The sequence below is a fragment of the Salmo salar genome, chromosome ssa22, assembly GCF_905237065.1.
Source record: "Salmo salar chromosome ssa22, Ssal_v3.1, whole genome shotgun sequence".
Classification (NCBI taxonomy): Eukaryota; Metazoa; Chordata; class Actinopteri; order Salmoniformes; family Salmonidae; genus Salmo; species Salmo salar.
The window spans coordinates 5,313,868-5,602,225 of record NC_059463.1 but is presented as its reverse complement, the minus strand read 5'-3'; the positions used below and the strand labels follow the sequence as shown (position 1 = coordinate 5,602,225).

Below are 288,358 nucleotides of genomic sequence, written 5' to 3'. Positions count from 1 at the left end.
AATTACCGGCTGACAAAATAGACCGCCGTTGCCCTCTGTTCTATTGGCAAGCATGTAGTCACTGGAGAAAAAACGGGATGAGCTCCATTCAAGACTATCCTATTAACGGGACAAGAAAAACAAATATTCTATGTTTTTCAGGGTCGTGGCTGAACGAGGACATGGATAATTTACATTGAGAAAAAATATAAACGCAACATGTAAAGTGTTGGTCCCATGTTTCATGAGCTGAAATAAAAAAGATCCCAGAAATGATCCATATGCACAAAAAGCATATCGCTCAAATTTTGTGCACACATTTGTTAACATCCCTGTTTCTCCTTTGCCAAGATAATCCATCCACCTGACAGATGTGGCATATCAAGAAGCCGATTAAACAGTGGGATCATTACACAGGTGCACCTTGTGCTGGGGACAATAAAAGGCCATTAAAACGTGCAGTTGTGTCACAACACAATGCCACAGGAGCGTGCAATTGGCATGCTGACTGCAGGAATGTCCACCAGAGCTGTTGCCAGATATGTTAATTTATCAATTTGGCTGTACGTCCAACCAGTATCTATATCTGTGACCAACAGATGCATACCTGTATTCCAAGTAATGTGAAATGCATAGATTAGGGCATAATTCATTTATTTCAAATGACTGATTCCCTCATATGAACTGTACCTCAGTAAAATCAATGAATGTTTCGTTTATATTTTTGTTCAGTATACATCTCGCAGGTTTTTCTATGCATCAAGACCAGATGGCAGACTCGGGTAAGACGAAGGGAGGGGTGTGTCCCTTTGTTAACAACAGCTAGTGCACAATCTCTAATGTTAAGGAAGACTGAAGTTATTTTTTTTATAGAATATAAGCTGCAGACCATACTATTTACCTGCAGACCATACTATTTTCCAAGAGAGTTAATATATATTTTTATACTGTAGCTGTCGAGTTACCACCACAAATCAATGCTGGCACCAAGACCGCACTCAACGAGCTGTATAGGGCCATCGCAAACAAGAAAATGCACATCCAGAGTCGGCGTTTCATAGCCGGTGATTTGAATACAGGGAAACAGAAATTTGATCAGCATGTCACCTGTGCAACTAGAGGCGACAAAACTGTACATCACCCTAACTCCACACACAGAAACGCATACAAGGCCCTCCCTCGCCCTCCCTTTGGGAAATCAGATCATAACTACACTGAGAATACCAAACATTAGGAACACCTGCTGTTCGCGGCAGTCAAGTCATTCCGCCAAAAAGTTGTTTACAATCTAGCCGGTTGTGGCCACAACTAGACCTCGTTTCAAGAAATAATCGTATTTGTACACAATGACAAATGTGCATTGTTTAAAGTACACTTTTGTGTCTGTCACATACGACAGCTCCAATAAGCCCGCTATGGTGAACGAGAGGCTTGTAGAATCATGAGTATTTCAGAGTTTTTAGTTCGTCTTTTGCCGGTAGGGGTCCTGCGAGCTCTGGGCATTACTGAATCAAATTAACAAAGAGTCTTTTTTTTTTGACTGAAAGACATGAAAAGATCAGAGTCAGTAAAAAGAGTCAAACATCCTTTCACTAATGTCTATGGAACTAATTACAACCTACTCAAATCCCCTTTTCAACATCACTGAGCTAAGTCGGCTAAAGACGTTTCAGTATGATTGTTTCACTGCTGCAGATCACAACCAACACAGAGAGATCTCTCCTTAGGACACCGCAGACAGTAGTAGTAGAGACAACTGCTGTACAAGTAGTAGAGCAAAGATGAAGGGGTTACAAAACCAAACCAGATTAACAACCACCAAATCAACAAAAAAAATAGGGGGATGCAATGCAGTAGTACAGTACTATAAAAGATGTAGCAGTGATGATGACGGGTAGATAATAAGTAGTACCCACTCCCAGAAAAAACAACCACAAAGCAGCCATGCAATGGACCTCACAGTGCCAACCCCACGCCAAGCAAGAACACCCGGTGGCTGCGTCCGAAATGGCACCTTATGCCCTTTATTGTCCACTACTTTTGACCAGAGCCCATAGGTCTCCGGTCAAAAAGTAGCGCACTAAATAGGCAATAAGGTGCCATTCCGGACGCACCCAGTCAGTCATAAAATCACCACTAGATAGAGGGTAGATGGGCATGGCAACACAATCACAGACTACTAGAGTCACACATCACCCGGTTGTGTCAGTACCTAAAGATCTGTCTCCTCTTTTGAGAGCTAGAGGAGTAGCCTTCAGTGGAAAGTCTGCTGGGTGATAGTGGAAGGAGAGAAAGGCAAGGCCGGGGGTTAGTGGGTGGGTATAGGAGAGGGGGCCAGGTAGGTAGGTAGGTAACAGCGCTGCACTGTATCTAACCCCCAGAACAGAGAAATAATGCACACAGAGCAAAAATGTTGACAGCTCAAAACAAGGAACAAAGTTATCCTACTTCTTTCCTTCTCTCAGTACATCTGTTGAATAATCGTTCATCTCTATCAGAAAGGGCGAGGGTTTGAAAGCTATACTTATTTGTTTGGAATATATTTGGAAAACTATTCTCAGCTGCACATGAATATCAATTCACCCCACATTCCAACCAATGATTTATATACTGCTCCAAAAAAAAGAGAACACTTAAACAACACATCCTAGATCTGAATGAAAGAAATAATCTTATTAAATACTTTTTTCTTTGCATAGTTGAATGTGCTGACAACAAAATCACACAAAAATAATCAATGGAAATCCAATTTATCAACCCATGGAGGTCTGGATTTGGAGTCACACTCAAAATTAAAGTGGAAAACCACACTACAGGCTGATCCAACTTTGATGTAATGTCCTTAAAACAAGTCAAAATGAGGCTCAGTAGTGTGTGTGGCCTCCACGTGCTTGTATGACCTCCCTACAACGCCTGGGCATGCTCCTGATGAGGTGGCGGATGGTCTCCTGAGGGATCTCCTCCCAGACCTGGACTAAAGCATCCGCCAACTCCTGGACAGTCTGTGGTGCAACGTGGCGTTGGTGGATGGAGCGAGACATGATGTCCCAGATGTGCTCAATTGGATTCAGGTCTGGGGAACGGGCGGGCCAGTCCATAGCATCAATGCCTTCCTCTTGCAGGAACTGCTGACACACTCCAGCCACATGAGGTCTAGCATTGTCTTGCATTAGGAGGAACCCAGGGCCAACCGCACCAGCATATGGTCTCACAAGGGGTCTGAGGATCTCATCTCGGTACCTAATGGCAGTCAGGCTACCTCTGGCGAGCACATGGAGGGCTGTGCGGCCCCCCAAAGAAATGCCACCCCACATCATGACTGACCCACCGCCAAACCGGTCATGCTGGTGGATGTTGCAGGCAGCAGAACGTTCTCCACGGCATTTCCAGACTCTGTCACGTCTGTCACGTGCTCAGTGTGAACCTGCTTTCATCTGTGAAGAGCACAGGGCGCCAGTGGCGAATTTGCCAATCTTGGTGTTCTCTGGCAAATGCCAAACGTCCTGCACGGTGTTGGGCTGTAAGCACAACCCCCACCTGTGGACGTCGGGCCCTCATACCACCCTCATGGAGTCTGTTTCTGACCGTTTGAGCAGACACATGCACATTTGTGGCCTGCTGGAGGTCATTTTGCAGGGCTCTGGCAGTGCTCCTCCTTGCACAAAGGCGGAGGTAGCGGTCCTGCTGCTGGATTGTTGCCCTCCTACGGCCTCCTCCACTTCTCCTGATGTACTGGCCTGTCTCCTGGTAGCGCCTCCATGCTCTGGACACTACGCTGACAGACACAGCAAACCGTCTTGCCACAGCTCGCATTGATGTGCCATCCTGGATGAGCTGCACTACCTGAGCCACTTGTGTGGGTTGTAGACTCCGTCTCATGCTACCACTAGAGTGAAAGCACTGTCAGCATTCAAAAGTGACCAAAACATCAGCCAGGAAGCATAGGAACTGAGAAGTGGTCTGTGGTCCCCACCTGCAGAACCACTCCTTTATTGGGGGTGTCTTGCTAATTGCCTATAATTTCCACCTGTTGTCTATTCCATTTGCACAACAGCATGTGAAATTTATTGTCAATCAGTGTTGCTTCCTAAGTGGACAGTTTGATTTCACAGAAGTGTGATTGACTTGGAGTTACATTGTGTTGTTTAAGTGTTCCCTTTATTTTTTTGAGCAGTGTATATACACTAGATGACTGATAGTTAGCTTCAACACAGCCCTCCCTAAGGCTCCCATCTTGGAACTCCCCCACCGTTGTAAAAAATATTTAGGAAGTTATAGAAATGCATTTATTAATGTCTAAATTCGTTTTTGCCACATTTATTCTATTACAGACACCTTAATGCAGACTATTCAATTATATTATGTGAGCTAAAAATAACACTTTTTTTTTCATTATATAATTTTTAGAGATGACTAATGTTACTGTCCCCACTACAACAAAATATTGAAATACATTTAATTTTGTCTTGTAACATTTAATTGAAATACTATGAAATTCCTTTCGTTCCTGTGGAGGACGGCTCCTACTAGGGAGTGCCAATATGGCCGACTGGTTGCTTCAAAGCGTCTCAATGGCCAATACATAGCATCAGCAATCCAGGGTTTATACACATTAATTCCAACTCAGCAAAACCTAACCCTGGTTCGTGAAACTTCAACGTATATACTGCCAGAAGGATTATATTGCATGTGAACTTTTCGATGTCTTGAAATACACCTAAATGTAAGTTGGTGGCCTAGTTTGATGGTGCCAGGGGGTTTGGAACAGGGTTAGAGAGCCCTGATGTGACCAGACCACCCACTGACTGTTTCTCCTACACACCTAGGGGAGTAAACTGACTGGGGACTAACTCCATACTCTAGGGTCCCTTTACAAGTGCACACACGAAGCTGTCCATTGTGATGCATACTGTACTGTTACTGTGAGCTTACCTGTTGTCGTTGATGTATCCATTTTGAGAGGACTGAAAAGGAAGAGACACCTGTACATTACGAATAGCTACAGCTAGTCGATCCCAAAACTATATTTATTTATTAGCTATAATTGGACTGGGTAGTTTATTGAGAACATATTCTCATTTGCAATAACTGCCTGGACAATGAAAACTGACTCATGTCAATTTTGTCAAGTACTGTATAAGCTAAGGTTACCTAAGGTTCACTCCTGATCTCCAAGAATATTAACTTCACTTATTACTCTGCCTTCTAATTCTATTCCACCTGAATAGACTCTATTGTATGAAGTAAGCCATTCTCTCTCCACCCATAAGTTAATACAATTAGCTGTTAGTTTATACAGTGAGAGGAATGGTTAGTGGAACAGACAGTGGGGGACAAGTTAACAAGTTAGTCCAACTGTCCATCTCCACTGTTGAGTGTGCCCCACCACTTACTTCTCGGGCAAAGATCCGGTCTCGTACCCTCTGATACTCCTCCTCCCTCTCCTCTATTGATTTGCTGCGCCGCCCGTCCTGCAGCGGCACACGGATCTGCGATTGGACAAGAGGAAAGAGGGGCGGGATCAGCAACCTCATTGGACAGAAGTGGTATTCACTGAATACTCTTCAGAGCATCTTCTCAAAAATACAGTAAATGTAAGGTAAAACATGCGATTTCTTATTCAACGATTTGTTATCAATACTAAAGCCAATGGGATATGATATTCAGCCTTCTCATATCTCGTGTTGTATAAAGATCAACAAAGCTAAAGAGAGCAAGAAATACTTTTTAAAATCACTACATTATAAAAAGCTACACTTGAAGTGTCTATCATCACCTGATTATCATCCTTGTCCATACTAACATCGTCTCTCTTGAGGATAAACTTCTTCTGGAAGTCCAAATTCCTTTCATCCTTGATGTGCTCGGAGAACCTTTGATCTGGGCTGAAGAAGAAATCATATTCAGCAACTCTTGGTAGGACAATGGAAGATATGCATGTATGTGTTTCTTTGTCTTAAAAAGTTATACTAATTGCCCTCTAAGTTCTATTCATTTCCTTCTATGTTCTACTAATTGTCCTCTAACTTCTATTCATTGCCATTTAAGTTCCAGTCATGGTCTTCTAACTTCTACCATTCTCACACTTACATGCGTGTGTTGCCAGTCTTGTTGATGATGACAGCCTTGCCAGTCTGGTCTACGTTGTGGTCCATGCCAAAGTAGGCAGCTACACGGTGCAGCAGCATGCGGTGGTACGATGTCATCTGGGGGAACTTCTTGTACTGGTTACTGGATGGGAAAGGAGAAGATGACACCATATAACTACATACTTTAACTCATTTAATAGGATATCTGTGATGGACACCAACCTATCAGTCTAGTAATGATACCCTTGCGGAAGTACAGTGTCTCTGCACATCTTTCTTAGATGTCTTAAAACCTGTTGGGGATAGGGGGCAGTATTTGCACGGCCGGATAAAAAACGTACCCGATTTAATCTGGTTACTACTCCTGCCCAGTAACTAGAATATGCATATAATTGTTTGATTTGGATAGAAAACACCCTAAAGTTCCTGAAACCGTTTGAATGGTGTCTGTGAGTATAACAGAACTCATTTGGCAGGCCAAAACCTGAGAAGATTCCAAACAGGAAGCACTCTCTCTGACCATTTCATGGCCTTATTGATCATCTCTAACAAAAACAGGGGATCTCTGGCATGATGTGACATTTTCTAACGCTCCCAAAGGCTCTCAGAAGGCGCCAGAAAGCTGAATCGTGGCTTTGCAGCCCATGGCTGAAAAACAGTAGCGCATTTTGTAAGTGGCCGATCTGAGGACAATGGGACGGGGCGCGCGTGCCCGAGTCGACTCGGGACTCGCGTGCCCGAGTCGACATGTTTACTTTCTCTCTCTTTGAACGAAAACCACCACCCCCGGTCGGAATATTATCGCTTTTTTACGAGAAAAATGGCATAAAAATTTATTTTAAACAGCGGTTGACATGCTTCGAAGTACGGTAATGGAATATTTAGAAATTTTTTGTCACGAAATGAGTCGTGCGCATGACCCTTATTTACACTTCGGATAGTGTCTTGAACGCATGAACAAAACGCCGCTATTTGGATATAACTATGGATTATTTTGAACCGAACCAACATTTGTTATTGAAGTAGAAGTCCTGGGAGTGCATTCTGACGAAGAACAGCAAAGGTAATAACATTTTTCTTATAGTAAATCTGACTTTGGTGAGTGCTAAACTTGCTGGGTGTCTAAATAGCTAGCCCTGTGATGCCGGGCTATCTACTCAGAATATTGCAAAATGTGCTTTCACCGAAAAGCTATTTTAAAATCGGACATAGCGAGTGCATATAGGAGTTCTGTATCTATAATTCTTAAAATAATTGTTATGTTTTTTGTGAACGTTTATCGTGAGTAATTTAGTAAATTCACCGGAAGTGTTCGGTGGGAATGCTAGTCACATGCTAGTCACATGCTAATGTAAAAAGCTGGTTTTTGATATAAATATGAACTTGATTGAACAAAACATGCATGTATTGTATAACATAATGTCCTAGGTGTGTCATCTGATGAAGATCAAAGGTTAGTGCTGCATTCAGCTGTGGTTTGGGTTTATGTGACATTATATGCTAGCTTGAAAAATGGGTGTGATTATTTCTGGCTGGGTACTCTGCTGACATAATCTAATGTTTTGCTTTCGTTGTAAAGCCTTTTTGAAATCGGACAGTGTGGTTAGATTAACGAGAGTCTTGTCTTTAAATAGCTGTAAAATAGTCATATGTTTGAGAAATTGAAGTAATAGCATTTCTAAGGTATTTTAATATCGCGCCACAGGATTACACTGGCTGTTGAGTAGGGGGGACGCAAGCGTCCCACCTAGCCCATAGAGGTTAAAGGGTAATTGTCCACAAAATAAAATGGTCAAAACAACAAAATAAACTCGAGATGAGAGTAAAGACACCATTTCCTCACTTCCGGTTTGGAGCGAGCAGTCGCACCACGCTTCGCTCCACAGGTAATATTCCACTTCGCTACATTACAACGGCTTGATTTGTTTGATCTGAGCAATTCTTCTTAGCTAGCTACATAGCCGTCTTTGTATCAAAGATAATTGTGTAGTTTAGCGTAACTGAGTAATTATCGAGGCTAGCTATCTTCGTCCTCCTAACGTAGTCAACACTGCTAGCTGCTAGCTACCTAGTCATCACCGTTAGCTAGCCAACTTCTACCGACTAGCAGCACCGCAGAAACTATTACATTACAACGCAACGACTTGATTAGTGTGGTGTTAGTGTTAGTTAGCCAGCTACATAGTTGTCTGTGCTGTCTCTGTATCTAAGATAATTGTGTAGTTTGAGTTTGAGTATTATCGAGGTGTGCTAGCCAGCCGCGACGCGGCGCCAGACTTACTCAACACACCTAGTCATCATTAACCCACTGCCAGCTAGCCATCCGTTACCGACTAGCAGCGCTGTAGTTACTAATACTAAACAACGGAACGATTTGACTAGTGCAGTGTTACCTAGCTAGCTACCTAGTTGTCTTTGTCATAACTTGATAATTGTTAATTGATAATTGTTAGCTAGCCAGCCATCGAGGTTAGCTAGCCAGCTATTTCCGTCCCCCGCGACGCCATTTTTCCTAACCTAGCCAACTATTACCGACAAGCAGCATTGTTGAAACTAAATACACTACAAGGAACGTCTTGATTAGTGTTATGTTAGCTAGCTAGCTACAAAGTTGCTTTGTATCATGACAAGGTGTAGTACTGAAACTACCGAGGTTACCTAGCCAGCTACACGTTCAAAGTCAACAACGCAGCCACTGCTAGCTAGCCTACTCCACCAGCCAGCAGTACTGTATCATTTTAGTCAATAACATTTTTGCAACGTAAGCTTAACTTCCTGAACATTCGAGACGTGTAGTCCACTTGTCACTCCAATCTCATTTGCATTAGCGTAGCCTCTTCTGTAGCTTGTCTACTATGTGTCTGCCTATCCCTGTTCTCTCTCCTCTGCACAGGCCATACAAACGCTCCACACCGCGTGGCCGCTGCCACTCTAACCTGGTGGTCCCAGCACGCACGACCCACGTGGAGTTCCAGGTCTCCGGCAGCCTCTGGAACTGCCGGTCTGCGGCCAACAAGGCTGAGTTCATCTCAGCCTATGCTACCCTCCAGTCCCTAGACTTCCTGGCGCTGACGGAAACATGGATTACCACAGATAACACTGCTACTCCTACTGCTCTCTCCTCGTCTGACTACGTGTTCTCGCATACCCCTAGAGCATCGAGCCAGCGGGGTGGTGGCACTGGAATCCTCATCTCTCCCAAGTGGACATTCTCTCTTTCTCCCCTGACCCATCTGTCTATCTCCTCATTTGAATTCCATGCTGTCACAGTTACCAGCCCATTCAAGCTTAACATCCTTATCATTTATCGCCCTCCAGGTTCCCTTGGAGAGTTCATCAATGAGCTTGACGCCTTGATAAGTTCCTTTCCTGAGGATGGCTCACCTCTCACAGTTCTGGGTGACTTTAACCTCCCCACGTCTACCTTCGACTCATTCCTCTCTGCCTCCTTCTTTCCACTCCTCTCCTCTTTCGACCTCACCCTCTCACCTTCCCCCCCCTACTCACAAGGCAGGCAATACGCTTGACCTCATCTTTACTAGATGCTGTTCTTCCACTAATCTCATTGCAACTCCCCTCCAAGTCTCCGACCACTACCTTGTATCCTTTTCCCTCTCGCTCTCATCCAACACTTCTCACTCTCCCCCTACTCGGATGGTATTGCGCCGTCCCAACCTTCGCTCTCTCTCTCCCGCTACTCTCTCCTCTTCCATCCTATCATCTCTTCCCTCTGCTCGAACCTTCTCCAACCTATCTCCTGATTCTGCCTCCTCAACCCTCCTCTCCTCCCTCTCTGCATCCTTTGATCTCCTCTGTCCCCTATCCTCCAGGCCGGCTCGGTCCTCCTCTCTCCTGCTCCGTGGCTCGACGACTCACTGCGAGCTCACAGAACAGGGCTCCGGGCAGCCGAGCGGAAATGGAGGAAAACTTCGCCTCCCCTGCGGACCTGGCATCCTTTCACTCCCTCCTCTCTACATTTTCCTCTTCTGTCTCTGCTGCTAAAGCCACTTTCTACCACTCTAAACTCCAAGCATCTGCCTCTAACCCTAGGGAAGCTCTTTGCTACCTTCTCCTCCCTCCTGAATCCTCCTCCCCCTCCCCCCCCTCCTCCCTCTCTGCGGATGACTTCGTCAACCATTTTGAAAAGAAGGTTGACGACATCCGATCCTCGTTTGCTAAGTCAAACGACACTGCTGGTCCTGCTCACACTGCCCTACCCTGTGCTTTGACCTCTTTCTCCCCTCTCTCTCCAGATGAAATCTTGCGTCTTGTGACGGCCGGCCGCCCAACAACCTGCCCGCTTGACCCTATCCCCTCCTCTCTTCTCCAGACCATTTCCGGAGACCTTCTCCCCTACCTCACCTCGCTCATCAACGCATCCTTGACCGCTGGCTACGTCCCTTCCGTCTTCAAGAGAGCGAGAGTTGCACCCCTTCTGAAAAAACCTACACTCGATCCCTCCGATGTCAACAACTACAGGCCAGTATCCCTTCTTTCCTTTCTCTCCAAAACTCTTGAACGCGCCGTGCTTGGCCAGCTCTCTTGCTATCTCTCTCAGAATGACCTTCTTGATCCTAATCAGTCAGGTTTCAAGACTGGGCATTCAACTGAGACTGCTCTTCTCTGTGTCACGGAGGCTCTCCGCACTGCTAAAGCTAACTCTCTCTCCTCTGCTCTCATCCTTCTAGACCTATCTGCTGCCTTTGATACCGTGAACCATCAGATCCTCCTCTCCACCCTCTCCGAGCTGGGCATCTCTGGCACCGCGCACGCTTGGATTGCGTCCTACCTGACAGGTCGCTCCTACCAGGTGGCGTGGCGAGAATCTGTCTCCGCACCACGTGCTCTCACCACTGGTGTCCCCCAGGGCTCTGTTCTTGGCCCACTCCTATTCTCGCTATACACCAAGTCACTTGGCTCTGTCATATCCTCACATGGTCTCTCATATCATTGCTATGCAGATGACACACAATTAATCTTCTCCTTTCCCCCTTCTGACAACCAGGTGGCGAATCGCATCTCTGCATGTCTGGCAGACATATCAGTGTGGATGACGGATCACCACCTCAAGCTGAACCTCGGCAAGACGGAGCTGCTCTTCCTCCCGGGGAAGGACTGCCCGTTCCATGATCTCGCCATCACGGTTGACAACTCCCTTGTGTCCTCCTCCCAGAGTGCTAAGAGCCTTGGCGTGACCCTGGACAACACCCTGTCGTTCTCCACCAACATCAAGGCGGTGACCCGATCCTGTAGGTTCATGCTCTACAACATTCGCAGAGTACGACCCTGCCTCACACAGGAAGCGGCGCAGGTCCTAATCCAGGCACTTGTCATCTCCCGTCTGGATTACTGCAACTCGCTGTTGGCTGGGCTCCCTGCCTGTGCCATTAAACCCCTACAACTCATCCAGAACGCCGCAGCCCGTCTGGTGTTCAACCTTCCCAAGTTCTCTCACGTCACCCCGCTCCTCCGCTCTCTCCACTGGCTTCCAGTCGAAGCTCGCATCCGCTACAAGACCATGGTGCTTGCCTACGGAGCTGTGAGGGGAACGGCACCTCCGTACCTTCAGGCTCTGATCAGGCCCTACACCCAAACAAGGGCACTCCGTTCATCCACCTCTGGCCTGCTCGCCTCCCTACCTCTGAGGAAGCACAGTTCCCGCTCAGCCCAGTCAAAACTGTTCGCTGCTCTGGCACCCCAATGGTGGAACAAGCTCCCTCACGACGCCAGGACAGCGGAGTCAATCACCACCTTCCGGAGACACCTGAAACCCCACCTCTTCAAGGAATACCTGGGATAGGATAAGGTAATCCTTCTAACCCCCCCCTTAAAAGATTTAGATGCACTATTGTAAAGTGGTTGTTCCACTGGATATTATAGGTGAATGCACCAATTTGTAAGTCGCTCTGGATAAGAGCGTCTGCTAAATGACTAAAATGTAAATGTAAATCTGTGTTGTAAAATAAACTTTTTGGTCCACCAGCCACTCACGATTCTTTACCTGCCAAAATATGTTTTCCACAATACAGGTCATATATATATATAAAAAATCCAGATGACCGTGCTTTTTGTTTCTCTAAAACAATAAATGTATTACTAGTAAGAAGTAAATGGGGTACAAATAAATCATTTAGATACAATAGTAAAAACAGAAACAGTTCTACAACTGAATATCAAGAATCAACAAAGTGCCTACCCTGACACAAAAGGCAGGGTCCGGATTGACAAAAAATGTATTCAGAAAAAAAACGTATGAAGTTTCTTAAAGAAAAAAATAAGTTCATAAGATAGGAATTGCGTTTACGAACTCAATTTTCTTACATGCTGACCAGACCAGACACGTTGCGTGCGCGAGCGTCGCAAAATAAATTTAGAATGTTATTCAATTATTGCACCCACTCTGCTTGCGTGCGCCAACAAGCGTCTGCGATGCCAAGGGCTAAAATAGAACTCCTTTCTATTTCTGATGCAGATCGCGCTGCAAGTCCTGCCTCTCCCATCTCCTCATTGGTTTATAGTAGCAGGTACCCACGTGCCATCTCACTGATTATACCCACGTGGGGGATTGAAAGACGAAATGTTTTGTCGGTTGTTGTGGTAAAAGTGTAGATGCCAATCACCATATAAGTTCAAAGATGAAAAAGCCTGGAAGGAGGAGAGATGACTAGAAATGATTCGATTGGCCGTTTTATGTGTGGATTAATTGTCGGAGTAGAGGACCTTGTGCATTTCAGGTAAAATAACAACTCAATGTTTATATCCCTGGACAAATTAGCTAGCAACAGCAAGCTAGCTAATTAGGACAAATTAGCTAGCAAGTGCAAGCTAACTAGCTAAATTTCCATACACGTTTAATGCTTTTCGACCTGTCCACAATTTAATGTCATTGGTTCAGAGTTTGTTTTGATATTTTAACCTGCGTGTCGTGGTCGTGTTTGGTGTTGAGGGACAAAATAAATTTGCGCACGATGGCGCACACGCGTTGCGCACCGGTTTGGGTTCCGTGTTAGGAACTTCGTAAATATCTTATGTGCCATTGACATTAGTGACGTGCTTGAAACCAATAAATAAGCCTATGCGACAGGGATGATAGGATTGTTATTTTTCACACATCATAGGCATCAGACTAGCTATATCAAAATCAAAAATGGATAACCAAGGAAAGCGCAATAAAACTTCCCTGAACAAGAGCTTGAAGTGACAGTGGAGGAAATAGCAGCCAGGACAAGGTTGCTGTTGCAGACACCAAAAAGAGAGGATGGGCGAGAGTGGCCGAGTCGGTCTCTGCTGTCGGGGGTATGGCAAAGGACAGTGACGCCGTAAAAAAGAAGTGGTCCGACATCAAGTCGACTGCTAAGAAGAAGGGAGCTGAGAGACCATTCATGTGGACCAGCTGGAGGAGAAGGTGATTTCCATGATAGGCGAGACGGTGGTAGAGGGACTGCGCAACCGGTAAGTTAGGTAGATAACGCGTAACGACTTTATAGCCAACATATCTAACGTTAACATCGTAAGCTAAGTTAGCCAAGTGCTTCTTTGCAAATTGACGAGATAGCGCTAGCTATTAAACACGTCTAGAATATTGTAACATATTGTTAATTACTAGCTAGGTAGATAATGTGTGTAATTTGTTTTCTTGCTGTATTTAAATATCCGGTAGCCAACTGTCTGTGGCGCAAGAAAACGTTCAAGGTTACAAAAGTATCCATTCGTCTCAAGACAAGGGTTTAGCTGCCCTAAAGTTAAGAACATTTCCAAGAAGAAATCCTAAAACATTATTTTCAAGAATCCAATTTCTTCTTACATATTCTCTAAGGAAGAAATAAAGGGAAAAAAAGAAGATTTCCAATAACTTTATTGAGAAATAGCAACTTTGCTTAACTTTCTTCATAAGTCTATAGTTAAGGGAAAAAATGGACGTTAAGAAACTTCTTCAAAAGAAGGTTGTGTGAATCCAGCCCCAGGGCACCACGCTGGAGTTCACGATGTGCTCCTGAATAGAAGTGTAGCAGCACACAAATACATCTAGGAGAACGAAAGTATTTGAGTGTTTTAATGATAGGAAATTACTCAAAGTTTATGAATAAAAGTTTTTAGGAGTGATCCATGCTCAATCAAGCACAATCCTTAGGTGAGACCAAAAATGTAAAGCTGCCCGCTTAAGGGACGAGCAGTTACCATGGTAACTTGGGTACTCGCTTGTCTCTGATGAAAGAAATCTGTCTTCCTAGCGGCATTGAACAACCACCTAGCGTGTGAACAAAACAATATAACTGGCCATGAAACACGAGGTCATAGTCACATTTCAGTAGCCTATCTTGTCAATTTGACCAACTTCTTCTATATGCGGCATTTAGATAAAAATAAACAATGTTCCCAAATGGTCTGTGTGACCAGCTGCCAACGTGGCTGGTAAAATATACATTCTTACCCTCCAATGACCAAATCTCCCAGCATTTGGCGGGTGTAAATTTCCAACCCTGGATACCATCCAATCGACAGGAGGACACAGAGTTCCAGGCTGATATACCAACTACAGTACAATATACCATCTAAAAATACTGTGACGGACAAACATAGAAAGCTAAAATGTAAGTAGAGTGAGTTGAGTTGTAGTAGAGAATGTGAATGCATCCCAAATGGCATCCTGTTCCCTATCTAGAGCGCTACTTTAGTGTACTATATATAGGGAATGTGTCTCACTCATCGTCATTAATGAACTCCAGGATATCTTGTTCTAGTTTCAGCAGCATCATTCGATCCCTGTTGGAGAGAAAGAGAGGGAGAGTGAGTGAGACGGAGAGAGTGGCAACTACTCATACAAAGATCAAAGGCTCCATTCACCGCAGTGAATACTCCAGCAAGCCGTCCTGACTGAGGCGGGGCAGCTACTGTAGCGTCCAGTCCACCACAGGATTACTACAGCTGCAGAATTAACTTACAGCCGGAACCCAACTTAAGATCTATGCACGTAACTTGGATTTTCACTTAAGTCATGCATTGATAGATTTGTGAAAAAACTTGAGTTGCGATTCGGGCCCTTAGAGCAGAGTTTCTCAATCCATTTCCATTACTAGGGGGACCTGCGGGCTCATATGGCAACAGACTACATCTACATGCCATTGAGTGATGTGGCTGTGATAGATCAATAAGGTTCCTATGCCTCAGGTTGTTTTTAAGTGTTTGTGTGTGTGTGTGTGTGTGTGTGTGTGTGTGTGTGTGTGTGTTACCTGGGGTTGTTTTTCAGTGTGTTGACCAGGAACTCGTGCACGTCGATGCCGGTGGAGTCTGTGTACTCTTGGCTGGAGTCTGGAGGGGAAAGAGAAAGAAAAAAATTGCACCACACACACACACCATCTACAAATCGCACGCATGCAATCAGGAGCATCTACACACACACACACACAAAGCGTCAGAGGGGTCAGAGAGGGTGTGTGTTTCAAAACGCACTTAGAGGATTGTTTCCACGTCAACTATTTTCTGCTACGCACATATACACACACCACGCAAGCGTATACATCACGCTCGTGTGCACGCACACACGGTCAGAGTTGCTTGGCTCACAGTGTGTCGTTTCTGAACACACGAATGGCAGATCTTTTTTTACACACACTCTCCCTAATAATAATAATAAAAACACTCCCTGCATATCCCTCTTCAGCTCTACATGTAAAAAACCTTAAGTCCTGAACTGATATTCATTGTAAGGACAACCATTTTTCCCCCCCAGGAAGGCAGGCTTACCTCGTGAAAGCATCTTGCGTGGAGTCTTGTCCTTGTTCTTCTCCTCGTTTTCGTACTCATCCTTAGAGGACTTCTCCTCTTCCTTGTCTGATGGGCAGCTGATGTGCAGCTGGATGATGTCCTGGTCTGGAGGTCCGTCAGTACAGAACGGACCTGATGACTCCTCACACACCGCCAGGCTCCTCACCAGCTTCAGCTTGGCATTGGACTATCACACACACACAACCAGAATTGAGAAACTTATAGCACTTTGGTCTTTAGATACAAATAGACCAAACACATTGCACACTGTAAATCTTTTTAAAACATATGTTAAATGTTGTAGTGTAAAGAAGGTCAAAGTTAACTGATGTGAGAAAAAAAAGCTGCATGCCGGCAGTGCTGAGCGATTAGCTGAAATATCAGTTTATTTACGTCAGCTCAATTATATGAAAACCATTTCCTTTTTTTGTGAGCTCAATGCGCCGTTTCTGTGGAGAGAAATCATATCAAGCATAAACTGTGATGTTGCAGGAAGGTGTAGTCTTCAACAGGCCAATAATCATAGTTAATCACCACGTTTTCTGCACTTAACTACAATGACTGGAATCCATTGCACCAAGCTACCTGTTCTCATTGGATCTTGCCCGGGCAAGCTTGTGGGGCCGGGAGACAGACAGACGAGAAAAGGAGTGACAGAATGCTTCAAGAACGAGAGGGATATAGACAGTTGCTTAGGTACAGCGCATTTGGAAAGTATTCAGACCGCTTAACTTTTTTCCACTTCGTTACGTTACAGCCTTATTCTAAAACGTATTAAATAGATTTTTTCCCTCTCATCAATCCACACACAATAGCCCACATAAAAAAAAATTAATATCACATTTATATAAATATTCAGACCCTTTACTCAGTACTTTGTTGAAGCACCTTTGGCAGCGATTATAGCCGAGTCTTCTTGGGTATAACGCTACAAGATTTGGCACACCTGTATTTGGGGAGTATCTCCCATTCTTCTCTGCAGACCCTCTCAAGCTTTGTTGGAATTGTGAACCTTCTCCCCAGTCTGAGGTCCTGAGCGCTCTGGAGCAGGTTTTCATCAAGGATCTTTCTGTAGTTTGCTCCGTTCATCCACCCCCCCGTAGAGAATCTTGTTTCTCATGGTCAGAGTCCTTCAGGTGCCTTTTGGCAAACTCAAACGGGCTGTCATGTGCCTTTTACTGAGGAGTGGCTTCCCTCTGGCCACTCTACCATAAAGGCCTGATTGGTGGAGTGCTGCAGAGATCGTTGTCCTTCTAGAAGGTTCTCCCATCTCCACAGAGGAACTCTAGAGCCATTGGGTTCTTAGTCACCTCCCTGACCAAAGCACTACTCCCCCGATTGCTTTCTAAAAACCTGTTTTTGCTTTGTCATTATGGGGTTGTGTGGATTGATGAGGGGGGAAAAATGATTTAATCCATTTAATAAAAATAAGTCTAACGTAACAAAATGTGGAAAAAGTGATGGGGTCTGAATTAGAGGTCGACCGATTAATCGGAATGGCCGATTAATTAGGGCCGATTTCAAGTTTTCATAATCGGAAATCGGTATTTTTGGACGCCGATTTTTTTTTAACCTTTATTTAACTAGGCAAGTCAGTTAAGAACACATTCTTATTTTCAATGACGGCCTAGGAACGGTGGATTAACTGCCTTGTTCAGGGGCAGAACGACAGATTTTTACCGTCAGCTCAGGGATTCAATCTTGCAACCTTACGGTTAACTAGTCCAATGCTCTAACCACCTGCTTTACATTGCACTCCACGAGGAGCCTGCCTGTTACACAAATGCAGTAAGAAGCCAAGGTAAGTTGCTAGCTAGCATTAAACTTATCATATAAAAAACAATCAATCATAATCACTAGTTAACTACACATGGTTGATGATATTACTAGTTTATCTAGCCTGTCCTGCGTTGCATATAATCGCTTAGGTACACGTTGCTCCAACCATAAACATCAATGCCTTTCTTAAAATCAATACACAAGTATATATTTTTAAACCTGCATATTTAGTTAATATTGCCTGCTAACATTAATTTATTTTAACTTGGGAAAATGTGTCACTTCTCTTGCAAACAGAGTCATGGTATATGCAGCAGTTTTGTCCTCCTGGCTCGTTGCGAACTGTGAAGACTATTTCTTCCTAACAAAGACAGCCGACTTCGCCAAACGGGGGATGATTAAACAAAAGCGCATTTGCGGAAAAAAGCACAATCGTTGCACGACTGTACCTAACCATAAACATCAATGCCTTTCTTAAAATCAATACACAGAAGTATATATTTTTAAACCTGCATATTTAGCTAAAAGAAATCCAGGTTAGCAGGCAATATTAACCAGGTGAAATTGTGTCATTTTGCGTTCATTGCACGCAGTCAGGGGAAATGCAACAGTTTGGGCCGCCTGGCTCGTTGCGAACTAATTTGCCAGAATTTTACATAATTATGACATAACATTGAAGGTTGTGCAATGTAACAGGAAATAACGTTTTGTTTGAGATGATAGTTTCCGGATTTGACCATATTAATGACCTAAGGCTCGTATTTCTGTGTGTTATGTTATAATTAAGTCTATGAATTGATAGAACAGTCTGACTGAGCGATGGTAGGCAGCAGCAGGCTCGTAAGCATTCATTCAAACAGCCCTTCGCAATGCATTGCGCTGTTTATGACTTCAAGCCTGTCAACTCCCAAGATGAGGCTGGTGTAACTGATGTGAAATGGCTAGCTAGTTAGCGAGTGCGCGCTAATAGCGTTTCAAACATCACTCGTTCTGAGACTCGGAGTAGTTGTTTCCCTTGCTCTGCATGGGTAACGCTGCTTCGAGGGTGGCTGTTGTCGATGTGTTCCTGGTTCGAGCCCAGGTAGGAGCGAGGAGAGGGACGGAAGCTATACTGTTACACTGGCAATACAAAGTGCCTATAAGAACATCCAATAGTCAAAGGTATATGAAATACAAATCGTATAGAGAGAAATAGTCCTATAATTCCTATAATAACTACAACCTAAAACATCTTACCTGGGAATATTGAAGACTCATGTTAAAAGGAACCACCAGCTTTCATATGTTCTCATGTTCTGAGCAAGGAACTTAAACCTTAGCTTTTTTACATGGCACATATTGCACTTTTACTTTCTTCTCCAACACTTTGTTTTTGCATTATTTAAACCAAATTGAACATGTTTCATTATTTATTTGAGGCTAAATTGATTTTATTGATGTATTATATTAAGTTAAAATAAGTGTTCATTCAGTATTGTTGTAATTGTCATTATTACAAATAAATAAAAAATAAAAAATCAGCCGATTAATCGGTCCTCCAATAATCGGCACCGGCGTTGAAAAATCATAATCGGTCGACCTCTAGTCTGAATACTTCACGAATGCACTGTCTACCCGACAATACATCGAATTGATAGATCGCTTGTATTGAGCAGTATGCCTTATCTACTTTGAAGAACTACCCACTAATCGCTCAGCACTAGCATACATGCATATGATCCTTTTGAGATGTATAGCCTTCATAATCCAAATGTTGGGAAGGATTTCATTTGGTGGAAGGGCTAACCAACTTCCCATCGTCCCTATCTAGCGAGAGAGCAGATGATGTCATGATGAAGCCTCCACTAGAAATGAGGTCGGGACAGAGAGGGCGAGCGGTTTGATGCAAAGACCTAACCCAGCTGCAAGGAGGGCGTGTGTGTGTGTGTGGGGTGTGCGCAGACAGAAATGAGATCTAAGGGAAGAGAACATGTATTATCATGGAAATTGTAAGTATACACACAAAAGCGGACTTCCATAAATACACTAGGTAACCTGAGCTAATGGCTTGGGAGGCCTCACCTCTGCGACTTCTCCTGGTCTATCTAACCTTCTAACTAGCATGAGCGAACTTTGTGGATGATAGAAAGGGTCCTACTAGCCCTAACAGGTGGACTTAAATTCCTGGATTAGGATCATGATATGCAAACTTAAACCAACAACAATGCAACAGACAGAATAATCCAGTCCTTACCCTGGCCTTTTTCCTCCCATGGCCGTGGTTCTGAGCCCTTCTCTGCAAGGGGAGAAAATGTGGTAACACTAAGAATACTAGCTACACTCAAAATGACAATTTCTTATGATTTACAACAATTAAATAACGTTTGTGAAAACCGTATTTTAGTGAGAAAAAAGTTAAAAGGATTGGTTCACTATTTTAGAACCAAATCTCTATTAATGTAAATGGCATGTTATGGAAGGGCCCAAACACCTTTTTTTGCAATTTCACTTACCGCACCCGCAATATACTTCCCCATTGCTCATTCTGCAGTATGGGGGCTCCGGAAAAACATGAACAAAGGCTCCAAAAACACCCAAATACATCCTTTTAGAAATGGCAAAGTTCTCAGTATAGTGATGCGGGTCTTTAGATGTTGTAAACATGAAATTGTGTAATTACAAACTTTAAATCGGCAAGCTTCTATTCCATTTTGTGCAAATCAAGTGGTTTCTGCCTACCAATTGTTCTGCTTCTCCGTGTAGCCCGCGCTGCACAGCTGGTAGGCGAAACCACTAGATTGGCACAAAATGGAATATAACGTTGCTGATAAAGTACTGTACACCTGACATTTCTACACCATTAAAATGTAGATAGTGTTTGAAGCTAGAAGCACAGTGAGCAAAATATTTTACTGTTTCAACAAACTAGCTAGCTACCTTTGACTGGACCAAGTGGTAAGCTAACAAATGGCTAGCTATGTTGCTAGCTAGCATAAGCAGGCAGTACTAGTCTGCTGCATGCATCAAGCAAGCAGAAACACAACTAGCTAGATACTCTTGCAAACTGACATGATGACATGCCATGTAATATGTAGTTATACAGTCTAACCTGTTATTTAACTAGTTTGGAGTGCTTGTCTGGTAACAGCATAGTCACTAGCTAGTTAGTCAGCAAGCCAGACAAAGCAGGTAGCAGCTAACTACCGTAATTTCCGGACTATTAAGCGCACCTGAATATAAGCCGCAACCACTGAATTTAAAAAATATAGATTATTTTGAACATAAATAAGCCGCACATGTCTATAAGCCGCAGGTGCCTACCGGTACATTGAAACAAATTAACTTTACACAGGCTTTAACGAAACACTGCTTGTAACAAAAAATAAAAAATTAGCAGTAAGCTTTAGTTGTCTTTATGCACTGAGTCAATTCCTCATGCTGCTGTTTCCAACGTCTTATCATCGACTCATTAAGACCAAGCTCCCGTGCAGCAGCTCTATTTCCTTTTCCAACAACCAGATCAATCGCCTTCAACTTGAAAGCTGCATCATATGCATTTCTCCGTGTCTTTGCCATGATGAGGGTGACAAAATGACTACCATAATCAGAATGATGGGAAGTTTGAGAGCGCTCGATTTAATCTAAACAGTAAACTAAAAAAGTTGTTTGACCTTAACCCGTTCGGCAATTTCATTGGTCTAATGAAAGCTTCACGCTGCCAAAAAACTGAGCACGTCACAGAATGTGTTTTTTTGGAGAAAAAAAAATTGAAAGCGGGAAAAATCCATATATTAGCCGCGTCATTGTTTAAGCAGCGAGGTTCAAAGCGTGGGAAAAAAGTTGCTGCTTATAGTCCGGAATTTACGGTACAGTGAATCGACCTAGCTAGATAGACACCTATGCTTCAAATTCAATATTCAAACAAGGCATGAAGATAACATGCTATTTGATTCAATGACAGGCATTCCAAAGGGGCAATTTGTCTCAACTGTAACCACATCCATCCCTGCCAACCCACCCCCACTACACTCCTTTCGCAAGCTTGCAGCAACATACGCATCATCGCCATAAGCAACTACGCAATGCATGATCGGAGATTAAGTTCAAACAGAGCAGGGAAAAAAAAACATGTCAGCGAAAATATACTTTGTCATCACAATATAAATGGCTAAATATGTTCTAATCTAAATAGCCACAAAATTCACAGACATTCAATTCTGGACTGTAGTAGTCCTTAAAAACCTTTCCAGAAATTGGAACTCTAGTGCAGTGCCAAGGAGGCAAAGGGTGCTTCTCAATAATCTCCCCTTCCTCCAGAAGTGTGCACTCGTTCACGACAGCCCACACATTTAAAAGCATTGGATTAATGTTAACATGGACTAGAGTTTCCATATACCAGTCATTTCCTTTTCAAACCTATGAAGAAAAGTGAACAACTTCACACTTCGGGAGAAAGGAGAGATTATTGGGACACATCCAAAGTCGCCTGGAGGTCAGTTACCTGTGAGTCCTGTGAGGCACTCTCCTCTGCCTCTATGCCCTCCCCAGTGCCTCCAGTCCCAGTGCCCTCTTTCGTCTGGCAGGGCTCAGGGGATGGGGAGAGCTTCCCTCTGTTGCTGGAGTCATCATGGAGCACTCCACTACTTTCACTCTCACCCTCCGTCTGGATATCCTGCCCAGCCAGGCTCACAGACATCTTCTCAGGGGAGGGTGGAGGGTAAGAGGATCCAGAGACTACTTCAAGATGAGGAGGGAGAGAGGATAGATCCATTAAAATGGTCCTGAGTTTCAATGCAGTACAGGGCCAAGGAAAACCCTAAACATGGTAAGAATCAGGAGACACGGACAATGTAGTTAATGTATACAGTGAACAGTACCTGAGACAGATCAGCTATGCTGATTCCTTATGGAGTGGGTTCCCAGGAAAGGGTCCTAAAGAGGACTGTGCTGGTCTGCTAGGTGAGGGCATTCCATAGCAAGTTCTGTAGAGGGGGAGGTAGCCGGTGGGAGAAACAGCTGACACGGGGAAGAAGGGGGGGGGGGGAACCCGCTGACTGGGTCTGTCCGTCTATCCTTCCGTCTAGCTATCCTTCCGTCTGTGCGTCTCAGTGAAGCAGCATGTTGATGATAGTTCCACCAGCCACGACCCCTGGGGATAACAGGAAGACAGAATGATGTCACTAACAGTTACAACACACCGGCTCTCTGACTGGGTCCAGTCTGACTCGCTGCTCAAAGCGTGGGATAAGTAAACTATAGGGCTAGCTGTGGAAGTAGGAATTCAGCCAATGCATGAATGACCACTTGCAGACCAGGGCTGAAAAAAGTATGGTTTTCGCTCAGAAACTTTTGGTTTTTGAACCAATTTACACAAACTGACACAGGTGAGACGGCATGTTTCTCTCTCCCACTCGTAAACAGCACTCCACTAAACATTACCATGACGTCATACTGCTAACACCTTCAGGACAGGCAGCGCTCTCACTACTCAACAACAAAACACATATAGGAAGACTAACACCAGAAGCTTTGAGAAACGCGCCATCTGTCCCACCAAACACACACTTCAGCTTTAACACAGTTTCCTATGACATCATCAGGAGGCTGTGTTTGAGTGTGTGTGTGTGTGTGTGTGTGTGTGGTGCTGCAGCAGATAGGAGTGGAGGCAGTATGGCATGCAGGGATTCCCACAGCAGGGGAAGACCCAGACACAGCAACAGCGTCATCACTGAGGCAGCAGCAGCACTGCATCAATGACCAGGGCACGCACACGGATGAACGCCAACCAACTTCACTCGGCACTGAGGAGTCCCGGCTTATGCAACTCTGCACCACAGAACAGCCTTATATCTACGCAGATAGAGACAGGGAGACACGGACACGTTGCAAAACTCTCACACAGTCAAACACACACGTCAACATTATCGAATGACTAGATAAAGGTCTGAGCAGAACAAATGTGTATTTTTTAGTGAGGAGAATAACATGGCTGAAAGACTGTGGCTCCAAGGGGCAGAAGCGAGGGACATTCTGTGCTAAAACAAACACTTATTTCTCTCTCTCTGCCAGAAAAACTGAATGAGTGTGAAATTGAGGCGCTTATGAATGAACCGGGCTACGCCAGCCAGCCTATTCTCAGCTACCATTTCCTCTCTCTCCCTCTGCTTTTTCCTCCCTTTTTCACAGGCAGAGTTTGCCAGGGAGACGGTGACGTAATTCTCAGCTGCTGCCATTGGTGTGGAGGGGGGAGAGAGAGAAAGAGCGAGATGGAGAGAACGAAAGGAAGATTGTTTTTAGAAATAAATATGTAGATTACAGAAAACGCAGCAGAGAGCAGGAAGAGACCCGAATCATCCACGTCACATAACAGCTTCCTAAAAACGAATGAAAGACACATAAAATGGTCTCAATGGTCAACACTAGACATTCGCAATAGTTAAAAGCCTACACAGCATCCTTTAAAGGGATAGTTCACACAAATTTCTAAACTATATTATTTTCCTTACCCTGCAAGCAGTCTATGGACAAGGTATGACAGCAATCCTTTCTATGGTTTAGTTTCCCTGGCACTATTCCCACATGCTAACGATTTTTTCATTTGTCGCACAAATCCCATTAAATTCACTGGACCAATATTAGCATTTTGTGGCGCATGTCCAAATCAACCGTAAGTATGTAAAATTGATTGTGAAGCTCAAAGTCCCTCATAGATGATTTGAACATGTGTGAAAAATGCTAATATCTGACTTTGTGAGTCATCTTTAGTCTCAATAGTTTTGTAGGCCAAACCGTTACGATGTCTAAAGCGTCCTAAGAAGACAGATTTTCGGGATGTCTTATGGTCTAACACTGCTCTAGCTCTGTCACCTTTCACCACAGATGCGCAACCCACGCAAAAAAAAAAAAAAAATCTCTTGCTTAGATAGATTTTGATGAAGATTTTGATGAGGATTTTAATTCGATTTACGAAAGCCTGGGAAGTCGTAGGAGAAGGTTAACAAGGAACATGTCCTGTCATACCCCTGCTCTGTACAACCCTGTGTGGATGAACCGGTGAGAGCTGGTCATTAGGGATGCACGATATAGCGGTGAACATATCGGAATAGGACGATATTGGCTAAAAATGCCAACATTCATATCGGCCTATGTCAAGCTTAACTACGACGTTAAAAACCAATGGCAAAGCTAACGTGCATAACTATATAACGTAAGTACATGACATAACGCAGCGTAAAATGTTGCGCTACACATGCAACACAGCATTCCTAACCTAGCCCACAATGTCTTCTGTGTGGATCGAGCAGTCATTTTAAAGAGTAAGAACATTTCAGTGAGACAACTCAGGCAAAATCCATTAAAGCCAAGATAATGGAATTCATTGCCCTTGACAATCAACCTTTCTCTCGTGGGCGATGTTGGCTTTTGCCGACTGGTCGAGCACCGGTACACACTACCAAGTGCGCTATTTTTCAGATGTTGCCCTACCGGAGTTACACAGTAATAGCGTCACTGCTATTAGCTTCACAACATGCATACTATGGAATGCCGTTTGGGTCTTCGCGTGTCCAAAAAGATACAGTAGCACTGTCAAAGCTGTACAAAAAAGTCTGCAAACAAGCAAACACCGGCCACGAACAATGTGTTTACAATATTGCGTTGGTAATAAAGCATCACTTGTTCGACCGCAACTTCTGGGGTAGCTAGCTTTAGCTTGGTACCTAGCTAGCACCAATACATTACCCGATGTCACAGGAAGGCCAAAAAGACCATCAAGGACAACAACCACCCGAGCCACTGCCTGTTCACCCCGTTATCATCCAGAAGGCGAGGTCAGTACAGGTGCATCAAAGCTGGGACCGAGAGACTCATCCATATATTTTTTATGTACATATTCATCCCTTTACATTTGTGTGTATAAGGTAGTTGTTGTGAATTTGTTAGATTACGTGTTAGATATTAGTGCATAGTCAGAACAAGAAGCACAAGCATTTCGCTACACTCGCATTAACATCTGCTAACCATGTGTATGTGACCAATAAAATTTGATTTGACAACCAGCCTGAAAACAATGACCAGTAGAAACTGCAGTCATTTTCATTATTCTTAGCAATGATTTAGGAATCATTGTAAGAATTAGCTAGGTTGCCACTTGTTCGCCTATTGAAATTGAACTTCAGTTAATGAAAATAAATAGCTAGCCAGCTACTTAACCCTGTTACCCAAAGCTAATGTTATAAGCAGCCAGCTAGCATAATCTGGCAAGTGAGGTTCGACCAGACCAGGTTGTGTTGTGAAGCTAGCCACAATAAGCATTAGGCACAATAGTGGAATTTGCGGTTTGCCTTCAAAATAAAAGTATGTCATTGACAGTGATGCAAATGAATACAAATAGTAGAACTATGCCAAACTTTTATTTTGAAGGCTAACCGCAAAGTCCACTATTGTGGCTAGCTTCACATAGATAGTTCTTATTTGATTAATGGTGGTCGGACCTGTCTTATAAATTAGGGTTATTTTAGATGACATTTAGCTATATACTTAGCTAGCCAACTACAGCTATTGAAACAGATTGTTATTTGACACATCAAAGTGTTAGTTGACGTGTATCTCTTTTGACACGTAAAAACCCAAAACGGCGTTCCATAGAAGTCCTGGTTGAGAATGAAACAAATGAACAACGAAACAGCACAGTAAGAAAGTGAAATAAATAGGGTTTGACTATGTTTTACTGGAAATGGGGACATACGTAAATGCCAACAAAATTACTTTTTGGTCAGTGTGTGTAACTTTTAACTAGGCAAGTCAGTTAAGAACAAATTCTTATTTACAATAACGGCCCGGACGACGCTGGGCCAATTGTGCGCCGCCCTATGGGACTCCCAATCACAGCCGGATGTGATACAGCCTGGATTCGAACCAGATGAGATGCAGTGCCTTAACACACACATGGACGCAGCTGTCTAACTATTTAACTGTACTAGAATGCTTAAAAGGCCAGATTTTTTAATATCAGTTATCGGGTTTCTTTTGGCAAGAAAAATATTGGATATCGGTATCGGCCAAAAATGTCATATCGGTGCGTCACTACTGGTCATACTTTTAGCTTTTTTACCATTTTCAGTGCAGGAGGTACAGAAAGCCCTGAAATCCTTAGATCAGAGATATCCTGATCCCTGCTTTCTAAAACTGGCAGCTGATGTCATAGCTGAAACACTTACATATCTGTTCAATCTAACCCTGGAATGTAATGAAATTCTAAGGATCTGGAAATTAGCAATTGTCCAACCACTTTTAAAAGGGGGAGATCCAACTCTTAAATAATTATAGTCCAATCTCAAAGCTGTCACCCCTGGTGAAAACCCTTGTTAGTGAACAGCTAAAATATTTTTATATACTATTTTATCAATGTACCAAATCAGGCTTCAGGAAGAAGCATAGCACAATTACAGCAGCCATGAAGGTTTTGACAATGAAGCCCTTGACAAAAAACAGCACTGTGCCTCACTTTGTATTGATCTCTAAGGCTTTTGATTCAGTTGATCACGCTATACTGAGGCAGAGATTGTCGAGCGTAGGTCTTTCGGAGCATGCAGTTGCATGGTTTGCTAACTATCTGTCTGATAGAACTCAGTGCACTCAATTATGGGCTGTTAAATTGTCTGTCTGATGGTGTGCCCCAGGGCTCTGTACTTGGTCCCATCTTATTCACTATTTATATAAATAATTGACCAAAATGTGCAAAATACACAACTTCACTGTTATGCTGATGATACTGTTATTTATTGTTGTGCCTTGTTTTTAATTTGCCGTTTTATTTCGTTATACTCCTGTGATTTCTTTGGTTTTTACTAGATTAATCTAGTGAAAAACCACAAGTAATCTAGTAAAAAACTACAGGTACTTGTAGTTTTTCATGTCTGTCTAATTGTGTAATGACTTGGTGCGACAAAATAGAAGAGAAAGAGTAATAGAAAAAAGTGTGTGTGTGTGTGTGTCTCAGAGAGTGATGGAGCGAAGGGAGAGAGCGAAGGGATGGAGCGGAGTGATGAGCGAAGGGAGAGAGGGATGGAGCGGAGGGATGGAGCGAAGGGAGAGGGATGGAGCGGAGGGATGGAGCGAAGGGAGAGAGGGATGGAGCGAAGGGAGAGAGGGATGGAGCGGAGGGAGAGAGAAAGTGAGGGAGAGAGAAAGTGAGAGAGAGAGAAAGTGAGAAAGGGAGAGAGAGAAAGGGAGAGAGAGAGAGGGAGAGAGAGAAAGGGGGAGAGAGAAAGGGGAGAGAGAAAGGAGAGAGAAAGGAGAGAGAAAGGAGAGAGAAAGGGAGAGAGAAAGAGAGAGAGAAAGAGAGAGAGAAAGGGAGAGAGAGAGAAAGGGAGAGAGAGAGAAAGGGAGAGAGAGAGAAAGGGAGAGAGAGAGAGAGAGAGAGAAAGGAGAGAGAGAGAGAAAGGGAGAGAGAGAGAAAGGGGAGAGAGAGAGAGAAAGGGAGAGAGAGAGAAAGGGAGAGAGAGAAAGGGAGAGAGAGAGAGAAAGGGAGAGAGAGAGAGCGAAAGAGGGAGAGAGAGAGAGAGAAAGGGAGAGAGAGTGAATGAGTCAGAGCTGAGCGTGTCCCACAGGAGTGAGTGGGCTGAGCAGAGGAGGAGGATGGCGTCAGCAGGCTGACAATTTAAGAGAAGACATTAAGAGAGGGAAAAAAGAACACTGCAGAGAAAAGAGAGGGGGAGGGAGAGAGGAGGGACAGAGCAGGGGTATCCTCTATGACAGAAGAGGAAAGAGTGTGTGGCAGGTCAGGATTGAGAGAGAGAGAGAGAGGGAGGGGGAGAGAGGGACAGAGTTGCATGAAGAGATGGCGTGTGAGAGCAAAAGGTGTTGGCCAGGATGTCACACCTCCCTCATTCATTATGAATGACAGAGAGGAGAGAAAGAAAGGAAGAGGGGATACTGATCTTTCTATGCATTATTGACGAGGGAAGGAGTGCTGGAATGTGTGCGGGGGAGCAATAGATAGAGGGCGGTAGAGCGAGAGAAAGACAGGGGTAATTTAGGCCAAGACAGCTTGGCCTAAATAATCCTTCCTATCATACAGCAGTAAAACAAGTCATGAGACAACAGAAGACCACAGACACTACCATGAGAGCACTTCCTTATGAACTACTAACAATCGACTAGCCTATTGCCTGCCTCAACTATTTTCAGCCACACTTCACAATATCATTCGTCATACCATTAGAATATAAGGAGAAAGGGCAAGTCACAAGTACACATAAGAGTGTGTTAACACTAGTGCAGATGAGTGAGTCACCAGGGACTCCACCACGCAGCATCCTTTCATGTCCACAAGCCTTTACATTCACATTTCCTAACAAACGGGCAGATGATTCAAGACACTAAAATACCACTGGAGTTGCACGCACTGGGGTTAGGCACTGCATGAGGTTAGGGCTAGGCTACATGTGTTGAAATCTAGGATAAATCTGTGCCAATGAGCGTGTAGCTTGATTATCCTCATTCAAAAAGATGCTGCCTGCAACAGATCGGTTGCTACATTTTCATTCACTCACAAAATGTGTGTCAACACAAACATCAGAAGCTAGTCCCGCTCCCATTACAAACCTTATGTAATTTCTGCACTTTTTCTAGTATAGGAAGGAGGAGCAGTCAGTGATGAGAGAGAGAGAGAGAGAGAGAGAGAGAGAGAGAGAAATGGCAGAGAGCAGAAAAAAAGAAAATCTCAATGATGAAACAGACTGTGCTGCTGTGTGATTGGCCCATGCCTCCACCAATGGGAGGCCCAGCTCCATGGCAACAGGCTCTGTCACCAAGACTACTTTCTGTAGTACCCCCCCCCCTTCCTGCCTGCCAAACACACATACACCTCTTTTTTTAGGCTACATCACCCTGCTTCCTTCCCCTTTGCCAATTACCTGGCTCTGTGCATTTACACACACAGAGAGAGATAAAGACATCAGGGTTTCGCACACTGGTTTATGTACAGATCAGGGTTTCACCGGACATTTATATGCATTGGGTGCGTAACCTGATTAGGGTGTCCACCCACTGTGCTCAGAATGACATAAATCCCCTTTAGATTACGGTAATTCATATTAACAGAGCATAAAAGTTGATGCAACGATGTGCGTCCCTTTGTAGCGAATTCTCATACGCACTTTGAAGATCGTTATTCTATCCACATTTACAGTTGTGGGATGATAGATCCCAAATGCAAAACAACCAGTAGAACTAGGCTACACCCCAAAACCAGTAAAAAGCAAGTCTGATGTAACAGATCAGAACCTTTAGCTTCAAAATGTTGCTAAACTTCTTTATTCACATTATAAAATGCAGCAATGCGCACAAAGCAGTAGGCTAAGCGCAAATGTTTGTTCCATAATGCAATTAGAGGGAAAACACTTGTCAAAAGCCCAAAGCACGGTTTCATGTGACACATATATCGTTTAGACATTGTGATAGAAGAGGGGGATCTAATATGAAACAACTAGCATGGGTTGCTGATATGACTAGGATTGTGCGTTTGGCTACTGGACAATGAAAGAAAGTTTATATCAAATAATTGCCTCCGCGGATACGGTCTGATTTGGGCTGCAATTGACATGCAATTGAGTATATGTTTTTAAAACGCATACTGCCTCCAGCTCATAGCAAAGTGGTGTGACGTGCTGATGAAGCCTACCTTCCATTGCCTATGCATTTAGTGTTTGAGATGCTGTAGCAGCAGCTCTCGTGCTGTCTGACAGATTTTCCACTCAAAGGCCCCATCTGTACTCGTGTGATAAATAAGATACATAACAAATATACTGAACACACGGTCCAATTTAATAACTAAATTATGCAAATTAACCTACAGACTGATAAGCATGACCAGTCAAATGTATTTACATAGACTGGTATTTCCATCATTTAATAGGCTAAAAAGCCTATTCTTTTTTCTCCCAGACAATTGGCTGGCACCAATTTCATTTATCGGCTTTTCTATTTAAATAAATTATTTATTTTGGGCCAAAAGCCAACTATTACCGGCTAACGTAAATCCTGGTGCAGATGGTTGACTCCCTCACACACTCTGCTCTGCTATGTTCTGTGTTATGTTGGTGAATAAGCGAACTGGTGCAGGCTGCAGCAGATCTGTTCCAAGTGAGCCCTGAACTAAGCAGATTGAGGAGCAGACAAACACAGAGAGGGGGAGAAGGAGTGAGGTCTGAAGAGCTAACTAGTAAACCTCGACAGATAGGGAGGTGAACTTCCTTTTCTGGGGTCCTGCACTCGCATATGGACCAGCTAGTAGCATACTCAGCCCAGCCTGAGCCCCACACATCATTAGGCTGATTCCCTACTTTCCACATATTGTGCCAACGTAGCCAAAAGCATTCACCAAATGTTTCAGAAATACCTTAAAATAGTTCTCCAAACATTGCCAGTTAAATTTTAAGGGCCATGTGTTTTATCTCAAAGTTAGTTAATACAGTAAGCTTCAGTGCATGGGGTCAGTGTGGAATTCTTTCCCTCCCTTTACACATCCTTCCATTCAGAGGTTTTCCAGGAATGCCTGAGCCAGACTGCAGCCCCCAGGGAAAGAGGGGATGATTAGAATGGAGAGGACACCATCCATCCAGCCAGCCAGGCACCATGCCACGTCCTTCCCTTCCTCCCTCACTTTCTCAATCCATCCAGCCAGGCCCCCCTGCTACCTCCCTCTCAACCCCAGACATCCAACAATAGATAGGGCTACAGACTTGGGCAGCACTCCTGTCCAGTAGGGCTTGGAATTGCCAGGGACCTCACAATATGATATCACGATAGGTGGCGATACGAGATGTACTGCAATACTAACAATTCTATATGTATTGTAATTCCATTGTCAAAAGCATACCGCTCACCATATGTCTGCTGCAGAGGGACAAAAGAAAGCTTGGAGAAAATGAGTTGGTCAGCCACAGAAACAAAAGTGCTGAAAACAAAATTGGCATCCTGATTTAAAAGATGGGGAACAAGCTATGAAGGAAAAATACTGGAGTTTTGATGAAGGTAAAGAGAACTAGCGCAAAAAGAATATTGCGCTATTGTCAAAAAGGCACGATAAAATCGTCAAAAATAATATCCCGATTGGTAACCATCAATCCCCCCCCATCACTACTGTCCAGTGGCTTCCATCCAGGGCTTGGCTGAAAGTAACCACAACCCATCAATGAAAATACTCCAAATAAAGATGCATTAAAACCTGTTTACAGACAAAATGGGCTACATCTCCCTGTGCTGTTCCAAGTTACTGAAATGCAATAGCTACTGTATGGTGTGCTGTATTAGGATGAATACTCCTGCCCTGAAGCCTACAATAGATCAATATCAGTCAAACGGACATGAGGCCAGGGCCCGCGCCGGAACGGATCAGTTGGATGGGCATTTGGGGGGGGTTCACGGGACCTGTGCACATATGTTTTAAAAATGGGTGTTATAGTAAAGACCGTACACAGCGCACGAGTTTCACGTTTGCGGAAGCTTACAATTTAATCCTAGCATTTTTCCCCGATCTGCGTCCAGCCTGCTAGAGAACTTGCAGCATTGAGTAGGTTTACATGCACACTAACAACTCGATATTAAACTGATTATGCAGTAGGCATATTACGCAAGAGTCACATAAACACCTTACTCTGCTTATCTTAAATCGGCGTAAGACCAAAATCAAAGCAAGCATAAACCGATTAAAACCTGGTTTTATTGGCAAACTTTCAAATTATTAGGACACGTAAACAGTTTAAATCATTGTACCAGCGGTGTATTTGATCTGTGCATGTGCTAGGACCAGCTGAGCGAGCCGCCCTCTTCAGCCCAAGTAAAGGGAATTTGGAACAACAATGTATGCGTCTTAGAAGTAGTCTACACATACAAACTTTATACGTCCAAACTCAGAATGCAGTAGCATGTAAACATTTTATTCCAAGTATTATATTAATCTGATTATCCACAACAATCACATTAATTGTGTTCATGTAGCCGTACTCACTGTTTCAACTAGCCCATTCCGGCCTCCATTTCCCCGGACCAGTGAGCTCGGGAGAGACGTTTTTCAGCAGGCATGTTCAGGTATTTTATGACGTTTTAAGAGCATTCTGGAGAGCGGAGTGCATGCATTCTGGAGAGGAACACGCCATATCGGCGGCAAACACCCCTCCCTTTATACTCAAGACATCTTCACACATATTTCCCATGCTTTTCACTGGCCTATTGCCACATGCACCGCACATATTGTGGGCTTCCCAAATAGGCAGAGGCCAACGCGCATCTGATTTGAAACAAATTCACAGCAATTTTTATTTATTTAGCGAAGCTAAATGATCCTCTGTGGCTAAGTCAATTTTGTGCACAAATTTGTTTACATCCCTGTTAGTGAGCATTTCCCCTTTGCCAAGATAATCCATCAACCTGACAGGTGTGGCATATCAAGAAGCTGATTCAACAGCATGATCGTTACACAAGTGCAGCTATTGCTATGGACAATAAAAAGCCACTAAAAAGTGCAGTTGTGTCACAACAGGAATGTCCACCAGAGCTGGTACCAGAGAATTGAATGTTAATTTCTCTTCCATAACCCGCCTCTCCAAAGTCATTAGAGAATTTGGCAGTATGTCTAACCAGTCTCAAAACCGCTTCAGAGGGAGATGGACACCTAGGCATTGGCGGCTCATAATCAGAATCACTGCCACTGTGAAAGATAAAAAAAATCTCACGGGCGCTTCACATCAGTGACCCAGAAGTTGATGGGGAGAATGACAAGAAGAGAGGCACAGCAAGGTTTGATAGGCTCTGCAAAATCAAACCTCTCTGCCCCAACATCGTTGAGGCCTGCAAGACCTATTTTCAGCCCGCCCAGAACCTGTCCATAGATGAGAGGATGGTAGCCTCAAACAATACACGCGGAACAAACCAACAAAATGGGGTTACAAACTGTTTGTTTTGGCTGATTCTGTGTGTGCCGACACTTGCAATTTTTTGTTTATGAGAGGGGGGAAAAAACAGTTTTGCTACTGGTAATGGACTTAGTTATGATTCCGTTATGGAGCTATTAGATTTTCAACTGCTGGGGAAGGGCTACAAACTGTTTGTGGACAACTTCTACACAAGCCCTACCCTGTTTACAGACCTGAGGAAGCGGGATGTGCGGGCTTGTGGCACCATTCGGACCAACAGAGTGGGCTTTCTAAAAACAAAGTTGATCGGGCTGAGCGGGGCATCATGCGATGAATTCGTGAAGATGACCTGCTCTTTGTAAAGTGGATGGATACCAGAGAGGTGGTCATGTGCACAACTATCCACAAGTCCTTCAGTGGCGATCACGTCGTCAGGCGTGTGAAGGACGGTACCGGGTCATGTACCACAAAAAAATACTATAATGTTCTCCACAAGACCATGAAATGGTACAAGACATTTTTCTATCATTTCATCGACATTGCTGTGGTGAAGGCCTTCATCCTCCAGAAGGAAATGGCTAAGAGCTGTGGACAGACCCCCATCTCACAGCTAGCCTTCAGAGAGCTGCTCATCCAGGAGCTTGCTAGCTACAGCAAGTCCACTGCATCACCTTCTGTCCCCTCTACCTCTGTCCCTTCTGCTCCTTCAACCAGTGGTGTTCACCTGCCCAAATGTATCTCTGCAGGCATGAATGTGGGTGTGTTAGAATAGAATTTATGTATTTTGTATATAGTTATTTGCTTCAAAATGTATCACTGTACCAATTCAGCCACTTGGGTACATTTGTGTGGGACACCTGGGTGACTTCATGCTCAATATCATGTAGCTCACTCATTCTTGAAGTTATCCGTCTGAAACTTTGCTAAACTATTGTTGCCCTCTTATGTTCTTCATTCAAATTATCCCCAGCATCCTATCTGAATGTTTGGCTGTTCTTGGTCATTTGAAAGATGCAACAACAATAAAAACAGAAAACATATGTTTTTTCCTTGTATTATCTTCTACCAGATCTAAATGTGTTATATTCTCCTACATTCAATTCACATTTCCACAAAATTCAGAGTGTTTCCTTTCAAATGATACCAAGAATATGCATATCCTTGCTTCTGGGCCTGCTACAGGCAGTTAGATTAGGATATGTCTTCAGGTGGAAATTGAGAAGAAGGGGGGATACCCCGAAGAAGTTAAGCACATTGCTCATCATTACAACAGGAGTATAGCCTACCTGGCTGACATGAAAATGAACCACGGGAAAAGCGTCCTCCATTCGCTATTTAAGTGCATAGATGACATCTCTTTTTATTTTTTTCACCTCCCACTATTTCGAGACAGGTGCATGATAATGGTCCATTTACAATCAAAACAAATTTCACACGTCATTTAGTATATGTAAAGACAAAATTAAATCAATAGTCTGATGGGTGACAATATTAGCCTCTCTCATGAATAATATATTATCAATTGTGAATGATGCCCAGTGTAAGGCAAGAAACAATGTAATTTTTTGGGGACTTTTTGGAATCATAGTCCAACAACTCATATAGCCTAGCCCATAGGCCTATATGTTTTGATAAGGTTTGTATCACAACTAAAGTGGCCAAATAACTGCTTAAAATTAAGCACATTAATCTGCTTTACATGGGGCGTAGAGCCTAACTTCCCCTACATAAGCAGCACATGAGATTCAAGTTTGTGGAAGATAATCTTCTCCATAAAAATGCACCTTTATAATAAAAGCATTACATGCATAATCACATTTGTAGTCACTTTTTATAATGGTGTTTTCCCGCTAATGGAACATTCACGCTTATAGGCCTATATGTTTGTGTGTCGGGGGGCTAGGGTCAGTCTGGCATATCTGGAGTATTTCTCCAGTGTTCTGTGTAAATTTAAGTATGCTCTCTCTAATTCTCTCTCTCGGGGGACCTGAGCCATAGGACCATGCCTCAGGACTACCTGGCATGATGACTCCTTGCTGTCCCCAGACCACATGGCCGTGCTGCTGCTCCAGTTTCAACTGTTCTGCCTGCGGCTATGGAACACTGACCTGTTCACCGGACGTGCTACCTGTCCCAGACCTGCTGTTTTCAACTCTCTAGAGACAGCAGGAGCGGTGGAGATACTCTTAATGATCGGCTATGAAAAGCCAACTGACATTTACTCCTGAGGTGCTGACCTGTTGCACCCTCGGCAACTACTGTGATTATTTGACCATGCTGGTCATTTATGAACATTTGAACATCTTGGCCATGTTCTGTTATAATCTCCACCCGGCACAGCCAGAAGAGGACTGGCCACCCCTCATAGCCTGGTTCCTCTCTAGGATTCTTCCTAGGTTTTGGCCTTTCTAGGGAGTTTTTCCTAGCCACTGTGCTTCTACACCTGCATTGCTTGCTGTTTGGGGTTTTAGGCTGGGTTTCTGTACAGCAATTTGAGATATCAGCTGAGGTAAGAAGGGCTATATAAATACATTTGATATAGCCAACTACCGTGTGCGCATTGCTGCGCTTATAATGTGAATAAATAAACTATTAGGCTATCAACATTAAGCTAATCTGTTGCGTCAGCTTCATTGTGGATTTTTTTTTTATGCAAGTGGTTGTATTAATTTGGGATCTATCGGATCCCACAACTGTCCCAGACTATGTTTGGAATATTTACTTCTCGCACAGAATGTCAACTTTTGTACGATTGGGGATAGTAGATTGACATAGCAGCAAAAGCACTAGCCTACTCATCTTGTTGGCTGATGATATCTTCTATATGCACCTCGGAATTGGATAAGGACACGTGCAGTTGCGTCCCCGAAGTGTCTGTCTTCACTTGTAGCCTGTGAGAAAGGCCTGATCACGTGATGGAGAGCCATGTGAATGAGAGGTGCTTCGGGAAACACACAGCACTCAGGGAGAAGGGAACAACAGCCACTGGCCGCAAAAGGCATGGATTTTCTTAGGGTGCATTACGGTCACACAAAGGGGATGCCACCGGGAAATTGTAGGTATTATCAAGTGCTTGTCAAATTGTGAATGAGAGACTGATGAAGTGTGTACAGCCTGCGCTAAAAACAAAGCAGAGCTCATGCCTTTCATGTGACTTTTTTCAAATCATCATTAGTCACATCACGCAGCCTTAGCATGCATAAAAAATCTAAACTTTAGAACTAAACTCAGCAAAAATAGAAACGTCCCTTTTTCAGGACCGTCTTTGAAAGATAATTTGTCAAAATCCAAATAACTTCACAGACCTTCATTGTAAAGGGTTTAAACACTATTCCCATTCTTGTTCAACGAACCATAACAAATTAATGAACATGGACCTGTGGAATGGTCGTTAAGACACTAACAGCTTACAGACGGTAGGCAATTAAGGTCACAGTTATGAAAACGTAGGACACCAAAGAGGCCTTTCTACGGACTCTGAAAAACATCAAAAGAAAGATGCCCAGGGTCCCTGCTCATCTGCATGAACGTGCCTTAGGCATGCTGCAAGGAGGTATGAGGACTGCAGATGTGGCCAGGGAAATAAATTGCAATCTCTGTACTGTGAGACGCCTAAGACAGCGCTACAGGGAGACAGCTGATCGTCCTCGCAGTGGCAGACCACGTGTAACAACACCTGCACAGGATCGGTACACCCGAACATCACACCTGCGGGACAGGTACAAGATGGCAACAACTGCCCGAGTTACACCAGGAACGCACAATCCCTCCATCAGTGCGCAGACTGTCCGCAATAGGCTGAGAGAGGCTGGACTGAGGGCTTGTAGGCCTGTTGTAAGGCAGGTTCTCACCAGACATCACCGGCAACAACGTCGCCTATGGGCACAAACACACCATCGCTGGAGAAGACAGGACTGGCAAAATGTGCTCTTCACTGAAAAGTCGCAGTTTTGTCTCACCAGGGGTGATGGTCGGATTCGTGTTCATCGTCGAAGGAATGAGCGTTACACCGAGGCCTGTACTCTGGAGCGGGACCGATTTGGAGGTGGAGGGTCCGTCATGGTCTGGAGCGGTGTGACACAGCATCATCGGACTGAGCTTGTCATTACAGGCAATCACATCATTGTGATTTACAGAGAAGACATCCTCCTCCCTCATGTAGGACCCTTCCTGCAGGCTCATCCTGACATGACCCTCCAGCATGACAATGCCACCAGCCATACTGCTTGTTCTGTGTTATTTCTTGCAAGACAGGAATGTCAGTGTTCTGCCATGGCCAGCGAAGAGCCCGGATCTCAATCCCATTGAGTACGTCTGGGACCTGTTGGATCGGAGGGTGAGGGCCATTCCACCCAGAAATGTCTGCGAACTTGCAGGGGCCTTGGTGGAAAAGTGGGGTAACATCTCACAGCAAGAACTGGCCAATCTAGTGCAGTCCATGAGGAGGAGATGCACTGCAGTACTTAATGCAGCTGGTGGCCACACCAGATACTGACTGTTATTTTTGATTCCCCCTTTGTTCAGGGACACATTATTACATTTGTTAGTCACGTCTGTGGAACTTGTTCAGTTTATGTATCAGTTGTTGAATCTCATGTTCATACAAATATTTACACACGTTAAGTTTGCTGAAAATAAAATGCAGTTGACAGTGAGAGAACATTTCTTTTGCCGAGTTTACTGAAGTTACATTAATAACTCTAAGGCATACAGAAGTACCCATTTCTTTTTAACCCCTCAACACAGAATAGCTGCATGTGCGCACTCCCTCAAATCGTTTGGAGAAAATATCCTCTCTTTTATTCAATTGTATTCTTCATACTATAACATAATATACAATAATGCCACGGAATTCTAACCAAATCTTGTCTGCTAAATGAACTAGTATAGCTCACAGCCATATAGTATAGCCAGATCAGGACCAAACATAAGGCAATGCAGAGCATGCTATTCTATTCTTCTGAAATAGACTACATTTTCTTATGTATCTTTAGACCTGTCTAAAATAAAGAATGGATTTCTTGTGAAGGTGTAGGCTATATTATTTATTAGACCTTTTAAAATGTAGATGTTCTAAAAAGGTCTACATCAGTGGCTTGTAGGCTATGCGTGGAAGACAGGAGATGCTAAATGTGTTTGTTAATTAACGGTCAATTACCGTGAGACCGACAGTTATTTGCTTGACAATCACCGGCTGATTACATTTTGTGACCGCCACAGCTCTACTACCGAGTTCCAAATTGCCTCTGGAAGAAGTAACGTCAGCACAATAACTGTTTGACAGCAGCTTCATGAAATGGGTTTCCATGGTCTAGCAGCCGCACACGAGCCTAAAATCACCATGCGCAATGCCAAGCGTCAGCTGGAGTAGTATAAATCTCACAGTCATTGGAGCAGTGGAAACGTGTTCTCTGGAGTGATGAATCACCCTTCACCATCTGGCAGTCCAACGAACTAATCTGGGTTTGGCGGATGCCAGGAGAATGCTACCAGCCACGATGCATACTGCCAACTGTAAAGTTTTATGGAGTAGGAATAATGGTTTGGACTAGGCCCCTTAGTTCCAGTAATGGGAAATCTTAACGCTACACCATACAAAGGACATTCTAGACGATTCTGTGCTTTTAACTTTGTGGAAGACCCTTTCCTGTTTCAGCATGACAATGCCCTGAGCACCAGGCGAGGTCCATACAGAAATAGTTTGTCGAGATCGGTGCGGAAGAACTTGACTGTGCACAGAGCCCTGAACTCAACCCCATCGAACACCTTTCGGATGAACTTCTCTCTTAACATATTTGCCTGACCTCACTAATGCTTGTGGCTGAATGGCAGCAAGTCCCCGCAGCAATCCACCAACATCTAGTGGAAAGCATTCCCAGAATAGTGAAGGCTGTTACAGGAGCAAATGGGGGACCAACTCCATATTAATGCCCATGATTTTGGAATGAGATGTTCGTTGACTTTTGGTCATGTAGTGTATTTTTGTTCAGTGTACTTTAAAGAACTAGTAAAATGATTGTCAGACAGCTCTGCTGCATACGTAGGCAGGCTAGCCTAGCTAAATAGGATAACTAAAGACAGTACAGTATGTTGAGCAGAGATAACATTGTCTGGCCGGCTGCCACTCCCTAAGCAGAGATGACGTTAAAAATAATAATGCCATAAAATTAAAAACTAAGTAATATACACAACTGAAGTATTTTATTATTTCATAGTATTTTTCTTTTGATGTCTACACAATGTGGACCTGACAGAGTCAATGGAATATTTTTGCAAATTAATGAATGTACACTATTTCGGGGTTTTGAATTAAAAAGCTGTAAAATCATTTCAATGTACATTTTTCATAATGCACGTTTAAAATGTTATCAAAACCAAAATGGAAAACAATGATTATTTTTTACAAATCTAACAGGAACAACCTCAAAAAACACTAAATCGCTCAGCACTAGCCCATAGATAAACCTGTAGGTTCTTCAGCCACTCCTTTTGTTCCCTTCCCACCAGCCAAGCCCTCTGCCCCCTGGAGAATCAATCCAAATCAAATTTTACTGGTTGTGCACACAGATTTGCAGATGTTATCGCAGGTGTTTCTAGCTTCAACAGTGCAGTAATACCTATAAAAGAATGTTTCATACAATACAGAAAAGGTATCGTAATATCAGAACACACAATGTAAGAGACCGGAATATATACACTGAACAAAAATATAAACACAACATGCAATACTTAAAGATTTTATTGAGTTTATAGTAGAAAATCTCCATTTAAATAAAACAATTAGGCCCTAATCTATGGATTTCACATGACTGGGCAGGGGCGCAGCCAAGGGTGGGCGCCCACATGGGAGCCAGGCCCACCCACTGGGGAGCTAGGCCCAACCAATCAGAATACGTTTTTCACCATAAAAATGGCTTTATTACAGACAGAAACCATCCTAAATTTCAGCAGCCGTCAGAGAGGCTGGTCTCACTGCAGGTGAAGAAGCCGGATGTGTAGGTCCTGGGATAGCGGGGTTACACGTGAGCGGTGGTTGAGGCCGGTTGGACGTACTGCCAAATTCCATAAAATTAGGTTGTAGGCAGCTTATGGTACAGAAATGAACAATCAATTCTCTGGCAAAAGCTCTGGTGAACATTCCTGCAGTCAGCATGCAAATTGCATGCTCCCTCAAAACTTGAGACATGTGTGGCATTGTGTAGTGTGACAAAACTGCACATTATAGAGTGTCCTTTTGTCCCCAGCACAAGGTGCACCTGTGTAATGATAATGCTGTTTAATCAGCTTCTGGATATGCCACACACATTTGTTCACATCAATGTTAAACAAGCTTTTTGTGTATATGTAAAATGTATGGGATCTTTTATTTCAGCTCATGAGACATGGGACCAACCCTTTACATGTTGCGTTTATATTTTTGTTCGATATAAATATACAGTGCATTCGGAAAGTATTTAGAATTTAGAACTTTTTCCTAGAAGACCAGCGTCCCAGAGTTGCCTCTTTACTGCTGACGTTGAGACTGGTGTTTTGCGGGTACTATTTAATGAAGCTGCCAGTTGAGAACTTGTGAGGTGTCTGTTTCTCAAACTAGACACTAATGTATTTGTCCTCTTGCTCAGTTGTGCACCAGGGCCTCCCACTCTTTCTATTCTGGTTAGAGCCAGTTTGCGCTGTTCTGTGAAGGGAGTAGTACACAGCGTTGTACGAGATCTTCAGTTTCTTGGCATTTTCTAGCATGGAATAGCCTTCATTTCTCAGAACAATAATAGACTGATGAGTTTCAGAAGAAAGGTCTTTGTTTCTGGCCATTTTGAGCCTGTAATCGAATCCAAAAATGTTGATGCTCCAGATACTCAAGTAGTCTAAAGAAGGCCAGTTTTATTGCTTCTTTAATCCGCACAACAGTTTTCAGCTGTGCTAACATAATTGCAAAAGGGTTTTCTAATGATCAATTAGCCTTTTGAAATCATAAACTTGGATTAGCTAACACAACGTGCCATTGGAACACAGGAGTGATGGTTGCTGATAATGGGCCTCTGTACGCCTACGTAGATATTCCATTTAAAAATATACAAAAATCTTCCGTTTCCAGCTACAATAGTCATTTACAACATTAACCTGTTAGGGCTAGGGGGCAGTATTTGCACGGCTGGATAAAAAAATGTACCCGATTTAATCTGGTTACTAATCCTACCCAGTAACTAGAATATGCATATACTTATTATATATGGATAGAAAACACCCTAAAGTTTCTAAAACTGTTTGAATGGTGTCTGTGAGTATAACAGAACTCATTTGGCAGGCAAAACCCTGAGATAGATTCTGACAGGAAGTGGATATCTGATGTGTTGTATTACCTTTAAACCTATGCCATTGAAAAACACAGGGGCTGAGGAATATTTTGGCACTTCCTATTGCTTCCACTAGATGTCACCAGCCTTTACAAAGTGTTTTGAGTCTTCTGGAGGGAGATCTGACCGAACAAGAGCCATGGAACGATGATGGCCCATTAGACACCTGGCGCGCGAGTTCATGTTGGGTACCCTCGTTCCAATACGTTATAAAAGAGAATGCATTCGTCCACCTTGAATATTATTCATGTTCTGGTTAAAAAAGGCCCTAATGATTTATGCTATACAACGTTTGACATGTTTGAACGAACGTAAATATATTTTTTCCCCTCGTTCATGAAGTGAAGTCCGGTGGGCTTAGATCATGTGCTAACAAGACGGAGATTTTTGGACATAAATGATGAGCTTTTTTGAACAAAACTACATTCGTTATGGACCTGTGATACCTGGAAGTGACATCTGATGAAGAGAATCAAAGGTAATGGATTATTTACATAGTATTTTCGATTTTAGATCTCCCCAACATGGCGGCTAGTCTGTATCGCAACGCGTATTTTTCTGGGCGCAGTGCTCAGATTATTGCAAAGTGTGATTTCCCAGTAAGGTTATTTTTAAATCTGGCAAGTTGATTGCGTTCAAGAGATGTAAATCTATAATTCTTTAAATGACAATATAATATTTTACCAATGTTTTCTAATTTTAATTATTTAATTTGTGGTGCTGACTTGAATGCCGGTTATTGGAGGGAAACGATTTCCTGAACATCAACGCCACAGTAAAATGCTGTTTTTGGATATAAATATGAACTTGATAGAACTAAAAATGCATGCATTGTCTAACACAATGTCCTAGGAGTGTCATCTGTTGGAGATTGTAAAAGGTTAGTGCATAATTTTAGCTGATTTTATGGTTTTGGTGACGCCTGTCTTTGAATTGGCACAACATTACACACAACTCTTGTAAATGTACTGTCCTAACATACTCTAAATTTATGCTTTCGCCGTAAAACCTTTTTGAAATCGTAAAACGTGGTTAGATTAAGGAGATGTTTATCTTTCAAAGGGTGTAAAATAGTTGTATGTTTGAAAAATTTGAATTTTGACATTTATTTGGATTCAAATTTGCCGCTCTTGAAATGCACCTGCTGATGGAGTGCACCACCTAGCCCATAGAGGTTAACAATGTCTACACTGTATTTCTGATCAATTTTTTGTTATTTTGCTGGACAAAAAGTGATTTTCTTTCAAAAACAAGGACATTCCCAAACTTTTGAACGGTAGTTCAAAACGCTGTTGGTTGATTTGATTGCGCAGGGCTGCTTACAGTTAGCCTACAATTATAGTGAATTTGTATTTGATTTTGAATAGCCTAGTAATAGGGCATTGTTTATATTTATTTGAGTGACACATTACCTTCAGCTATACAGAATCTCACCACCATGCATTTCCATCTCCTCTTCTCTCTCCTTGTTTTCCTTTCTTGAGCACGCAGACAAAAACATGTCACAATTGATGTTCCCGAACAGATTTCACTTCGTTTCCCAAATTAAGCACTGGGTGAGTTATTCTGAAATGGATTTCTCAGGTGCGAAAAATCGGAGTGGCGGGAAAGCATGCAGCCTCCATTCACTAGGCTGCAGATGACATGTATTTTTTCCCCCTGACCCTGTTGCTGTCCATTTGAAAAATGGGCCATTCTAAATCAAGACAAATTTCATATATTAGTAAAGACAAGATTACATTGAGAATAGTCTGATGGGTGAAAATAAGAACACTTGATGAAAGAACAGCTGTGCAGCCTGAGGCAAGCAACAGAGCTGAGGGAGGGCAGCCTTAGGCAAGCTTTTTTTTGTGCTACTTTTTCAAAATCATCAAATGGTCTATAGTCACACCATGCAACCCATATATATTTTTATTTCTAAGACATTCTAAGGTTTGTATCATTCACAACTAAATTTGCCAAATAACTCAAAATCTAGCATATAGGACCGGTTTCAAATTATCACTTGTACGCTCAACATAGCCACTTCACATGCACACTTGCTTTGTAATGGGAAAACATCCTTTCAATTTAATTCAGCGAAGTTCAATTATATTCTTCTTACTATAAAATCAGATAAAATAATGGCAAGTCATATCCTGTTCTTCTGAAATACATTTTCTTCATAGCATGTTTCTTTAGAACTGACTAAAATAAAGAATGGATTTAATGTGACGTGTATACCAAACTGATTTATCAGACTTGTTAAAATGTAGATGTTCCAAAAGGCACTAAGTGGCTTGCATGCGTGGAGGCCTGGAGATGCAAAACCAATTTATGTTAATTAACGGTCAATTACCATAGGACCGGCAGACTTTTGCATGACAATAACCGGCTGTCAACATTTCTTTACCGCCACAGCCCTAGCCAGGCACACCCGTTTGGGTCAAGAACTGCAACGCTGCTGGGTTTTTCACACTCAACAGTTTCCTGTGTGTATCAAGAAGGGTCCACCAGCCGAAGGACATCCAGCCAACTTGAAGCATTGGAGTCAACATGGGCCAGTATCCCTGTGGAACACTTGACACCTTGTAAATTCCATTCCCAGAGAAATTGAGGCTTTGCCTTCCGAACAGCCTGAATTCTTCTGGGCATGGAAATGTTGCTCAATTGTTATCAAGGGACCAAACATGTGACATCCCCACACCATTACACCACCAGCCTGTACCGTTGACACCAAGCAGGATGGGACCATGGACTTACGCTGCTTACGCCAAATCCTGACGGCCATCTGCAATGATGCAAAAGGAACCGGGATTCGCCGATTTTTGCGCTCCTCAATTGTCCATTGTTGGTGACCGCATGCCCACTGGAGCCACCTTTCTTGTTTTTATCTGATAGGAGTGGAACCCGATGTGGTCGTCGGCTGCAATAGCCCATCCGTGACAACAAAAAAAACGACGTGTTGTGCCTTCTCAAGATCATTTTTGGTAGGCAAACAGGGTTCGATCGGTCATTAAAATCCTGGAAATGTCATGGTGAGTGCTTTACCGGCATGTGTGCCAGTGGGCTTGAGGAGAGACAGGCATTGCAGCAGGTAGCTTATAAATGAAAGGATAGTCTAATACATAACCTATTTAAAACATTGTGTGGCTGGGCTGGTCATGTTGGTACTTAACTATTTAGCTAATAGCATGTATTAATGTCATTGTTATGTCTGATAAAACTTTCCATCGGCACTCGTGAATAACCGCAAATGGCTAACACGCAGTTGATGAACAGATGCGCGTTAATAATATAATCCTATATATTTTGGTTGTAAAACTCTTAATATGGGAAAAATTGACACCGTTGGAAAACTGGGATTCCCCTCTATTCAACATTGTCCATGTCTTGATAACAACCATACAGTCACTCTTTTGGCCCATGGTGTTACAGACAATTATTTAAGTGACTTGAGCTTTCGGAGAAGTAAGAATAAAAATCTGGCATACTCAGGGCTCTACAGTGCGACCATTTTACTCGCATATGCGAGTAAATTTTTGTGTGAGAGACCTGGAATGTTTAATTAGGAGCACCAGTGCGCCTAGAAAAATGAAGGATTCTAGCTTTATTACCGCAAATGTTTTTCATTGTGCTACTAAATGTCTGTGTGTGCCTACATTTTTCAACTTTGGTGCACATGTGCTCCTTGTAAAAAAAAAAAATTAAAAGTCAGCGTAGTGCCCTGCTACTTGTCCAAAGGACAAGTGGCTAAAAATGTTAATGTCAAGCTCTCGGGTGCATATTGCGAATCAATAGCAGCTTAAAAGCCCCTGATATTGACAACTAAAACCTAGGCAACACCTTATTTAACCTGTTAGGGCTATTGACACGGCCGGATAAAAAAAACGTACCCGATTTAATCTGGTTACTACTCCTGCCCAGTAACTAGAATATGCATATAATTATTGGCTTTGGATAGAAGACACCCTAAAGTTTCTAAAACTGTTTGAATGGTGTCTGTGAGTATAACAGAACTCAAATTGCAGGCCAAAACCTGAGAAGATTCCATGCAGGAAGTGGCCTGTCTGACAAGTTGTGTTTCATCTTGGCTCTTTTTATTGAAGACTGAGGATCTTTGCTCTAACGTGACACTTCCTACGGCTCCCATAGGCTCTCAGAGCCCGGGAAAAAGCTGAACGATATCGAGGCAGCCTCTGGCTGTAACACATTATCGCTTTTGGCAAGTGGCCGATCAGAGTACTATGGGCTTAGGCGCGTGCCCGAGTCGACCCGATGCTTTATTTTCTTTCGTCTGTTTACCTAAACGCAGATTCCCGGTCGGAATATTATCGCTTTATGAGAAAAATGGCATAAAAATTGATTTTAAACAGCGGTTGACATGCTTCGAAGTACGGTAATGGAATATTTAGAAATTTTTTGTCACGAATTGCGCCATGCTCGTCACCCTTATTTACCCTTTCGGATAGTGTCTTGAACGCACGAACAAAACGCCGCTGTTTGGATATAACTATGGATTATTTTGAACCAAACCAACATTTGTTATTGAAGTAGAAGTCCTGGGAGCGCATTCTGACGAAGACAGCAAAGGTAATAACATTTTTCTTACAGTAAATCTGACTTTGGTGAGTGCTAAACTTGCTGGGTGTCTAAATAGCTAGCCCTGTGATGCCGGGCTATCTACTGAGAATATTGCAAAATGTGCTTTCACCGAAAAGCTATTTTAAAATCGGACATCGAGTGCATAGAGGAGTTCTGTATCTATAATTCTTAAAATAATTGTTATGCTTTTTGTGAACGTTTATCGTGAGTAATTTAGTAAATTCACCGGCAGTGTTCGGTGGGAATGCTAGTCACATGCTAGTCACATGCTAATGTAAAAAGCTGGTTTTTGATATAAATATGAACTTGATTGAACAAAACATGCATGTATTGTATAACATAATGTCCTAGGGTTGTCATCTGATGAAGATCATCAAAGGTTAGTGCTGCATTTAGCTGTGGTTTGGGTTTATGTGACATTATATGCTAGCTTGAAAAATGGGTGTGATTATTTCTGGCTGGGTACTCTGCTGACATAATCTAATGTTTTGCTTTCGTTGTAAAGCCTTCTTGAAATCGGACAGTGTGGTTAGATTAACGAGAGTCTTGTCTTTAAAATGGTGTAAAATAGTCATATGTTTGAAAAATTGAAGTTTTTGCATTTTTGAGGTTTTTGAATAACGCGCCACGGGATTACACTGGCTGTTGAGTAGGTGGGACGCAAGCGTCCCACCTAGCCCATAGACGTTAATCCATACTATCTGATACACACCCATCAAAATATCTCCCAAGTCTCACAAGAGATAGATTTGCTAAACACTCCCCACATTAGATAGAAACAGGCCGTAACAAAGTGACAGTCAAACACCATCTGCTGACAAAGAAGCCTCAGAAAAAAGGCTACATAGTATAAAGAGGCGAGACCAAGCATTATGGGGTAAAGGCGGCAGGTTTTCATCCACCTGAAAGAGCAAATGAGACAAAGAAACGAGAGAGACAGAGCGATTGGTGTGAGGGAGGAGAGAAGAAGACAATGCTATAAATAGCAGCAGATTTTTTTATTCAAGAGGGCTTTGCTGCTGCGCTCTCTCTCTTTCTCAGTCTCTGGGAGAATCTCAATTGCATACTCTCCCCTCGCCTCCTCCAAACCCATTGTAGGAGAAGGTCAGAGGGGAGGGACCTCTGGCTTTCTCATCCAATGGGTTTTGAGAAGGAGGCGAGGAGAAAGGATGCGGGGAGTACGCAATTGAGATTCTCCCCCCTCTCTCGCAAGCGCTCCACTTCTTTCTCGCCGTCTCCCTCCATCTCCAACCCACCCTACCCTCTCTTTTTCTGTCACCTGCACCCTCTTTCTCCCCATCTCTCCACCCCCCTCTCTGTTCCTAGCACATTATGTTCTGTGTTAGTCTTAATGGTTAGCCAGATGTTCCCACCCAATGTTTTGTAAGAATCATCTATTTGCTGTCACATATAGCTACAGTACAGTACACATCTCCATGGATAGCAGGCTCCTTATGACGAATTCTGTCTGTGTCCCCCCCCTCAACTTTCCTCTCCTCTGCATAGACAGACCAACTAAGCCACCAACGGGGTGACCTCGCTCCCACTCCCTTCCTCCCCCCTTCTTTCACTCCCTGTCTCCATCTCTCCTGGCTCAGTCTCGGTTATCCCTCCCTTCCATCCGCTCTGCTCTATGACAGGTTCCAAAGTGACAGACCCTTCCTGTCAACTCTCCACCCCTGCCCCCCCTCCCTCCCTCCCGCCTACAGGATGACACAGTAGCAGGGAATTCCTCATTACCTCAGCACTGTCTTCACCAAAGTGTTCTCACACTAGCCAACCCACCCACTAGCACAATATATATGTAAGCCATAATTATGCAGCATAGCTTACATGCACCAGTAATAAAATGCACCACTAATAAAATGGAACAGTCCATAGACATAGTTAGATAGTCGGTGACATCATTAACATCACAATTAAAACCAGTACATCCAAACCATCTAAAAACCAATGCAGGTGAACAGATTACAGAAGGTTAAATAGATTGATTATAAAACCGTAGTTATGGGGACAAATCCAAAGTTACATACCGGGATATTATTTTAGATTATAGAATCGTATCGTTTTGACAATATCGCAATAATATTTTTGCGCTAGTTGGCTGTATCTGCACCAACATTTTCCAAAATAGCTTTTTAAAATTGGGAGCCAATTTGTTTTTAGCACTTTGATTTCCTTGACTGATCAAAAAAAACTTGTTTTCTAATGTTCTCATCTCCCTGCAGCAGACACATGGTGAGCAATATGTTTGGAACATTACATCACGTTGAAGTCACAGAATCAAAAATACATATCGGTACCTAAGTATCGTGATAATATCGTATTGTGAGGTGCCTGGCAATTCCCAGCCCTATAAAACTGTACTTTATAGAAGCTATTCTAAGCTCCAGATAGATGTAAGCTAAATCATACTTTAGCAACGTTACAAAAGACAGGACACAGAGACAGATAAGAGGCGATAAGCTAAGGCAATCCACCGAATAAGAGTTTGAAGTTTAACTTTGACACATCCCGCGTAACTGGTAAATGTATAAATGTGAATAATACAAAACACAAGTGGCGCACACGCAAACACACATCGCTTGCTTACTGTGTTTAGAGATTTGCAGCTCCCATGCAGAGGTTTTGCAGGATGAATGATCGGGTGGAACGACAGGCTACAACATATCGCTACGCTGGCAGATCGCTGACATCACTTCAGTCTCAATAAAACACTGACTGTATCCGAGGAGAATCCATCCGTCCCCCACGGTCATCTAGCTACCGCTAGCCTAAAGCTTATTTTATGGTCTGTCTGTCCTCTCCGTCTGTTCTAGCTAGCTGTACATGTCGGAGCTATTCTATGTCGAGGGTTTTGCAAACGAGGAAGGAAGGACCCCTCTTTTGACTGCCCCTTTTTCTGAATGAAGTGTACAAGCACAGAGACGGTGAGCGAGAGAGCGAGCGAGCACTCTCCTCTCACTATATCATGTGCACACTGCTCTGCCTCACTCTACTCCTTCACCAACGCTCCCTTCCTCGCACTCCCTCTCACAGTAACAATATAATTGTGCTGACAGGCAGCCCAGGGCTAGTGAGAAAACCCAGCTGTTTGAAGGACTGTCACTGGCAGCACGATGGCAAGACACACTTCAATGACGAAAAACGGACAATGAAAAGTTCATTCCTCCATTCACCCACTCAAGGTTTGCATTGCATCCCTCCTTGCTGTATAGGAAGCCACATATAACCTAGATCCACAAGAGCAAGCCATGTGACCATCACTAACCGTCAAGTCCTCAATTACAACCAACTACGCTAGATTCTCTGTTACACTAGTCTCATTCAGTGCCCTTGGGTTTGGATGAAAAACAAACTGGTGGTGGTGGTGGTGGTGGTGGTGAAGAAAGAAAGAAAAAAATATCAATTGCAAATTGCTGTCTGGACATGGACTTGCCAACGTAGTCAATAAGCAAGATTCAATTCACCGGGCTATTGATAAGACCTATAAAGAGATTATAATTCGAATAAAAACAAAACTTGCTTTAAATAGGCTGTCTAAATACAGTTATAAGCAACATATTTGCTCCCCGTGGGCGCATAATAATACAGACAAGGCAACAAACCGGAGGGTTTTACGCACATCCAAACTGTTCATAGGAGCTGGATAAAGATCCAATATGAAGAGAAAGTGAAGGAATGTCCACTTAACATTATACTGATTGCAGGAACCATCTTACAGATGAAATTTGCACTTCTCCAGAAATAGCTGACGAAATTGCACTGCATTTTAACCATATAACCTACCGTTCAAAAGTTTGGGGTCACTTAGAAATGTCCTTGTATTTTTTTTGTCCATTAACATCAAATTGATCAGAAATACAGTGTAGACATTGTTAATGTTGTAAATGACTATTGTAGCTGGAAACGGCAGATTATTTTATGGAAAATACTACATAGTAGGCGTACAGAGGCCCATTATCAGTAACTATCACTCCTGTGTTCCAATGGCACGTTGTGTTAGCGAATCGAAGTTTATCATTTTAAAAGGCTAATTGATCATTTGAAAAACCCTTCTGCAGTTAGCACAGCTGAAAACAGTTGTTCTGATTAAAGAAGCAATAAATCTGGCCTTCTTCAGACTACTTGAGCATCAGCATTTGTGGGTTCGATTACAGGCTCAAAATGGCCAGAAACAAAGACCTTTCTTCTGAAACTCGTCGGTCTATTCTTGTTCTGAGAAATGAAGGCTATTCCATGCGAGAAAGTGCCAAGAAACTGAAGATCTCGCACAATGCTGTGTACTACTCCCTTCACAGAACAGCACAAACTGGCTCGAACCAGAATAGAAAGAGCGGGAGGCCCTGATGCACAACTGAGCAAGAGGACAAGTACATTAGTGTCTAGTTTGAGAAACAGACACCTCACAAGTCCTCAACTGGCAGCTTCATTAAATAGTCCCCGCAAAACACCAGTCTCAACGTCAACAGTGAAGAGGCGACTCCGTGATGCTGGCCTTCTAGGCAAAGTTCCTCTGTCCAGTGTCTGTTCTTTTGCCCATCTTAGTCTTTTATATTTATTGGCCAGTCTGAGATACGGCTTTTTCTTTGCAACTCCGCCTATATGGCTAGCCGTCACACAAGTAAACTAGCTAACGAAAAAGCAAGGTCATTTTTTGCAAAAACATATTTCTAATGTTTGTATCAATGAAAGAATGTAGCCAGCTACATTAACCGTTTTCCAATTTAACTTGCTACCGGAGAAAAACTACAATGGAGGAAAGTACCAGAGAAAAGTAGCCCACACATCATTCAGAGCGCAGTCTGGTGATCCAATGATGTGAGCAAAGATAGTGCAACTGACGCATGAAATTAGGCCTTTTACATACATGATCTGGAGCAAAACCCTTACTGAACCCGAGCAGAGTTTACAAATAAGAAGCATTTTAGATCTGCATTTACAAAAAGAAGCAAGATATTTTCTCTTTCCTTTTCTGCGTGAAAAATGCTGAATCCTGCATTAACGCGACCCCTGACATCAAGCGTGTGACTTTACACATTTTTGGGATGCATTTACAGTTTGTTTTGGTTGTGATTCGGTGAGAAAGTTAGAGGAACAAAGATCATACCCCTGGTTATTGGCAAAGGTGAGAGGTTAGGTTTTTTGGGGGGGGGCATTTGTTCCATGACACTCCATAATCATGGTAGCATCCACATGGATGTAGAAGTGTTGAAAAACATCCTATTCTTATTTACAATAAAAAAGTGACTCCAAAATGACAACACATTCATTATTCTGTTCCTATTGGGCAAAACAATCTGAAACAACCAAAGGTAACTACAAAGGCATCCAACAAGTTTGTAGAGTCACAAGCTTGATGTAGTCATTGCGTGCTAGGAATATGCGACCAAATACTAAACTCTTGACTACTTTGACACAGTAAGTGGATTTGTCCAAAAAATATATACATACAAAAGTGCTTCCATTTCTAAACGGTAAAACCGATATGAAAATAATGCGATGGAAAATGTTGTGTTTGTGCTTTTCTAATAACCAATTTCTGTGTACATGCAAGTGACTGACTGAACGTGCCTGGGAGGAATCCTCACTATCAGTATGTGCAATTTGGTAATAAGCCCAGAACTTTGTTTTGAGAACGGAAAGGGATATCTCAGTTTCAAGGTCTCAGCTTGGAGAGGAGAAGCCTCGTGAGGTATTGCTCTGTCACATGCATGAACCAAACGTTAATGATGAATTAAGAATGATGAATAAGATAAATAATGCAAATATAACTTGTATGTGTAAGCACTATTTAAGAGAACAGGACTGCCCCGGGGGAGCACACTAAAGACCGGTACTTTATGCATTTAAGTTTAACTGTGACCTTTCCGGCTTGCTGTTAATAAACAATGATTCATTTAAGATTGACTTTGAGTGTCCCTGTGCAGAATTTCCACGACAATACACTCTAATAAAAGCCTTCCACATGCCTCCCACAATAAGTTGGGTGAATTTTGGCACATTCCTCCTGACAGAGCTGGTGTAACTGAGTCAGGTTTGTAGGCCTCCTTGCTTGCACACACTTTTTCAGGTCAAATTTCTATAGGATTGAGGTCCGGGCTTTGTCATGGCCTCTCCAATACCTTGACTTTGTTGTCCTTAACCTCTCTAGGGTAGGGGGCAGTATTTTCACTGCCGAATAAAAAACGTACCCGATTTAAACTGGTTACTACTCTTTTCCAGAAACGAGAATATGCATATAATTGGTAGATTTGGATAGAAAACACCCTAAAGTTTCTAAAACTGTTTGAATGGTGTCTGAGTATAACAGAACTCATATGGCAGGCCAAAACCTGAGAAGATTCCATACAGGAAGTGCCCTATCTGACCATTTCTTGTGCTTCTGTGGCATCTGTCGAAAATACAGGATCTCTGCTGTAACGTGACAATTTGTAAGGCTCCCATAGGCTCTCTGAAGGCGCCAGAAAGTGGAATGAGATCTCTGCTGTCTCTGGGCAAGGTACAGGAGCGCTGTTTGTGAGTGGTCAGGCTGGTGGCTCAGAGACAAGAGATGTGCGGACCCGAGAAGTGGCCATGTTTTTCTTTCAGCCTTTGAACGAAAACAACGTCGCCCAGTTAGAATATTAACGCTATTTTATGAGAAAAATTGCATAAAAATTGATTTTAAACAGTGTTTGACATGCTTCTAAGTACGGTAATGGAATATTTTGTCACGACATGCGTCCGCGCGTCACCCTTCGGATAGGGACCTGAACGCAGGAACAAAACGGAGGATATTTGAACATAACAATGAATTATTTTGAACCAAAACAACATTTGTGATTGAAGTAGAAGTCCTGGGAGTGCATTCTGATGAAGAACAGCAAAGGTAATCCAATTTTTCTACTAGTAATTCTGAGTTTACTGAGCCTCGATGTTGGCGAGTGTCTGTTTAGCTAGCCTTGATGGCCGAGCAATCTCTCAGAATATTGCATAAAGAAGTTCTGTACCTATAATTCTTAAAATAATTGTTATGTATTTTGTAAACGTTTATCAAGAGTAATTTAGTAAATTCACCGGAAGTTTTCGGTGTGTATGCTAGTTCTGAACGTCACATGCTAATGTAAAAAGCTGTTTTTTGATATAAATATTTACAAAACATGCATGCATTGTATAACATAATGTCCTAGGAGTGTCATCTGATAAAGATCAAAGGTTAGTGCTGCATTTAGCTGTGGTTTTGGTTTTTGTGACATATATGCTAGCTTGAAAAATGGCTGTGTGATTATTTCTGGCTGGGTACTCTCCTAACATAATCTAATGTTTTGCTTTCCCTGTAAAGCCTTTTTGAAATCGGACAATGTGGTTAGATTAACGAGAGTCTTGTCTTTAAATGGGTGTAAAATAGTCATATGTTTGAGAAATTGAAGTTATAGCATTTAAGGTTTTTGTATTTCGCGCCACTCGATTCCACTGGCTGTTGACTAGGTGGGACGATTTCGTCCCACATACCCGAGAGAGGTTAAGCCATTTTGCCACAACTTTGGAAGTATGTTTGGGGTCATTGTCCATTTGGAAGACCCATTTGCGACCAAGCATAAACTTCCTGAATGATGTCTTGGGATGTTGCTTCAATAAATCCACATAATTCTCCTTCATGATGCCATCTATTTTGTGAAGTGCACCAATCCATCCTGCAGCAAAGCACCCCCACAACATGATGCTGCCACCCCCGTGCTTCACAGTTGGGATGGTGTTCTTCAGCTTGCAAGCCTCCCCCTTTATCCTCCAAACATAATGATGGTCATTATGTCCAAACAGTTCTATTTTTGTTTCATCAAACCAGGGGACAGTTCTCCAAAAAGTACAATCTTTGTCCCCATGTGCAGTTGCAAACTGTAGTCTGGCTTCTTTATGGCAGTTTTGGAGCAGTGGCTTCTTCCTTGCTGAGTGGCCTTTCAGGTTATGTCAATATAGGACTCGTTTTACTGTGGATATAGATCTTTTTGTGCCCGTTTAATCCAGCATCTTCACAAGGTCCTTTGCTGTCCTGAGCGGTATGACGGCTGCGTAGTCCCATGGTGTTTATACTTGCGTACTATTGTTTGTACAGATGAACGTGGTACCTTCAGGCATTTGGAAATTGCTCCCAAGGATGAACCAGACTTTTAGAGGTCGACAATTTTTTTTCTGCGGTCTTGGCTGATTTTTTGATTTTCCCATGATGTCAAGCAGAGGCACTGAGTTTGAAGGTAGGCCTTGAAATACATCCACAGGTACACCTCCAATTGACTCAAATGATGTCAATTAGCCTATCAGAAGTTTCTAAAGCCATGACAACATTTTCTGGAATTTTCCAAGCTGTTTCAAGGCACAGTCAACTTAGTGTATGTAAACTTCTGACCCACTGCAATTGTGATACAGTGAATAAGTGAAATTATCTGTAAACAATTGTTGTAGATGTCCTAACCGACTTGCCAAAACTATAGTTTGTTAACTTCTCTAGGGCCAGTGGGACGATTTCGTCCCACCTACGTAACAGCCAGTGGAATCCCGTGGCGCGTTATTCAAATACCTTAGAAATGCTATTACTTCAATTTCTCAAACATATGACTATTTTACACCATTTTAAAGACAAGACTCTCGTTAATCTAACCACACTGTCCGATTTCAAAAAGGCTTTACAACGAAAGCAAAACATTAGATTATGTCAGCAGAGTACCCAGCCAGAAATAATCACACACCCATTTTTCAAGCTAGCATATAATGTCACATGAACCCAAACCACAGCTAAATGCAGCACTAACCTTTGATGATCTTCATCAGATGACAATCGTAGGACATTATGTTATACAATACATGCATGTTTTGTTCAATCAAGTTCATATTTATATCAAAAAACAGCTTTTTACATTAGCATGTGACGTTCAGAACTAGCATACCGTTGAATTTACTAAATTACTCACGATAAACGTTTACAAAAAACAAATTATTTTAAGAATTATAGATACAGAACTCCTCTATGCACTCGATATGTCCGATTTTAAAATAGCTTTTCGGTGAAAGCACATTTTGCAATATTCTCAGTAGATAGCCCGGCATCACAGGGCTAGCTATTTAGACACCCAGCAAGTTTAGCCCTGACCAAAGTCAGATTTACGATTACAAAAGTTTGATTACCTTTGTTGTCTTCGTCAGAATGCACTCCCAGGACTGCTACTTCAATAACAAATGTTGGTTTGGTCCAAAATAATCCATCGTTATATCCAAATAGCGGCGTTTTGTTCGTGCGTTCCAGACACTATCCGAAATGGTAAATCAGGGTTACGAGCATGGCGCAATTCGTGACAAAAAAATTCTAAATATTCCATTACCGTACTTCGAAGCATGTCAACCGCTGTTTAAAATCAATTTTTATGCCATTTTTCTCGTAAAAAAGCGATAATATTCCGACCGGGAATCTCCGTTTAGGTAAAGAGAGAAAAGAAAACAAAGCATTCGGTCGACGCGGGCACGTGCCTGAGTCTCACAGTACTGTAACCAGCCACTACCCAAACGCGCTACTTTGTTTCAACCAGAGCCTGCAAAGCCACGATTCAGCTTTTTGCCGCCTTCTGAGAGCCCATGTGAGCCGTAGGAAGTGTCACGTAACAGCAGAGATCCTTTGTAATGGATAGAGATGGCAAAGGAGGCCAAGAAATGGTCAGACAGGGTACTTCCTGTACAGAATCTTCTCAGGTTTTGACCTGCCATTTGAGTTTTGTTATACTCACAGACACCATTCAAACAGTTTTAGAAACTTTAGGGTGTTTTCTATCCAAAGCCAATAATTATATGCATATTCTAGTTACTGGGTAGGAGTGGTAACCAGATTAAATCGGGTACGTTTTTTTATCCGGCTGTGTCAATACTGCCCCCTAGCCCTAACAGGTTAACACTTTTTTTTGTTTGTTTACTACATGATTCCATATGTGTTACTTCATAGTTTTGATGTCTTCACTATTATTCTACAATGTATAAATAAAGAAAACCCCCGGAATTAGTAGGTGTCCAAACTTTTGACTGGTACTGTATGTGTGAAATTTGTGTTGATTTTAGAATGGACCATTATCATGCACCTGTCTCGAAACAGGGGCCGCGGGGAAAATGCACTTAAATAGCGAATGAATGACGCTTATCCTGTGTTTCATTTCCATTCTAGCCAGGTAGGCTATACTCCTGTTGTAAAGATAAGCGATGTGCTTAATACTAGGAAAGGTGAGATATATTTTTAAATGTAATACTTTTTTTTTGTCATTTAGCAGACGCTCTTATCCAGAGCGACTTACAGTAGTGATTGCATACATTTCATTTCATTCATTTTGTACTGGCCCCCCGTGGGAATCGAACCCACAACCCTGGCGTTGCACACACCATGCTCTACCAACTGAGCCACAGCAAAGCCTAATAAAATAAATAAATATAGTATGCCTAGTCTATCGAAAGCTGATGGGATCCTCCTGTTTTATAATAGAGGCCATAACTCTGTTTTCTCACGTATTTGCATAGCCTATAGAAATGTTCGCGCAACATGAGCTCTCTTGAAGTGTTTGATTAGATTTTCGATAACATTTGCAATGATGTCAGAGTTATTTAGAGGATCAATCGAGTGCTGAGTACGAGGCAGTTAGCAAGTTTGGTAGGCTACTAATGATCATCAGCAGCATCAGAGCTTGGAGAAGCCTAATTACCGTGACTAAACCATCACATGGAATTTGACTGCCTTCATGACTCTCAACCGCCGGTCTGGAGCTAATACGGTCACCCCAAACTTCTTCCATTTAAGAATGATGGCCACCATGTACTTGGACCTTCAATGCTGGTGAAATGTTTTGGTAACCTTCCCCAAATCTGTGCCTCTACACAATCCTGTCTCGAAGCTCTATGGACAATTCCTACAACCATGGCTTGATTTTTTTCCCTGACATGCACTATCAACTGTGGGACCTTATATAGACAGGTGTGTGCCTTTCCAAATCATGTCCAATCAATTGAATTTACCACAGCTGGACTCCAATCAAGTTGTAGAAACAGCTCAAGAATGATCAATGGAATCATGATGCAGCTGAGCTCAATTTCAAGTCTCATAGCAAAGGGTCTGAATACTTATATATAAATAAGGTATTTATGTTTTTATTTAATACATTTGCAAACATTTCTATGACATAAGTATTTGATACATCAGAAAAGCAGAACTTAATATTTGGTACAGAAACCTTTGTTTGCAATTACAGAGATCATACGTTTCCTGTAGTTCTTGACCAGGTTTGCACACACTGCAGCAGGGATTTTGGCCCACTCCTCCATACAGACCTTCTCCAGATCCTTCAGGTTTCGGGGCTGTCGCTGGGCAATACGGACTTTCAGCTCCCTCCAAAGATTTTCTATTGGGTTCAGGTCTGGAGACTGGCTAGGCCACTCCAGGACCTTGAGATGCTTCTTACGGAGCCACTCAGTTGCCCTGGCTGTGTGTTTTGGGTCGTTATCATGCTGGAAGACCCAGCCATTACCCATCTTCAATGCTCTTACTGAGGGAAGGAGGTTGTTGGCCAAGATCTCGCGATACATGGCCCCATCCATCCTCCCCTCAATACAGTGCAGTCGTCCTGGCCCCTTTGCAGAAAAGCATCCCCAAAGAATGATGTTTCCACCTCCATGCTACACGGTTGGGATGGTGTTCTTGGGGTTGTACCCATCCTTCTTCTTCCTCCAAACACGGCGAGTGGTGTTTAGACCAAAAAGCTCTATTTTTGTCTCATCAGACCACATGACCTTCTCCCATTCCTCCTCTGGATCATCCAGATGGTCATTGGCAAACTTCAGACGGGCCTGGACATGCGCTGGCTTGAGCAGGGGGACATTGCGTGCGCTGCAGGATTTTAATCCATGACGGCTAAGTGTGTTACTAATGGTTTTCTTTGAGACTGTGGTCCCAGCTTTCTTCAGGTCATTGACCAGGTCCTGCCGTGTAGTTCTGGGCTGATCACTCACCTTCCTCATGATCATTGATGCCCCACGAGGTGAGATCTTGCATGGAGCTCCAGACCGAGGGTGATTGACCGTCATCTTGAACTTCTTCGATTTTCTAATAATTGTGCCAACAGTTGTTGCCTTCTCACCAAGCTGCTTCAATATTCCCAGATAAGATGTTTTAGGTTGTAGTTATTATAGGACTATTTCTCTCTATACGATTTGTATTTCATATACCTTTGACTATTGGATGTTCTTATAGGCACTTTAGTATTGCCAGTGTAACAGTATAGCTTCCGTCCCTCTCCTCGCTCCTACCTGGGCTCGAACCAGGAACACATTGACAACAGCCACCCTCGAAGCAGCGTTACCCATGCAGAGCAAGGGAAACAACTACTCCAAGTCTCAGAGCGAGTGACGTTTGAAACGCTATTAGCGCGCACCCGGCCAACTAGCTAGCCATTTCATATCGGTTACACCAGCCTAATCTTGGAAGTTGACAGGCTTGAAGTCATAAACAGCGCAATGCATTGCGAAGGGCTGCTGGCAAAACGCACGAAAGTGCTGTTTGAATGAATGCTTACGAGCCTGCTGCTGCCTACCACCGCTCAGTCAGACTGCTCTATCAAATCATAGACTTAATTATAACATAATAACACACAGAAATACGAGCCTTAGGTCATTAATATGGTCGAATCCGGAAACTATCATCTCGAAAACAAAACGTTATTCCTGTTACATTGCACAACCTTTAATGTTATGTCATAATTACGTAAAAATTCTGGCAAATTAGTTCGCAACGAGCCAGGCGGCCCAAACTGTTGCATATACCCTGACTGCGTGCAATGAACACAAAATGACAATTTCACCTGGTTAATATTGCCTGGTAACATGGATTTATTTTAGCTAAATATGCAGGTTTAAAAATATACTGCTCAAAGAAATAAAGGGAACACTTAAACAAGACAATGTAACTCCAAGTCAATCACACTTCTGTGAAATCAAACTGTCCACTTAGGAAGCAACACTGATTGACAATAAATTTCACATGCTGTTGTGCAAATGGAATAGACAACAGGTGGAAATTATAGGCAATTAGCAAGACACCCCCAATAAAGGAGTGGTTCTGCAGGTGGTAACCACAGACCACTTCTCAGTTCCTATGCTTCCTGACTGATGTTTTGGTCACTTTTGAATGCTGGCGGTGCTTTCAATCTAGTGGTAGCATGAGATGGAGACTACATCCCACACAAGTGGCTCAGGTAGTGCAGCTCATCCAGGATGGCACATCAATGCGAGCTGTGGCATGAAGGTTTGCTGTGTCTGTCAGCATAGTGTCCAGAGCATGGAGGTGCTACCAGGAGACAGGCCAGTACATCAGGAGACGTGGAGGAGGCCGTAGGAGGGCAACAACCCAGCAGCAGGACCGCTACCTCCGCCTTTGTGCAAGGAGGAGCGGAGGAGCACTGCCAGAGCCCTGCAAAATGACCTCCAGCAGGCCACAAATGTGCATGTGTCTGCTCAAACGGTCAGAAACAGACTCTATGAGGGTGGTATGAGGGCCCGACGTCCACAGGTGGGGGTTGTGCTTACAGCCCAACACCGTGCAGGACGTTTGGCATTTGCCAGAGAACACCAAGATTGGCAAATTCGCCACTGGCACCCTGTGCTCTTCACAGATGAAAGCAGGTTCACACTGAGCACATGTGACAGACGTGACAGTCTGGAGAAGCCGTGGAGAACGTTCTGCTGCCTGCAACATCCTCCAGCATGACCGGTTTGGCGGTGGCTGAGTCATGGTGTGGGGTGGCATTTCTTTGGGGGGCCGCACAGCCCTCCATGTGCTCGCCAGAGGTAGCCTGACTGCCATTAGGTACCGAGATGAGATCCTCAGACCCCTTGTGAGACCATATGCTGGTGCGGTTGGCCCTGGGTTCCTCCTAATGCAAGACAATGCTAGACCTCATGTGGCTGGAGTGTGTCAGCAGTTCCTGCAAGAGGAAGGCATTGATGCTATGGACTGGCCCGCCCGTTCCCCAGACCTGAATCCAATTGAGCACATCTGGGACATCATGTCTCGCTCCATCCACCAACGCCACGTTGCACCACAGACTGTCCAGGAGTTGACGGATGCTTTAGTCCAGGTCTGGCAGGAGATCCCTCAGGAGACCATCCGCCACCTCATCAGGAGCATGCCCAGGCGTTGTAGGGAGGTCATACAGGCACATGGAGGCCACACACACACACTACTGAGCCTAATTTTGACTTTTTTTAAGGACATTACATTAAAGTTGGATCAGCCTGTAGTGTGGTATTCCACATATTTTGATTGTGATTCCAAATCCAGACCTCCATGGGTTGATAAATTGGAATTCCATTGATTATTTTTGTGTGATTTTGTTGTCAGTACATTCAACTATGTAAAGAAAAAAGTATTTAATAAGATTATTTCATTCATTCAGATCTAGGATGTATTATTTTAGTGTTCCCTTTATTTTTTGAGCAGTGTATATACTTCTGTGTATTGATTTGAAGAAAGGCATTGATGTTTATGGTTAGGTACAGTCGTGCAACGATTGTGCTTTTTTCGCATATGCGCTTTTGTTAACCTGTTAGGGCTAGGGGGCAGCATTTGCACGTCTGGATAAAAAAAATGTACCCGATTTAATCTGGTTACTAATCCTACCCAGTAACTAGAATATGCATATACTTATTATATATGGATAGAAAACACCCTAAAGTTTCTAAAACTGTTTGAATGGTGTCTGTGAGTATAACAGAACTCATTTGGCAGGCAAAACCCTGAGACATTTTCTGACAGGAAGTGGATACCTGATGTGTTGTATTGACTTTAAACCTATCCCATTGAAAAACACAGGGGCTTAGGAATATTTTGGCACTTCCTATTGCTTCCACTAGATGTCACCAGCCTTTACAAAGTGTTTTGAGTCTTCTGGAGGGAGATCTGACCGAACAAGAGCCATGGAACGATGATGTCCCATTAGACACCTGGCGCGCGAGTTCATGTTGGGTACCCTCGTTCCAATACGTTATAAAAGAGTATGCATTCGTCCACCTTGAATATTATTCATGTTCTGGTTAAAAAAGGCCCTAATGATTTATGCTATACAACGTTTGACATGTTTGAACGAACGGAAATATATTTTTTCCCCTCGTTCATGACGAGAAGTCTGGCTGGCTTAGATCATGTGCTAACAAGACGGAGATTTTTGGACATAAATGATGAGCTTTTTTGAACAAAACTACATTCGTTATGGACCTGTGATACCTGGAAGTGACATCTGATGAAGAGAATCAAAGGTAATGGATTATTTACATAGTATTTTCGATTTTAGATCTCCCCAACATGACGTCTAGTCTGTATCGCAACGCGTATTTTTCTGGGCGCAGTGCTCAGATTATTGCAAAGTGTGATTTCCCAGTAAGGTTATTTTTAAATCTGGCAAGTTGATTGCGTTCAAGAGATGTAAATCTATAATTCTTTAAATGACAATATAATATTTTACCAATGTTTTCTAATTTTAATTATTTAATTTGTGACGCTGACTTGACTGCCGGTTATTGGAGGGAAACGATTTCCTCAACATCAATGCCATAGTAAAACGCTGTTTTTGGATATAAATATGAACTTGATAGAACTAAAAATGCATGCATTGTCTAACATAATGTCCTAGGAGTGTCATCTGATGTAGATTGTAAAAGGTTAGTGCATCATTTTAGCTGGTTTTATGGTTTTGGTGACCCTGTCTTTGACTTGACAAAACATTACACACAACTCTTGTAAATGTACTGTCCTAACATACTCTAAATTTATGCTTTCGCCGTAAAACCTTTTTGAAATCGTAAAACGTGGTTAGATTAAGGAGATGTTTATCTTTCAAATGGTGTAAAATAGTTGCATTTTTGAAAAATTTGAATTTTGACATTTATTTGGATTCAAATTTGCCGCTCTTGAAATGCACCTGCTGTTGATGGAGTGCACCACGGGTGGCACGCTAGCGTCCCACCTAGCCCATAGAGGTTAAATCATCCCCGTTTGGCGAAGTCGGTTGTCTTTGTTAGGAAGAAAGTGTCTTCACAGTTCGCAACGAGCCAGGCGGTCCAAACTGCTGCATATAGCCTGACTGTTTGCAAGAGAAGTGACACATTTTCCTTAGTTAAAAGAAATTCATGTTAGCAGGCAATATTAACCAAATATGCAGGTTTAAAAATATATACTTGTGGGATTGATTTTAAGAAAGGCATTGATGTTTATGGTTGGAGCAACGTGTACCTAAGCGATTATATGCAACGCAGGACAGGCTAGATAAACTAGTAATTCATCAACCATGTTTAGTTAACTAGTGATTATGATTGATTGATTGTTTTTTATAAAGATAATTTTATGCTAGCTAGCAACTTAGCTTCTTACTGCATTCGCGTAACCTCGTGGAGTGCAATGTAAAGCAGGTGGTTAGAGCGTTGGACTAGATAACCGTAAGGTTGCAAGATTGAATCCCTGAGCTGACAAGGTAAAAATCTGTCATTCTGCCCCTGAACAAGGCAGTTAACCCACCGTTCCTAGGCCGTCATTGAAAATAAGAATGACTTGCCTAGTTAAATAAAGGTTACATTTTTTTATTATGTGAGCTACACAAAAGTATACTTTAAGGGAAATTGTTCCATGTTTGCGGCCAGGGAGCACGGATCTGGGGTCAATTAAATTGATAAGTCTCTTGAAACCTTCCTTTTCGACTGTGCTAATTGGTAGCATGTCCTTAGCAATGCAATGCATAATAGCATTTGTGACGTCTTGGTCTTTTCGATGTTTGCTTGTAGGGCATAAACGCTGTCAGTGTTGACAGCTTCGGGCAAACATCCCTAGATTGGCTGGTGCTTGAGGGGCGTTCATCAATACCGTGGAGCAAACTCAAACTTCCTGCATGTTCCAAAGAGTGATTTTGCTTCAGATGTTGAAAAAAGGTTTGTCGTATTACCAGACTTCGTAACCACCTGTCTAGGGCACAATTTGCACCGAACATCGCTCTGCTCTTTGTCGGGACTTCAAAAAGCCAAACCACTTCCAAAATACTGAAACAGTTGAACCCTTATCAATCATTTCTTTGTTGGAAGCTGTTCCATCTCCATGGCTATCACTGCCCCTGTTTTCGCCTACATCACTCATTTCTCATGGTTAATAGTGGCTACTCCATCACTCGAGGTGCTGAGTGGTTTTTAGTGGGCGTATACCTCTCCACGTGCATATTGTCACTTCTCCGCACGTTCCTGCTGCGTCAGAGGTGAAATGGACTGCTGTACCTAATTATTCTATCGACATTATTGAAAATGAATCTAAACGTTTTTATATCGTTATTGAGGAGAAGTAATTACCTCGATAATTATTGATATTGATTTAATCGCCCAGCCCTAATTGATAGACAGCTTAAACTTCTTGAATTCAACCATTAATGGGTTCAAATACACATTTAGATTTGTGAACAGCCATCCACAACAACCAAAATCTGTAAGGCGCAAATAGTTAAATGAGACTCAAGCAGTGTGAGTCACATCATTGCACTATGTAGATATCAATAAGTGATATCCATATCGCCGTAGACTACACCCCTGCTGTCATCCTTACCTCCAAGAGTTTATTCAAGTTGGATAATCTTTGGATGCCGACAGCAGTCGCACCATTGGAAGACAAAGCTTGGACTGTAGCCTACAAAAGCCTATTCCTGCTCTTTTCCACGATCTATCAAACACATTTGGTGTGTCATCATAGTGGTCTCTGACTTTTGGTCAGACCTGCACACGTTGAACAAATTTTAAAAACATGCGCCTTTTTTCAATGCCGATTTGAATGTCATTGAGAAAACAGAGAAGTGTCAGATTCTCCCAAACTTCCTTTCTGAATTTAAAAAGTAATCATCTAGTTCTTCAAAAGTATCTGTATTTTTGCTGGTAGCGTAACGAATTAGTTACGTTTTTTTGTAATCCCTTACATGTAATCCGTTACTCCCCAACCCTGCTGGCATACATAAACAGCGCGTGAGTTTCATGTTTGGGGAAGATAATTGTGACCATAAGAATGCAACTTTATAATAAAAGCATTACATACATAAATCGCATTTGCGGTCACTTTTGATAATGGTGTTTTCCTGCTAATGGAACATTCACGCTTATAGCCTACTCCCATTGGTGCATTGCTGCATTTATGTTAAGAAATAGCCTAATAGTTGATCAACATTTTAAGCTAAACGTTTTGATCTGTTGCATCAGCCACATTGCAAAAAAAAATATTATGCTTGTGGTTGTATTAACTTGGGATCTATTTCATACCACAACAGTCCCAGATTGTTCGGTATATTTATTTCTCGCACAGAATAGGTTGACTTTTGTATTATGGAATTGGATAAGGACGTGCGCAGTTGCATCCCCGATGTGTCTGTCTTTACTTGTAGCCTGTGAGAAAGACCGGATCACATGATTTAGAGCAATGTGAGTAAGAGGCACTTCGGAGCGCAGAGCACTCAGGGAGAAAGGGACAGCACAGCACTCCAGGCCAAGGGCACAACGCTCACTGGCCGCAAAAGTCATACATTTATTTAGTGTGCATTACAGCGAAAGGGGACGCCGCCATGAAATTCAAGGCATTATCAAGTGTTTGTCAAATTGTGAATGAGACCATTGGAGTGTGTACAGCCTGCGCAAAATAAAACAATGCAGAGCTCATGCCTTTCAAGCTACTTTTTTCAAATCATGATTAGAGTCGCATCATGCAGCCTTACAAAATATTTAAAATCTAAACATGTAGCCCAACGATTGTAGAACAAGTAGTTACATTAATAACAAAATTAAGGGAAAGGGGGATACCTAGTCAGTTGTACAACTGAATGTCTTCAACTAAAATGTCTTCCGCATTTAACACTCTGAATCAGAGAGGTGCGGGGGCTGCCTTAATCGACATCCACATCGTCGGCGCCCGGGGAACAGTGGGTTAATGGCCTTGCTCAGAGGCAGAACTGCAGATCTTTATCTTGTCAGGTGTGGGTTTCGATCCAGCAGCCTTTCGCTTACTGGCCCAGCTCTCTAACCTGCCGCCCCCTAAGCATATAGGAGTACCTATTTGTTTGTTAGCCGCTTATTTGCTAACTTTGCCATAAAATTAGCAGCAGCAGTACAGAACATTCGCTAGACACATACGTCACCTCGCTAGATGCGCAATTAAAAGGGCCAGATGCACAATTAAAAAGGAATTACAGTAAAAAAATAAAAATAAAAAAATCTACATACAGTTGAAGTCGGAAGTTTACATACACTTAGGTTGTAGTCATCTCGTTTTTCAGCCTCTCCACAAATTTGTCGTTAACAAACTATAGTTTTGGCAAGTCGGCTAGGACATCTACTTTGTGCATGACAAGTAATTTTTCCAACAACTGTTTACAGACGGATTATTTCACTGTATCAGAATTCCAGTGGGTCAGAAGTTTACATACACCAAGTTGACTGTGCCTTTAAACAGCTTGGAAAATTCCAGAAAATGATCTCATGGCTTTAGAAGCTTCTGATAAGCTAATTGACATAATTTGAGTCAATTGGAGGTGTACCTGTGGATGTATTTCAAGGACTTCCTTCAAACTCAGTGCATCTTTGCTTGACATCAAGAGAAAATCAAAAGAAATCAGCCAAGACCTCAGAAAATAAATTGTAGACCTCCACGTCTGGTTCATCCTTGGGAGCATTTCCAAACGCCTGAAGGTACCACGTTCATCTGTACAAACAATAGTAAGCAAGTATAAACACCATGGGACCACGCAGCCATCATACCGCTCAGGAAGGAGATGCCTTCTGTCTCAGAGATGAACGTACTTGGGTGCGAAATGTGCAAATCAATCCCAGAACAACAGCAAAGGACCTTGTGAAGATGCTGGTAGAAACAGGTACCCACGGTAAAACGAGTCCTATATCGACACAAACTGATTGGCCGCTCAGCAAGGAAAAAGCCACTGCTCCAAAACCACCATAAAAAAACCAGACTACGGTTTGCAACTTCCAATGGGGACAAAGATCATACTTTTTGGAGAAATGTCCTCTGGTCTAATGAAACAAAAATAGAACTGTTTGGCCATAATGACCATTGTTATGTTTGGAGGAAAAAGGGGGAGGCTTGCAAGCCGAAGAACACCATCCCAACCGTGAAGCACGCGTGTGGCAGCATCATGTTGTGGGGGTGCTTTGCTGCAGGAGGGACTGGTGCACTTCACAAAATAGATGGATGGCATCATGAGGTAGGAAAATGATGTGGATATATTGAAGCAACATCTCAAGACATCAGTCAGGAAGTTAAAGCTTGGTCGCAAATGGGTCTTCCAAATGGACAATGACCCCAAGCATACTTTCAAAGTTGTGACAAAATGGCTTAAGGACAACAAAGTCAAGGTATTGGAGAGGCCATCACAAAGCCCTGACCTCAATCCTATAGACATTGTGGGCAGAACTGAAAAAGCGTGTGCGAGCAAGGAGGCCTACAAACCTGACTCAGTTACACCAGCTCTGTCAGGAGGAATGGGCCAAAATTCACCCAACTTATTGTGAGAAGCTAGTGACAGGCTACTCGAAACGTTTGACCCATGTTAAACAATTTAAGGGAAACGCTACCAAATACTAATTGAGTGTAAACTTCTGACCCACTGGGAATGTGATGAAAGAAATAAAAGCTGAAATAAATCACTCTCTCTGCTGTTATTCTGTCATTTCACATTCTTAAAATGAAGTGTTGATCCTAACTGACCTAAGACAGGGCATTTTTACTAGGATTAAATGTCAGGAATTGTGAAAAACTGAGTTTAAATGTATTTGGCTAGGGTGTATGTAAACTTTCGACGTCAACTTTGTTAGTTTTCTTCCAGACCTAACAAAAAAAATTGGTAGTCTGATGTGAGTTGGCATTGACATGGAATCAGAACATCCCCCCCAAAAAAATATTTATGAACAATTGTAATAAAAAAAAAATCTAAAACCAGGGAAAATAAAACCATTTTGGGGGTGTGAATTCAATTGTACAACCCCCCTCCAGAGTTGTTTATTGATCTTTATTTTACCCAGGTATATAGGTAGAAAACAGTGTACAAGAGAAAGTAGTGCACTAAGGACCTGGAGTAGAGCTAGAGAAGGTTGGAGACCTCTGCATTAAATAGCAGGAAGGGACTTCATCACCCACTGGAGTCTTGAAGACAGAACCTCACCCAGACAGCTGCGTATGTCAGTGTGGTTAGACAGCCAAATCCTAATAGACCATAAAAATAGAATGCCATACTAGTTCTGGGACAGCTGAAGTTCTATCAAAGATATTTATTCTCCTTGTTCTGTGGTTGTACTCCACACACAACTTATTTAGATTTTCTAGGTAAGTGTAGACATACTGTAAATCAATATGATAGCCAATTTACAGCATCATTTTTTGTCTTTGGACCACAAAACGCCCAACAATCTTGTGTTGATAAATGTATCGACACTCAAGCTGTCCATGTTTGTGCAATGTTCCACATGCAGCATAACATTGGGCTGGGCAATATACCGTATTTTACTATATACCGGTATTGATACATGGAACAGTTTGGATTTTTTATTTACCTTCTATAACAGTAATTGAATGTCTGGTTTGTTAAATGTGATATTTTTTTTATTTGACCTTTTATTTAACTGGGCTTGTCAGTTAAGAACAAATTCTTATTTACAATGACGGCAGAGTTTAACATCCATTTTTATTGTTTACTTGCTACTGAAGTAATTTCTCTCCGCTCTCACTCGCTCTCCATGCCGATTTCCACACAGAGATAGCCCCGCCCCTTCACTCAAGGAGCGCATTTGTTGTTGCTCAACCATGAGACACTTGCGTTCAATCTGCATGGTCAATGCAGCACATGGAACAATGTTGACTACAATGCTGTCTCCACTTTGTTCCTTAGTATAAATCCACAAGCTATCTATAATTACACAATTATACTGAACAAAAAGAAAGACAACATGTAAAGTGTTAGTCCCATGTTTCATGAGCTGAAATAAATAAAAAGAATACCAGAAATATTCCATATGCCCAAAAAGCTTATTTCCCTCAAATTGTGTGCACAAATTTGTTTACATCCCTGTTAGTGAGCATTTTCCTTTGCAAAGATAATCCATCCACCTGACAACTGTGGCATATCAAGGAGCTGATTAAACAGCCTGGCCACTACATAGGTGCACCTTGTGCTGGGAACAATAAAAGGCCACTTTAAAAATGTGCAGTTATCACACAACAATGCCACAGATGTCTCAAGTTTTGAGGGAGCTTGCAATTGGCATGAATAAATGTCCTCCAGAGCTGTTGCATGTTCATTTCTCTACCATAAGCTGCATTCAACATTGTTTTAGAGAATCTGGCAGTACATCCAACCGGCATCACAAACACAGACCACGTGTAACCACGCCAGCCCCGGACCTCCACATCCGGCTTCTTCACCTGTCTGAAAACTGAAACTAAAACAGTGCATCCCGAATGGGTGGAGGAAGCAAACAATACACCAGGCCAGCTGCGATTTACACCTTGATAGCATTATTTTTTGGACTACCAAGAAATTTATTGGTGAACTATATTACTCATGCATTGATCTGCATCTACCCATTCTGCCAACAATGTCTTACTGTACGTCATGGAATTGAGTCAATTAGAACCTATTTTTAAAACCACTTATAAAATGTTGGTTTCGTAGCATAAACTGGGAATATGATGTGTTTTACTTACATGATTGTTAAATATCTGTATAGTTAAAACGCTGTCAGATCCACTTTAACTGTCTAAAATGTGCTAAATTCATTGCAGTTGTGCATTAGTTTCTTCTCATTTAAATCAAATTGCATTTGTCACATGCGCCGAATACAACAGGTACAACCTTAGTGAAATGCTTACTGACAAGCCCTTAACCAACAATGCAGTTAAGAAAATAATAAAAGTAAGGTAAGAATAACAAATGATTAAAGAGCAGCATTTAATAACAATAGCGGGGCTATATACAGGGGGTACCAGAGTCAATGTGCAGGGGCACCGGTGTCGAGGTAATATGTACATGTAGGTAGAGTTATTAAAGCGACTATGCATAGATAATAGAGTAGCAGCAGTGTTCCAGAGGGGAGGGTCAATTAAAATATTGTCTGGGTAGACATTTGATTAGATGTTCAGTAGTCTTATGGCTTGGGGGTAGAAGCTATTTTGATGCCTTTTGGACCAAGACTTGGCACTCCGGTACCTATTGCTGTGCAGTAGCAGAGAGAATAGTCTATGACTAGGGTGGCTGGGGTGTGACCATTTTTAGGGCCTTCCTCTGACACCGCCTGGTATAGAGGTTCGGGATGGCAGGAAGCTTGGCCCCAGGGATGTACTGGGACATAGACACTACCTTCTGTCGTGCCATGCGGTTGGAGGCCGAGCACTTGCCATACCTAGCAGTGATGCAACCCGGCAGGATGCTCTCGATGGTGCAGCTGTAGAACCCTTTGAGGGTATATGTTTTGTCGTGCCATCTTCACGACTATATTGGTGTGCTTGGACCATGTTAGTTTGTTGGTGATGTGGACGCCAAGGAACTAGAAGCTCTCAACCTGCTCCACTACAGCCCCAGCGATGAGAATGGGGCGTGCTCAGTCCTCTTTTTCCTGAAAGTCCACAATCATCTCCTTTGTCTTGATCACGTTGAGGGAGAGGTTGTTGTCCTTGCACAACACGGTCAGGTCTCACACCTCCTCCCTATAGGCTGTCTCATCGTCATCGGTCATCAGGCCTACCGCTGTTGTGTCATCAGCAAACTTAATGGTGGTGTTGGAGTCGTGCAGTCATGAGTGAAAAGGGAGTAGAGGAGGGGACTGAGCAACACACCCCTGAGGGCCCTCCTTATTGAGGATCATCGTTGCGGATGTGTTGTTACCTACCCTTACCACCTGGGGGCACGCCCATCAGGAAGTCCAGAATCCAGTTGCAGAGGGAGGTGTTTAGTCCCAGGGTCCTTAGCTTAGTGATGAGCTTTGAGGGCACTATGGTGTTGAATGCTAAGCTGTAGTCAATTAATAGCATTCTCACATAGGTGTTCCTTTTGTCCAGGTAGGAAAGGGCAGTGCGGAGTGCAATAGAGATTACATTATCTGTGGATCTGTTGGTCGGTATGCAAATTGGAGTGGGTCTAGGGTTTCTGGGATAATGGTGTTGATGTGAGCCATGACCAGCCTTTCAAAGCACTTCATGGCTACAGACGTGAGTGCTACGGGTCGGTAGTCATTTAGGCAGGTTACCTTAGTGTTCTTGGGCACGGGCACAATGGTGGTCTGCTTAAAACATGTTGCGATTACAGACTAGGACAGGGAGAGGTTGAAAATGTCAGTGAACACACTTGCCAGTTGGTCAGCGCATGCTCGGAGTTCACGTCCTGGTAATCCGTCTGGCCCTGCGGCCTTGTGAATAATAACCACAATAATAACCTGTCTAAAGGTCTTACATCGGCTTCGGAGAGCGTGATCACACAGTCTTCCAGCTGATGCTCTCATGCATGTTTCAGTGTTACATGCCGCGAAGCAAGCATAGAAGTAGTTTAGCTCGTCTGGTAGGCTTGTGTTACTGGGCAGCTCTCGGCTGTGCTTCCCTTTGTGGTCTGTAATAGTTTGCAGGCCCTGCCACATCCGACGAGCGTCAGAGCTGATGTAGTACGATTCGATCTTAGTCCTGTTTTGAAGCTTTTCCTGTTTGATGGTTCGTCGAAGAGCATAGCGGGATTTCTTATAAGCTTCTGGGTTAGAGTCCCGCTCCTTGAAATCGGAAGCTCTAGCCTTTAGCTCAGTGCGGATGTTGCCTGTGGCTTCTGGTTGGGGTATGTACGTACGGTCACTATGAGGAAGACATCCTCGATGCACTTATTGATGAAGACAGTGACTGATGTGGTGTACTCCTCAATGCCATCTGAGGAATCCCGGAACATATTCCAGTCTCTGCTAGCCAAACAGTCCTGTAGTTTAGCATCTGCTTCATCTGACCACTTTTTTATAGACCGAGTCACTGGTGCTTCTGCTTTAATTTTTGCTTGTAAGCTGGAATCAGGAGGATAGAATTATGGTCAGATTTGCCAAATGGAGGGAGAGCTTTGTACATGTCTCTGTGTGTGGAGAAAAGGTGGTCTAGAATTTCTTTCCCTCCGGTTGCACATTTAACATGCTGATAGCATGCTATTTAGTGGTTAGCTTCTTCCAAAGTCAAGCATATTGCTTGGTAACAGTAAAGAATCCCCTCCCGGATTAAGAGCTTTGCTGTCTACTATTTCTTTTGTGCAGAAAAATGTAACAAACATTTTTTTGTTATTTGTATAAATATGAGCTGGGTGGTCTGTCCTGCAAATACTTTAGGTCAGAGATGCACTCATTAGCATTTAGTTAGCATGCTCTATGACATTTTATATGTATTTGTTAGCATTGCTAACCTTCGGAGTACAAAGGCTCAGAGGGGTTTGTAACCTGTTAGGGCTAGGGGGCAGTATTGACACGGCTGGATAAAAAACGTACCCGATTTAATCTGGTTACTACTCCTGCCCAGTAACTAGAATATGCATATAATTATTGGCTTTGGATAGAAAACACCCTAACGTTTCTAAAACTGTTTGAATGGTGTCTGTGAGTATAACAGAACTCATATGGCAGGCCAAAACCTGAGAAGATTCCATGCAGGAAGTGGCCTGTCTGACAATTTCTTCCCCTTCTTGATTATCTCTATCCATTACAAAGGATCTCTGCTGTTACGTGACACTTCCTACGGCTCCCATGGGCTCTCAGAAGGCGGCAAAAAGCTGAATCGTGGCTTTGCAGGCTCTGGCTGAAAAAAAGTAGCGCATTTGGGTAGTGGCTGGTTACAGTACTGTGAGACTCAGGCACGTGCCCGCGTCGACCTAATGCTTTGTTTTCTTTCCTCTGTTTACCTAAACGCAGATTCCCGGTCGGAATATTATCGCTTTTTTTAACGAGAAAAATCGCATAAAAATGGATTTTAAACAGCGGTTGACATGCTTCGAAGTACGGTAATGGAATATTTAGAATTTTTTTGTCACGAATTGCGCCATGCTCGTGACCCTTATTTACACTTCGGATAGTGTCTTGAACGCACGAACAAAACGCTGCTGTTTGGATATAACTATGGATTATTTTGGACCAAACCAACATTTGTTATTGAAGTAGCAGGCCTGGGAGTGCATTCTGACTAAGAACATCAAAGGTAATCAAACTTTTGTAATAGTAAATCGGAGTTTGGTCAGGGCTAAACTTGGTGGTGTCTAAATGGCTAGCCGTGATGGCTGGGCTATCTACTCAGAATATTGCAAAATGTGCTTTCACCGAAAAGCTATTTTAAAATCGGACACCTCGATTGCACAAAGGAGTTCTGTATCTATAATTCTTAAAATAATTATGTTTTTTGTGAACGTTTATCGTGAGTAATGTAGTAAATTCACCGGAGGTTTGCGGGGGTATGCTAGTTCTGAACGTCACATGCTAATGTAAAAAGCTGGTTTTTGATATAAATATGAACGTGATTGAACAAAACATGCATGTATTGTATAACATAATGTCCTAGGTGTGTCATCTGATGAAGATCATCAAAGGTTAGTGCTGCATTTAGCTGTCTTCTGGGTTTTTGTGACATTATATGCTAGCTTGAAAAATGGGTGTCTGATTATTTCTGGCTGGGTACTCTGCTGACATAATCTAATGTTTTGCTTTCGTTGTAAAGCCTTTTTGAAATCGGACAGTGTGGTTAGATTAACGAGAGTCTTGTCTTTAAAATGGTGTAAAATAGTCATATGTTTGAAAAATTGAAGTAATAGCATTTATAAAGGTATTTGAAAATCGCGCCACGGGATTACAATGGCTGTTGCGTAGGTGGGACGATTTCGTCCCGCCTAGCCCAGAGAGGTTAAAAAAGCGCCCCTTGTGTTCAGTGCCAGTATTACCGGATATGCCGGTATGGCACAAGGTCGGTTTGAAGATAACAATTTGGATACCACCCAGGCCTAACACTCCCTCACGCACACACAGGTATGAACTGCATGCACCTCTCTCACATGCAGACACCGTTATGCATGCATGCACGCGCACACGCTCTCATGCATCATGACAAAAATATGCCAAAAGTTAGGCTAGTTAACCTCTTACATCTAGACGTTCCGCTAGCGGAACACCTGCTCCAATATCCAATGATGGGCGTGGCGCGAAATACAAATTCCTCTAAAATCCGAAAACTTCAATTTTTCAAACATATGACTATTTTACACCATTTTAAAGACAAGACTCTCGTTAATCTAACCACACTGTCCGATTACAAAAAGGCTTTACAGCGAAAGCAAAACATTTGATTATGTCAGCAGAGTACCCGGCCAGAAATAATCAGACTACCCATTTTTCAAGCTAGCATATAATGTCACAAAAAACAAAACCACAGCTAAATGCAGCACTAACCTTTGATGATCTTCATCAGATGACAACCCTAGGACATTATGTTATACAATGCATGCATGTTTTGTTCAATCAAGTTCATATTTATATCAAAAACCAGCTTTTTTACATTAGCATGTGACGTTCAGAACTAGCATACCCCCCCCAAACCTCCGGTGAATTTACTAAATTACTCACGATAAACGTTCACAAAAAACATAACAATTATTTTAAGAATTATAGATACAGAACTCCTCTATGCACTCGATATGTCCGATTTTAAAATAGCTTTTCGGTGAAAGCACATTTTACAATATTCTCAGTAGATAGCCCAGCCATCACGGCTAGCCATTTAGACACCGACCAAGTTTAGCCCTGACCAAAATCAGATTTACTATTAGAAAAGTTTGATTACCTTTGATGTTCTTCATCAGAATGCACTCCCAGGACTGCTACTTCAATAACAAATGTTGGTTTGGTCCAAAATAATCCATCGTTATATCCAAATAGCGGCGTTTTGTTCGTGCGTTCCAGACACTATCCGAATGGTAAATAAGGGCCGTGCGCATGGCGCATTTCGTGACAAAAGATTTCTAAATATTTCATTACCGTACTTCGAAGCATGTCAACCGCTGTTTAAAATCAATTTTTATGCCATTTTTCTCGTAAAAAAGCGATAATATTCCGACCGGGAATCTGCGTTTCGATAAATAGAGGGAAAAACAGAAAGACGGGGGCGGCCAGTGCACACGCCTAAGCCCACTGTCCCCTGATCGGCCACTTGACAAACGCGATAATGTGTTTCAGCCAGGGCTTTGAATTACGTCATTCAGCTTTTTGCCGCCTTCTGAGAGCCCATTGGAGCCGTAGGAAGTGTCACGTAACAGCAGAGATCCTTTGTAATGGATAGAGATGGCAAAGAAGTTCAAGAAATGGTCAGACAGGGTACTTCCTGTACAGAATCTTCTCAGGTTTTGGCCTGCCAAATGAGTTCTGTTATACTCACAGACACCATTCAAACAGTTTTAGAAACTTTGGAGTGTTTTCTATCCAAAGCTAATAATTATATGCATATTCTCGTTTCTGGGCAGGAGTAATAATCAGATTAAATCGGGTACGTTTTTTATCCAGCCGTGAAAATACTGCCCCCTAGCCATAACAGGTTAAAATGTACAATATTGTTGCTTAATTCAAACAAATGTTTAACCATTCACACTCCTAGCGTAGTCATAACATGTCCAATCCCCCAAAACGGCCAACAGCTGTAGCCAAATCTTATTGACATTTATTTTTTTGTATGTATATACATACATACATACATATATATTTTTTCTTCTTTTTTAAACAAATTCTTATTTACAATGACGGCCTAAGAACAGTGGGTTAACTGCCTTGTTCAGGGGTAAAACAACAGATTTTTACCTTGTCAGCTCGGGGATTCGATCTTGCAACCTTTTGGTTACTGGCCCTACGCTCTAATCACTAGGCTACCTGCTGCCCCAAATCTCACAATGGATTTATTGCATGCTTTTGTTTGGACATCTTGTGACTGAAATACCAGATCTAATAGTGATGACTGATGATCCAGTTTCTCTCCGCCTCGATACCGGTTCCTGTCTTCTCCCAGTGAGTGTTTTGCTGCCTCAAGCCTCTCCTTTGCAGCACAAACCAGCTTTCCTTCCAACCTCGTTATGCGATAAAAGTACATGTTGAATAAAATAATGTCACGACAGGCCTGACTGAAACAGCTAATGTCTATAAACGTACCAAATGTCAACAAAATAAAATACACTAGACAAGGTGGGATCTTTTTCTGCCTGTAAAATTATTTTATGTGCAAATATTTACATAATAACCATCATACCGAAGTAACTTGGAGTCACGCGATGATATGTTGTGGGGTCCTCCCCCCACGACTTGGGAAAGTATGCAGTTTATTAGGCTACAAATTACAGATTAAATAAGTGATGAACGTCACAGGGTGGTGAAAGTGCACAGTGATGAGCTTGATGCTCCTTTCCAATAAATATCGAGGGTCTTATTCTGGTGACATGATGATCGATTCTTGACTGCAGTTTTTGACAAAAAAAATTATCTTGCTACTTTGTCCATAACAATGTCATCATGTAGGCTATACCTGCACTGTATCTGTGAGCTGTTGGCTAGAGCGCATGTGCCAAGACCAGAGTGGGAACAGTCGCTATATAACGCAACCTTTTTTGGGATAAAACCATCAGTAGAATTGAAAATGCGATGGAAACCCGTGTAACTTGTATTTTTTAATTCAGTACATGGGAATTTAACCACTACATCATCACGCACAGCCTTTCATCTGCAAAAAGTACATTTGATGGAAACATCTTGTGGGACAATGTGCATATTGTTTTCATACAGATTTTAGAATATTCACATTAAAATTTGTCATCAATTGGATGTAAGTCGAGATACTGACAGTAATGACAGGTCTGATCCAGTCTGGACCCACAGCCATGCAACCAACACACACACGTCCAATGTAAAGCTGGACCCAGAGCCCTGCAACCAGTCACCTATTCCCTCCCAGCCTCAAGTTCTGATCAATTATTTACATCTAGCAAGCAGTGGAAGGATTATATACATCTAGCAAGGCGTGGAGGGAAAGACAGCGAGAAGGAGAGAGATACAGATAAATAGAGGGGGTAGATAGAAGGAGAGGGAGGGAGAGGGTGAATAGAGAGGGGGAAAGAGGAGAAAGAGAGAAGCAGCAGTAGCACCAGCTCTGTGCTCAGGCAAAGATCTATAAATATCTCTTCACATCTCTCTAGAAAAAGCCACCATCTCCACTGCCGCTGCAAACACAGAAGCAGATCTCAGGTAGGCAAACTGATGAGTAGGGATAGGGTTCTATGGCTGTGAATCTACCCCAAGATTTTATCCGGATCAACAAGGTATAGAAACAGTTGCATTTTTAAGCCAACTTCCTGCAATTCTACAGTTGCATTTTTAAGCCAACTTCCTGCAATTCTACAAATTTATCCATGGAGCAGAGACTTTTTTTCTTCTGTTTTTAATGCTGATTTCCTGCAATTATTCCCATTTTGCAATGCAGCTGAGAGAAAAATGCAGTTTTAAAGCAAGTTCGATGGAATTCAATGAATTTTGCCATGGCTTATGCTGTGTTCTTTGCTCAAACATAACAACATTATGATTTTTAGTTCTCAGATAGATAGGATACTGAGTGTACAAAACATTAGGACACTTGCTCTTTCCATGACAGACTGACCAGGTGAATGCTATGATCCCTTATTGATGTCACTTGTTAAATCCACTTCAAAATCAGTGTAGATGAAGGGGAGGAGACAGGTTAAAGAAGAGGTTTTAAGCCTTGAGACATGGATTGTGTATGTGTGCCATGCAGAGGTAGAATGGGCAAGACAAAATATGTAAGTGCCTTTGAATAGGGTAGAACAGAATGAGATGACTCATCACTGGAATCACAATTACTCAGGGCTATCAAATCACCATCTCAAAAAATAATATTTATGATATACTCCATCTATAGATATATTTCATCTATAGGCCTATCAATTGTATGTCTAATCTAGACAAACCCGTTCATGTATTATAATTTTTTTTCTTCCTGTGGCTAGATAACATGGTACAAACTAAGGATAGAAAATCGAATGTCTCTTGAGCCTTTTCATGTTCCAATAAAAAAAAAGTAGGCAGCTCCCACCACACTGCCGCTTCATTAGGAGCAGACTGTTGAATCAATGGTTCACCTATCGAAGACAAGCCTGTTCCTAAAACCACACAAGCTATTCTCTAAAAACCACAGGCCCCACCCATAACATTCTGACACCAATTTACTATATGCTGCTGCTGCACAGAGAGTGAGCAGCGTACATTCATCTGCACTACATGCTTTTCCTATCCAAGCTCTCTTATGTGCTCATTAGGCAAGATGAGTTGAGGGAGGGGGGGACTGAAGTTGGCTACATTAACTAATCTAATAGACCATGCTATTCTGTGATATTCAAACCAGGTTGTTGAGTACTGTTAGTTTAGGCTGTATAGTATATGATGGGTATTTGATCCACTTACAACTAAGAGTATTTTAATAGTGCTTCCCAAAACATGTAGGCTCAGGCTGAGGCTATATTTCCAGTAAAGCTTTCAATCTCTCCCACAACACAGTTCCTAGTACACTGTATGATATGTAGGGTATCCAACAAAGCATCCAGAAATCAACTATTCTCCCAAAAATACAGGTAGAGGGGCAATGACTAACACACACACACACAGTGCTTGGCACTGTGCATATGTTCAGACCATAACAAGATATAACTACACTTCCATACAGCCGTTACAAAGTAGTTTGTGTAAAGCATAGCACAGTGACTTGGAAGACAACACGTCCTCTAAACTTCCATGTCTAGTTGCAGGGGGTTGATTTGAATTGAACAAAAATGCTCCGTTATTAAATGAAATAAATGTTTTGCTCCGTGAAGTAATCCAATGTGTTCGCCACCATCTTGTCTATTTCAAATCTTCTCTCATTGATTGAGGTGGGTGTCCACCCCAAGTGCCGCATGTCAAGACACCGACCCTACCGTTATGCTCGTTTACACTGCAAAACACGGCGTTCGGAATGCAATCATGTTTACATTAAAGACACTGTGGAGCCGACACAAAATATGGGTCGGAAAACTTTCCTCAATGCAGGAATGGGATATGCCACTGTCAAGTTAACTTCATCCACAAGGACACACGGACACATCGAGAAGATTGAAATACTGCTCGTTTTCCAGGAAAACTGCCCTCTTCGTCATAATGCTAACTATCAGCAGCCACCGCAGCCATTTTGGAATGGCAGTGTCAGCCAATCAGCTCATTTGTTGTTCAACCCAACATGTAATTTCATAATGGCTGCTGTGGCTACTGTTAGTTAACATGAGGACAAAAGGGCAGTTTTCAGGGAAAACTAGCAGTATTTAAAGAGCAGTGTTGATTAAAGGTACGATTTGGAGTACAGTGGCATAAACCTTCCCTGCATAGAGGTACATTTTCCAACCCATATCCCACACCAGCTCCATTGTCTTAATGTAGCCATGATTGAGTTCAGACTTCAGTGCATCTCAATGTAAAATAGCTTCACGATAGGGTCGGTATCTTCTGGCAAGAACATTAGGTACACTAGCTAGTTAGTTAGCTAATTTACAGTGGTTGGTAGAATATAGAATAAACTCTCGTTTACCGTTTAGATGAGTCTTCTCTCAATGAAAGCTTCTTCGATGTTTTTTTCCCGAGTTGAAGGCTGCTAACGCGTTAGTTACTGCTGGTACACAGACAGGCTAACATTAGTGTAGGGTAGGCTAGCAGCTGCTAGTGCAGTGCTGAGTTCCCAAATGTTTAACGTTAGCTAGCTAAACGGACAGCTCACACTGACAATACGCAGCAACCAAGTTAGCCTTTTCTTCTTATCTAACGGTAACGTTAACTTAGCTGTCAAACAAGGTGTCAGCTCACCTGCTCCTTTTGCTAGCTACAACGTTAGCTAACGTAACAACAAATTCGATTTAAAAAAAATATCGATGACAAGATCATGGGTTATGAGCCAATTTAAGAAATGCCGATATGTATGCGGTTCGTTAGTGATACCGCTTGTCAACCACCCTCCGAATGGTTTACCCAATGCTAACTAATAATGGTAACAATAAATCGCTAGCTAATTAGTAACGTTGGCTCCATGGCTAACCAAAGGCTGAGTTGGCTCACGGTGAAAGCCACTGCACTGTCAAACGCTATCGACTCAAAACCGCACACACGTGAGAGGTATCTACATCGAACGTTGAAGATTAAATCAGAGAGAAAGCATCCAATAACTTCTAAAACGAAAATAACGAGAACCTTATACTTTAGATAAAATAAAGAAAACGAGATTCCCTTCAGCTCCGGCTTCCAATACTGTGTGATCGCGACCCGCAATTCGGGGTGTTCCTGCATGTAGGCGTTCCTGCACTTGCAGGAACGCCCCCCCCTCGCAGTTCCTGCGTGACTGCCTTTACCCTCGAACACTTCTTCCTCTTCCACTGTATTATGGCGGCCCACAAACAAATGTTATGGGTGCATGCCGCCACCTACTCTATTTTGTAGGATGAATTCGTTACACTTTGAAAAATTGCCCTACCAACTAACCCTGTACCCATTAAAACCGCACCACTATTCCACATATTATCTGATCCTACTCCAGGCCGGCAGCCTGGGAGGACGGGTCACTATCATTCAAAACATCTTGTAACTCTTATTCTTCCCAGCTCTGCAGATTTTGCTGTGAGGAGGCAGAGTCATAGATCATTTATTTTGGTACTGTCCATATGTAGCTCGTTTTTGGTCACAGGCCTAGGAATGGCTGAAGAATTGCAGATAGCAATACTGGGTGATTTTAAAAGTCATAGTCAATCGATCAATAATATAATAATTATTTTAGCAAAAATGTTTATCTTTAATTTACAATCTGTATAAGCTATGAGAATAGAAAGGTACAGTACTTTTGTGAAGCAGCAGAGTTGAAAAATATATGGCAAATAGAAAACCAATATGGATGGTGTTAAGAAATAGGGAGGGGTTGAATGGAGCTGAAGGGTGGGACTAATAACAACAAGATAACAAATGTAAAACATATGGTGTCTGTAAAATGTACACTGCCGTTCAAAAGTTTGGGGTCACTTAGAAATGTCCTTGTTTTTGAAAGAAAACCTTTTTTTTTTGTCCATATAAATAACATCAAATTGATCAGAAATACAGTGTAGACATTGTTAATATTGTAAATGGCTATTGCAGCTGGAAACGGCAGATTTTTTTTTATGGAATATCTACATAGTAGGCGTACAGAGGCCCATTATCAGCAACCATCACTCCTGTGTTCCAATGGCACGTTGTGTTAGCTAATCCAAGTTTATCATTTTAAAAGGCTAAATGATCATTAGAAAACCCTTTTGCAATTATGTTAGCACAGCTGAAAACGAAGCTGAAGAAGCAATAAAACTGGCCTTCTTTAGACTAGTTGAGTATCTGGATCATCAGCATTTGTGGGTTTGACTACAGGCTCAAAATGGCCAGAAACAAAGACGTTTCTTCTGAAACTCGTCAGTCTATTCTTGTTCTGAGAAATGAAGGCTATTCCATGCGAGAAATTGCCAGGAAACTGAAGATCTCGTACAACGCTGTGTACTACTCCCTTCACAGAACAGCGCAAACTGGCCCTAACCAGAATAGAAAGAGGAGTGGGAGGCCCCGGTGCACAACTGAGCAAGAGGACGAGTACATTAGAGTGTCTAGTTTGAGAAACAAATGCCTCACAAGTCCTCAACTGGCAGCTTCATTAAATAGTACCCGCAATTGAGACATCTATGGCATTGTGTTGTGTGACAACTGCACATCTTAGAGTGGCCTTTTGTTGTCCCCAGCACAAGGTGCACGTGTGTAATGATCACGCTGTTTAATTAGCTTCTTGATATGCCACACCTGTCAGGTGAATGGATTATCTTGGCAAAGAAGAAAGCTCACTAACAAGGATGTAAACAAATTTGTGTCAAATTTCTGGGATATTTTATTTCAGCTCATGAAACATGGGACCAACAGGTTTGTATGTAGACCTACTGATAGCTAGCTGTAGTTCTATCTAGTAAACTCTTTAGGTAACAGTGATCTTTAGGTGATCACTGAAAAGTACATTTCCTGAAGAAAATGTGGTGTGTTTGCTAGCATGTTATAAAGCATGTATGGTTTTGAAATATGTTATAGTAGTGCTAATGTCTGCAGTAGTAATGGTGGTGACTGGTTTTAGTTGAAAAAGTAGATAGATGAAAAGTTAGGGTAGCCTGAAAATATGAAAGTTGGTTTGGTGTCTCTAACTTTAATGGTTCAAGAGTTACTGTTTGTGGGTTATTTCATGCAGATGTATGCACATTTATTTAATCATAATTGATAAAAGTGTTAAAGAATTTGAAGTTAGGATAGCCTGAACATGTGAAAGTTGGTTTAGTGTCTCTAGCTTGAACGGTTCAAGAGTTACTGTTGGTTGGTTATTTTATGCGAATTTCTGCAAATTTACACTACCGGTCAAAAGTTTTAGAACACCTACTCATTCAAGTTTTTTTTGTTTTTTTTAACTATTTTCTATATCGTAGAATAATAGTGAAGACATCAAAACCATGAAATAACATATATGGAATCATGTAACCAAAAAAGTGTTTGAGAAAGTATTTGAGGTTCTTCCAATAGCCGCCCTTTGCCTTGATGACCGCTTGGCACACTCTTGGCATTCTCTCAATCAGCTTCACCTGAAATGCTTTTCCAACAGTCTTGAAGGAGTTCCCATATATGCTGAGCACTTGTAATAATAACAAGATGGTAACTTTACAAGTATAGTTGTGGAGCTTGCTAAAGCTCTTTAAAAGTATTTTTGTGGTAGAAGTTTAAAACATTTTACTTTACTATTTAACACCCTAGAATTGATTGACACACCGGTGCATCCATCTAAGTTACATAACAAAAAAATCCCCATTAAAATCTGTCGGTTTAAGCTAGATATCTGTTTTTTTGCATTAGATGTGTCTCAATCAGAGGAGGATGGTGGGAGGAGCTATAGGAGGACGGGCTCATTGTAATGGCTGGAATGGAATTTTTGGAACAGTATCAAACACTTCTAACACATGGAAACCACTCTGTTCCAATGGTTCCTTTCCAGCCATTAAAATTAGCCCCTCCTCCAATAGCTCCTCCCACCAGCCTCCACTGGTCTCAATCACCCACATCTGCCAATGATGCACTTCCGCATCTGCGGTTTAAAGGTGGTAGAGCTAGAGCAGTGTTTGTCAGACCATGAGACATCCCGAAAATCGGTCTTCTCACAAAAACGTCTGTAGCGTCTGAAAGGTTTGACTTATAAACTATTATGCTTTACGACCCCCAAAAGTGTCAGAAGTCAGTACCATCAATGTGCCAACTTCTGTTTGGTAGCGTCCGAACCATTTGGGCTACAAAATAATGGGACCCCAATAAGGGGAGATTCTCACGAACATGATGGTGTTCTCCATTTTGCTTTACGTACCAGTTTTTTTTAAATGAATGGAAGTATAAAGGTAGTTTTGTGCCTACCCCAAAAATGTGTTAAATATGTGTAAAATGTTTTTTTTTTTTATATCCCCTAGATTTAGGACAGACACTTCAAAACCTTGTTTCTTTAGATTTTTTGGTTTTACTGTCCTTTTTGCCATTTATGAATGTTATTGAAAGCGTTTCTATGGGCTTTAGAACTAAAGACCAAAATCTATATTTTATCAAATAGTTTTTTTATATTTTATTTTGATACCTAAAGGGGTCTTAAAATTGCAAATCAAATAGCTAAATGACCAGTAGTTGTGTTCAGTGGTTGTGGTCTTTAGTGGTCAGTAGTTGAGTGGTTGTGGTCCTTAGTTTAGTGGTCAGTAGTTGTGGTCAGTAATTGTTTAGTTGTGGTCAGTAGTTGTGTTCAGTAGTGGTTAGTAGTTTATATAAGTAGGTGTATGATCAGTAGTTGTGTGGTTGTGATCAGTAGTTTTGGTTAGTAGTTGTGGTCAGTAGTTGTGTGGTTGTGGTAATTAATTGTGGTTAGTAGATGTGGCCAGGTGGTTGTGGTCAGCAGTTGTGGTGGTCAGTAGTTATGGTGATTAGATGTGTGGTCAGAAGTTGTGTGATTGTGGTCAGTAGTTGTGTGGTTGTGGTCACTAGATGTGGTCAGAAGTTGTGTGGTTTTGGTCAGTAGTTGTGTGGTCAGAAGTTGTGTGGTTGTGGTCAGAAGTTGTGATTGTGGTCAGTAGTTGTGGTCAGTAGTGGTGTGGTTGTGGTCAGTAGTTGTGGTTGTGGTCAGTAGTTGTGGTCAGTAGTTGTGTGGTTGTGGTCAGTGGTTGTGGTCAGTAGTTGTGTATAGCTAGTCATGCTAGCTAGCAACACTTTTAGCACTCTGTAACTATATTAATAACAACAATAAAACTCTGAAAGTTACGTGTTTCGATAGTCTCACATCCCCTTATAACAATATCTTCAGCATTAACCTTGGGACGTTTTATTTATTTCACGTTACGGACTTCTACAAAGGAGTAATCTGCAACCCGTACCTTTCTCTCTCAGTGTTTTCTCAGACTGAGGAGAGCGGGAGCTATGGGTAGTACCAGGGTGTTAGTAGGTGACGTAAGCACCCAGATAAAATAAAATAAATTTAATGAAACAAAACCTGAAGATGTTAACATCATTCAGCTACTGTAGCTGCCTACCTAACATCAACAGGCATCACCAGTAGCGCAATAATTAAAATTAGAAACCAAAAGTAAAGTTCCTGGCGATCTGACTCCCCCCTTCTGTCTGAACTTGGAATATTCCTGTTCGCGGGCTTTGGCCACTGACCCTCAACCTGATTGTTCTGTTCTGCGTTGTGTACTATTGTAATAATTTGAAGTTTGCTGGAATAACCATTTTAACTCTACTACACTCACCCCTTCTTGATTTCAGCAAACTTTAAGACATAAGGTAAGAGTTCTTCCTCCACAGGGGTAACCTTGACCAAGAGTCGTCCAGAAGGACAGCAAAGAGACTTTGCCAGGTAGAAATATGCCCATATACATACAACCTATGACCCCCTAATAAAGTATTTCTCATTTCCTTAATCTATCCTCTGGCTTCTGTGTCACTGGGGTACTGTCACTTCAACAAAAGTTGATAAGGCTTGAATCAGGGCGGCTAGATGCTGTCTTTTGTCCGTCTCAGCAATCACTTGACTCATTGACTCTAAAAGTCTTCTGACAGGCTTCACAACTCTTCCAGTTCGAGTTCTCAAAGTGCCTTCACTTGGTCTCAGGACTGTATCAGTGAGCTCAGACGTCTGGCTGTTTCTGCGCTCTACCTCTCTCTGGTTACTCATTCTCTTCTTAGTAGATCTTATGCATACAGAGCCGCTGACTGATGAACTTCTACTGCTGATGCCATCTAGACTGCTCACTGACGTTGCTTTTCTACTTGTGTCATCTTCAGAAGGATCACTTGAATCATCACCAGGCATCATTGAGGAGCTTCCTGTGCTTGATTTAGCTGCTTGTCCTGAGATCATGTCCTTCGCTGGGCTTTGAGGCGCAGCTTCTCTCATGTTCACGCCATCTTCCGGTCCCGAAGATTTTTGACCTTCAGCTTCCGTGGGCCCCTCAGGGTTCTGGCCCTCGAGAATCCAGACAGCAGTCCTTCGATCCTCTGAATCCTCATCCACATCGAATACCGGTCTTTCGTCACCGCTGTCTGCGTTTATGTCCTCCTCTGAAGCAGTAGAGGCTACTGTGGACATCTCGTCTGTCTGTCCCACCGGCAGGAAGTTCACTGGCAGTATGAAGTTTCGATGAACTACTTTACTCTTCTTGGTAGTAGGATCTTCGACTCTGTAGATGTGCACAGACGGGTCTTTCGATGTGATCACATAGACCGTTGAATCCCACAAGTCGGCAAGTTTACCTTTTCCTCTTTCCTTTCGGTTTGCCAAGAGAACTCGGTCCCCAATCTCCAGGGCAGTACCCTTCACTCTCTTGTTATACTGCCTTGCTTGCTTTTTCTGAGCTTCAGTGGTGTTGGCCTGAGCGATCCTGACAGCCTCTCGCAGGTCCTTTTGGAACGAGTCAACATACTCGTCATGAGTCAACACGTCTTTCTTTTTCAAGGTACTTCCAAACATGATGTCCACTGGCAGCCGTGGAATTCGGCCGAACATCAGGAAGAACGGTGCGAATCCTGTCGTTTCGTGTGTGGTACAGTTGTACGAGAAGGTGAGCGTCTATCATCTGGGGCCATCTTTCTTTTGCTCTCGCTGGCAACGATCGGACCATGCTTCCGAGTGTGCGGTTGAATCTTTCCGTCTGACCGTTGCCCATAGGATGATATGGAGTGGTATGGGACTTTTTGACTCCTGAGACTTGTAGCAATTCTGCGATTAAGTGACTCTCAAAGTTTGCTCCTTTGTCAGAGTGTATCCGCTGGGAGAACCCATAGACACAGAAGAACTGGTTCCATAACTTCTGGGCAACCACCTTTGCTGTCTGGTTCGGGCAAGGAAACGCATGTGCCAGCTTCGTAAAATGATCTGTGATGACGAGTACATCAACGCTCTCTCCATCCCTTCCTTCTGCTGACCAGAAGTCTATGCACACCAGTTCCAACGCTGTGCTGGTCTGAATAGATTCCAACGGTGCCCTAGCCTCTGGCTCCATTGTCTTGCCAACCACACAGCGCTTACAGTAGGAGACATACTTCTTCACTTCCCCTTCCATTCCAGTCCAGAAGAACCTTTGACGTACCAAATGGAGTGTTCTAGTCTGGCCTTGGTGGCCGGCTTCATCATGGGTTCCCCTCAGAACGATGGCTTTAAGGGAGTCTGGCACCACCAGCTGGTACCTCTTCTTGACAACTCTGTCCTTAGATCTTCGGTAGAGGATCTCATCCTTGATTTCGAGTTTATCCCAATGCTTCAGCATTCTCAACACTTGGGCAGTCTCATGAGCCCTCTCTCTCCGCGAAGGTCTCCTCCTCCTCTCAACAAAGTACGCCACTCGGGCCAGCACCTGATCCGCCTTCTGTTTTCTCCGTATCACATCAGGAGAAAGGACTGGAAGAGTAGCCACTCCCCCTTCATGCTGAAGGATGCTGGCAGAATACTGGGCTAATTGGAATTTGCGCACTGGCACACTCGCATCCCACTCCAGACAGGAATCCAAAACTGCTTTCACTCCTTCAGAAGAGACTTGAGCTAGGATCTCACCACCTTGGATATTGACTGACAGTTTGAATGCGTCCTGGATGGACTCTGAAGTCACATACTCTGGGAACTCACTTGCCTTCCTAGCTCCAACGAACGGCTGTCGACTAAGCAGGTCTGCTGGGACATTCTGGGGCCCGGGGATGTACTTCAAGTCAAAGTCGAAGGGGGCCAGTTTAGAGACCCACCACTGCTCACAGGCATCTAGCTTTGGTTTCGTCATTATATATGTCAGGGGGTTGTTATCTGTTAGGACTGTGAATCTATTCCCCTTCAGCCAATGGGTGAACTTATCACACACAGCCCACTTAAGAGCGAAGAACTCTAATCTGTGTGCTGAGTAACGGGACTGGGACCTTGACAGAGTCATACTTGCAAAAGCTACTGGTCTGGGCCTACTCTCACTCTCAAATGTCTGGCTAAGTACTGCACCTAAGCCATCCATTGATGCATCTGTTGATAGGAGAAATGGTCTGTTAACCTCTCTGGGCTAGGCGGGATGAAGTTGAATCCCGTGGCGCGATTTTCAAATACCTTAGAAATGCTATTACTTCAATTTCTCAAACATATGACTATTTTACACCATTTTAAAGACAAGACTCTCGTTAATCTAACCACACTGTCCGATTTCAAAAAGGCTTTACAACGAAAGCAAAACATTAGATTATGTCAGCAGAGTACCCAGCCAGAAATAATCACACCTAGGACATTATGTTATACAATACATGCATGTTTTGTTCAATCAAGTTCATATTTATATCAAAAACCAGCTTTTTACATTAGCATGTGACGTTCAGAACTAGCATACCCCCCGCAAACTTCCGAGGAATTTACTAACAATTTACTAAATTACTCACGATAAACGTTCACAAAAAACATAACAATTATTTTAAGAATTATAGATACAGAACTCCTTTGTGCAATCGAAGTGTCCGATTTTAAAATAGCTTTTCGGTGAAAGCACATTTTGCAATATTCTCAGTAGATAGCCCAGCCATCACGGCTAGCCATTTAGACACCCGCCAAGTTTAGCCCTGACCAAAGTCAGATTTACTATTACAAAAGTTTGATTACCTTTGTTGTCTTCGTCAGAATGCACTCCCAGGACTGCTACTTCAATAACAAATGTTGGTTTGGTCCAAAATAATCCATCGTTATATCCCAATAGCGGCGTTTTGTTCGTGCGTTCCAGACACTATCCGAAATGGTAAATCAGGGTCACGAGCATGGCGCAATTCGTGACAAAAAAATTCTAAATATTCCATTACCGTACTTCGAAGCATGTCAACCGCTGTTTAAAATCCATTTTTAAGCCATTTTTCTCGTAAAAAAGCGATAATATTCAGACCGGGAATCTCCGTTTAGGTAAACAGAGGAAAGAAAACAAAGCATTCGGTCGACGCGGGCACGCGCCTGAGTCTCACAGTACTGTAACCAGCCTCTACCCAAACGCGCTACTTTTTTTCAACCAGAGCCTGCAAAGCCACGATTCAGCTTTTTGCCGCCTTCTGAGAGCCCATGTGAGCCGTAGGAAGTGTCACGTAACAGCAGAGATCCTTTGTTTTGGATAGAGATGGCAAAGAAGGCCAAGAAATGGTCAGACAGGGTACTTCCTGTACAGAATCTTCTCAGGTTTTGACCTGCCATTTGAGTTCTGTTATACTCACAGACACCATTCAAACAGTTTTAGAAACTTTGGAGTGTTTTCTATCCAAAGCCAATAATTATATGCATATTATAGTTACTGGGCAGGAGTAGTAACCAGATTAAATCGGGTATGTTTTTTATCCAGCCGTGTCAATACTGCCCCCTAGCCCTAACAGGTCAAAGTCTGGGTGAGCCAGCACGGCTGTTTGGGAGACAGCAGCTTTTAGCTTCTCCAGCGCCTCCCCACATTCAGAAGTCCAGTCTTCAGGTTTCAGACGTTTATGGGCCATGCCATGAGGTTTTCCTTTTTCTCCTTTCCGCTTACTTTTCTGTCCTGCAATCAGACGAAACAGTGGTTTGGCTAAACCTGAGAAACTCGCAATGAAGTGGGAATAATAGTTTGCCATACCAAGAAATGATCTGACCTTGGTGGGTGAAGGTGTTTTCCCATCATTTTCCATCAGGTCAGCTGCTGTGTGTCGTTGATTGCAGACACTTTTCCTGGGTCGGTTGCAATGCCCTCTGCCGTGACGATATGGCCTAAAAACTTGACAGATTTTCTGAGGAGGTAACATTTTTTTTGCGCTAGCTTCAGGTTGTGTTCCTTAAGGCGGGAGAACACCATTTCGAGACGGTCCAGGGCTTCCTGCTCAGTCTTCCCGAAAACCAGGAGATCATCCAAGTAGCACAGGAGGGACAAGTAGTTCTGGTCGCCGAAGATCGAGGTCATCATTCTGGCGAATGTTGCTGGGCTGTTACATAACCCCTGAGCCATTCTGTTGTACTCAAATAAACCCGTGGGTGTTGTGCACGCTGTGTACTTGCGGTCATCTTCATGTATGGGGATGTTGTAGAATCCCGAAGTCAAATCCATAGTACTGAAGAAGCAGTTCCCCCCTAAAGCAGCGAGAGCATCGGCTTGATGGGGCAATGGGTATGCATCTTTCTCTGTCCTCTGGTTCAACCATCTGAAATCAGTGCAAATTCTCAACTCTCCTGACGGCTTCCAAACCAGGACAAGGGGGGAGGCCCACTCACTACTGGACTTTCGGATGATGCCCCGCTCCTCCATTTCCTCGAGCGTCTGTCTCAGTTTCTGGTAGTCGGATGGAGAGACCCTCCTGTACGGCAGCCGGAAAGGCTTTTCATCTTTGAGTTGGATACGGTGGATGACGTTCTTCGCTTCTCCACAGTCAAGTCGGTCCCTGGAGAAGATGCCTTCATACTGAGCAATAAGGTCCACTAGTTTTCCTTTCCACATGTCAGACACTTCACAGGACTCTATGTCAACTTCTTTTAAGCCCAACTCTTCCAACTTTTGTAGACACTCCTTCTTTGCCCTTTTTCCACTAACTGAACATTCTTCCCCAGCTTGGGTGACATTCTGAAGGGCAGACTGGACCTTACTGGGGTTCTCAGCATGGCTGGCATAGAGCTCTAGGTCTTCTAGGGCTAGGCATGGGTGCACATCGGCCAACTTGGTGTTACGGCGGAGAATAATAGGGTGGTCCAACATGTTGATCACTTTCATGGGGACCCACTTGTCACCCCTCAAAGGACATACAGTGCGTCCTACTAGGGCATTTCTCGGTGCAGATCGTGCTGTAGTGGCCTCTATGACTACAGTACTACCGACTGATAGCGGCACCTTTTCTTTCAGTTTTCCCCAGACCAAATGTTCATGTTGAGGCATGAGAGTCACACTCTGCTTGAGCATTACAGTTCCCACTTTGTCTGGTATTTTGTCACCGTGCCAACGGTTCATGTTGGCTAGCATGCTGAGTAAAAGTCCATGTGAATCTCCTTTGGCAGGTTTGGAGAGGCTGTCCCAATACCACTTTGTTTTCTTAACCTGTTGCATTATGTGTTTTATGGCGTTCGATCCAACTATCATGTCATCTGTCTGTCCAGGTACAACTAAAACAGACACTGCCATCTTGCAATCTAAAAGATCAATGTTCAAGTCATATTCATACTTAGGCTGTGCCTGGTTGCCCCCACAGCCTACAAGAACTACTTGAGTTGGCTTTCTAGACTCTGGTTTTATCACATTACATCTCAGAAGTGTGTCTTCAGCTGACTCACTTAACGTACAGGTCATAGACCCACTATCTATCAGAGCTTGAAGTTCTACAATTTCTTGCACCATTACTGGAACATAGAAAAGATTGTCATTACTCTCTATTTTCGGATAAATCACCTCGGTTTTCATTGTGTTTCCAGTCCTTATATCTGTAGTGTTCTGTGGAGGTGTAACATGTTCGCCCACACCGCCCCCCTCTTGGCGTGAGCATGTTAGTTTAAAGCGGGGCCAGGGGGAGCCTCGGCAGTTGCCTCTCCAACTTGTTTTCTTGCTGGACATTCAAAGCCTCTGTGGCCTGTCCTGTGACCCCTCCTTAAAGCAGTGCGACTGAGTTGAATGGTCTGAGGCCTTACAAATTCTACAGGGACCAGCAGCAGTATTAGTTTGTGGCGTTCTGGCTGAAGTTCTCCTTTGATTTTGTTCCTGGGTTGACAGGAGCTTTTCCAGGAGAGAAATCACTTTGTTCAATGGAGCCTGATCACTGTTAGTGGGTGTGGCTGAATTATTTTGACCGACTGCATGTTGTTGAGTCATACACCAAGCGTCGGGGGTCATCACAACTTCTACCTTGGCAGTACTTTGCGCCCTGTGTCTGGCTGATTGTTTGTCTCGGTGATGGCTGTCAATCATTGCCTGCAAATCTCCAACGGTCCAATTTTCAATTGGCCTGCACCTAAGAGCGGCATATAGTGCCGGATCAGGGCAGTGCTTAACAAACATCATGGTCACCTCGTGACCTGGATCATCCACTCTTTTTCCCTGTCTTTGCAAGCACTCATTGGCAAGGTCAATTGCTTTGTTCAGTCTAACCCAATAATCCAAGCAGCTCTCTGACTGTCTTGGTAAGGTTTCATAGAAGTATCCTAATGGGATTGTTGATGAGATTGCCTCTCCAAAGTGCTGCCTCAAGATATTGTATATGGCTTCAGGATCTCTGCTTATGTTAACAAGAGGGTTTCCACGGAGCCCAATTCTGACTATGTCTTTAGCCCACCCCATCAGTCTGTCCTGTATTTCTTGCCCATGTTCTGATATACTGCATCCCTTCTTTTTCAAGTAAGCTTGCATAAGTTCTTGCCATTCAGTCACTGTGCACCGGTCTGTGCTATCACCCCGGAAGTGGGGTGGTTCTCTGACGTCTGACTTCAGAATTAGGTTGACCTTTTACCAATCAGGTATTTCTACTATTGGTTGGGGAGGGGAAGTGCTTGGACCAGCCCCTGCTAGACTAGCGGCAACTTGATTACCTATTTCACTGCCCAGTTGTTTGACTAACTCTGCTAGGGCTTGCAATTGGGTTCGGTTTTCATTTTCACCCCCTATGGCCTTCTGGGACTCTTCACTGTCATCGTTGCCTGGTTGGCTACTGCTAACATGCTCTGGTTGGCTACTACTAACACTTGGCACTCTAGTGTCGACTGCTGGGTATCTAAGAGGACTGGCTCTAGCACTATGTTCCACCATTCTGGCCAACTGAGCCCCCCGCCCCACCCCAGTGGCCATACCTTGTGAACCTCTCACAGTAACACCAACCGGAGTAACATGTACATTGTTATCACCAACACCTGATATGTCTTCTCTCTCCTGTTCTGTAATCTCATACAACTGAGGTATACGCAACATATTGTCCAAAGTTCACCTTGCCCTCAAATGTTTTAACCGTGTGATGTCGATCCAGTTCTGTGTAGGAGTCCCCCGGCGATCTGCTGCAGCTGATCTGTTGATCCGGGTCACGGCACCAATCTGTAGCGGGTTTCTTATGCACCACAGGAGAACCAAGAAATGAAGAGCGACACCACTGCTGTCTTTTAGGCTTTTATGTTGATCTGCAATAGTATTGTGAAAAGACAGGACAGGAACACATCAGTCTCCAATGCACCACCTGACAAGTTGTTCTTTCTCTCTCAGTGTTTTCTCAGACTCTCACAATCACACTCATACATAAAGCCATAATGTATAGTATAAAATAATAACCAGTCCTTAATACAAAGAATGTATAATCTTAATTCTTAGACAATAGAACCATACCTGCAATAGTATTGTGAAAAGACAGGACAGGAACACATCAGTCTCCAATGCACCACCTGACAAGTTGTTCTACACAGGAGCATGAAGAAAGGTAAAACACATATCCTGTCTCACATCCCCAATACATTGCTATGTGCTTTCAGTGTTGACAGTACCAAAATACAACAACTCATGTACAAAAACACTGCAACACAAACAAGTTACAACGTAAAATCGCCTTAGAGGGCAAAAACGACATCCCCCATAATGCAACACCATCACTAGTCGGCAGCTCAGCTAGCCGTCTGCATCACAGAAAGAAAGTCATGCTAGCTAGCAACACTTTTAGCACTCTGTAACTATATTAATAACAACAATAAAACTCTGAAAGTCACGTGTTTCGATAGTCTCACATCCCCTTATAACAATATCTACAGCATTAACCTTGGGACGTTTTATTTATTTCACGTTACGGACTTCTACAAAGGAGTAATCTGCAACCCATACCTTTCTCTCTCAGTGTTTTCTCAGACTGAGGAGAGCGGGAGCTATGGGTAGTACCAGGGTGTTAGTAGGTGACGTAAGCACCCAGATAAAATAAAATACATTTAATGAAACAAAACCTGAAGATGTTAACATCATTCAGCTACTGTAGCTGCCTACCTAACATCAACAGGCATCACCAGTAGCGCAACAATTAAAATTAGAAACCAAAAGTAAATTTCCTGGCGATCTGACTCCCCCCTTCTGTCTGAACTTGGAATATTCCTGTTCGCGGGCTTTGGCCACTGACCCTCAACCTGATTGTTCTGTTCTGCGTTGTGTACTATTCTAATAATTTGAAGTTTGCTGGAATAACCATTTTAACTCTACTACACGTAGTTGTGTGGTTGTGCTCAGTAATTGTGTTCAGTTGTTGTGGTCAGTAGCTGTGTGACTGCAGTCTGCAGTTGTGTGGTTCAGTTGTTGTGTGGTCAATATTTGTGTGGTTGTGGTCAATAATTGTGGTCACTCTCTTCACCCTCACCATAATTGTTGCCTTCTGCGGCTGTGAGTATCCATAGCAACGGTTCTGTTCAGGCTGCTCAATGATGACACAGAGAGCTGTTAGTAGATGTTAACTAGCCACTTTTTGTCACTCTAGAAGCTATTCCTAATCCGCTCTATCCAATCAGATGGGTACAGCCCACCCGTGTCTTTAGAGACAGGCAAACTAGCCAGTTGGGTTATTTAGAGCATGGAGCATGATCCCGAGAAAGAGAACAAAGCTATTGAGCCTTAGAAATATTCTCTTTATCATTCCAGGTCGCCCAGACCAGGGAAGCATTTGAAATCTTACCACTAGCTGTTCGGCCGAAACAGATTCATAAATCATGGGAATTTGTCGAGCTATGAAGACGCTCTCTACTGCCGAGCAAAGCGTTGCTAGGGAACAGTAGCCTTGGAAACATTGCTCCCTTATGGCTAAAGCAAGTGTGAGAAACATGCTAACATACAGTACGTTTGTGATTTAATACTAAATAAATACTGCACTCTGACCCACAAAACGTATTTGTTAGATTCATGATACTGTTGTTAGACAAAGCAACGAAAGTGACCTTCAAAGCGTGATGTAGTTTTATTGGAATTTGCAGCTGTTGTTGCAGCTGTTGTTGACATGACTTGCTGCATCTAGAAAAAGAGCAGTTGATGATTACTAAAACAGCTCTATCTACTGTCTGATTCAAGCTATTCCTAAAATGTAAAATGCTCTGTTTTTGCTGACTTGTTGGGGTAGTGGTCAAAACAGCAGTTGTTTGCAAAAAAGTTACAGAAAATGTTGTTGATGTGATTACTAAAACAGCTGTAATGTTTTATCTGATTTTTTTTTTTTATTGAAATGCAATATGAGTAACAGAGAAGTAAACAAAGATGTAAACGTTCAAAATTTTGTCTAAGTTGTTGCAAAGCGCTCACAGTAGCTGAATTGTGCCAAAAATGGCATTATTGCATTTACAGTGAATGGAAGTTGGAAGTGATAATGTCACAATGGGGCCTGCAATAATGCCTTTTCGATGGATGATAAAAAGGACAAAAAGTTTAATATTTCAAAAAGTATACAAGATTTCAAAAAGTTGTATACAAGCAACTCAAGCATGACCATTATGCACATTTTAAAGTTTGAGCTGCATCTCTAGCTTAAATGGTGTAAGAGGAGTAGCGTGCTAAATAAGAAGACGAAGAAGAAGTATGTCAAATGATTGAAGCTGGAGATTTTGATTTGCAAGCTTCACAATAACTTTTTACAAGTAAAGTTTTGGGGCTTGCTAAAGCTCTTTAAAAGTATTTTTGTGGTGGAAGTTTAAAACCTTTTACTTTACTATTTAAAGCAAAAATGTTTTAAAGTATGTATGGTTTTGAAAAACATTATAGTAGTGGTAGTGTCTGCGGTAGTAACTGTGGTAACTGGTTATATTTTAAAAAGTAGGTACATGAAAAGTTAGGATAGCCTGAACATATGAAAGTTGGTTCGGTGTATCTAGCTTGAACAGTTCAAGAGTTACAATTATTGTTAGGTATTATATGCTCATTTATACATATTAACGAGTTATAATTTATAGTGCAAACCAGTTAGACCAAAGCTAGTGCGAGCCAGAGCTAGCTAGCTATGCCCAGGACCAGAGCTGGACAAGAGCTAGTGCTGAGCAGTAGTTGTGGTCATTAGTTGTGTAGTTGTGGTCAGAAGTTGTGGTTAGTTGTTTTGCTGTGGTCAATAATTATGTGGTTGTGGTCCTTAGTTGTGTGGTTCAGCATTTGTGTGGTCAGTTGTTGTGGTCAGTAGTTTTGGTAAGTTGGTGTGTGGTTCAGTAGTTGTGGTAAGTAGTTGTGTGGTTGTGGTCAGTAGTTGCGGTCAGTAGTTGTGGTCAGTAGTTTTGGTAAGTAGGTGTGTGGTCAGTAGTTGTGGTCAGTAGGTTTGTTGTTGTGACCAGTAGTTTTGTGGTTGTGGTCAGTCGTGTTGTGGTTGTGGTCAGTAGTTGTGGCCAGGTAGTTGTGGTCAGTAGTTGTGGTGATTAGATGTGTGGTCAGTAGTTGTATAGTCAGAAGTTGTGTGATTGTGGTCACTCTCTTCACCCTCGTCATAACCTTTGCCCTCTGTCTGTGAGTATCCATAGCAACAGCTCTGTTCGGGCTGCTTAATTAATGATGACACAGAGAGCTGTTAGTAGACGTTAGCTAACCACTTTTGTCACTCTAAACTCCGATAAACAGCTGTAACTGTTTTTTGGTAGAAACTATTCCTAATCTGTTCTATCCAATCAGAGGGGTACAGTTTAGTTATTTAGAGCACGGAGCATGATCCTGAGAAGGGGGATTAAGCTAGTGAGCATGAGAAATCTTCTCTTTATCATTCCAGGTCATCCAGACTGGGGAAGCATTCGAAATCATTGCAATAGCTATTTGGTCTAAAGTCGTTTCGCCGATCATGTGATTTTGTCGAGCTATGAAAACGTTCTCTCCTGCTGACCGAAGCGTTGCTAGGCAACAATTGTCTTGGCAGCACTGCTCCCTATGGCTAAAGCAAGTGTAAGAAACATGCTAACTTACAGTATTTTTGGCCTTTAATACTAAATAAATACTGCACTCTGACCCACAAAACGTATTTGCAAGATTCATGATAGTGTTGTTAGACAACCCAAGGAAAGTGAAATTCAAAACGTGATGTAGTTTTATTGGAATTTACAGCTGTTGTTGGTAAATAACTAACGTTAATCTGCTAGCTTCTGACATGACTTGCTGCATCTAGAAAGAGAGCAGTTAATGGGTTATTAAACAGCTTTATCTACTGATTGATACAAGGTAGTGCTAAAATGTATTCTGTTTTGAAAATCAGAGGAAAATGTCATACCCTCTGGGTGGCCTGCACCAACATGGTTTAAATTAATTTAAGATTAGAGCTAATATAGGTTTTGTAAATCTAGGTTTATAATTAATCAGATATGTGTTGCACCACTTAATTTTAAATCTGGATTAGTAAATCTATGATTAACGGTTTTAAACTGTGATTAATAACAATGTAATGTTGTTAGAACTACTGCAACGCCATCGTGAAAGGTTATCATGGGTTGGCTGATTTGAAATAAAAATCCGTTATTTGCCACTACTAGACCAAAATTTCATTTGTTAGCTAACGTTAGCTACTGTAGCTAGCTAGTTTATAAACTAAGATAGCATAAAATATAATTTATTGTTGTCATTACTTAACGTTATTTAGGCATTTATTATTTGTCCCCTAGCCACCTGATCATTGCACATCAAAGAAGTTCACATTTCTCCGCTCATGAAAAAAACCTCTTGTCGGAGCTGATGGAGGAATTTAGTAACGTACTGGAGGATGAAAAGACAGACAACACGACTGTCAAAAAGAAAGAAGATTTAATGAATCGACACAGATTAAAGCGAAGATGGACCCAAATTGGATGAAGATGTGCTGGAAAAAAATCAAACATAATGATGGTCATTATGGCCAAACAGTTCTATTTTTTTGTTTCATCAGACCAGAGGACATTTCTACAAAAAGTACGATCTTTGTCCCCATGTGCAATTGCAAACCGTAGTCTGTCTTTTTTATGACAGTTTTAGAGCAGTGGCTTCTTCCTTGTTGAGCGGCCTTTCAGGATATGTTGATATAGGACTCGCTTTACTGTGGATATAGATACTTTTGTACCTGTTTTCTCCAGCATCTTCACAAGGTCGTTTGCTGTTTTTCTGGGATTGATTTGCACTTTTCCCACTAAAGTACGTTCATCTCTAGGAGACAAAACGCGTCTCCTTCCTGAGCGGTATGATGGCTGCGTGGTCCCATGGTGTTTATACTTGCGTACTATTGTTTGTACAGATGAACGTGGTATCTTCAGGCGTTTGGAAATTGCTCCAAAGGATGAACCAGACATGTGAAGGTCTACAATTTCTTTTCTGAGGTCTTGGCTGATTTCTTTTGATTTTCCCATATGTCAAGCAAAGAGGCACTGAGTGTGAAGGTAGGCCTTGAAATACATCCATAGGTACACCTCCAATTCACTGAAATGTCAGAAGCTTCTAAAGCCATGACATCATTTTCTGGAATTTTCCAAGCTGTTTAAAGGCACAGTCAACTTAGTGTATATAAACTTCTGACCCACTGGAATTGTGATACAAGGAATTAAAAGTGAAATAACCTGTCTGTATACAATTGTTGGGAAAATGACTTGTGTCATGAACAAAGTAGATGTCCTAACCGACTTGCCAAAAATATAATTTGTTAACAAGAAATGTGTGGAGTGGTTGAAATACGTGTTTTAATGACTCCAACCTAAGTGTTTGTAAACTTCTGACTTGAACTGTAAATACATTTGATTGATTGATTGATTGATTGATTGATTGATTGATTGATTGATTGATTGAACTGGTAAATATCAATGAATATAATGAACGTTAATGCTACTTTACTACAATGTTACCATTATCAGGCCCGTTACATCATCATTCGTACCAAGGCTGGGCATATCATAAGCCCCAATTCAATTGTTGTACAAAATGGGCACGTAAATTGCCTACTAAATGTGTTAATTTTCTTTCTTTTCTTTCCTTTAGTTGAGCCGACACCCTGTGACGTGGAGAAACAGCAGTGCCTGGATATTGCAACCAGCAGCAAAAACACAAGACAGGTGCTCATATTGAAGTTTTGGAGCTGGAGAGAGAGAAATCTTTTATTCAATTTTATTTCACTTTCACTTTTATTTCATTTAATTTTAACCAGGTAGGCCAGCTGAGAACAAGTTCTCACGTACAACTGCGACCTGGCCAAGATGAAAAAAAGCAGTGCAACACAAACAACACAGAGTTACACATGGGATAAACAAACACAATACAAAACAAACAAAACAAAACACAAAAGAAAATTCTATATACAGTGTGTTCAAATGCAGTAAGATTAGGGAGGTAAGGCAATAAATAGGCCATAGTGCAGAAATAATTACAATTTAGCATTAACACTGGAGTGATAGATGTGCAGAAAAATCTACTGCAGATTGAGGTCCTGAATTTTTCAAAAAGAGCTACTGCAAATTCAGAAACAAACTCCTGCAGGGTAACAAATGCCCACTGTGTAAAGAATGCTGATCTTTTTATTTATTTAAACAATAATTTATTAAAACAGTGCTTTCCCAAGCAATTTTGTGTCCTCCAGTCTTGTCCCCACTCATGTGTCCTGGTGCTTCCAGTTCCACCCTGTATGGTATTGAGAATAACAAAGTCTTAATAATACATTTGAATACAGATAGCCTAATTAGGAATTGTAAGTGTCGATCAAAATATAATATTGCTTTTTACGTTACCAATGTTACATTATACACACCTTAGGCTGCAAAATGGTTCTCAATCAAGGTTCTCCTCACAGCATTCCTATTTGCATTGGCAGCATTTTGCACCTGGCCATCTTCCTCATTCGCCTCAGGTAGGTCCTATTCAGCCTCCTCAGGTGGCTCGTCTCCTTGTCTCTTGCCAAAGTTATACAGAACTGCCACTGCAATAATGATTGTCAGGGTAGTGTCCATCTTCGTGCGGAACCCCTCCGTTAGGCAGGGGAATCTTTTTTTCCACACTCCCAAAAACTCTCTATATGAGACTTCTTGCCAGGATATGAGAGGTGTTGTATTCTCTCTCTTCAGATGTCGGGTTTTAAAAGGGGAGTCATAAGGTACCCACGACAGGCATGTCCATTGTCACCGAGTAGGTGGCCTTCATATGCCCCCCTTTCCAGCATTGTCAAAGATTCTGCTGTCATGGGTGGATCCTGGCCATCTAGCTACGATGTTGGTGAGCTGACCTTTGTCATCATAGACAGCCTGCACGTTGATGGAGCAGTAAACTTTCCGATTACGGAATAGTTCTCCATTCTCACCACCAGGGTTGGGAATAGGAATGTGTGAACAGTCTATTGCCCCTACTACACCTGGGAATCTATCTCTCCTGTAAAATCCAGCTGCTGTTTCCTATGTAGGCTTGAATCTTATGTACTGATTCTTCAGACTGGCAAAAGTAATGGACACTCTGACTACAATCCTGCAGATGGTTGACTTGTGGAGTCCAAAAAGGTCCCCATCCACCATCTGGAAACATCCAGTTGCATAGAACCGTAGGGCCACCAAGAGCTGACGTAGTGGGGGTACAGCCACATTCCTATCACTCCCATGCTTAATGGTTGGTCCCACCTTTCTTTACAGTTGCATTACAGAGTCCATGGAGAAGCGGTATCTCCTTGAAAACACACCATTGTCATAAAACTCAACAGGATTCAACCTGTCTCTAATTATTCTCTGAGGAATTCTGTCATTTTGGTCTCTCCACAGTAGACATGCTCAGGGGCGAAAATCTGATATCAACTTTGGAGGGGACAATTACATGAAATTTTCTCTAGAGCAATTCCTGAGGGGGACACCAAAAGTAGTGCTGTAACACATAGCCTACATTGTAATATGGTAAATGTATATTGAGGAACCAAAGAAATAAGGTATTTGCCATACTCCTAACTACCGGTACCCAAAACTACACAACTAATCACAACAGCAATACCATTGCCTTTAACAAATCTTAGTTCAGTCACCAGTTTAAGTTGAGAGTGGGGGTATCCATGGCATTTTCCAATTATGTTCCTATTTTACATTTTACCTTTCATAATGTTGCCAAACAAAGACTCAACAAACTTACCTGAGACTCCCTGTCTCTGCCAGTCTGTCCCTGCATATCTGTCCCCAACTCTGCTGTCTGTGTGCCATCTGTTGCCTGCTCTGCCTAATGACATCATTGTGAAACATTTCCATTAGAATTTCATTTCTTTCTCATGAACATTTTATCAACTAGTCTTTGAGATATTAGGTTACTAGGGTTCTTACTATGCGTTTTGGTGTATTGAAAAATACTCTGATGTCCGTCTTTTATTTTTCTGCCATTTTTCTACCTGGCTGGCTGGCTGGCTGGCTGGCTACACACACAGTGTGTAGGTTATTTACAGTAGGAGATGGGCTTCTATCATCTTCAATCATTCTATTTGGGCTTCGATCTAAAAGGTAGCTAGCAAATGTGAAATGGATTAAAATGACAAGAGTTGACAGCTGTATGAGTTCACCATTTACACAACATATGCTGCAACCTTTTGTAATTTTAATAGTTTGTTTCATATTGGCTGGCTTCCAACAATAGCTGAATTTGCAAAGCTAGCGAGCACCAATTCAGTTTCAGTGGTGTTTGCTATAATCTTTGCTACCCGGGTTAAATAAAGGTGAAATAAAATAAATAAATAAAAGTTCCCTTGCGACAATTTAGCTTTTGCAACGAGACCATTAAATATATTTAAGACAATGCTAGAAGAGAGTGTAGTTCTGTTCAGTTTGGATTTCAGTTTATCGCTAACCTTATCACAGAGACTTTGAAGCACTAACTTACATCATCTGCATGCTGATCTTGGAATAAATTGACGATAGCAAAGATTCCATCTTTGACGACGCCACATAAATGGAATAGGTACTAGCTAGCTTAATAGTTAATATTTGCGTGCTAGCTCTGCATATTCAGCTAGTGTGTGTGCGCGATTGACTGGATTAACCTCACGTCAGTTACGTGCATTGAGTGCCTTTCAGACAGTAGATACGACCTCTCTGTTACATAGCAAGCTAAGGAACTGGCAGTGGATCAAACCATTGTGAGGCAAAGGGTGGGGGGGTCGCAATCTTTTGAAACTTAAAAACGCGCTATTAAGTGTCTATAATCAGCAAAATTGCTTTCATTGCGTATTATTAATATTATTTAAATTACATAGTTATGTTTCAGTGATATATTGGGGGGGACAAATCATATTTTTCCCAGGATGGGGGGGTCGTGTGTCCCCCCGGGATTTCCGCCCCTGGACATGCTGCCGTTTTATCAGTCAAACTACCTCAGGTGGCAGTTTAGAATTACTCTCCAATCTAAGTTTTTATTGTTTTATTTGTTTTTATTCACTGAGCAACAGGCTTAAAATGAATCTAGGTTTTAAGTGAAAACCTAAATTAGAGGAAGGATTTAACTTGGATTAATTTAAAACTAGGTTTAAAATGTGGTGCAACAAGATTAATAGATAAACCTTGATTTAACCCAGTTTAAGAGTTAATCCATGTTGGTGCAACCCACCCTCTATGTTTTTGACTTTTGGGGGAGTGGTCAAAACAGCAGTTGTGTGTAAAACAGTTACAGAAAATGTTGTTGATGGGGTTACTAAAACAACTGTAACATTTTTCTCAGAATATCATTTTTTGTTCAAACGCCAGATTTGAGTAACAGAGAAGTAGACGAAGACGTAAACGCTCTAACTTTTTGTCTAAATTGTTGCAAAGTGGTTAAAGTAAATGATATGCATCAAAAGTTGGATTGACAGTGGATGGAAGTTGGAAGTGATCATGTCACAATGGGGAGCTTTAGAATGTCGAGGAAATGCCATGAAAGTGGATGAAGGTCAAAAAGGACAAAAAGTTTCATATTTAAAAAAGTTGAAAATATATCAAAAAGTTGTATTCAAGCAACTTAAGCGTGACCATTCTACACGTGATAAAGTTTGAACGGCGTTTCTAGATTAAACTGTGTAAGAGGAGTAGCGCTCTAAAGAAGAATTTCGAAGATTGAAGCTGGGTATTTTGCTTCTCAAGCCTCACAATAATAATAAGCAGTCAGAAATAATTCTTACAATATTTAAGTGCATAGCTGCTGGAAATAGGGGTGACGAGAGTGCTGCAGCACACCGTAGAAATCCCCCCCAAAATGTTTGTGATACATATTTTCTTTACAAAAGTTGTGCACTAGGCATTTACTAGTCATGTATTAGCGGACCGATTTAGCTGTCTGTAGCGCGAGCAAAAAAATGACCTTTCACAAGCCACACTAATAAAATGTGTACCTTTCGGTAGCCTCTAGTGTTGCGATGCCTGTTGTAGTTTCATTCTAGTATCCACAACTCCCCACATGGTGGCGAGGAAGTACAAGTCTGGGTACCAGTCTTTTTAGCGAACATTCCACTCCAGTCCATTCCAGTCATTTGCCAAAGAATCATTTGACCAATGATTGGAGTGGCAAGGAGTGGAACGTAATAAAAGCTGAACAGAGATGGCAATCATGCAAGGCAAGTATTGAGACGTGATAAAATAACCATGTGAATTATTATAGGACTACACCCCTGGTTCCACTAGGGCTCAAATCAGAAATGAGTCTCTTGGCCAATGTTCATCCACCAGCATAATACTTTTGAATTTCGTTGACACATAGGCCTACAATTTAGGATAGTTGGTTGTACTATGTGAGTGTCTTCTATTGAGCTGTTATTGTGAATGTCATTGACCTGGTTCAGATAGATTATTTATGGTGTTAGTGTGCAGTGAGTGGGCAGGCAGAGGCAGGTCTATTGGCCAAGGCCTACATTCACAGAAATATGCTTGGTACAAAATCTGTCTTTTATTCATAATCTCTTGTAGATGCTGGATAATACTGCGCTAACATTGCATGAATAGCTGCTTATCTCTATCAATCCCCTTTCAAGCCAATTGCAGCAATGCTTGTTCACCATGGAGCCATTAATAACTTCGAACTGTGTAATGTGAGTATATTGGACACCATTTTGCATTTGGGTAAAAAGGCAAGCCTTTTTTAAAGTGCACATAGCCCATAATATTGACCATCCAATTCAGACCCTGAACATAAGTACAATTTCAAGTTCTAATTGAGAGAGTCTACTTCAGTTATCGATACGGGACCCTCCCTCTGTAGAAACCTTCCCGACAGAGCAATAGGCCTAATTGATTGCATCATATTTATTGTAGGCCTACATGTGCTGATTTACATTATCAAGCTATCTGATCAGACGGAGCTTGAGTAAAAAGAGGGATAATTACCTGGGGTAAAGTTCACAGTTCGTGACGCGTCGCGCTGAGTAATACCTTGGCTCCATGCCATTATTCAAATAATGACGCGTCAAAGTTGCTTAAGCTTACTGGTCTACGTGGCATGCCATAAGTGTTTGGCAACTGGAGTTTATTATTCGGTGATATAGTGTAGTGATGACTGTGATCGATAATATACCCTCTCTTATCCTTCAAAGCACTGTGCGTAATAATGTGGCCAAATTGATCACTGTGCGCTAAAGCGCATGTGCCATGCTTTTTTTGTGTTTGTGTGTGTCCTGTCAGAGAGAGTCAGATACAGTGCCTCTCATTTCCTTGAAGCGCTCATTGGTGTGTCCCTATAAAGTGTCACAACCTTTGGTGGATTACCCCGGTTATGTGGAGCATCATTAGGTGTTGAAGTACCACTCACGCTCTCTCATCCTTGTCTTCGAGGTATCCACCTGCAGGAACAAGGTCCCACTGACTGGAACAGTTCAGGAACTTGTTGAATGCAAATATATCAGCATCCAAAGCAACTCGAAGAACAACTTTTTCAAACATGCCCTCTTTAATATTATCGGATCTTACACTTGCGCCTGCCTCTAAAATACATAGTATCCATGTGTCTAGAGAGCCCACCAACATGCTATTCTCTTCTTCTTCCACATTTCTAATGTTTTCATTGATGACGTCTCTGCTGGTGAAGGGACTGGAGGCTGCGACCACCGCAGGGACCACGCCTGGCTGCGCGTCTTGTGGCATTCCGCCGATGGAGAAGGATTCGGAGCAGAGGCTCCTGGTTGAGATCGCCAAGCAACAGATCTTGAACAAGCTGCACCTGAAAGAGAGACCGAACATCACCTCGACTGTGTCCCGCGCTGCGCTTATCACGGCTCTCCGCAAACTGCACGCGGGGCGAGTCAGACCGGACGGCACCATTGAACTTGAAATTAAGATCAATGATACAAAAGATCAGGGATATGAAATCGTGAGCTTCGCAGAAATGGGTAAGTTAAGTTATTTTGAACATTATAGTGTAGCCTACACTAGTGTCACTATTGTTTACTTTCTTATGGACTTTATTTGGTGTTTGGTTATTACCTCCAATGTAGACTACTGAGTGAATCGAATGCGCTTTTGGAAAAATTGAAATAAGCCATGTCAATTAAAATACTGAGCTCAGACATTTACATTGAAACCCTGACTTGAGAACTGGGGAATATCAAGGTAGGCCTACAGATGTCTAATCTTAACTTGATCACTATTTTGTTGGCAATAATTTTCCAGATGCGTCAGGAAATTCAAATGAACTTAGTGATTCAAACTGGTCTCAGAACATTTTGTATTATTCTGAACTTAAATTGAAGACCCTCAATTTAGTTTAATATGCTTCCTTTCTTATTGTATTTATTAATCAGATGGCCATCCTATCCATGCTAGATTACAGAGATGTAATTTATACATCGGCAGGAAAGGGTGCTCTCGAGCTGCTAGATGTTCTTTAATATTCCGCCATAAGATTTGCCACCACTGCTCAATAAAGGACACATCACTGCACACTATACTCCTCTGTAATCTCTGTATTAAATTTTTTATGTTATTTTTACCTTTATTTACCCAGGTAGGCCAGTTGAGAACAAGTTCTCATTTACAACTGCGACCTGGCCAAGATAAAGCATAGCAGTGTGACAAAAACAACAACACAGAGTTACACAAACAAATGTACAGTCAATAACACAAACGAAAAATATAAAGATCTATGTACAGTGTGTGCAAATATAGAAGTGTAGGGAGGTAGGCAATAAATAGGCCATAGAGGCGAAAATAATTACAATTTAGCATTAATACTGGAGTGATACATATGCAGATGACGATGTGCAAGTAGAGATACTGGGGTGCAAAAGAGCAAGAGGGTAAGTAATAACATGGGGATGAGGTAGTCGGGTGTGCTATTTACAGATTGGCTGTGTACAGGTGCAGTGATCGGTAAGCTGCTCTGACAGCTGATGCTTAAAGTTAGAGAGGGAGATATAAGACTCCAGCTTCAGAGATTTTTGCAATTCGTTCCAGTCATTGGCAGCAGAGAACTGTAAGGAAAGGCAGCCAAAGGAAGTGTTGGCTTTGGGGATGACCAGTGCAATATACCTGCTGGAGCGTGTGCTATCAGTGGGTGTTGCTATGGTGACCAGTGAGCTGAGATAAGGCAGGGCTTTACCTAGCAAAGACTTATAGATGACCTGGAGCCAGTGTGTCACGGGTGTCGTAGGGTAAAGACCAAGACGCAGCGGGAAAATATATACTAATCTTTTTATTTGGTGAAGAAGGGAAACACAATAAACGTATACAAAACACAAACGAACTGGACAGTCTTGTCAGGCACACAGCTAAACAAGCACAATCTCCCACAAAAAAACCATGAAAACAAACTCCTAATTATAGGACCCTCAGAGGCAACAATAACCAGCTGCCTCCAATTGAAGGTCCAACCCCAATTAACTACACATAGAAATACAAAAGACTTGATAGAACATAGACTAACAAACCCCGGACTAATAAATCAAATACCCCCTCTACCTAAACACACACAAAAAACACACCCAGAACCACAAATCAAACACCCCCTGCCACGTCCTGACCAAACTACAATAACAAATAGCCCCTATACTGGTCAGGACGTGACAGTACCCCCCCCCCCCCAAAGGTGCAGACCCCGGATGCACCTCACACAAATAACCAAAAAGAACCCCCAAAAAATACATCTCAAATCTAAAGGGAGGGAAGGGAGGGTGGCTGCCATCACCGACGGCTCCTGTGCTACACCCCCCCTCCCCAAACCTCCTACAGTGGAGGTGGCTTAGGCTCAGGCCTTAATCCCCTACCGGACCAAACCACCCCCACTGCATACCTCTGCCTGAGGCCAGTCACTGAAGACCCTAGACTGGGCTCTGAGAGCTCTGGACTGTAGGGAGACTCTAGGAGCTCTGGACTGTAGGCCGTCTCACTCGGTGCCGGACAGTAGGCCGTCTCACTCGGTGCCGGACAGTAGGCCGTCTCACTCGGTGCCGGACAGTAGGCCGTCTCACTCGGTGCCGGACAGTAGGCCGTCTCACTCGGTGCCGGACTAGACACTGTTGCCGGACACTCTGGACGAGGTACTGTTGCCAGACACTCTGGACGAGGTACTGTTGCCGGGCACTCTGGACGAGGTACTGTTGCCGGGCACTCTGGACGAGGTACTGTTGCCGGGCACTCTGGACGAGGTACTGTTGCCGGGCACTCTGGACGAGGTACTGTTGCCGGGCACTCTGGACGAGGTACTGTTGCCGGGCACTCTGGACGAGGTACTGTTGCCGGGCACTCTGGACGAGGTACTGTTGCCGGGCACTCTGGACGAGGTACTGTTGCCGGGCACTCTGGACTAGGACTGGGCTGACACACTGGAAGCCTAATGCGTGGGGCTGGTAGTGGAGGTACCAGACTGGGGACATGCACCTCAGGGCTAGTGCGGGGAGCAGGAACAGGACGAGTTGGACTGGGCTGACGCACTGGAAGCCTGGTGCGTGGTGCTGATTTAGGAGACGCCAGACTACACACCTCAGGGTCAGCATGAGAAGCAGGAACTGGATACACCAGGACATGGGTAAGCACTGGAGGTCTGGAGCACTCCTCTTGCACAACCCGTCCTGGCTGGATGGAAATAGCAGCCCTGCACAAGCGGAGTGCTGGTACAGGGCGAACTGGGCTGTGCAGAGGCCTGATGGTTGCCGTGCTTAGAGCAGGCGTAGGGTAGCCTGGGCCTAGGAGGCGCACTGGTGGCCAGATGCGCTGTGCAGGCATCCTCCTTCCAGGCTGGATGCCTACTCTAGCACGGCACTTGCGAGGGGCTGGGATCGCTCGCAGCGGACTGTGCGTGCGCATGGGCAAGATCGTGCACACTTCCGCATACTCCGTCACTCTCCTCTCCAGTTGCTTCCCATAATAAGCACGGGGAGTTGGCTTGCGGCTCAATCCTGTCCCCGCCAAACTACCCATACCAACGCCGCTCCGCCTTGGCTGCCTCTATCTCCTCCGGTGGGCGACGATATTCCCCAGCCTGGTGCCATGGTCCAGCCCCATCCAGAATTTCCTCCCATGTCCATGATTTTACTGGGCATTGTTGCTGCTCCCTTCTCCGCTGCTTGGTCCGTGGTTGGTGGGAGATTCTGTCACGGGTGTCGTAGGGTAAAGACCAAGACGCAGAGGGAAAATATATACTCATCTTCTTTTTATTTGGTGAAGAAGGGAAACACAATAAATGTATACAAAACACAAACGAACTGGACAGTCTTGTCAGGCATACAGCTAAACAAGCACAATCTCCCACAAAAAAACCCATGAAAACAAACTCCTAATTATAGGACCCTCAATCAGAGGCAACAATAACCAGCTGCCTCCAATTGAAGGTCCAACCCCAATTAACTACACATAGAAATACAAAAGACTAGATAGAACATAGAAAATATACTAACATAGAACATAGACTAACAAACCCCGGACTAATAAATCAAATACCCCCTCTACCTAAACACATACACAAAACACACCCTGAACCACATAAATCAAACACCCCCTGCCACGTCCTGACCAACCTACAATAACAAATAGCCCCTATACTGGTCAGGACGTGACTCAGTGGGCTTGGCGACGGATATGTAGTGAGGGCCAGCCAACGAGAGCATACAGGTCACAGTGGTGGGTAGTATATGTGGCTTTGGTGATAAAACGGACAGCACTGTGATAGACTACATCCAGTTTGCTGAGTAGTGTGTTGGAGGATATTTTGTAAATTACATCGCCGAAGTCAAGGATTGGTAGGATAGTCAGTTTTACGAGGGTATGTTTGGCAGCATTAACGAAGGAGGCTTTTTTGTGAAATAGGAAGCGATTCTAGATTTAACTTCGGATTGGAGATGCTTAATGTGAGTCTGGAAGGAGAGTTTACAGTCTAGCCAGACATCTAAGTATTTGTAGTTGTCCACATATTCTAGGTCAGAACCGTCCAGAGTAGTGATGCTAGTCGGGCGGGCGGGTGCGGGCAGCGATCGGTTGAAAGGCATGCATTTAGTTTTACTAGCATTTAAAAGCAGTTGGAGGCCACGGAAGGAGTGTTGTGTGGCAGTGAAGCTCGTTTGGAGGTTTGTTATCACAGTGTCCAAAGAAGGGCCAGATGTATACAGAATGGCGTTGTCTGCGTAGATGTGGATCAGAGAATCACCAGCAGCAAGAGCGACATATTGATATAAACAGAGAAAAGAGTCGGCCTGAGAATTGAGCCCTGTGGGCACCCCCATAGAGACTGCCAGACTTCCGGACAACAGGCCCTCCGATTTGACACACTGAACTCTATCAGAGAAGTAATTGGTGAACCAGGCGAGGCAGTCATTTGAGAAGCCAAGGCTATTGAGTCTGCCGATAGGAATGCGGTAATTGACAGAGTCGAAAGCCTTGGCCAGGTCAATGAAGACGGCTGCACAGTACTGTCTTTTATCGATGGCGGTTATGATATCGTTTAGGACCTTGAGCGTGGCTGATGTTCACCCATGACCAGCTCGGAAACCAGATTGCATAGTGGAGAAGGTACAGTGGAATTCGAAACGGTCGATGATCTGTTGATTAACTTGGCTTTCAAAGATTTAGAAAGGCAAGCAGGATGGATATAGGTCTATAACAGTTTGGGTCTAAGGTGTCTCCCCCTTTGAAAAGGGGATGACCGCAGCAGCTTCCCAATCTTTAGGGATCTCAGACGATACAAAAGAGAGGTGTAATAGGGTTTGCAACAATTTCGGCGGATCATTTTAGAAAGAGAGGGTCCAGATTGTCTAGCCCAGCTGATTTGTAGGGATCCAGATTTTGCCGCTCTTGCTGCTGAGGTGTTGGCCGGGGTAGGGGTCGCCAGGTGGAAAGCATGGAAAAAATGCTTATTAAAATTATTACATTTTTGTAGATTGTTGGTGGTGACATTGTTTCCTATCCTCATGGCAGTGGGAAGCTGGGAGGAGGTGCACTTATTCTCCATGGACTTTACAGTGTCCCAAAACTTTTTGGAATTAGTGCTACTGGAAGCAAATTTCTGTTTGAAAAAGCTAGCCTTAGCTTTTCTAACTGACTGAGTATATTGATTCTTGACTTCCCTGAAGAGTTGCATATCGCGGGGGCTATTCGATGCTAATGCAGAACACCACAGGATGTTTTTGTGCTGGTCAAGGGCAGTCAAGTCTAGGGTGAACCAAGGGTTATATCTGCTCTTAGTTCTACATTTTTTGAACGGGGCATGCTTATTTAAGATGGAGAGGAAAGCACTTTTGAAGAGCAACCAGGCATCCTCTACTGATGGGATGAGGTTAATATCCTTCCAGGATACCTGGGCCAGGTTGGTTAGAAATCCCTGCCCGCTGAAGTGTTTTAGGGAGCATTTGACAGTGATGAGGGGTGGTCGTTTGACCGCGGACCCATTATGCATGCAGTCAATGAGGCAGTGATCACTGAGATCCTTGTTGAAGTCAGCAGATGTGTATTTAGAGGGCAAGTTGGTCAGGATGATATTTAAGAGGGTGCCCATGGTTATGGATTTAGGGTTGTACCTGGTAGGTTCCTTGATAATTTGTGTGAGATTGAGGGCACCTAGCTTAGATTGTAGGACGGCCGGGGTGTTATGCAAGTCCCAGTTTAGGTCACCTAACAGTACAAATTCTGAAGATAGATGGGGGGCGATCAATTCACATACAGTGTCCAGGGCACAGCTGGGGGCTGACGGGGGTCTATAACAAGCGGCACTGGTGAGAGACTTGTTTCTGGAAAGGTGGATTTTTAAAAGAAGAAGCTCGAATTGTTTGGGCACAGACCTGGATAGTATGACAGAACTCTGCAGGCTATCTCTGCAGTAGATTCCTACTCCGCCCACTTTGGCAGTTCTATCTTGTCGGAAAATGTTATAGTTAGGGAGTAATTCTGGAGCTCTGTCAGAGTGACCATCGGTTTCTTGTTCACCTCCTTGACCAAAGCCCTTCTCCACCGATTGCTTAATTTGGCCGTGCGGCCAGTTCTAGATGGTTCCAAACTTCTTCTATTTAAGAATGGAGGCCACTGTGTTCTTGGGGAACTTCAATGCTGCAGACATTTTTTGGTACGCTTCTCCAGATCTGTGCCTCGACACAATCCTGTCGTCTCAGAGCTCTACGGACAATTCCTTCAGTCTCATAGCTTGATTTTTGCTCTTACATGCACTGTCAACTGTGGGACCTTAAATAGACAGGTGTCTGCCTTTTCAGATCATGTCCAATCAATTGAATTTACCCCAGGTGGACTCCAATAAAGTTGTAGAAACATCTCAAGGATGATCAATGGAAACAGGATGCACCTGAGCTCAATTTCTACATTTCTAAAAAACAGTTTTTGCTTTGACATTATGGGCTATTGTGTGTAGATTGAGGATTTGTATTTATTTAATCAATTTTAGAATAAGGCTGTAACGTAAAAAAATGAAAAAAGGCAAGGGGTCTGAATACTTTGCACTGTATATGGTAGTCGATACATTGGAATAATTTTACGATTTCAATAGCATTAATGAAAATATATTTCACCATATAATTTCATTTATATTTATTCATTTATTCATACTAAAAAGATTTTAACCAAGTGTGATGTTTAATTGTTACAAATGTTACAACAGTCAAACAATCAATACCGAAATTTCACTTTGAATCATGTTACTAATATGCAAATCAAACACATTTCACCATGGAATAAAATTTAAGTTAAAAGTATATTTTTTTGTGCATTTTAGCTAACACTAAATGTAACCCTAATCCTCCTAACCTGCTACATAAAGTACATTTTTGACAAAAGCTGTATCCCTTCTAGACAAAACTGGATTTACCCTCCTACTTCCGAACCTGTCCTTTCCACTTTGAAGGGTATTTTCTTTTCTTGCCTGGCCCATTTTCCTCCCTCTCGGTTGTGCCGCTACAAGCTGTAAATAAAAATCCCCTCCCCCCCCCCCCCCAAAAAAAACGGATTTAACGCTGACCCATTGATCTAGTTTACATTAGCTAGCTACATGGTTGACACTGCAGCTAGCTATCTTAGCCAGTTTGGCAACCTAATGTGATAGCTAGTTAGCTATTGCCACACACATCCGATTAATCTGTTCACTCTTTATGCCAATGACAAGTTGGCTAGTTGGCCAACAAACAGATCATATGGGGAGCTAAAAACAGGAGATTAAACTTTGTCAGATTGTGGATTAGCCAAAACGAGTTAACTAGTCCACGAAACACAATTTCAACAGCAGAAATATATCTTATAAATATTTATCTTACTCCAGAAATCTATAATATTACAAAGGCTGAAGGTAATTAAAGTGTAACTTTCTTTTGATCGCGTCTGGCTAAGAACCCAAGAACAAAAATATCCTGGATATAAAACTTGGTTTGACGGACAACTTTGAGAGCCAATGGACTGAAGAGTTTTGATGACGAGCACTTTTGAATACATTTCATTGGTCAAGGGGTTGTGAAGCGTTCATACAGATGTAAAGGGGAACCAATAGTATCGATTAATGTGTAAAAAAAAAAAACATCTGACTATGTAACTGAAGTTATTTGGTATAATGTAACAGAGTAAAAAGTAAGTTGCTTCATTCAGAAATTACTTGAGTAAAAGTACAGCCTTCAGAGAGTAACTAGTAAAGTACTAGTTCCTTAAATTTAAAGGGCAGTAGTGGGCCAGATTTGAAGCCATGCCTACTCTGGCATATGTGTGCCATTGTCAGTGTCTGTACCCGCTGGACCTGAGATAACCATGAATTTATTTCGCTTATTGCTTGCCTTCAATATATAATAAAATAATTTATCTAAAAAAAACGATTTTCCCTAATGAAAAATACATCTTCCCCCTACAAACATTGCCAATTTATTATATTCCACATAAGAATTCACATGAGACCTGCTGTAGCCTGCACGTAGCCTACATAGGCTACTTGAACTGACACCCAGTGAACCTGTGGTCAAAGTTATTGTATAGGCTCCAAACATTGCTTCCAGCTGCCCCCTGGTGGCAATTCTAAATATTACATGTCCATTAAAATCCTCCAGGATTATTTTCCTCCTGCAATTAAATATTAAGATCCGACATCTGTACCTCAAGCTTTAGCTCACTTCATTCTATTTGACCTCATTCCAATTGAAACGATTAATGATTTGATTTCAATTTTGAACCTGGATGAAGTAACATAGTTAAGGTAAATCCAGGACACTTCAATTAGTGTGATATATTACGTATTTTGAGATTGTATCTTTGCTTAAATAAATAACATGCTGTGACTTGTGAACTTATATGAAAAATATTGGCATCACTTAGAACTACCCTGAAAGACTGGTATGGGGTTACTGCAGGGCTGTCAAACTCATTCCATGGAGGGCCTAGTGTCTGCAGGTTTTTGTTTTTTCCTTTCAATTAAGCCCTAGACAACCAGGTGTGAGGAGTTCCTTACTAATTAGTGACCTTAATTCATCAATCAAGTACAAGGGAGGAGCGAAAACCCCAGACACTCAGCCCTCAATGGAATGAGTTTGACACGTGGTTTACAGTAAATTATATATACACCTACGGGTATATTGTTTATTGTAATGAAATGACAAACCAATCCTCACACTCTGTATCTTCTCTCTGTGATCTAGATGAGATGGACACTACTGGTGCTCAGCCACACCTCACCTTCCAGTTCCTGCAGGAGCAAGGCCACAGCATTCAGGTGCTCCAGTCAGCCCTGTGGCTGTACGTCCGCTCTTCTGACGCCCCTAACTCGGGGCCCCGCCCCACCATCACAGCCCACATCTACCTCTCCGGGCCTGGGGAAAGCTTCTCCAACCGCACCCTCCTCCTAGAGAAGATCCTGGATGTGCAGAAGAGCAACTGGTACACCTTCCCCATTACACACACCCTGCAAGCGTTCATGGACGGGGGCCAGCGGCTGCTACAGCTGGAAGTCACCTGCGCAGAGACTGGGTTAGACGGGGAGAATGGCGTTAGCCAGAACCTATGTGAGCTGGATAAGACCATGGACATGGCCCACCAGCCGTTCATGGTGGCCCAGGTGCGGCTCCGCGAGGACCCCAAACACATCCTCCAGAAGAGGTCCCTGCAGTGCGGAGATGATGTTACGGTCTGCTGCAAGAAGGACTTCTACGTCAAGTTCAAGGATATCCAGTGGCAGGACTGGATCATAGCTCCAGAAGGGTACCACATGAATTACTGTATGGGCCAGTGTCCCCAGGCCCTGGCTGGGTCTCCAGGCATCGCGTCTTCCTTCCACGCTACAGTCTTCAGCCAGCTCAAAGCCAACGGCATCAACACAGCAGTGTCTTCCTGCTGTGTGCCCATCCAGCGCAGGCCTCTGTCTATGGTCTACTTCAACTCACAGCACAGCATCGTCAAGACCGACGTCCCTGACATGATCGTAGAGTCCTGCGGCTGTACGTAAAGAAAGAGAAGAAAGAGAAAGACAAGACATTCAGCTAGTTATGCTTTTAGTCTGAGAAGACTAGATTGAACGTGTCACACATGCACAGACAGATGCAAACACATACATACATACTTCACGATCATGCAGTATAGAATTTAAGATATTCCGTCTTCATCAATTCGATAGAGGGTTTTTGAATGCCAATAGTAGTACTGAGTGCTCAAAGGGTTTGTTTAGTCAATTGGTCATACACAGATAGCACACGACAGAAAGAGGAGAGAGATTCATATATCGCCTTTATTCCTTTTTGAAAATTTACTGTAAAACTACGAGCTGTTATTATTGTATTTCCTTTTATACTTTGTGTTTTGTATTACTGGTGAGCGTGAGGTGAGCTAAGAAAGACACAGTAAGATTTATGCAGTCAGTGCCTGGACCTAAGGGAAATGGAGCAGAGCTTACTCTTTTACTTTGTTTCTTCCACACATATCCCACATACATATCCGACTGAGAATGCCCATCATAATACAGTGCCATTGTACGCACTAGTGTAAAAAAAAAAAAAAAAAAAAAAAACTAATTTTAAAGTTGCCTTCTAGTCCATTACGAGTATAGTTACATACCTTGCAGAGCATTTGGACTTCCCCACTGTTTTGTAATTTAGAAGGCAAATTGGGTGTTCTGATTCTGAATTCTAAACTTTCTTGAGATCCATAGAGGAGCTACGTTCTAGAGACTCATGCAATTGCACTCATGCAATTCTGATGATTTATACAACACAAGACAGCAGTAAAAGCTTTAAAATAATCGGAATAGATCTCACTCCTGGGGAGCCACCCAGACAGGAGCAGATATCTGATGTGGATAGGTTAAAAATTGTTTCATCAGCATCTGCACTGTATTATTTGCTCAGATAATCAGTTAGGCAACAGCCTGGCTTTGACGGCATGAACTCAAGGTTATTACTCAGCTGTACAAGCAAACATTTAGCTATTGCCACAGTGTCAGCGAACGTGAAGGTCCATGAAACACATAGGTCAGCAAGCATGTGCATGCTCCAAGGAACATTGGAGTTTGCATTTTCCAAAATCTAAAGTTTAGGGCTGATGCACATTAGATTAATCCATTCAAGCAAATAAAGTATCTGTCTATCTTTGTTTTCGTGCTATAATGTTTACACTAAATGGGTATAATGTGTGTGTATGATAAGTTTAAAGCTGAAACCTCTTTGCTGCTTTCTTAATGGTGTTCATCTGTGTGTGGTTGACAGTAACAGTGTATACTGTACTGTAGACTTTCCTACCCTACCCTGGACTATGGCGCAAAAGTCCCCATATTGCATTGCAGTATGATATGCTAGCATGACCCTCAGGATCCTATAGCAAACACTTCCTGGCTCTTAGAACATTAGAATGATAGAACATTATATTGTTTTTCTGCAAGCACTTCCTGTCCTCCTGTCCTAGAGCTTAATGTATGTCACATTGAGGAGCCATCCTTCCATAGGGAACATGTACTGCAGTCTGGAATGTACCATGATGATAACTAATACCGTTGATTGTGAGACCAAAAAGTGAATGTTTTTCCAAACAGAAAGCCTCACATAACTTTCATGATTGGCAATGATTTCTTCATGAGCACTTTATCGGCTTACTGTATATTTATGAGATTCTGCAACGGGTTGTTCTCTACTGCCTTTTCCTATTTTTGGCACTCAGTCACTGCATGTTAAAAACAATGATAATGGCAAAAATATTGTTATCAGGTTATTTTCGTAAGCCCTTGCTTTATGTACAGTGTGTGGCCCTTGATATAACTTCATATTGTATCTGTGATAAACAGAATTTCTCTATACTGTAACTGGATAATGACACCAGCATTTTGATTGAATATCAATTCCAGTAGATTCTATTGTCATTTTATATTACATGATATTTTGAATAATTTGTATTAATAAATGTTCTTTTTTTATATGTCTTATTGTACTGTATTCCGTAATTCTATTGAAAATGTATTTTAAACAAAACAAATAAATATTTTTGACTTGACACTGATGACGTTATTGATTTCTCAAGGAGTTGCACTTCCTGTTTTACCAGAAAGAAAATGCTTACAAAGAACAACACAACCCTGCAACTTAAAGGGGAAATTCTAAAATATTTACATGTGGACTTATTTTCACTCTTTCTGTCCTTGTAGTTTTTTGGGTATTTTGTTTTGTTACATAGAAAATTGGTTGTCCACATTTTGCTGAGTCATCACTTGCCTTTTTGACTACAATGCGTTATGAAAATGTTTAAAGCATGTTACAAAAAACAAACTCTAAACTCATATTACATCAGAATCCCATTCTGAATGATTTCTCTGCACTCAGTTTTGTTTAAAAAAATATCCACTGTCCCATAAATCAATATTTGCATATTTTTGTTATTGTTGTAAACAGTATAATTCAAACATGGATTTATGGCACAGTGGAATATATATTTTTATTGACAGCAAAGACATCATTCAGAATGGGATGATGTAATATGAGTTGGTGTGGAGAATTGTAGTGTTTTCTAATACGCTTTAGACATATTTGCATATAGCATTATAGTCAATGGTAAGTGATGACTCGGCAACTTCCCATTTAATGTTTACACAGCTATGACTTCAAACATATTCATCAAAATACAAAATTCTAAGCCACTCTCTTTGAAAAGACAGTAACACAATTCAACTTCCCACATTTAAACTGCAAAGTACTATGACAGTGATTGGATTTATTTGTATATATATATATACACTGCTCAAAAAAATAAAGGGAACACTTAAACAACACAATGTAACTCCAAGTCAATCACACTTCTGTGAAATCAAACTGTCCACTTAGGGAGCAACACTGATTGACAATAAATTTCACATGCTGTTGTGCAAATGGAATAGACAACAGGTGGAAAGTATAGGCAATTAGCAAGACACCCCCAATAAAGGAGTGGTTCTGCAGGTGGGGACCACAGACCACTTCTCAGTTCCTATGCTTCCTGGCTGATGTTTTGGTCACTTTTGAATGCTGGCGGTGCTTTCACTCTAGTGGTAGCATGAGACGGAGTCTACAACCCACACAAGTGGCTCAGGTAGTGCAGCTCATCCAGGATGGCACATCAATGCAAGCTGTGGCAAGAAGGTTTGCTGTGTCTGTCAGTGTAGTGTCCAGAGCATGGAGGCGCTACCAGGAGACAGGCCAGTACATCAGGAGACGTGGAGGAGGCCGTAGGAGGGCAACAACCCAGTAGCAGGACCGCTACCTCCGCCTTTGTGCAAGGAGGAGCAGGAGAAGCACTGCCAGAGCCCTGCAAAATGACCTCCAGCAGGCCACAAATGTGCATGTGTCTGCTCAAACGGTCAGAAACAGACTCCATGAGGGTGGTATGAGGGCCCGACGTCCACAGGTGGGGGTTGTGCTTAGAGCCCAACACCGTGCAGGACGTTTGGCATTTGCCAGAGAACACCAAGATTGGCAAATTCGCCACTGGCGCCCAGTGCTCTTCACAGATGAAAGCAGGTTCACACTGAGCACGTGACAGACGTGACAGAGTCTGGAGACGCCGTGGAGAACGTTCTGCTGCCTGCAACATCCTCCAGCATGACCGGTTTGGCGGTGGGTGAGTCATGGTGTGGGGTGGCATTTCTTTGGGGGGCCGCACAGCCCTCCATGTGCTCGCCAGAGGTAGCCTGACTGCCATTAGGTACCGAGATGAGATCCTCAGACCCCTTGTGAGACCATATGCTGGTGCGGTTGGCCCTGGGTTCCTCCTAATGCAAGACAATGCTAGACCTCATGTGGCTGGAGTGTGTCAGCAGTTCCTGCAAGAGGAAGGCATTGATGCTATGGACTGGCCCGCCCGTTCCCCAGACCTGAATCCAATTGAGCACATCTGGGACATCATGTCTCGCTCCATCCACCAACGCCACGTTGCACCACAGACTGTCCAGGAGTTGGCGGATGCTTTAGTCCAGGTCTGGGAGGAGATCCCTCAGGAGACCATCCGCCACCTCATCAGGAGCATGCCCAGGCATTGTAGGGAGGTCATACAGGCACGTGGAGGCCACACACACTACTGAGCCTCATTTTGACTTGTTTTAAGGACATTACATCAAAGTTGGATCAGCCTGTAGTGTGGTTTTCCACTTTAATTTTGAGTGTGACTCCAAATCCAGACCTCCATGGGTTGATAAATTGGATTTCCATTGATTATTTTTGTGTGATTTTGTTGTCAGCACATTCAACTATGTAAAGAAAAAAGTATTTCATAAGATTATTTCTTTCATTCAGATCTAGGATGTGTTGTTTAAGTGTTCCCTTTATTTTTTTGAGCAGTATATATATATATATATATATATATATATATATATATATATATATATATATATATCTCAAAAACGAAAATCAATAGCGTCTGAAAGGCAAAGAGCGTGTTTGCCCGGACAAATACTGGAAGTGGTTTTATGGACCATCTGTGTTTGTCAGGTAAATAGTTCCCATATTTCTGGCACCCAGCAGCCTCTGTGAGCATATCATGCATCCGCCCGCACCCGGCCCCAAAGGTCAGAGAGAAATAGGTTATGGTCAGCACGTAAATGCCCTGGCGAAGGCCGAAAGGTTGAAAAGTTAGAATGATAAAACTTGGAACAGTTGACGCGCTCAGTTTGCTGGAGTTTCCGAAAGTTTATCTGGTATGTAGTAGTGTAGTGTTTCATATCACACCAAGTTCTCTACAATCATATGCTCTTCAAAATACACAGTTGGATACATTGGTAATATATACTGAACAAAAATATGAACGCAACATGTTTCAATTTCAAAGATTTTACTGAGTTACAGTTCATATAAGTGTAACCGATGTGAAATGGCTAGCTAGTTAGCGGTGGTGCGCGCTAATAGCGTTTCAATCGGTGACGTCACTCGCTCTGCGACCTTAAGTAGTTGTTCCCCTTGCGCTGCAAGGGCCATGGCTTTTGTGGAGCGATGGGTAACGATGCTTCGTGGGTGTCAGTTGTTGATGTGTGCAGAGGGTCCCTGGTTCAAGCCCAGGTTGGGACGAGGAGAGGGACGGAAGCTATACTGTTACATAAGGAAATCAGTCGACTGAAATAAATAAATTAGGCCCTAATCTATGTATTTCACGACTAGGAATACAGACATACATTTGTTGGTCACAGATACAAAAAAAAGGAAGGAGCATGGATCAGAAAACCAGTTAGTATCTGGTGTGACCACCATTTGCCTCATGCAGCGTGAAACATCTCCTTTGCATAGAGTTGATCAGGCTGTTGATTGTGGCCCTTTGGAATGTTGTCCCACTCCTCTTCAATGGCTGTGCGAAGTTTCTGGATATTGGCTGGTACTGGAACACGCTGTCGTACACGTCAATCCAGAGCATCCCAAACATGCTCAAAGAGTGACATGTCTGGTGAGTATGCAGGCCATGAAAGAACTGAGGCATTTTCAGCTTCCAGGAATTGCGTACAGATCCTTATGACATGGGGCCATGCATTATCATGTTGAAACAGCAGGTGATGGCAGCGGATGAATGGCACGACAATGGGCCTCGGGATTTTGTCACGGTATCTCTCTGCATTCAAATTGCCATCGATAAAATGCAATTGTGTTCATTGTCCGTAGCTTATGCCTGCCCATACCATAATCCCACCGCCACCATGGGCCCTCTGTTCACAACGCTGGCATCAGCAAACCACTCGCTCACACGACGTCATACACGTGGTCTGCGGTTGCACGAACTGCCAAATTCTCTAAAACATCATTGGAGGCGGCTTATGGTGGAGCAATTGACATTAATTTCTCTGTCAACATGGACATTCCTGCAGTCAGCATGCCAATTGCAAGCTTCATCAAAACTTGAGACATCTGTGGCATTGTGTGGTTTGACAAAATTTCACATTTTAGAGTGGTCTTTTATTGTCCCCGGCACAAGGTTCACCTGTGTAATGCGGAATCATACTGAGTCATGCTGATCATGATTTTCTTTTCGTTTTTTTGTGTGTATGGAACATTTCTGGGATCTTTTATTTCAACTCATGAAACATGGGACCAACACTTTACATGTTGTGTTTATATTTTTGTTCAGTGTCTTTCTTTTGCACTGAAAATCAAGGGGAATTCCGACCCAAGTGAAATTGAATATAATTGCCCTTTTATACACTTTTCTCTCTACGCTTCTTCTGACCTTGACTTTATTCCCTCATAATTCCACCACCTTTGCGCACAAGGAATAAGGTGGAGCGACCTGTTGGTTCCAAGTGGAACAACATCTACTTTATTTTTCCTGATAGAAATAACACCATTCTTCATGCACTTTAAATTACAAATTGATAAGAGCCTGAGCTATTGATAAGAGCTAGGTAAATGAGTAAGCCATTTGGATACATATTTTTTTATTTAACCTTTATTTAACTAGGCAAGTCAGTTAAGAACAAATTCTGATTTACAATGACAGCCGACATGTAATGACGACCTACATGACATTCTAGACGATTCTGTGCTTCAACTTTGAGGCAACAGTTTGGTGAAGGCCCTTTTTTGTTTCAGCATGAGAATGATGAGTTACTATTTTGAATCAGCTGTGTAGTGCTAGGGCAAAAACCAAAACGTGCACCCAGGGGGACCCCTAGGTCCAACTTTGGGAAATCCTGTTGTAGATTATTTAGGCAAATTTTGGTCTGAGTTCCATAATGATTCAAATAGGCTAGATGTCCCAAATTATTGCACAATGTTAGCGTAACATGATCCACTAATGCTAGCAACCCTCAGGAACAACTACACAGACGTGACAGAGGAAAGAAAGGTCAGCGGAATGGAATGATGCAAAATGTAGGCTACAATTCAAGGAAACTATCACTAAGTGACAGTTATGAATGTATGTGGGTATTACTGATGGTGGATTCCGATACTGGCTAACATTTAACATGATACAAATTGTAAAATAAAACAGAGAAAAGCCTGGGCATATAATAAAAACATTTTAAAGTGTACACATCAACTCGGCAGGTCTATAAATCAATCAATTACAGTGCGTAGAGAATGCTGTTATTTCTATCTGAAAAAAAGAAAGTAGAGGCTTTTTCAACTTGGGACTGGCATGTTTGCTCTAACTTATTTATGGTTTCCTCGCACTTAAAGGTGGTGGAATTATGAGGGAATTAAGTCATGGTCAGAATACGGAGTATCTGTAGACACACCTTCATTTCTTTGATCTCCACTCCACGCCGAATGAATAGCAGGTGAATAGCACACTATTCCCATGCTTAAACTGAAGGTCAGAATACGCATAGAGATAAAACGTTCCATTATGAGCGCTTAACTAGGGTCGTAATCCCCCCCCCCCCATTTAAAAAGTATTGTTGAGTGATGCAAATTCATACATTTTACATGTCAATAATAAATAATCACTTTGGGATAAACATATGTTAAATAATAACATGAAAACCATCTGTGCCCATGCAGTTGGCTGTGCTGTATGTGTTCTTCAGTTTGAGGACAGTAGCTTTATGTTGACATGTGAGGCATTCACTGCAGGAGTAGCCTACACACTGCCCCAGGAAGTGAATTCATGAAAAGTAGATTGGGCTCCAGTGGAAACAAACTTAGCGACTCACTGATATACTGACACACTAACCCAGAGACCCACAACACTGTGACACTAAAACCCTAATCCTAATCCTGGCCGGCAGCAGCACTCTACTTAATCTCCAACGCAAATCCCTAATACAGGGTTTAGATGTCAGTGCAGGATGTATACAGGATGTATCCCTTCAGGTGACAGATACTGTACATAGTAAATCAAGGAGAGATGGAATGATAAAATAGGTTTCCATCTAATTGGCAAAAGATCTATGTGAATATTTTAAATTCTTGATGAAACAATATGAGCATTTTCCCACCAGAGAGTGATTTATTGTGGATAAAAGGCTGTAGGCCTACGTGATGACTTACCAGTCAGAAGTTTGGACACACCTACTCATTCAAGGGTTTTTCTTTATTTTTACTATTTTCTACATTATAGAATAATAGTGAAGAGATCAAAACGATGAAATAACACATATGGAATCATGTAGTAACCAAAAAAGTGTTAACCTCTCTAGGGTAGGTGGCACCAAATCGTCCCACCTACGTAACAGCCAGTGTAATCCCGTGGCGCGTTATTCAAAAACCTAAAAAATGCAAAAACTTCAATTTTTCAAACATATGACTATTTTACACCATTTTAAAGACTCTCATTAATCTAACCACACTGTCCGATTTCAAAAAGGCTTTACAACGAAAGCAAAACATTAGATTATGTCAGCAGAGTACCCAGCCAGAAATAATCAGACACCCATTTTTCAAGCTAGCATATAATGTCACATAAACCCAAACCACAGCTAAATGCAGCACTAACCTTTGATGATCTTCATCAGGTGACAACCCTAGGACATTATGTTATACAATACATGCATGTTTTGTTCAATCAAGTTCATATTTATATCAAAAACCAGCTTTTTACATTAGCATGTGACTAGCATGTGACTAGCATTCCCACCGAACACTGCCGGTGAATTTACTAAATTACTCACGATAAACGTTCACAAAGAGCATAACAATTATTTTAAGAATTATAGATACAGAACTCCTCTATGCACTCGATATGTCCGATTTTAAAATAGCTTTTCGGTGAAAGCACATTTTGCAATATTCTCAATAGATAGCCCGGCATCACAGGGTTAGCTATTTAGACACCCAGCAAGTTTAGCACTCAGCAAAGTCACATTTACTATAAGAAAAATGTTATTACCTTTGCTGTCTTCGTCAGAATGCACTCCCAGGACTTCTACTTCAATAACAAATGTTGGTTTGGTTCAAAATAATCCATAGTTATATCCAAACAGCGGCGTTTTGTTCGTGCGTTCAAGACACTATCCGAAAGGGTAAATAAGGGTGATGAGCATGGCGCAATTCGTGACAAAAAAATTCTAAATATTCCATTACCGTACTTCGAAGCATGTCAACCGCTGTTTAAAATCAATTTTTATGCAATTTTTCTCATAAAAAAGCGATAATATTCCGACCGGGAATCTGCGTTTAGGTAAACAGACGAAAGAAAATAAAGCATGGGGTCGACTCGGGCATGCGCCTAAGCCCATAGTACTCTGATCGGCCACTTGCCAAAAGCGATAATGTGTTTCAGCCAGAGGCTGCCTCGATATCATTCAGCTTTTTCCCGGGCTCTGAGAGCCTATGGGAGCCATAGGAAGTGTCACGTTAGAGCAAAGATCCTCAGTCTTCAATAAAAAGAGCCAGGATAAAACACAACTTGTCAGGCCTGGCCACTTCCTGCATGGAATCTTCTCAGGTTTTGGCCTGCCATTTGAGTTCTGTTATACTCACAGACACCATTCAAACAGTTTTAGAAACTTTAGGGTGTTTTCTATCCAAAGCCAATAATTATATGCATATTCTAGTTAGTGGGCAGGAGTAGTAACCAGATTAAATCGGGTACGTTTTTTATCCGGCCGTGTCAATACTGCCCCCTATCCCAAAGAAGTTAAACCATTCGTCCACCGCAGGAGCTTCGTTCTCGCTCTGATGCCAAGGTGCCAGAACCAGCTGATACCCCAGTGTGCACTGGAAGGGAGAGATGTTAGTGGAGGTGTGGCAGAGTGAGTTTTGGCACATATCTGCCCATGGGATGAACACCGCCCACTCCCCCGGCCGATCCTGGCAATGTGACCGCAGAAACCTACCCACATCCTGGTTTACTCCCTCCACCTGCCCGTTACTCTCGGGGTGAAAACCTGAGGTGAGGCTGACCGAGACCCCCAGACGTTCCATGAACGCTCTCCAGACGCTGGACGTGAACTGGGGACCCCGATCAGAGACTATGTCCTCAGGCACCCCGTAGTGCCGGAAGACGTGAGTGAACAGGGCCTCCACAGTCTGTAGGGTCGTAGGGAGAACGGGCAAAGGGAGGAGATGGCAGGACTTAAAAAAACGATCCACAACGACCAGGATTGTGGTGTTGCCCTGTGAGGGGGGAAGATCCGTCAGGAAGTCCACCGACAGGTGCGACCATGGCCGTTGTAGAACGGGTAGGGGTTGTATCTTACCTCTGGGCAGGTGCCTGGGAGCCTTGCACTGGGTGCACACCGAGCAGGAGGAAACATAAACCGTCACGTCCTTGGCCAAGGTGGACCACCAGTACTTCCCACTAAGGCAACGCACCATCCGACCGATGCCAGGATGACCAGAGGAGGGTGACGTGTGGGCCCAATAGATCAGACGGTCGCGGACAGCAGACGGAACGTACAGGCGCCCCGCTGGACACTGAGGGGGAGTGGGCTCTGTGCGTAACGGCCGCTCAATGTCCGCGTCCAGCTCTCACACCACCGGTGCCACCAGGCAAGAGGCCGGAAGTATGGGAGTGTGATCCATGGACCGCTCCTCTGTGTCATACATCCGGGACAGTGCGTCTGCCTGAGCGTTCTGGGAACCTGGTCTGTAGGACAGAGTGAAAACAAAACGGGTAAAGAACATGGCCCACCTTGCCTGGCGAGGGTTCAGTCTCCTCGCCACCCGGATGTACTACAGATTGCGGTGGTCAGTCCAGATGAGGAAAGGGTGTTTAGCCCCCTCAAGCCAATGTCTCCACGCCTTCAGAGCCTTGACAACAGCCAAAAGCTCCCGATCCCCCACATCATAGTTTCGCTCCGCAGGGCTGAGCTTATTCGAAAAGAAAGCACAGGGGCAGAGCTTTGGTGGCGTGCCTGAGCGCTGAGAGAGCACGACTCCTATCCCAGCCTCGGACGCGTCCACCTCCACTATGAACTCCAAAGAGGGATCTTGATGAGCCAGCACGGGAGCCGAGGTACACAGAGCCTTCAGGTGACCAAAAGCCCTGTCGCCTCAGCCGACCACTGCAGTCGCCCCGGACCCCCCTTCAGCAGTGAGGTAATGGGAGCTGCTACCTGACCAAAACCCTGGATAAACCTCCGGTAGTTGTTGGCAAACCCTAGAAACCGCTGCACTTCCTTTACCGTGGTGGGAGTCGGCCAATTACGCACGGCTGAAATGTGGTCACTCTCCATCTCCACCCCTGAGGTGGAAATGCTGTACCCTAGGAAGGAGACGGACTGTTGGAAGAACAGACATTTCTCAGCCTTGACGTACAGGTCATGCTCCAACAGTCGACCAAGCACCCTGCACACCAGGGATACATGTTCGGTGCGTGTAGCGGAGTATATCAGAATGTTGTCGATATACACCACTACACCCTGCCCATGCAGGTCCCAGAAAATCTTGTCAACAAAGGCCTGGAAGATTGATGGAGCATTCATCAACCCATACGGCATGACGAGGTACTCATAGTGCCCTGAGGTGGTACTAAATGCCATCTTCCACTTGTCCCCCTCCCCGATACGCACCAGGTTGTAAGCGCTCCTGAGATCCAATTTTGTGAAGAACCGCGCCCCATGCATTGACTCAATCGCACTGGCAATGAGAGGCAGTGGGTAGCTGTACCTCACTGTGATCTGGTTGATACCCCGATAGTCAATACACGGGCGCAGACCTCCATCCTTCTTCTTCACAAAAAATAAACTCGAGGAGGAAGGTGAAGTGGAGGGCCGAATGTATCCCTGCCCCAGGGATTCGGAGACATATGTTTCCATAGCCGCCGTCTCCTCCTGTGACAGAGGATACACGTGACTCCTGGGAAGTGCTGTGTCTACCAGGAGTTTTATCACACAATCCCCCCATCGATGTGGTGGTAATTGAGTCGCCTTCTTCTTACAGAAGGCGAGAGCCAAATCAGCATATTCTGAGGGGATGCGCACGGTGGAGACCTGGTCTGGACTTTCCACCGTAGTCGCACCGATGGAAACTCCCACACACCTCCCTGAGCACTCTCGTGACCACCCCTTGAGAGCCCTCTGTTGCCACGAAATAGTGGGGTCATGACAGGCCAACCAGGGTAGGCCCAGCACCACGGGAAACGCAGAAGAATCAATAAGGAAGAGACTGAATCTCTCCCTGTGACCCTCCTGCGTATCCATGCTTAGTGGAGCGGTGGCCTCCCTAATCTGCCCTGACCCTAATGGTCGACTATCTAGGGCGTGCACAGGGAAGGGCATATCAACAGGAACAAGGGGGATCCGTAACCTATGAGCAAATGAACGGTCAATAAAATTCCCAGCTGCGCTTGAATCTACAAGCGCCTTATGCTGGGAATGCGGGGAAAACTCAGGAAATGTAATTAACACATACATGTGAGCAACAGGGGGCTCTGGGTGAGCCTGGTGCCGACTCACCTGGGGTGACACGATAGTGCCCTGCCTGCTGCCTCGACTCCTTGAGGAACCCCCCCAGCACCGACCAGCAGTGTGCCCTCTACGGCCACAGATGGTGCAGGGAATGGCCCCTCCTCCGGTCGCCCTAAGTGCAGCACCTCCCAGCTCCATGGGTGTCGGAGCGGAGGTGCTGGGGGATGGAACTGACAGGCCCCGATCCAGACGCCCGCGGCTAGCCAGCAGGTTGTCCAGCCAGATGGACAGGTCCACCAGCTGGTCCAATGTGAGGGTGGTGTCTCGGCAGGTCAACTCCCGATGGACGTCCTCGCGCAGACTGCACCGGTAGTGATCGATCAGGGCCCTGTCGTTCCATCCCGCGCTGGCGGCCAAGGTCCGGAAGTCCAAAGCGAATTCCTGCGCGCTCCTTGTCCCCTGCCTCAGGTGGAACAGACGTTCACCCGCCGCTCGACCCTCAGGCGGGTGGTCAAAAACTGCCCGAAAGCGGCGGGTGAACTCTGCGTAATGGTCCAACGCCACGTCTCCTTCACTTCATACGGCGTTGGCCCACTCCAGGGCTTTGCCTGAGAGGCAGGAGACAAGGGCGGACACGCTCTCACGTCCCGAAGGAGCCGGGTAGACAGTCGCCAGGTAGAGTTAAGCTGGAGGAGGAACCCCTGGCATCCGGCAGCCGTCCCATCATTCTCCCTTGGGAGCGCGAGCCAAATTCCGCTGGGACCGGGTGAAGGAGGGGTGGACAGTGGGGCCTGCTGTAGTGGGGCTGGTGGAGGCGCTGGACGACCTCCTCCACTCTCCCAACAATCCATCGTCTGCAGCACGCGATCCATGGCGGTGCCCAGATGTTGCAATATGGTCGCGTGCTGCTGGATGCGCTCCTCTATCGCCACATGGAGGGCGTCTGCTCCTGCTGACTCCATTCTTGGTGAGTAATTCTGTAAAGCGTCTGTGTTTAGCTGGTGAGATGAGTCAGGCGCAAGACAGCAGATAAGAGTAAAGAAAGCAATTTTACTCAAAATATATCACAATACACATCGTAAATACAAGGCCACACAATACGGACCGCAATACAAAAAACAATTACTCACAAACAAACATGGGCGAACGGAGGGTTAAATAATGAACAAGTAATTGGGGGATTGAAACCAGGTGTGTAAGACAAAGACAAAACAAATGGAAAATGAAAAGTGGATCGGCGATGGCTAGAAGGCCGGTGACGTCGACCGCCGAACGTCGCCTGAACAAGGAGAGGGACCGACTTCGGCGGAAGTCGTGACATCCAGTCTGTGTAAAGACTATTTTGCCAAGGAGTGTGATAGAGTGCTGCATCAGTGTGAAGGAAAAGCAGCCAACAAGCACTCAGCATATGTGGGAACTCCTCAAGGCAACTCCTTCAACGCATTCCAGGTGAAGCTGGTTGAGAGAATGCCAAGAGTGTGCAAAGCTGTAACTACTTTGAAGAATCTGAAATATAAAATATATTTCGATTTGTTTAAATTAACACTTTTTAGTTACTACATGATTCCATATGTGTTATTTCATAGTTTTGACGTCTTCACTATTATTCTACAATGCAGAAAATAGTAAAATTATGTTTGACTGGTACTGTAGTGCACATAAAAATAACTTGTGGTTAAATTCTCATGTACCAAATAAAAAATAAAAGTTAAATGGTTTTCCTTCACATTTTCAACTCTACTGATGTTTTTCCCCAAAAACTGTTGCGTTATATAGCAAATATGCCCACTCTAGTCTTGGCACGTGCGCTCTAGCCAGCAGCTCGCAGATAAAGTGCGGGTAGTTTACCTACATGAGGAGATTACTACAGCAAGATTATTTTTAATTGTCAATCGGCAGCCAAGCATTGATCCTCATGTCACCAGAATAACACCCACTACATTTATTGGAAAGGAGCATCAAGCTCATCACCGTGCACTTTCACCACCCCGTAACTTATTTAAACTGCATGCTTGCATGCCCTGATCTTAACCCTCAACATAGTGATATGCTTCCTGGTGTTGATAACTGGAGTTCATTGGGCTGTACTTTTCACTTCATTAAGAGTAGCCAGAGACAAGGACTGAAATCTTTGGAGAGGGATAGAAGGCCAGCCCTACCCTGGTGGTAGAACACTCTCCCTGTAACTGTCAGGTAATATCAACAAAAGGAAGAGGAAGCACAGGATGCTAACTAATAGGCTACTGAGAATAAAACTTAACACCACACAGAAAATTGTAGCAAATACAAACAATATGGCATCACCAGACTGCAACAGAACAGCATTGCAATCATATATTGTATCACACACAACATCCTGTGGTGTATAACATTTTCCATTTGACTCTCCCTATGTGCTATAGGAATGGCAGTTTCTTTTTGTAGAGCTACAATAGAGCTTTTACCCTGGTCTCTGGCCACTGTTGATGATGTAAAGGTAAATCCCTGCAGGCCACAGAGCTCAATTATTAAATTACTGGGATGTGCTTCTCAAGGATTCAGAGAGAGAGAGAGAGATGGGGGAAAGACAGAGGAAAGGGGGAACGAGCGAGAGAGAAAGAGAGAGAGAGAGGGGGAGAGAGAAAGTACAGTATAATCAGGAGCCTATAATCACTAAAATCTTTGGATAAAGTCTTACAGTTTATAATAGTTAGTTGATCTTTATTTGATAGCCCATTGCTTTTCTGGTATTTCCACAGTATGTTTCTGGTATTAAGATTACCTGGTGAGATGGTCTTTACTTTCTAGTACTGAAACGGCAGTAAATTAGTTTTATCACCTGTACTTTCTTTCTAAGATGCAGGCTTATTCCCTCCTTTCCCTTTCTCTCCATTAGTGTCAGCTGTCCACCACTGTCTTGTTGACCTATCCACCCCTTCCCTGACATGAGAGACCTGCAAGAAATGTGAAACCTAATTAAAAGTCCCCTTACTGCGTCTTTCTCTATCAGAGGTCCCAGTCAGACCATTCAGGGTTTCTGTCACCTCACCTTCTTTTAGTTTTTTTTAATTTCACCTTTATTTAACCAGGTAGGCCAGAAGTTCTCATTTACAACTGCGAGCTGGCCAAGATAAAGCCAAGCAGTGTGACAAAAACAACAACACAGAGTTACACATGGGATAAACAAACGTACAGTCAAAAACACAATAGAAAAATCTATATACAGTGTGTGCAAATGTAGTAAGATTAGGGAGGTAAGGCAATAAATAGGACATAGTGGCAAAATAATTACAATTTAGCATTAACACTAGAGTGATAGATGTGCAGATGATGATGTGCAAGTAGCGATACTGGGGTGCAAAAGAGCAAAATAAATAACAATATGGGGATGAGGCAGTTGGGTGGGCTATTTTCAGATAATACTAGGTACCTGCATGCATGTACCTAGTACTTCATGTTGTGCTCTTTTTCTCAACCATTGCCACGAGAATTTTCAATCCCAATGATGATAACTAACAATTATTTTAAGCTTTGACCAATCCCCAAGGTTTGTAAGACCCTGGGTTTAATAATAATTAGGCTTATGCAAAAGGTCCGTACAGTTTATTCAGAGAACGTTCTAAAGTCCACAATACAAAGACATGCCATTTTATAACTCACTCCCTACTTATGAAAAATACCTCCACACAAACAGTAGATAGCCTACGCACATACATACACACGAACAGTAGGTAGAATGTATCCTTCCCCATGGTTCTCACCACTGTTCATCATTACCAAACTGGCAGTTCCATCCCCCCGAGATTAGAGGAACCTTGAAAGGACTCCCTGTCCTATCGTAAGTTTCTCAGAGTTCTAGCCAGGTCAAGTCATACACAGTTTAATTGTTCTCGGTATCTTCTTAGTCACACACACACACATTTCTCTCCCTTACATGTCTCTACCGAACCTTATTGGACTTACATTTAGTAATTTACGTTCATTATACATGCTACATAAACTAATAATCACTAATAGTTACGTTTCAGGGTGGAATTCTTTAATCATTACCTTTAAGCATATAAATTGCCTTATCAACCATGCATGCAAAGGAAAAGATAAATAAAATATACGTTCAAAATATAGATGTTATATAGCCTACACATGACAGAATATTTGAATCATGCACATACGATCCTATCTCTTAACCTTAGTGCACCATTATTCCCCAACAAAGTTTGTCAATGTACACACACAACAGCCAATGTAAACATACAAGACCTAAGGTTAAGGCTGTAGTGTCTGCTTTTGCCTTGTGATGTGCGAGCCACTTCAAATAACTCTTAATCACCAGGCTGATCCCATTACGACAGACAGACCCAGTTATCTGATATACATCAACCCTGTGTTACATCACTAAAGGGCTAGTTGCCCCACATTGAGGTGGACTAGCTCAGTACTCAGTAGGGTTTAATATTTTCCAGGTATTTCCCGCCAAAACCAGAAGTGTTATTCTAAAGCATCGAAAACAATAGAATCATGTGCCATTGTCACGTCCTGACCAGTAAAGGGGTTATTTGTTATTGTAGTTTGGTCAGGACGTGGCAGGGGGTGTTTGTTTTATGTGGTTCGGGGTTTGTTGGGATATGTAATTATGTAAGAGGGGTGTTTGTTTTATGTGTTCCGGGGTTTTGGGATATTGTTCTATGTTTTGTATTTCTATGGTTTTTCTATGTTGTGTATTTCTTTGTTGGCCTGGTATGGCTCTCAATCAGGAACAGCTGTACATCGTTGTTGCTGATTGGGAGTCATACTTAGATAGCCCTTTTTTCACCTGTCTTTTGTGGTAAGTTGTTGTTTTACTGCTGTGTTAGCCTGCAATACTGTTCGTTCGTACGTTTTCTTGTTTTGTTAATTAAGTGTTCTAAATAAAAGATAAAATGAGCACTCAACCCGCTGCGCCTTGGTCCAGTATATACGACGACCGTTACAGCCATTCTATGTGCCGTCTGGAGGAAACCTGGCACCATCCCTACAGTGAAGCATGGTGGTGGCAGCATCATGCTGTGGGGATGTTTTTCAGCGGCAGGGACTGGGAGACTAGTCAGGATCGTGGAAAGATGAATAAAAACCTGCTCCGGAGCGCTCACGACCTCAGACTGGGGCCAATGTTCACCTTCGTAAACTGTTGAGGAAAAAAGCAATGTTATCAATTTTAGAATAATGCTGTAACGTAACAAAATGTGAGCCAACCTTAGCATCTGTTGTCGAAGTGTAACTGGAACGACAATTTGAGATAAACTGGACCAATTGTCTTTCCCAGAAGTGGAGCGAGAAAGCCATTTCCTCATTAGAACACCATCTCTGTCAAAGTAACCCACACAAACTTCATCAAACTCCGGACGAACAGTATCTCAGAAAAGAGTGTAGAGGGAAACATCTTTACTCTGTTCAGAAATGAGCTGCTTCCTAGATGTTGATGTGCCAACTGCAGGGAGCCTCTCTGTCTTCAGTGGTCCTACAAACTCACTCACCTTTGGGGTTTTCAAAGGAGAGGTCAACTCAGGAGGTTCACCGAAATCAGGATCACTCAAACGTCTTGGACAGATCGACGATGGTGGGATCAGGTTCCTCTACACTGGGTTCCTTACAAATGAGAGGATTTGGCATGACCTTCCTCCCAGACAAATAATTTCCCAAAATGAATGAGACCCCCTTCAATGCTAGGCGTAGGCCTCACTCCAACAACAAAACCAGAAGCAAGATTAGACTTGAGTTCCACTAACACACTGTAACCAGTTGATGAAGAGTCAGACAAAGGCATAACACCCTCCAAAATTAAGGATTGGGCTGCCCCAGTGTCTCGCAGTATCTTACCGGCTGCTTAACATAATTGCCACTTGGCAGAGACACGAAACCATCTGAATCAAAGGGTTCATACACATTGGATCCAAAATCTTGTTTAGGTGATACACCAGTCCCAACCAGGGACTTGATGGGCTGGAGGGCTCCCACAAGAAGAAACTGCTTTTTCTCTCCCTCTCTCTCTATTTCAACTTTGAACACTAAAGACATTGTGTCCTTTGTCACAGCAGTAATGACAAACTGGTGGATACTTCAAACCAGTTTTCTGCTGATCCATATCTTTTGGGATTGTTGAAAAAAGACTGAAACCTCGCAGTAGGACGTGGCTTCTCTGGATTGCTTTTTGAGTAGGGATAACTACTGGGTGCTTTATTTGTGAAGGTAGTTTTATGTGTCAACACAAACTCATCTGCAAGGACTGCAGATTTCTCAGGAGTGAGATCCTTGTGCTCATAAATGTAGGTACCAACCCTTTCATAAAGGCAGTTCTTAAGCAGCTTGAGAAGTATTTAATTAAATCCTCAAGGTCCTTGACCTCTTGAGAACCCCACCACCAATCAAAAAGTCTTGCTTGTTCCCTTGCGAACTCAACATGGCTTTGTGATTCGGTCTTTCATAATTTATGGAACTGTTGTCTGTATGCCTCTGAGACCAACTCATATGCTTGAAGGATAGCAGCTTTAACAGTGTCATAATCTGAGCTCTGGTCAAAGTATTAAACGGTGTACACTTTCTGGGCTTTTCCCACAAGAACACTTTGGAGGATTAGTGACCAAATATCTTGTAGACATTTGAGGGATGTGGCAATCCGCTCAAACAGGGTAAAATATACATCAATTTCCTTTTTTGTTGAAAGGCGGTACAATCCGGCTGTTCCGACCAAGATAAAACTCTGTTGAGGGTGTAGGATGGCCTGATTTGATTCGGAGTACTTCCAGATCTATCTCTTTGTCGCACTTCCAGCTCCATCTCTTTTAATCAGATGGTACGTTCTCCTAGTTCTTGTTCTAGTCTGCCTGCACCTCTTTCCATTTCCTTATGCTCAAGGTCTAATATCTGTTGATCCCATTTTGCCTTTAGTTCTACCTCTCACAGTTGCACATCTACAGGGTGTACTCTATCACCCATAGGAACCTTTTCATCATCCTCCCTCTCCGTAAGGATTTCCTCCTCCACCAAAGCAGTATAGACCAGCATACTGACTAGACCGGGCGCGTGTGTCCTCCATCGCGCACATGTTTATTTTGTCCATACACACCAGACACGATCAGGACACGCAGTTTGAAATATCAAAACGAACTCTGAACCAACTATATTCATTTGGGGACAGATCGAAACGCATGAAACATTCATGGAAATGTAGCTAGCTAACTTGCTGTTGCTAGTTAATTTGTCCTGGGATATAAACATTGGGTTGTTATTTTACCTGAAATGCACAAGGTCCTCTACTCTAACAATGAATCCACAGATAAAAGGGTAAACCGAGTTTGTTTCTACTAATCTCTCCTCCTTCAGTCTTGTTCTTATTTTGACTTTATATGGTGGTTGGCAACCAACTTTAAGGTACATTACCACCACCAACTGGACTGGAGTGTGTACCTCAGTTCATCTTTCAATCACCCACATGGATTTATGCTCCTAAAAACCAATGAGGAGTTGGCAGAGGGACTTGCAGCGTATCAAGCATCAAAAATAGAACCAAGTTCTATTTTAGCTCCTGGCTATGCAGATGCTTGTTGACAGGTGCAAGCAGTTTGAATGAAATGATTGAATAACATGTATGTGTACATTTATTTTATCACGCTCGCGCACATAACGGGCAGTGTGGTCAGCATGTAACTCTGACTACTGCTTTCGAAATTGCATGTGCAACTTTGATGTCATCATGCTTTGCAATGATGAGCAGATTCGCCTTTGTACATTTATCTAGTTTCTCCCATGTAAGGTTTCCACAAATGCTTCCAACTTAAAGTCCATGGCTTTTTGTATATATACCCTACGCCTTTGGGTAGATGTTAGTGACAAACTACCACAAAAGTGTCTTTTGAACCCTCAAATATCTGGGCACAGTAGACCCTCAGAGTAAGTGATTAGAACGAATACCATACTCATGAGAAACAATATCCCAGTCTAGCTCCATTTTGTTACATTCTCTAGCAAGAAACCAAAAATGTCGCACAAACAGAAGAGGGATCTAGCAGTCACCAGCAACGACCAAAGCAAAACAGTTGGGGTTCTAGGAGGGGTTCTGAAAAAATAATGGGAGTGTCCAATGAAAGTTTACTAGCAACAACAACTGAGACCTAAAAGATACTCACCATGAGCTACCACTAAATTTGCCCAAGAAGAGACAAACAAAATAAAAACCCACACCAAACTTAAAGATAGGAAGCAAACCAAAAAGTGGAGCAAAATGAAAAACAAGGAAGATCAGATAGGGAGAGCCAACTAAAAGTGTTAACCCTCTACATCTCTCAAGCCAACTGGAGACCTGGGTAAGCTGCTCTTAAATATCACCTGTGCTCACACATGAAATAAAAAAAAGATGAAAAAAAAAAACATTTAGCCTTTATTTAACTAGGCAAGTCAGTTAAGAACAAATTCTTATTTACAATGATGGCCTACCCCGGCCAAACCCTAACCCGGACAACACTGGGCCAATTGTGCGCCGCCCTATGGGACTCCCAATCACAGCCGGTTGTGATACAGCCTGGAATAAAACCAGGGTCTGTAGTGACCCCTCTAGCACCTTAGACCTCTGTGCCACTTGGGAGCACACTTGGGAGACCATGCTGGCTAAGGTGAGACCAGTTGAAAGAGAGAGGGGGTTTGAAGTGAAGGGACAGGGTTTACATGTCTCTTGAGGAGGCAAAAAAGAGATTATGGCTTGGAATAGTTAAATATTTTCAAAAGGAGTGTGGTAATTGGTTAAGAGAGGAGGATTGGAGTTAAAGAGAGAGGAGGTTTAAAAGACTGAGGGAGGCAGAGGACGGTTTGAATCTGTTGAAGCTAGCAATAACAAGGGAGAGGGTATGTCGAGGAAGATTGGTGTTAAGTTCAAACAGAGGGAGCCGGACGCCAGTTAGAGTTCTGGAGGTGAAATGGAAAGGGTAGAAGGTGTTGTGAGAAGCTTGGAGCCCGAGCCTTGTATTGATGGCCATGGTAATGATAAAGATACGTTTGTTCCAGTGGGAGTGAGATTTTTGAAGAGGTTGGAACCAGGCCTTTTGGCTGATTCATGGCAGGTTTAAGGTTGGGTGGAAATGATGGTGGGGCTGTTGAGTCAGTGAAGGTAACCCAAAGTGGACTTGTGATGTTTCTTTGTGTTTCTTCAGATCAGAGGGAGCAGGCACTCCGTGCAACGTAACTTGGGGGAATACCTGTATCTTGCTTTGTGGTCAGGTACATGGCACCATTGAAGGGAGTGATTTCTGGGGTAGCATTAGGTGTGGAGGTGAAGCAATTTAAGTTGAAGATTCCTGGTGTTTGTGACGCCCGCCGTTTGGTGAGACACAGATCCGGTAGGGAGCGTGGTGAAACAGAGGTGACAGTCTTTACCTCATATATTGTAATTAGGATATATGAGTTATGCTGTTGGAGCTTTTGTGCCAAATACACTGCTGTGTTATAAGTGTCATATTTATGGGGATGTCGCAGCAGTGTGTAGGAGGAAGAGTCCAAGATGTGGGAAGTGTGCAGGTGGACAACGGACGGAGGAATATGAAGTTTTGGTGGAAAAAGTTGTGTTAACTGTAGGGGTGCCCATGTTGCTGGGGATCGGAGGTGTCCGGTGCGAGAGAGGCAGGTTGAGGTGGCCAGGGTCAGAGTAGTGCAGAAGATGTCAGAAGCTGAGGCAGTGAAGAAAGTACAGGAGGGTGGATCAAAGGTAAGGGATTCTGAGAGGATCCTTCTGAATAGTAGGTCAGTGCCAGAACAGAGGGGTGTTGGCCAATGAGTGATATGTTTCAGTAAGGTTGGCTTATTAGCATTCATAGCGATGGCTATCAACTGTAACGAAGAGACGGAACGTAAGTCACAGAAAATAGATGTTGTGGTGGCAGCTGCAGATAAGTACTTGGGGGTACGAGATTTGACTTCAGAAGAGTTACAGGGTGTGTTGAGTGGCCTGGGGTAGAATCAGATAGGGTCAAAGTAATGGAATAAGGTGGTGGGATTTAATGAGTTTAGGGTTTTATTTTCCCGTTTACCCTTTTTGTATCACAAAGTGTAATGGATTTATAATATAGTTCATTTGGGGGGCGGTAATGCAACATATCGGATGCCAACGGCCATTAAACTCCACCTAAGAAGAGCAACATACTGACTAATGAGGTGACACCAATCGGTTCACCCAACGTGCTAATGTCCAAAACTTATTTCATTTAACTGTGGAGAGAAATGGAGAGAGAAAGAGGAGGTAATACAGACGTTGCACAACATTAGGGGAAATATAATCAAATGTAATGCGTCAGCCTACTAATTATGAAAATGTAAAATAGGCTCTATTATATTTCAACATTTAAATCAAATTCGCTAGCCTATAATTCAAGAGTATATTTCCGAAATGTTATATATCCATTTTTTGAAATGTTGGCAAATTTGCTTTTATTGTTTAAATAATGAATGAAAGAGATTGGTGTGTTTTTTCACTATCTAATCATGTCATTGTGTTGTTCACCGACAGCATGTATGTGTTTAAAATCAATAAATTGGTTTCATTTCAGAGAGCCAAATAATCATGTAAAATGCTATATATTTGCCTCACTCTCAGAGAAATAAGTAGTACTTCTAATATTTACACAGTCACATGTAACAAATAACTATATTTGTAATAAAGAACTGTACAAATTATACATTTGTGACATCAATATTCAATATTAAAAAAGTATAATTCACTTTAGTAATATGAGCTCTGTATGTAAAACATTGACATTTGACATTTTAGTAATTTAGCAGATGCTCTTATCCATGGCGACTTACAGTTAGTGCATTCATCTTTAGATACGCAGCTAGGTGAGACAACCACATCACAATAAAATATACAAGATAGGAACATTCCATTCCAGCTAAACAATCGATATATAGTGTTTAGCAAAATATCACATTTGAATACACATACAAAATCTATGAATAAAAATCTGAGAACAGTAATATTTTACAAGCACTGCTGGATATAGCGTTTTGGAAATTAACTCTTCAATTTTTACTTTGTAGGCCGCATGTCCTGCACCAGCATAGTGTGTTCAATCCCAGCTTCTTTGCTTGAAGGAGGTGAGTAATCCCTGTCCATATAATATAGTATAATACAAAACAGTAGCCTACAGTAATACAGTCCACATTAAAAAAGATTACTGGAACTTGTTTAATTTATTTCCATACATCTATGAGCTTTTATGTTTTTCTGTCGTGCGCAATGTGAGGTAGCCTATAGCCTATCATATGTATTGGATAATGGCACAATCATTGAGATTTGGACACATAAAATGCATTTAATGTAGGGCTCCTCTTGCTCAGGTAGCATCAGGCTTGAATGTTCATGCTGATCAAAGCTCTAACCAAATCCAGACATATTTATACTCTTTATATGCTTCAGATAGACACTTCCGGTTCTGGCGAGAAATAACGGGCTACCTGGGAGAAAAGTGATTTATTCTCGAGATGGAACTTTCGTAAAATACTGGGAAAATATTGAACCCTAAAACAGACACTGGGAGACAAATTCACCTTTCAGGAGGACAATAACCCTAAAACAAAATGCCAAATCTACTGTAGAGTTGCTTACCAAGACTTATATCTGCTTGAAAATCTAGGGCAAGACTTGAAAATGGCTGTCTAGCAATGATCAACAAACAATTTGACAGACCTTGAATAATTTTTAAAAGAATAATGGGCAAATACTACACAATCCAGGTGTGCGAAGCTCTTGGAGATTTACCCCAAAAGACTCACTGACTCACTGACTCACAGTGCTGTTTCCCTAGATGCTGTAATCACTGTCAAAGATGTTTGTAACATGTATTGACTCAATGTGGTGAATACATTCCTAATCAAGGTTTTATTTGTCATTAGTAGAAAAAAATGACATTGATTCTTTCACTTTGACAGAGTATTTTGTGTAGATTATTGACCAAAAAATGACAAATCTATTTTAACCCCACTTCGTAACAACAAAATGTGGAAAAAGTCAAGGGCTGTGAATACTTTCTGAATGCACTGTAGCATGTAGTAAGTGCTGTTTCCCTAGATGTGCCAATTCAATATCAGTCTATGACTTTTTCTTTTTTTTACAATACAAGACATCCACATACAAACAAAAACATAGACTCACAAAAACATCCACAACATTACCCTTGCCCACATCAATCTGCTCACACCCCCATCTCCAGCGCCCGCATCAGTCTCCGCCACAAGGTCTCAAATTGCACCATTTAGTGTCTCTCCGTTGCCCACACACTTTCAACATTCTGATAGTATTTTACCTTTCCATTGTGCTAACAATGGAGAATTGGTTGATTTCCAGTTTAAGTAGACTGTATGTTTTTTCAAGATGATTGACGAGAAAAGTATTGTCCAACCCATCGAGTATCTCACTGCACACTGGGCTTCCAAGTGGCGCAGCGGTCTAAGGCACTGCATCTCAGTGCAAGAGGTGTCACTACAGTCCCTGGTTTGAATCCAGGCTGCATTGCATCCGTCCGTGATTGGGAGTCCCATAGGGCGGCGCACAATTGGCCCTGCGTCGTCCGGGGTAGGCCGTCATTGTAAATAAGAATTTGTTCTTAACTGACTTGCCTAGTTAAATAAAGGTTAAATCAAATTTAAAAAATATGCCATGTCTTAAAATATGCAGGCAGACGGATTAAAAGTGGGGTTACATTATAATACTTCTGAAATCCAACTTTCCAACTTTGCCCATAACTTTATAATATTCCCAGAAGGCATGGGAATAATACATTCTATACATTAGCTTATACTGAATTAAGTGTATATTTTCGTTAACTGTAATTAGTCTGACTGTTTAAATGCTTTTGGAACAGTTGATAACAGAAACCTGGTTTGAACCTTTGTCTAAAGACTCCAGCCATCAAAATAATGGATGTCTGAATATCTCTTGTTGACAAGAATGTGTACTCATGAGTGAAGATGAGCATTCCTCCCCCAACTTGTCTGGGTTGTGAAGCCTTCTCTAAGGGATGGGAAACACACTTTTCTGATCGTTAGGTGATGCCTTCAATGCTCACTTCGAGGCAAGCAACACTGAACCATGCAACACTCACCAGCTGTTCTGGACGACTGTGTAATCACGCTCTCCGTAGCCGATGTCAGTAAGACCTTTAAACAGGTTATCATTCACAACCTCTCCCTGACCCAGTCTGTAATACCTACATGTTTCAAGCAGACCTGTGCCCAAGAACACCAAGGTCTAAATGACTATCGCCCAGTTGCACAAATGAAAGAGATTAAATGCTTTGAAAGATTGGTCATGGCTCACATCAACACCATCATCTCAGACACCCTGGACCCACTCCAATTCGCATACCACCCCAACAGATCCACAGATGATGCAATCTTTATTGCACACCACACTGCCTTCTCCCACCTGGACAAGAGGAACACCTATGTGAGAATGCTGTTCATTGACTATAGCTCAGCTTTCAACAGCAATAATGCCCTCCAAGCACATCACTAAGTTAAGGACCCTGGGACTGAACACTTCCCTCTGCAACTGGATCCTTGACTTCCTGACGGGCCATCCCCAGGTGGTGAGGGTAGGCAACAACACATCCACCACCCTGAAAACGGGGGTGCATGCTTAGTGACCTCTTGTACTCCCTGTTCACCCACAACTGCGTGGCCGCACATGACTCCAACACCATCATTAAGTATGATGATGACACGACGGTGGTAGGCCTGATTACGACGCCGATGAGACGGCCTATACGAAGGAGGTCAGAGCAGTGCTTCATTTGTACATTTTGGGATGCCAGAACAAAAAGTGATCATGAGAGGGCAGGTGACCTGAGGAGCTCTGAGGTAATGGAAAATGAGAAAGAATATCACCTTTATATTAAAGCATTGCATTTTTATCATTGCATTTACGTACTGGTATTGAGCAGTAGAGTAGAGGCACTTACAGAAGTTACACACATGGGGACATTTTTTTGTGGCTTAGGTTCCGGGAGCTCGGAACTGGGAAATCTCTGACTTCTGACTTCAGTGCATTCAAGACAACTGGGAACGCAGAAAAAAAACGGTCATCCAACTCGGAATTACAAGTTGGGAACTCGGGCCTCAGACTTTCTGCCCTGAAGATCACTGATGTCATGATTCGATCTCATTTTTTTCCCCCGAGTTCTTAAGATCCTTTTCACAGCACAGGGCCAGAGTTATGGGCGGGCCTTAGAGGGTCTGACCTGCCCTACCGTACCTTCTTGCCGTCCAAATAAAATATTGAAATATTGATAATTTATTTGACCGAGACGTGCGCCGACATAAAGATGCATCAATCTAAGATAAAGCATCCGAGCGAGCAAAACAACACCCCTCTGTCTCAATATATGTAGATGTATCTGATGCTGTCTGGACAAAAAGAGTATGACATGTTATACTATTTCTGGCCAGACAGGATCAGATACATGAGCTACAGACAATATTTGTGAACTTTGTGCAGTCTTCTTACTTTTTGTCAAGTGTGAACAATTCAAAGGAACTCAGACCCTTCAAAACAGCCCCCGAAGCGAACCAAACTGAGTCCATCTCGAGAGGTGGTATGAATTAGGTTCGCTTGAAGTCCGTGGCCCGTCTTCCTTTTTTTGCGCAATGTGAACATAACGTTTTCCAGGAGACTGTAAGATGGCGGACAGGAAAAAAAGGAGGAAATTGGAACATATTATTAGTAAATATGGAGTGGGGGATTTCACAAGCCTTCTGGAAGATCTGATGAAGGAGATGATGGCGGACAATAAAAAAAGGAGAAAAGTAGAACATGTTTTCAGTGAATATGGAAAAGGGGATCACACAGAACTTTTGGAAGAGCTACAGAAGAAAATTAAATATGAGGAGAGTGAGGATTAATTAAATGCAGTGGCAGGTGCAGTGGTGACTGCTGAAAAGGAAAGCGGTGTGGTGAGGAAGGTTGGAGTCAAGTGCAAAAAGAGGGATACGTAGTAGCTCAGTGATGGAACCCGATGAGAGTGAGGATGAATTACCTACAGTGAGGACCGCCTAGTTTGAGCCTCGTCCTTATGACAACAAGGATGATTCTGTCCCAGTGGGAGTGAGATTTGTGGAGCGAATAGATCCTTGTATTCTGGCTGATCCATATGTCATGTCAGGTTGGGCGGAGAAGAGGTTGGGGACTGTTGAGTTTGGAAAAGTAACTCGAACTGGACTCGTAATCATTTATTGTGTTTCTTCCGTCCAGAGGAAACGAGAGCTCCGGACCATGTAACTATGGACAAGAACTGTGACTTGCTTTGCTCTTCGGAGCAGGGCGCCGTTGAGAGTGATAACGGGGGTGGCATTAAGTGTTGAGAAGGATTAGCTGGAATGGAAGATTTCTGGTGTCTGTGACGCCCGTCGTTTGGTGCGACGCAGACCCGGTGGAGAATGTGATGAAACGGAGAAGGCATGTCTGTCGTGCTGAGTTTTGATGCAGAGTCTGCCCGACAAGGTCAAGTTAGGATGTGTTAGTTGTTCCGAAAATACTAGTATTTTAGGTGCCAAGCTCATTTTCATGTGGCAGCAGTGTGTAGGAGGGAGATTCCTAGATGTGAGAAGTGTGAAGGAGGGCATGAGATGAAGTAATGTGTAGTATCGGTGGAGGAATTTTTGTGTGTAATCCGTGGGGGGTGCCCTTGGGGCTGGAGATTGGAGGTGTCCGGTGAGAGAAAGGCAGGTTGAGGTTGCCAGGGTCAGAATAGTACAGAAAGTGTTGTATGCTGAAGCAGTGAAGAGAGTGGTAAAGGAAGATGGGTACAGGGTGAGGGATCCTGAGAGGAGGCAGAGAACAATAGAGAGGGATGGGAATAATATGTGCTTCAGTAAGGAGGATTTCTTAGGATTAATAGCCATGGTTGTCAACTGTACTGCAGAAATGGAACGTAAGTCACAGAAATAGAGGTTGTGGTGACAGCTGCAGAGAAGTACTTGGGATTGCGATGTTTTACTGCAGAAGATTTGAAGGGGGTGTTGAGTGGTAGTGTTCTGTCCTCCCAGACCGTTGGCCAGGGGTAGTGTTAGATAAGGTTAAATTGTGGAATGGGGTGCTGTTTTTTTTTAGTAAAGGCTAATACTTGGCAGGGTAATTTTCATTTTCCCCAATTTTGTATTACCGGAAGTTAATGTACACTAGCTAGGCCGTGACAGGCCTCACATTCCAGTACAGTAGGTGGCGGTGTATGCACTTTAAAGTTGGAGGCGATCCGCCAACCCAATCCCAAAGAAGAAGAAGAAGAAGACAGCTCTTTAGGTTCACTTGCAAAGAGAACTGCCCTATGCCCATTTTGACACTTTTGACATTTCTGCTGTTGCTGTGCGCTCTGACAAGAAGTGACTAGCAGCTAACACCATCCAGCGTGTGTATGACTGTGAATAAAATCCAATACTAGCTATCAATCATGACAACCTGTAAAAAATATTGTATATACTGAACAAAAATATAAATGCAACACGTCAAGGGTTGGTCCCATGTTTCATCAGCTGAAATAAAAGATCCCAGAAATGTTCCATAGGCACAAAAAGCTAATTTCTCTCAGATTTTGTACACAAATTTGTTTTCATCCGTGTTAGTGAGCATTTCTCCTTTGCCAATATAACCCACCTTACAAGTGTGGCATATCAATAAGCTGATTAAACAGCATGATCATTACACAGCTGCATCTTGTGTTGGGGAGAACAAAAGCCCACTCTAAAATGTCCAGTTTGTCGCACAACACAATGCCACAATGTCTCAAGTTTTGAGGGAACATGCATTTGGCATGCTGACTGCAAGAATGTCTTTCAGAGCTGTTGCCAGAGAATGTAATGTTAATTTCACTACCATAAGCCAACTTCAACTTCATTTGGCAGTACGTGCACCCGGCCTCACAACTGCAGACCACGTGTATGGTGCCGTGTGGGCGAGCGGTTTGCTGATATCAACGTTGTGAAGAGAATGCCCCATGGTGGCGGTGGGGTTATGGTATGGGCAGGCATAAGCTACGGACAACAAACACAATTGCATTTTATCGATGGCAATTTCAATGCACAGAGATACTGTGACGAGATCCTGAGGCCCATTGTCGTGCCATTTATCCGCCGCCATCACCTCATGTTTCAGCATCATAATGCACGGCCCCACGTCGCAAGGGTCTGTATACAATTCCTGGAAGCTGACCATGTCCAAGTTCTTACATAGCCTGCATACTCACCAGACATGTCACCCATTGAGCATGTTTGGGATGCTCTGGATCGACGTGTACGACAGCGTGTTCCAGTTCCCGCCAATATCCTTAAACTTCGCACAGCCATTGAAGATGAGTCGGACAACATTCCACAGGCCACAATCAGCCTGATGAACTCTATGCGAAGGAGATGTGTCGCGCTGCCTGAAGCAAATGGTGGTCACACCAGATACTGACTGGTTTTCTGATCCACGCTCCTACCTTTTTTAAAGGTATCTGTGACCAACAGATGCATATTGATATTCCCAGTCATGTAAAATCCATAGATTAGGGCCTAATGGATGTATTTGAATTGATTGATTTCCTTATATGAACTGTAACTCAGTAAAATCTTAGAAATTATTGCATGTTGCGTGTATATTTTTGTTCTGTGTAGTTATCAATATCCAAAGCTGTGAGTGAATGAATTGTAATGCTGTCATAGTCCGTGTATGTAGGTGGCAGGGAAGTCAGGTGCAGGAGAAAACAGAGTGGTTTAAAAAATTGAATATTTATTCCCAAAACCAACGTAGAAAAGAATCCGGGTAAAACAATAACCCGTCGCACACCGATATAGAAACAACACGTACATCACCAACAAACAATCACCGACAGAGAAATGAGGGGAATCAGAGGGTTAAATACACAACATATAATTACTGGGATATGAAACAGGTGTGTACGGAGACCAGACAAAACCAATGGAAAATGAAAAACTGATCAATGGTGGCTAGAAGGCCGGTGACGTCGACCGCCGAACACCACCCGAACAAGGAGGGGCATTAACTTCAGTAGAAGTCGTGACAAATGCTTGGCATTTAATTGTCTCTCCTCAGAACTCATGGACAGCAGCAGTCTGGATGACAATTCAAGCACCTGTGCTTTCTGCATAGGAAAGTGGGGAGGAAAGCTCCAGTGGAAGCCCTCTCGCAGACCAAAAGAAGACTCCAGTGAAGAGGACTGCAGGAAAAAATGACAAGATGGCAAAGGAAACCAATGATCACAAGGGATTTGAAACACAGAGCAGTGGAGACTTCTCAGAAGAGGACAGGGAGAGACCATCCTCCTCAGTGAATTTCAGATACATAAAAATAGTGGAACATTAAAGAAGCTATCCTTTTTAGAGAAAACTATAATAAATATATTCACATCACCAAATAATTGATTAAAACACACTGTTTTGTAATGAAGGTTTACAGTAGCTTCAACAGCACTCTGTAGGGTAGCACCATGGTGTAGCCGGAGGACAGCTAGTTTCCGTCCTCCTCTGGGTACCTAGGAGGCTCATGGTTCTCACCCCCTTCTATAGACTTACACAGTAATTATGACAACTTCCGGAGGAAGTCCTCCAACCTACCCAAATCAAATCAAATCAAATTGTATTGGTCACATACACATGGTCAGCAGATGTTAATGCGAGTGTAGCGAAATGCTTGTGCTTCTAGTTCCAACAGTGCAGTAATATCTAACAAGTAATCTAACAAGTCCCAACAACTACCTAATACACACAAATCTAACAAGTAATCTAACAATTCCCCAACAACTACCTAATACACACAAATCTAAAGTGGTGAATGAGAATATGTACATATAAGGATATGGATGAGCGATGGCCGTGCGGCATAGGCAAGGTGCAGTAGATGTATAAAATACCGTATTTACATGTGATATAAGTAATGTAAGATATGTAAACATTATTAAAGTGGCATTATTTAAAGTGGAATTGTTTAAAGTGGCTAGTGATCATTTTATTCAATTGTCCAGTGATTGGGTCGCAATACAGTATAAACATGTGATATGAGTAATGTAAGATATGTATACATTACTAAAGTGGCATTATTTAGAATGGAATTGTTTAAAGTGAATAGTGATCCATTTATTAAAGTGTTCAGTGATTGGGTCTCAATGTAGGGAGCAGCCTCTCTGAGTTAGTGATTGCTGTTTAGCAGTCTGATGGCCTTGAGATAGAAGCTGTTTCTCAACCTCTCGGTCCCAGCTTTGATGCACCTATACTGACCTTGCCTTCTGGATGATAGCGGTGTGAACAGGCAGTGGCTAGGGAGGTTGTTGTCCTTGATTATCTTTTTGGCCTTCCTGTGACATCGGGTGCTATAGGTGTCATGGAGGGCAGGTAGTTTGCCCCCGGTGATGCGTTGTGCAGACCGCACCACCCTCTGGAGAGCCTTGCGGTTGAGGGCTGTGCAGTTGCCGTACCAGGCTTTGATACAGCCTGACAGGATGCTCTTAAAACTTCTTATGGGTAACATCCGGTAAAATTGCAGAGCGCCAAATTCAAAAACAGAAATACTCATTATAAAAATTCATAAAACATACAAGTGTCATACATCGGCTTAAAGATGAACTTCTTGTTAATCCAACCGCTGTGTCAGATTTCAAAAAGGCTTTACGGCAAAAGCATACCATGCGCCCAGCACACAAAACATTACAAACAGTTACCAGCCAAGTATTGGAGTTACAAAAGTCAGAAATAGCGATAAAATTAATCACTTACCTTTGATGATCTTCATATGGTTGCACTCACAAGACTCCCAGTTTCACAATAAATGTTTGTTTTGTTCAATAAAGTCCTTCTTTATATCCAAGAACCTCAGTTTTGTTGCTGTGTTTTGTTCAGTAATCCAATGGCTCAAAGGCAGTCACAACAGGCAGATGAAAAATCCAAATAGTGTCTGTAAAGTTTGTAGAAACATGTCAAACGATGTTTATAATCAATCCTCAGGTTGTTTTTAATCATAATAATCAATAATACTTCAACCGGACAATAGCTTCGTCAATATAAAAGAAAAACAAGAAAGGCACGCTCTCGGTCGTGCGCAGCAAACAGGTCTGGGGACTTTCCACTATCCACTTACTCAGAGTGGCCATTTTTCAGAATACAAGCCTGAAACAATTTCTAAAGACTGTTGACATCTAGTGGAAGCCATAGGAAGTGGGCACAGCACTTTGAGTCCTAAGTCATGGGATACTGTATAGGCATTCAATATAAAATTACAAACATAAAAAAATCCCACTTCCTGGATGGATTTTTCTCAGGTTTTTGCCTGCCATATCAGTTCTGTTATACTCACAGACAAACTTTAGAGTGTTTTCGATCCAAATCTACCAATTAGATGCATATCCTAGCTTCTGGGCCTGAGTAACAGGCAGTTTACTTTGGGCACGCTTTTCATCTGGAGGTGAAAATAGTGCCCCCTACCCTAGTGAGGTTAACTGTGCATCTGTAAAAGTTTGTCAGGGTTTGGGGTGACAAGCCAAATTTCTTCAGCCTTCCAAAGTTGAAGAGGCGCTGTTGCGCCTTCTTCACCCCACTGTCTGTGTGGGTGAACCATTTCAGTTTGTCTGTGATGTGTGCGCCCAGGAACTTAAAACGTTCCACCTTCTCCACTGCTGTCCCTTCGATGTGAATAGGGGGGTGCTCCCTCTGCTGTTTCCTGAAGTCCACGATCATCTCCTTTGTTTTGTTGATGTTGAGTGAGAGGTTGTTTTCCTGACACCACACTCCGAGTGCCCTCATCTCCTTCCTGTAGGCTGTCTCATCATTGTTGGTGATCAAGCCGAAAATTATGAAAATGTTATGAGTAGTTGACTCAAAGAGGGAGAAAGAGTTTTTAACAAATCAATTTCTTCAAAAATGAAGGAGAAGCAAGAGAGAGAGAGATAGAGACAGAGAGAGAGCTATCTATATTTTGCTGTATTTTTTTCCTCACTTTCACTTTCACTTTCACTAATGCAGCTAGCTAGTTTAGCTTACTCAAACACCCAGCTCAAATAGAGAGGGATACTATGTTAGCTAGCTGGCTATGGCTATCCAACACTGGATATCTTCCAAGTCAAGGTAAGCTTTTGGTTTGATACATTTATTGCCATCGGGACTCGCCAGTCCAACTGCTGAACTTGTAATGCATTAGTCAACAAAGCTACTAGAACTATGATGTTAATATGGTGACATAAATGTAGGTGTGTTGCGGTTATGATAAGAAGGTTTGGTTTGAAAGGTTTGTTCACCTGGTCACAGACAGCTGACGTGTTGTGCACTAAAGTCCACAAGCGAAGGGAAAAAGTGAGAGGATTAGAGCACGTAGATGCAAGACGGAATTGTACAACGATCAAAGGGATCATGCTGTTTGTACAGTTGAAGTCGGAAGTTTACATACACCTTAGCCAAATACATTTCAACTCAGTTTTTCACAATTCCTGACATTTAATCCTCGTAGAAATTCCCTGTCTTAGGTCAGTTAGAATCACCACTTTATTTTAAGAATATTAAATGTCAGAATAATAGTTATTCTTTCATCACATACCCAGTGGGTCAGAAGTTTACATACACTCAATTAGTATTTGGAAGCATTGCCTTTAAATTGTTTAACTTGGGTCAAATGTTTTGGGTAGCCTTCCACAAGCTTCCCACAATAAGTTGGGTGAATTTTGGCCCATTCCTCCTGACAGAGCTAGTATAACAGAGTCAGGTTTGTAGGCCTTGCTCGCACATGCTTTTTCAGTTCTGCCCTCAAATTTTTTATAGGATTGAGGTCAGGGCTTTGTGATGGCCATTCCAAGACCTTTACCTTGTTGTCCTTAAGCCTTTGGAAGTATGCTTGGGGTCATTGTACATTTGGAAGACCCATTTGCGACCAAGCTTTAACTTCCTGACTGATGTCTTGAGATGTTGCTTCAATATATCCACATAATTTTCCATCTTCATGATGCCATCTATTTTGTGAAGTGCACCAGTCCCTCATGCAGCAAAGCACCCCCACAACATGATGCTGCCACCCCCATGCTTCACGTTTGGGATGGTTTTCTTCAGCTTGCAAGCCTCCCCCTTTTTCCTCCAAACATAACAATGGTCATTATGACCAAACAATTATATTTTTGTTTCATCAGACCAGAGGACATTTCTCCAAAAAGAACGATCTTTGTCCACATGTGCAGTTGCAAACCGTAGTCTGGCTTTTTTATGGCGGTTTTAGAGCAGTGGCTTCTTCCTTGCTGAGCGGCCTTCCAGGTTATGTTGATATAGGACTTGTTTTATTGTGGATATAGATACTTTTGTACCTGTTTCCTCCAGCATCTTCCCAAGGTCCTTTGCTGTTGTTCTGGAATTGATTTGCACTTTTCGCACCAAAGTACGTTCATCTCTAAGAGACAGAACACGTCTCCTTCCTGAGCGGTATGACGGCTGCGTAGTCCCATGGTGTTTAAACTTACGTACTATTGTTTGTACAGATGAACGTGGTACCTTAAGGCGTTTGGAAATTGCTCCCAAGGATGAACCAGACTTGTGGAGGTCTACAATTTATTTTCTGAGGTCTTGGCTGATTTCTTTTGATTTTCCCATGATGTCAAGCAAAGAGGCACTGAGTTTGAAGGTAGGCCTTGAAATACATCCACAGGTACACCTCCAATTGACTCAAATGATGTCAATTAGCCTATCAGAAGCTTCTAAAGCCATGACATAATTTTCTGGAATTTTCCAAGCTGTTTAAAGGCACAGTCAACTTAGTGTGTGTAAACTTCTGACCCACTGGAATTGTGAGTTATAAGTGAAATAATCTGTCTGTAAACAATTGTTGGAAAAATTACTTGTGTCATGCACAAAGTGAATGTCCTAACCGACTTGCCAAAGCTATAGTTTGTTAACAAGAAATTTGTGGAGTGGTTGAAAAACTAGCTTTAATGACTCCAACCTAAGTGTATGTAAACTTCCGACATCAACTGTATGTGGCTGCTATGAAAGTGAACTGTGATTGCGTGTGATCAGGGGTGTATTCCTTCTGCCGATTTTGTCGAAAAACATTTCTTAAAGAAAAGTAAACGGAACGGGGATAAACATACCTGAATTTATCCAATATAAACTCTTGTTTGCAACTGTTGGACTAATGATTACACCCTAAATCAGCTAGATGCAGGCAAGAGCGTGCAAGGCGGTATTGAATGTGCCAATGTCTGTCACCTTGATTACTCAAATTTCTCTCAACCTATGCACTTATGTTGTAAACTTTCATTCATAGGCTAGGTTGTAGCGCTCCTCATAAAGGGTATAGGGAATATTTGAGTGTCATGTAGTAAGTAGCCTAAACCTTTCAATGTTACATTGAACTGGGTGAATGGAACATGAATGACAGTCATCCAATATGCTGTAATAGAAATAATGGAAATGCTCATAAATAAAAAAAATTGTCCTCCCTCATCTTAAACGGCACTGACTGACAAAGAGGAAAGTTCATGATGAATTGTTGGACAAAGATGCCAGGCACCAGCAGGAAATGGAACTCGTGAGAGAGAGAGGTACCGAATGCAGATTGAAGAGGAAGGAAAGCGGTGTGAAGCCCAGGACAAACAAGACCAAGTCATGGTCAGGATGCTCACTCAAGTGATGAGCACTGTTGCTTCAAGCAATGCTTCTGCTCCCCCTTACCGCCATGCCCAAGACTAACCCCATGCACCAGCCTAAAGATCATAGTCAGGAAACTTCTGCCGCCAGTACAAGCGTGCAACCACTCTTGTCTGCCTTGCATGAGCTAAATAAGTATAATTAACACAACTAGATATGGTTACGTTTCAGCCAGTGACAACGCGTTGTTCAGGGCAGGTTGGGCCTTTTTTGTGTCCCTGTTTTGCATGTTATTTTGCCGTTAATACGTGCCACATATCAGTTTGCAAACAAAGTAAAAAAATAAATAATAATCAGTTAATAAAGCCGGATTCAAACATGGTATTTTTTTTTGCTTTCTTGAGTAAGGCAGCTACAAAATGCAGGTGTTTCAGCCTAGCTCAGTGATTTTTGTGGTGGTGGGGCAGCCAGAGGAAAATACGGAGCTTAATGCTTGGTAATGTTCTCTAGTTGCGCTGTGATTGGCTCAGTGTTCTGTCACTCATGCGGACACTACGTTACCGCAAAATCTATGGGTAGAGCTCAATAATTCAAGCCTCTTGGGTGCTGCCATAGACTTACATTAGAAGTGCCCATCCAAGAAGGCTCAAGGTCATTGGCCACAGATAAAATGACGTCAAATATGTCAGCATACACAAGGTTATGTCTACAGTGCATCAAAACAAGTATACTGTGAAGATGTGAACTTATTTAATTGGACATGAACTGAAAATAATCTATTTGTTAGTGTAATTTGGGTTAATAAAATATTAACACTGTGCCTTGACCACAAAAACAAGACAATATAACTTTAATTACTTTTTTGAAGCAGAATATGACAACGGCATTGTACAGTGGATAAGCATACACATTACGTAGGCTATTGCAGATAAGTTTAGCTAATCTCTTCAAAGTTGTGCAAAATACTCTGTCAGAGCTCTGCACAGGCAATGTGCATCGACGTTGTCTAAAATAGGCTGCTCCTGGGGCTGCTCCTCCTCTTCCTCTTCATCCCTATTCTCCAGAATATGTGCCTCAAATGCTTCCCCTCTACTGTCGCATATATTATGCCGTATACATCAAGCTGCTACGATGGTCTTCCAATTGTTGATATTGTGATCATTTCTTTTCAGTAGGATCTTCCACTGAGCTTTAAGCCTGCCAAAAGCACACTCAACACATATTCTAGCTCCACACAGTATTTCACTTAAACTTGTTTGCTCGTCTATTACCCCATGTTCTGAAAACGATTTAACAAGAGTGGATATACTCCATCTCCTAGAATTGATATAGGGACATGAACATTCTGGAATTCTTCAGTCGATGGTGGAAAAAGCTCCCCAGACTGGCCTTTGTGAAAGATTGCAGAGTTGCAAAGACCCTCACATGATGCACCTTTCCAGGCCATCCTACATTTATGTCCCAGAACTGAAGTTTGTGGTCAACCCTGCAGAAAGACAGAGTAATCTGCTTTGTTGATAGGTGGGGCAAGGATGGGCACATGGGTGCCATCAATGGCTCCTGCACATTATGGGAACAGCCATTTGTCCATTGATAATGTCTCTCAGATCATTTCCCTTTGGGACCTTAACAAATTGTGACTTGAGGACTCGGACAATGGCTAAGGCAACATATTGGGTTATCACAGAGACAGTTGAAATCCATATTTCAAACAGGTGGGCAATAGAGTGATATTCTATGTTTATTGACAGCCTCCATTATGTGACTGCCACACGTTGTTCAACTGTGAGTTGGTGGGCAATAGGTCACAGCCAGTCTATTTCGTTCCAGGTCGACCGTGCTCTCCCACCAAATGCTGGATCGTTCTTTAGGTCAGCATGATCTGAAAGAGCAATATTCAATATATTCAATGTATTCATGTAAGCAAAGTAATGTCATGAATGCTGTTATGAATGCCAAACATACTATCTATCATGTATACAATAATACCATTCATTTGTTTTATTTCATGTAGGAAATTAGGTATAATTTAATCATTGCAATTACATTATAATATGTAATAATTGTATTAAATAATATTGTAATGTATAATTAAATATTGACATTTAATAACATAATATATGTAAACAAATATTTTAATAAAAATAAACAAGCTCTTCTGGAGAGCATTGGAGTGCCAATGTTGCGAGCAGCATCACCTGCACTCCGGACAGTTTTTGGTTCTGGATCATCAAAATCATTCTCCTCCATGCTTGTCTCCTCTTCAGTCGGTGGTGGCAAATTTTGTGTCAACGTGAGAAATCAAATTTTGCTTCTCCCTGTCTCTGCTTTTAAAGTACACAAGCAATGCTGAAAGGACAGTAAATCCAGCAGCGGCTGCCATCTTTTTCCATGTTCAAATACCCAGAATGCACATCTGTAAATGGTCTCATTTCCCATTAATCATGGCAATGTGAATGCAAAGTGGACTGAGACCTCAACGAAGGTGAAAAAAAACAGCAAGAGGTCTGAGTCTTCATTAAAAGACAAGGACACTGAATACAAAGTGAACCGAGTTCTTTAACTTTTTTCCCTGAGTTCACTTTTTTTTAAACTAGAGTCGATGTCAGCGCCCCCGCGAAAAGCGAGTTTTTCAGGTGAATGACCTAATCCCATCTTTTGCCAGGGTCGACATTTTCCAATTGGAGCCTATGGCTTTTCGCCTGTCGTTGTCCAAGGAAGAATTTCAATTGCTTACCCCTCACGTTCTCTCTCCTCGCCTCCTTCTAAAAACCCATTGGAGGAGAAGGTCAGAGGGGAGGAACCTCTGGTTTTCTCATCCAATGGGTTTAGAGAAGAAGACGAGGAGAGAGGGAATGCGAGGAGAATGCAATTGAGATTCGCCCGAATATGCAGGTGCCATGCTCTTCGCTCATTGGGCAACCACCCTCTGAAGGGGGTGGGTCCCCCTTTTTCTCTTCGACGATATCCTACCGGATCATGGGGACTATTATATATATTTATAATGGCCAGGGTGTTAGTCTTCGGAGGGGCCTGGAAGGGCCATCTCCTACAGAAGTTTTCCTCTTGTGCACCATGAATTGTTTTTTTCTTCATTAAACTGAGATTTTGTGCACCACGTATTGCGCTTCCCCTCACTTTGTTATGAGGATTTTCCCAATGGGTTGTCTCTGCACCTTCTCGGTGCGTACTGCCTTAGTTTTGGGCCATCTGAGGGTTGCTGATGTTGGGACTACCCTGGCTTCGGAGAGCATGTCTTTGCTATTTGGGAGTTGGCTATATCGCCACATGTGAGATATCCAAGCAAATAATTGAAAGAGAACTTAAGGTTCTTGCATAACCCCGTTTCTCTGATATTATGAGTGAGATATCTCATCGTATTCCCCTGCTCAAAAGAGCGTGAGAAAGAGATGCATGCTTGAGAATAACTAGTGGACGGGAGAGGGGCTCATTTTAAGAAAGGTGAGTCTCACCTCATTCGGCACTAAGGTCGGGAAGATACCAGTAATTAACGATACTCCTTATTGTCCTGGCAAGGAAACAAAACACAAAGTGGATCTAAATTCTTTAGGAAAACAGCCTTAATGTTGAAAGAAAACATAATTATGTTGTCATCCAGAGTCAATTTTATATATTTTCCAAAGTAGAGCACACAATATTTTACATACAGCAGGTTTTTAAAGGACCAAAGAGTTGTGTCTGCATTGTGATTCCATTTCTGCTCTGGAAAAAATATTGCGATACTAGTTTTGTCCTGGCCCTATTCGCCACTCTGTCTGTCTCCAACAGACACTTTTGATAGGTAGGCCTACTTCCAACAGATCCCCATGTGAGATATCTCACTAATATCAGAGAACCGGGGTTACGCAAGTCATCTTACGTTTTGGTTTGCTCAGATCTTGGACTGGTTTGAGTCGTGACATTGGTGCTGTGACCCTGATAACATGGCAGGTTTTTTTGGCCCCTTTTTATTTTAAGAATAGCCTTTACACACATATTATGCCAAATTTTTGTTATTAGTATTAGCTTTTATCCAGGCTGTATCTGTAATCAATACTCATGGAGAAAAAGGTGTATGTTCACGGGCAGAGTGCGGCAGATGTTTATTAAGCCATCACAGACGGCTGTTATCGTGGTCACAGGCAGCCAATGGTCAAATACAGGTAGGCAGTCAAAAACTAACAATACCTCACAACCATACAAACAGAAAGAACTGAACTAAATTGGGAGCTGATGAGACCAGGTGAGAAACGAACCCAGGTGAAATCAATGAACAAAATGAAAGACAGGGCTACGTTCCAGAACCCAAAGAAACAGGGCTACGTTCAAGAACACAAAGAAAAAGAACACAAAGTTGACTATGAAAAGAAAAGCAGAACCTTACAGTATCACAACCGGCCGTGATTGTGAGTCCCATAGGGCAGTGCACAATTGGCCCAGCGTCCCAGCGTCGTCCGGGTTTGGCCGGTGTAGGCCGTCATTGTAAATAAGAATTTGTTCTTAACTGACTTGCCTAGTTAAATAAAGGTTTAAAAAAATAAAAAATAAATTATTTATTTACATTTTATTTTACTCACCAGTCGTCATCTTGACTGGCAGTCAGATTATACATATTTTTTTTACCTCTACATCTCTGATTATAGTACAGGACTATGTTTGAGTGACAGTTTCTAATATTGTTTTTCCACAATGAGTCTTGGAAATGTAGATTACTAATGAATGACAGGCCTTGTAGTATAGCCTACTATACCTCAACCCTCCCACTCTTGCAGTTATCCAATCACAGCCTAAAGACTCAGACCAATAGCATTTGTTGGCCTGAGAGTACTTAGCACCTCTGAATGTAATTTGTTAACTGAGTGCGCACAAATTTTACATGTAGAATTACATGAAAAATGTCGGCAGGTGGTCCCTAAAACAACACGCCGAACGATCAGCAGACGAACGATAGATCCAGTTTCGGTGCGAGCCTTAAGACATTTGTGGATCTATGTCAAGAACATTTTGTGTAGTTTTCGTGACCACTGCAACTGAAGCTGAAGTGTTGGTCCATTGGCCTTATTATGAAACCAAACAGTATATGAACCTATACAGTGTGTACAGCAACAACAATTTTACAGACTTTAACTGTGATTGATCTTATTTTCTCTGAATGACACTCAATACCATCAACATGCACCATAAATGCTCACACCTGCACACCAATGCAATCAGGAAGCCTTGGGAAGCATTGTAATGGAGACACTGGGAGCCGAGAAGCAGGTCCAGGTGGTGAGTTTAATAATGCAATGAACATGGAACAATACAAAACACGAGTAGTGTCTGGACATGAAACACATAACCAATACTGCCTGTGGAATAAAACTAAGGGAGTGTCAGATATAGGGGAGGTAATCAGTGAAGTGATGGAGTCCAGGTGTGTCTCATGATGGGGCGCAGGTGCGCGTAACGATTGTGCTAGGTGTGCATAATGATGGTTGTCAGAGCCAGTGATTAGTAAACCAGCGACGTTGAGTGCCGGAGAGGGGGAGGGACTAGACGTGACAGCTCCACACTTCCTCTGCACGCCTGAACCACTCATCCACCGCAGGAGCCTCGGTCTGGCCCAGGGTCCACGGATCCAGGGCAGGCTGATAACCCAGGACACACTGGAAAGGAGTCAGCCCGGTGGAGGAGTAAGGTAATGATTTCTGGGTGTACTCTGCACAGGGAAGGAATCAGGCCCTGGCTCCTCAGGAACCTCCCCAGCTCCTGGCTCATCCTCTCCACTTGACCGCTAGACTGAGGCCTATACCTGGAAGTGAGGCTGACCGCAACCCCGAGCTTCTCCATGAAGGCTCTCCATACCAAGTGATGTGAACTGGGGGCTACGATCAGAGACGATGTCCTCCGGAAGGCCATAATGCCGGAAGACCTGTTGGACCAGTGCCTCAGCGACCTGGAGAGCAGTAGAGACAATGAGACAACAGTACAATGACCCAACACACCTCCAGGCTGTGTAAGGGCTATTTGACTAAGAAGGAGAGGGATGGAGTGCTGCATCAGATGACCTGGCCTCCACAGTCACCCGACCTCAACCCAAATGAAATGGTTTGGGATGAGTTGGACCGCAGAGTGAAGGAAAAGCAGCCAACAAGTAATCAGCAGATGTGGGAACTCCTTCAAGACTGCTGGAAAAGGAGTTCCAGCTGAAGCTGGTTGAGAGAATGCCAAGAGTGTGCAAAGCTGTCATCAAGGAAAAGGGTGGTTACTTTGAAGAATCTAAAATATAAAACAGAGAAAATTGAATGATTTTAATTTACAAAAATGTTATTTATAAGATAATTATAAAATACTTATAGGTTACATTAACTTAAGAATTTTAAGTTCTTGAAACAACTTTCCACGTGGCTCTGTTTTTACAGGATTGTGGGTAATTCAACTTTGATTATTTTACACAATGTTGTGTGTGCATGTTTTAAGAAAGAAAATAATAGTTCTATGTTAGTTTTAAGCAGCTTGTTCTGCCATATGTAATGGATCCTGATGAATGGATTTCGAAACCGTCAGGCAAATTGACTTTCAATGATGAGACCACCCTTCCCCACCATTATCACTCTTACTGGCAGAGTTCAATGCAGCATCCAGCAAAACTTGTGGCTCTACCTCAAGTTACTGCTGGTGGGTTGAGCACTGTGTTCAACGGTGCCTGCCAATGTCAAACATGAAGTGTTTGTGAAACACTATTGTTGGCTATATGAAATATTTGTGTTACATCAACTCATGTTTGATTTATATGATCAGTAAATCCAACACATTTTAATGGCTATTAGGCTGCATTTACACAAGCCGCCCAATTCTGATAGTTTTTTCACCAATCAGATCAGCTCTGAAAAAGATCTGAAGTTAAAAGATTTTATGTGATTGGTCAAAAGACAAATTCGTGTGTAAAAATATCAGAATTGGGCTGCCTGTGTAAATTAATTCCTTGGGCTTACTTTATTTGTGTAAATTCAAACAACTCATTAAAAATAGGAATTTACATAAACTCATATTTAATATCTTCTTGTTGCCTTATTTTTTTTTAAAGTAGCTTCAACACCATATTTTTTTTACAGTTTACGAGGGCAATGTACAGGGGCTACTAGATTTAAATAGTCCGATGATCCAGCGAGAGCCTGCATCAGCACACTTCAAGGAATTAATGTTTTGGTCTTGTTGTTCTTCCAACCTTAACCCTCACTTACACCCTTAAGGCTTGCACACCGCACATCGCACCGAATGTGGATCTACCATTCGTCTGCCGATCGTTCAGCGCGCTGTGTTTTAGGGACCACCCTCTGCAGACGTCTGACTGCCGACATTTTTCACCCGATGCTACATGTAAAAACGGTGTTAAATCGGTTTGCAAATTACATTCAGAAGTGCTAAGTATGCCTATTCTCGGTCAGCAAACGTTATTGTTCTGTCTGAGCCCGTAACAGTTCTTACAGCACCTAATTTCTTCCGGAGACCTAATTCTTTCAGGTTGAAGTGAATGGAAAATACCTGGCAACCTCTTAAAGGGGCAATCCGAGATTGTTATATCCATTATGGACTTTTAAATGTAGCCCTTGATTCTTGAAGAATATAACTTTATGAGTTTATGCCATATAACTAATGATCTTAATTCAACTGTCTTACCCCACCAGAACCCCAAAATATAAGATGTATTTACTTTGTTGTTTGTAAACAATGTCATTGTAAACTAACAAACTAGCTAGTTAAAACTGTTAGTCCTTGCACCTAGAGCACTGTATTAACTTGAGAGGGGCTACATTTCCCTAGTCTCATCCTTAATCTGTTTACCAAAGAATTTGGCAGGTCAGCCCGTTCGTTGTGTTTTGAATCCCTGACTGCTGCTTTAATTTGACAGCTAATGGTAAGTGGCAGGTAGGGAGGGTCTCCAAATCGAATCAAATTGTATTGGTCACATACACAATTTTAGCAGATGTTATTGCGGTTGTAGCGAAATGCTTGTGTTCCTAGCTCCAACAGTGCAGTAGTATCTAACAATTCACAACAATACACACAAATCTAAAAGTAAAAGAATGGAATTAAGAAATATGTAAATATTAGGACGAGCAATGTCGGCGTGGTATTGACTAAAATACAGTAGAATAGAATACAGTAGATGCATATGAGATGAGTAAAGCAGTACAGTACGTAAACATTATTAAAGTGACTAGTGTTCCATTATTAAAGTGGCCAGTGATTCCATGTCTAAACATGAAGGCTTCTCCTGAACTCTTGAGTTAACCAAATGCATGCAATATGCTTTTCCCATGAATAAACCTTTTATCACATGTATACATACTAAGCTCACAGCCCCATTGTGATCTGTTTAAGCCCTGTTAGTGGACTATAAGGAAATAGAAGATACAGTATAAGATATAGCATATGTTAACGTAATATATAAAGATCATATACTGTACAAACAGCTTTTAGATTATTTTCTACACAGCATGTTGTATATTGACTGTTGCATATTCTCTGTGATATTAAGGATCAACAATATGATTTGTAGTTGCAGTTAATTCATTTGCACTTATTTGCACAAGGCCTGTGTTTAATTGTTTTACTTGTATTATATCAGCTTTATCAGGACATTATTGGTTGTGGTAGTATACCGTATCTGTATCTACTGTATATTTGGTATAGATGGATTAGCTGACAACGTCACAAGAATTACGTGCGCGCTTCCATGGGGCAGAAGTCAGCGTGTTGTTGTGATTCTGGATGGCCAGATTGCTAACAAGATTGACAAGAAACTGTCATGTGGGGAATTGTAAGGGGCTCGTTTCAGCTAGTTTCATCTTGTTCTTGATACCATTTCATGTTTTGAGGTGTTTTGACTGATTTCATATAAATGCTAATATGGCTAGCTAGCTAACCAACACTGTAATGATGTATTTGAGAGACGACAAGTGCTCATTGTGCATATGCATTTATTTTTTCAATACACATTGGAGACGAAATATAGCTTACATGTTGTCAACAACCTAAGCCAACTCATTATTTTAATTAAATGATCAACTTTGCTTAACTTAATAACACATTGAAAAATAACGTGCTTATTGGTAGGCTACTTGCAAGTTGGTTCAACCACAATCCTCTTGCGTCTTCGTGCTGGAATGGATTGGCAGCTGTTTTGTTATTCTGAATGGCAGTTAAATATTTAATTGACCAAAAGGTTTAATATACTATAGAACCCCTTTTTTGTATCATTATTTAATAAAAGCGCAATCACACAGCAGCATCATTTAATATAGATATAAATGTCAATGGAAAGTAGCTAAAACAAGTGAAAAGAGAATGTTAGTTGTCATTTCAGAGTTTGAGATGACTGGGTTAACTTTTGCTGTTAATTTCTAAAATCACCATTACACCCTGGGGTAGGGATAGAACCCTCAAGGTTCTTTGCCTTCACTTGGTGTATATATATAGAACCTTTTTTAGTAACGTTTTTTTTTTTAATCGTCCAAAGAACCAAAAGGTTCTATATAGAACCCCAAAGAACCCTTTTTTATAAGAGTGTACACACTTCTGAATAAATATGTGGCTTCAGTGGTTTTGAAGGGAAGTATATTTTTTCAATAATTGCCATACCACAAATTTGTGATATCAAAAAGATTAGAGGAAGAATAGAACAGACAGTTAAGAAAACTCAGTATGTGTTTCACAGTGAGATGTGTGTCACTTGTGTATATCTGTTTTCTCTGTGTGACACTGCCCTCTGGTGACGGTGAATAAAGCACAGAGATTGTATTGAATAGAAGTATTGGTCCCATACCCATGGTTATATAATACATTTGCAGTACTATTTGTCATTTGTATGATCATCAAAAGTTAGATGTTTTACATGAATAAGACTTGAAAACAAATTGTATTATGTTTAAATGACCTTTTATTCTGGAAATGTTACGTTTATGTATCATAAGAGTATATGTATTTTATAATTGTTATGTTTAAGGCCAGAAGGACCATACTCTAATAGGGTAATTTCCCCCCTTTATCATATCACAATCATCTTCTACCAGTTGAATGTGGACACGAATGTAAGACTTTTTAAAATATTTTTTTATTCTGAAATATTGTATTAAAATATGCAAATTAGGTGATACCTTGTTAAATATGTACATATTTGCATATGACGCAAATACATTTTTCATTTTGTTAAGACACTCCAGGACCAGACTCATACATAGCAGATTCTGGATTTTTTAAATTTTTTTTATTGTAAAACACTAAACAAAGGTACTAAAATGTTTTTGGGGCATATTTTTCAGAAGAAAATGTAATCTAGAATAAAAAAATTACAACATATCAACAATTCCCTATGTATAAGTCTGGAGAATACATCTATGGATAACCACACACAATTTCATGAATGCAGATGCTTCTGAGGCTGAGAAAACTTTGTGTGAGAAGAGTCTGACTTTCTGAAAATGGCAGTTAAAGACAGTGTGTTTTATTAAGTGCATTTTGGAAATGCCAGAGACATCAAATACTGCATTTATACTGCATATACATATGTTTGTATACAGTACCAGTCAAAAGTTGACATACCTACTCATTCAAGGTTTTTTTTCTTTATTTTTGCTATATTCTACATTGTAGAATATTAGTGAAGACATCACGTAGTAACCAAAAAAGTGTTAAACAAATCAAAATATATATTACTTTAGATTCTTCAAAGTAGCCATCTTTTGCCTTGATGACAGCTTTGCACACTCTTGGCATTCTCTCAACCAGCTTCACGAGGAATGCTTTTCCAACCGTCTTGAAGGAGTTCCCACATATGCTGTGCACTTGTTGGCTGCTTGTCCTTCACTCTGCGGTCCAACTCATCCCAAACCATCTCAATTGGGTTGAGGTCGGGTGATTGTGGAGGCCAGGTCAATATTATGTTTACCGTATATTAAGTATATAAATGTACATCTACCATAACTAACTATATTAAACTATTGCATACAAATGTAAAAAACACAACTTATAACACACATAGACATATAACCAGTAACCATCCCAGCTAGCTCAGGAAAACTAGACCTGTAGTAGACCTATAGGACATGTTACTAAGGCCCACTAATGTGCTCCTATTGAAAAGCATAAGTCCACCTGACTTGAATGAAACGTCTCTGCGCTGACTGTGTGGGATCTCCTGCCAAATTGCAGAGTCAGATGAAGCATATGGTTGCTGCATCTGTTGAGTCTGTAAGCTCCTATCCTATGTTGGGACCAAAGCCATGACATTCATTCACAATCTGATTTAAACACTGGCCATATGTTGTCAATTGACTCTTCATTCCTTAGTCAGCTCACCAACTGGCTCTGCTCACCTCTCATCTTTCACCTGAGGGTGAGTAAGCATGAACAAACAATAATTATACTAAGATATAATTATATATAAATATTAATGAACGCATATATATATATATATATATATATATATATATATATATATATATATATATACATTCATTAATTCATGATATATATTCATGAATTTATGATATACATTCATGAATATGTATATCATTAATGAACAATAAATATACTACTAATATGTTAGGTTACAATAGATGCAAGCTATATATGTTAGCTTTTCATGTAAACACTTTTGGTAACACTGTATATTATAAGTTACATTTACATTTACATTTTAGTCATTTAGCAGACGCTCTTATCCAGAGCGACTTACAGTAGTGAATGCATACATTTCATTTCATTTCATGCATTTTTTTGTTGTTGTACTGGCCCCCCGTGGGAATCGAACCAACAACCTTGGCCTTGCACACACCATACTGGCGTTCCAAACACCATGCTCTACCAACTACCAAAATAGTTGATCTTAATATGTGATATGTTACAATGTTGTTACTAGAGTAATTACAATTTTACTCAGGTAAAATAACTTGATGTTATGTGTTACCAAAATACATTAGCCTACTCTAGTAACAAAATGATATTAACATGCTGTATAGCAATTATGAACATTGAATCTGTAATTTTTCTGTATGTATTTGTACAAGTTTACTTTGATTTTTTTCCATCTATTTGGCAACAGATTTTCATGCGAATATTTTTTTTTTAATCTCAAAAGAGATGTTACATTCAAATGGACCTGTTGCAGATAAAAGGCTGTGTGTGATGACATAGTTCACATAAAAATAACCTTTGCAGTTAAATTCCTATGTACCGAAAGAATACAAATTAAATGGGTTTCCTCGTATTTTCAACTCTACTGATGGTTTTTTCAATAACAACACAACTTGTGTTATATTGCAAATGTGCCCACTCTGGTCTTGACACATGTGCTCTACCGAACAGCTGGCAGTTACAGTGTGGGAGAATAGCCTACATGATGAGATTATTATGGACAAAAGAACGAGATTTTTTATCTGTCAAAAGGCATCCAAGCATCGATCATCATTTTTCCAGATGAAGACCCTTCAATATGTATTGGAAAGGAGCACCAATCACCGCGTGCTCTTTCACACCACATTGTGAAATTGATCATAATTTCTTTAATCTGTAGCCTAATAAACTGCATTCGTTCCAAGCGGGGAAACATATAATCGCATTTCCTTCGCTATTTCTCGCATAATTCATTTTACCGACACAAAAAAAGATACCACCTTTTCTAGAGCATTTTATTTTGACAACATTTTGAAAGTTTATTGACAAATTCGCTGTTTCCAACACGCCTGGGGTGACATTTTTTTATCCGACATATTTAACCCGCACGAAAAGGTCGGATGGAAACCTGGTTCTAGATCAATATTATGCAATGCGCCTTCAATCTTCAAATGTATTGCGTTCCTAACCTACTGTATGCATTCCCTCCTAAAACGTTGTGGTCTGAATCCATTCCAGGTTTTGCGGTGTACCTTGGATTCCAGTAAGGCGTAACATTCAGGAATCAGCATCCCTAGTGCCACACACGCTGCTGCTCAAGAAAGGAAAAATTTTATACCTAAGCGTCAAATGAGACCCGTATCATTTTAACACCACCATATGACCAAACAATTTAATAAACGGTTACAGATAAGTATCATATAGTAAATATGATAGTGAATTATGATTTAATTGACAGTAAAAACAAATTAATATGTAAAAAAGAATATGTAATTGTAATATTATCTGTTTTAACATATGGTTTATTCTGTTCGCTTGCATTGCATGGTCTTTAGCTAGTGGAAGAAACTATTATTGCACTCCAAGCAGCCAGCATGGTCTTTCTTTTTTTATAAGAAAAACAAAAAGTGAACTTCCTGTTTCGGGGTGGTCCACATACTTTGAGAAAGGAGGGAGGGAGGGAGTGGGGAGGAGAAGAGGTCTCGCATTCCACCATTGACTGTGCAACCAACTTCGGGTTTGCGGGAGTTTGGTTACCGAATATGGGGTTTGTTCAATGCTGTCCTGCACACTGATTTCGTGAATTACCTATAAAGAAAACTATGGGGAAAAAGCTCCTAAAAATTGGACAAAGACGTGAATTGAACACGGGAGGAATAGAAGAAAGAACTAAAGGATAATTCCTGCAGCTCCATCTGTACGTCTGCCAGAACGCAGAGAGAGAGGGAGCTTTATTGGAAATTCTCGAACCCCCAGCGGGACGCAAGAGATCTCACCCCCAAGCTTCCAAAACTTCCCAAAGTCTTGGGATCAAGTCAACAAACTGATGCAGACGTCTTCAACTTTCCATAGAAGGTATTGCCATGCTTAATCTATTCGGTCTCCATACTACGTTACAAAAAAAAAATCGTTGATATGAGTGGTTTTGGAAGGAAAAGTGGTGCTGAAGGTGTCTTTGTTGTTTGTTTCTATGCAAGTCTTATTTTGATTTACCAGTCATGTAATGTCATGTTGACTATATATTATGGCTATTGTCAGATTGCTGTCACCTCGGGCGAGGATGGTCTAATTGGGACACATTCAATCTAATAGGTGATGGTGGTGTGTGCGGTGTTTACATTGAATAAACAGAATGAATCAATGTTAGCCAAAATTCAGCAAATTCATTGTCTTTAGTTATTTAAATTGATTGATTATAGGCTATTGCTGTCAGTGGAGCACATCTGAAATATCTTCAATGAATAATGAATAGTACATTTCAATAGCCTACCTTATTTTAACTAGTGAAGAATGCCTCTCATTTTTAACCGAGCGTTGGACATTCCCGACTCATCTCACTTCTTTCCTTGGCTTGTAATTCTCTCAAAGTGTTGATAATTGAAAATAGCCTTTCAAGAGTCAATGCATGTTTTGGCATTTGTCTTTGCATGGAGAGATTTTGCTTATCGTGCCTCAAAACAAATGATCTAGAGAATTTTGGAATTACACATCTTACATGTCCCACCACTACCTCAACATATGCTAGTGGAGGTTTTGATAGTCTATCCGGCCTGTGACACAGCCACACAGACTCAAAAGCCATCGGCCTGCACGGCTCCTCGCCATGTGTGTCCCAGAATTCCACAGAGGGGTTGTAGGGGCGCATGATAACAGCTGTTTCTCGTAACCTGAAATACTTGAGGTGCCAATATATTTTTCAAATGTCATCTGTCAGGACACCCACAGCCACAGCAAAACAACCTCATTATTGACCCGATATGTAGGCCTATGACATAAGATCCAAGTCCTTTGGTGATCATGTTTTTTAAACTTTCTTTCTTTCTTGAGAAATGGCCCAAACCACAATATGAAATCCCACATGAAGCTTGTTAATCTCAGTAATTACTCTTAAAGAGTTTTTAGGCGTTGATCTGCTAATGTGGTCAGATTATGACCCTTAGACAACTTTAAACTAATATAGAGGGTTTGTCAATACTAGTCTGACCTCAACAGGCAAACCTTTGTAACCTCTGTATCCTTTATTGACAAGGAGGAGAGCCAGAAGACTGTTGTATGGCAATCAACACACTCCACAGCCACAATATCGCTCAACATCTACGAATAATGCCTGAATGTTTAGCTGGTCTGGTCACAAAGTCAGGGAAAACCTAACCTTGCGACCTAACAAGAAAAATTTCCTGACCTTATGGGACAACATGGGACATAATTACTGATGAAATAGAAAGGGATTGAGATTTAGAGCAGCAAGGAGAGGAAAAGAGAGGAGGAGAGGACCGAGGAGAAGAGCAGAGAGGATGAGAGAGAGAGGAGAGAGAGAGGAGAGAGTTGCACTTGTCCCATGACTGGTCTGTGGTCTGGTTGGTGTGAAAACCTCTGCAAAGGATCTTGGATCTTCCTCCTCCTAGTCTTTATCAGAGTGTGATGGGCCTGTGTTATGGCCAAAAGGCGCCCCGCTAGGACAGGACCTAAACAAATAAAGTATACAGGAAGTATCTCTCTTCCTCTACATGGTAGCTACCTATCGGAGCAGTAAGATGACTTGTACTCTGTTTTATCACCAGCTAGCTGATAAGTCTGTTTTCTCATTTACCTCAGAGTTGATCTATCTATTTATATAACCAGACGGCTCAGTTAAGAAGCACATTCTTATTTAGAATGATGTAATTGAGAGGCAATGTTTTTATTACTGTATTATTATTCATCATTGAAGAAAACGGTTTGATCATAAACATAGACTATAATGTTTTTAGAAACCTATTTATCATAAACATACATATTGTGACTAACGGGTGAATGTTTATGGAAACATAGGGAAGTGGTCTTGAATTATGGTTGGAGTTTTCAACTTGGCGAGCGTTCAGCGGAGTTAGACACACTCTGGGAATTGTGTTATTCAGGAAGTCCCTCTCCTACAAAGAAGACCACAAACAAATCAAAGTGAATGCAAATCGAAAGTCCAGGTAAAGACGTAGAAGAAACCAGATTTTGGAAGCTGGCACTTAGCATTGCCGAGAACACACTGGACTCAGGCCAGACAAGACCATGGCAGACCACTGCCAGGCAGACCAGGCAAGCAGCAACAAGTGGTGTGTTTTTGTCCAGCAGATTCCATTTTAGTCCGCTAAGCGTGGTACACGTCACGTGACTCACAGCATTGGTCACATCCCCCCTCCCACCTCTCTAAAAGAGAGAGAGAGAGAGCGAGAGACCACCCTCACTGGGATCAGAGGCCCTCAATCAGGCCCTTTCACACCCTGTGAACCTGAAACAATCCGGCTTTAATAGCAGCTGTCTTTCCCGGGCCCATGGACCTTTAGAGCGGCTGCAGCACTGCCATAGGCCCTCTCAGAGCAGAGCGGCTGCAGCTAGCCTAGCGCTGTGTGGTGCAGAGAGCCAAGGACTGGGACTGGGCTGTGGATGCACCAGGAGAGTCACACACACGTGCTAGCACATGATTCTCGATACTCCTATACCCCTCTCTTTCTTTCTTTATCCCCCTGCAACTCTCCTTTTCTTCCTTCATAATTGTGTCTCATTCTCTGTGAGGATTAGACAAAAGAAAGAGGGTGTTTTTTATCTGTTAATTTCTCTCTTGCCGTGGGGTTTTGGCATTATAGCGTGCCCGGTGGCAGTGCTGTTTCTCAGTCGGTTCCTCTCTTTCCACCTCTTTCTCTCGCTCTCGCTCCCTCTCTTTCTCCATCTCCTTGATTGCCTCCTGTCGATCAATAGAAAGTTGTCGTATTTTTGTTGTTGTTGCTCTAACATAAGTTATTGGTCACGTTCGTTGAATCTCTACTGCATACGAACTGAGTTCTAAACTTCTTCCCCATAAAACCTTGATGAAACAGCTAGTGTCGTTAGTCTGTCTCAGGAGGAGTGGAGGAGTGGGGGAGAGAAAGAGAATGGAAGTGGCGGAGGAGCTCTTGCTTTACTAAGTAGATGGTTGACACAAGAGGGCAAAGGCATTAGACATTTTGAAAGGTTGAATGGCATTAGCTGTGGATCACACAGAATGGAATGGGAAATGTCATAGTCATGGGAAATATCTGGAGTATGGTTTTTCACTGCTGGCAGGTTCAGTTGAATGGCTTGGGAAATGAAATTAAATGAACTTTCAATTAAAGAAATTTCATTTACATATCCTCATCCCCAAAAATGTTATTTATTTAATGTTCATTTTTACCTGGCAAGTCAGTTGAGAATACAAAACCTTTCATCAATGCCTAATGATTGTGTCACTCTAAGCATCTATTTTTATATCAATTGTGACACAATCAACCATAATGATTTCCAAGTAGTTAAGAGCAGAGGAAGCTCAAAGTGTGTGTGTCAGTGAGATGTGTGTGTTCAGAGCCCGCGGGGTGTCGCCTGTGTGTGTGTGTGTGTGTGTGTGTGTGTGTGTGTGTGTGTGTGTGTGTGTGTGTGTGTGTGTGTGTGTGTGTGCGTACGTTTGTGTGCGTATGTTTGGCATGCACATGTGTGTGTGTGTGTAGTAGCATGTGTCAAAGGAATGTGTGGTGTAGTAGTTCGGGTTGAGAGAGAGGCAGAGAGACAGAGATGGGGGAGAAAGAAGGAGGGAGAGAGAGAGACAGGGTGGAGAGAGAGAGAGAGAGAGAGAGAGAGAGAGAGAGAGAGAGAGAGGACAAGTGAATTGAAAGAGAGAGAGAGAGTACTGCTGCTGACAGTAACAGGCAGAAAGGGGAAAGGGGGTTACCTAGTCAGTTGTACAACTGAATGTCTTCAACTGAAATGTCTTCCGCATTTAACCCTCTGAATCAGAGAGGTGCGGGGGTCTGCCTTAATCGATGTCCACGTCTTCGGCGCCCGGGGGAACAGTGGACTGGATCCACCTCTTCTCTCTCTGATCCAACAGGCCTTTGAATGAGGGTGGTGGACTGGGAGAGACAAAGGGAAAGAGAGAAGGAGAGATGGAGAGAAAGAGAGAGGCTGCTGATGTCCCATGTGGTAGATATTAAAAATAAAGCGGGTGGTAATGGGAACCAGGTGAGGGACACACACACATGCTCATGGGAGTCGTATGCCACGGTGATCCTTGCTAATTTCCCTGTTGTGTTAGCATAGCCCGTCACAATGAGGTCCTAGGAACTGATCAGGGTTTACAGACTGGTACTGATCAGGGTTTACAGACTGGTACTGATCAGGGTTTACAGACTGGTACTGATCAGGGTTGACAGACTGGTACTGATCAGGGTTGACAGACTGGTACTGATCAGGGTTGACAGACTGGTACTGATCAGGGTTTACAGACTGGTACTGATCAGGGTTTGCAGACTGGTACTGATCAGGGTTGACAGACTGGTACTGATCAGGGTTGGCAGACTGGTACTGATCAGGGTTTACAGACTGGTACTGATCAGGGTTGACAGACTGGTACTGATCAGAGTTTGCAGACTGGTACTGATCAGGGTTGACAGACTGGTACTGATCAGAGTTTGCAGACTGGTACTGATCAGGGTTTACAGACTGGTACTGATCAGGGTTTACAGACTGGTACTGATCAGGGTTGACAGACTGGTACTGATCAGGGTTTACAGACTGGTACTGATCAGGGTTTGCAGACTGGTACTGATCAGGGTTTACAGACTGGTACTGATCAGGGTTTACAGACTGGTACTGATCAGGGTTTACAGACTGGTACTGATCAGGGTTGACAGACTGGTACTGATCAGGGTTGACAGACTGGTACTGATCAGGGTTGACAGACTGGTACTGATCAGGGTTTACAGACTGGTACTGATCAGGATTGACAGACTGGTACTGATCAGGGTTTACAGACTGGTACTGATCAGGGTTTACAGACTGGTACTGATCAGGGTTTACAGACTGGTACTGATCAGAGTTTGCAGACTGGTACTGATCAGGGTTTACAGACTGGTACTGATCAGGGTTTACAGACTGGTACTGATCAGGGTTTGCAGACTGGTACTGATCAGAGTTTGCAGACTGGTACTGATCAGGGTTTACAGACTGGTACTGATCAGGGTTTACAGACTGGTACTGATCAGGGTTGACAGACTGGTACTGATCAGGGTTTACAGACTGGTACTGATCAGGGTTTACAGACTGGTACTGATCAGGGTTTGCAGACTGGTACTGATCAGGGTTTACAGACTGGTACTGATCAGGGTTTACAGACTGGTACTGATCAGGGTTTACAGACTGGTACTGATCAGGGTTTGCAGACTGGTACTGATCAGAGTTTGCAGACTGGTACTGATCAGGGTTTACAGACTGGTACTGATCAGGGTTTACAGACTGGTACTGATCAGGGTTGACAGACTGGTACTGATCAGGGTTTACAGACTGGTACTGATCAGGGTTTGCAGACTGGTACTGATCAGGGTTGGCAGACTGGTACTGATCAGGGTTTACAGACTGGTACTGATCAGGGTTGACAGACTGGTACTGATCAGGGTTTACAGACTGGTACTGATCAGGGTTTACAGACTGGTACTGATCAGGGTTTGCAGACTGGTACTGATCAGGGTTTACAGACTGGTACTGATCAGGGTTTACAGACTGGTACTGATCAGGGTCAGTCAGTGGATGTATTGGGGTCAGATAGAATAGGACTAAAGCAGAGTGAAACATTATGAAATGAAATGGCAGTCAGTGGATGAAATGGAAGTCTATAGTGGAGTAAATGGTAGTCTAGTGAATGGGGGTTTGAAAGCCAGTCAGGGCACAAGGTGAATGAAACATATTCTATCTGTGTGTGATGAAAGAGGAAAGGTAGAGAGGAGGAGATAACTACAGCTCTTTGGATTTATTTTCTTCAGATCACAACTTGCATTGTCTTGACTTTTGAAAATTCATGTTAATATGAACAGCACATGCAAGACAGCGCTTCATATCTGTACTGACTGTGTTCACTTTTGAGCTAAACAAGCAAATCTAAATTATTGAATTGGAATATTTGTAAGTTAACAATGTCCTTATCCCTTCATATCTCGTACAGGTTATACCGCACTTGATTGAAAAAAAATACAATGAAGTCATTCTATTTGGGGTTGCTGAGTTGCTGAGTGATCGCTTTATCTTTAAACTGTGTGTGTGTGTGTGTGTGTGTGTCTGTGTGCGTGCGTGCATACGTGTGAGTGCGTGCGCATGCATCTGTGTGTGTGAGTTTGTGTGTTCTCTCATGAAGTGCTGTTGATGACTCACACGGTGTCGTTCTCTCTGCAGACAAAAAGAGATGACGAGACAGCGTTTTATATTTCCTTCTGTTGCAATGGCAACCATGCGTTTGGGTTCCGTCATCCGAGTGATTTGAACACTCTGAATTTTCAGTGTTGATGTTCTCTCCTCTTCTCTTTCCTCTTTTCTTCTCTTCCAGCTTTCTGTAAACTTAACAAATCAGAAAATCCTCCAGAAACAGATCACTAATCCAAATGCCCTCAGCAGCATTTAACACACATAAGACTTCCAGTCAAGTCAATAGAGAAGCTGAGAAGTTCATACACAGTCACTTAATTTCCACAGCGTTTATGTGATAAGCTATTACAATTTATTGCTGGAACATTTATTTCCGACTTCCAGTGGAACTGGAAGGAACGCAGACTTCTGTACACACACACGCACGCACGCCCGCCCACACACACACACACACTCTCTCTTCATTGCCTCGGCGGTTAGCACATTGCGTGTGTTGATGGGCCTCCAACCCTCCACAACCAATCTACTATCACAGCTCTGAGATAATGATCCAGATCAGGGAGGGAGTTGGCTGGCAGATGTCCTGATTCCTGAACTGACAGGCCTGTTCTGTCCTCACCAGTCCCACACCAACACACTGACTACAGGAAGAAGATTCTCTGTCCTTTCTCTTCTGTGTGTGTGTGTCCTCTACCTCTGTCTCTGTCTGTCGCCCTCTCTCTCTTTATCTCTCTATCCTTCTCTGGCTTTGTATCACTGTCATATGCATCTCCATTTACTTGTAGTTCATATTCTGTTTCACTCTTTCAGTGACTAGTAGTAAAAATAGTAGCTTTAATATGTTTGTTGGGTTCAAAATATGTGGTTTTAATATGTTGTTGGGTACAAAGTCTCATGATCGCACACCACTTGAATCAGATCAAATCATGACACATGGTCATAACGTTATCCTAGATCATTTACAGGACGTTTATAGAGTAATGTTGTAAATGACACACACACACACCTAGATAAGTTACCAGGTAGTTATAGATAGAGTCATGCCGAAAGTAAAGTAAATCACTGAAGCTGGAGACTTATATCTCCCTCACTAACTTTAAGTATCAGCTGTCAGAGCAGCTTACCGATCACTTGTACCTGTACACAGCCCATCTGTAAATAGCACACCCAACTACCTCATCCCCATATTGTTATTTATTTTTTTGTTATTTTGCACCCCAGTATCTCTACTTGCACATCATCATCTGCACATCTATCACTCCAGTGTTAATGCTAAATTGTAATTATTTTGCCACTATGGCCTATTTATTGCCTTACCTCCCTAACCTAACTACATTTGCACACACTGTACATAGATTTTTCTATTGCGTTATTGACTGTACGTTTGTTAATCCCTTGTGTAACTCTGTGTTGTTGTTTTTGTCACACTGCTTTGCTTTGTCTTGGCCAGGTCGCAGTTGTAAATGAGACCTTGTTCTCAACTGGTTAAATAAAGATGAAATATTTGTTTTTTTGTAACCTCTATGGGCTAGGTGGGACGCTTGCGTCCCACCTACGTAACAGCCACTGGCAGCCTGTGGCGCGATTTTCAAAACGTTAAAAATCCTATTACTTCAATTTCTCAAACATATGACTATTTTACAGCTATTTAAAGACAAGACTCTCGTTAATCTAACCACACTGTCCGATTTCAAAAAGGCTTTACAACGAAAGCAAAACATTAGATTATGTCAGCAGAGTACCAAGCCAGAAATAATCAGACACCCATTTTTCAAGCCAGCATATAATGTCACCAAAACCCAGAAGACAGCTAAATGCAGCACTAACCTTTGATGATCTTCATCAGATGACAACCCTAGGACATTATGTTATACAATACATGCATGTTTTGTTCAATCAAGTTCATATTTATATCAAAAACCAGCTTTTTACATTAGCATGTGATGTTCAGAACTAGCATACCCCCGCAAACTTCCGGGGAATTCGCTAACATTTTACTAAATTACTCACGATAAACGTTCACAAAAAGCATAACAATTATTTTAAGAATTATAGATACAGACCTCCTCTATGCACTCGATATGTCCGATTTTAAAATAGCTTTTTGGTGAAAGCACATTTTGCAATATTCTAAGTACATAGCCCAGGCATCACGGGCTCGGCTATTTAGACACCCGGCGAGTTTAGCACTCACCATAATCATATTTACTATTATAAAAGTTTGATTACCTTTTGTTGTCTTCGTCAGAATGCACACCCAGGACTGCTACTTCAATAACAAATGTTGGTTTGGTCCAAAATAATCCATCGTTATATCCGAATAGCGGCGTTTTGTTCGTGCGTTCCAGACACTATCCGAAATAGTAAAGAAGTGTCAGCGCGCATGGCGCAATTCGTGACAATAAAATTCTAAATATTCCATTACCGTACTCGAAGCATGTCAACCGCTGTTTAAAATCAATTTTTACGACATTTTTCTCGTAGAAAAGCGATAATATTCCGACAGGGAATCTCCTTTTCGGCAAACAGAGGAAAAAATCCCAAAGGCGGGGCGGTCGGGTCACGCGCATAAGCCCAGTGTCCCTTGATCGGCCACTTGAGAAAGGCGATAATGTGTTTCAGCCTGGGGCTGGAATGACGACATTCTGTTTTTTCCCGGGCTCTGAGCGCCTATGGACGACGTGGGAAGTGTCACGTTAGAGCAGAGATCCTTAGTAAATGATAGAGATGGAAAAGAAGTTCAAGAAATGGTCAGACAGGCCACTTCCTGTAAAGGAATCTCTCAGGTTTTGACCTGCCATTTGAGTTCTGTTATACTCACAGACACCATTCAAACAGTTTTAGAAAATTTAGGGTGTTTTCTATCCATATGTAATAAGTATATGCATATTCTAGTTACTGGGTAGGAGTGGTAACCAGATTAAATCGGGTATGTTTTTTATCCAGCCGTGTCAATACTGCCCCCTAGCCCTAACAGGTTAAAGTGACAGCCAAGACTAGATACTGTACTTCACTAGTTGTAAGTAAAAGGACACACACACGACTATATACTTTACTAGACATAGATAGAGTGATAGGACACACACATGACAACTAAATGCCACAAGCACAGTATCCCCAAACAAGTTGTAGATAGAGTTATGGTCTTTTCAGACAACCAGTGGCCATCGTTAGCAGTGTCGGAAGTAAGGTGAGGCACAAACATGCAACTAAATGCCACAAGAACTATCCCGCACCATCCCCAAGGGAATTATTATATATTTTTTTAAAGACAAAAACATACGAAATAATTTATCTTTCGTCTCTCTGTGTTTTATACATTTACTTCAATTTGCAAGAGGCTAAATGTATCTCACCGGAGAAAGCATCCGAGAGAACGAAACTGTGCCCTTCTGTCTCAGTATGTGTACCCAGTCTATCTGATGCTGTCTGGACAGAAAGACTATGATATTGTTGCTGCCCGAGTGGCGCAGCGGTCTAAGGCACTGCATCTCAGTGCTAGATGTGTCACTACAGACCCTGGCTCGATTCCAGGCTGTATCACAACCGGCCGTGATTGGGAGTCCCATAGGGTGGCGCACAATTGGCCCAGCGTCGTCCGGGTTGTAAATAAGAATTTGTTCTTAACTGACTTGCCTAGTTAAATAAAGGTTAAATAATACAATTAAATCATAATAATTGAATGCAAGGGAAGCCAGTGAACATCTGGCCTCCATTTATTGAAAAAATAATAGCCAATCAGCGTTGAGCTAAATTGAGCGAGCTCAGATGTGAATGGTCCTGGCACATCCAAAAAAAAAGTGTCAAGGGGAAGCCAGTTTGGATTTGGCTTCAGACCAAATGCCGTTATTGACAGAAAAAAAACTTGAATTGTTGCGTTGTGTTGTTGTCCTCCGGTGGCTAGCTAGCTAAAACTGTCCCTTTCCTAAATTAGCCACGGATGGAGATAGGGATTTGGACATGTGGTTTTACTTAATTCTCCGTACTGGCCAATGGTTATAAAGGTGATTCTGATCCAACCATAAATTCATACATTGTACCCCTGGCCTGAGAGGATAGAACTTAAACGTGTAGCTAGGTGTAGTATGCTAATGTTAACTAGCTGGCCTGGCACATTTTTGCCCATGAAAGGAAGTTGGCTAATGAGCAAATATTTTTGCATCACCATGCTTGACTATGCTGTAGATCATGTAACTGTTTGTTACATGCAATATGTTTTGTGGACTTCACCGGACAGATGTTGCTCTCCGGTTTTGTAATGAAACAAATGTGTGGTTGAATTTATTCTGCCACTGTGTCTTCTTATTGTCTCGGCCTTCGGCCTATTTGTCACAGTGTCAAGGCATGTGAACTAACAGGTTATAGAGCAAACAACGCAATTATTATTAACACATATGTTGTAATATGGCTTTTTTGGGGGGATTGGCTTCCCCGGGTGATTTTACCCACACACTGCTACTGCTGAGAAGAGCACTCAGTATGAAGCCATGTCCAGAAGATTCCTACTTTTTACTAAAACTGTCTTTTAGAGAACTCTAGAACTGACTTTATAGAGCAGACTACAACTGATTCTAGAGTGATTAGAATTAGAACTGACTCTAGAACTGACTTTATAGAGCAGACTACAACTGATTCTAGAGTGATTAGAATTAGAACTGTCTCTAGAACTGATTTTATAGAGCAGACTACAACTGATTCTAGGGTGATTAGAATTAGAACTGACTCTAGAACTGACTTTATAGAGCAGACTACAACTGATTCTAGGGTGATTAGAATTAGAACTGACTTTATAGAACAGACTACAACTGATTCTAGGGTGATTAGAATTAGAACTAACTTTATAGAGCAGACTACAACTGATTCTAGAGTGATTAGAATTAGAACTGACTCTAGAACTGACTTTATAGAGCAGACTACAACTGATTCTAGAGTGATTAGAATTAGAACTGACTCTAGAACTGACTTTATAGAGCAGACTACAACTGATTCTAGAGTGATTAGAATTAGAACTGACTCTAGAACTGACTTTATAGAGCAGACTACAACTGATTCTAGAGTGATTAGAATTAGAACTGACTCTAGAACTGATTTTATAGAGCAGACTACAACTGATTCTAGGGTGATTAGAATTAGAACTGACTCTAGAACTGACTTTATAGAGCAGACTACAACTGATTCTAGAGTGATTAGAATTAGAACTGACTCTAGAACTGACTTTATAGAGCAGACTACAACTGATTCTAGGGTGATTAGAATTAGAACTGACTTTATAGAACAGACTACAACTGATTCTAGGGTGATTAGAATTAGAACTAACTTTATAGAGCAGACTACAACTGATTCTAGAGTGATTAGAATTAGAACTGACTCTAGAACTGACTTTATAGAGCAGACTACAACTGATTCTAGAGTGATTAGAATTAGAACTGACTCTAGAACTGATTTTATAGAGCAGACTACAACTGATTCTAGAGTGATTAGAATTAGAACTGACTCTAGAACTGACTTTATAGAGCAGACTACAACTGATTCTAGAGTGATTAGAATTAGAACTGACTGTAGAGTTCTAAACTGTTAATTCTACACAGTGCTTTGATGTGACAGGAGGAGATTTACACCTCTATCTGTCTGACACACCTTCTAAACGAAGGTACTTCTGAAGATTACAAATATTTACAAAAAATCATTTTCAGAATTAAATGTTTAACAACAAGCAAGGTCCAGGTGATTGTGTTTAGTTATAGATTTAATATTTTAGCGATATTTGTAATCAGACATAATTTTAAGATAAACCCAAACAGGATACACAACACAACAGCAAACACAATAAAGCCCTCATTGTCATTTTTGGGGATTAAATAGACTAAAAGAAGTTGAATAAGTTGTTTGCTCTTTAAAGCTACATCTGTGCTTTGTATTACGTTTCTGTTTACTCATGTTGTATACAAACCGGTAAATGAAACTGGTAAATGAATGTATAAAGGAATAGTCAACTTCCTCTTTGAAAAAAAGATGAAACATTGAGACTAACAACTGTTAGCAGTTTTCAAGTGGGAAAAAAAACTAATATGGAAGTTACATTTACCCCTTTTGATCTTAACGCATCTACCAGCGTACATCTGAATCTTCTTTATCTAACACTTTATGTGGCGAAAGCAGAACAATACAAGTCTCTCACACACACACACAGCTAGCTACACACTGATAATACACACACGTAGCTAGCTATACACCAATACCAATACTGTTTCTGTTCATTCAATGCAACTCACAAGACAAACCCAATTAAGCTTAGAAAAATAATATTGTTGGCAGGAACTGAGAAAGAGTTCTATTTCATTACCGCTGGGGATTCTCTCTCTGAAAACGAGGGAACCAAATAGAGTGAGAGAGGGAGAAAGTGAGAGAATTTTAGAGGGGGAAAGGAGAGAGAGGAGAGATAGAAAGAGAGGGAGAGGGAGTGAGAAAGAGAGTGCATTTTAGAGAAAGAGAGTAGGAGAAAGAGAAGGAGAGAGGAAAAGCAGAGAGAGGGAGAGGGGGGAGCTAGAGATGCAGATTGTTTTAAATCCGTAGTGAGTCAAGCTTTAAAATTTATGCCCATAGGCTGCTTCTTGGGTGGGCTGCAGGCAGCAGCGGGGAGAGAGAGAGGGAGAGGCTGGAGTAGGAAAGCAGGGGAAGGGAAAGTTGCCGACTGATTCCAGACTGCTCAGCTTCAGCTTTCCTGCTGGAACACATTTTACAACTCAACCGTCCTGGTCTGACTGGCAGCACGCCTCTCCTTTCTCCCCCTCTCTCTCTCACTCTCTCTCTCTCTCTCTTTCTTTCATTCTACTCCTCCATGTGGATTGTTTTTTACTCATCCCTTCAGTCTTAATGTTAGGACTGTCTCTGAAATAGTATTTCCTTTAGGTTAAGACCACAGACCACAGGCACAGACCTTTTGGGGGGGTCAGGTGCTCAAAATGAAGAGAAAAAAAACGGCACCCCCTTCCCCCCGAAAATGTTTTACTTTTTTGATCAGAAATACAGTATTAGACATAGTTAATGTTGTAAATGACTATTGTAGCTGGAAACGACAGATTTTTTTTATGGAATATCTACATAGGCGTATAGAGGCCCATTATTAGCAACCAACGCTCCTGTGTTCTAATGGCACGTTGTGTTAGCCAATCCAAGTTTATCATTTTAAAAGGCAATTAGCCTTAGATCATTAGAAAAACAGTTTGCAATTATGTTAGCACAGCACCGGGGCCTCCCACTCCTCTTTCTATTCAGGTTAGAGCCAGTTTGCTCTGTTCTGTGAAGGGAGTAGTACACAGTGTTGTAGTAGATCTTCAGTTTCTTGGTAATTTCTCGCATGGAATAGCCTTCATTTCTCAGAACAAGAATTGCCTGACAAGTTTCAGAATAAAGTTCTTTGTTTCTGGCCATTTTGAGACTGTAATCGAATCCACAAATGTTGATGCTCCAGATAATCAACTAGTCTGAAGAAGGCCAGTTTTATTGCTTCTTTAATCAGAACAACAGTTTTTAGCTGTGATAACATAATTGCAAAAGGGTTTTCAAATGATCAATTAGCCTTTTAAAATTATAAACTTGGATTAGCTAACACAACGTGCCATTGGAACACAGGAGTGATTATTGCTGATAATGGGCCTCTGTACGCCCATGTAGATATTCCATTAAAAATCAGCCCTTTCCAACTAAAATAGTAATTTACAACATTAACAATGTCTACACTATATTTATGATCAATTTGATGTTATTTTAATAGACAAAAAAATTTGCTTTTCTTTCAAAAACAAGGACATTTCTAAGTGACCACAAACTTTTGAATGGTAGTGGACTTCGTTTACAAACATAAAATAAGATTATATTTTGGGTTCTGGTGGGGTACGACAGTTGAACTAATCCATAAGGCATTTCTAAGTTATATTCTTCAAGAATCAATGGGTACATATCATTCATTTATAAATCCAAAAATGTATTTAGCAACTGCAGATTGCTCCTTTAATGTTATTCAAGGCTGGAGTGTGTTCTTGTTAACTCATGCAGAAAAGGAATGAGGAAGAGTGTGTGTGCGTGAGTGCGTATGTGCCTGTGTAATTCTGTGCATGCGTACTGACTGTGTGTGTCCTTTTGAAATATGCTCTCCATTCCAAATAGCATGTGTTTACATAATAACTATGTTATTTTCCATAAAGTGAAAGCAAGTAGTTTATCCAATGGTCAAAGAAACTACATGATTTGCCAAACTTCTACCTCGTTGAGAAGAGGGTATACTAAGTGAAATGACACACGCACACACACAGAGAGAGAGCGAGAGAGAGAGAGAGAGAGAGAGAGAGAGAGAGAGAAATCCTCCAGTCAGGCCTTGGATCAGATAAGGAGTAATTCTGCCTCATGGGTTTCATGCCAGTATCCCAATGTTTGTTTTGTACAGCAGGAGAAAGATCAGGCTCGTCTGCTCAATTCAATATAGGCCTGTCAAATGTAAAAAAAAAATGTAATCGAGATAATCGCAGGAATTTGCTTTGATTAATCATGATTAATCGCAAATTCAGAATTTGATCAAATTGTGCTGTAATTTCCGATTTTTGTATATATAAAATATTGACGTCTTGATTTTGTCCAAAGTAATGGTTAGCAAAATCAGGGAAATTGATAAAGCACACTTTCTTTAACCTCAATGTCAACTTGTGTTGACATTGTTGTTTTTCACTGTATAGATTACACATTTTGGATGTTTTCATTGTACTTCGAACACTTCCAGACAATGTTATTAATCAAACGCATTTACACATTTTCAAATACATTAAAATCCCTTTTAGGCCTGTCTATTAAATGTAACAAAAACCAATGGACGGCTAACAATAACAGAAGATAAAAATAGCTAGCTAGGATGAAATGGAAGGCTAGCTATCGTCTGTAAACAATTGTTGGAAAAATGACTTGTGTCATGCACAAAGTAGATGTCTAAACCGACTTGCCAAAACTATAGTTTGTTAACAAGAAATGTGTGGTGTGGTTGAAAAACGAGTTTTAATGACTCCAACCTAAGTGTATGTACACTTCCGACTTCAACTGTATGTGTATCTTATAAGCACGTGCTCACAATGTCTGGATGTAGCATTTCTATCTTCCAATCTGGGCTAGGTATATTGGATAGCATAGCTAGCTGTGAGTGCTAGTTAACTAGCTAGCTTAAAATATGATTTTCACATGTGAAATTGCAAATGTCACATGTCTTTTGTAAGGGTTTCTCTCTCAATGTGTTCTCTTTATTTCTCTCTCTCTCTCTCTCCACCTCCACATTGGTTGCTCTATATCTATCTGAGCTGGACAATGTTAACTCGCTCAGCAACAAACAAATTCTGAAATGATGTTGTCCTTTCAAGATTTAGAAAGGGACACCAAAACGACGGTCCAGAGTGAAATGGCTCTGCTGTCTAAAGCTGTCGTTGGAATGAAATGGTGAAAAACAGTGTAGTACAATCATTTCAAAACGATATCCTGACTAAGAGCTAAAATAGATATTCTTGTGTAGAATAGATTTCTTCGTTTGTATCGAGTAATCTCAGTTTCTGCATTCTCTTACGTTGAAGGACCATGTTTCATGTTCTCTGTTCCCTCTCTGCACACCAACCTATGGGCCCTGGAGACCATTTTACTAGGCCTGTGTTGTTAGTTATCGGCTAGCATGAAGTGGAGAACCTTTTCTAGTAATTAATGGCCACAATTATGCAATGGAGGCAATGGAGGAGGAGAAGAGGGGTCTAGGGGGTCTGCTCTCTACTCTGCAATGAATACCAGATGTCTCCCTGCCTGGCCCGGGTCTGGTCTCTCAAGAGTTCAATTGTTCTCAAACACTTACAGTGGGGTCAACCTGTATACCACGGCTGTTTCCCAAATGGAACCCTATTCTCCATACCGCACTACATTTGACCAGAACTCCAATGGCCCTGGTCAAAGTAGTGCACCACATAGGGAATAGGAAGCCATTTTGGGACGCAGCCCCAAGCCCTCCGTAGCCCAGTCCACCCCAGTCAATCTATCCCCCCCAGAGCCCTACGACAGTAAATAATAACCACCCCTTAATGGTTTACTAGTCTTTCAATAACCATAATAACCTCATGTTGAATTACCTTGCAGAGATGTAGACAGACAGGCTGGGCTGAGCTGGCGCAGGAGGGTGAAATATGTGCCTGGCGTTGCGCTGCTTTGACAAAGAATGTAGTTGAGCTAAGGCCTTGAGCAAATATTGAAGTAAAACGTTTTTAAATGTCTCTCTCTCCGGTTTTCACCACTTCTAATAGCACTTGTTTCAGTATAGTGTGTCTGTCAGTGTATGTTGTGGTGTAACCAACATCTTAACTTTAGATTATTCGTTCATTCAGCTGAGCCAGCTGATTCAAACAGCAATGAAGTCATCATAGTCTGTGGTTCTGGTGTAGTGCCTTACTGAAGGAAAAAAGAACTTGTTTAAGTGCGGGAATTTAAAGAGTGTAAAGTTATTGAACTGCAGCCTATAGGAATGTGACGGCCCAAGTCAACCGTGATGTAATAACCGGAAGACAAATCGTTGGCAGGACACAGCAATGCATGCCACACAACAACCTCAATAGCAAAATGTGTCTTTAGTAAACAACAAATGCCTCTTCAGTAACTAACAAAAATACAGGGCATTAAAAGAGACACATCAGATAGTTTAGAGAGTGAGTCTGGCCTTTTGGGGACCGGGTCCTTTTTGACCACGCACCAAGCTCCGCAGGTCTCCTCTCAGGGTAAGACTTATCACCTGCATGTTGTGGTTGGCTGGAGACTGATGTGATGGGGTATGAAGGACCAGTTGGTTTCACACCAATGACTGGCTAGAGACAGCGACTGTCTCGCTACTGTGTGTGTGTTACTACTGGAGCAAGACCTTTTACCAGGTCTACAATCATCACTTGCTATTTTGTTTTACTAATTTGTGCTAAATCTCTTAGTAAGTCTCCAAACCTAATTATTTTTAGTTCTTTTGTTATTTTGTTTACAAAAATATCTAAGAATGAATTTTTTTATGAAAACAAAATGTATGGTAACATTGAAAAGAAATGGGGGGGAAATTGGAATTTCAGTTTCCTTCCTGAATTGCCTGAAGTGAAATGTAGTTTAGGAAGTTCAATCAGGAAGGCTGGTCTGAATGGCTCGCCCATTTTTTAAATGAGTAATCTCATATAATTCACATCGCTTCCTATCTCACTCATCAGCATAGAAAGTATTTACACTGAGTGTACAAAATATTAGTAACACCTGCTCTTTCTATGACATACACTGACCAGGTGAATCCAGGTGAACGCTATGATCCCTTATTGATTTCACTTGTTAAATCCACGCCAATCAGTGTAGATGAAGGGGAGGCGACAGGTTGAATAAGGATGTTTAAGCCTCGAGACAATTGAGACATGGATTGTGTACTGTATGTGTGCCATTCAGAGGGTGAATGGGGAAGACAGAAGATTTAAGTGCCTTTGAATGGGGTATTATAGTAGGTGCCAGGCGCACTGGTTTGAGTGTGTCAAGAACTTCAACGCTGCTGGGTTTTTCACGCTCAACAGTTTCCCGTGTGTATCAAGAATGGTCCACCACCCAAAGGACATCCAGCCAAATTGACACAACTGTGGAAAGCATTGTAGTCAACATGGGCCAGCATCCCTGTGGAACGCTTTCAACACCTTGTAGAGTCCATGCCATTGAGGCTGTTCTGAGGGCAAAAGGGGGTGCAACTCAATATTAGGGTTCGATGCCAGCTGCCCAGCATAGGGCAACCTGTTATCAGCATCTGGCTCTGAGGAGCATTCCTCAGAGACGAGGTCTACCGCAAACTATTTAATAATGTTCCATATTGTATTCTGTATCTGTTGTCATTCAGTTAACCCTGTACTCGATTGAAAGTGAATTGACCCTGTCATTCTGGACTCCTCAGACCCTTAGTGTGATGACCTGTGGCTGCGCTCTGCTTGAAGCAAATTTTGGAAAGACAATGTCACTGTCCTGCCTTCTGCAGCTGTTGTTACAACCTCCCTCCCAACCTGTCATCTTCTCCTCTCCTGGAGACTCCCCCGCTCTTTTCCTCCTTCTCTCCTTCCTCTGCCTCTCCAGGGGGACAGGAGGAGTGCACCTGCCATTGGAGGAGCGGGGGAGTGTGAGAGAAAGAGAGAAAGTAAAAGAGGAAAGGAAAGGAAGGAAGGAAGGAAGGAAGGAAGGAAAGAAAGAAAGAAAGAAAGAAAGAAAGAAAGAAAGAAAGAAAGAAAGAAAGAAAGAAAGAAAGAAAGAAAGAAAGAAAGAAAGAAAGAAAGAAAGAAAGAAAGAAAGAAAGGAAACTGGTGGGGGGAGAGAAAAGGAGAGGAGGAAATGATCCCAGTTAGTCAAATCAAATCCAACTTTATTTTTATTTGTCACATGCGCCGAGTACAACATGTGTACACCTTACCGTGAAATTCTTACTTACAAGCCCTTAACCAACACTGTGTGTGTGAGCGTAGCCTGTGACAGTGTGTTGAAGCTCAGTTAGTGTGTGTGTGTGTGTGTGTGTGTGTGTGTGTGTGTGTGTGTGTGTGTGTGTGTGTGTGTGTGTGTGTGTGTGTGTGTGTGTGTGTGTGTGTGTGTGTAAGGGAGAGTGAAAGGGTGCGAGAGAGACAGTGAAAGGGAAAGTGTGTGTATGTATGTGAGAGGCTGTGAGATTGTGTTGTGGCCCTTTGATGCAGGTCTCTCTCTTAGTGTTGGTCTGTTGTGTAGATCCCGGACTCCTGCTGGGCGTTTACACCCTGCTCACCCTGCCTGGCTTTATTACAATAGAGCCAAAACAAGACCTCTACTACGCTCTACTGTGCTCGGCCTGCTCTGCTTCTCATAGGCAAGTTCCCAAGTTCTTCTGGGTTCCCCGCTCTTTCCATGTCTTCTGTGCAATGCAAATATTTTCCCAGAGTAGGAGTTTTTACCAATGTTGCTTGTCGAATAGTAGATTCAGGACGTTTTGACAGAAGAGTTCACTCTGAGAGATGTAGAAAGATTCTTATCTGTGTTGTATATTGAGTCTATTGTTCTTTATAGTTGATAAAGGTGTGTGTGTGTTAGGGATTTGCATGCTGATTCCCGTCACACCTGAACAAACACTGCCAGGCTACCTGAGACCCCCATGTATGGCCCGCCAGGTAACAGACCCATATTGACATTCTATCTTACAATCTCAGATGCTTCCTTCCCCACATGAGGGAAGCTCTGGCACCTAGCCACTCGGTCTTGTGGTGTTGCAAACATGAACAGGGATGGAGTTACTGCACTTCCTGAATTGACTGAATGGAAAACTGAATTGACCCAAACCCTGACCCACATGGGGCCGCAAGTGCTCTATAGCGGATGACAGTGCACTTGCTGGGGAAGGAACTGTGGGACTGCGGGCCGGGACCCCGGGTCCTGTTTCCCAGGGCGTTGATCTGAGCTGAGTGTTTCCCCAGCCCGAGTAGCAGGTTCAGTCCACTTGTCTAGTTCACTTGTCTTGTTTTGTCCACTTTGGATGGACAGTTGCTCCACTGTGGCACATTTATTATCATTTATGGACCCTAATAATTTGGCACCACCTGCAAGAGTTCCTTTCCTTATCCACCAGGCCCTAATTTAGTGACAGAAAATGACCTGCTTTGGTTTTTGGTTTTGGTGAAAGTTAAGCTTTGACAAAGACCACACATTTGTGAGAAGTGATTTACATCTGTGGATTGGTGATTTACATTTGTGGAAAGTGATTTATATTTGTGGATTGGTAATTTACATTTGTGGAAAGTGATTTACATTTGTGGAAAGGGATTTACATTTGTGGATTGGTGATTTACACTACGTGGAAAGTGATTTACATTTGTGGATTGGTGATTTACATTTGTGGATTGGTGATTTACATTTGTGAATACATTTGGCATGATATTGCTCCCATACTCTTAAGCTGAGCACATGCCCTCTCATGCAGTTAAAACGTATTTATCGATGGTTGTCTCTCACCGCAGCTGTAAAAGAGAGATCTGCTCAGCGCATGTGCCGTGTGTGACTGGGTGTTGGGGGGAATGAGAGGGTTGAGGAAGGGGGTGGATGTTGTGCAATAATAAGGACGTTTGTTCATTACTGGCAGAGATCTGAGGTCCAGGTCCTCAGGGAGAGGGCTCAGCCAAGGGTAGGTCATCGTTAGGTACCGTAGTGTACTGGACTCCTCCTTGGTTTAAAGGGTCATGGACTCGATGTCCAGCTAAACCTAGCTTATGGAATAGTGTGTGTGTGTGTGTGTGTGTGTGTGTGTGTGTGTGTGTGTGTGTGTGTGTGTGTGTGTGTGTGTGTGTGTGTGTGTGGGGGGGGTCATTTACTACATTTCTACACAATTTAAATACTCTAAAATTATAATTGGAGAACAGCAAAAACAAAAATGACCCCAGCCATTAATTATCACCGCAATATTAGGTTTAAATGTCTGTGGAATGGCACATACAATGTCAACCACTACTCAACCTCATCATAAATGTACTAATTTACTTGTGGAACGGCGCATACAGTGCAACATGAAATAGATGTATAATACAAGCTGTCAAGTCACAAGGCCAACTTGAAATGCCGACATCCATAGGCGGCGTCGGTTTCAAGTTTGGGGAGAGAAAAGAAATCACCATAAAATTGCACCTTTAAAATAAAGGATTGTATCTATCATCACATTTGCAGACTAATGTAAGTTAGGCTACTATTCCTAATGTGATGAGTAGATTGCATAGTCATAATTTAGGCTAATAATATAACTCAATCACTGTTCTAACTCAATCATCCATACATTCTTATTCCATTCCTTTACTTAGATTCGTGTGTATTAGGTTTTTGTTGTGGAATTGTTAGATATTATTTGTTAGATACTAGAGGTCGACCGATTATGATTTTTCAACGCCAATACTGATGCCGACCAAAAAAAGCTGATCCCGATTAATCGGCCGATTTTATTTATTTATTTGTAATAATGACAATTACAAAAATACTGAATGAACACTTTAATTTTAACTTAATATAATACATCAATAAAATCAATTTAGCCTCAAATAAATAATGAAACATGTTCAATTTGGTTTAAATAATGCAAAAACGTGTTGGAGAAGAAAGTAAAAGTGCAATATGTGCCATGTAAAAAAGCTAACGTTTAAGTTCCTTGCTCAGCACATGAGAACATATGAAAGCTGGTGGTTCCTTTTAACATGAGTCTTCAATATTCCCAGTTAAGAAGTTTTAGGTTGTAGTTATTATAGGAATTATAGGACTATTTCTCTCTATACCATTGATATTTCATATACCTTTGACTATTGTATGTTCTTATAGGCACTTTAGTATTGCCAGTGTAATAGTATAGCTTCCGTCCCTCTCCTCGCCCCTACCTGGGCTCGAACCAGGAACACATCGACAACAGCCACCCTCGAAGCATCGTTACCCATCGCTCCACAAAAGCTGCAGCCCTTGCAGAGCAAGGGGGACAACTACTTCAATGTCTCAGAGCGAGTGATGTCACCAATTGAAACGCTATTAGCACGCACCCCACTAACTAGCTAGCCATTTCACATCGGTTACACCAGCCTAATCTCGGGAGTTGATAGACTTGAAGTCATAAACAGCTCAATGCTTGAAGCACAGCGAAGAGCTGCTCGCAAACGCATGAAAGTGCTGTTTGAATGAATGCTTACGAGCCTGCTGCTGCCTACCACCGCTCAGTTAGACTGCTCTATCAAATATCAAATCATAGACTTAATTATAACATAATAACACACAGAAATACGAGCCTTAGGTCATTAATATTGTCAAATCCGGAAACTATCATTTCGAAAACTAAACGTCTATTCTTTCAGTGAAATACAGAACCGTTCTGTATTTTATCTAACAGGTGGCATCCATAAGTCTAAATATTCCTGTTACATTGCACAACCTTCAATGTTATGTCATAATTACGTACAATTCTGGCAAATTAGTTTGCAACGAGCTAGGCGGCCCAAACTGTTGCATGTACCCTAACTCTGCATGCAATGAACGCAAGAGAAGTGACACAATTTCCCTAGTTAAAATAAATTCATGTCAGCAGGCAATATTAACTATATATGCAGGTTTAAAAATATATACTTGTGTATTGATTTTAAGAAAGGTGTTGATGTTTATGGTTAGGTACACATTGGTGCAACGACAGTGCTTTTTTCGCGAATGCGCTTATTAAATCACTCGTTTGGCGATGTAGGCTATGATTCAATGATAAATTAACAGGCACCGCATCAATTATATGCAACGCAGGACAAGCTAGATAAACTAGTAATATCATCAACCATGTGTAATTAACTAGTGATTATGTTAAGATTCATTGTTTTTTATAAGATACGTTTAATGCTAGCTAGCACCTTACCTTGGCTCCTTGCTGCACTCGCATAACAGGTAGTCAGCCTGCCACGCAGTCTCCTCGTGGAGTGCAATGTAATCGGCCATGATCGGTGTCCAAAAAATGCCGATTACCGATTGTTATGAAAACTTGAAATCGGTCCTAATTAATCGGCCATTCCGATTAATCGGTCGACCTCTATTAGATACTGCTGCACTGTCAGAACTAGAAGCACAAGCATTTCGCTACACTCACAATAACATCTGCTAACCATGTGTATGTGACCAATAAAATTTGATTTGAACTTGAGCGGAACAGACAGTTCTGAACAATGCATGCCTGAGCGCATAGTGACATAGAGTAGGCCTAATCAGAGACATTTCTTCTCCTTTCTTTGCACTGGAAAGATATAGCCTTTCATCCATTTCTATTACACTTTATATGACTGGAGACATAAGCAGCATATTTTTTAATACAACAGAAATTAGAAGCCTGCTCTGCTGACACTGACAAACAGATCAGTATAAACCACCTGGTCTTGAATGCAACTTTCTAATCTAGGCCTACGAAAAGGGGGAACACAAATTGTAAAATATGACATCCATCTAGCCTGGAGGAGGAAATTATTCTTGGCTAAAAAACTTTCCAGTGGTACTGTTCCAATGATAAAGACAGTGAATATGCTTGCACTATGGCTGATGCTCTCCGCTTGTGGCAATAAGATAGGCTACTCTTCACTCAATTGGGAGTTGAGAATTTGGATAACTAGAGACAGATTAGAGTATTTTCTTTGTCTTCTCGGTAACAGGTTGTCCTTACTACAGTTTAAATACATATGTAATTACACTGTAACAAGTATTGTAATTATGAGATGGGCTTACCAAAAAAAAATTCCAAAAGGACTGATTCGAGGTAGAAAGGAGTTGGAGCACTCAACAAAAAAAAGTAGAGATTTATTTATTCAGTCCTTCTCATGATTTTTGTCATTGTTGTTGAGCACCTCTCCTTTCCTTTGTTTGCTGTAGTGCAAAGGCCCACCTGAACAAGTATTGTAATTAATTGTAATAATGAATAGTTAAGCTGTACTAACAACTGGTGGTAAATGCAGTCTGTAATTACAAAGGTGTAACAACAAATGCTTGTTACCACGCTTGTTACAAATGCTCACGTTCCCGATAGCATCCGACTGCACAATTGTTCAGCCTGCATAAACCACATAAGTGTCAGCCAATTGAAAACCAACCACCTCATTGACACAGCTCTGCTATAAAGGACTCTGGGGACTGATGCCCACCCCAGGTCAAGCTTTCATTTGGAATGCATGGCAGCTTATCAGCACTATGGCAAAAACCAGTGCATTTGACCTGAATAGCAACAGTAGCTAAGGAGGGTGGGGCTTCAGAATGGGTGATTTACTTTATTATTGATCAATCAACCATTTTTAACAGTACTAAACAGTTACAGTTAAAACTGTGAGAAAGTCATTCAGTGCTTGCCAAATTGTGAGCCTATAAAAGGTCCAATGCAGCAGTTTTATCTGAATATCAAATCATTTCTGGGTAACAATTAAGAAGCTTACTGTGATTGTTTTCAATTGAAATGGTCAAACAGAAACTAGCTTCTTAGTAAATAGAAATTTCTCAAGCAAGAATTTAGCTAGGACTAGCCAATAACTAGCTGTTATTGGCAAAGAAGTTTGGAACTCTCTTTCTTCTTGGTTTATTAATTAATTTACCGCAGGGTGATGTCACCAGGCAGACCCAAATTCCATTCCAACAAAACAGGCTGTATTTTCAAACAGCTCTTACAGTAAAAGGGCATAATAATAATTTTCACAATTTCACAGTATTATTTCAACTTAGTGTGGAAATATATATATATAACACAGGAAAATCTCAGTTTTGAGTGTGCTGGGTCTTTAATGTTGTTCAAGGCTGGAGTGTGTTCTTGTTAACTCATGCAGAAAAGTAATGAGAAAGAGTGTGTGTGTGTGCGTGTGTGCTTGTGTGTGTACTGACTGTGTGTGTCCTTTTGAAATATGCACGCCAGTCCAAATGACATGTGCTTACAGAATAACTATGTACTTTTCCATAAGTGAAAGCAAGCAGTTTATCCAGTGGTCAAAGAAACTACATGAGGGTATACTAAGTGAAATGACACACACACACACACACACACACACACACACACACACACACACACACACACACACACACACACACACACACACACACACACACACACACACACACACACACACACATAAATCTCCAGTCAAGGCCTTGGATCAGATAAGGGATAATTCTGCCTCTTATTTGTTTCATGCCAGTATCCCAATGTTTGTTTTGAACAGCATGAGAAAGATCAGGACCATCTCTCTCTCTCTCTCTCTCTCTCTCTCTCTCTCTTTCTCTTTCTCTCTTCCAATGTATATTTATTATACATTTCTCTGCCTCAGAATATTGACTGTTAAAAATAGGGCTGTCAAATGGAAAAAAATTGAATCGAGTTAATCGCAGGAATTTGCTGTGATTTGTCACGATTGATCACAAAATTCGGAATTTGATCAAATTGAGCTGTATTTTAAGATTCTTCACCATGAAAGGCCAAAACACCCTCACTTCAAAAAAAAATTCAGGCAGTCTTTTCAAACAGTTCTTACACTAAAAGGGCTTTATCATAATTTTCACAATTTCCCAGTATTATTCCAACCTCGTAGGGTGGAAATATATATAAAACATAAGGTAAATCACGTTTTTGAATTGCACTGAGCCTTTAAGCTTGGTTGAATAATGGTTTATAAATGCACTTAAAATGGTGATAAGACAACCTCTTATTTCATCATGTAACCTTGCATGGGTTTCGCGGTTGAAGAACATTCTTACTTGTCGATGGGATGCATTGGTGGACTTATTTATGTCAGGAATTAAGGCGTCATGTCTAGATCTGCCCATTTGCGCAACATGCTCGAAATAACAACAGCCTTGAACGTGCCCATTATTTTCACACTGACATCCTAGTGACAGCAATAGCGGTGTGTGGGTAAAATTACTAGGGAAGCCAATTACGTTGTTTGCTCCATAACCTGTTAGTTCATATGCCTTGCCACCGTTATATACAGTGGGGCAAAAAAGTATTTAGTCAGCCACCAATTGTGCAAGTTCTCCCACTTAAAAAGATGAGAGAGGCCTGTAATTTTCATCATAGGTACACTTCAACTATGACAGACAAAATGAGAAAAAAAATTCCAGAAAATCACATTGTAGGATTTTTAATGAATTTATTAGCAAATTATGGTGGAAAATAAGTATTTGGTCAAAAACAAAAGTTTCTCAATACTTTGTTATATACCCTTTGTTGGCAATGACACAGGTCAAACGTTTTCTGTAAGTCTTCACAAGGTTTTCACACACTGTTGCTGGTATTTTGGCCCATTCCTCCATGCAGATCTCCTCTAGAGCAGTGATGTTTTGGGGCTGTCGCTGGGCAACACGGACTTTCAACTCCCTCCAAAGATTTTCTATGGGGTTGAGATCTGGAGACTGGCTAGGCCACTCCAGGACCTTGAAATGCTTCTTACGAAGCCACTCCTTCGTTGCCCGGGCGGTGTGTTTGGGATCATTGTCATGCTGAAAGACCCAGCCACATTTCATCTTCAATGCCCTTGCTGATGGAAGGAGGTTTTCACTCAAAATCTCACGATACATGGCCCCATTCATTCTTTCCTTTACACGGATCAGTCGTCCTGGTCCCTTTGCAGAAAAATAGCCCCAAAGCATGATGTTTCCACCCCCATGCTTCACAGTAGGTATGGTGTTCTTTGGATGCAACTCAGCATTCTTTGTCCTCCAAACACGACGAGTTGAGTTTTTACCAAAAAGTTCTATTTTGGTTTCATCTGACCATATGACATTCTCCCAATCCTCTTCTGGATAATCCAAATGCTCTCTAGCAAACTTCAGACGGGCCTGGACATGTACTGGGTTAAGCAGGGGGACACGTCTGGCACTGCAGGATTTGAGTCCCTGGCGGCGTAGTGTGTTACTGATGGTAGACTTTGTTACTTTGGTCCCAGCTCTCTGCAGGTTATTCACTAGGTCCCCCCGTGTAGTTCTGGGATTTTTGCTCACCGTTCTTGTCATCATTTTGACCCCACGGGGTGAGATCTTGCGTGGAGCTCCAGATCGAGGGAGATTATCAGTGGTCTTGTATGTCTTCCATTTCCTAATAATTGCTCCCACAGTTGATTTCTTCAAACCAAGCTGCTTACCTATTGCAGATTCAGTCTTCCCGGCCTGGTGCAGGTCTACAATTTTGTTTCTGGTGTCCTTTGACAGCTCTTTGGTCTTGGCCATAGTGGAGTTTGGAGTGTGACTGTTTGAGGTTGTGGAGAGGTGTCTTTTATACGGATAACAAGTTCAAACAGGTGCCATTAATACAGGTAACGAGTGGAGGACAGAGGAGCCTCTTAAAGAAGAAGTTACAGGTCTGTGAGAGCCAGAAATCTTGCTTGTTTGTAGGTGACCAAATACTTATTTTCCACCATAATTTGCAAATAAATTCATAAAAAATCCTACAATGTGATTTTCTTTATATTTTTTTTCTCATTTTGTCTGTCATAGTTGACGTGTACCTATGATGAAAATTACAGGCCTCTCTCATCTTTTTAAGTGGGAGAACTTGCACAGTTGGTGGCTGACTAAATACTTTTTTGCCCCACTGTATAGGCCTAAAGCTGAGACAATAAGATAACACAGAGTCAGAATAAATTCAACCACACTTTAGTTACATCACAAAACATATTGCATTAAACAAACAGTTACGTGACCTATAGCATAGTCAAGCACGTTGATGTTTCCATCATTTTTTGACTACTAAACAACGATTGATTTAGAAGCACGGAGAGTTACCATCCTCCTGTCACGAGCGGAATGAACAGTTTAAGGAGTGAGTCAAACGCAGGAGACTGAGGTCCGTTGGAACAATCTTAATTTAATAAATCCACGGGTAAGTTTCACATATGGCTGGGAGCATAACAGTCAGAAAAATGGACAAAAAGAAGCTCCGTTCAAAAGGCAGACGGGGCGCAGCCCGGCAACCCTAATGCCTAGATAATAAAAGTAACACCACACGTAACAACGAACAATCCCGCACAAAATCCTAGCTAAACACAGACAGACTAAATAACCCCCCCACTAATGACAAAACACAAAACAGGTGCAAACAAAAACCAGACATAACTAATAGACACTGAAACACAGATCGGTGGCAGCTAGTAGGTCGGCGACGACGACCGCCGAGCGCCGCTCGACCGAGGAGAGGCGCCCCCTTCTGTGGATGTTGTGACAGTACCCCTCCCCTGACGCGCGGGTCCCGCAGCGCGCCGACGCCGGCCTCGAGGACGACCCGGAGGGCGAGGCGCTGGGCGATCCGGGCGGAGGTTGTGGAAATTCCGCAACATGGCTGGATCCAGAATGTCTCTTGCCGGGACCCAGCACCTCTCCTCCGGAACGTACCCCTCCCAGTCCACGAGGTACTGCAGGCCCCCCACCCGACGTCGGGAGTCCAAGATGGCCCGGACTGTGTACGCCGGGGCCCCTCCGATGTCCAGGGGGGCCTCCCGCACCTCAGCGTCCTGCAGCGGACCAGCTACCACCGGCCTGAGGAGAGACACATGAAACGAGGGGTTAATACGGTAATATGTAGGAAGTTGTAACCTATAACACACCTCGTTTATTCTCCTCAGGACTTTGAATGGCCCCACAAATCGCGGACCCAGCTTCCGGCAGGGCAGGCGGAGGGGCAGGTTCCGGGTCGAGAGCCAGACTCTATCCCCCGGGTTAAACACGGGGGCTTCACTGCGGTGGCGGTCAGCGCTCTCTTTGTGTCGTTCTCCAGCCTTCTTTATACACTCCTGGACCGCCTGCCAGGTCTCCCTAGAGCGCTGGACCCATTCCTCCACCGCAGGAGCCTCTGTCTGGCTCTGTTGCCATGGCACCAGGACCGGCTGATACCCCAACACGACCTGGAAGGGTGACAGGTTAGTAGAGGAGTGGCGCTGAGAATTCTGGGCCATCTCGGCCCAGGGTACGAACCGCGCCCACTCCCCTGGCCGGTCCTGGCAATATGACCGCAGGAACCTGCCTACATCCTGGTTAATGCGCTCTACCTGCCCATTACTCTCGGGGTGGAAACCCGAGGTCAGGCTGACCGAGACCCCCAGCCTCTCCATAAACGACCTCCACACCCTGGACGTGAACTGGGGACCCCGATCAGATACGATATCCTCGGGCACCCCGTAGTGCCGGAAGACGTTGGTGAATAGGGCCTCCGCGGTCTGTAGGGCCGTAGGAAGACCGGGCAACGGAATCAGACGGCAGGACTTCGAGAACCGATCCACAACAACCAGGATTGTAGTATTTCCCTGAGATGGCGGGAGATCCATAAGGAAATCCACCGAGAGGTGAGACCAAGGTCGTTGTGGAACGGGCAGGGGCTGTAATTTCCCTCGAGGCAGGTGCCTAGGAGCCTTACACTGGGCGCACACCGAACAGGAAGAGACATAGTGTGTTACATCCTCTACCAAGGTGGGCCACCAGTACTTCCCCCTCAGGCCTCGCACTGTCCGTTCCACCCCAGGGTGACCCGAGGAGGGTAGAGTATGGGCCCATCGGATCAAACGATCGCGAACACCCAGCGGAACGAACTTCCGACCCGCGGGACATTGAGGTGGAGTGGGTTCGAGCCGACCCGCCCGCTCGATGTCCGCATCCACCTCCCACACCACCGGCGCCACCAGACAGGACGCAGGGAGTATGGGAGTGGGATCGATGGTCCGCTCCTCGGTGTCGTAGAGACGTGACAGTGCGTCGGCCTTCCGGTTCCGAGAACCCGGGATGTACGAAAGGGTGAACTGAAACCTCATAAAGAACATGGCCCACCTGGCTTGACGAGGATTAAGTCTCCTCGCTGCCCGGATGTACTCCAGGTTACGGTGGTCGGTCCAGATGAGAAAAGGATGACGTGCCCCCTCAAGCCAATGTCTCCACACTGTCAAAGCCTTGACCACGGCTAACAACTCCCTGTCCCCCACATCATAGTTGCGCTCCGCCGGGCTCAGCTTCTTAGAAAAGAAAGCACAGGGGCGGAGCTTCGGAGGAGCGCCCGAATGCTGCGAAAGCACAGCTCCCACCCCAGCCTCGGACGCGTCCACCTCCACTATGAATGGCAAAGAGGGATCCGGATGCGCCAGCACCGGAGCGTTGGTAAACAGAACCTTCAGACGACGGAAGGCTCTGTCCGCCTCTGCCGACCACCGCAATTGCACCGGACCCCCCTTCATCAGTGAGGTAATGGGAGCTGCCACCTGGCCAAAACCCCGGATAAACCTCCGGTAATATTTGGCGAACCCCAAGAACCGCTGCACCTCCTTCACAGTGGTAGGGGTCGGCCAATTACGCACAGCCGTAACGCGGTCATCTTCCATCACCACCCCTGTGGTGGAAATGCGATATCCCAGAAAAGAAACGGCTTGTTGGAAGAACTCACATTTCTCAGCCTTGACGTATAGGTCATGCTCCAGCAGCCGCCCAAGCACTTTACGCACCAGAGCCACATGCGCGGCGCGAGTGGCGGAGTAGATCAAGATGTCATCAATGTACACCACCACCCCCTGCCCGAGCATGTCCCTGAGAACCTCGTCCACAAAGGATTGGAAGACAGCGGGAGCATTCTTTAACCCATATGGCATGACGAGGTACTCATAATGGCCCGATGTGGTACTAAATGCGGTCTTCCACTCGTCTCCATCTCGGATACGCACCAAGTTATAAGCGCTCCTGAGATCTAATTTGGTGAAAAAGCGCGCCCCGTGAAGTGACTCCATGGCCGTAGCAATGAGAGGTAGTGGGTAACTGAACCCCACTGTGATAGAATTTAGACCTCTATAGTCAATGCACGGGCGCAGGCCTCCCCCCTTCTTCTTCACAAAAAAGAAACTCGAGGAGACGGGTGATTTAGATGGCCGAATGTATCCCTGTCTCAAGGATTCAGTGACGTATGTCTCCATTGCCACTGTCTCCTCCTGCGACAGAGGATACACGTGACTTCTAGGAAGGGCCGCGCCAGCCTGGAGGTTTATCACACAATCCCCTTGTCGATGGGGTGGTAATTGAGTCGCCTTCATTTTACTGAAGGCGATAGCCAAATCGGCATATTCAGAGGGAATGTGTACAGTGGAGACTTGGTCTGGACTCTCCACCGTGGTTGCACCGATGGAAACTCCTATACACCTACCTGAGCACTCCCTCGACCACCCCTTAAGAGCCCTCTGCCCCCACGAAATCAGAGGATTGTGAGAGGTTAGCCAGGGAAGTCCCAGCACCACCGGAAACGCCGGGGAATCAATAAGGAACAGGCTGATACGTTCCTCATGACCCCCCTGCGTTACCATGACCAGTGGCACTGTTTCCTCCCTCACTTGGCCAGACCCTAGGGTTCGACTATCTAACGCGTGCACGGGGAAGGGTTTGTCCAGTTTAACCAGGGGGATCCCTAACTTATCAGCAACACTTCGGTCCATGAAACTCCCAGCTGCGCCTGAATCGACTAGTGCCTTATACTGGGAGTGAGGGGAAAAACCAGGGAAGAAAACAGAGACATACATGTGGTCGACAGGGGGGTCTGGGTGAGACTGGTGCGGACTCACCGGGGGGGTCGATGGAGTGCTCTGCCTGCCCTCTGAGTTACCGGGAGAACCTCTCCAGCACCGGTCCGCAGTGTGCCCTCTACGGCCACAGTGGGTGCAGGAGAGGCCCCCCCCTCCGGTCCTCCTAGCAGCGGTCCCTCCAAGCTCCATGGGCGTTGGAGCAGGAGGGATGGGAGGTGGAATGAATAGGCCCCGATCGGAACGTCCCCGGGCAGTTAGCAGGTTGTCCAGCCTGATGGACAAATCAATCAACTGGTCCAGAGTGATGGTATGGTCCCGGCAAGCCAGTTCCCGGCGGACGTCCTCACGTAGACTACACCTGTAGTGGTCAATTAGGGCCCGCTCATTCCACCCTGATCCGGCGGCTAGAGTCCGAAACTCCAGCGCAAAGTCCTGAGCGCTCTTCGTCTCCTGCCTCAGATGAAATAATCGCTCGCCCGCCGCCTTGCCCTCCGGGGGATGATCGAATACCGCCCGGAAGCGGCGAGCGAACTCTGGGTAGTTGTCCTTTGCTGAGTCTGGGCCCTCCCAGACGGCGTTGGCCCATTCCAGGGCTCTACCCGTGAGGCACGAGACGAGGACGCTCACCCTCTCTTCATCGGAGGGAGAGGGCCGGACGGTCGCCAGGTACAGGTCCAACTGGAGCAAAAACCCCTTGCACCCAGCGGCCGTCCCATCGAACTCCCTGGGAGCCATTATCCGTATCCCGCTTGTACTGGGTTCGGTTGGATTCGGTAGGGGCGCAGGGCGATGAATTGGTCCTGGTGGGGGTGATGGAGCGACTCGCTCCCAGCTCTCCAGTCGGGTCAGCACCTGGTCCATGGCCGTGCCCAGTCGCTGGAGGAGACTGGCATGTTGGCCGACTTGTTCCTCCATTGACAATGTTCCTGTCCCTGCTGACTCCATAAGTGGTGCGGGATTCTGTCACGAGCGGAATGAACAGTTTAAGGAGTGAGTCAAACGCAGGAGACTGAGGTCCGTTGGAACAATCTTAATTTAATAAATCCACGGGTAAGTTTCACATACGGCTGGGAGCATAACAGTCAGAAAAATGGACAAAAAGAAGCTCCGTTCAAAAGGCAGACGGGGCGCAGCCCGGCAACCCTAATGCCTAGATAATAAAAGTAACACCACACGTAACAATGAACAATCCCGCACAAAATCCTAGCTAAACACAGACAGACTAAATAACCCCCCCACTAATGACAAAACACAAAACAGGTGCAAACAAAAACCAGACATAACTAATAGACACTGAAACACAGATCGGTGGCAGCTAGTAGGCCGGCGACGACGACCGCCGAGCGCCGCTCGACCGAGGAGAGGCGCCCCCTTCTGTGGATGTTGTGACACCTCCTCTCTTTCATGTTGACGAAACAGTCTATGACTCTGACATACATTACATGCCTTTAGTTTTTGTTTTCCTAGGCTACCTGGCTAAAAGGCTTGCTCGGTAGCCTAACTTCCTTTCATGGGGCAACGATGAGCCAGCTAGTTAGCATTAGGATACTACATCTAGCTATATATTGAACTTCCATCCAGGGGCACAATGTATGAATTGATGGTAGGATCAGAATCGCCGTTATAATCATTGGCCAGTATGGAGAATTAAGTAAACCCACAATCCAAATCCCTATCTCCATCCATGGCTAATTTAGGAAAGGGCCAATTTTAGTTAGCTAGCTAGCCATCAGAGGACACTAACACAACGAGATGCAACAATTAATGTTTTTTCTGTCAATGACATTTTGCTCTCGATGTGATTGCTGAGAAGCCAAATCCAAACTGGCTTCCCTTGACACAGTTGAGCTCACTCAGTTTAGCTCAATGCTGATTGACTATGATTTTATACCTTTTTATCAAGGGAGGCCAAAGGCTTGCTGGCTTCCTTTGCATTCAATGCTACGGGCGGCAACAATACCATACACTTTTTGGCCAGACAGCATGAGATAGATGGGCTATACATACAAAGATAGAGGAGCGCTGTTTCGCTCACTCGGAGGCTTTCTTCTGTGAGAGACATTCAGCCTCTTGCAAATTGAAGTAAAATTATGAAACAAAGAGAGATGAAAGATACATTCTTTTACATGTTGTTTTATTTTTTTCTTGGTCAATTTTGTGTCTGGAAGCCAGGCTTTCCTTGGCATCCATGAATACATGCCACTGAGTGACAGTGCACAAAGAACTGGGTTGAGATCGAGAAGAAGGTTTTGTGCAAAATCCAGACATAATAGATGGCCTTGAAAGAAAGAAAGGGCTCTATTCAATCTGTAAAGCTGAAGCATTACGGATTCCGCGATAGAAATTGAAAGGTCATTTTCCATTGAACCGACATATACAGCGTTTACCTTGAATGTAGCCTCCGCTAAAGCGGGAACATTGCCTATACATTTAAATCCAGCTGTAAAGCCGAACTTCCGCAATGCAGATTGAATAAAGCTGTAGACAAGAAAAAAAATTCCACACACGAGAGCGAAGGTAGGTTTTCCATGTAATTTGTTAACTTTTTGGATACAGAAATAGTGGCAAACGCTAGCTATCTAAATGCAATGTTAAAAAGGGGAATTAGCAAATGTTAGCTAGCTAGGCTACTCATCATACTTACTATGGGCTGAAGATTTGAGTCACCAAATAGTTATTTTATGTTATTCAGTAGGCCTATATTTTTGTTTAATCTAATTCATCAAATTATTAATACAACAATAAAAAATATGATTATTTTGTAAGAAATGTAAGATATTTATCCATGTTGCAATAAAGTTGAAGCTCATCTTTTGTTTTTAGGTATTTTTACTTGGTAATGAGTAGTAAGTAAGTATATGGTAATTGCTCATAGGTAACTAGGGAAAACCTAGTTGAATGCATTCATATGAAATGTGTCTTCTGTATTTAACCCAACCCCTCTAAATCAAAGAGGTGCGACATTCACGTCATCGGCACCCTGGAAGCAGTTGTTTTTGTTGGTTAACTGCCTTGATCAAGGGCAGAACAGTATATTTTTCCACCTTGCAGGCCTTGGGGGTTGAAACCAGACACCTTTTGGTTACTCTTAACTGCTAGGCTACCTGCAGCCTAACTATATATGTAGGTAAGGTACCATGTAGGTACACAATAATTACAAGAAAGTACCCCTCAAGATACACTTATTTTTTAACTAGATACATCATGTGTAACACTTAGCAATTACATCGTACTGGCAGATATAACATGTATTCTCTGTTGTACTAATCAGTTTACTTGGATGGTGCATCCAGAAGCTTTAAAATGAGGACCATGCTGTAGAGATGGGTAATGGGTTTTATGGTAGTTTGAAGGCATGTATTGAAGAAAGAGTATCTAGTTACCATGGAGATGGCCTGACTAAAAGAGATCTCTTTAATTTTGTGATATAGCAACTACAATCAAGACAGGATAACCAAATTGCTTCTGAAGATAATAAACCATGTTTCTTGTGGTTACATTTTTCTCAACTTGTTTATATTACTTCCTAGTACATCAAGCTAGTTTACAGATTAGCTATAGCTAACTAGCCAGCTAGCTTTGTAGCCATGGATTGTGCACCTTTCATTGTTTAGCTAAGTAGCTAGCTGGTTGTTGTTTTCCTTTTGTAGTTAACCAGAGCAGATGAAAGCAACATTCACCTCCACAAATGCTGTTTTACATTGATATCCATACTGAATGAAGCCGTAAAGAGACCTCATTGGCACCCTTAACTATTTCATTTAATTTAAGGTGGAAATGAACCTTAATATATTTTGTGCAACTGACTTAAAGTTAAGGAAACTTTAAGGGAAAATATGAGGGGGAAATTAACTTATGCAATGGGTTTTATGCAACCGGGCCTAGGTTGTCAGGATGGGTACACATTAATTACAAGTAATGCCAGGCTGACACTACACTACTTTTAAAATCCTAACATCGCTAATCCTATCACATTAAGGAACCGTCTTTCCTGTCATTTTTTGTATTGCCAACGCAGTGGTGCACACACTAAACGATGTGGCACTAACTGAGGGCCACACACTGCAAGATTCTTCACTTGGTTGTAAGGATTGTCAATACCACGCTGGCTCGCGAAAACAAAGATGTGACGTAATTAGATAGCTAGAATGAGCTGTGGTGCAAAGCAGCCTCATAAGCGTTTTCCGTAGGGCTGACCACATTTAGTCGACTGGTCGATTGTTTGGTCGATAGGCTGTTGGTCGATCGAGATTTCTTTAGACGAGCAGTAACAAAAAAATATATAAAGAAATATTGCGGTGTACAAGTCTGATTTGCGTCTGTCTGAGTGGACTGATCCATTGTGGAGTCCGTGGGGATGTCACAGTCCATCAGTCTAATAAAGACATGTGTTACTGAAATTGTATATGGTTACATTACATAAGAACAATGGTGCAACACTAATAAAAATCATATTATCTTATAAAAATGCGCTTTCTCCCGAGTTGGATAGTGGTTGCTGTCCACGGTACACTTTTTTCGTTAGAACAGCCTTTCTGCTATTATTGAGTGTTTACTCTGTTCCAAATGTTCAACATATATTCATAATAATAGTAACAACGCTCCTTTTTCTTGATCGCCTTCTTATTGTTATTATTACTATTATCGTTATGATCATAAGTAATGTAATTATCATTAGTAGGCTTAGTATAGCAGCCTTATATAACCGCCATTGAGCTCTAGGCCTAAGAGCACATCCTGTTTTAATGTTAATACTGTAAATTAGTTAGACCTATATTTAAATACTTATATAGGCTACTATATTCATGTCATCACACAGCATACAAGTCATTCATGATTTGAAATGCAATGAAGTATTTTAGTTTTAAAATAAAATAGTGAGCCTTGAATAATTAGCTTAAACAATAAATAAACTGTTCCATTTCGGAAATTGCATTCACAAATGAATGTGACTGTTTTTATTCTACAACAGACTCTCTGGTAAGCTTATAATTTATTTAGTGTTGTTTACATTGTTCTAAACGGTCAGACAATCTATGTTGCAATCTATAAGGCACCTGTTTGGAACACATAATATGCATGCAGCGCTTGCTCCTTACCTTATTTTTCTTGATCTCCGGCATTTTCCACAGCTAGTAAAATTTATTCCACACATCTGACTTTCCCTTTACTTCCTGAGCAACCAGTAAACATTCCCCCGTTTCGTGTTGATTTGTCATGCCCTCTGCATACATTTTGCTGTCACATGTGTTGTGGTGTTCAGAGTTTGTTATAACCAATGTATTGATATGATTATGATATGCTATAGGTCAGGCCCTATTGTGCCCTATTCGGACAGGATTAGTTTTACTGGGGGAGGTCGGGTAATGTAATTATGTGCACGAGCACAAAACACCACATCTATCATTTTAGTCCCATCCGAATCGGCCATGTCAGTAATGTTTACATGGCAGGAGAGTAACAATTCCAGCCAGAATAACCTTCTGTTTTTTGGTGAACTCCAAGGTCCTCTGATAATACTAGTCCCGTGCGAATCGACATCCCTGTGTTTTGAGAGAAATGTGTGAGTTTGACAGGTGTTGCTCGCGGTTTGTGCAAGAAAAAACAATAACTGATTCGATAAATTGAACTAAGTGCTGCGCATAGCTATATATGAATGGCCTACATGTAGCCTATCAACTTTCACAGTGAATGCTTTTGTTTATATGTTTTGTGCGTATAAATTGAATATTGCCAAATACATCAGTAAAAGATATTGCGCCTATTTAATGCAACCCCCCCCCAAAAAAATGTGGGGAAATTATAAGATAACTTTCTCATCCATAGCCTTAAAATGCATCTCAAGTGCAATTGCGCCGTTTAGCTCACATCTGAAGGCTGGGAGGCATATATGACGTACTGTGGATCGCTAAAATATCTTAATCATTATGATATCACCTCCTCAATTCAAATATTATGATGACACTATACCCAAGATGGTTTGGTATGGTTTAGAAACTTGTGAACCTAGCTCGAGTTATCAGTGCGGTCCTTTCACCTGGACATGTTGAAATACTGTATCTTCACACCTACAATAAAAACTTTCAGACTTCCATCATAACTGTCAATTTATAAAAATATTTAAAAAATAATTACAGGGGGCAGTTTGGGAAAAAAAATCCCGTCCGAGTCGTCCTCTTTAATAACGGACATTTTGGAGTAATAATTACATAACCAACGTTCTCTAGTAATACTAGTCCTGTGCGTATAGGTCTTTGGTCAAGTGCATGCGATGCATACATGTGTCAAGTAAAGAGAGCAAGGATTGAGGGAGTAGGGAATGTTTTTCCTAAACAAATGAGGGATTTCGGTAACAGAACTTTTCAGACAGAAATGGCTGTAATTATGCGCGATAAACACTGATGTTCGGTGGTGGTCACTACAGCAGGGAGGAGAGAGAGACAACGGGTGCTAGTCACAGTCACTCGCTGTCTTTTTTTTAACACAGCCCAGCAAGTCTGAGCCCTGCCCGACACAAACAAATCAGTTGCTGGTCGAACTACCTCTAGTCATTTCTGTATCTTAATTATTTAATCAAAGAGTGTGCTTAAAGCATCAGACAAGCGCAGTGAATATAGTTGATTTGATTAAAACTCATAGGATGTGTCACTATATGGAAAAATACACGTTTAAACATTTTGACCAATCGATTGGTCGAAGAACAGACACCTTGGTTGACCAATATTTATTTTGGTCCGGGACCACCTTAGTTTAAAGTCAGACATTCACGCTTGCCATATAGAGTTGAAATATCTAGCCAATAGATTTTGAATGTAATAACATGGCATGTAAAAAGCTTGTCAGAGTTGTAACTATAACATTGCGTGTAATTAAGAGCTTGTCAGAGCTGTAATGCTTTGACACTTTGGCAAGTACAAATTAATAGGATGGGTAATGTACTATATAAGCACACATTAATTACAAGTAAGTACCCTCAAGATACATTTAATTTTAACTAGCTAAATACTGTTTAACACATAGTAATTACATTGTACTGTAAATATAACATGTACTCTGTGGTGTACTAGTGTGTTTATCCTCCCACTTGGAGGGCAAGAAGGTTCAGGTTGTCATAATGAGTAACGTACAAATGAATTATAACTTTCCATACCCTAGCTCAAGACCAAAAATATAAAGTAGCTAAAAAATAATTGACTCAAATCATTCCAATCCAGATTAAAATGCAACAGCTGTTTATCATATTAGTGGCTGGCTTTAGGACCATGTGGAGCATCGCTCGGAGAGCAGCTGCCAGCCTGCTCCCTTTTCTCTAACTTTTAGAAAGCAGAGAGCAGAGACAGTGCGCCGATTCCTTTGAATTTAATGTTCGGCATTTGAACTCGGCCTTGTCAACCTTGTTGTAATATGATAGCCATAGGTACTTTGAATTGGCAATTGGGAGGTGAGGGAGCCCTCTTTTTTGGTGACCATTCAAAACCAAAAGCTATTTTATTGCTATTAAAATATAGGCTGTGATAGCTGTAGGTCTAATTGATATCTTCATTCATTTGCCCAGTAGGCTAGTGCAATTTTGGATTCATGTATTGGTATGAAAATTAACACAACTGAACAACTTGCTATTTAGAGCATTTCCCCAAAATAAATGTCCTGTTTTTGGCTTCAAAGACATTAACAATTGTATGCTATAACACATGTACGTTGTCATGCAGTGACAGAACGATAATTGATGCAAATCATTAATGATTCAATTGGTTTACCCTTTTTATTACTTCTTGCTGTAGGCCTACTTCATCATCGTCCTCTGCCTGCATCCCTAATCTTTACCTGTAGCCTACTGCTTCTGGTATAATACATTTCCACCTCTTACTCTATCAGTCTTGCTTGTCCATCTTCCTCAATTAAAATTAGATACTTTTACAGATAAATCTTGATGGCAAAACGTCATTAAATATTGCTAAGTTATTTAGCTATAGTATGGATGTAGGGTTGTTTTTTAAGTATAATAATCACCCATATAGTGCAACTACTGCGTAGGCAACACAATAATATCAATAATATCAGACAAGCTGGCCCGTGAAAAATACGCAAGTCGGCCCTTCGTGGCTAGTATTTTGAAATCAATATTCTTGGAGCCACATTGTTAATACAAAATGTTTCTATATTCTTAAAGCCTCCTCGTTGATTCTTCAATATTCTCAGAATGTTTCCTTTCCCTGGCGAATAATGCAACTGCAAAAATTAGCTGGGTGCACTCATGAGGAACATCTCTGAATCCAGCTCAATGAGAAAATGTTGGTGGGAAGCGCACGAGACAATACCAATGTCGTGGTACACTGTAGGCCAATGCTCCGTTCCACAAGGGTGGCTTCATATAACCTATAGCAGGGGGTCAGGAAACTTTTCCATGTGGAGTGGCAATTTACAATTGATCCTACCATTTCTAAAAATCTGTGAGCCAGTTATGATTTCCATATATGAATTGTAGGCTACCTAACTGTGGCCAAAAATATGTAACTGCCCAAAAATGAAATAATTCTATAGCTGGCTACTAGACACAGGCTCAGTCGATTGTGCACCACGCCATGGAGCTCCACTATGCCAACTTGTACCAAGGCGCTGTCCATTCAGCGGTGCTGAATCACAGGCGTGGTCTTGGCTCCCTTTAAAAAGGCATGTGTAGATTTCCCTTTTGTATTTCATGATTTTCGTCATTCTTTGGTCTAGTTTGTTTGTCTTCATGCATCTTTTTTGATTGTAGGCCTAAGTCAATTATTTGATCTAGGCTATGCCTTTTATACATGTGTAGGATTTATCTGGCATAGTTTGCATTCGCGGTCAGTTGTTTTATGCAGCAGTTACTTTCACATTGATGTTGGCATTTGAAGTTGGCCTAGTTGTGACTCGATAGCGTGTATTATACATCTATTTCTTGTTGAGCCTACACGCAGTTCCACAGACCTTTAAACCTAATTCATTTCATTTTGTTTGTTTTTGCTATTCTCAAAATAGAGTGTGCAAAGCTGTCATCAAGGCAAAGGGTGGCTACTTTGAAGAATCTAAAATCTAAAATACTTTTGGATTTGTTTAACACTTTTTTGGTTACTACATGATTCCATATGTGTTATTTCATAGTTTTGATGTCTTCACTATTATTCTACAATGTGGAAAATAGTAAAAATAAAGAAAAAGGTGTGTCCAAACTTTTGACTGGTACTGTATATTATATAGCTTATTGGACGCGCCGCCTATGCCGACATCAATGTGAAAGAAACCAGTGCATAAAACAGCTGGCTGCGAGACTTACAAGGCCAAATTGAAATGCTGACATCAAATTCAAAGAAATCGCCAAACTGCCTAAACGTGATCCTAAAGCCAGCCAACCAATACACTGCCTTTGCATTTGAATCAAGATTGGAATGATTTGAGTCTACTTTTTTTGGCTACTTTTACATTTTTGGTCTTGCGCAATTGACGCCCCTGTGTCTCAGCTCTCTCACTCTCTCTCTCTCGCTCTCTCTCTCTCACTCTCTCGCTCTCACACTCTCTCTCTCACACTCACTGCTTCTTCTTCTGTCAAGAATGAGGGTGCAGTGTTTGTCCTCCAAGGTAACCAGTGAGAGAGAGTTCGCTCTGCCCTCAGTGTAGACCATAGGAAATGATCAGCCAGGGGTTTTATGGAAATCTCTTGGCCTGTGAGTAGATGGGGAATTTTGCATTATCGAATTATTATTACATCTTTATTTATTTATGATGTATTTAAGGATGTTTCTAAATTGTATTTAATTCCTAGACATGTTCTATATATAGTGGAGCTCTGCCTCTCACCTTTTGTGTCCTGCTTTTCAAGCCTTTCACTCTGGCTTCCTGTGTGATATACGCCTGCAGGTAAAGAGAACAAGTTCAGTCACACATGCTGAATCTTGTGTGTGTGTGTGTGTGTGTGTGTGTGTGTGTGTGTGTGTGTGTGTGTGTGTGTGTGTGTGTGTGTGTGTGTGTGTGTGTGTGTGTGTGTGTGTGTGTGTGTGTGTGTGTGTGTGTGTGGTAGACATAGGGGTGTTTTCTTACGTGGGTGGGTGGGGGAGTCTGTCTGTCTGTCTGTCTGTCTGTCTGTCTGTCTGTCTGCAACATGAACATTTTTTATTAATTTGCAAAAGGTCACCACATCTCTGAATCAACTGTCTCAGGTTTCCTAAACACAACGTTTTGTTTGTGAGTTTTGTCCCTCAGACAGCCAATGGTCTTCTACGAGACAGTAAAACATTTACTATCTCTGGTTACAATGGAAAATAAACAGGGAATGTCAGCTTGATAGCTGGGCTGTACAGAAGAGGCGCTTTATTCAATGCATCCCATTTTCTCATCAAATTATCTCTCAAGATTTAAGCCAGATCATCAGTTACAAGGAGTGATTTAGGAGAGAATCGGTAGCATAATATCAATTGTATATCTCTGGGGCAAGTGTAAGTACGGTGTTAAATACGGTGTTAAATCAATCTGTAGACACAGTACACTATATCCTGTTTGCTTCTTATTTTCTCTTGGTAGCCCATTAAGAGTTGACTGTTGGTACATCTGAGGTGTGTGGGTGTGAGGCTAACCACTGTGTCATAGGATATGCTGGAATGGTTTTCTCTTCTGTACACACACACACACACACACACACACACACACACACACACACACACACACACACACACACACACACACACACACACACACACACACAGAGAGACAGACTGACAGACAGACACATACTGTACACTGCACATGCACACATGTAAAACACACACATGCACACACAAACACTCCTTCGGGCCCATTTATACACACTACACACACTGGTCAACAAGAGTTGTTTTAACCTCTGCTCCCCGTCCACTCCTCACACACACTCTTCACACAAGAAGAGGCACACACACACACACACTCCACCACAGCCCTCAACCCGCAGACAGTGATAATTCACTGCCTCATCCCTCTTCTCCTCTCCTCTTTGCAAACACCCCACAAAAAGAGGAGAGCAAACGGTGTTAACTTCACTCGGAGAGTAGCGTCCTCCCCTCAGAGCTCTTCCGCTAACTGACCCAGGCCCTCTGAAGAGCTGCAGTATAACAGGCATGAAACAGGCTCTAACATTGGCTTTTGTGTGTTAGGAGGGTCTTTACATAACCCACATAACCAAGCCGCATTGTCTAGCAACCAGCCGGCTGCTGAAGAGGGAGCCTTGTAAAGAGAAGAGAGAAGGAGGGTGTTTGTGTGGAGGGCTTGTTGAGGGGAGAGGAGAGGTCTCTAGACCCAACCGGCAGGGAGGGTTATCTGGGATGCAGGCCAAGCCGTTAAAATGCTAATGCCCTCTGGGTAGCCTGGTCTGGCTAGTCACAGGCTTTGACACAGCTCTCTGCTAGCTAGATTAGCAGTACAAATCATGGCATCGTTAGGACATTTCACCTGTTTATATTGAGATGAGTTACGGCCACATGTTAGGAAACTGCTGCCAATTTGAAATGGTTCATGCTTGTAAAATGGAAATACCTACATTAAATTGTATTTCAATAATACATTGGTATGTGGAAAATTAGTATAGTGTATAATGAAAAGCATTATTTGAATGAAAACATTATATGGAAACAGTTAAATACTGTAAGATGCATTTTGATAAAGAATGAATAGACATTGATAAACAGAAGGCTACTGATGCTCTGAAGGCTACTGATGCTCTGACTATGTTAGCTATGTCCCCAGAGTGATTGAGGGTGTGACTAAGTGAGGAGCCACCCTGTCCCACCAGGTGTTCCTGGTACTTTATAACGGCATCATTGTGACTTCCTGCTCTGACGATAATGGTCCATTTAGCTGAGACTGTCAACCCTCCTGTTCACCTCACTATTCCCCTCCTTACTATTCTGTTCCTCCTATCTGTCCCCCTCGACTCCCCACGGGATAAAAGGAAGTGATTATTACCTCTGTGACATGGCACCATTGTCTCCCAATACACAAAGACAAGCTGTCCCGTTGGCCACTACCACACTGCTGTTGTCACTATTGTCATTTGGCTGTGAGGCTGTGATCAGGGATGAGTAGTGGGATAGAGGGGTACAGGGTGTCGTGGAGAGGTTGTGGGGACTGGGGAGCCTACCTGGGTTCAAATACTATTCAAAATCTTTCAAATTACTTTGAGCGTTTGCCAGATGGGTGGGATGTACACTTTTGGGACTTTTCTATTGGTTTCCTCACAACATGCAAGCTCAATCAAGCAGAGTTATTTGAAATGATTTCAAATAGTATTTGAAACCAGGTCTGGTGGGATCTAGGGAGGTGTTGATGGAGAGGTGGTGGGTGTTAGCTGCTATTGAGGCTTTGTAAAGATGGTGTGAAATGGGAGCATTGGTATTAAGGGTCTTATCCCAGTCGGGGGTCCATTGTGTGACATGCTGAGCCCCCCCTACCAGCATCCATGATCTCCCCCATTCTCTCTCTCTCTGTATCTCCCTGTATCTTCTCCCCTCCTCCGTAATTGACAAGCTGTCCCAAACAGCCTCCTCTTCACCTCCCTTCGTTCTGCCTGGAGACGAGACACACTCTCTTTCAGGATTTACAACATACCTGCTAAACCACAGCCACACCAACAGGCAGGATTCACAGTTTAACACCACACTTTCTTGGGATGACTCTTGCGGTCTCTCAGAGTGTGTCATTGTCCCATTTGGCAGTTTTGACGCATTACATCATTTATATATAGGGCCTTGAGTTTTTCTCGACCAGGCGACCTAGTCAGGGAAAACCCAGGGCCCTATTGTGTAATGGCTATTTACAATGGCAACATAAGTATAGTTGTATGACGAAGTAGCTAGGTTTAGCCTGTGTCACTCAACAGGTGGCCTAGTGAATTCTCACATCCTATCAAAAAAGCCTAAAGGATTGGTGTCATAAATCGCTAGCTTTTCTCTCCACCACTTACGTCCGCAGGCAGTAGCGGTGCACTTGAATGTGTGTGTTTGGGAGATTGCGGGTCGGTCGGGTGTGTGTACATACACATATTTGCACAGTGTTATCCAGTTTGTGTGGGGCCAACAGCAGTCGTGCGATTGTCAATAGTGGAAGTCTATATAAAACTCATTGACAAAGAGTGAACAAACAGCAGTGGTTTGCTCAGGACTTCCTAACAAACACTCCACAAGGAGAGAGAGGGAGAGAGTCAGATGGAGAGGGAGAGAGAGAGAGAGAGAGAGAGAGAGAGAGAGAGAGGGAACATTGACGGAGTGAGAAAAGAGGGAGGGACAGAGGGAGCCTTGGATGGGAGAGAGCGGCTGGCAGGGTCCGGCTTAGGTTACGCCCCGATTCTCTACCCTTCTCCCAGAGTGTGCGCTTGCACATTCCCCGTCTGTCCACGGCATGGCAACACTCACGCACCCCCAAATAGAAGAGTTGTCCTCAGGATGAGGCTACTGTGTGCTACCGGGGATGTTGGCCTGATGATTATGTGACAGCAGCAGATGTTACTGCTCTATCGGCTGGGCTGAGGACAGGACAGGAGAGAGGACGGGAAAGGAAAGTGGAGCCTCATAGAAGGTTTCACTCTAAATAAGACTGAGTGGAGTGGAGTAATGTTGTTGTAGTCCCCCCATCCCCATAGTAGTGGTTTGGCCCTGTCCCTGGGCTGCACTGTCTCTTGGGATAAACTACTACAATAGGGGGTGTTAGGGTTAGAATGCTAAAGCTCTTGTGCAAACAGAGTTCTTGAATGAAGGGGACATAAAAAGAAATCTCTCTCTTCAGCCTCCACTGTCAGATCATGACCATCACTTTCCCTCCCCGTTTGAGACAGGAATTTGGACAGGATCCCTAAACTTTAAATGGGAAAATAGTTCCATCCTTTTTGGGTCTGGAGGGAAATGATGTGCCTCGTTGTGGAGAGGAAAGGAGGCGTTACAGTATATAAGATATGGGCTTAGTAGCAGGGGATGAGTGGGGAGACTCAGGAGAGAGAGAGAGCGATAGAGAGTGAGAGAGAGAGAGCGAGAGATAGAGAGAGGATTCAGACTAAGAGGTGAAAGGCAGGGTGATTCAAATTCATCCCACGGTGCAAACAAAAGAAGGAATGAAAAAAGAGAGAATGCAGCAGGAGAGAGAGAGAGAGTGGAGAGGGGGGGAAAGATTTGGGTGAAGAAAAGATTGTAAGCCTCCCTTGTAACCCTGTGGATCCCTGAACAGTTCCCCCTAAATCACAACCCTTTGACTCAAAACACAATTACCCCTGTAGAAAACGGAAGAGAGGAGGCGAGAGAAGAAGGGGAATGGATGGATGAAGAGGGAGGGAGGGAACATTTATTATTCCACAGCCCCCCCCCACCAAAGTTCCCTCATTGCTGAACAGGAGGTCAACAATTGACTCGATTACTAGACAAACTTTCCAAGGGCCCCTCTATACACCGCCCCCGTCCTCTTTTGGGCCCTACACACCATGTACTCACACAGCCCCCATGGCAGCCCCCGGACTCTTGGGACCACTGGCGATTTTTTTTCTAGACCCCTTTATTGATGAGCCAGGTCCTTAGGGGTAAATGTTTGGCCCTTTTCAGGTACCCCTGTCTGGCAGTCGCTCTCTCTGCTCTGGCCACACACTCCTCCCGCTCGCTATAGTTGAACCTTTTCAGCTGGTGAATGATTCTCCTCTCCCTCCTTTTCTTTCTGAAGAGCTGGAGGGAGAAGGGAAGAGAGGGACTAGAGAGAGAGAAGGAGTAGAGAGAGAGAGCAGATGAAGGACTAGAAGCCCCCTTTCTTTGTCTGTTTTTCTAGTAGCTAATGAATAGGAAATGGTGGATGTCCCAAAATGATTTTTTTTAATCACACAGGTGGTTTATTCCCGATTTTTCTTAACCTTGTATCTTGTGGAACTTCGAGTAGTGAGTAAAGAAATTAATACTGATTCAAATGCACATATGAATGTCTGCATTCCTTCCAGCAATTTATATGAGTGAGTATTTTATAGATGTATCCAAACATACTATACCGAAAGCAAATACCACCAGCCTATGGATGTGGCAATAAATGAATCTGAATCTGAATGTAAAATGATGGAGAAATATAATTCAGCTGCTGCTTTTCACAATGTGAATGGGTGACTCAGTGAGGTAAAAACACAAACACACAGCCGTGGGATGGGGTGGGCTGTGCCGATGACCCTACATTTATAAGGTCAGACAATACAGTGAGGAACAGCCTTCAACAATAGCCTTCAGTCTCTCACGTCACTCAAAAGGATCGTTCAAGCATAGAGGAGGACGAAGACGCTACTCTGCTCACTCTCTTTCTGTGTCGTTCTCGCTCTTTCTCTCCTTCCCTATTTCTTTCCCTCTACTTCTCTTTTTCTCTCTCCTCTCTCTCTCCCTCCTCTACTTTTCAATCTTTCTCCCTTTTCTCTCTCTTGCTCTCTTTCTCTCCCCCCGCCTTCTCTCTCCCTCTCTCTCTCTCTGTCTGTCCCCCTATCGCTCTCTCTCTCAGTGGGAGAAAGAAGAGGGGGTTATAAATGCCACACACAGTCATTGACTCATCCACCCTGCACAGCTAACAGTGCTCTACTCACAGACAGATTTGTGAAGCACTCTGCTTCTTCCTTTCAGATAGGGAAAATATGTTCTACTCCTTTACGTGTGTGTGTGTGTGTGTGTATTGAGTGTATTTACATGTGTACATATGTTTTATTTGTATCTAATGGCTGCATGCTAACCGCTAGCTAGCTTAGTGATAGGCAACAGCTAGCCTTCTATTTCATACTAGCTAGCTATTTTTAGCTTCTGTTATTGTTAGCTGCCCATTGGTTTTTGTTACATTTAATAGACAGGCCTAAAAGGGATTTTTAATGTATTTGAAAATGTGGGAATGTGTTTGCTTTTGGAATGAATGTAAACAAATCATTTTCTACAAAGAGATGCTTTTGAAGTAGGGCTGTCGGAGTTAATCAGTTAACTCTAGTTAACTTTTTGTCATTTTTGCCCACAATTTATTTTGAAATGTGATTAATCACATTGTCTGGGAGCATTCAAAATATACTGAAAATGTTCAAAATGCGTAATCTATATAGTGAAAAACAACAATGTCAAAACAACTTGAAATTGAGGTTAAAGAAAGTGTGCTTTATCAATTTACCTGATTTTGCTACCTGTTACTTTGGACAAAAGCAGGACGTCAATATTCTTGAAATGCATTTTACAGTATATATACAACAATCCTAAATTACAGCTCAATTTGATCATATTCTGAATTTGAGATTAATCGTGATTAATCAAAGCAAATTCCTGCGATTATCTTGATTACATTTTTCAGCGTTTGACAGCCCTTTTTTGAATTGAACAGTCGAGCCTGATCTTTCTCATGCTGTACAAAGCAAACATTGGGATACTTTCATGAAGCACATAAGAGGCAGAATGACCCTTTACATGATCCAAGGCCTTGACTGGAGGATTTCTCTGTCTCTCTCTGTGAGTCTGTGCGTGTGTGTGCGTGTGCTCGGTGTGTGTACGTTACGTGCGAGCGAGCATGTGTATTATGACCAGTCCACCCCCACGTGTTATGGTTGGTTTGAATGGTTCATTTGCCAGTTAGTTGCTGACGAGGATTATCCCCATTCCTTACCCTTTGTGATGACTGATGTGCTGCTCTATCTATCCCTCCACCCTTCAACCCCTCTACACCTCCACCCCTGCTCGTCTGCCTGCACCCTACGCTTCACTGACTAATGCTTGGATATAGAGCAAGGAGTCAGGAATTTAGAATTTGAATCTTTCAAAACTCTCATGTGATGGGATGTGTGTTCTGAAAGAAATGCATTCTTCAATCAAACTGGTTATGTGGTCAAGGTTAGCAGAGTTTGGAATATTTTCCACCTGGCGTATTATAATAGACAGCATTTTACAGTCTAGTTTATTCTAATCTCAATGATTCCGATTAAATTCTCATCATCAGGTTCATACTCTCTCAGCTTCGTCTGTATGTTATATGTAGTTACAGTTGTGGGCACTAACAAATTGTTTTGTAAATCACTGTAATGCGCTACAGGTTTTTGTGACAAACTATTGGCTAGAAGACATTAGACTAGAGCAGTGGTTCCCAGCTCCGGCTCTTGACTACCCACAATAAAAATGTGTATTGTTGGGGGTACGCGAGGACCAGAGTTGGAAACAACTGGACTGGAGCACTGTGTTATACACACATTGTGGCAATTGTTCTGCCAATGCTGCAGTGCTAACTCTGTTTTTAGATCAGTTTCCCTCTCTTGGTTCTAAGTGTTTAGCTTCCATCAGCAGTAGGCCAGACAAGAGCTTCTCCAAGTGACACTTCTCTGGAGAGGTGCAAGTCGGTCTCTGCCCTCTCATTCATGATCTCTGTTTTCTGTGTATCTCTCTTTGTGAGGACACACACACACACGCACGCACCCACGCACGCACACACACACACACACACACACACACACACACACACACACACACACACACACACACACACACACACACACACACACTGCATTTCCAGAGTCCAGAGCCTGTTCTGTTGATGAGGTGATTTGTTGCCTCTTAGTTATGTAAATGGCCCTTAATTGTGGAACTGTTGGGATGCCCCCACTGCCTACCCCTCACCACCCTGTGTCCCTGTGTGAAAGGAGACATTCTGGGCCTCAGGAGTTGTGTGAGGGAGAACAATGGTTCTCTGAGAGAGTTTGGCTGGGCCCAGTGGCTGAGAGGAGATCTGTGACACTGTGTCACAACACTGGCTACAGGTGTCCTTCTTAGAGGACAGGGGGACAGAGGGTAAACACTCATGTCTTTATCATCTGTGTGCACACATGGTGATGAGGGAGGGATTAGTGGTGTGTTATTAAGGCATCACCCAAACTCAGCTAGCCGAACTGAATGAGTGTGCTCGCACACTCCCTTAAAAGTAGAAATAGTAATGTTGTCACGGCCGTCGTTGAAGAGAGAAGGGGACCAAGGCGCAGCGGGTTGCGTGCTCATCATTATTTTATTAATATTAACGTGAACACGAAAACAAGAAAACAAAGAACGACAGACCGACAGTTTTACAGGCTATAATAACAGCAGTGCAAATACAACTACCCACAATCAACCAGGTGAAAACAAGCTCCCTATATATGACTCTCAATCAGGAACAACGAAGTACAGCTGTTCCTGATCGAGAGCCACACAGACCAACAAAGAAATAACACAAAGAATAAACACCCCTCTACATACACATAACCCCCGAACCACATAAAACAAATACCCTCTGCCACGTCCTGACCAAACTACAATAACAAGAAAATCCCTATTACTGGTCAGGACGTGACAAATGTTTGTCCTTTTTGAGACGCCTTAGCTAGTATACACTTCTTCAAAATAGTCCGAATTAATCTAAGATAATGTTTTTACCGAATATATCTTGGTCGCGCAATTTTACATTTAACTAATATGTTTGGTGCAGTATTTTTCAATAAAAAAAGTTTGTATGAAAACGAGTCGCCTCTTGTTGAATGACAACAAAGACTTTATTGAAGAATCCCTACTGTTGACCAATCACCAACGAAGGGGCGTAGACTTCGGATCCAAACTTCGTCTTGCCTCCAGAAAAAATGTTGTGTGCCCGAACAACTGAAAAACCCCTCAAAGTTGTCCAAAATGAACAAAAACGTCACAAAATGTCGTCATAATATATTCAGGGAAGCATGTGGACGCCTTTTGTCTGCAAAGCCTATATCACTGTATGTCTTAAACGATGACTACATTGTTCTTATGTTGCATTTTAATATTGGCATGAATCGTACTCTACACTCTTAGAAAAATAAGTTCCATAGAACCCATTTTTTGTTATCACTTCCTTCATATATGGAACCCCTTAAAGTTCTATATAGAACCCTTTTGTACAAACAAAATAGTAATATTACAATGAAAATAATATAATAAATAATGCACAAATGAATGTCATTATAATCACATTCAAACACAAAACAGTTTAGGTAATGCAAATGGGAATATGCACTGGTGGCTAGGGAGGCTCTTTGTTTGAATGATAGCTAACACCAATATTGGTCATTCTGGATGCCTTCAGTGGGTTTATGCCTTCTTTATGGAGCAGTACAGTATGGGTTAATGCCTGGCTGGTTCCTGAGAAGAATAAAAAATGAGCATTAACTTCAGTCAATCTTATACCTGCAAGAATGAAGACAAAATGCTATGCAGACATACTGTACACTCAGTGGCCAGTTTATTAGGTACACCATATGGTACCGGTCGGACACCCGTTTGCCTCTAGAATAGCCTGAATTCTTTGGGGCATGGAAGCGTGTCTCAATTGGTGTCAAGGGACCTAATGTGTGCCAGGAAAACACACACCATTACCCCACCAGCCTGCACTTTTGACACCAGGCAGGATGGGACCATGGACTCATGCTGCTTATGCCAAATCCTGATGCAAGAGGCACCAGGATTCGTCAGACCAGGCAATGTTTTTCCACTCCTTAATTGTCCAGTGTTTGTGATCGCGTGCCCATTGAAGCCGCTTCTTCTTGTTTTTAGCTGATAGTAGTAGAACCCAGTGTGGCGTCTGCTGCAATAGCCCATCCGTGACAAGGACCGACGAGTTGTGCGTTCCCGAGATGCCGTTCTGCACACCACTGTTGTACTGCACCGTTATTTGTCTGTTTGTGGCCCGCTTGTTAACTTGAACGATTCTTGCCATTCTCCTTGGACCTCTCATCAACGAGCTGTTTTCACCCACAAGACTGCCGCAGACTGGATATTGTTTCATTTCTCGCTCCATTCTCGGTAAACCCTAGACATTGTTGTGCATTAAACACTCATGAACCCGAATGTTTCTGAGATACTAGAACCGGCGTGCCTGGCACCGGTGATCATACCATGATCAAAGTCACTTAGGTCTGTCATTTTGGCCAATTCAATTGAACAGTTACTGAATGCCTCAATGCCTGTCTGCCTGCTTTATATAGCAAGCCACGGCCACGTGACTCACTCTGTAGGAGCGAACCATTTTTGTAAACGGGGTGGTATACCTAATAAACTGGCCACTGAGTGTATAGTTATTATAAGACTGACGTACATGCTGTTGTTGACATCAGCATCAGCCAATAGAGGGATCCTCTCTCTGCCTAATAGTTGAGTTCAGCGGCAAAATGGCTAGTCCCCCCATTCGAGTCCACCTTGAAATACTGAAATAACAATTAGCTAATTGCCAATGTCAGACTGGGTCTGTAGTTCTATTTGGCACGTTCTATAAGTAAAATGAATGTTTATTTGTAAGAGTTAGCTGGCTTGTAAAATGGCTAGCTAATTAAAAGGGCCTTAGCTAGCTAACAAACGGTAGTCCAGTGGTCACCAACCTTTTCTGAGTCAAGATCACTTTCACAGTCAAAAAGCCAGCCAAGATTTACCGCTCAGATTTATTTAAAACACAACTTAAAAAATGTAAAATTAACCTAATAAAAACAGTTCTGTAGGAATGAGGTTTGGGCTATATGCCTGGCTTGCCAATATTGTTCTTCTCAGACCATATTATATTTCAAAACTTGAGCTTCGATAAAAAAATCGATCAGTTGGTGTAGCACTTCCGAGGCACTGCGGAGCATGAATTGATATAATTTGCTTTTTTATTTTACTGGACTGATGGTACCTGCATGTGATGGTCATGGTGCTTTCTAGACAACTGGGAACTCTGGGGGGGTCAAATCATGATGTCAGTGATCTTCAGGGCGGAAAGTCAGAGCTCTAAAAAGATGCCAGAGTTTCCGATTTGGAATTCCGAGTTGGATGACCGTTAAAAAATGATTTTTCACAGTTGAATCAAGTTTTTTCCTGAGTTCCCAGTTGTGTTGAACACGGCATTAAGTATCAGCGTAGGGAGGGAGAGAGCAACAAAGGTTCCGCCTCTCACGGTCCCTGCTCTCTCCTTCCTTTCCTCTGGTGAGACTGACCAGAGAGAGGGGACACCATCTTCCACCTGATGTCAAAACTCGAGTTTCTGCCTCATGCACACATTTATGTTGTTCCTGTGATCGGAGAAAGTGAAATATGCTTTGACATTAAAATAGACATGATGAGCTGCTAATAACACAAAAAAATGCTGGGCTATCGATACACTTGGCTACGCATTTATTGCAGCGCGTATGGATGTACGGAGAAGCTGTAATGCGCTACAGGTTTTTGTGACAAACTATTGGCTAGAAGACATTAGACTAGAGCAGTGGTTCCCAGCTCCGGCTCTTGACTACCCACAATAAAAATGTGTATTGTTGGGGGTACGCGAGGACCAGAGTTGGAAACAACTGGACTGGAGCACTGTGTTATCACACATTGTGGCAATTGTTCTGCCAATGCTGCAGTGCTAACTCTGTTTTTAGATCAGTTTCCCTCTCTTGGTTCTGAGTGCTTAGCTTCCATCAGCAGTAGGCCAGACAAGAGCTTCTCCAAGTGACACTTCTCTGGAGAGGTGAAGTCGGTCTCTGCTCTCTCATTCATGATCTCTGTTCTCTGTGTATGTATCTCTCTTTGTGAGGACACACACACACACAGACACACACACACACACACACACACACACACACACACACACACACACACACACACACACACACACACACACACACACACACACACACACACATCAAAATGTTTGTGGAATGAAGCAAGCATGAACACTGCTCAAGCTGGACTTTCTTTAGTAATAGGCCTACTAATTCCATGGAATTCCCTTGTGTTCCGAGTAAGTGTGTGTAGTAGTTCAGACGAGAAAGGGACGGGGCGCACTATAGGGAGAGAGTAGTAAAATGACATGATCCCTTGTGAATGTGTTGGTGACATAACATAATGAGACACACGTATCCACAAGCACACACACACACACACACACACACACACACACGCATGAACACATACAGTACACACCTGGTACACAAATACTCTCCACTGTCTGTCTGTGAACTGATGAAGACAAGTCTTAACATGTGCTTTCAGCTGCTAGTTCAGATACAAGGCAATCATACAGAGACTTAGGCAGACTGCTGCAGGAAGAGAAGGAGTCCTTGCCGATGCTTCTCAAGGACAACATCGTTTGAAGTAGGCATTTCTGGCAAAAAATGTACTTATTTCAAATTGCTGATAAAGGGCCACTAGGTTATAACTACGAATACTTTGGGCCCTGCCTGAGATATCAGGAAGTTTCTCATGTCCGCCATGCTGTCATGCTGCCGCAGTAAACCAAAGATTTGGGTCGACGTCCATCATGGTTTCTCCCACAGTCTGCCCTCTACACTCGCACACACACACACACACACACACACACACACACACACACACACACACACACACACACACACACACACACACACTCAGGGTGTGTATTTCCGCTGTGTCCACCCCCGTACCCCTGAAATCCCTCTTCCTCTCTCTATTGTCCAGAGGTTTCTAACAGCTGCCTAATATTCCCCTGTTATAGCCGACTCTACTCTGGGCCCTGTTATAAAAGTGGAAACAGACAGACTAAAAATACCCTCCTGGCTCCAAACTCCCCTGCTCTGGCCACCCAGGACTAACCGTTATGATTATTATTTCTCTTGTAATCACTGTGGTGAACTATAAACTGAACACATTATTATTTGGTTTGGCTTCTCTAGTACTCCCTGCTTAAAGGGCAAGCTCTGTGTACATATGTGTGTGCGTTGCGAGCATGTGTGTGTGAGTATTGTATGCTGAGGCTTTGATGACTATTGTACATAGCTCAAAGTGACAGTACCGACCTGGGTATAGCAAGGACAACAGGGAAGGAAAGAATGAGTGAGAACAGCGAAAGACAGGGAAAGCGAGAGAGACACAGAGAAGAAGAGAGAGTCTCTCAGTGATGTTCAGAAGCGGTGGTAAAGTTGAGGAGGAGTGCTTTTGGGGGGAGTAACAATGACAAAGTCCTTTTTCCCCCTGTTGGGTTTTGGTTGTTTATACATTGGTGCTGTTCCCTCTGAGAGAGGTGCAGCTGGTTCACAGCTGTGAATAAGTCTATTCCTACACACACTCCTCATCTGCTCTATCCAACCATCCCTCCCTCCCTCTTCTCCCCTTCCCTATTTCCTCTCCCTCGCCTCCTTAAATAGAGTTCAAAGAGATGTTTGTGGTTTGGGATATTACCAACCTGATAGGTTACAGGGCTCTGGTAGAGAGGAAAGTGTAGTAAGATGGAAGGAGATGAAGAGGTGGTTGGAGGTAAAGAGAGAGAGTGTGTAGTGAGGGAGGAGAGGGTGGAGGTTAGGAAAGTGGAGAAAGAGAGAAGGTAGAGGTTAGGAGAGTGTAGTGAGAGAGGAGAGGGTGGAGGTATAGTAAGAGGAGTAGAGAGGGAGGAGAGGAGAGGGCGGCAGGAAACCACCGGTATGTGCAGGATGGTGGGTGGGTGGCCTGAAAAGAGGGAGAGAGGTAGGGAGGGAGAGGAATAGAGAGGGAATGCAGTGGGAGTGAGTAAAGGAGGGAAATTGAAGGGAAAATTGAGATGGTAGAAATGGAAAAAAGGAGGGAAAGGAAAACCTCCACAAAATGTTTAGTTACTGTATTACTGCAGTCTCTCTCTTTCTGTCTGTGAATTCTACTGTGTTAACCGATTAACAAGCATGAGGTATATGCTTCTAGCAGGTGACAGGAGGGACAGGTGTGTGTTGTGGTGTGTTTAAAGATGTTGAGCAGCATGTGATCTGTCATCAGTCACTCAGTCTCTGTAGCAGCAAGGGATCAACGTTTCAGTCTGACAGTTATCCTGAACACAGCATGGGAAAATCAGCAGCAGCCTACCAGCCTATCAGAGTTAACAGTAGTCATAACACACACACGTACTCACTCACTCACTCACACACACGTACTCACTCACACACACACACACACACACACACACACACACAAATAGTTTACATGGATACAGTCATATACTGTATATGCCCTTTTAGCAAACACTTTTATCTAATGTGATTTACAGTACAGTGAGTGCATACATTTTTTCTTACATGTATTAGTGATGCGTGGGTTGACTCATAACCCGCAGTCCCCGCGGTTACATCCTTATATCCGCAGGGCGGGCGGGTTTATGGTCATGAAATATTGTGTGGATGAAAGGCAGGTGGTTGGCGGGCAGGTTGAATAAAACAGATAAAACAGATAAAACAATACATAAAAAAATCCATAAATATAGAATTCTTGTGCAATTCATATCTATAGGCTACATTGAAGATTTTCTTTCATTATTTCTATCTGCCATTAGTGCGTAAGTCTAAGCTTTAGGGCCTAACTGTACGCACGCCAAATACACACCAATCGCCAAATGCCTTTTGGGGACTTACGCTGAAAAAGTTACCGTCGATCCACTGAGGCAAAAAGGACAATGTCGGAGTTGAATTCCACGAGGACAATGTTTGAGTTCTCAAGAGTTTAATTTAATAAGAGGAAAGCTATGAAATGGAGAGTTGAAAATAAAGAGAAGGGAGGGCCAGAACAGTAATGTTTTGGAAAGATTTTGTGAGGTGGTAAAAGAGAATGATAGTAGTGTCGGCTATTTTATGTGTGATGATTGTGAGGCGCTATACAAATTAGATGGGGACTTCAAATATGGCACGTTAAGGGAACTGTAGCCTTCTGTTCAGATGGGTTAAATGGAATAGGAACTGAAATGTAGGTCTATAATCTCTCACCTAATATTAACTCCTGCAGAATTAATCATTTCTTGCAGTAAAATTATACACCAAATGTACATTTTGACTCGGAAACAGGAGTGGAGAAATAGGATTTATTTCTTTCAGCATATTGACAGAATGTGAAAGCGCAATTAGGGAGTGTCTGTAAAGGTGCTATCTTTATCAGCATCATAAAAGCTGATAGTATTTCAACCACATAAAATAGGTATCCAAGCTGACCAGAAATCTTATCAGAAACATGTTGGGTCATTTTCACTGCTTTTCATTTCCTTAATACCGCTCATACTGATGTCATTTTGAAATTTTGCAGAAAAATGTTTCTAGAATTTTTTTGGGGGGGGGTTATTGCTTTTTCTCCCAGGTTACTAATTGTCACTTGGGCGATAGAAGCAGAGATGAAAGAGAACTTTACTGATGCCAACTAGATTGAAGCGTTCATCGACTTAGGGTTTATTTAGTCTTCTAGGGCAGTAATGACAGAAGAGAAGCTGCATGTATCTAATTATAGACTAACAAATATTCTTCCAAAATATCGGAAATTATAAGCCAAAACATATCTGAATTAGCCTTAAAAAACAAAAACCCTGTCAAAAAACATTCCACTATCTCTGACTGTACAGCATATTTTCTTTCAGCCTATTTGCAGGTTATGGTCAGAGATTTTCACTTTATCACATAACAGTATGCAGGAACAGTTATGGCAATGTATGGCATACACTGATTATAGAAAACATTAAGAACACATGACATAGACTGACCAGGTGAATCCAGGCGAAAGCTATGATCCCTTATTGATATCACTTGTTAAATATACTTCAAAGTGTAAATGAAGGGGTGAGACAGGTTAAAGAAAAAATTTTAAGCATTGAGACAATTGAAACTCAATATTATGAAGGTGTTCCTAATGTTTGTTATACTCAGACAGGTTATCAGCAATTATAGGCGGGTGCGGGTGAACAAACAGCTGACCCGTGCATCACTAACGTGTATCTAATCCCTGCAGGAATTGAACCCACTACATTGGCTTTGCTAGCGCCACACTCTTACCAACTGAGTCACACAGGACCACACATATAGACACATACATCCATGAGCTTAAGTAGGTGGAACACTTGGACAGGGAGATTCTCATAGACTTGTACAGTAAAAGCCACATTTTTGTAATTTCTTGCCAATGGGTCCAACTCCAAATGTAGTATTAATTTGAATCATACATTAATATACTAGCTACAATGCTTCCTCTTGGAGAAAAAAAAGTGTATAATTTTTACAACAGTTAACTGTTCACAGGGTTGTTTAAGGCTGGCTTGTCCAGCAGGGCAACAATGTTTTGAATTTTTGTCCTTTATATTGTTAATGTAGTCCGGTGGCTGGACTGTCTGGCAGGGCGTATACAGTATGATACAATGGCGTCTCCACACTGGCCTTTAGTCCTGTAGATACTCACTGATTGGCCACCATTACCCCAGCTGACAGGATTTCAGAAAGGGAGTGGCCAGGGGGAGGAGAGAGAGAGAAGAGAAAGGGGTGGGGGGTTGACGGGGAAGGGGGGGGGGGAGGGGGGGGGAATACATTTAAAAACAACATTTACCACTGAAGGAAATCAACAGGATTGAAGAAGTGGGGGAGCAAGAAGAGAAAGAGAGAAAGAGAGAGATTGAAAGAAAAAGAGAGACAGAAAGCCGGACATCTCTCTCTCTCTCTCCCTCCCTCTCTGGCCTTAACACAACAGAATCCCCCACAAGTGCAGCCACATCAGGAACGGCTGGCTACATTATAGCTCCCATTATCGTTTCCCAAGTCATAACAGCCTGAGAACACCCACTTCGACTGCTGCTCCGCTCAGAGGCTCAGCGCTCAGCCCAGAGAGGGAGGGAGGGAGGGGAGAGGATTGGAGGGAGGGGAGGAGGCAGGTTGCACAAGCAGGAATGAGCCGAGAGACGTTGGGGAAGAGGCAGAGAGATGTAAAGAGTGAGGGAGGGAGAGAGAGGGGGAGAGAGAAAGAGAGAGCGAAAAAGAGAGAGAGATGGAAAAAAAGGGAGTGAAAGAGGAGGAGAACAAAATACTTTCAGATGACTGTTTATGTTCCTTAACCCGTTCCAAAGATGTGCTTTAGTTTTACGCAGTATGTACGTCTGCCTGTCTGTCTGCGGCGCAGATATATAAATTGGTTATCACTTTGACCACTTTGTAAATACGTGTTTTTATCACATTGCAAATGTACATCTTGTTAATGTATGCCTTATTTGCAACACAAAAATAAGATTCAATTCAATTTACACATTTTCTCCCAAAGAGTAATTAAATGTAACAGAGGAATGGGCCAAAAGGATTTGGAGCTAATGTGGGATTGTCCCCAAAATAATTATCACGTAGACACATTTCTCTCAAATTGGAATGAAATAAACTTATTTCCCCACTTAAGCCTCTTCGTTCCTGGAGCAACACAGGGCCTGAATAAGACCAAAGAAGGGGCTATGAGGCAGTTATAACATGTGACTTATGTGAGAGGTAGTTCTGTGTTACCTTGGCAGCGAGGTGGTCAGAGAGAGCAGAGCTGTATTATATTTGGGTAGGACTTTGTGTGTGCGAAGTCACTGGCCTGTGCAGTCACTGGAGGAGCAGCTAAGGGAATATAGAACACACACACACACACACACACACAGTCACACATGCGCATGCACACAAACACACAAACACACGCACACACCTTGGAAATATTAATGTCATTAAGTCAATAGTAATTTGGCCAACGTTGTTGTTGATTTTCCTGCTAGGTTTTTAACCACAATGGTGGCTGTCTGTGGTGAGGAGTGTGTGTGATGATGTTGAGGAGTGTATTTGGCCAGGTTTTGTGGTGCGGTAGGCACAGGTAGAAGATGTAGAACATGCTAAAGGGGTTGACAGATCCTCCTGTTGTGTCTCTTGTGGTGGTTTAGCACCAGGTTGTGACTGAGGGCTGGCGGCTGGGTGCTAGGGGCTGTCTGGGGCTGACAGAGAGACTTCTGCTGTGGTGGTTTGGTATCAGGCTTTGCTTTGGGTCTCTGGGCTTGGGGCTTAGGGCTAGAAGATGGTTTGGGGAATGGGATTGGTTGGGGGCTAGTTGGTGGTTGGTTGGGTGTGGATAGAGGCTGAACATCCAGGCCTGCCCTCACTGACCAGCTCCTATACCCTCAGGGGGGAGAGAGTTGTTTGGTTAGCAGTTTGATTTATGGGATTTGGTTTTTAATATGGAGACCTAGCCCACCTCTCTCAACCCTGTTAAGTTTGAAGGATAGACGCAACCACAGGTGTCAGAGCTAACTGTACTCTTTTAATCATAACGACAACTGAACAATACAGAACGTGCGGGGTGTAACATAACCCCAGGGTCAACCACTGTTACAATAATATATTGTGTGACTGTCCTACTGTACGTACTGAACAGACAAAACACCCCTCCCATATCAAACCGGGTGTGAAACTAAGTAATGCAGACGCCCAGGCCTAGTATGAGTACGGACCGGCCGGGGCTCAGGCAGATTGACAGCAGGTTGGGGACCTGTGACTTCAGGCTACAGCGGAGGAGGTGGAGCCGCTGATGTGTCCAGCCAGGCGGCCGGTAGGGCTGCAGGGTTGGGAGAGTTAACCCCGGGCCCCGGAGGTGCTTGCACTTTGCAAAGACTGCTTGCATGCCAGCATAAAATGTCAGAGACCTGGAATGTGGCTGGTCCATGCTGCCATCTGACCTGAACAGGGTTTGACAAGAAGGATTAGAGCTTGTTGTCGCGGTGGGGCTGTCGGATCCTGACCCAGTCGGAGGCGGCTATGATCGGCGGCCTAGCCTGTCGTGTCAAAGCGGTCTTTCATCTGCTGCTTCCGGGCCGTGACTGTGGCCCGAGCATGGTGAGCTGGTGGTTGAGTTAAAGGACCTCTCTAGGCTAGGCGGGACGAATTCGTCCCACCTACGTAACAGCCACTGCTATCCTGTGGCGCGATTTTCAAAACCTTAAAAATCCTATTACTTCAATTTCTCAAACATATGACTATTTTACAGCCATTTAAAGACAAGACTCTCGTTAATCTAACCACACTGTCCGATTTCAAAAAGGCTTTACAACGAAAGCAAAACATTAGATTATGTCAGCAGAGTACCAAGCCAGAAATAATCAGACACCCATTTTTCAAGCCAGCATATAATGTCACCAAAACCCAGAAGACAGCTAAATGCAGCACTCACCTTTGATGATCTTCATCAGATGACAACCCTAGGACATTATGTTATACAATACATGCATGTTTTGTTCAATCAAGTTCATATTTATATCAAAAACCAGCTTTTTACATTAGCATGTGACGTTCAGAACTAGCATACCCCCCGCAAACTTCCGGGGAATTCGCTAACATTTTACTAAATTACTCACGATAAACGTTCACAGAAAGCATAACAATTATTTTAAGAATTATAGATACAGACCTCCTCTATGCACTCGATATGTCCGATTTTAAAATAGCTTTTTGGTGAAAGCACATTTTGCAATATTCTAAGTACATAGCCCAGGCATCACGGGCTCGCTATTTAGACACCCGGCAAGTTTAGCACTCACCATAATCATATTTACTATTATAAAAGTTTCATTACCTTTTGTTGTCTTCGTCAGAATACACACCCAGGACTGCTACTTCAATAACAAATGTTGGTTTGGTCCAAAATAATCCATCGTTATATCCGAATAGCGGCGTTTTGTTCGTGCGTTCCAGACACTATCCGAAATAGTAAAGAAGTGTCACGCGCATGGCGCAATTCGTGACAATAAAATTCTAAGTATTCCATTACCGTACTTCGAAGCATGTCAACCGCTGTTTAAAATCAATTTTTACGACATTTTTCTCGTAGAAAAGCGATAATATTCCGACAGGGAATCTCCTTTTCGGCAAACAGAGGAAAAAATCCCAAAGGCGGGGGCGGTCGGGGTCACGCGCATAAGCCAGTGTCTCTTGATCGGCCACTTGAGAAAGGCGATAATGTGTTTCAGCCTGGGGCTGGAATGACGACATTCTGTTTTTTCCCGGGCTCTGAGAGCCTATGGAAGACGTGGGAAGTGTCACGTTAGAGCAGAGATCCTTAGTAAATGATAGAGATGGAAAAGAAGTTCAACAAATGGTCAGACAGGCCACTTCCTGTAAAGGAATCTCTCAGGTTTTGACCTGCCATTTGAGTTCTGTTATACTCACAGACACCATTCAAACAGTTTTAGAAAATTTAGGGTGTTTTCTATCCATATGTAATAAGTATATGCATATTCTAGATACTGGGTAGGAGTGGTAACCAGATTAAATCGGGTATGTTTTTTATCCAGCCGTGTCAATGCTGCCCCCTAGCCCTAACAGGTTAGGAGGGCGAGGATGAGGGAAGAGTCTATCCAGGGGCAGCTGCAGCTCACGTCCCAGCATGAGGGACGCTGGGGAGACCGCTGTTGTGGATTGCTGCATGGCAGTGCAGCAGTGTTTGGAGCAGATACATGCACCCTTGTGCGAGGTGTGCCCTAATGCCATTTTTGAGCATCTGGTGTTCCCCTGAGGTTGGTAGTACGCTGTGCGGATGTGGCGAGTCCCCTCCCCTTCCAAGTAGGAGGATAACTCATTGGACACCATCTGGGGGCCATTGTCAGTGGTGATGGCCTTTGGTAGGCCCCAGTGGGAGAAGTGTGACTCGAGAATGTCTATAATCACTCTGGTAGTGACCGAGCCCACCGGTGTCACCTCCGGCCACTTGGAGTGGAGGTCGTAGGATATTGTAGGCTGCAGATATTCCCAGGGTCTGGATGGGGGAGGGGGGACTGGGGGCCTTGTTTTCCAGCTAACAATGCAGACGGGCAGTCCCTGACCAGGGCCTCAATATCCCTGTTGATGCCTGGCCACCACACCAGGTCACAACGCTTTTGCTTGAGCCTGACTATGCCCATGGCCCTTGTGCACCATAGCAAGCATATGTGCATGAACAGCACTTGCACCACAGTGCAGAGCCCTCGCAAGACACCGGTGTGGATCTTGCAGGACAGCTTCTCTGGATCATGAAGTACGTTTGAGATTCAGGGGGATGCATCAATAGGCTCGATGATGTCTTCCTCGAGCTAGCGCTGTAGCTCAACATCAAGCCAATGGGACGCAGCATAGAGGTTGTGTGACGGGGGTCACAGTCGGGTCAACCAAGGGCTGGTGTGCGAAGGAGGTGAAGCTGCCCAAGATGTTAAACAGTGAAGGGTGCTGTTGCTGCCACAGGGAGGCACAGGACCTCTAAGCCGCTGGTGTTCAAGAGAGAGAAGGCTGCTGAACAGGTCGAGGTCCAGGAGGCTGGCACAATGGCATGACACGTGAAACTGTAAATCTGGCAGAGATTTGTTCCCGTATTTTACAGGCAGTTGGAGGGACCCCACAATGTCAATTATGGAGTTGCCATAACCACATAGGGCAGTTAAGGAGGCGCCCAGCGGCTGGTGGTAGAAAAACTGGCTGTATGTTTCTAAGTTCAGGAGAGACACTGAGGCTCCTGTGTCCTGTAGGACGGGCGCGGTAATGCCCAGCACGGTAATGTAAGTTTCAATGGACTGAATCAATCAAGTCCATGGAACCGGGGACTCACCATGAAGAGTGAGAAAAGGAGAGGGTGGTGGTAGGGAAAATTAAGCCATCGTAGTCAGAAAATGTTAAAGGAAATTTTCACTGTAGTTCGGCCACCATATAGTTATTACTATATCAACAACATTACGTTTTCGTAATAAACATAAAAAATCTCCTCACCACAAGCTAGAACAAGCACATTTTAATTTCACCAGTAGAATCAGGAAGTTTCCAATTCCTGTCTATTCGTCTGCTCATAGTGAACCATTCATAGCAAATGCCTGATACCGCCCCACAAGGTAGTGGGGGCATGCCCACCAACTTGGACTTGAGCTCTGAAGGAACAACACACAGAGTAGCTAGCTAGCTAGCTAACGTTACGGCCAGAAGATTATCAGAGGGATTTTCAGTCTGAACTAATGAGCAATTCAACTGACGCCAGCTGAAAAGTAATGCGATAACGTTACCATCGATTGTTTTCTTCAAAACAAAATGGAAGACTTCCCACCAACCAACAATAATAATCTCAAGAGAAGAGCTTGATTAGAGGTAACCTACCCAAGCTATCTAACTCTGAAAGCCATCAGCTAAGTCATATATATTTTGGATACAGTGTCCATCAATTTAGCTAGCAGTGACATGTTTCTTTGTTGCAGGGACACTGTAACTGATACTGTTTGTAAATAATGCCATGTTAATCCTTTGTACACTGCTCAAAAAAATAAAAGGAACACTTAAACAACACAATGTAACTCCAAGTCAATCACACTTCTGTGAAATCAAACTGTCCACTTAGGAAGCAACACTGATTGACAATACATTTCACATGCTGTTGTGCAAATGGAATAGACAACAGGTGGAAATTATAGGCAATTAGCAAGACACCCCCAATAAAGGAGTGGTTCTGCAGGTGGTGACCACAGACCACTTCTCAGTTCCTATGCTTCCTGGCTGATGTTTTGGTCACTTTTGAATGCTGGCGGTGCTTTCACTCTAGTGGTAGCATGAGACGGAGTCTACAACCCACACAAGTGGCTCAGGTAGTGCAGCTCATCCAGGATGGCACATCAATGCGAGCTGTGGCAAGAAGGTTTGCTGTGTCGGTCAGCGTAGTGTCCAGAGCATGGAGGCTCTACCAGGAGACAGGCCAGTACATCAGGAGACGTGGAGGAGGCCGTAGGAGGGCAACAACCCAGCAGCAGGACCGCTACCTCCGCCTTTGTGCAAGGAGGAGCAGGAGGAGCACTGCCAGAGCCCTGCAAAATGACCTCCAGCAGGCCACAAATGTGCATGTGTCTGCTCAAATGGTCAGAAACAGACTCCATGAGGGTGGTATGAGGGCTCCACGTCCACAGGTGGGGGTTGTGCTTACAGCCCAACACCGTGCAGGACGTTTGGCATTTGCCAGAGAACACCGAGATTGGCAAATTTGCCACTGGCGCCCTGTGCTCTTCAAAGATGAAAGCAGGTTCACACTGAGCACATGTGACAGAGTCTGGAGACGCCGTGGAGAATGTTCTGCTGCCTGCAACATCCTCCAGCATGACCGGTTTGGCGGTGGGTCAGTCATGGTGTGGGGTGGCATTTCTTTGGGGGGCCGCACAGCCCTCCATGTGCTCGCCAGAGATAGCCTGACTGCCATTAGGTACCGAGATGAGATCCTCAGACCCCTTGTGAGTCCATATGCTGGTGCGGTTGGCCCTGGGTTCCTCCTAATGCAAGACAATGCTAGACCTCATGTGGCTGGAGTGTGTCAGCAGTTCCTGCAAGATGAAGGCATTGATGCTATGGACTGGCCCGCCCGTTCCCCAGACCTGAATCCAATTGAGCACATCTGGGACATCATGTCTCGCTCCATCCACCAACGCCACGTTGCACCACAGACCACAGGTCTGGGAGGAGATCCCTCAGGAGACCATCCGCCACCTCATCAGGAGCATGCCCAGGCGTTGTAGGGAGGTCATACAGGCACGTGGAGGCCACACACCCTACTGAGCCTCATTTTGACTTGTTTTAAGGACATTACATCAAAGTTGGATCAGCCTGTAGTGTGGTTTTCCACTTTAATTTTGAGTGTGACTCCAAATCCAGACCTCCATGGGTTGATAAATTGGATTTCCATTGATTATTTTTGTGTGATTTTGTTGTCAGCACATTCAACTATGTAAAGACAAGTATTCAATAAGATTATTTCATTCATTCAGATCTAGGATGTGTTATTTTAGTGTTCCCTTTATTTTTTTGAGCAGTGTATTTCAAAAAGTTGATCGATTTTTGTACAGGGAAAGGTCTCACTTTGAACAACTATAGCTTTTTCCAAACTGTGATAAAAATGTTTTGATTCATTATCTGATTAACAGAACTAACCGTCTAATGCCAGTTCCCTACTACAGGATGGAACCACTACAGTACCAGAATCCTACAGGAAATGTTCTCCTTCATTCTGTAGGTTGCATTATTCTAGTTCTGCCCGGTTTGGCAATGTTCTCCTACTAGAGAACCAGAATAAGATAACTAAGCGGAACCAGGCTGTAACGAGTGTCGTGTGTGGAGGACCAAGACGCAACAGGGAAGTGTATACTCATCTTCTCTTTTTAATATATAAGAAGGAGAAACAAAATAAACACATATACAATTAACAGAAACGACACTAACAGTTCTGTCAGGTGACAAGCACAAAACAGAATACACTTACCCACCATCCACAATACAAACAAACCCCTAATTATAGGACCTTCAATCAGAAGCAACGAGGAGCCGCTGCTTCCAATTGAAGGTCAAGAACAAAACTGCACATAGAAACAGAGTGACTAGAATAAACATAGAAAATGCCCTAACATAGAACATATACCAAAACTCTAGACCACTCTAATCAAACACCCCTTGTCTATACACATAGACTAATAATCCCCGAAACATATAAACAAAATACCCCCTGCCACGTCCTGACCATACTAAACACTAACAAATAACACCTTTACAGGTCAGAACGTGACACAGGCAGAACTAGAAGTATGCAACCTACAGCTGAAAGTATTGTATGGGTCTTGGGATTTTTAAATGGAAATAAAAGCGAAACCAAAAATGTGTTTCGCCTGGCTTTTTATCAATCTTCTAAATATGCCTTCCTGTATAGATTCACAGAAGATATTTACACTGAGTGTATAAAACATTATGAACACCTGCTCTTTCCATGAATTCAGGTGAAAGCTATGATCCCATATTGATGTCACTTGTTAAATCCACTTCAATCAGTGTAGATGAAGGGGAATAGACAGGTTAAAGAAGGATTTTAAAGCCTTGAGACAGTTGAGACATTGATTGTGTATGTGTGCTATTCCGAGGGTGAATGGGCAAGACAAAAGATTGAAGTGCCTTTGAACAGGGTATGGTAATAGGTGCCAGGCGTACCGGTTTGTGTCAAGAACTGCAGCGCTGCTGGGTTTTTCACCCTCAACAGTTTTGCATGTGTATCAAAAATGGGCCACCCCCCCAAAGGACATCCAGCCAACTTGACACAACTGTGTGAAGCATTGGAGTCAACATGGGCCAGCATCCCTGTGGAACTTTCGACACCTTGTAGAGTCCATGCCCCGGTGAATTGAGGTTGTTCTGAGGGCAATATTTGGAAGGTGTTCTTAATGTCTTATACACTCAGTGTATATAAACTGTGCAGGGCTTTGTAGCATCAAACAAATGCTAGACATTCAGATGTATCCAAATAATGTTTATTTGCCAAGGCGAGTGTACACTAATGCTAACTCAAAAAGAGAATTGGGTATTCAACAAGAATGTTGTGTGATAAAAGTAACATAGAAAAAAACTACAAGATGAACAGTGTAGTTTCAGTGTGTCTGAGTATGTGTCCTGTGTAGTAAAGTGGTCATGATGAAATTGCCATTCAAAGACACGTACAGTATGACAAGTGTAGTAAAGTTCAGGGAATAGTTGTACAGCTGTGTGACTTAGCAACAGCTGCTGTGTCGTGTGTGAGCGTGCCTGAGGTGTAAAGTGCAGACATCTGTTGATCAACAAATGATGGGAGGGGTATGGTCGTGATCAAACTGCCATTCAGCTCCTCTTGAGTCATCTTCTGCCTGACATCCAGCATAATGTGCAGTCCATTGACAGGGATACAGTTCACGGGATACTGTTCTGCTCCAATGACACACACAGGCAAAGGAATTCTGTTTCTGTATCTAGAATCCGCTCCAGGAAGAAGCCCAGGCAACACACAACACGGTATTGTCTGTAAGACAAAAAATAAAATAAATGACACTCTATTGTACAGTTTGAAATACAGAGGAACTGTGCCAGCATAACATCAACATTAGGGTAGGCCAGTTGAACATGCATACATGTGCACCTGCACAAAAATTACATTTAGAACAATAAGTGGCTGATAGAGGCATAGCCCTCAACTTTTGCAGTGGCCAGGCAGTGAACATGTACCTAGGTAGCCGGACAGTACCTAGCCACATTGTCACAGCTGCCGTGGAAGAGAGAATGGGACCAAAACGCAGCGGGTTGCGTGCTCAACATATTTATTATAAAAAATGCGACCACGGAAAAACAATAAACAAACTAACGACATGAACAGAGAAGCAGGCTCAACAAAAGCAGTGCTCTCAAACAACTACCCACAAGTGACAAACAAAACACACACCTATTTATAGGACTCCCAATCAGAGGCAACTAGAAACACCTGCCTCCAATTGAGAGTCCAACACCCAATCCTAAACATAGAAAAACTACCCTAGAACATACACATAGAAATACAAACATAGACCAGTGACAAAAAAAACGTAATACATAAATAAACTACCCTCTGCCACGTCCTGACCAAACTACAATAACAAAATATCCTCTAAACTGGTCAGGACGTGACACACATGTCTATCGGGCATGCTTAGGCAAATATTTTTCTAGTAAAACCAGATCATGAGTTTTAGAGATTTACAACAGTAAATTGTTGTATTATTGTTTATTGTTATTGTTAGTAAACTTAGCTAGCTAGCTTGCTGGATAGCCAATAATTGTTATTTATTGTACATACTGCATGTTTGGAATCCTAACTATATATTGCTTCATGCCTCTAATTTTGTGAGATTGAAATGCATCCACTGTCTTAATCATAACTAATATGTCAACCCTCGTCAATTATCTTACCCTAGTCAATTCCTTCGACCTCATGGCTTGGTTTCTGCTCTGACATGCACTGTCAACTGTGGGACCTTATGTAGGCCGGTGTGTGCCTTTCCAAATCATGTCCAATCAATTGACTTTACCACAGGTGGATTCCAATCAAGTTGTAGAAACATCTCAAGGATGATCAATGGAAACAGGATGCACCTGAGCTGAATTTCAAATCTCATAGCAAAGGGTCTGAATACTTATGTAAATGTTATTTTTAAATTTGTTATTTTTAATACATTTGCAAAAAATACTACAAACCTGGTTTTGCTTTGTCATTGTGGGGTATTGTGTGTAGATTGATGAGGGGGAAAATGATTTTATATATTTTAGAACAAGGCTGTAACGTAACAAAATGTAGAAAAAGCCAAGGGGTCTGAATACTTTCCAAATGCACTGTAACAGTAAAACATTCTTAGGATGACAAAAACAAATTGTTGGCACTGTCAATTCTTGAACATTTTCACATAAAAAGTAGATTTCAACACTCTGCCGCTCAGGCGAATTTGACGAACTACTGAACTTGGAACCAATCAGAACTCTCGTACTTACCCCTCGTGATGAAGGCAGCCAATGGCCTGATTCTATCTATGACGTAAACACAGCCTCTTGTGAAAACGCGAGCTGGTGTCAGATGAAGAGGAACAGATATAGCTAGCTAGCGCTCCACACTGAAATAAAATAAATATCTGTTTTCGAGGGCACTTGAAATATGCATCATGCAATACCAATTGTCTTGATCATATGAAAAGGTAACTCCGTTGACCATTTCGCCAATTTATTGAAAGCTAGCCAACGTTACAGCAGAACTGCCAACTCTCACACATTGTCAATGTGTGTTTTGTTGGCCATCTTTCTGGCAATTAATTAAATTGTTGAATCATGTTTTGGCATGATTATATGTCTAATTTCAAATAACTATCTATAGGCTTTAAAGAAACATTCAATCACATACTTTGCATAGAAAGCCCAAATAAAACCATGTAGGTAGAAAGATGTGTGTGTCATGTATGCTAGAATGGAGGTTTAAAAATGACAGCTGCGTATTCACATTAGCCATTACATATAGCATAGCCTACACATAGCATACCTTGCAATACAATCTTCTGTAAAAACAGTTGTACAATGTGCTCTGCAATAAGATAACCATAGTTTGATTTGTAAACCAGATGCATTCTCATATAGCAGCTGCCCAATACCATTGTGGGCATGCATAATGTTGGATGCATTGGAATATAAGGATTGGAAAATGATAGAGAGCCAGTAGGATTATATAAAATGCAGTTGGGAAATGAATGTTTGAGTTTCAAATACTAAATGTTCAGTGACTGTGAGTGTATTTAGGTGGTTTAAATGATTAACTTACCTACTAACCTCCTAAAAAGTTAGCAATGCCAAAATCTTGCCAATCTATTCGTTATTCTACTATGACATTTTTTCCATAATGTACGTTTCATGAATATACATTTGAACATAGAACACCATCACAAATAGTGTTTCACCATTTATCGAGTACGGAGACAAATAACAACGGTGTCTCAGGTAGTATTGGAAGTATCTAAATATAGTGTAACCTACCAATCAATGAATGGGGCGGCAGGTAGCCAAGTGGTTAGAGCGTTGGGCCAGTAACTGGAAGGTTGCTGGATTGAATCTCTGAGCTGACAAGGTAAAAATCTGTTGTTCTGCAGTTAACCACTGTTAACCCACTGTTTCCCGGTAGGCTGTCATTGTAAATAAGAATTTGTTCTTAACTGACTTGCCTAGTTAAATAAATAAAAAATGTATATCAAGTGCTGTGGAGGGCACAGTGTTGCAGTAAAGAAATGAGAGCTTTACCATCTATGCCAAAAGCCTGGGCCTCTGATGGAGCCTGTAGAACTGTCATCAACACATGCTTCTCTCTGGAGAGAGGTAGGTGGTGCCCCATTTGCATTTTGGAAGGATCCCACCCTGGTCTCCAATGTGATTTAGTCATTTAGCAGATGCTCATAGCTAGGGTTAAGTGCCTTGCTTGACGGCAAATCGACAGATTTTCCAGATAGTTGGCTAGGCTACCTGCTACCCTGACAAGACTGTGTAAGAAAAAACCCACAAAGAAAAGACAACAGGCATATGATGTCCCAATGTCTAAATTAGAGGTCAACTGATTATGATTTTTCAGCGCCGATACAAATGCCGATTATTGGGTGCCCCCCCCCAAAAAACCGCCGATACCGATTAATCGGCCGATTTTATTTATTTATTTGTAATAATGACAATTACAGCAATACTGAATGAACACTTTTATTTTAACTTAATATAATACATAAATAAAATCAATTTAGCCTCAAATAAATAATGAAACATGTTCAATTTAGTTTAAATAATGCAAAAACAAAGTGTTGGAGAAGAAAGTAAAAGTGCAATATGTGCCATGTAAAAAAGCTAACGTTTTAGTTCCTTGCTCAGCACATGAGAACATATGAAAGCTGGTGGTTCCTTTTAACATGAGTCTTCAATATTCCCAGGTAAGAAGTTTTAGGTTGTAGTTATTATAGGAATTATAGGACTATTTCTCTCTATACCATTTGTATTTCATATACCTTTGACTATTGGATGTTCTTATAGGCACTTTAGTATTGCCAGTGTAATAGTATAGCTTCCGTCCCTCTCCTCGCCCCTACCTGGGCTCGAACCAGGAACACATCGACAACAGCCACCCTCAAAGCATCGTTACCCATCGCTCCACAAAAGCTGCGGCCCTTGCAGAGCAAGGGGAACAACTACTTCAAAGGTCTCAGAGCGAGTGACGTCACTGATTGAAACGCTATTAGCACGCACCCCACTAACTAGCTAGCCATTTCACATCGGTTACACCAGCCTAATCTCGGGAGTTGATAGGCTTGAAGTCATAAACAGCTCAATGCTTGAAGCACAGCGAAGAGCTGCTCGCAAACGCACGAAAGTGCTGTTTGAATGAATGCTTACGAGCCTGCTGCTGCCTACCACCGCTCAGTCAGACTGCTCTATCAAATATCAAATCATAGACTTAATTATAACATAATAACACACAGAAATACGAGCCTTAGGTCATTAATATGGTCAAATCCGGAAACTATCATTTCGAAAACTAAACGTCTATTCTTTCAGTGAAATACAGAACCGTTCTGTATTTTATCTAACAGGTGGCATCCATAAGTCTAAATATTCCTGTTACATTGCAGAACCTTCAATGTTATGTCATAATTACGTAAAATTCTGGCAAATTAGTTTGCAACGAGCCAGGTGGCCCAAACTGTTGCATGTACCCTAACTCTGCGTGCAATGAACGCAAGAGAAGTGACACAATTTCCCTAGTTAAAAGAAATTCATGTCAGCAGGCAATATTAACTATATATGCAGGTTTAAAAATATATACTTGTGTATTGATTTTAAGAAAGGTGTTGATGTTTATGGTTAGGTACACATTGGTGCAACGACAGTGCTTTTTTCGCGAATGCGATTGTTTAAAGAGGTTAAATCAACCGTTTGGCGAGGTAGGCTATGATTCAATGATAAATTAACAGGTACCGCATCAATTATATGCAACGCAGGACAAGCTAGATAAACTAGTAATATCATCAACCATGTGTAGTTAACTAGTGATTATGTTAAGATTGATTGTTTTTTATAAGATACGTTTAATGCTAGCTAGCACCTTACCTTGGCTCCTTGCTGCACTCGCATAACAGGTAGTCAGCCTGCCACGCAGTCTCCTCGTGGAGTGCAATGTAATCGGCCATGATCGGTGTCCAAAAATGCCGATTACCGATTGTTATGAAAACTTGAAATTGGCCCTAATTAATCGGCCATTCCGATTAATCGGTCGACCTCTAGTCTAAATAGTGAGAGCAGGGCTAGTTCAAAGTGCAGTAGGATGGTTCTCCTCGCAGTTGAGTGAATGAGACCATGCTTGGTGAATAGCACTTGGATGATCTCTGGGAGTGGGACACAGGAGAGATGAATAGATCATGTGAGACAAAAGTGAGAGACAATAATTAATGAATAAATCATCACAGCAATGGAATGTGTTTATGAGCTAGAAAATGAACATCCTAACAGTCTGAGGGAGGGTGCTCTGCAATCATCCTACTCCAAATATTGACAGGGATAATGTGGGATTTTTTATTTGTCAGGATGAATGAAATGAGTGGGTCCTGCCTTGATGACTGTATTAGATTTACACTACTTGTCCAATAGATTTTGTAGTTATTAATTGTAATAAACTGATAGCTAAAACGCTCCTTGTCCCAGAATGACATGTTAGCTAGTGATAAAGCGATCTGTTTCTGCTGGCTAGCCACATATCTACTTGTAACAAGCTAGCTAACTAGCAAGCTAGCTACATTACCAAGGTTGCTGTGTTCTAAGTTGAGATGTCACCAGCTGTCTACTATCTTAGATGCGGATAACATGATTGGCAGACTTGATCAGCAGAGATAGTATCATGGATAGTACACAACTTTTGATTGGTTTACAGTTTAGCTAGCGAACATAAAAGTAAGTATTTTGAAATAATTTGCAAGAGTTGACTTTGTCAACAAACGGAAATGTGTTTAGAATAAATAAATGTACACAAAATGTAAAAAACAGATCCTCCCTCGACAGAGATCGATCATCTAAAGCAGATAGCTTGCTACGGCCCACCACCTACCTCTCTCCAGAGAAATATGCCATCACACACACGCACATGGACATGCATGTGTGCACACATAAGGTGGCAGGTAGCCTAGTGATTAGAGTGTTGGGCCAGTAACCCAAAGGTTGCTAGTTTGAATCCCCGAGCTGACAAGGTGAAAAATCTGTCATTGTGCCCTTGAGCGTGCCCTTGAGCAAGCACTTAACTGTAATTGCTCCAGGGTTGCTGTTGATAATGGCTGACCCTGGCCATAACCCCACTCTCTGAAGGGTGTCTCAGGGGGAGTAGGGATATGCAAGAAAACATATGACAAATATGAGCACCCACCAAATGATTATTACACACACACATCTCTATAAATCTTAACTCCTCTATATACAGGCAAGTTGTCCCGCTGTAACATAATTTTCTGTCACATACTCCGACACACACACATGCACAACCATTGAGATTTCATTCACACCCCCACCCTGTCATACGCACACTCTCTGGCGTAGACATATGCTAAATACCCTTACAAAAATAAACATGAAAAAATACATGTCGTTTTCAGACGCGTGTGCAGTTTCACATGACTCAGACATGTGATTTCCCAACATTCCACATGTGATACTCTCAGTTTCATATGTGTGCTTTTGTGACCAGCAGGATTAGAACTCAAGTCTCCCAAGGGAGAAGCCAATATCTTGACCATTAAACCAAGAAGGCTGACACTGGGTTTCTCTCCCAATGTATATTTATTATAAATTTGTCTCAATCTCAGAATATTGACTGTTCAATTCAAAGTAGGGCTGTCAAATGTAAAAAATAAATACATAATCAAGTCACGGTTAATCACACATTTTATTTCTTTTTTATTTAACCTTCATTTAACAAATGCAGAATTTGCTGAAATTGCTCAAATGTAAGAATATTGACGTCTTGATTTTGTCCAAAGTACTGCAAAATCAGGTGAATTGATAAAGCTTTAACCTCAATGTCAATTTGTTTTGACATTGCATTGTTGTTGTTAGCTGTATATATTATGTAAAAGTATCTGTTTACATTCATTCCAGTAGCAAACACATTCACACATTTTCAAATACATTAAAATCCCTTTTAGGTCTGCAGCAAAAACCAATGGACAGCTAACAATAACAGAAGCTAAAAATAGCTAGCTAGGACAAAATGGAAGGCTAGCTATCACACACACACCAAAATGACCAGAAAACTCAACACAGTTTTGTTAAACATGTTATCTCTATATTTTGAAAACGTAACCATGCATATAAACCGGAAACAGCATAAAAAATAAGGAGACATGGAGAGCTAGACAACTTCTCTCTTCTTTTCACTGGACTTCATCCAACGGTCACGGACAAATGTACAAAGAAGAGAGGCCCGCGCCTGCAGAAGTAACACTCCGAATGCCTCTCCCTAGTAGTACCACTAAGTATACAGTGAATGTATATCAATGCAACACCGTGGAGGACTACAGTAGTATAGGAGTGAATGGCTCAGAAATAAGAAATCATTATTTTTAATACACTCTAATTATTATACTCAGGTAGGCTAAGTAACCATTTTACAAAATGGAATTACTGTATTTGCTATTCCACATGTGGAAACATTGATACTGCAACATGTTAACACCAACTTTTCACATGTGATGAGAATAACGCTATTTCACCCCCATATGTGAAAATGCAATTCCACATGTGAGAATTGTGATTTTCAAATGTTAATGTTTGTCAAACGTGAACTTGCAATTCCACATGTGAAAGTTTTCGTACATGTGAAACTGCAAATGTGAAACTGGCATGCGTCTTATTGATATTAGCCATCTGTTTACAGTGAAAGGCAAGATGTGTTGCTCTGTTCTGGGCCAGCAGCAGATTTTTCTATGCTCTTATTTGCAGCTCCTGACCATATAACCGGGCAATAGTCAAGATGTGATAAAAACCAGAGCCTGCAGGACTTGTTTGGTCGAATATGGTGTTAAAAAAGCAGAGCATCTTTATCACAAACAGACCTCTTCCCATCTTTACAACAATTGAATCAATATGGCTTGACCATGACAATTTACAATCTAATGTAACACCAAGAATGTTAGTTTCCTCAACTTGCTCAACAGCCACATCATTCATTACCAGATTCAGCTGAGGTCTAGAACTTAGGGAATGATTTTAACCAAATGCAATGCTTTTAGTTCTAGTTCAGGACTAGTTTATTACTAGCAACCCATTCCAAAACTGACTGCAACTCTTTGTTTTAGGGTTGCAGGGATTTCACTAGCTGTGGTTGCTTCTGTGTATCATGTTGAATCATCAGTGCACACAGATACAGAAGCTTTGTTTAAGGCTAGTGGAAGATCATTAGTAAAAATAGAGAACAGTAAAGGACCAAGACAGCTGCCTTGCAGAATACCACACTTTGCATGCTTTACGTTAGATAAGCTTCAATTAAAGAAGACCCTCTCAACCCATGATATGGTAGAGGATGTAAAGCCATAACATATACGTTTTTCCAATAACAGATTATGGTCAATAATATCAAAGGCTGCAATCCCACAATTTTCTTTTTATCGATTTCTTTCTGCCAATTATCAGTCATTTGTGTCAGTGCAGTACATGTTGAGTGCCCTTCTCTATAAGGATGCTGAAAGTCTGTTGTTCATTTGTAATTTAATGTAATTTGTTCACAGAGAAATAGCATTGTATCTGGTCAAACAATTATTTTCTAAAGTTTGCTAAGAGCCTGCAGCAAGCTGTTTGGTCGGCTATTAGAACCAATAAAGGGCACTTTACCATTCTTGGGTAGCGGAATCAGGGCTGTAACCAGGGTTTGAGTTTTAGTGTGGTCCGGAAGGGTGTGGTCCCAGGAATTGTCCTTTATATAATAATTTAAAAAAACTTTAAAATGCTGTTTGGAGACTTTAGCCACTCCTTTTGCTTCTAGATGCTCCTTCTCACAGACATCAGACCAGCAACTATTTTTCACATCTTCAACATAGGAATCATTTCAAAACTTTTGTATGATCTCTTATACACTATTTTAGTCCCAGCCTTTGGAACTTTTGCTTTTCTGGATATAACCATTACACTACTGTCACTATATCCAATGGGTATGGATGCATTGGTAAAAATGTGATCAATACACGTGGATGATGTAGGTCCTGCGCTATTTGTAAATACTCTGGTAGGTTGATTGCAACACCCCTAAAGAAGAACATCTCCCGAGTAGTCCTCGTTAAGGAAGATGTTGGTTCCTCTCAAGTTCTTGGCTCTCTCCAGAACAGCCATCTTGTCCTTAAACCTCAGGAATTTGACCACTATCGTCCTGGGTCTGTTACTTGGGCTGGTTGCAGCTTTTCAGTGATCATTTTTCTTGATTTCTCCTCAGACTTGGCCCAGTTCTCATGTGAAGACTCTGGTATGCCATCCACAACAATGTTATTCCTCCTGGATTGTCCCTCTAGATAGTCTGTTTTCCAAGTCATTGTTAATAATGATTCACATTATTGATGTCCTCTCGCGTGGACTTACAGTTTGCTGTCATCTTGCTGAAAGTCTCTTTCAGGACATCCACCTGTGCCTGGGGGAACTGCAAACTGTTCTTAAGGTCTTGGACCTCTCTGGTCAGATTGTCCATTCTTTTGTTAGTTGAGTCCATTAGTATTTGGACAAAGCTCTTGAAGCTATTTTGAGAGGGACCGGGTGAAGAAGGGAAGAGAGAGACAGAAGGGAGATAAGTGGGAGAAAGAGAGAGTAGAAGAGAGACAGGGATGGAAAGAGAGGAGGGGAGAGAGGGCGAGAGGATGGAGGGTGTGAAAGAAGGTGGAGGGATAGAGAAGAGGCGATAGAGAGAAAGAGACAGAGGGAGAAAAAGAGAAGAAGAGAGAGGGAGGGAGGGAGAGAGAGAGAAGAGCGAGATGGGGAAAGGGGGATTAGAGAAGAGAGAGACCCATTGACAAATGTTGACATAAGCATCAATTGGTTGATGCTCATCTTTTCACATTGACTGCAATGTTTATTTATTTTATTTTATTTCACCTTTATTTACCAGGTAGGCCAGATGAGAACAAGTTCTCATTTACAACTGCGACCTGGCCAAGATAAAGCAAAGCACTGCGACAAAAACAACAACACAGAGTTACACATGGGATAAACAAACGTACACTCAATAACACAAATAGAAAAATCTGTATACAGTGTGTGCAAATTAAGTAAGGAGGTAAGGCAATAAATAGGCCATAGTGGCAAAGTAATTACAATTTAGCAATTTACACTGGAGTGATAGATGTGCAGATGAGGATGTGCAGGTAGAAATACTGGTGTGCAAAAGAGCAGAAGAACAAAAACAAATATGGGGATGAGGTAGGTAGTTGTTTGGATGGGCTATTTACAGATGGGCTGTGTACAGCTGCAGCAATCGGTATGCTGCTTTGACAGCTGATGCTTAAATTAAAGTTAGTGAGGGAGATATGTCTCCAACTTCAGTGATTTTTGCAATTCGTTCCAGTCATTGGCAGCAGAGAACTGGAAGGAGAGGCGGCCAAAGGAGGTGTTGGCTTTGGGGATGACCAGTGAAATATACCTGCTGGAGCGCGTGCTATGGGTGGGTGTTGCTATGGTGACCAGTGAGCTGAGATAAGGCGTGGCTTTACCTAGCAAAGACTTATAGATGACCTGGAGCCAGTGGGTTTGGTGAGTGGTGGGTAGTATATGGCCTATTTATTGCCTACCTCCTCATGCCTTTTGTACACACTGTATATAGACTTTCTTTTTTTCTACTGTGTCATTGAATTGTTTATTGTGCTATTGGCTTGTTTATTGTTTATTCCATGTTATTCCATCTGTATCTCTGTGTTGTTGTCTGTGTCACACTGCTTTGCTTTATCTTGGCCAGGTCGCAGTTGTAAATGAGAACTTGTTCTCAACTAGCCTACCTGGTTAAATAAAGGTGAAATAAATAAAATAAAAATATGGGGCTTTGGTGACAAAACGGATGACACTGTGATAGACTGCATCCAATTTGCTGAGTAGAGTGTTGAAGGCTATTTTGTAAGTCAAGGATTGGTCAAGGATCGGTAGGATAGTCAGTTTGGCAGCATGAGTGAAGGAGGCTTTGCTGCGAAATAGGAAGCCGATTCTAGATTTAATTTTGGATTGGAAATACTTAATATGAGTCTGGAAGGAGAGTTTACAATCTAGCCAGACACCTAGGTATTTATAGTTGTCCACATATTCTAAGTCAGAACCGTCCAGAGTAGTGATGCTGGTCGGGCGGGCGGGCGGGTGCGGGCAGCGATCGGTTGAAGAGCATGCATTTCATTTTACTAGCATTTATGAGCAGTTGGACGCCACGGAAGGAGTGTTGTATGGTGTTGAAGCTCGTTTGGAGGTTTGTTAACACAGTGTCCAAAGAAGGGCCAGAAGTGTACAGAATGGTGTCGTCTGCGTAGAGGTGGATCAGAGAATCACCCACAGCAAGAGCGACATCATTGATATATACAGAGAAAAGAGTCGGCCCGAGAATTGAACCCTGTGGCACCCCCATAGAGACTGCCAGAGGTCCGGACAACAGGCCCTCCGATTTGAGATGCTGAACTCTATCTGAAAAGTAGTTAGTGAACCAGGCGAGGCAGTCATTGGAGAAACCAAGGCTGTTGAGTCTGCCGATAAGAATACGGTGATTGACGGAGTCGAAAGCCTTGGCCAGGTTGATGAAGACGGCTGCACAGTACTGTCTTTTATCGATGGTGGTTATGATATTGTTTACGACCTTAAGCATGGCTGAGGTCACCCGTGGCCAGCTCGGAAACCAGATTGCATAGCGGAGAAGGTACGGTGAGATTCGAAACGGTCGGTGATCTGTTTGTTCACTTGGTTTTCGAAGACTTTAGAAAGGCAGGGCAGGATGGATATCCTCTCTGGGCTAGGCGGGACGAATTCGTCCCACCTACGTAACAGCCAGTTGAATCTTGTGGCGCGATTTTCAAAACCTTTGAAATGCTATTACTTCAATTTCTCAAACATATGACTATTTTACAGCTATTTAAAGACAAGACTCTCGTTAATCTAACCACACTGTCCGATTTCAAAAAGGCTTTACAACGAAAGCAAAACATTAGATTATGTCAGCAGAGTACCAAGCCAGAAATAATCAGACACCCATTTTTCAAACTAGCATATAATGTCACTAAAACCCAGATGACAGCTAAATGCAGCACTAACCTTTGATGATCTTCATCAGATGACAACCCTAGGACATTATGTTATACAATACATGCATGTTTTGTTCAATCAAGTTCATATTTATATCAAAAACCAGCTTTTTACATTAGCATGTGACGTTCAGAACTAGCATACCCCCCCGCAAACTTCCCGCAAATTCACTAACGATTTACTAAATTACTCACGATAAACGTTCACAAAAAGCATAACAATTATTTTAAGAATTATAGATACAGAACTCCTCTATGCACTCGATATGTCCGATTTTAAAATAGCTTTTTGGTGAAAGCACATTTTGCAATATTCTAAGTACATAGCCCAGGCATCACGGGCTAGCTATTTAGACACCCGGCAAGTTTAGCACTCACCAATATCAGGTTTACTATTATAAAAGTTTGATTACCTTTTGTTGTCTTCGTCAGAATGCACTCCCAGGACTGCTACTTCATTAACAAATGTTGGTTTGGTCCAAAATAATCCATCGTTATATCCGAATAGCGGCGTTTTGTTCGTGCATCCCAGACACTATCTGAAATGGTAAATCAGGGTCGCGCGCATGGCGCAATTCGTGACAAAAAAAATGTAAATATTCCATTACCGTACTTCGAAGCATGTCAACCGCTGTTTACAATCAATTTTTATGCCATTTTTCTCGTAAAAAAGCGATAATATTCCGACCAGGAATGTCCATTTAGCTAAACAGAGGAAAGTAAACAAAGCTTTCGGTCGACGCGGGCACGAGCCTGAGTCTCACAGTACTGTAACCAGCCACTACCCAAACGCGCTACTTTTTTTCAGGCAGAGCCTGCAAAGCCACGATTCAGCTTTTTACCGCCTTCTGAGACCCTATGGCAGCCGTAGGAAGTGTCACGGGACAGCTAAGATCCTCACTCTTCAATAAACAGAGACAAGAAGAACGACACCTTGTCAGACAGGCCACTTCCTGCATGAAACCTTCTCAGTTTCTTGCCTGCCAAATGAGTTCTGTTATACTCACAGACACCATTCAAACAGTTTTAGAAACTTTAGGGTGTTTTCTATCCATATGTAATAAGTATATGCATATTCTAGTTACTGGGTAGGAGTGGTAACCAGATTAAATCGGGTACGTTTTTTATCCGGCGGTGTAAATACTGCCCCCTAGCCCTAACAGGATATAGGTCTGTAACAGTTTGGGTCTAAAGTGTCTCCCCCAGAGCAATGTATTGACATCAATAGATTGACACTCGTCCTTTCCCATTGACTGCAAATGTATTGATAATAAGCTTCGACCCTGTGACACTCATCTTTTCCCATTGACTGCAATGTATTGACATAAGTGTCAATTGGTTGATGCTCATCTTTTTACCATTCGCACCGCCAAGCTTGCTGGGAGCATGGCTAGTTGACATAAGCATCAATCAGTTGATGCCTAACTTTTTGCAAAAACGTAACAGGATACATTTTTGAGGCTGATAATGGGCTGTCCTATGATGGATGGCAGTTCCTCATGTCCTGAAGTTCTCTGTTGGCTGACTGTCTACTCTGTGTGTACTGTAATATGTTGTACTAATTGCTGTGTTAAGTACCTACCAGAGCCTACAGCAATAATAGTAATAGTACCTGGAGTGATGTGGGTGGTTGTAATGAGCAGGTGCTCACTAGCTTTCTGAGGCTAATTGCCCACATACAATTCTACACACACACACACACACGCACACACACACACACACACACACACACACACACACACACACACACACACACACACACACACACACACACACACACACACACACACACACACACACACACACACACACACACACACACACACACACACACACAGACACACACAGACACAGTGCCCAAAACATGCTTGTTGATCTCTTGATTTCTGTTAAGGCTCCATTGTGGCATTCCTCTTCAGTTTGGTGACACAGAGACAGTCCATTGGTTCTGTATAGTGCAGCATGCCTCTTTTGGCCTGTGTCTTCAGTTTGGAGACAGACAGAGAGAGATTGGCAGTGTGGCGAGAGCTTAATGCATTAAATCATTGTTTGTGTCCCTAAAGACAGGCTAATCTCTCATAGCCTGTCCAGGCATGTCAACAGTAGGATCACAGGACTTCTTTACCACGCGAACACTTTGGGTGGCATCAGAAAAAGCTCATTTAGACACTCTGTGCCTCGTGTACGGGCAAGACAAGTGTGTTTGTGATTCAGCATGTGTCTACAAGAGAGTGTGTCTATGACAGGGTGGATGTGAATAAAAAGTACAATGGTGTGTGTGTCTACGCATTCATATTTCAGTTCAGCATGTGTTTTCCAGAACAATGCTATTGCTAGCCTAAGACACATTTCAAGAAGTCATTAGATGGCTGCGGATCCACCCGGTGGTTATAATTTTAGGTTCTAAGTTCAAATTTTGGTTTTCTGTCATTGTGTTTCCTAACGGTTTTCCTAACGGTGGTTCTAAGTTCTAAAAGTGATTATTGTGTTTATGTCTCCTAACGGTGGTTCTAAGTTCTAAAAGTGATTATTGTGTTTATGTCTCCTAACGGTGGTTCTAAGTTCTAAAAGTGATTATTGTGTTTATGTCTCCTAACGGTGGTTCTAAGTTCTAAAAGTGATTATTGTGTTTATGTCTCCTAACGGTGGTTCTAAGTTCTAAAAGTGATTATTGTGTTTATGTCTCCTAACGGTGGTTCTAAGTTCTAAAAGTGATTATTGTGTTTATGTCTCCTAACGGTGGTTCTCGTTGTCTTTCCCTCAGGGCGTAAGGCTGCTTGCTGGCTGTCCTGTTCCGTCACAGAACAGAATAGAGCACTGAGCAGAGGACAGAGCCCCAATGCCAGTGGACATGCAGCCACATCAGGGGCTGTATCATTATGAGTCTACACCCAACCAGCCGCCCAGAGGGTAAGATATTTTTGGTGACCAACTTTTTATTTTGGTGTGTATACAAAAAATACATAAACAGAGAATCAGACAGTAGAAAATAAGAACAAGCATACAAGACAAAATGCCAAATAAAAACTAAAAGTTAATAAATTAAGTCAATAATTGTCCTGTCTATCCCATCCAGAGGGTAAGACAACACAACAACACCATCAACAACAACAACTTCAACCACTCCTCCTTGTCCTTGGTCTAACCAGTCTAACCTAAAACTATCAACACTTTTCTACCATAATCCCTGAACTTTAAATCAAATCTGGTGCACTGGCCAGTACAAGAGACTGTAAAGACACTAACAAACAGGCAGATATGAATGATTTACTCTCGTTCATCCATATGTACTGTAAAACAATCTGATGACTCTTATTCTACTCACAGACAGACGGCATCCTCTGAGTAGCTAAAAGCCTAAGCTGCAATTGTTTTGGAGATTCTCTCTCTCTCTCTCTCTCTCTCTCTCGCTTGCTAATTACAGGCTGGCCAGACCCCGCTGAGCTCTGCATGACTGCCCTCCCTACCGTACCCTGCTCAGGTTACTCTGATAGCGGGAGAGAGGGATAGAGGGAGATGAAGAGAGAAAGGGAGGGAGGGAGTAAGATGTGGGAAAGAGGAGAAAGAGAGAGCAGGAGAGAGAAAAGGGGGACAGGGAGGCAGAGAGAAACAGAGGGAGAAAATCGGAGGGAGGTGAGAGAGAGAGAGAGAGTGAAAGAAAAGCTTAATTTACTTCTACCAGATTCGAGAGTAAGAAAGAGGGATAGAGAAATGGGGAGAGAAAGCAGGAGGAGGAGGAATACACATTGTGGAGAAAGAATTAGAGAGCTGAAAGGGAGACTTAGAAGGTACAGGGATGAATGAAGTCTGCTCTACAGGAGAGGAATATAGGGAGAGAGAAAGAAAGACAGGATGGGAGTGGGAGTGAGAAAGAGAGAGCGAAAGAGAGAGTGTGTGCATGAGTGGAGAAAAGTTCTGAATCCAGAAAGAGAGAGTGAGAGAGAAAAGGGAGTTAAGAACACATTGAAATGTCTGAGAACATTGGAACTTTCCAGCTAGGCTTCCCTAGTCTGTTCAGCTGAGAAGGGAAACCCCCATCTGGGTAGCTAGTAGCTACAGCTATAACAACATTACTGTGAATTTGAGTACATCACCATCTGGTGGGGAGTGGGAAACATCACAACACCTCAGAATTCATTGGTGCAGTATTTCTTGGCTGTTCAGACCAGGGTTTCCCTTGGTTTTTGCCCCAGCACTACACAGCAGATTTATATAATCAAAGATTGATGATGAGTTGGTCATTTGAATTAGCTGTTTAGTTTGCACTGGCAATTAAACCGTTTACAGAAAGAATTAGACATGACCCAAACGTAACAGGTATCAGTATTGGTAAACATGAATATAAACTAAACTTATTGAAACTCAATGCCCTCCTTGCTAAAAATATTTTCAGAATACTCTAAAATATCAGGATATAAAATGAATGTGAAAAACCCCTAGAAATAATGGCAATAGGAAGAAAAAAAAAAGAATAACTCATTATCTACAACAATTTTTTAAGTGGACCACAAAAAATATAAAATACTTAGGATGCTTAATAAGTGACAACAATCAACAAATATTTGATTGATGATGCCCAAAAGCCGTGATTGGAGGATATATTGGCAGGGGTTTTGTTAGGCCCGAGACAAAGTCAAAACGTGCCAATATATCCTCCAAACACCGACTTTGAGTGCATTATCATTTTTATACAACGGGTTACCAACATATTCAAATAAGAATTATGTTAATGAATTCATTCATACAATTTCATCCTACCACCAGATACAGTCCTGACACAAATCTATGGTTGCTACCCAAGCCGGCTGGTCTTTTGGTGGGACAGCTGGAGATCGAATTTCAATACTGAAACAATGCTGCAAATGTCAGAGAGACAGGCAGCAAGGTTTATACAAATGTTCGCTACTGAAAACTAATTGCTAATCTAAAGGAAATGGGAGATAATATCTAGATGCTTTTTACAGTGGAGATCAAGTTCATAAATTGTCTGGCCGGGCAAATGAGACAGTGGATTGCGCTGTCAGATGGAACATAAATAGGCATTTCAACATCATAGCTTTAGCCGGTGGTAACTTGTGCAATAGACGCCAGCTGGAATGCGGTTTTAACCAATCAGCATCCAGGATTAGACTCACCCGTTGTATAAATAAAGATAACTTTATCCCATTACTCAACAAAATGAAAGCTTGAATAAAACTCTTCAGAATGACATGGCTCCCAATGTTTTTATATTTATTCTCTGTAATACAAATTAGCTCACTGAAGACATTCTTTCAAAAAGTATACTCGGTCATAACATACTTTATATGGGCAAATTAAACTCATAGAATGAAAAGCTAAGTCTGACATCTTCCTAAGTCTGAGGGTGGTTTTAACCTTCCAGACTTGGAATCTGAGGGTGGTTTTAAACTTCCAGACTTGGAATCTGAGGGTGGTTTTAAACTTCCAGACTTGGAATCTGAGGGTGGTTTTAAACTTCCAGACTTGGAATCTGAGGGTGGTTTTAAACTTCCAGACTTGGAATTGTATCAACTCGCCTCCCAGGGCTTTTACTTGTGCCATACACTGAGTATACAAAACATTAAGAACACCTTCTCTTTCCATGACAGACTGACCAGGTGAATCCAGGTGAAAGCTATGATCCCTTATTGATGTCACTTGTTAAATCATCTTCAATCAGTGTAGATGAAGGGGAGGAGACAGGTTAAAGAAGGATTTTTAAGCCTAGAGACAATTGAGACATGGATTGTGTATGTGTGCCATTCAGAGGATGAGTGGGCAAGACAAAAAAATCTAAGTGCCTTTGGACGGGGTATGGTAGCAGGTGCTAAGCTAACATATGCAATTATTTTAAGATGGTCATACCATGGATTATTTAGCTATTTCATTTGGAATTTTTCGAGCCCTTTAAGTATATAAAAAAATAGTAAAATATTATTCGATAAATTATTTTGGCTTTTACTGCTACTGTAGCCCATAGAAATCATTGAATAACACATTCATAAATGGCAACACAGACAGTAAAACAAATGAATCACAATTAAGGTTTTGAAGTGTCTGTCCTATATCTAGGAGATATAAGAAAGCTCTGGAAATATACATGTTTTTTTGACACATATTTAACCCTTTATTCATAGTTTGTAGGCCAAACCGTTCAGACGCTGCAGATGTTTTCATGAGAAGACCAATTTTCGGTATGTCTCGGTCTGAGAAACACCACTGTAGCTCTGTCGCCTTCCACCGCAGATGCGGTCGATTGAGACGCAGCCCATGCAAAAAACCTGATATCTCTATCTTAAACTGACAGATTTTTATGGGGATTTTTTTATTATGTTACTTAGATTGACGCACGGGTGCATCAATAGACTCTTAAGGATTTTAATATAAGGATTTTGAAATGATTTATACTTTTACTTTTGATACTGTTGGTAGTATATTTGAGCAATTCCATTTACTTTTGATACTTAAGTATATTTCAAACCAAATACTTTAACTTTTACTGAAGTAGTATTTTTCTGGGTTACTTTTACTTGAGTCATTTTCTATTCAGGTATCTTTACTGTCACTCAAGTATGACAATTGGGTACATTTTCCAACACTGGTATTCAGGACCAAAAGTGAATTGCTTTTCCACATTTTTGCAGTATTACTTCAGTGCCTTGTTGCAAACAGGATGCATTTTTTGGAATACAGTATTTTATTCTGTACAAGCTTCCTTCTTTTCACTCTGTCAATTGGGTTAGTATTGTGGAGTAACTACAGTGTTGTTGATCCATCCTCAATTTTCTCCTATTATAGCCGTTAAACTCTGTAACTGTTTTAAAGTCATAATTTGCCTCATGGTGAAATCCCTGAGCGGTTTCCTTCCTCTCTGGAAACTTAGTTAGGAAGGACACCTGTATCTTTGTAGTGACTTGGTGTAGTGATACACCATCCAAAGTGTAATCAACAACTTCACTTATGTGACTTGTTAAGCATATTTTACTCCTGAACTTTTTTAGGCTTGCCATAACAAAGGGGTTAAATACTTATTGACTCAAGACATTTTAGCTTTTCATTTTTTATTAAATTGTAAAACAAATTGAAAAGCATTATTCCACTTTGACATTATGGGGTATTTTGAATTTAATCCCTTTTAAATTCAGGCTGTAATACAACAAAATGTGGAAAAAGTCAAGGGGTGTGAATACTTTTTGAAGGCAATGTAGTTAAATGCACTAAAGAGGAACAATGGGTACCTATTGAAGATAGGTGAACAGATTCTGGGGGTGAGCATGCGTGTCTATTTTCAAAGGATAAAGCTAAGAACATTAACAACTTCTGACCAATATATTTTCATACATGCAACTTAAAGGTTTCTATTTGAAATCGTTTGGACATCAGAGCAAACTTGAGGGAATCCTATTTGAGTCAGAGAAGGATGTTCATATGATAGGGAAGATATACAAAACCTTGCAGAGTGCATATCCAACTGACAGTGTCTTAGAAAAATATAGAAACAATTGGAACCAAGACTTAAAAATAACTGATATTGGCACAAGATGGAGGGAATGTTGGAACATAACTAACGAAATTACAGTTAACTAAAATGTACTCTTAAAACCTCTTAAGGATCCGGCCCTTTTTTTAAATGTTCGTCTAAAATAACATACCCAAATCTAACTGCCTGTAGCTCAGGACCTGAAGCAAGGATATGCATATTCTTGATACCATTTGAAAGGAAACACTTTGAATTTTGTTCAATTAATGTAGGAGAATATAACACATTAGAGCTGGTAAAAGATAATACAAAGAAAAATACATGCGTTCTTTTGTACCATCATCTTTGAAATGCAAGAGGAAGGCCATAATATATTATGCCAGCCCAGGCACAATTTGGATTTTGTCCACTAGATGGCAGCAGTGCAAAGTTTTAGACTGATCCAATGAACCATTTGCATTCCTGTTCAAAATGTTGTATCAAGACTGCCTAAATGTGCCTAATTGGTTTATTAATACATTTTCAAGTTCATAACTGTTCATTCACCTCAAACAATAGCATGGTATTATTTCACTGTAATAGCTACTGTAAATTGGACAGTGCAGTTAGAAGAACAAGAATTTAAGCTTTCTGCCAATATCAGATATGTCTATGTCCTGGGAAATTATCTTGTTACTTACAACCTCATGCTAATCACATTAGCCTACGTTAGCTCAATCCAGTATAAACTAATGCATAGAATGTGTTACACAAGAGACAAAATTCACAAATTCTTTAGCACAACATCAGTGTCATATCTTAAGTGTAAAACTAACGATGACTTAAAAATCCATAACTTCTGAGAATGCTATAAAGTCCAAAAGTTATGGGTGGGTTTAGGTTAGCTGTCATAAGTATTAAAATCTAAATGTACTTTTAATTAATCTGTCTGCATATTTCAAGACATGGCATATGGGGTTGCAGTGAGGTCCCCGATGGGTTGGACGATACTTTTCTCATCAATCATCTTGAAAAAACATATACTTAAAAACTAGAAATCATCCAATCCTCCATCGTTAACACAATGGAAAGGTCAATGCTTTATTATCTAAATGTTGGAAGTGCGTGTGCAACGGAGAGAAACAAAATGGTGCAGTTTAAGGCCATGTGGCGGAGAGTGATGCGGGCGCTGGAGATGGGGGTGTGAGCAGGTGGGTCTGGGCAGGGGTGATGTTGTGGATGTTTGTGTGCATCTGTATGTTGTCATTTGTATGTGTATGTTTTGTATTGTTAATCTTACAAAAAAAATGAATTAGTGTTAGGGCACAAACCAAAACCTTCACCCAGTGGGTGCCCCCGGGACCGAGTTTGGGAAACACTGGTTTAGATCACTGTTCTTCACTCCAGGTGTGCAGGCTTTTGTCCTAGCCCAGCACTAAACACACCTGATTAAACCAATCAACGTATGATCACAACCTTGACTAGCTGAATCAGGTGGGTTAGTGTTAGGCTAAAAGGACCAGAATTGAAGAATACTGACTTAGAGAACGTACAAGCCATACTTTAGCTTGGTTCACCCTTACATTGGAGTGACTAAGACCCTGATATCTTGGTCTCTTTGTACTGAATGTCTGTATGGGTATGTTGCTTTCTATGTACGTCTATGTCCCTCTGGATGCCTCTCTGTCTGTATTTCTATGTCTTTTTGCATGTCTGTCTGAATGTCTCTCTGTATGTCTCTCTGTCAATGTCTGTCTGTATGTCTAGCCTTGCTCCTTCAGGAAGGTCTCCCTACAGTGAAGTGTCATCCCTGCACGCTCCGCTCCACAACGGCCATCCTCAGGACTGCAGGAACATGTATAACCCAATGACCCCTAACCCCAGAATCAATCCTAACTCCGGTGTCAACCCCATGGACCAGTACATGCGACCCCCTCTGGCTCCCCCACTGCACAGCATGATGGGACACCGCAGCATGAATCAGTCCTCCGACGGTGAGTCAACAGTCCTGCGCCACGTGAAACACTTCTTGAACTTACCCTCATTATAACCAAAGACAGGCTCTATCTCAATCAGTATTTTCTCCATTCCTCCCGACTCTGATGAATTGAGAAAAAAACTGAAGAAACCTCTTCATGATGCTCCGGTCCCTCAGGAGTCAGTATGGCTGTGTTCTAAAGCCTGTAATAATGTAATAATTCTTATCCTCTTGTGTTTGTCCAGGTGGTAATAGCACACCCTACTGTCACAACAACCTCATGTCATCCCACCACGGCTTCCCCCACGGACAGGGATTAGACCATGTGGGAGACGGTAAGAAAAGAACTGGATCGTGTTTATATCCGCTGCAAAACGCTTTAAAATGTTTTCCGTTGCAATGCCCCCTCTCCGCTCCTCATCTCCTCGCCTCACCCATCCTTTACCTCCCAATCCTCTCTATCTCCCCCACTCCCTGTCTCCTCTTTTCTCTCCCCCCTCCTCCTTTCGCCTCCCCAGGCTCGCGGTTCTCAACGCCTCGCTCCATGCTGAAGCTGAGTAAGAAGCGTGCCTTGTCCATCTCTCCGCTGTCTGACGCCAGCGTGGACCTACAGACGGTCATCAGGACCTCTCCTAACTCCCTGGTGGCCTTCGTCAACTCACGTTGTGGACCCAACGGAGCCAGCTCCTACGGACATCTGTCTGTGGGTGCCATGAGGTCAGGAGCAGGAACCCTACACTATACTTCGCTATGACATATACACCACAATGTATTAAACGATACTATACTATATTACACTGTACTCACGCTGTTGACCCAAAGGAACCAGCTCCTACCGACTACGGACATATGTCTGTCATGAGGTCAGGAACCAGAATACTATAATCTATAACGCAACACTACTTTACATTCTTTGGTATCAGTCACTTTGTATTGAAATGCGTACTTTCCCAACGAAATGTTAACATCAGTTTTAATCAGTAACATAACCTGTGATCAGTGTAATATTCTTAAACATCATGATGATAAAAACTGTTTATGACACCCCTATCTCTTGTCTCGTGTATTGTAGTCCATCAATGGGTTACTCCAACTCAATGAACTACCAGTCCAGACAACAGGGCTCTCTGTATGGTGGACACACCCCTGGACCCTGCCACGCCCCTCCCCCCCGACTACCCCCCCCACAACCCCCGCCTCCACGCACCAAAACATGGACACGTAAGACTATTTATGGTTGTCTTCAGACACTTGCTATGGGCTCCACCTGCTACTAACAGTTTCGAGAGAGTGCATCCAGAAAAATAGAGAGACATTCTAAAGCTTGTACCAAAGTACTGTATGTACATGCACTTGAGTAGACTCATTTCCCGGCCGCGTCATGAAAACCTGTGCGTGCAGTTCGTCATCAGAAACCTCTGTTTACCTAGCAGTGGATACGATCACATGCATCTTCAAATGCAGATCGTGCAAGTTAACAAAACACCTCATTAGATGGTGATTAACTACAATTTCTTAGATGTCATCAGAGGATTGATTACCTAGCACGCTTGTAAGCCAGTAAGGCAAGGTAAAGTATCACAAATAGAGCTAGATAGAGCCAGAAGAATAATATATAGATGTGGGATCTTAATTTGGGCCAGTTTGCTACAGCAGGAAAATAATGTGAATTATTATGTAGATTATAATTAATGGACATTTTTTGTAGGGGTTGATACATTTTTTGTTACGGCAAATCAAGTCTAAAATTTCAAAGTGGAAATGAATGCACTCAAATACGCTACAAGTTTGCATTACCTGCTGAGCATAAACATTCTCAGCAACAAAAGAGTGATCAAATTATGATCCTACATCTGTACTTGTTGAACATAGTCTTGTGTGTTTTCATGGTCATCACTTACTCACTATTCAGTTTGTCAAGGCCCCGACATCAGTGTTAGAAATTGTTATTTCTTTAGGGGCTAGATCAGCTTTAATATTACAACTGCCCGAGTTACACCAGGAACGCACAATCCCTCCATCAGTGCTCAGACTGTCCGCAATAGGCTGAGAGAGGCTGGACTGAGGGCTTGTAGGCCTGTTGTAAGGCAGGTCTTTACCAGACATCACCGGCAACAACGTCTCCCTATGGGCACAAACCCATCATCGCTGGACCAGACAGGACTGGCAAAAAGTCCTCTTCACTGACGAGTCGCAGTTTTGTCTCACCAGGGGTGATGGTTGGATTCGCGTTTATCGGCGAAGGAATGAGCGTTACACCGATGCCTGTACTCTTGAGCGGGATTCATTTGGAGGTGGAGGGTCCGTCATGGTCTGGGGCGGTGTGTCACAGCATCATCAGACTGCCTGCAATGACGACAAGCTCAATCTCAATGCTGTGCGTTACAGGGAAGACATCCACCTCCCTCATGTGGTACCATTCCTGCAGGCTCATCCTAACATGACATTCCAGTATGACAATGCCACCAGCCATGCTGCTCGTTCTGTGCATGATTTCCTGCAAGACAGGAATGGCAGTGTTCTGCCATGGCCAGCGAAGAGCCTGGATCTCAATCACATTGAGCACGTCTGGGACCTGTTGGATCGGAGGGTGAGGGCTAGCGCCATTCCCCCCAGAAATGTCTGGGAACTTGTAGGTGCCTTGGTGAAGAGCGGGGTAACATCTCACAGCAAGAACTGACAAATCTGGTACAGTCCATGAGGAGATGCACTGCAGTACTTAATGCAGCTGGTGGCCATACCAGATACTGACTATTACTTTTTGAACGCCGCCCCCCAGCCCCCCCCAGGGATATAACATGAAAATGGGAGCGTGTGAAGAGAGCACAGTGGGCTTGTCTGGAGTTTAACTTCTTGGACCCTCTGATATATTCCAGCTTACAATGATCTGTTTAGACGAGAAAGGGATGTTGTGCGCCCTCCAACCAGTGGCGCCACTCCTCGAGGGCCAGCTTGATGGCGAGGAGTTCTGTTCCCCACATCGTAATTCCTCTCGGCGGGGGATACCTTCCTGGAGAAGGCGGCACAGGGATGTGATTTGGGAGGTGTTCCCACCCGCTGAGAGTATTGCTCCTACTTCGGAGGCATCCACCTCCAGGGTGAAAGAAAGGTTCGGATCAGGTTGGCGAAGGAGAGGAGCTGAGGTGAAGGGGCATTTCAAGTTGTTGAACACAGTCAGCGCGGTATCAGTCCATTGAAGGGTCCGTGTGTTTTGGCTGGTAAGGGCAGTGAGGGGAGCGGTAGTAGAACTGAAGTTCCGAATGAACCGGCGATAGAAGTTGGAGCACCCAATAAAACGTTGGAGTTCCTTAACGGTGATGGGTTTGGGCCAAATTACTGATGGTGGTGACTTTGTTCTCATCCATGCTGTCCCCTCCAGGTGTCAGTATGAAGCTGAGGAAGTTCACCGAGGTTACATGGAAGGCACTCTTTTCAGTCTTCACATAAAGGTTATGGTCAAGGAGCTGTTGAAGAACCTTTTGCACATGCTGTATGCGTTCCTTCAGGGAGTAGGAGTAAATCAGGATGTCATGAATGTAGACGATGAGAAAGTGGTTGATCATATCCTGGAAAACCTAGTTCATAAAGGATTGGAAGACAGCGGGGGCGTTCGTAAGGCATGACCAGGTATTCGTAGTGCCCTGGAGCGGTGATAAAGGCCATATTCCATTCATCGCCTTCAAGTATACGGACAATGTTATATGCACTTCGCAGGTCGAGTTTAGTATAGAGCTTGGCGCTTGACTTTGCTGAAGACATTGCTGTACTGGGCGTATTCAGATGGTATAGTGGGTGTCACTGCCGAGGCAGAGTCCTCAATGGTGGTGGCTCTGCAGGGTAGTCTGAGACAACTGGAGAAGCAGGTAGAAGACCACCTTGTTCCCACTAGATGGCTGGGTCATGACGATAAAGCCAGGGGTGTTCGATGGCTGAGTGGCTGTTTGGGGGATGAGAGTTCCATGAGTTGAATGGTTACGGTGTGGAAGACTCCAATCTGGAGGGTAACGCTTTGTCAGGTGCGTGATGAAGCCCGTGCCCAATGGCTGCCCAGCCAGGGTGTTAATCCTTAAGGGAGGGGTGACAGGTGTTAGATCAATGTCAAGCTCTTGTACTAACTGGTGATCGATAAAATGACCTGCTGCTCCCGAATCTATCAAGACTTCTACGTACTAGGTAACTCCCTTCACGGTTATCAATACTGGGACGGAGAAGTGCTTCTGGGAGATATTTAGATATAAGGACACGCCTACCTGCATGGCAGCAGGGGGACCCTTTTCCTCCCTCCGTGGGGGGGCGAACAGGGCAATGGCTGAGTAGATGAGCTTTCCCTTCACAGTATAGGCAGAGCCCTTCTTGGATCGACTTTTGACATTTAATACACGGGAGAGGAGCATAGCCCAACTGCATGGGCTCTGGAAGACTCGGACAGGATGACTGAATCATGGAAAGAGAAGGTTTCGGGTTCCTGGGTGGCAGAGTTCTTTGGCGGTGAGGTGGTCGATGGCGATACGAATGTATTGATTTAAATCCTACAGGCCAGCTCCGCCTGAAGTTCCCTGTTGAGCGCTCTTCAATAAACAGTAAGTAAAGCAGCCTCATTCCGTCCACTCCCTACAGCCATGGTGCGGCAGCTGAATTGTGTCCTTGTTGAAGTTCTATGAGGAGGTCTACTATAGGACGACCGGAGGGAGAGTGATCGAATACCTCTTTGAAGAGGGTGTGGAAATGGGTCTCGGATCCGAGTTCTGTGCTGTTGGCAGTCCATATGGCGGTGGCCCAATCCAGGGCTTTGCCTGTGAGTTAGCGACAACAAAATCCACCCTGCTCTTGTCGGTGGCGAAGTTAGTGGGGTGGTGCTCAATGTATTTGCTGCAATTCCCAGGTGAACCGTCATATTTTCCAGGCATGGGTATGAACGAAGGAGGGCTACGGGTTACGATACCTGGCATCGGAGGAGTAGGCTGGCGGAGGAGATGGCGAATTTCCTTCATAAGCTCCTCTTGCTGGGTTAGGTGCCGCTGTAGCTCCTCTGAATCCATTCCGTTTTTAGGTGAGGTTTCCTGTAATGAATACTCAGGGATAAAAAGGTGTAGATTCACACGCAGAGCGCAGCAGATGTTTATTAAGCTTTCGCAGATGGCAGGAATTGTGGTCGCAGGCAATGGTCAAACACAGGTAGGTAGTCAAAAACAAACAATACCTCACAACCATACAAACAGAAAGAACTGAACTAAATAGGGAGCTGATAAGACCAGGTGAGAAATGAACCCAGGTGAAATCAATGAACAAAAATGAAAGACAGGGCTACGTTCCAGAACCCAAAGAAACAGGGCTACGTTCAAGAACACAAAGAAAAAGAACACAAGGTTGACTAAGAAAAGGAAAGCAGAACCTTACACTAACTTATTATGTGCCTCTATGGTACTGTTTTTATTGCCATCTATCTGTACTCTTAGTCCTTCTATTTCCTTTCTTAATATGGACTCTTTTGACCTAAATTGCTTTTGTTTTAGTATTGAGTATTGAATTGCATGGTCTCTAAAGGCACATTTAAAAGTGTCCTATACAATAAGGGGATTTTCTGTACCTATGTAATGTTGGAAAAAGTCAGTTATAAATTCTTCTGTCTTAGTTATCATCCAATAGGCTTTGATTAAATTTCCAATATCCTCACCCACGTGGAAATTCTGTAAAGAGGAATGTATATGCCAATTATTTTATGGTCCAACCGCATTCTGTCCCCTATCAACACTTTTTTATATTTTGGTGCGAGAATGACATAAGAAAGTAGTCAAGACGACTAATTTGATTGAGCCTCCGCCATATATATCTCACTAGGTCAGGATATGTAAGCCTCCATATATCTACTAGTTCCAATATATCCATGATATTCGTGATTTCCTTAAGTGCTTGAGGGTGATAGTTGATAGTTAGTGTGTAGTGTGATTTCCTTTACGGTCCATTGAGGTATTTAAAACCCTATTATAATCTCTCACCATAATAATTGAGTCTAGTATTGCTTGTAGGTTTGATAAAGTATTATATATATTTTCAAAGAAGCATGGATCATCATTATTTGGACTGTATAGATTAATGATCCAAATCTATTTATGGTCCAATATTTTTTTAAATAATCCATCTACCTTGCCAATCTGTTTGGACAATTTGCACATTCTGATCAAAATAGTTGTTAATAAATTGAGTTTCTTTGCCCGTGGGAGAATATATATACCCCCCAGTCCTTTTTCTACAAAACTTCATCTGAATTTGTTGAATGAGTTTCCTGTAAACAATAGATATTATATTCCTTCTCTTATCTGCTAAGCCATTACAATTATAACTAGCTATACTTATTTAAAAATGTACCATAATGAAAAGTTTCAGTTATATTTATCATAATATATGTTTGTAAACTTACCATTAAAAAGTACCATCACGATTGAGTGTTCATATAGCTGTACCATGGTATTTGCACTGCTAAACACATTCATCTGAATGTCATAGAATCACTTCAAAAGATCACTCCTGTTGGCTACCCGTGCACGTTTGTCCACTCACAAAAAAAATCCAAACTGTGTACTGTTCACCTGTAATTTGATGAATGAAAAGAGACATCTGTAACAAAAAAAAATGAAATTGTAATGACATTCAGCGATTGATGCGTCCACTGCTGTACACGCGTGTATCGGTCTTGGCCACTTTTCTCCGCCTTGGCAAAATGTTAGTGTTTTCGTCAAATCACAACACAATCTGGAGGGTATACCGCCCGTTTTCACTGTGTGCTCTTTTTGAAGGACGGCTCCCTGTCTCTCAGGGGCCCTGGGATCCAGGGGGACAGGGGTGGTCTGCCAGTCACTGGGACGACAACCCAACTTGGGATGGGGGGGGGGGGTTTAATGTGTGGAATAATGGAGAACAATTGGTGGTTTACTTAGTAGCAAAACAAATATCATGGTACAGCTATATGGACCCTCAATCATTATTGTACTTATTAATGGTATGTTTACAAGCATAGTGTTAGCAATCCTGCTTATCTTTTGATGATCTTTTTATCACTCGAACGCGACGTTTGATGGTGAACAAGAAATGGCTCTATATAGTCTTGACCTGTTTCTCTACGTGTAGGCCAAGACAGAAGTGGTACTGGGCAGTGTGATGTTTTACCAGACATTCTAATGTACCAATGTTGTGTGTGTGTGTGTGTGTGTGTGTGTGTGTGTGTGTGTGTGTGTGTGTGTGTGTGTGTGTGTGTGTGTGTGTGTGTGTGTGTGTGTGTGTGTGTGTGTGTGTGTGTGTGTGTGTGTGTAGTTAAAGACAGAGCCAGTGCTGGGTAGTGTGATGGATGGGATCAACATTAAGAGTCTGGAGGAGAGGTCTGAGGGTGACGTGGCCAGCCCATCCTCTACTGGCACACAGGTAACAGGTTACACTACACTACACACACACACAACACACCCAACCTCAGGTAACACTAAGCTCATTACACACGGCACACACACATACAGTGAGGGAAAAAAGTATTTGATCCCCTACTGATTTTGTACGTTTGCCCACTGACAAAGAAATGATCAGTCTATAATTTTAATGGTAGGTTCATTTGAACAGTGAGAGACAGAATAACAACAACAAAAATCCAGAAAAACGCATGTCAAAAATGTTATAAATTGATTTGCATTTTAATGAGGGAAATAAGTATTTCACCCCCTCTCAATCAGAAATATTTCTGGCTCCCAGGTGTCTTTTATACAGGTAACGAGCTGAGATTAGGAGCACACTCTTAAAGGGAGTGCTCCTAATCTCAGTTTGTTACCTGTATAAAAGACACCTGTCCACAGAAGCAATCAATCAATCAGATTCCAAACTCTCCACCATGGCCAAGACCAAAGAGCTCTCCAAGGATGTCAGGGACAAGATTGTAGATCTACACAAGGCTGGAATGGGCTACAAGACCATCGCCAAGCAGCTTGGTGAGAAGGTGACAACAGTTGGTGCGATTATTCGCAAATGGAAGAAACACAAAAGAACTGTCAATCTCCCTCGGCCTGGGGCTCCATGCAAGATCTCACCTCGTGGAGTTGCAATGATCATGAGAACCGTGAGGAATCAGCCCAGAACTACACGGGAGAATCTTGTCAATGATCTCAAGGCAGCTGGGACCATAGTCACCAAGAAAACAATTGGTAACACACTACGCCGTGAAGGACTGAAATCCTGCAGTGCCCACAAGGTCCCCCTGCTCAAGAAAGCACATATCCATGCCCGTCTGAAGTTTGCCAATGAACATCTGAATGATTCAGAGGACAACTGGGTGAAAGTGTTGTGGTCAGATGAGACTAAAATGGAGCTCTTTGGGCATCAACTCAACTCGCCGTGTTTGGAGGAGGATGAATGCTGCCTATGACCCCAAGAATACCATCCTTACCGTCAAACATGGAGGTGGAAACATTATGCTTTGGGGGTGTTTTTCTGCTAAGGGGACAGGACAACTTCACCGCATCAAAGGGATGATGGACGGGGCCATGTACTGTCAAATCTTGGGTGAGAACCTCCTTCCCTCAGCCAGGGCATTGAAAATGGGTCGTGGATGGGTATTCCAGCAGGACAGTGTCCCAAAACACACGGCCAAGGCAACAAAGGAGTGGCTCAAGAAGAAGCACATTAAGGTGCTGGAGTGGCGTAGCCAGTCTCCAGTCCTTAATCCCATAGAAAATCTGTGGAGGGAGCTGAAGGTTCGAGTTGCCAAACGTCAGCCTCGAAACCTTAGTGACTTGGAGAAGATCTGCAAAGAGGAGTGGGACAAAATCCCTCCTGAGATGTGTGCAAACCTTTTTGACTGTCACGCCCTGACCAGGTGAACTCGGGTATTTTGGTCAAGGTGTGTCATGTTGTGTATTTTTCCTTGGTTTGTTTTCTATGTTTGCGTTATAGCCTTGTGTTAGCTCTATGTGGGTTATTTCTATGTTGGGTTCTGTCGATTCCCAATCAGAGACAGCTGTCGCTAGTTGTCTCTGATTGGGATCACATTTATGTTCCTTTTTCCCCCACGCTGTTTGTGGGGTGTTGTCTCTTTGTTTTGAGCAGTTAATGTATCGGCATTTTCTTGGTTTTGTGTACGTGTTTATTTGAGTGTTAAGAATAAACATGTGTTCGCTCCCAGCTGCGCTTTGGTCCTCTTCCTCATCACCCGACGACGAACATTACAGAACACCCCACCAAACCAGGACCAAGCAGCGGGAGGATAAGGAGCGCGAGAGATGGGCTCGCGATGGGCTCGCGATGGGAAGGAGTTCTGGACCTGGGAGGAGATCATGTCGGGGAAAGGACCCTGGCGAAAGGATTCCCAGGTCGAGGAGGTAAAACCAGCCGGTGGACGGAGTCGCAGGCGGCGGTCGAGGAGGCCCGGAAGACACCCCCAATAATTTTTTTGGGGGGGCTAATGGGGTGGTCCGGAAGGGCAGAGGAAGAGCCCAGACCACTGCTCTCGTGGGGGATGACGGCGGAGGAGACGAAGATGAGGCGGTTGATTGAGGACCTGCTGAGGGACGATCTGGAGGAGGAGCCATGGGATGCGGAGTTGCGCGCTGTGTCGCCAGTGCGCCCGCACAGCCGGTGCGTCCGGTGGACATGCCCAGCACATACCGTGCTAGGATGGGCATCCAGCCAGGACGAGTGGCTAAACCGGCTCCACGCTTCAGTTCACCAGTGCGTGTTCACAGTCCTGTCTGGCCCGTTCCTGTTCCCCGCACCAAGCCCGCGGTGCGTGTCCACAGTCCTGTCCGGCCCGTCCCTGCTCCCCGCACCAAGCCAGTGGTGCGTGTTCCCAGTCCGGCCTGGCCCGTCCCTGCTCCCCGCACCAGGTCAGTGGTGCGTGTCCCCAGTCCTGTCCGGCCCGTCCCTGCTCCCCGCACCAAGTCAGTGGTGCGTGTCCCCAGTCCGGCCGGCCCGTCCCTGCTCCCCGCACCAAGCCAGTGGTGCGTGTTCCCAGTCCGGCCCGGCCCGTCCCTGCTCCCCGCACCAAGTCAGTGGTGCGTGTCCCCAGTCCGGTCCGGCCTGTTCCTGCTCCCCGCACCAAGCCAGTGGTGCGTGTTCCCAGTCCGGCCCGGCCCGTCCCTGCTCCCCGCACCAAGTCAGTGGTGCGTGTCCCCAGTCCGGCCCGTTCCTGCTCCCCGCACCAAGCCAGTGGTGCGTGTTCCCAGTCCGGCCTGGCCCGTCCCTGCTCCCCGCACCAGGTCAGTGGTGCGTGTCCCCAGTCCTGTCCGGCCCGTCCCTGCTCCCCGCACCAAGTCAGTGGTGCGTGTCCCCAGTCCGGCCGGCCCGTCCCTGCTCCCCGCACCAAGCCAGTGGTGCGTGTTCCCAGTCCGGCCCGGCCCGTCCCTGCTCCCCGCACCAAGTCAGTGGTGCGTGTCCCCAGTCCGGTCCGGCCCGTTCCTGCTCCCCGCACCAAGCCAGTGGTGCGTGTTCCCAGTCCGGCCCGGCCCGTCCCTGCTCCCCGCACCAAGTCAGTGGTGCGTGTCCCCAGTCCGGCCCGTTCCTGCTCCCCCCACCAAGCCAGTGGTGCGTGTTCCCAGTCCGGCCTGGCCCGTCCCTGCTCCCCGCACCAGGTCAGTGGTGCGTGTCCCCAGTCCTGTCCGGCCCGTCCCTGCTCCCCGCACCAAGTCAGTGGTGCGTGTCCCCAGTCCGGCCGGCCCGTCCCTGCTCCCGCACCAAGCCTGTGGTGCGTGTTCCCAGTCCGGCCCGGCCCGTCCCTGCTCCCCGCACCAAGTCAGTGGTGCATGTCCCCAGTCCGGTCCGGCCCGTCCCTGCTCCCCGCACCAAGCCAGTGGTGCGTGTTCCCAGTCCGGCCCGGCCCGTCCCTGCTCCCCGCACCAAGTCAGTGGTGCGTGTCCCCAGTCCGGCCCGTTCCTGCTCCCCGCACCAAGCCAGTGGTGCGTGTTCCCAGTCCGGCCCGGCCCGTCCCTGCTCCCCGCACCAGGTCAGTGGTGCGTGTCCCCAGTCCTGTCCGGCCCGTCCCTGCTCCCCGCACCAAGTCAGTGGTGCGTGTCCCCAGTCCGGCCCGGCCTGTTCCTGCTCCCCGCACCAAGCCAGTGGTGCGTGTTCCCAGTCCGGCCCGGCCCGTTCCTGCTCCCCGCACCAAGCCAGTGGTGCGTGTTCCCAGTCCGGCCCGGCCCTGCTCCCCGCACCAGGTCAGTGGTGCGTGTCCCCAGTCCTGTCCGGCCCGTCCCTGCTCCCCGCACCAAGCCCACGGTGCGTGTCCACAGTCCTGTCCGGCCTGTCCCTGCTCCCCGCACCATGTCAGTGGTGCGTGTCCCCAGTCCGGCCCGGCCCGTGCCTGCTCCCCGCACCAAGCCAGTGGTGCGTGTTCCCAGTCCGGCCCGGCCCGTTCCTGCTGCCCGCACCAAGCCAGTGGTGCGTGTTCCCAGTCCGGCACGGCCCGTGTCCGGTCCACCGGTGCCCAATCCTGTTCCGGTCGACGGCTCCGCTCCGGACCCTGAGCATGCCGCTCCACAGTGGTCCAGTCCAGGCCAGAGGGGTAGGGCTAAGGTGGAGGCGGGGGAAAGAACACGCCCGGGGCCAGAGCCTCCACCGAGGCGCCCACCCGGGTCCCCCCCCCCAATAGACTTAAGTTTGGTGCGCCGAGAGTACGCACCGTTGGGGGGGGGGGTACTGTCATGCCCTGACCAGGTGAACTCGGGTATTTTGGTCAAGGTGTGTCATGTTGGGTATTTTTCCTTGGTTTGTTTTCTATGTTTGCGTTATAGCCTTGTGTTAGCTCTATGTGGGTTATTTCTATGTTGGGTTCTGTCGATTCCCAATTAGAGACAGCTGTCGCTAGTTGTCTCTGATTGGGATCACATTTAAGTTCCTTTTTCCCCCACGCTGTTTGTGGGGTGTTGTCTCTTTGTTTTGAGCAGTTAACGTATCGGCATTTTCTTGGTTTTGTGTACGTGTTTATTTGAGTGTTAAGAATAAACATGTGTTCGCTCCCAGCTGCGCTTTGGTCCTCTTCCTCATCACCCGACGACGAACGTTACATTGACATGCATTTTTCAGGATTTTTTTGTTGTTATTCTGTCTCTCACTGTTCAAATAAACCTACCATTAAAATTATAGACCGATCATTTCTTTGTCAGTGGGCAGACGTACAAAATCAGCAGGGGATCAAATACTTTTTTCTCTCACTGTAACATACAAGCAATAGGTTACACTACACTATCCACAACACACACACAACCATGGGTGAAAGTAAGCCAGTTTGGTATGGTGCCCCAGGAAAATAAATAGTTGGGGTATGTCGTACCGGTAAAACGTGAGCCTATCACAATAATCTAAATGTAATGCCAAGAAAACTATAGGCAATTACACCATTATTTAACACTACCACATGTCAGCAGCATAAAAATTTGCAAATTAACTTGAATACGGGCAGTATACCCTTCATTTTGTCAAGGCGGAGACAAGTGGCCGAGACACGTGATGCATGAATCGCTGAACGTCATTACAACTTCAGGTTTTTTGTTACAGATGTCTCTTTCCATTCATCAATTTGCGGGTGCACAGTGCACTGTTTTATTTATTTTGTGAGTGGAAAAACGTGCACGGGTAGCCAACAGGAGCGACCTTTTGAAGTGATTGTTTGACAATCAGATGAAAACATCATGACTGGTTGTATTTATGCCACATTAAAAGGTAATGCATGATAAAGGTTATGACATATTTTTACTTGCCTACTCGGCCCACGGATATTATACTAAATCAATAGGGATTCTATATGTAATTCTTTGATTAGACCCATAAAATGTTTGTAAAAATAGTAGGTCCCTTACCGATACAGGCACGCTGAGAAATCTGACTGCAGATAGGTACTGTGCCTAGCACAATAGGAGGCTGTTCCTTCTCATGCTAGAACAAAAGCTATCCCTGCTGTGTACTGACCTGGTACCAATGATCCTGCCGTTTATACTTGTAGAATCGCAATGCTCGTCAGTGGCCAAGAACTTGACTTTGAGCCAATCAGAGAGCACAAACCTCCATGTGGGGGAGCCGATAGAAGTGACAAGAAAAAGGGACAAAATAGGGCACATTTCCCAGTGTAATCCACAAACTTTTCATCTGCATTGTTCTTACTAAAACATATTTTTATTCTTTACTCCATTTACATCTAGCTAAGGAGTTTTGTGTTTGAATAAATATTTTTTTGTTAGGTTCAGTTTGATAATATGCACCTGCTAATTTTGTTAGCTAGCTAATTAGTTAACGGTAGCTTGATAACTGAGCCAGGAAGTCACATACACTTCATATGAAACTAATGGGTTGGTAAGTGCAGCACAATGCACACAACACTAAATGCTTGCCTTTACCAAGCTATCTTTCTACCAATAATTGATTTCCCTTCCATTATCCCGTACTGCCAATGCCAATTCGCTTGCTAGCTAATGTTAGCTAAATGGTTAGCACCACATAGCTAGCTAGCTACTCCACCGAATCCATTGTGATTTAATTATAATGTTGCTACCTACACCAGTTATTTAGTTGTGGTCATCTGGTTAGTATCAATAAGGGCTTACTACAAATTCTAGCTAGCTAGCAACAACATTAGCGCAGCTTGCCAGTTAGCTTACATTAGCTACAGCAGGCACAAGCCAAACAAGCCACTGCCCCCTTGTTGCTGGGAGTATTTATGTGAAGCAAAAATCAGAGGTAAAACTGTGAACAACAAAAACTTAACTGCCGACACTCTTGGCAGTACCTATTGGCAGTCAGATTTTTCTATGGGTCTGACCCGTAAGAATGAAATCTTCTGCACACAGAACACACACACACACACACTTTGAAAAGAAGGTTGACAACATCCGCTCCTCATTCACTCACCCTATTGAGTCCACTGTCCCACTCGCACAGATCTCATCCCTGACCACTGGCTGCATCCTCTCTGACCACAAAATGGCTAGAGTCGCTCCCCTCCTCAATAAACAAACACTCAACCCCTCTGATATAAAAAACTACAGACCGGTATCCCCTCTTTCTTTTCTTTCCAAAGCACTTTCTGACAACTGTCTCAGAATGATCTTCTTGAACCTAACCAGTCAGGGTTCAAGATGGGTCACTCAACCAAGACTGCTCTCCTCTGTGTCACGGAGGCTCGCTGCACTACCAAAGCTGACTCTTTCTCCTCAGTTCTCATCCTCCTAGAACTATCCGCTGCCTTCGACAGCATGAACCATCATGTCCTCCTCTCCACCCTCTCATGTCTGGGCATCTCAGGCTGCTCCTACCAGGTGACGTGGAGAGGATCTGTGTCTGCACCAAATACTCTCACTACTGTTGTCCCCCAGGGCTCGGTTCTAGGCCCATGTCTCAGCTTGGATGTCGGCCCCCCACCTCCAGCTCAACAAGACAGAGCTGCTCTTACTCCCAGGTGAAGGCCTGCCTGCTCCAAGACATCTCCATCATGGTTGACAACTATATGGTGTCCCCCTCCCAGAATGCAAAGAACCTTGGCGTGACCCTGGACAACACCCTGTCACTCTCTGCAAACATCAAAGTAGATACTTGCTCCAGCAGGTTTATGCTCTACAACATCCGTAGAGTAAGACCCTACCTCACAAAGGAAGCGGCGCAGGCCCTAATCCATGCAATTGTCATCTCCCGTCTGGACTACTGCAACTCTGTCTTGGTTGGGCAGTCGAAGCTTTCATCCACTACAAGACCATGGTACTTGCCTATGGAGCAGCAAGCAGCAAACACTAAACCCAACCTGAGTACTCCCTTCTGCTACCTCTGGTCTCTTGGCCCTCCCACCCCTACGGTAGGGCAGCTCCCACTCAGCCCAGCAGTGATGAAACCAGCTTCCCCCTAAAGCTAGGGTAGCTGAGTCTTCTGAAAACATCTGAAACCCTATCTCTTTAAGGAGTATCTAAAATTAAGATGAATGCACAAACTGTAAGTAACCCTGGATAAGAATGTCTGCTAAATGGCTAAAATGCACATATTTAATGAAGAACATAACACACAGGTAGCAGGTTACACTACACACTCAACGACACAATCACACATGGTAACACTCAATCACAACTTTAAAACATTTTGCTAACAATATGTGTGAGGTTGTCATTGTGGGAGAGAGAGATTGTGTGTATGCGCCTGCATGTGTGTGTGTGCTCTGTGTTTCAACAGCTGTTTCAACCATGTGTATTTAATGTTGCTCATCTGAGAACTGCCTATGTACTTCCTGTTGTGTTGAACCCTGACTTCTAACCAATGACCCGTGACCATTGACCTCTACCCAGGATCCTCTGATGGGTCTGCTGGAGGGGCGGGAGGATCTGGATAAGGAGGATAAACCGGAACCAGAGGCCATCTATGAGACCAACTGCCACTGGGAGAGCTGCAGCAAGGAGTTTGACACGCAGGAGCAGCTAGTCCACGTGAGTATGGACAGGACAGGAGGTTTTCCTGACTACATGACTTGGCCTGGATAAACTCCGGGCCCCCGGCATTAGTTAGGGCCCAGAGTTTTTCTGGTCAGGTCATGAGGAAAAAGTATCGGCCTTACATATGCACACTGTATGAGAGAAGGGAAAGGAAGGAAACCATTGGTTTGAGTCAGTCCCGAGTAGCGGTCTCCAACTATAATCCAAAACACAGGATCCGTGTAAATCAACAATAACATCTCTCTGTCTTCAACAGCACATAAACAACGAGCACATCCATGGAGAGAAGAAGGAGTTTGTGTGCCACTGGCAGGAGTGTTCCAGGGAGCAGAGACCATTCAAAGCCCAGTACATGCTGGTGGTTCACATGCGCAGGCACACAGGAGAGAAACCGCATAAGTGTACTGTGAGTATACTACAGTATCCTGATCGCTCTCTCGCAAACTGAGCTTTGAAATTGATTGTTATATAAATTCAAATTCAGTTTAGAATTAAATTTCAAATTCATCAAATAATAAATTTCCTAGATCAGTTTGAGAGAGAGATACAGTATAGGTAGTATACTCACAGTGCATGTATGTGGCTTTAATCAAAATGCGCTACCTGACAGTGATGACATATTGGTATTTGTACAGTATGCGTGTTTCAGTTTGAGCTGTGTTATAATGTGTAATGTGTGTTTTCAGTTTGAGGGCTGTAATAAGATGTGCATCTATAGTTTCAGTTTGAGGGATATTATACAATGCATTCGGAAAGTATTCAGACCCCTTGACTTTTCCAAAAAAATGTACGTTACAGTCTTATTCGAAAATGGATTAAATTGTTTTTTTTCCTCATCAATGTTATTTTTTCCCTCACACAATACCCCATAATGACAAAGCAAAACCATTTTTTTTTTGCAAATGTATTCAAAATGTAAAACTGCAATATCAAATTTATATAAGCATTCAGACCCTTTACTCAGTACTTTGTTGAAGCACCTTTGGCAGCGATGTAACGGCTGTCTTTGGAGAGAGTGGACCAAGGCGCAGCGTGGTTAGTGCTCATCATGAATTTACTAAAAGATCGAACACTTTAAACACAAAAAGCAAGAAACCGACAGCCAAACAGTTCTGTCAGGTGCAAAACACTATCTATCCCAATTAAAGGTGTTATTACGTGTTCCACTAAGGCAGTTATTTATCTTATAACTTGTCCTTGTGGTAAAAATTATGTGGGTAAAACAAAGCGTGAATTAAAAGTACGTATCTCAGAGCATCGTAGCACCATTAGGTGCAAAAACTTAACTTACCCAGTTGCGGCCCACTTTTTGGAAGCAAACCATCCGATTTCGTCTCTGCGTTATATTGGTATCGAACATGTCACCCTCCCGAGGAGAGGGGGTGACCTTGATAATTTATTGTTGAAACGAGAGGCTGCCTGGATCTTTAATTTAAAGACCCTTGCTCCCTTCGGTCTCAACATAGACTTTGATCTGAAGCCATTCTTGTGATAATTGTGATTTTGCCATTGTAATTGTTTGTTAGATACATTTTAGACTACAAATGCTATGATCGTATGCTATCCATTTGTTTGTCTTTTTGTATGTTCTTTGTATGCCATTTTTTTAAATATTTGAGTTTACCAATGATATTAGGCCATACTTGGCCATGATTACAAACACCTGTGTGTCTCTTGACACTTTATAAATGACTCATCTCGCAGTGTTTGATGATACCCTGATGAAGACAGCTTCGCTGTCGAAACGTTGGTGATTAAATTTTTGCATCTGAGCTCTTAGAGTGTGCGGCTTTCCTTCATTTTCAGGTGCAAAACACTAAACAGAAAATATCTACCCACAAACCCCAAAGGAAAAACAGGCTGCCTATGTATGACTCCCAATCAGCAACAACGATCTACAGCTGTTCCTGATTGAGAGCCACACACTGCCAAACCAAAGAAACAAACCAACATAGAAAAATAAACATAGAACGCCCACCCATGTAACACCCTGGCCTAACCAAAATAGAGAACCAAAAACCCCTCTCTATGGCCAGGGCGTTAGAGTACCCCCCCAAAGGTGCGGACTCCAGCCGCAAAACCTGACACTAAAGGGGAGGGTCTTCCTACGGCGGTGGCTCTGGTGCGGGCCGTGGACCCCGCTCCACCCTCGGCTTAGCCCACTTAGGTGGCGCCCCTGGCTGCGCCCGGCTGGCGGCCGACTCTGGCTGCGCCCGGCTGGCGGGCGACTCTGGCTGCTCCGGACAGGCGGGCGGCTCCGGACAGACGGGCGGCTCTGGCGGCTCCGGACAGGCGGGCGGCTCTGGCGGCTCTGGACTGGCGGGCGGCTCTGGCGGCTCCGGACTGGCGGGCGGCTCCCGGACTGGCGGGTGGCTCTGGCGGCTCCGGACTGGCGGGCGGCTCTGGCGGCTCTGGACTGGCAGGCGGCTCCCGGACTGGCGGGCGGCTCTGGCGGCTCGGACTGGCGGGTGGCTCTGGCGGCTCTGGACTGGCGGGCGGCTCTGGTGGCTCCCGGACTGGCGGGCGGCTCTGGTGGCTCCGGACTGGCGGGCGGGTCTGGCGGCTCTGGACTGGCGGGTGGCTCTGGCGGCTCCCGGACTGGCGGGCGGCTCTGGCGGCTCCGGACAGGCGGCGGCTCTGGCGGCTCCGGACTGGCGGGCGGCTCTGGCGGCTTCGGACTGGCGGGCGACTCTGGCGGCTCCGGACTGGCGGGCGGCTCTGGCGGCTCCGGACTGGCGGGCGGCTCTGGCGGCTTCGGACTGGCGGGCGGCTCTGGCGGCTCCGGACTGGCAGGCGGCTCTGGCCCAGGATTCACCAGGCTGGGGAGACATGCAGGAGGCCTGGCTCTGGGCGCAGGCACAGGACTCACCAGGCTGGGGAGACCCACTGGAAAACTGGTCTGAGGAGGCGGCACAGGATAAACCAGGATGGGGAGACCCACTGGAGGCCTGGTCCTGGGAGGAGGCACAGGATAGACCAGGCTGGGGAGACCCACTGGAGGCCTGGTCCGAGGAGGAGGCACAGGACTCACCAGGCTGGGGAGACATGCAGGAGGCCTGGCTCTGGGCGCAGGCACAGGACTCACCAGGCTGGGAAGACATGCAGGAGGCCTGGTTCTGGGCGCAGGCACAGGATTCACCAGGCTGGGGAGACATGCAGGAGGCCTGGCTCTGGGCGCAGGCACAGGATTCACCAGGCTGGGGAGACATACAGGAGGCCTGGTTCTGGGCGCAGGCACAGGACGTGCAGGGCTGGAGAGGTGCACAGGAGGCCTGGTGCGTTGGGCTGGCACAGTCTTCACCAGACGGCTAGCACACACCTCAGGCCGAGTATGGAGAGCTGACTCAGGTGACATCAACTCGAGGACACGCTCCGTAGGGCGAATGTCGTGCCTCATGCACCAACACAGCAGCTCTCTCATATCTCTTTCCTCCAATCTCCCCATCAACTCCTTCACTGTCTCTGCTTCGCTCCCTTCGCTCACCTCCAACTTCACCCCGACTGGCTCTGGTTCCATCCTCGCATGGCACTTGCGGGGGGCTGGGATGTAGCGCACCGGGCTATGAGCGAGCACTGGAGACACCGTGCGCTCCACCGCATAACACGGCGCCTGACCAGTACCACGCCGCTTCCGGTAAGCACGGGGAGTTAGCTCAGGTCTAACGCCTGACTCCTCCAATCATTTTTGGGGCTGCCTCTTCACCTCCACCTGCTTCCCCGGCAGGTTGCTGCAATGGTCAAATAGCTGTTCCCAAGGCCAGTCTATTCTTGCCTCCAATACTTCCAGCGGCCAGGATGTCATCTCCTCCCGAGCACGCTGCTTCCTCCACTCCTGGTGCTGCTCCCCTCCACGCTGCTTGGTCCATTTTTGGTGGGTAGATCTGTAACGATCGTCTGGAAGAGAGGACCAAGATGCAGCGTGGTTAGTCCTCATCATGAATTTATTAAAAGATCGAACACTTTAAACACAAAAAGCAAGAAACCGACAGCCAAACAGTTCTGTCAGGTGCAAAACACTAACAGAAAACAGAAAATATAAATACTAAACAGAAAATATCTATCTATGACTCCCAATCAGCAACAACGATCTACAGCTGTTCCTGATTGAGAGCCACACACGGCCAAACCAAATAAACAAACCAACATAGAAAAATAAACATAGAACGCCCACCCATGTAACACCCTGGCCTAACCAAAATAGAGAACCAAAAACCCCTCTCTATGGCCAGGGCGTTACAAGCGATTACGGCCTCGAGTCTTCTTGGATATGACCCTACAAGCTTGGCTCACCTGTATATGGGGAATTTCTCCCATTCTTCTCTGCAGATCCTCTCAAGCTGTGTCAGGTTGGATGGGGAGCGTCGCTGCACAGTTATTTTCAGGTCTATCCAGAGATGTTCGATCGGGTTCAAGTACGGGCTCTGGCAGGGCCACTCAAGGACATTCCGAGACTTGTCATTCAGAGACTTGGAAGGTGAACCTTCGCCCCAGTCTGAGATCCTGAGCACTCTGGAGCAGGTTTTCATCAAGGATCTCTGTACTTTGCTCCATTCATCTTTCCCTCGATCCTGATTCGTCTCCCAGTCCCTGCCACCATGCTTCAGTAGGGATGGTGCCATGTTTCCTTCAGACGTAACGCTTTGGCATTCAGGCCAAAGAGTTCGATCTTGGTTTCATCAGACCAGAGAATCTGGTTTTTCATGGTTTGGGAGTCCTTTAGGTGCCTTTTGAAAAACTCCAAGCGGGCTGTCATGTGCCTTTTACTGAGGAGTGGCTTCTGTCTGGACACTCTACCGTAAAGGCCTGATTGGTGTAGTGCTGCAAAGACGGTTGTCCTTCTGGAAAGTTCTACCATCTCCACAGAGGAACTCTGGAACTCTCTCAGAGTGACCATCAGGTTCTTGGTCACCTCCCTGACCAAGACCCTTCTCCCTCAACGGTTCAGTTTGGCCGGGCAGCCAGCTCTAGGATGAGTCTTGGTGGTTTCAAACTTCTTCCGTTTAAGAATACTGGAGGCCACTGTGTTCTTGGAGACCTTCAATGCTGCAGAAATGTTTTGGTACCCTTCCCCAGATCTATGCTTCGACAAAATCCTGTCTCGGAGCTCTACGGACAATTCCTTCGACCTCATGGCTTGGTTTTTGCTCTGACATGCGCTGTCAACTGTGGGATCTTATACAGACAGGTTTTCATTTTGTTTTCATTTTGTCATTATGGGGTATTGTGTGTAGATTGATGAGGGGGGAAAAATATTTAATCCATTTTAGAATATGGCTGTAATGTAACAAAATGTGGATAAAGGGAAGGGGTCTGAATACTTTCCTAATGTACTGTAAGTTTGAGCTGTGTTGTAATGCATTATGTGTGTTTCAGTTTGATGGGTATTATAAGAGATTGTTAACCTCTGTTTCAGTTTGTGGGCTGTAATAAGGCCTACTCTTAGTATGGGTCTTGTGTGTTTCAGTTTGAGCTGTGTTGTAATGCGTTATGTGTGTTTCAGTTTGATGGGTATTATAAGACATTGTTAACCTCTGTTTCAGTTTGTGGGATACTCTTAGTATGGGTCTTGTGTGTTTCAGTTTGAGCTGTGTTATAATGTTTTATGTATTGTTTCAGTTTGAGGGCTGTAATAAGGCCTACTCTCGCCTGGAGAACCTGAAGACCCACCTGCGGTCTCATACAGGGGAGAAGCCGTATGTCTGTGAACACGAGGGATGCAACAAAGCCTTCTCCAACGCCTCAGACAGAGCCAAGCACCAGAACCGCACACACTCCAACGAGGTACAATCAATCAACCAATCACTCAGTCAATCAATCACACTAACTCCAACTGCTGACATCATCACCTGCTTAAAGGGATTGTTCACTCAAATTATAGCTTTAAATTGTTTCATAAATAGCTAGTGAATGATCTATCAGCATCGATTACATTGAAATCTATGATTTATCTCACAGATTTATCTCATGTTTTGACATCATGAGAGACTATTTGAAAGACGGATGTCATAAGAAATAACTTAAAATAGCTACAAATGTCTGACACCTACCTGAATTCAAGTTTTGTTTCCATGTCCAATCGTGTTGTGTCCTCCTGTCCCACTACAGAAGCCGTATGTGTGTAAGATCCCTGGGTGTACGAAACGCTACACAGACCCCAGCTCACTGCGGAAGCACGTTAAGACAGTCCACGGCCCTGAGGCTCACATCACTAAGAAGCACCGAGGGGACACTGGGCCCCGGCCGCCTGGCTCATCACTGACCCCTGGTGGACAGTCTGGTGAACTGCTGCTAGAGAAAGAGGAGACTAGACACAGGGAGGACTGCAAACTGCTGGCGCCTGAATCTGCTCTGGTGAGTGAGGGGAAGGTGAAGACGGCTCATAATAATGGCTGGAACGGCGCAAATGGAATGGCATCAAACACATCGAAACCATGTCTTTGATGTATTTGATACCATTCCACTCCAGCCATTACCACAAGCCCGTTCTCCCCAATTAAGGTGCCACCAACCTCCTGTGGTTTAGACTGGAGAGCTGAGAATTAAATCATCTTCTGACTCAACTCCTGCTCTCTGTGCTGTCCAGCTGCTATAGAGTTCTTCCAAATGTTTTAAGCTACATGTAGAGGTTAAATCATCTATTTTTCTTCCAGAAGTCTCAGCCCAGTCCGGGTGGCCAGTCATCCTGCAGTAGCGAGCGTTCTCCGCTGGGGAGCGCGAACAACAACGACAGTGGTGTGGAGATGAACCTGAACGCAGCAGGGAGTCTGGAGGACCTGACCGCTCTGGAGGACGGAGGGGCGGGAGGAGGAGGGGAAGCTGGGGGAAGAGGGCAGGGCATGGCAGGGATGGGGGGCACGTCGGCTCAGGCCCTAAAGAGACTAGAGAACCTGAAGATAGACAAGCTGAAACAGATCAGAAGGCCCACTCCACCCGGACGCTGTGGTAGGAGTAGCAAACTACCAGCACTCACAGGTTTGTAAAGTCGTTTGTAGATTAACAACTATGGTTGAACTAGTGATTTTAAACCTGGTCCTCATCTATAGAGGACCATTTACCTAAAATCGGACCTGGGAGTAAGATGCTTAGCTTAGATTCAGTTCACAATACTTATGCTTTCCTCTTGAACAACCCTTGAAGAGTAAGGCTAACTAAAATGTATGCACTACAGTGCATAGATTATATCGACTGAAGAAAAAAATGACATTCACTCTCAAATTGTAGCAGTATTTTCTGTGCCAGACATTTAACCTGATGATTCTCATCCTGTCTTGTTTCTCCAGGTTGTCCAGGAGAGATGATGGGAGGGATGTGTACTCCCTCGCCCCTCCTCTCCAACCGCCGCGTCATGGAACTGTCCAATCACGAGCTGGGCGGCGGACCCTCTGGCATGCCCCCCCCTATCAGTGACCGGAGGGGGAGTGGCACCAGCAGCCTAAGCTCTGCCTACACAGTGAGCCGTCGTTCTTCCATGGTGTCCCCCTACCTCTCCAGCCGGCGCTCGAGCGAGGTCTCCCAGTTAGGAGGAGGTGGAGGAGGTAATATTTGTGTTTTGTGACTGTCTTCTTTTAATGTTATTTGTTTACCTTTGGAGGACCACTTTGTAAACAACTGTTTTAATTAATGCTTTTAAAGAGATTATCTTGTACTTTTGTATACTTTTTAGCCAGTAGTTCTGAAAGTAGTACTCATGAGCCAAACTTTGTCCCCCGGGGGATATATGTGCAGATACAGTATCAGTCAAAAGTTTGGACACACCTACTCATTCAAGGTTTTTTCTTTACTATTTTCTACATTGTAAGTGTTAAACAAATCAAAATATATTTTAGATTTTAGATTCTTCAAAGTAGCCACCCTTTGCCTTGATGACAGCTTTGCACACTCTTTGCAAAAGGGTGGCTACTTTGAAGAATCTCAAATATATTTTGATTTGTTTAACACTTTTGGTTACTAAATGATTCCATATGTGTTATTTCATAGTTTTGATGTCTTCACTATTATTCTACAATGTATAACATAGTAAAAATAAAGAAACACCCTTGAATGAGTAGGTGTGTCTAAGCTTTTCACTGGTCCTGTATATGTGCACCATGTCATTGCTCTCTTGCACTGTTGTGTGTGCATCTTGCTAGCTGTCACTCAAATGGTGGGGGCTGAAGCTCATTGGCTAGAACTTGTGTTTTTTACATTGGATAAAAGTAGAGACACAGAGCTAGAAAATTGTATAAGATACACTACAGTTGAGGAACAATGGGAAAGTAATTCTGCTTTGGAAGTTGATAAACATGTAACCTCAATTTTGGGAAAATGGCCCTTGAATGTTTTGGTACACCTACTGGACAGGTCTTCTTTGTCTAGACCCATTCAGCATCATTCACACCCTCTAAAGCCTTAGCCCCACCCATATCTTTAAGGATTCACATGTGAGGCCGTGTACTAAACAATCAAAGTTTCAAGACTAAAGCCTGGTTTACACTACGGGTGTGTCCGTACATTTAATCTGGAGTGCCAGAGTGTGCTCAGAGTGCACTAACTTGAAATGACAGTACACTAACTTGAAATGAAAATGACTCTGATAAAATTAGAAATGTGTAATATCGGAAAATGTAGCCATCTTACCCGTATACATGGACTGACGCTTCTCCCTCTCTGATGCTATGGTTGCCCTTAATTTGAAGATGTAATCCAGATACAGGTGTTTTATACAACAGCCTTCTGTGTGTTCTCTTTTCAACTCCCTCTGCATATTTGCATTCAAACGCTAAAATTTTCTCCATCTCCTTAGCTATCATGCTGTAATTACACTGATTTCAAAACTCAGTCCTCCAGAAAGTGGAGAGCAACACTTATGCAGTTCTACTATGTGATATCTTTAAAAAAAAAGCTGCATTAGAAAGGATTACCTTGGCCTCCCAAGAGGCGCAGCGGTCTAAGGCACTACAGTTCCGGGTTCGATTCTGGGCTGTGTCGCAGCAGGCCGCGACCTGGAGACCCATGCACAACTGGACCAGCGTTGTCCGGGTTAGGGGAGGGTTTGGCCGGCTAGGATATCCTTGTCCCATTGCGCTCAAGCGACTCCTTGTACCGGCCAGGTGCATGCACGCTGATTTCGGTCGCCAGCTGTACAGTGTTTCCTCCGACACATTGGTGCGGCTGGCTTCCGAGTTAAGCGAGCAGTGTGTCAAGAAGCAGTGCGGCTTAGCGGGGTCATGTTTCAGAGGACGCATGGACATTTTAGCCAAAAATATACTTGCCTCTGCTAGGAGGCTGAAACTTGGCTGCAAGTGGATCTTCCAGCAAGACAATAACCCCAAGCACAGATCAAAGTCCACTAAGAAATGGTTAATTGACCACAAAATCAACATTTTGCAATGGCAATATTAGTCTCCAGACTTAAACCTCATTGAGAATCTGTGGTTTGAATTGAAGAGGGAAGTCCATAAGCGCAGACAAAGGATCAGGAAAGAGCACTTTTGACAACAACTTAGAGCGTATGACATCTGTTATTTACATCTGAAATAAGAACAGATATAACTTCTACCAAAGGAGGTACAACTGTTTTAGTAACCGCATCCACAAACAGTAGATATGGTTACAAGGAAATGATAGGGGAGGTTCCCTAGTGGCCTAAGCCGATATGACGGCTTGGCGGACAAAGGGAAGTGGGTGTGGACTGAGAAGGGCGGGAAAGACAAAAAGCAGGTTCTACACAGTTGATAATTATATTAATTGAAATGCTAATCCTTTGCACATGAACGCTCACTCATTCAGGAATAATTGCAATCAATATATATTTACCCTCAGTGTGTCGTCGTGATCTTTGTTGGAATTGTCCGTCTTTTTGTCGGAGAGTTCGTCCGAGCGCCTCTCTCTCTACTTCCCTGAAGTCTTTCGTGGTTAGAATGGATACTTCAGAGTACCATTCAGAAATGTTCTCATAGAATAGATGTTTCGGCAGTTGTCGGTCTTCCCATCCCAGGTTAACAATTTCTAGCTGCAGACTAGTAATTAGTATATAAGATTTGCTCTTATTCTGTCTTAATCGATAGTCTCAGAGTTTAACCATGTCCCGCCGTGTAGCCAATGCTCCACGTGGTATGGTTAGGAATTCAACAACCATTACAACCTTAGCTTAGACTGAGGTTTGTGTGGTCTCTACTCAAACCTTTGCCCCCTCAGCTGACCGAAGTAAGCATGGTCTGAAGAGGATTTCTTCATGTGGGGGTTGTATTCGTAACAGTGGAAAAGGGCTGTCCCATGAGCCAGATCATGTCTGTGCTCATGGGGGTGGGCCAATGACTTAGTTAACCTCTCTGGGCTAGGCGGGACGAATTCGTCCCACCTACGTAACAGCCAGTTGAATCCTGTGGCGCGATTTTCAAAATCTTTGAAATGCTATTACTTCAATTTCTCAAACATATGACTATTTTACAGCTATTTAAAGACAAGACTCTCGTTAATCTAACCACACTGTCCGATTTCAAAAAGGCTTTACAACGAAAGCAAAACATTAGATTATGTCAGCAGAGTACCAAGCCAGAAATAATCAGACACCCATTTTTCAAGCTAGCATATAATGTCACAAAAACCCAGAAGACAGCTAAATGCAGCACTAACCTTTGATGATCTTCATCAGATGACAACCCTAGGACATTATGTTATACAATACATGCATGTTTTGTTCAATCAAGTTCATATTTATATCAAAAACCAGCTTTTTACATTAGCATGTGACGTTCAGAACTAGCATACCCCCCGCAAACTTACGGGGAATTCGCTAACAATTTATTAAATTACTCACGATAAACGTTCACAAAAAGCATAACAATTATTTTAAGAATTATAGATACAGAACTCCTCTATGCAATCGATATGTCCGATTTTAAAATAGCTTTTTGGTGAAAGCACATTTTGCAATATTCTAAGTACATAGCCCAGGCATCACGGGCTAGCTATTTAGACACCCGGCAAGTTTAGCACTCACCAATATCAGCTTTACTATTATAAAAGTTTGATTACCTTTTGTTGTCTTCGTGAGAATGCACTCCCAGGACTGCTACTTCAATAACAAATGTTGGTTTGGTCCAAAATAATCCATCGTTATATCCGAATAGCGGCGTTTTGTTCGTGCGTCCCAGACACTATCTGAAATGGTAAATCAGGGTCGTGCGCATGGCGCAATTCGTGACAAAAAAAATCTAAATATTCCATTACCGTACTTCGAAGCATGTCAACCGCTGTTTAAAATCCATTTTTATGCCATTTTTCTCGTAAAAAAGCGATAATATTCCGACCGGGAATGTCCATTTAGCTAAACAGAGGAAAGTAAACAAAGCTTTCGGTCGACGCGGGCACGAGCCTGAGTCTCACATTACTATAACCAGCCACTACCCAAACGCGCTACTTTTTTTCAGCCAGAGCCTGCAAAGCCACGATTCAGCTTTTTACCGCCTTCTGAGACCCTATGGCAGCCGTAGGAAGTGTCACGGGACAGCTAAGATCCTCACTCTTCAATAAACAGAGACAAGAAGAACGACACCTTGTCAGACAGGCCACTTCCTGAATGAAACCTTCTCAGATTTTTGCCTGCCAAATGAGTTCTGTTATACTCACAGACACCATTCAAACAGTTTTAGAAACTTTAGGGTGTTTTCTATCCATATGTAATAAGTATATGCATATTCTAGTTACTGGGTAGGAGTGGTAACCAGATTAAATCGGGTACGTTTTTTATCCGGCGGTGTAAATACTGCCCCCTAGCCCTAACAGGTTAAACTTTAAAGGGAATACAATTCTCTCACATTAACGGTTCAACATCACCTTGCATCATTTCACAAATAGTTTCATCTTTACTCATTCATTTTAAACAATAATTACACGCAAACCTCATAATGGAGGCACCTGTATAAACAGAGTTATTGTAATGTGGCTGTATTGTCTTTCATGAGGTCACAAACATGAAACAAAATGGACCGGGTCGTAGCTGGCTTCTCCACCGACCGTTTACACATTCTCCAAAACATGGATATTGTTCAGTTCTGTGATGTAGAAGAAGTTCCTTTGTTCTCTCTATGTGTCTCTTTCTGCATGGCCAGGGGTAGAGAGTCTCTCCTCCAGGAATTTACGACCTGAGATAACAGAACCTGGGTGTAGGAGAGGAGAGAGGGGGAAGGCACTCGCTATACCCAAAGAGGGCCATGTCATGACACAGGTCAAGGCAGGCAGAATGGTCAGGCAGGCGGGTACAGAGTCCAGAAACAGGCAAGTGTCAAAACCGGGAGGACTATCAAAAGAGAATCGAAAAAGCAGGAGCACGGGAAAACCACACTGGTTGACTTGAACATACAAGTCAAACTGACACAGAGAGACAGGAAACACAGGGATAAATACACTGGGGAAATAAGCGACACCTGGAGGGGGTGGAGACAATCACAAGGACAGGTGAAACAGATCAGGGCATGACACTTTGGGCAATGAGGAGTTCGAGATCTTACCCCCACGGCCTTTTCCCCCACACGTTTCCATGGCAATTCCATTGTTTTGATCGAGTTTGATTGACCTCTTTACCGCATCTATGCTTTCACACATATATAGAACATGTGAATTATAAGATCTTTCTTCTCTCACACTAGTCCCCAATTTGTAAATAGTCATGTTAGGCTACTAAACAAAATAATTCTATAGTTTCTATAGTGATCAAAAAGTAATCAAAAATGTATAATTTTGAGTAATCCTAAGGACTACGTTGCTGATTACTTTATTTTACATGTAACTGTAATCATTAACGGATTACATTTTGGGGGTAATCTGCCGAACACTGCTGAGGGAGCACATACAGTATGACTGATTATGCCACACAGCTCACTCCAACCCACTAAACTAACCCACTATAACAACCCCCACACTCACTAACCAAACTACAATAGCGACCCTACTTGCTAAAGCTAACCCATGGCCTACATACAGTGCATTCGGAAAGTATTCAGATCCCTTGACTTTTTCCACATTTTGTTACGTTACAGCCTTATTCTAAAATGGATTCCGTCGTTTTTTCCCCTCATCAATCAACACACAATACCTAATAATGACAAAGCTAAAACAGGTTTTTAGACATTTTTGCAAATGTATTACAAATGTAAAACTTAAATATCACATTTAAATAAGTATTCAGACCCTTTACTCAATACTTTGTTGAAGCACCTTTGGCAGCGATTACAGCCTCGAGTCTTCTTGGGTATGAGGCTACAAGCTTGGCACACCTCTATTTGGGGAATTTCTCCCATTCTTCTCTGCAGATCCTCTCAAGCTCTGTCAGGTTGGATGGGGAGCGTCACTGCACAGCTACTTTCAGGTCTCTCCAGAGATGTTCGATCATGTTCAAGCCTGGGCTCTGGCTGGGCCACTGAATGACATTCAGAGACTTATCTGTTGTCCTGTCCTGTTGGAAGGTGAACCTTTGCCTCGGTCTGAAGTCCTGAGCAATCTGGAGTAGGTTTTCATCAAGGATCTCTCTGTTCTTTACTTCATTCATCTTTCCCTCAATCCTGACTAGTCTCCCAGTCCCTGCCACGGAAAAACATCCCCACAGCATGATGCTGCCACCACCATGCTTCACTGTAGGGATGGTGCCAGGTTACCTCCAGACGTGACGCTTGACATTCAGGCCAAAGAGTTCAATCTTGGTTTCATCAGACCAGAGAATCTTGTTTCTCATGGTCTGAGAGTCTTTAGGTGCTCCAAGCGGGCTGTCATGTGCCTTTTATTAAGGAGTGGCTTTAGCTGGTTATTTTACCATAAAGGCCTGATATGTGGAGTGCTGCAGAGATGGTTGTCCTTCTGGAAGGTTCTCCCATCTCCACAGATGAACTCTGGAGCTCTATCAGAGTGACCATCAGGTTCTTGGTCACCTCCCTGACCAAGGCCCTTTTCCCCCAATTGCTCAGTTTGGCTGGGCTGCCAGCTCTAGAAAGAGCCTTGGTTCTCCAAAACTTCTTCCATTTAAGAACGATGGAGGCCACTGTGTTCCTGGGGACCTTCAGTGCTGCAGAAATGTTTTGGTATCCTTCCCCAGATCTGTGCCTCGACACAATCCTGTCTCGGAGCTCTACGGATAATTCCTTCTACCTCATGGCTTGGTTTTTGCTCTGACATGCACTGTCAACTGTGGGATCTTATATAGACAGGTGTGTGCCTTTCCAAATCACGTCCAATCACTTGAATTTACCAAAGGGTTAGGGTTAGATACTGCATCTCCGTCTGTAGAACTCCATGAGTGGTCTGGACCTGGCTGCTCTCTACCCAGGGCCCTGTACCTCCATCGGTACAATCAAGTTGTAGAAACATCTCAATGATGATCAATGGGAACAGGCTGCACCTGAGCTCAATTTCGAGTCTCATAGCAAAGGGTCTGAATACTTATGTAAATAAGTAATAATAATAATAATACTACTACCTAGTCTCCCACTGAAGGCTCCAATCAATTATCTAGAAAACACTACTACACCAGCCTACATTTTTCAACACAAACTAACTTCTAAACTTCTTCCACTAGACGCACCAACATATTTCTCTCCCCAAATGATAGCTTAAAACTTTTCTAATTCCTTATGAGTAAAAGTATAGTTATTTGCGCTCAAATATGTGATCTAACTACCCCATACTCCAAAGTAATAAGGTTTATATAGTAGGCGATCAACGTAATCAGACCAGATATATTTATATGTTAACATTTGACCATATTTCACTGCTTCAGTAAAACATTTTAAACTTCCTCCACTACCTCAAAAATACTTTTAAAGAGCTGAAGCAAGTCCCACAATTTTTCTTAATGGAAAATTACCTTCTAGTTTAGTTTAATAGCTCAATTTCTAATTCAATTTAAGGGTTCCTGGGTCCTGACCAGGGAGGAGGTGACCCCCTCTCCCCTGAGAGCAGCCGCCGAAGAGGGCCCTGCCATGGTGTTGGAGGGGGAGGAGGGTTGCCAGGTCTGCCTTGTCTAACACCCGCTCAGCAATACAGCCTGAAGGCTAAGTATGCAGCAGCAACTGGCGGCCCACCCCCTACCCCGCTGCCCAGTATGGAACAGGGAGCAGGGACACCCGGGAGACGAGGAGTGCTCCTCAGCGAGTACCAGGTACAGACTCTTCTTGTTAGTTTGGTTTTTAATTAGTCTGGCTTGGGTTGCAAAATTCTGGTAACTTTCTCAAAATGTCCAGCTTTTCTGAATTCTGGAAAGCCTGGGAATTTTGGAATTTTGCAACTCTCAATATGGCTAGTTTTGTATTCTTTTGAATATCTTATTCCTATGTATTTTTTTTGCATTCTGTTCTTTTATTTATTATATTATTGACAGCAACTTGAGTTGGCGGCAGGTAGCCTAGCGGTTAGGAGCGTTGGCCCAGTAACTGATAGGTGAAGAATTTGTCTATGTGCCCTTGAGCAAGGCACTTAACCCTAATTGCTCCTGTAAGTCGCTCCTGATAAGAGCATCTGCTAAATGACTAAAATGTAAATGTATGAAATGTGCTATACAATTATTATTATCCCCAGGGTCAGCCGCTACCTGCGTTCCTGCAGCAGGGGGGTCAGAGGAGACACAGTGCCAACACGGGGGAGTATGGCACTGGGGTCATCTACCCCCACCAAGCCCCGGGGAATGCCACCCGGCGTGCCAGCGACCCCATCCGCTCCACCGGCGACCCACAGGCCCTTCCCAAGGTTGTCGTTGTTGTTGGTAGAAGTGGTAGATTAAATTACTAAGACTGCTTTACTGTTGTTCCTAGCTACAGTGAGGGAAAAAAGTATTTGATCCCCTGCTGATTTTGTACGTTTGCCCACTGACAAAGAAATGATCAGTCTATAATTTTAATGGTAGGTTTATTTGAACAATGAGAGACAGAATAACAACACCAAAAAATCCAGTAAACCGCATGTCAAAAATGTTATAAAATGATTTGCATTTTAATGAGGGAAATAAGTATTTGACCCCTCTGCAAAACATGACTTAGTACTTGGTGGCAAAACCCTTGTTGGCAATCACAGAGGTCAGACATTTCTTGTAGTTGGCCACCAGGTTTGCACACATCTCAGGAGGGATTTTGTCCCACTCCTCTTTGCAGATCTTCTCCAAGTCATTATGGTTTCGAGGCTGACGTTTGGCAAGGCCACTCCAGGACCTTAATGTGCTTCTTCTTGAGCCACTCCTTTGTTGCCTTGGCCGTGTGTTTTGGGTCATTGTCATGCTGGAATACCCATCCACGACCCATTTTCAATGCCCTGGCTGAGGGAAGGAGGTTCTCACCCAAGATTTGACGGTACATGGCCCCGTCCATCGTCCCTTTGATGTGGTGAAGTTGTCGCGTCCCCTTAGCAGGAAAACACCCCCAAAGCATAATGTTTCCACCTCCATGTTTGACGGTGGGGATGGTGTTCTTGGGGTCATAGGCAGCATTCCTCCTCCTCCAAACACGGCGAGTTGAGTTGATGCCAAAGAGCTCCATTTTGGTCTCATCTGACCACATCACTTTCACCCAGTTGTCCTCTGAATCATTCAGATTCAGATTCATTGGCAAACTTCAGACGGGCATGTATATGTGCTTTCTTGAGCAGGGGGACCTTGCAGGCGCTGCAGGATTTCAGTCCTTCACGGCGTAGTGTGTTACCAATTGTTTTCTTGGTGACTATGGTCCCAGCTGCCTTGAGATCATTGACAAGATCCTCCCGTGTAGTTCTGGGCTGATTCCTCACGGTTCTCATGATCATTGCAACTGCATGAGGTGAGATCTTGCATGGAGCCCCAGGCCGAGGGAGATTGACAGTTCTTTTGTGTTTCTTCCATTTGCAAATAATCGCACCAACTGTTATCACCTTCTCACCAAGCTGCTTGGCGATGGTCTTGTAGCCCATTCCAGCCTTGTGTAGGTCTACAATCTTGTCCCTGACATCGTTGGAGAGCTCTTTGGTCTTGGCCATGGTGGAGAGTTTGGAATCTGATTGATTGATTGCTTCTGTGGACAGGTGTCTTTTATACAGGTAACAAGCTGAGATTAGGAGCACTCCCTTTAAGAGTGTTCTCCTAATCTCAGTTTGTTACCTGTATAAAAGACACCTGGTAGCCAGAAATCTTTCTGACTGAGAGGGGGTCAAATACTTATTTCCCTCATTAAAATACAAATCAATTTATAACATTTTTAACATGCGTTTTTCTGGATTTATTTGTTGTTATTCTGTCTCTCACTGTTCAAATAAACCTACCATTAAAATTATAGACTGATAATTTCTTTGGCAGAGGGAAAACGTACAAAATCAGCAGGGGATCAAATACTTTTTTCCTTCACTGTATGTATTTGAGTATTTACACTTTTTAAATAAATGTTGATTTGATTTTGTTTCCCAAGGTGCAACGCTTCAACAGCCTGAACAATGTGGCCATGATGGGTCGGAGGAACGCCCTGCAGCATTGTGGGTCAGACGCCAACATCGCCCGCCACATGTACTCGCCGCGGCCACCCAGAATTACAGAAAATGTCCTGATGGAGGCCATGGCTACAGACTACCATGGAGGAACCATGGATGCCAGGAACCACTGCATGATGCTTTCCCCAGGAGAGAGAGGCTTCCTGGGCTACCAGTCCCACCACATGGGGGGGCCCACCAGCCTGTTATCACCCAGCCACGACAGCCTGGGATGCCCGGAGCAGGGCTACCAGACACAGGGACAGATGTTCATGCAGGGTGGGCACCACCAGGGCACCTCCAGAGGACCAGGTCAGGGCCAGATGGGGCAGGGGGGACCCATTCACCCAGAGGGGATGTCAAAAATCTTGCTGCAGCAGGCTGAGTACAGTATGAGTACCTGCCAGCTTAGTCCCTCTGGACCACACTACCCCAGCCTGGACCAGGGTGGCCCCGATGTAGGTACAGGGGCCTGGATAGAGAGCAGCCAGGTCCAGACCACTCATGGAGTTCTTCAGACGGAGATGCAGTATCAGGACCAGGGCTCTATGCAGGGCCAGACACAGGGTCTGTACACCCAAGAGCCCGATGGCGGACACAAACTGATCATCAAACCAGAACAGCAGCAGTACCACCCAGCCCTAGCCAACCCAGATGCCTGCCAGAAGCAACTCCACCAACACCAGCAGCAGAGGCCCCATCCAGGGCAGACACCCATGCCCATGCGACCCATGTCCTCCCAGAGCGGTTACCCCCAGCAGGGGCAGCCTGGCCAGGGCATGATGAGGACCACCAACCCCAGCTGTGACTTCCATGGAGGAGGCATGGAGAACCAGAACCAGGCCTCCATGCAGCAAGGGAAGCAGCAGGGTTCCTTCCCCCAAAGCGGAGGCATCAGCCTGGGGTCGGCTGCGCTGGGTGCTGGGGGTCGCTCCCAGACACCCATGATGCAGGTGAAGGAGATGATGGTGAGGAACTATGTGCAGTCGCAGCAGGCTCTGATGTGGGGTCAGGAGCAGGACCAGAGGGGGATAGGAGTGGACGGCAAACCTCTTCCTCTGTCAGACAGCATGGACATGACAGGACAGCAGGTGACTTGTTTTCCCTCTCCCTTTTTCTTCTGCTCTTTGTTCCCCCTCTTTTTGTAAAGTGTTTTGTGACATTTTCAAGGAAATTTCCTGAAGAAAATGTGTTTTTGTTTGTCTTGAAGTATTTATCGTAGCACTTTAACTAAATGTTGATCTCATTTGATTTGTTCCAGGTGGCCATGATGCAGCAACAGCATAGTCCCCAACACCAACATAATCTCTACCCCAACCCAGGCTCCAGCTACCCAGGCTACCCTACCAACCAGAACCTGATGAGCTCCCCAGCACACAACCGAGTCCCCAGCTCTGGCTCCTCCATCCCCCCGACGGAGGTACCCATGACGGGTCTGCCTGGAGGCCCAGGGTCCTGCTACGGCCAGGACATGGGGGCCCCTGTAGTCCCAAGACCCCCCCAGTGCCGGAAGCCCCTCAGCAGGCAGAATAGTCTCCAGTCCCAGGGAGGTGGAGCGTACCTGGGCAGTCCTCCCCACCTCAGCCCAGTCCACTCTACCTCCAGCCCCAGACGTGTGGTTCGTCTGCCCCCTGTCCAGGGCCACATGACCCCCCATCAGACCCACCAGGAGATCTTCCCTCCCTTAAACAACATCAACAATAACATGTACTACTCTGGCCAGATCCACTTGCAGCACTCTGACATGGACAAGCAGCAGATCCAGCAAATCAGCCACCCTCACCAGGACCCAACTCAGACCGGGCCCTGCCTCAATCAGCACCAGCACCAACAGCACATGGTAACCCACATGGATCACCAGGGCAATAAGTCTGCGTCCCTAGCCTACCTTCATGAGTCGACCCCCATCTCCAATGCTCTGGAGAACCTAGATCTGGACAACGCCCAGATAGACTTTACCTCCATCATCGATGACCCAGACCCCTCGTCATTCAGCCCCATCAACCCTCCTCTCCATGGGGGTTCATCCCAGACCTCGTCCCGCCTCACCACCCCTCAGACATCCATCACCATGCCCCCCTCTGGGCTCCCTAACATGGCTGTAGGAGACATGACCTCCATGTTGACATCTCTGGCCGGAGAGAACAAGTACCTTAATACACTGTCTTAGAACCCAAAGACTCTGTTCTAGAACAAGAACAGAACCTGAACACGCTCATAAAGTTAACTAGATGGGCTAAGCTCCCTGGGTGGGGAGAGAAAGTACCTAGAAATACTCTCCTAGGCTCAACTCCGCTGAACAAGTACCGAAACATTTGTCATTTACTAGACAAGTACCGAAACACATTGTTCTAGAACAAGTGCGTGTGGATGGACACACTGTCATAGACTAGACTAGAGGGGCTCAGCTTGGTGGCTCTGGTGTTAGGTCACCTATAAAGATAAAGGTATGATAAATATTACCTTTCCTTCTTGGCCTCCTACACACTCTTTCCCAGCTACTCCTAGACACTTTCAACCCAAACCAAAGGTACCTATCGATCTTGATCTTGCTCACGGTGTACTATACTCTACTCACTTTTCTGGCACACAGAGAAGGGGAAGGGTGACACAAAATTGTTTGCCTAAAATGAGTTGCAGAATGTTTCCATGGGACGTCAACACCATAACGACGTCATCTCCATAATGGCGTCATCAGCATAACAACATCATCACCGTAATAACATTGTCACCATAACGACACCAACACCATAGTGATGTCATCTCCATAATGATTTAATCCCCATAACGACAGTCATTCCAGTCACAGAGGTTTTATAGGGCAACAGTTGGACAGAGAGGATAATATGTAAATAAGTTATACATTTACATATACAATACAAGTCAAAAGTTGGGACACCTACTCATTCAAGGGTTTTTCTTTATATTTACTGTTTTCTACATTGAAAACATCAACTATGAACATCAAACTATGAAGTAACACATATGGAATCATGTAGTATTTTATATTTTATATTCTTCAAAGTAGCCACCCTTTGCCTTGATGACAGCTTTGCACACTCTTGGCATTCTCTCAACCAGCTTCATGAGGAATGCTTTTCCAACAGTCTTGAAGGAGTTCCCACATATGCTGTGCACTTGTTCGCTGCTTCTCCTTCACTCTGCGGTCCAACTCTTCCCAAACCATCTCAATTGTGTTGAGGTCGGGTGATTGTAGAGGCCAGGTCATCTGGTGCAGCACTCCATCACTCTCCTTCTTGCTCAAATAGCCTTTACACAGCCTGGAGGTGTGTTTGGGGTTATTATCCTGTTGAAAAACAAATCAAAGTCCCACTAAGCGCAAACCAGATGGGATGGCGTATCGCTGCAGAATGCTGTGGTAGCCATGCTGGTTAATTGTGCCTTGAATTCTAAATAAATCACTGACAGTGTCACCAGCAAAGCACCCCCACACCATCACACCTCCTCCTCCATCTTCCACGCTTCACGGTGGGAACCACACATGCAGAGATCATACTCTACGTCTCACAAGGACACGGCAGTTGGAACGTAACATTTCTAATTTGGACTCAGACCAAAGGACAGATTTCCACCGGTCTAATGTCCATTGTTTGTGTTTCTTGGCCCAAGCAAGTCGCTTCTGCTTTTTGGTGTCCTTTAGTAGTGGTTTCTTTGCAGCAATTCAACCATGAAGGCCTGATTCACGCAGTCTCCTCTGA

At 43.1% G+C, this 288,358-nt stretch overlaps 3 protein-coding genes across 16 annotated transcripts in view; 2 read left to right on the top strand and 1 right to left on the bottom strand.

Moving 5' to 3' along the window:
* r3hdm2 (R3H domain containing 2) overlaps positions 1-92,351 on the bottom strand; it is a 117,417-nt gene extending 25,066 nt beyond the window's left edge. For 2 of the 14 annotated variants that reach the window (XM_014165956.2, XM_014165965.2), the window contains exons 1-12: positions 79,172-79,924; positions 22,469-22,740; positions 22,093-22,328; positions 19,846-19,887; positions 15,813-16,020; positions 15,299-15,377; positions 14,772-14,831; positions 6,070-6,210; positions 5,756-5,864; positions 5,373-5,468; positions 4,912-4,961; positions 2,192-2,248 (exon numbers count right to left, since the gene is read on the bottom strand). In XM_014165956.2, coding sequence (XP_014021431.1) covers positions 2,192-2,248; positions 4,912-4,961; positions 5,373-5,468; positions 5,756-5,864; positions 6,070-6,210; positions 14,772-14,831; positions 15,299-15,377; positions 15,813-16,020; positions 19,846-19,887; positions 22,093-22,287 — 1,037 coding nt within the window. In that variant the 5' untranslated portion in view covers positions 22,288-22,328; positions 22,469-22,740; positions 79,172-79,924. Of the gene's footprint in view, positions 1-2,191; positions 2,249-4,911; positions 4,962-5,372; positions 5,469-5,755; positions 5,865-6,069; positions 6,211-14,771; positions 14,832-15,298; positions 15,378-15,812; positions 16,021-19,845; positions 19,888-22,092; positions 22,329-22,468; positions 22,741-49,039; positions 49,654-79,171; positions 79,926-92,115 lie in introns of those variants that run through there. The other 12 variants (XM_014165950.2, XM_014165951.2, XM_014165955.2 and 9 more) reach the window with 12 other exon arrangements.
* An 11,222-nt stretch (positions 92,352-103,573) lies between these two features.
* LOC106582672 (inhibin beta B chain) lies at positions 103,574-115,954 on the top strand. The gene is made up of 2 exons (XM_014165966.2): positions 103,574-104,412; positions 113,122-115,954. Exons 1-2 carry the CDS (start codon positions 103,965-103,967, stop codon positions 113,922-113,924), a joined length of 1,251 nt encoding a protein of 416 aa, XP_014021441.1. The 5' UTR covers positions 103,574-103,964; the 3' UTR covers positions 113,925-115,954.
* A 47,188-nt stretch (positions 115,955-163,142) lies between these two features.
* Positions 163,143-287,724, top strand: LOC106582669 (zinc finger protein GLI1). The gene is given in 18 exon segments (XM_045705279.1): positions 163,143-163,535; positions 245,085-245,230; positions 251,547-251,773; positions 252,003-252,092; positions 252,276-252,474; positions 252,830-252,935; positions 252,937-252,978; positions 259,066-259,173; positions 267,045-267,182; positions 267,445-267,594; positions 272,805-272,969; positions 273,294-273,539; positions 273,839-274,160; positions 274,469-274,723; positions 282,068-282,318; positions 282,735-282,902; positions 284,582-285,730; positions 285,901-287,724. Coding segments are annotated over 17 exon segments (4,596 nt in total). The 5' UTR covers positions 163,143-163,535; positions 245,085-245,159; the 3' UTR covers positions 286,810-287,724.
* The last annotated feature ends 634 nt before the right edge of the window (positions 287,725-288,358 follow it).

Coding starts and splice junctions, on each gene's coding strand:
- LOC106582672 (XM_014165966.2), top strand. CDS start 103,965: ATGCCCTCTTTAATATTATCGGATCTTACACTTGCGCCTGCCTCTAAA. Junction 104,413..113,121: donor CGTGAGCTTCGCAGAAATGG/GTAAGTTAAGTT, acceptor TCTGTGATCTAG/ATGAGATGGACACTACTGGT.